At 47.6% G+C, this 288,358-nt stretch overlaps 3 protein-coding genes across 8 annotated transcripts in view; all 3 read left to right on the forward strand.

Annotated features, from left to right (window-relative positions):
* Positions 1–4,607, forward strand: part of LOC139583237 (phospholipid scramblase 1) — a 9,827-nt gene extending 5,220 nt beyond the window's left edge. For all 5 annotated transcript variants that reach the window (XM_071414085.1, XM_071414087.1, XM_071414084.1 and 2 more), the window contains 3 exons: positions 926–1,087; positions 3,447–3,608; positions 3,835–4,607. In XM_071414085.1, the coding sequence (XP_071270186.1) occupies positions 926–1,087; positions 3,447–3,608; positions 3,835–3,870 (360 nt within the window). In that variant the 3' untranslated portion in view covers positions 3,871–4,607. The remainder of the gene's footprint in view (positions 1–925; positions 1,088–3,446; positions 3,609–3,834) is intronic.
* A 48,595-nt stretch (positions 4,608–53,202) lies between these two features.
* On the forward strand, positions 53,203–73,811 carry LOC139582303 (dentin sialophosphoprotein-like). The gene is made up of 3 exons (XM_071412299.1): positions 53,203–53,352; positions 69,467–72,269; positions 73,735–73,811. The coding sequence occupies exons 1-3, from the start codon at positions 53,203–53,205 to the stop codon at positions 73,809–73,811; spliced, it is 3,030 nt and encodes a 1,009-aa protein (XP_071268400.1).
* A 17,401-nt stretch (positions 73,812–91,212) lies between these two features.
* Positions 91,213–220,270, forward strand: LOC139583238 (procollagen-lysine,2-oxoglutarate 5-dioxygenase 2-like). 2 transcript variants are annotated; one of them, XM_071414089.1, is made up of 20 exons: positions 91,213–91,435; positions 119,578–119,669; positions 135,799–135,935; positions 143,337–143,500; positions 153,169–153,281; positions 161,979–162,042; positions 165,179–165,276; positions 171,266–171,367; positions 180,704–180,829; positions 181,023–181,144; positions 184,858–184,962; positions 195,558–195,683; positions 196,702–196,843; positions 199,713–199,775; positions 206,050–206,163; positions 206,663–206,728; positions 207,021–207,125; positions 209,513–209,659; positions 217,061–217,186; positions 219,255–220,270. In XM_071414089.1, the coding sequence occupies exons 1-20, from the start codon at positions 91,336–91,338 to the stop codon at positions 219,408–219,410; spliced, it is 2,268 nt and encodes a 755-aa protein (XP_071270190.1). In that variant the 5' UTR covers positions 91,213–91,335; the 3' UTR covers positions 219,411–220,270. The 2 variants fall into 2 exon arrangements, with proteins under 2 accessions (XP_071270190.1, XP_071270191.1); XM_071414090.1 differs by lacking the exon at positions 199,713–199,775.
* The last annotated feature ends 68,088 nt before the right edge of the window (positions 220,271–288,358 follow it).

Genomic DNA, 288,358 nt, shown 5'->3' on the forward strand with positions numbered 1-288,358 from the left:
CCACCCCTCTCTATTATATTACCCCACCACCCCTCTCTATTATATTACCCCACCACCCCTCTCTATTATATTACCCTACCACCCCTCTCTATTATATTACCCTACCACCCCTCTCTATTATATTACCCCACCACCCCTCTCTATTATATTACCCTACCACCCCTCTCTATTATATTACCCCACCACCCCTCTCTATTATATTACCCTACCACCCCTCTCTATTATATTACCCTACCACCCCTCTCTATTATATTACCCTACCACCCCTCTCTATTATATTACCCCACCACCCCTCTCTATTATATTACCCCACCACCCCTCTCTATTATATTACCCCACCACCCCTCTCTATTATATTACCCCACCACCCCTCTCTATTATATTACCCCACCACCCCTCTCTATTATATTACCCTACCACCCCTCTCTATTATATTACCCCACCACCCCTCTCTATTATATTACCCCACCACCCCTCTCTATTATATTACCCTACCACCCCTCTCTATTATATTACCCCACCACCCCTCTCTATTATATTACCCTACCACCCCTCTCTATTATATTACCCCACCACCCCTCTCTATTATATTACCCTACCACCCCTCTCTATTATATTACCCTACCACCCCTCTCTATTATATTACCCCACCACCCCTCTCTATTATATTACCCCACCACCCCTCTCTATTATATTACCCTACCACCCCTCTCTATTATATTACCCCACCACCCCTCTCTATTATATTACCCCACCACCCCTCTCTATTATATTACCCCACCACCCCTCTCTATTATATTACCCCACCACCCCTCTCTATTATATTACCCCACCACCCCTCTCTATTATATTACCCCACCACCCCTCTCTGTTATATTACCCCACCACCACTCTCTGTTATATTACCCCACCGCCCCTGTCTCAGCTGGAGGTGCAGGCCCCCCCAGGGAACACGGTAGGCTACGTGGTCCAGCAGTGGCACCCCTTCTCCCCCAAGTTCATCATAGAGAATGAACACAGAGAGGCTGTGCTGAGGCTGCACGGACCCTTCTGTGGCTGGAGTTGCTTGCCGGACGTTGACTTTGAGGTACGTACTGTATGTTTGTCCAAACACAAACACACACACACACACACACACACACACACACACACACACACACACACACACACACACCCCACACACTGAACATGATGAAATCTATGAAAACAGGATGTGACATGGTGAAATGTTCTGGTTCTGGGGATCCTGGTGGGTCTTATGAGGCATCATCTTGTCTGTTCGTCTCTGAACGATGTAAAACATGTTACGACCCAAACAATGTATTGTGTGTTTTTGTGAGACAGTGTTACCGTGTTGCCATTCTTGCATGCTGGTTCATTAGGCTCTGAAGGCTGTTTGGCTCAAAGACATTGAACTTTACCGTGATGAAGAAGAGTTTAGCCAAAAGCATAATATTGCCATTCAAATTCCTTCAAAGTTTGAATTTATTTCAGGAGAAACTAAAGATGATCTCACAAAAAAGAAAAACGATTTATTATGTTAAAGATTGTGATTGGACAGCAGGCAGACTAGTAAAGCAAATATGTTACGATGAATTGAAACAAACAAGTTTAACAACTTCTCCATTTCATCACTTTCAATCTAGTAACACCCGGAAGATAATAATATCATATCAAATCTAATTTTACTTGTCACATACGCCGAATACAACAGGTTACAGGTTACCTTACAGTGAAATGCTTACTTACAAGCCCTTAAAACCTGTTTGGGCTGCAATCCCCACACAGGTACACCTATGACAACTGCCATTTCAAGTGCATGGCGCGAAATTCAAAATCTAGTTTGTTAAAATATTTAACTTTCACACATTAACAAGTCCAATACAGCATATGAAAGGTAGACATCTTGTGAATCAAGCCAACATGTCCGATTTTTAAAATGTTTTACAGGGAAGACAAAATATGTAAATCTATTAGCTAACCACGTCAGCAAAAGAGAGCACTTTTCTAACTCCATCAGTTTTTTACTCCGTCACTAGCTATCACTAATTCAACCAAATAAAGATATATATAGCCACTAACCAAGAAACAACTTCATAAGATGACAGTCTGATAACATATTTATTGTATAGCATATGTTTTTTTGGAAAAATGTGCATATTTATGGTATAAATCATAAATTACATTTCAGCTACAATCAGAAATTGCACCGAAAGCAGCCATAACATTTACAGACACCAACGTCAAATAACTAATTACTCATCATAAAACATATCTGAGAAATACATACATTGCAGCAATTGAAAGACAGGATTCTTGTGATTCCAGACAATATTTCCGATTTCTTAAATGTTTTACAGCGAAAACAAAATGTAGCGCTATGTTAGCATAGCCACAATAGCCAGACACACTTGGGCGCGCACGACCAGTTGACATGCACGACAGATATATGAAATAACATTATAAATTGGGTCTTACTTTGGCTGATCTTTCATCAGAATGTTGATCAGGGTGTCCTTTGTCCAGATGAGTCGTTGTTTTGAGTCAGGATGGCAACTTTCCCTTCTCACTTAGCATTGGCACTGGTCGACTGGCACGGATTTGTCCAACGTTAAAAAAATCAGAGACCGAAACACGGCAAAACTCCCGAAAAAAATTCAAATAATCTGATTAAACTATATTGAAAAAACATACATTACGATGATATGGTCTCATTTATCAAATAAAAACCCAGCCGGAGATTGTTCCCGTCCAAAACAGCAGCAAAACAGAACACAATATCACTCCCAAGACGCGCGCTTCAGACTTCCGGAAGTGGTCGGTCACGTCAAAGAAATAGCTCTTATTCAACCTCTGAACAAGATATTCACTAAATTTCTTCTCTCATACCCTCTTGACACCCAGAGCAAGGCGTACGGAGTATACGTAGGGTCTTACGTATAATGACCATGTATAGGCATAACGTTGAAGCGAGCATAGATTTCTGACATTCTACTTCTTGGTCAGGGAAAGTGCTGCCAAATGACTTCTGTACCACTCAGAGAAAAAATTAGAACGGTTTTAGAAACTAGAGATTGTTTTCTATCCAATATTAATATTAATATGCATATTGTAAGAGCAAAAATTGATTAAGAGGCCGTTTGAAAATTGGCACATATTTTCCAGTTTTTCCAATACGCCACCTGCAGCCATAACAGGTCCAACAATGCAGTTTTAAGAAAAATACCCCGGAAAAAAAATACAAAAAAATATATAAATAAAAAATATTATAAAAAATAAATTAAACAGAAAAAATTAATAGAAAATTAATAGTAACATGAAAAAAAAAAGTTAATATCAAATATAATAAAAACATAAAAATTATGTTTTTGGGGGGGGAAAAAGTTGATTCAGCTTCATCTCTCTGTGTGTAAAGTGACTGTAGCCTACTGTTCCCTCCTCTCCAGATAGTGACCATGGATGAAGTGGATAAGATAGGGAAGATCAGCAAGCAGTGGACCGGTCTACTCCGTGAGGCGTTCACGGACGCTGATAACTTTGGAATCCAGTTCCCCATGGATCTTGACGTGAAGATGAAGGCTGTGATGATAGGAGCTTGTTTCCTCATCGTAAGTCTAGTATTTTACTTCATGCTATGATGTGCTATGCTATATGCTATGCTAAGCTATGCTGTGGTTTGCTATGCTATGCTAAGCTATGCTGTGGTTTGCTATGCTATGCTAAGCTATGCTGTGGTTTGCTATGCTATGCTAAGCTATGCTGTGGTTTGCTATGCTGTGCTATTCTCTATTCTATTCTATTTGTTGATGTTTGTGATTGCATGTTTTCTTTCAGGATTTCATGTTCTTTGAGAGCGGTAACCAACCCTAGCAGCTGAGGAGTAGTCTACATCTCAGACAGTCTGCACTCCTGGAGCTATAACTTCCTGCTGGTCATGGACAAGGTCTCAGATAGACATGGCACTATGTGTGACATATCTTGTTGGCATAGTAAGAACCTTAGAAATAGATCTACCAAGGGATTACAGGTGAATGTAATGTAATGGCCGCTGGCACTAGTTTTAGCTTCTGGGGTTGGTACCCATTGCAGCTAAACCAGTCAAACCAGGTGTGTCAGTGTCCATTGTTCTGTATATATTAAGAGATTGTATATAAAGGCGTGTTCGTATGTGTGTTTTTACAGTGTGTACATTGTGGTTGCGTTGCCCACAACCCTCAGTCTGATAAAGGGTTGTGTGGTACCACTTTACCCATTTGCCACAAGTGAAAATAAAATGAACACCATCTTTATCTAAACCACTATGCTGAAGGGAACGTGAAAAGGAAATGAGAGATGAAGAAATGCTCTGTAGCTTAAAGAAGAAATCTACAAAAACATGTTATATTTTTTGGTAAATCGGAAGACCTTAATATGTTCTGTGTCAACAGTATATTAAGTTACCGTATATGCTACTGTGTTTTGCTCGAGACGTAGTATTTTGAGACTTTTGATATTTTATTTATTTATTTGTGTATTTATGTAACTTAATATTGTTTATTGTTTTCATGTGATTGTAATTTTGTGGGAAATTTGACATAATATTCAGTATTAAAAACATCCTCCAGTGATTTCTGAACTTTTACTGTTGAAAAGTGATATCTCAAGTATATACAGTAAAGTACATACTAAAAGGTAAAAATGTGTTTTGAGGAAAATGTATTTAATTTTGGGGGGACAAAACTGGATAGTTCAAGGTGGTGAGGGTAGGTAGCAACACAACTGGCATGCTGATCCTCATCACTGGAGCTCCCCAGGGGTGCGTGCTCAGTCCCCTGCTGTACTCCCTGTTCACCCACGACTGCATGGCCAGGCACGACTCCCAACACCATCATGAAGTTTGCAGACGACACAACGGTGGTAGGCCTGATCACCGACAACGACGTGTCCACATCACCAACAAACTAGAATGGTGAAACACATCAAGACAGTCGTGAAGAGGCCACAACAAAGCCTATTCCCCCTTAGGAAACTAAAAAGATTTGGCATGGGTCCTCAGATCCTCAAAAGGTTCTACAGCTGCAATATCGAGAGCATCCTGACTGGTTGCATCACTGCCTGGTACGGCAACTGATCGGCCTCCGACGCAAGGCACTACAGAGGGTAGTGCGTACGGCTCAGTACGTCACCGGGGAAAGCTTCCTGCCATCCAGGACCTCTATACCAGGCGATGTCAGAGGAAGGCTCTAAATATTGTCAAAGACCCCAGCCACCCCAGTCATAGAACATAGACGGTTCTCTCTACTACCGCACGGCAAGCAGTACCAGAGCGCCAATTCTAGGACCAAAAGGCTTCTCAACAACTTCTACCCCCAAGCCATAAGACTCCTGAACAGGTAATCAAACGGCTACCCAGACTATTTGCATTGTCCCGCCCCCCAACCCCCTCTTTACACTGCTGCTACTCTCTGTTTATCATATACGCATAGTCGCTTTAACCATATCTACATGTACATACTACCTCAATCAGCCCGACTAACCGGTGCCTGTATGTAGCCTCGCTACTGTATATAGCCTCTCTACTGTATATAGCCTCTACTGTATATAGCCTCTCTACTGTATATAGCCTCGCTACTGTATATAGCCTCTCTACTGTATATAGCCTCTCTACTGTATATAGCCTCTACTGTATATAGCCTCTCTACTGTATATAGCCTCTCTACTGTATATAGCCTCTCTACTGTATATAGCCTCGCTACTGTTATAGCCTCGCTACTGTATGTAGCCTCTCTACTGTATATAACCTCTCTACTGTATATAGCCTCTCTACTGCATATAGCCTCTACTGTATATAGCCTCTCTACTGTATATAGCCTCTCTACTGTATATAGCCTCCCTACTGTATATAGCCTCGCTACTGTATATAGCGTCACTACTGTATATAGCCTCTCTACTGTATATAGCGTCTCTACTGTATATAACCTCTCTACTGTATATAGCCTCTCTACTGTATATAGCCTCCCTACTGTATATAGCCTCACTACTGTATATAGCCTCACTACTGTATATAGCCTCTCTACTGTATATAACCTCTCTACTGTATATAGCCTCTACTGTATATAGCCTCTACTGTATATAGCCTCTACTGTATATAGCCTCTCTACTGTATATAGCCTCCCTACTGTATATAGCCTCGCTACTGTATATAGCCTCACTACTGTATATAGCCTCTCTACTGTATATAGCCTCTCTACTGTATATAGCCTCTCTACTGTATATAACCTCTACTGTATATAGCCTCTCTACTGTATATAGCCTCTACTGTATATAGCCTCTCTACTGTATGTAGCCTCTCTACTGTATATAGCATCTACTGTATATAGCCTCTCTACTGTATATAGCCTCCCTACTGTATATAGCTTCGCTACTGTATATAGCCTCACTACTGTATATAGCCTCTCTACTGTATATAGCCTCTCTACTGTATATATCCTCTCTACTGTATATAACCTCTACTGTATATAGCCTCTCTACTGTATATAGCCTCTACTGTATATAGCCTCTCTACTGTATGTAGCCTCTCTACTGCATATAGCCTCTCTACTGTATATAGCCTCTCTACTGTATATAACCTCTCTACTGTATATAACCTCTACTGTATATAGCCTCTCTACTGTATATAGCCTCTACTGTATATATCCTCTCTACTGTATATAACCTCTACTGTATATAGCCTCTCTACTGTATATAACCTCTACTGTATATAGCCTCTCTACTGTATATAGCCTCTACTGTATATAGCCTCTCTACTGTATATAACCTCTCTATTGTATATAGCCTCTCTACTGTATATAGCGTCTCTACTGTATATAGCCTCTCTACTGTATATAGCCTCTCTACTGTTATTTTTCACTGTCTTTTTACTGTTGTTTTATTTCTTTACTTACCTATTGTTCACCTAATACCTTATTTTGCACTGTTGGTTAGTTAGCATTTCACTGTAGGGTCTACACCTGTTGTATTTGGCGCACGTGACAAATAAACTTTGCTTTGATTTGATTTGAGTAGGGCATTCAAGGAGGTAGTCTGAATGTGCCTTCTGATGTCATCAGCCCCCCCCTTGCTTGAAGACCAATAGAGATCTAAAGAGGAAAAGCCCCCCCCCCATTGTCTATGTCATACCTGGACCACCTTTTGAGATGTGCCTTTTGTAAATCATGTGTTAAATGAGGTGAAAACAAGACTGGAGTTCCATCTATAATATTCTCTATACTTGTCATGGCCATTTCCTGTAATACCAGAACTTCTCCACTAGGGGGCGGTGTCCGTCCACATGACTAGCTACTGCCACCGTCAAGATCACGAACACGAACACGTTCAGTTGCCAAACGTTGTTGAACGTTGCAGGTAGAAATGCCATGAACAGAGCAGACATAATTCCTTGGTCTACGTGGCAGAGTGGCATGTTTGTTCTGAGTTACATATTTCTATCTGAATGTTCCAAATGTTGTGTGCTGCGGAAAGTGCCACACATGTAGCCGACAAGAAAATAGTTTATTTCCAAAACGCTATATCCAGAATTTTTTTCACAAATGTGTTTGTTTTTCTTCATTACGGTTATTGCTTATGGACACCTTCATGCGTGTGTAAAATATTACTGTTCTCAGATTTTTCATTCATAGATTTTAGATGAATTCTGAACGAAAATATAAATGCAACATGCAACCATTTCAAATATTTTACTGAGTTACAGTTCATATAATGTTCATATAAGGAAATGAATAATGAAATTAGTCAATTAAATAAATACATTTGTCCCTGATCTATGGGTTTCACATGACTGGGAATACAGATACCTGTGACCAACAAATTATTATTTACAATGACGGCTTACCCCGGCCAAACCCGGACAACGCTGGGCCAACAGTGCACCGCCCTATGGCACTCCCAATCACGGCCGGATGTGATGCAGCCTGGATTCAAACCGGGTACTGCAGTGACGCCTCTTGTACTGCGACGCAGTGTCTTAGACCACCACGCCACTCAGTAAACTGAAATAAATGTATTAGGCTCTAATCTATGGCTTTCACCTGACTGGGAATATAGATATGCAACTGCTGGTCACATATACCTAAAACAAAGTAGGGGTGTGGATCAGAAAACCAGTCAGTATCTGGTGTGACCACCATTTGACTCATGCAGCCCGACACATCTCCTTCATGTAGAATTGATCAGGCTGTTGATTGTTGCCTTTGGAATGTTGTCCCACTCCTCTTCAATGGCTGTCTGAAGTTGCTGGATATTGGAGGGAACTGGAACACGCCTGCATACACATCGATCCAGAGCATCCCAAACATGCTCAATGGATGACATGTCTGCTGAGTATGCAGGCCATGGAAGAAATGGGACATTTTCAGCTTCCAGGTATTGTGTAGGATCCTTGCGACACGGGGCTGTGCATTATCATGCTGAAACACAAGGAGATGAATGGATGACAATTGGCCTCAGGATCTTGTCACAGTATCTCTGTGCATTAAAATTGCCATTGATAAAATGCAATTGTGTTCGTTGACCGTAGCTGACGCCTGTCCATACCATAACCTCACCACCAACAAGGGACAACTCTGTTCACAACGTTGACATCAGCAAACCGCTCGCCCATACACGATGGGTCGCCCACACAACGCCATACACGATGACTCGCCCACACAACGCCATACACGATGTCTGCCATGTATACAGATGAAACCAGGATTCATCTGAGAAAAGTACACCTCTTCAACATGCCAGTGGAAATTGAAGGTGCGCATTTGCCCACATAAATGAGTTATGACGCCTGAACTGCAGTGGGGTTATAGTATGGGCAGGCAAAGATCCAGAGGTCAAGACCATGGTGAGTACAAAGAGTTGGCAGATGAGTACACGATGTCTGAGTTATCTCTGAGACTGTTTCTGACAGTTTGTGCGTTTAAGCGTTTAGTTTAGTTTAGTTTAGTTTTCAGTTTAGGCGGCATATTGTAGAGAAATGTACTTTAAATTCTCTGGCAACAGCTCTGGTGGACATTCCAGCAGTCATCATGCCAACTGCACGCTCCCTCAAAACTTGAGACATCTGTGGCATTTTTTGTAGTGTTATCTTTCATTTCAGCTCATGAAACATGGGACCAACACTTTATATGTTGCGTTCATATTTTTGTTCAATGTATATGTATCTATTTTTTGCAAAATGCTATATATCCATTGTTTAACTGGAATGGAATTTTCTTATACTGTTTGACTGTGATATGTGGTTTTTCTCACATAGCCATCTTAAGATGAATGTACTAACTGTCTGTCTGAATTAATTGTTTCTGGCCACTGTCACGTCTACTCCCTCTCCATCTCTCCGGCGCTCGACGTCGCCAATTTACTCTTTATTACGCACACCTGACACCATCGTTATGCACACCTGCGCCTCATGAGACTCACCTGGACTCCATCACCTTCCTGATGACCTCCCCTATATTTGTCACTCCCTTTGGTTCTTTCCCCAGGCGTTATTGTTTCTGATGATATGTTTCATGTCTGTACGCTACTCGTGTTTCTTGTTTTGTTCTATGTTTGTTTATTTCAGATTTTGCTCTATTGCTACTAGAGTTAGAACTTTTAAAGTGTATATTACAGTTGAAGTCGGAAGCTTACATACACGTTAGCCAAATACATTTAAACTCAGTTTTTCACAATTCCTGACATTTAATCCCTGTAAAAATGTGCTGTTTTAGGTCAGTTAGGATCACCACTTTCCTTGAAAAATGTGAAATGTCAGAATAATATTAGAGATAATGATTTATTTCAGCTTTTATTTCTTTCATCACATTCCCAGTGGGTCAGAAGTTTACATACACTCAATTAGTATTTGGTAGCATTGCCTTTAAAAAGTTTAACTTGGGTCAAACTTTTCAGGTAGCCTTCCACAAATTTCCATCAATAAATTGGGTGAATTTTGGCCCATTCCTCCAGACAGAGCTTGTGTAACTGAGTCAGGTATGTAGGTCTCCTTGCTCACAGAAGCTTTTTTCAGTTCTGCCAACACGTTTTCTATGGGATTGAGGTCAGGGCTTTGTGATGGCCACTCCAATACCTTGACTTTGTTGTCCTTAAGCCATTTTGCCACAACTTTGGAAGTATGCTTGGGGTCATTGTTCATTTGGAAGACCCATTTGCGACCAAGCTTTAACTTCCTGCCTGATGTCTTGAGATGTTGCTTCAATATATCCACATAATTTTCCATCATCATGATGCCATCTATTTTGTGAGTGCACCAGTCCCTCCTGCAGCAAAGCACAACCCACAACATGATGCTGCCACCTCCATACTTCACGGTTGGAATGGTGTTCTTTGGCTTGCAAGCCTCCCCCTTTTTCCTCCAAACATAATGATGGTCATTATGGCCAAACAGTTCCATTTTTGTTTCATCAGACAAGAGGACATTTCTCCAAAAAGTACGATCTTTGTCCCCATGTGCAGTTGCAAACCGTAGTCTGGCTTTTTTATGGCGGTTTTGGAGCAGTGGCTTATTCCTTGCTGAGCAGCCTTTCAGGTTATGTTGATATAGGACTTGTTTTACTGTGGATATAGATACTTTTGTAACTGTTTCCTTCAGCATCTTCACAAGGTCCTTTGCTGTTGTTCTGGGATTGATTTGCACTTTTCGCACCAAAGTACGTTAATCTCTAGGAGACAGAACACGTCTCCTTCCTGAGCGGTTTAACGGCTGCGTGGTCCCATGGTGTTAATACTGCAACGTTCCAAGGATGAACCAGACTTGTCAAGATCTACAATTTTTTTTCTGAGGTCTTGGCTGATTTCTTTTGATTTTCCCATGATGTCAAGCAAATCAGCACTGAGTTTGAAGGTAGGCCTTGAAATACATCCTTGAAATACATCCAATTGACGCAAATGATGTCAATTAGCCTATCAGAAGCTTCTAAAGCCATGACAGTATTTTCTGGAATTTTCCAAGCTGTTTAAAAGGCACAGTCAACTTAGTGTATGTAAACTTCTGACCCACTGGAATTGTGATACAGTGAGTTATAAGTGAAATAATCTGTCTGTAAACAATTGTTGTAAAAATGACTTGTGTCATGCACAAAGTAGATGTCCTAACCGACTTGACAAAACTATAGGTTGGTAACTTCTTTCGGATCATTGGGAAGCTAGCGTCCCACCTCGACAACATCCGGTGAAATTGCAGAGCGCAAAAATCAAAATACAAAAGTAGTAATATTAAACATTCATAAAAATACAAGTGTTATACACCATTATTTAGCTTAGAATCTTGGTAATCGAACCGCTTTGTCCGATTTAAAATAGGCTTTACGGAGAAAGCATTTCATCGTCTGAGGACAGCGCCTCACCCACTTCCTGCATTAACATGAATTCATAACCTGCACAGGTGTCACAAAAAACAAAATCAATTTCTAAAGACTGTTGACATCTAGTGGAAGCCATAGGAACTGCAATCTGGGTCCTAATTATTAGACTTTTCCATAGAAAAGCATTGAAAAGTCCAATGACCTAAAAAAAAAAGTTCCTGGATGGATTGTCCTGTGGGTTTTGCCTGCCAAATCAGGCCTGTTATACTCACAGACATTATTTTAACAGTTTTAAGAAATTTTAGAATGTTTTCTATCCAATACTACCAATACTACCATGCATATGCATATCCTAGCTTCTGGGCCCAAGTAACAGGCAGTTTACTTTGGGCACCTCATTCATCCAAACTTCTGAATACTGCCCCCTAGCCTTAAAAAGTTAAATAGTACCCGCAAAACATCAGTCTCAACGTCAACAGTGAAGAGGCGACTCCGGGATGCTGGCCTTCTAGGCAGAGTTCCTCTGTCCAGTCTAACGTCAACAGTGAAGAGGCGACTCCGGGATGCTGGCCTTCTAGGCAGAGTTGCAAAGAAAAAGACATATCTCAGACTGGCCAATAAAAAGAAAAGATTAAGATGGGCAAAAGTACACAGACACTGGAAAGAGGAACTCTGCCTAGAAGGCCAGCATCCAAGAGTCGCCACTTCACTGTTGATGTTGAGACTGGTGTTTCTTTTAAAACAGGGACATTTCTAAGTGACCCCAAACTTTGAGTGGTGGGTTTGTGTGTTTATATTGCTAATATTAAACAGGGATTGTGTTTATATTGACTAACATCAAACAGGGATTGTGTGTTTATATTGATGTAAATGGCAAAATATTATACAAAATACATTTTGTGTGATGGCATTGTCAATGAGCTTCAATGATTTACACATGTCCTAATATTCTAAAATCAAATGATTTTTATCTAACAGGTTGGGACCAACATGGTTGAGTATCTGCACCAGGCAGAGGTGACCAGACCCATTTGTTTTGGCTCTTGGTGACTGCTCACAGGTGCTTACAGTCATTAATGGATTGGAGCAAAGTACACTGTTTGGGGAACTGGATGTGTGCTTCAAGTCCTATTATGTGTTTGATATCAACTTCCCCAGCATGGGACTTCCTCCAGACCACAGTGAAGGAACAGACTCCCCTGCAGTAAGTCTTTTTTCCACTGAACAATAGTGGATAAGTGATTGTGTGTAGGAAGTGGAGGGGAGGGTGGTATGGGAGAGAAGGCAAAAATATATAATCAACATTTTTATTAGGATTACACTGAAAATAACCCAAGGATTACATAAAACATTACTCAGATGCTGGGTCAATCCTCGAACCCAATGTGTTAGGCTTGTCACAACCCAACACACTGAGTTGTTGTAACCCAGCAATATAGTCTAATTCACCCAGCAGCTGGGTCAAGCGCTCAACGCAAGGCGCTGGGTTAGAAGCACCATCCAACCCCGCTGGATGAATGAACCTAATGCTATGTTTGGCCAATATTGACCCAGCGTTGGGTTGTAGGAATGACCCAAATTGGTTGATTTTCAAAAACAGCATTTTTCTTTGGGGGGGGGGGGGGGGGATAATATGAATTGCCATATTAGGCATAACTCAAATTCTACCTTTTTTGAAGATGCCAAAATGAAATGTTTTCAGTATGTTCATTTTGTTGAGGGTTTTCTGATTGTTTCATTCAACAAGCGTTGGAAGAAGGAGTTCCACAGGGCCACCGTCCAAACTCATAAAGGCAACAGTTCTGAACTGGGTTTAATTTAGTGTTACAGTAATCCCTCGTTTATCGCGGGGGTTACGTTCCGAAAATGACCCGCGATAAGTGAAATCCGCGAAATAGAAAACTTCTTTTTTTTTTACAATTAGCAACTATTACATGTATACAAATACAGTGACTCACGTGTAGGCCGTTTCACTGCTCTTCAGACTGGGCCGCTGCATCCTGACTGCGCTCTGCAGTGTTCTCTTCTTCTGAAGCCCGCGGTGCAGGTGTGTTTGTTCGGGAGAAGAGCATAGTGATAGGCAGCTGTTGTCGCTCTTTTTTCTTCTTTGCAAAAAGATCCTTGTACACCGACATGCCACCATCGATTACGTTGGAGAACTGTAATGAACGGCTCATCAAAGGGTCCCATTCCTCAGCTACTCGCTTAAGTTCAGTGGCCATTCGCACCATGGTTGCTAAGCGACCAAGCGTTAGTCCTTCCTTCCTTCCTGGCCAACTTAATGTAAATTTGCCAAGCTGTTTTATGTACGTACACATAACTGCACGAGACGACAAAATGATAGCACAATTCGTAGCATGTTTTGATACAAGAAGCGGGAGTGAGTTTTTAGCGAATCAGAATGCAGAGCACAATGCACCAAAAAAAAATAAAAAATGCATTATGAAAATCCGCGAAATAGCGAATCCGCGATAAGTGAACCGCGAAGTGGCGAGGGATCACTGTAATTATAAAAAATTATAATTTAAACTTTCATTGGTTGAACTCTATTGCTCAGTTATCACTTGGCTCATGTAAATACTTCTGTAAATCAAATCAAATCAAATGTATTTGTCACATACACATGGTTAGCAGATGTTAATGCGAGTGTAGCGAAATGTTTGTGCTTCTAGTTCCGACCGTGCAGTAAAATCTATCAGGTAATCTAACAATTTCACAACAACTACCTTATACACACAAGTGTAAAGGAATAAATAAGAATATGTACATATAAATATATGGATGAGCGATGGCCGTGCGGCATAGGCAAGATGCAGTAGATGGTATAGATGCTTTTCTGATGTATCAAATACTTTTGTCGTGCAATAAAATGCAAATTAATTACTTAAAAATAATACATTGTGATTTTCTGGATTTTTGTTTTAGATTCCGTCTCTCACAGTTGAAGTGTACCTATGATAAAAATTACAGACCTCTACATGCTTTGTAAGTAGGAAAACCTGCAAAATCGGCAGTGTATCAAATACTTGTTCTCCCCACTATACATATGAGATGAGTAATGTAGGGTAGTTGTCGCTTTTAACAGCCTACGGTCAATATCCCCATAGTTTTCACATTTCTCTTATGTAAATGTTTCAGTTACATAGAAAGATTAAATACACGATTTATTTGGGAAAAATCCAGTCCTTTCTTTTTTTTCTTTTTTTTCTCTTTCGTTCAAAGCATTATTATAACACCTGTGTCAGTAAACGTCTGCAAAGAAAGTCATTACATTTTTTAAAGCCCAGATTGCACTCTGCGTGCACTCTGGCAGTCCAGAGTGAATTTATGAACACACCCCAAGAAAACAAAATCTGAGACATTTAGGGTCTGTTTACATATATTTTAGAGGCTATTTGTACAGAAAATGTGTAGAAAGCCTGTATAAACTCTATTCATAATTATATTACTATATTTTAGTTTGGCTATAATTCTATTACACAATTTCTGATACATCACATACTTTTATTTCGCTCCACAAGTAAAGGCAGGAAATGCATTACCTTTGCCTCTACTGCCATTCATTCCAATTAGACTGGTTTTCTGATTTCTCCCTGACCAAGATTTCTGCCATTTTCACCCCATTCTGGAACTTTGAGGGATCGTGACATATTCCCTCTAATAATTTAATAGGATCTCTATGGCATGAAACCCAGCTGATTCTCACTGAAAAACAGGGTCCAATCACAGAGTTTCCAAACCCAGAGGCGCAACATCGTAAGACTTCCGGGAATGCTCAAGAAAGAGACCAAACAGACCAGGCCGGGACTTGAGAAGTCGATGAGAGACATGAAACATTATTCCTAAATTGTTAATTTTCTCAAAATCTAAAGGCACAACCTAGATTATCACATTCACAAGTTGATTTAACCTATTTATAAGCCTTTATAATGGTTGGTCTCTTGATGGATTTGTCCAAAATCATGTGACATAAAACATTACTTTTTCTGTCCTTGAATTTATGACAAGTTGTCATTATATCATATAGACAAAGAGAGAGAGAGAGTGGGGGGTAGAGACAGAGAGAGAGAGGGGGTAGAGACAGAGAGAGAGAGCGAGAGAGGGGGTAGAGACAGAGAGAGAGAGAGAGAGAGAGTGGGGGTAGAGATAGAGAGAGAGAGAGAGAGAGTGGGGGTAGAGACAGAGAGAGAGAGGGGGTAGAGACAGAGAGAGAGAGAGAGTGGGGGTAGAGACAGAGAGAGAGTGGGGTAGTGTAATGTTTACTGTTAATTTGTATTGTTTATTTCACTTTTGTATATTATCTACCTCACTTGCTTTGGCAATGTTAACACATGTTTCCCATGCCAATAAAGCCCCTTGAATTGAATTGAATTGAATTGAGAGAGAGAGTGGGGGTAGAGACAGAGAGATAGTGGGGGTAGAGAGAGAGAGATAAAGGGTGGAGAGAGAGAGATAAGGGGTGGAGAGAGAGCGAGTGGGGATAGAGACACAGAGAGAAGCAGGTGGTATGGATAATGAGCTCATGAGTTCTTCTGCAAAAAAAATATAATTACAGTTGGATTAATGTAGATAAACATGGATATGTTTCACAAGGATTTATAGAGGATACTACCCTTTACATCAGGCCTGGGGAACTCCAGTCCTCGGGGGCCTTATTGATGTCACACTTTCCCCCCGTCCCAAGCAAACACACCTGATTTAAACTGATTACATTTTAAACTGAAGATCGTGATTTGTTGATTTATTGGAGTCAGGTGTGTTAGTTGGGGCAAAACTGTGACACCAATCAGGCCCCCGAGGACTGGAGCTGCCTGCTCTAAATCAAAACCTTCAAACCATATCAAAATTCCATTAGTAAAACCTAGATTTGTGACAAAAGTACCTGAATGGATTCTTACTACCAAGGACTATCAAGAAAAACCTTCTAACAAACCAAAACCATTAGAAATAAAACAGCAGAACCTGGAAATACCATCCAACACAACACTGAGTAATACAACAGAACCTGGAAACACCATCCAATACAACACTGAGTAATACAACAGAACCTGGAAATACCATCCAACACAACACTGAGTAATACAACAGAACCTGGAAATACCATCCAACAACACTGAGTAATACAACAGAACCTGGAAATACCATCCAACACAACACTGAGTAATACAACAGAACCTGGAAATACCATCCAACAACACTGAGTAATACAACAGAACCTGGAAATACCATCCAACAACACTGAGTAATACAACAGAACCTGGAAATACCATCCAACAACACTGAGTAATACAGAAGAACCTGGAAATACCATCCAACACTGAGTAATACAACAGAACCTGGAAACACCATCCAACAACACTGAGTAATACAGCAGAACCTGGAAATACCATCCAATACAACACTGAGTAATACAGCAGAACCTGGAAATACAATCCAACAACACTGAGTAATACAGCAGAACCTGGAAATACCATCCAACACTGAGTAATACAGCAGAACCTGGAAATACCATCCAACAACACTGAGTAATACAGCAGAACCTGGAAACACCATCCAACAACACTGAGTAATACAACAGAACCTGGAAACACCATCCAATACAACACTGAGTAATACAACAGAACCTAGAAACACCATCCAATACAACACTGAGTAATACAGCAGAACCTGGAAACACCATCCAATACAACACTGAGTAATACAACAGAACCTGGAAATACCATCCAACAACACTGAGTAATACAACAGAACCTGGAAATACCATCCAACACAACACTGAGTAATACAACAGAACCTGGAAACACCATCCAATACAACACTGAGTAATACAGCAGAACCTGGAAACACCATCCAATACAACACTGAGTAATACAACAGAACCTGGAAATACCATCCAACAACACTGAGTAATACAACAGAACCTGGAAATACCATCCAACAACACTGAGTAATACAACAGAACCTGGAAATACCATCCAACACAACACTGAGTAATACAACAGAACCTGGAAATACCATCCAACAACACTGAGTAATACAACAGAACCTGGAAATACCATCCAACACATCACTGAGTAATACAACAGAACCTGGAAATACCATCCAACAACACTGAGTAATACAGAAGAACCTGGAAATACCATCCAACACTGAGTAATACAACAGAACCTGGAAACACCATCCAACAACACTGAGTAATACAGCAGAACCTGGAAATACCATCCAATACAACACTGAGTAATACAGCAGAACCTGGAAATACCATCCAACAACACTGAGTAATACAGCAGAACCTGGAAACACCATCCAACAACACTGAGTAATACAACAGAACCTGGAAACACCATCCAATACAACACTGAGTAATACAACAGAACCTAGAAACACCATCCAATACAACACTCAGTAATACAGCAGAACCTGGAAACACCATCCAATACAACACTGAGTAATACAACAGAACCTGGAAATACCATCCAACAACACTGAGTAATACAACAGAACCTGGAAATACCATCCAACACAACACTGAGTAATACAACAGAACCTGGAAACACCATCCAATACAACACTGAGTAATACAGCAGAACCTGGAAACACCATCCAATACAACACTGAGTAATACAACAGAACCTGGAAATACCATCCAACAACACTGAGTAATACAACAGAACCTGGACATACCATCCAATACAACACTGAGTAATACAGCAGAACCTGGAAACACCATCCAATACAACACTGAGTAATACAACAGAACCTGGAAATACCATCCAACAACACTGAGTAATACAGCAGAACCTGGAAACACCATCCAATACAACACTGAGTAATACAACAGAACCTGGAAACACCATCCAATACAACACTGAGTAATACAACAGAACCTGGAAATACCATCCAACACAACAGAACCTAGAAACACCATCCAATACAACACTGAGTAATACAACAGAACCTAGAAACACCATCCAATTCAACACTGAGTAATACAGCAGAACCTGGAAATACCATCCAATACAACACTGAGTAATACAACAGAACCTGGAAACACCATCCAACACAACACTGAGTAATACAACAGAACCTGGAAACACCATCCAACAACACTGAGTAATACAGCAGAACCTGGAAATACCATCCAACAACACTGAGTAATACTGCAGAACCTGGAAATACCATCCAACAACACTGAGTAATACAGCAGAACCTGGAAACACCATCCAACAACACTGAGTAATACTGCAGAACCTGTAAACACCATCCAACAACACTGAGTAATACAGCAGAACCTGGAAACACCATCCAACAACACTGAGTAATACAGCAGAACCTGGAAATACCATCCAATACAACACTGAGTAATACAACAGAACCTGGAAACACCATCCAACAACACTGAGTAATACAGCAGAACCTGGAAACACCATCCAACAACACTGAGTAATACAACAGAACCTGGAAATACCATTCAACACAACACTGAGTAATACAACAGAACCTGGAAATACCATCCAACACAACACTGAGTAATACAGCAGAACCTGGAAATACCATCCAATACAACACTGAGTAATACAGCAGAACCTGGAAATACCATCCAACACAACACTGAGTAATACAACAGAACCTGGAAACACCATCCAACAACACTGAGTAATACAGCAGAACCTGGAAACACCATCCAACAACACTGAGTAATACAGCAGAACCTGGAAATACCATCCAACAACACTGAGTAATACAGCAGAACCTGGAAACACCATCCAACAACACTGAGTAATACTGCAGAACCTGTAAACACCATCCAACAACACTGAGTAATACAACAGAACCTGGAAACACCATCCAACAACACTGAGTAATACAGAAGAACCTGGAAACACCATCCAACAACACTGAGTAATACAACAGAACCTGGAAATACCATCCAACAACACTGAGTAATACTGCAGAACCTGTAAATACCATCCAACAACACTGAGTAATACAGCAGAACCTGGAAACACCATTCCAACAACACTGAGTAATACAGCAGAACCTGGAAATACCATCCAACAACACTGAGTAATACAGCAGAACCTGGAAACACCATCCAACAACACTGAGTAATACAACAGAACCTGGAAACACCATCCAACAACACTGAGTAATACAGCAGAACCTGGAAATACCATCCAACAACACTGAGTAATACAACAGAACCTGGAAATACCATCCAACAACACTGAGTAATACAACAGAACCTAGAAACACCATCCAACACAACACTGAGTAATACAACAGAACCTAGAAATACCATCCAACACAACACTGAGTAATACAACAGAACCTGGAAATACCATCCAACACAACACTGAGTAATACAGCAGAACCTGGAAATACCATCCAACACAACACTGAGTAATACAACAGAACCTGGAAATACCATCCAACACAACACTGAGTAATACAACAGAACCTGGAAATACCATCCAACAACACTGAGTAATACAACAGAACCTGGAAATACCATCCAAAACTGAGTAATACAACAGAACCTGGAAATACCATCCAACACAACACTGAGTAATACAACAGAACCTGGAAATACCATCCAACACTGAGTAATACAACAGAACCTGGAAATACCATCCAACAACTCTGAGTAATACAACAGAACCTGGAAATACCATCCAACAACACTGAGTAATACAACAGAACCTGGAAATACCATCCAACACAACACTGAGTAATGTCAGAAGCTACTCCTGATGCCAAACAAGTAAAATGTAATAATCACTAGGAAATATTGTTAAATAATACCAGATCAGACCTGCCGGCAACTTCAATTAGCACTGAAGTGTGAGGTGAGATGTGAGATGTGAGATGTGTGAGGTGAGAGGTGAGAGGTGAGAGGTGAGAGGTGAGATGTGAGATGTGAGAGGTGAGATGTGAGATGTGAGATGTGTGAGGTGAGATGTGAGATGTGAGAGGTGAGATGTGAGATGTGTGATGTGAGATGTGTGATGTGAGATGTGTGATGTGAGATGTGTGGAAACTCTTGAGCCTATAAATGGCAGCAGTTTCCCCCCCCCCCCCCCCTCCCCCCCCGATGAGGCCCCCTGCACCATGGCATATCCCTGTGCAGATGTCATCACAGTACAGTACCCCTTGGATATTAAAAATAACACAGCACGGGAATAAGTAGAAAAATAAGTGGAGGACAATCCAGAGACACTATTTGCTGACTGGGGGAATGAAAGCAACTTAATTTTCCACACAGACCATCCCCTGACATGGCACAGTGCTATATTAACACAGACCATCCCCTGGCATGGCACAGTGCTATATTAACACAGACCCCTGGCATGGCACAGTGCTATATTAACACAGACCCCTGGCATGGCACAGTGCTATACTAACCAGACCATCCCCTGGCAAGACACAGTGCTATATTAACACAGACCATCCCCTGGCATGGCACAGTGCTATATTAACCAGACCATCCCCTGGCATGACACAGTGCTATATTAACCAGACCATCCCCTGGCATGGCACAGTGCTATATTAACACAGACCATCCCCTGGCATAACACAGTGCTATATTAACCAGACCATCCCCTGGCATGGCACAGTGCTATATTAACCAGACCATCCCCTGGCATGGCACAGTGCTATATTAACCCTGGCATGGCACAGTGCTATATTAACACAGACCATCCCCTGGCATAACACAGTGCTATATTAACACAGACCATCCCCTGGCATGACACAGTGCTATATTAACCAGACCATCCCCTGGCATGGCACAGTGCTATATTAACCAGACCATCCCCTGGCCTTGCACAGTGCTATATTAACCAGACCATCCCCTGGCATGGCACAGTGCTATATTAACACAGACCATCCCCTGGCATGGCACAGTGCTATATTAACCAGACCATCCCCTGGCATGGCACAGTGCTATATTAACCAGACCATCCCCTGGCATGACACAGTGCTATATTAACCCTGGCATGACACAGTGCTATATTAACCCTGGCATGGCACAGTGCTATATTAACCAGACCATGCCCTGGCATGACACAGTGCTATATTAACACAGACCCCTGGCATGGCACAGTGCTATATTAACACAGACCCCTGGCATGGCACAGTGCTATATTAACACAGACCCCTGGCATGGCACAGTGCTATATTAACACAGACCCCTGGCATGGCACAGTGCTATATTAACACAGACCCCTGGCATGGCACAGTGCTATATTAACACAGACCCCTGGCATGACACAGTGCTATATTAACACAGACCCCTGGCATGGCACAGTGCTATATTAACACAGACCCCTGGCATGGCACAGTGCTATATTAACACAGACCCCTGGCATGACACAGTGCTATATTAACACAGACCCCTGGCATGGCACAGTGCTATATTAACACAGACCCCTGGCATGGCACAGTGCTATATTAACACAGACCCCTGGCATGGCACAGTGCTATAAGACTACACTACCCCTATGTCAAGAGAGATGGTATTGGCCCAGAGTGGAAGCTCAGAATAATGGACATTGAGGAAATTGGAACAACCTCTGTCAGCATGCAGGGGATCCTCAAGCAGTTCCAGCAGGACTTTTACAGGACCAAAGAGAGAGCACAGCAGGAAACGTTCTCTCTCTGTGACGACTCCTCCATCCTGAGTGAGTCTGATGACACCTCTTCAAACTGTCCTGCAGACAAGGATAGTCACCCCCCCCAGCACTGAACACACCCAGGTACCACAACTGCACTGCTCCTCCATCACTGAGAGGGATACATTCACAGAGCTGGAGAGAGACATAGTGGAACTCAGAGAGCTAGTCCACACTATCCAGACAGAACAAACCCACAAAACAGACCAGAACTACAACACCCCCCCATAAGACCAGGAGGGCAGAAGGCTGAGATGGACGGCTGTCTGACAGAGTCAGCTCTACGGACTGAGGTGAGAGAACTAAAGGAGGAGGGAGAGAAACACAAACACACAAAAGCCAGAAACACAGACCCCTGTGTTGGTGTCATCTACCTGGCCCACCACTCCACCCTGGACTAATATCTACCTGGCCCACCACTCCACCCTGGACTAATGTCTACCTGGCCCACCACTCCACCCTGAACTAATGTCTACCTGGCCCACCACTCCACCCTGAACTAATGTCTACCTGGCCCACCACTTCACCATGGACTAATGTCTACCTGGCCCACCACCCCACCCTGGACTAATGTCTACCTGGCCCACCACTCCACCCTGGACTAATGTCTACCTGGCCCACCACTCCACCCTGAACTAATGTCTACCTGGCCCACCACTCCACCCTGAACTAATGTCTACCTGGCCCACCACTTCACCATGGACTAATGTCTACCTGGCCAACCACCCCACCCTGGACTAATGTTTACCTGGCCCACCACTCCACCCTGGTCTAATATCTACCTGGCCCACCACTCCACCCTGGACTAATATCTACCTGGCCCACCACTCCACCCTGAACTAATGTCTACCTGGCCCACCACTCCACCCTGAACTAATATCTACCTGGCCCACCACTCCACCCTGGACTAATATCTACCTGGCCCACCACTCCACCCTGGACTAATATCTACCTGGCCCACCACTCCACCCTGAACTAATATCTACCTGGCCCACCACTCCACCCTGGACTAATATCTACCTGGCCCACCACTCCACCCTGGACTAATATCTACCTGGCCCACCACTCCACCCTGGACTAATATCTACCTGGCCCTCCACTCCACCCTGAACTAATATCTACCTGGCCCACCACTCCACCCTGGACTAATATCTCCCTGGCCCACCACTCCACCCTGGACTAATATCTACCTGGCCCTCCACTCCACCCTGAACTAATATCTACCTGGCCCACCACTCCACCCTGGACTAATATCTACCTGGCCCTCCACTCCACCCTGAACTAATATCTACCTGGCCCACCACTCCACCCTGAACTAATATCTACCTGGCCCACCACTCCACCCTGAACTAATATCTACCTGGCCTACCACTCCACCCTGGACTAATATCTCCCTGGCCCACCACTCCACCCTGGACTAATATCTACCTGGCCCTCCACTCCACCCTGAACTAATGTCTACCTGGCCCACCACTCCACCCTGAACTAATATCTACCTGGCCCACCACTCCACCCTGGACTAATATCTACCTGGCCCACCACTCCACCCTGAACTAATATCTACCTGGCCCACCACTCCACCCTGGACTAATATCTACCTGGCCCACCACTCCACCCTGGACTAATATCTACCTGGCCCACCACTCCACCCTGGACTAATGTCTACCTGGCCCACCACTCCACCCTGGACTAATATCTACCTGGCCCACCAATCCACCCTGGACTAATATCTACCTGGCCCACCACTCCACCCTGGACTAATATCTACCTGGCCCTCCACTCCACCCTGGACTAATATCTACCTGGCCCACCACTCCACCCTGAACTAATATCTACCTGGCCCACCACTCCACCCTGGACTAATATCTACCTGGCCCACCACTCCAGCCTGGACTTTCTACTTTTAAACTCGGACAAAACAGAGATGCTTGTTCTAGGTCCCAAGAAACAAAGAGATCTTCTGTTAAATCTGACAATTAATCTTGATGGTTGTAAAGTCGTCTCAAATAAAACTGTGAAGGACCTCGGCGTTACTCTTGACCCTGATCTCTCTTTTGACGAACATATCAAGACTGTTTCAAGGACAGCTTTTTTCCATCTACGTAACATTGCAAAAATCAGAAATGTTCTGTCCAAAAATGATGCAGAAAAATTAATCCATGCATTTGTTACTTCTAGGTTAGACTACTGCAATGCTCTACTTTCCGGCTACCCGGATAAAGCACTAAATAAACTTCAGTTAGTGCTAAATACGGCTGCTAGAATCCTGACTAGAACCAAGAAATTTGATCATATTACTCCAGTGCTAGCCTCCCTACACTGGCTTCCTGTTAAGGCAAGGGCTGATTTCAAGGTTTTACTGTTAACCTATAAAGCGTTACATGGGCTTGCTCCTACCTATCTTTCCGAGTTGGTCCTGCCGTACATACCTACACGTACGCTACGGTCACAAGACGCAGGCCTCCTAATTGTCCCTAGAATTTCTAAGCAAACAGCGGGAGGCAGGGCTTTCTCCTATAGATCTCCATTTTTATGGAATAGTCTGCCTACCCATGTGAGAGACGCAGACTCGGTCTCAACCTTTAAGTCTTTACTGAAGACTTATCTCTTCAGTAGGTCATATGATTGAGTGTAGTCTGGCCCAGGAGTGTGAAGGTGAACGGAAAGGCTCTGGAGCAACGAACCGCCCTTGCTGTCTCTGCCTGGCCGGTTCCCCTCTCTCCACTGGGATTCTCTGCCCCTAACCCTATTACAGGGGCTGAGTCACTGGCTTACTGGTGCTCTTTCATGCCGTCCCTAGGAGGGGTGCGTCACTTGAGTGGGTTGAGTTACTGACGTGATCTTCCTGTCTGGGTTGGCGCCCCCCCCCCTTGGTTTGTGCTGTGGTGGAGATCTTTGTGGGCTATACTCGGCCTTGTCTCAGGATTGTAAGTTGGTGGTTGAAGATATCCCTCTAGTGGTGTGGGGGCTGTGCTTTGGCAGAGTGGGTGGGGTTATATCCTTCCTGTTTGGCCCTGTCCGGGGGTATCATCGGATGGGGCCACAGTGTCTCCTGACCCCTCCTGTCTCAGCCTCCAGTATTTATGCTGCAGTAGTTTATGTGTCGGGGGGCTAGGGTCAGTTGGTTATACCTGGAGTACTTCTCCTATCTTATCCAGTGTCCTGTGTGAATTTAAGTATGCTCTCTCTAATTCTCTCGTTCTCTCTTTCTTTCTCTCTCTCGGAGAACCTGAGCCCTAGGACCATACGTCACGGCAAACCGGGCATGATGACTCCTTGCTGTCCCCAGTCCACCTGGCCTTGCTGCTGTTCCAGTTTCAACTGTTCTGCCTGCTGTTATGGAACCCCTACCTGTTCAACTCTTAATGATCGGCTATGAAAAGCCAACTGACTTTTATTCCTGATTATTATTTGACCATGCTTGTCATTTATGAACATTTTGAAAATCTTGGCTCTCTCTAATTCTCTCCTTCTCTCTTTCTTTCTCTCTCTCGGAGGACCGGAGCCCTAGGACCATACGTCAGGACTACCGGGCATGATGACTCCTTGCTGTCCCCAGTCTGCCTGGCCCTGCTGCTATTCCAGTTTCAACTGTTCTGCCTGCGGTTATGGAACCCGTACCTGTCCCAGACCTGCTGTTTTCAATTCTTAATGATCGGCTATGAAAAGCCAACTGACATTTATTCCTGATTATTATTTGACCATGCTTGTCATTTATGAACATTTTGAAAATCTTGGCTCTCTCTAATTCTCTCCTTCTCTCTCTCTTTCTCTCTCTCGGAGGACCTGAGCCCTGGGACCGTGCGTCGGGGCTGCCGGGCGTGATGGCTCCTTGCTGTCCCCAGTCCACCTGGCCTTGCTGCTATTCCAGTTTCAGCTGTTCTGCCTGCGGTTATGGAACCGCCACCTGTCCCGGACCTGCTATTTTCAACTCTTGATGATCGGCTATGAAAAGCCAACTGAAAATTATTCATGATTATTATTTGACCATGCTTGTCACTTATGAACATTTTGAACATCTTGGCATAGTTCTGTTATAATCTCCACCCAGCACAGCCAGAAGAGGACTGGCCACCCCTCATAGCCTGGTTCCTCTCTAGGTTTCTTCCTAGGTTTTGGCCTTTCTAGGGAGTTTTTCCTAGCCACCGTGCTTCTACACCTGCATTGCTTGCTGTTTGGGGTTTTAGGCTGGGTGTCTGTACAGCACTTCGAGATATTAGCTGATGTACGAAGGGCTATATAAAATAAACTTGATTTGATTTGATTTGGACTAATATCTACCTGGCCCACCACTCCACCCTGGACTAATATCTACCTGGCCCACCACTCCACCCTGAACTAATATCTACCTGGCCCACCACTCCACCCTGGACTAATATCTACCTGGCCCACCACTCCACCCTGAACTAATATCTACCTGGCCCACCACTCCACCCTGGACTAATGTCTACCTGGCCCACCACTCCACCCTGGACTAATGTCTACCTGGCCCACCACTCCACCCTGGACTAATGTCTACCTGGCCCACCACTCCACCCTGGACTAATGTCTACCTGGCCCACCACTCCACCCTGGACTAATATCTACCTGGCCCACCACTCCACCCTGGTCTAATATCTACCTGGCCCACCACTCCACCCTGGACTAATATCTACCTGGCCCACCACTCCACCCTGAACTAATGTCTACCTGGCCCACCACTCCACCCTGAACTAATATCTACCTGGCCCACCACTCCACCCTGAACTAATGTCTACCTGGCCCACCACTCCACCCAGGACTAATATCTACCTGGCCCACCACTCCACCCTGAACTAATATCTACCTGGCCCACCACTCCACCCTGAACTAATGTCCACCTGGCCCACCACTCCACCCTGAACTAATATCTACCTGGCCCACCACTCCACCCTGAACTAATGTCCACCTGGCCCACCACTCCACCCTGGACTAATATCTACCTGGCCCACCACTCCACCCTGAACTAATATCTACCTGGCCCACCACTCCACCCTGGACTAATGTCTACCTGGCCCACCACTCCACGCTGAACTAATATCTACCTGGCCCACCACTCCACCCTGGACTAATGTCTACCTGGTCCACCACTCCACCCTGGACTAATGTCTACCTGGCCCACCACTCCACCCTGAACTAATATCTACCTGGCCCACCACTCCACCCTGAACTAATGTCTACCTGGCCCACCACTCCACCCTGGACTAATGCCTACCTGGCCCACCACTCCACCCTGGACTAATGTCTACCTTGCCCACCACTCCACCCTGAACTAATGTCTACCTGGCCCACCACTCCACCCTGAACTAATGTCTACCTGGCCCACCACTCCACCTTGGACTAATGTCTACCTGGCCCTCCACTCCACCCTGAACTAATATCTACCTGGCCCACCACTCCACCCTGAACTAATATCTACCTGGCCCACCACTCCACCCTGGACTAATATCTACCTGGCCCACCACTCCACCCTGGACTAATGTCTACCTGGCCCACCACTCCACCCTGAACTAATGTCTACCTGGCCCACCACTCCACCCTGAACTAATGTCTACCTGGCCCACCACTCCACCCTGGACTAATGTCTACCTGGCCCACCACTCCACCCTGAACTAATATGTACCTGGCCCACCACTCCACCCTGGACTAATATCTACCTGGCCCACCACTCCACCCTGGACTAATATCTACCTGGCCCACCACTCCACCCTGAACTAATATCTACCTGGCCCACCACTCCACCCTGGACTAATATCTACCTGACCCACCACTCCACCCTGGACTAATATCTACCTGGCCCACCACTCCACCCTGGACTAATATCTACCTGACCCACCACTCCACCCTGAACTAATATCTACCTGGCCCACCACTCCACCCTGAACTAATATCTACCTGGCCCACCACTCCACCCTGAACTAATATCTACCTGGCCCACCACTCCACCCTGGACTAATATCTACCTGGCCCACCACTCCACCCTGGACTAATATCTACCTGGCCCACCACTCCACCCTGAACTAATATCTACCTGGCCCACCACTCCACCCTTTATGACCAGGTCCACCTCTACAAGGCAGCAATCACAACTTTTACCAGGACCCTGAAGGACGTCACCCTCAATCGCAGCCCCAACACCTCACACAGGAGCAACAGAGCAACGGACACCCCGCCCAGACCAGCGAGACCCCCTTCCAGACCAGCGAGACACCCTCCCGAAGGACCTGCACAGAGAGAACCCACGCCAAGAGGACCTACACCCAGACCACAGCTTCACCACCCACACCCCAACCAGCTGAGACCAACACAAGCAAACCCTGGTGACACTCAATATAGTCCCCCCCATACCAGACCTATGCCCCTTCTGCCCCCTCCATGCCCTCCGCCCCTGCGGCAAGGACTCCAACATGACAGCAGGACATATGCCCAGGTCGTGAGCAGATTAACAGGCCCAACCCCCACTAATACACCCTCATAATCCCCATCCTGCGACCTAACAGGTATGTGCTTCTACACCTGCATTGCTTGCTGTTTGCAGTTTTAGGCTGGTTTTCTGTACAGCACTTTGAGATATCAGCTGATGTAAGTAGGGCTTTATAAATACATTTGATTTGATTTGATGTATCAAGATGCTCAACATGCTCTGCTCACACCTACTGTGATGGTCTGGGGCCTAAACCACACAAAAACAACACCAGACACTATGGAACACAAAGCTTTTACTATCTCATCCTGGAATATACAAGGTCTGAGGTCATCTGCCTTTGGCCTAAAGAGCAGGAACCTGGTCTTCATCAAAGAAATTGCAAATAAAGACATTGTCATCCTAAAAGAAACCTGGTATAGAGGAGATGGACCCACTGGTTTCCCTCTAGGTTACAGAGAGCTGGTAGTCCCATCCACCACACTACCAGGTGGGTGGTATAGAGGAGACGGACCCACTGGTTGCCCTCTAGGTTACAGAGAGCTGGTAGTCCCATCCACCACACTACCAGGTGGGTGGTATAGAAGAGATGGACCCACTGGTTGCCCTCTAGGTTACAGAGAGCTGGTAGTCCAATCCACCACACTACCAGGTGGGTGGTATAGAGGAGATGGACCCACTGGTTGACCTCTAGGTTACAGAGAGCTGGTAGTCCCATCCACCACACTACCAGGTGGGTGGTATAGAGGAGACGGACCCACTGGTGGCCCTCTAGGTTACAGAGAGCTGGTAGTCCCATCCACCACACTACCAGGTGGGTGGTATAGAGGAGACGGACCCACTGGTTGCCCTCTAGGTTACAGAGAGCTGGTAGTCCCATCCCATCAACAAGTCTCTCAGAGCGTTCACAGTCAGCCCACTGACACCCCTATCAGATCACAGCAAAATCACAGTCTACTTGAACAGAGCAATACTCAATCATGAGGCATCAAAGCCAAAGGAACTGAGTAATATTAAGAAATGCTATAGATGGAAGGAATGCAGTTTGGAAACCTAACAGAAAACTATTAGGAAACAACAAATTCAATCCCCTTTAGACAACTTCCTGGACAAAACGTTCCACTGTAATAGTGAAGGTGTAAACTTGGCAGTAGAGACAGAGAGAGAGAGTCGGGATAGAGTGAGAGAGAGAGAGAGACAGAAAGAGACAGTGTGTCCTCATGAAGGGTCACTTGGAAGTGTTTTCAGTGATAATTGCACTCAGTTTGATTTCACGACAAAACCTATTCCCCTTCAGGAGACTGAAAAAATGTGGCATGTGTCATCAGATCCTCAAAAGGTATTACAGCTGCACCATCGAGAGCATCCTGACTGGTTGCATCACTGCCTGGTACGGCAACTGCTCGGCCTCCGACCGCAAGGCACTACAGAGGGTAGTGCCTACGGCCCAGTATATCACTGGGGCCAAGCTTCCTGTCATCCAGGACCTCTATACCAGGTGATGTCAGAGGAAGGCCCTAAAAATTGTTCAAGGCCCCAGCCACCCCAGTCATAGACTGTTCTCTCTACTACTGCACGGCAAGCGGTACCGGAGCACCAAGTCTAGGACCAAAAGGCTTCTCAACAGCTTCTACCCCCAAGCCATAAGACTCCTGAACAGGTAATCAAATGGCTACCCGCCACCCGCCACTCCCCACCCGACAAACCCCCTCTTTTACGCTGCTGCAACTCTCTGTTTATCATCTATGCATAGTCACTTGAACTATACATTCATGTACATATTACCTCAATTAGCCCGACTAACCGGTGCCCCCGCACATTGACTCTGTACCGGTACCCCCTGTATATAGCCTCCACATTGACTCTGTACCGGTACCCCCTGTATGTAGCCTCCACATTGACTCTGTACCGGTACCCCCTGTATATAGCCTCCACATTGACTCTGTACCGGTACCCCCTGTATATAGCCTCCAAATTGACTCTGTACCGGTACCCCCTGTATATAGCCTCCACATTGACTCTGTACCGGTACCCCCTGTATATAGCCTCCATATTTACTCTGTACCGGTACCCCCTGTATATAGCCTCCACATTGACTCTGTACCGGTACCACCTGTATATAGCCTCCACATTGACTCTAACCCTAACCCTATCCCCCCCCCCCTTAAAAGATTTAGATGCACTATTGTAAAGTGGCTGTTCCACTGGATGTCATAAGGTGAATGCACCAATTTGTAAGTCGCTCTGGATAAGAGCGTCTGCTAAATGACTTAAATGTAAATGTACCGGTACCCCCTGTATATAGCCTCCACATTGACTCTGTACCGTAACACCCTGTATATAGCCTCCACATTGACTCTGTACCGGTACCCCCTGTATATAGCCTCCACATTGACTCTGTACCGGTACCCCCTGTATATAGCCTCCATATTTACTCTGTACCGGTACCCCCTGTATATAGCCTCCACATTGACTCTGTACCGGTACCACCTGTATATAGCCTCCACATTGACTCTGTACCGTAACACCCTGTATATAGCCTCCACATTGATTCTGTACTGGTACCCCCTGTATATAGCCTCCACATTGACTCTGTACCGGTACCCCCTGTATGTAGCCTCCACATTGACTCTGTACCGGTACCCCCTGTATATAGCCTCCACATTGACTCTGTACCGTAACACTCTGTATATAGCCTCCACATTGACTCTGTACCGTAACACCCTGTATATAGTCTCCACATTGACTCTGTACCGTAATACCCTGTATATAGCCTCCACATTGACTCTGTACCGTAACACCCTGTATATAGCCTCCACATTGACTCTGTACCGGTATATAGTCTCCACATTGACTCTGTACCGTAATACCCTGTATATAGTCTCCACATTGACTCTGTACCGTAATACCCTGTATATAGCCTCCACATTGACTCTGTACCGTAACACCCTGTATATAGCCTCCACATTGACTCTGTACCGTAATACCCTGTATATAGTCTCCACATTGACTCTGTACCGTAATACCCTGTATATAGCCTCCACATTGACTCTGTACCGTAACACCCTGTATATAGCCTCCACATTGACTCTGTACCGCTACCCCCTGTATATAGCCTCCACATTGACTCTGTACCGGTACCCCCTGTATATAGCCTCCACATTGACTCTTAACCGTAACACCCTGTATATAGCCTCCACATTGACTCTGTACCGTAACACCCTGTATATAGCCTCCACATTGACTCTGTACCGGTACCCCCTCTATAGAGCCTCGCTACTGTTATTTTAACTGTCATTTTACTGTTTTTTAAAATTGTATTTCTTTACTTATCTATTGTTCACCTTAAACCAATTTTTTTTGTTAACTGCACTGTTGTTTAAGTGCAGTTAACTGCACTGTTGTAAGTAAGCATTTCACTGTGAGGTCTACTACACCTGTTGTATTCAGCATTTCACTGTGAGGTCTACTACACCTGTTGTATTCAGCATTTCACTGTAAGGTCTACACCTGTTGTATTCAGCATTTCACTGTGAGGTCTACTACACCTGTTGTATTCAGCATTTCACTGTGAGGTCTACTACACCTGTTGTATTCAGCATTTCACTGTGAGGTCTACTACACCTGTTGTATTCAGCATTTCACTGTGAGGTCTACTACACCTGTTGTATTCAGCATTTCACTGTAAGGTCTACTACACCTGTTGTATTCAGCATTTCACTGTGAGGTCTACTACACCTGTTGTATACAGCATTTCACTGTGAGGTCTACACCTGTTGTATTCAGCATTTCACTGTGAGGTCTACTACACCTGTTGTATTCAGCATTTCACTGTGAGGTCTACACCTGTTGTATTCAGCATTTCACTGTGAGGTCTACACCTGTTGTATTCGGCATTTCACTGTAAGGTCTACACCTGTTGTATTCAGCATTTCACTGTGAGGTCTACTACACCTGTTGTATTCAGCATTTCACTGTGAGGTCTACTACACCTGTTGTATTCAGCATTTCACTGTGAGGTCTACTACACCTGTTGTATTCAGCATTTCACTGTAAGGTCTACTACACCTGTTGTATTCAGCATTTCACTGTAAGGTCTACACCTGTTGTATTCAGCATTTCACTGTGAGGTCTACTACACCTGTTGTATTCAGCATTTCACTGTGAGGTCTACTACACCTGTTGTATTCAGCATTTCACTGTGAGGTCTACTACACCTGTTGTATTCAGCATTTCACTGTGAGGTCTACTACACCTGTTGTATTCAGCATTTCAATGTAAGGTTTACTACACCTGTTGTATTCAGCATTTCACTGTGAGGTCTACTACACCTGTTGTATTCAGCATTTCACTGTGAGGTCTACACCTGTTGTATTCAGCATTTCACTGTGAGGTCTACACCTGTTGTATTCGGCATTTCACTGTAAGGTCTACTAATCCTGTTGTATTCAGCATTTCACTGTGAGGTCTACTATACCTGTTGTATTCAGCATTTCACTGTGAGGTCTACACCTGTTGTATTCAGCATTTCACTGTAAGGTCTACTACACCTGTTGTATTCAGCATTTCACTGTGAGGTCTACTACACCTGTTGTATTCAGCATTTCACTGTGAGGTCTACTACACCTGTTGTATTCAGCATTTCACTGTAAGGTCTACTACACCTGTTGTATTCAGCATTTCACTGTGAGGTCTACTACACCTGTTGTATTCAGCATTTCACTGTAAGGTCTACACCTGTTGTATTCAGCATTTCACTGTAAGGTCTACACCTGTTGTATTCAGCATTTCACTGTAAGGTCTACACCTGTTGTATTCGTTGTGCGTGACTAATAAAGGTTGATTTGATTTGCCATCGAGCTGTCTGGTGGAAGTAACCACCTGGAACCATGTAGTTATATAACAACCAGTTAGCCGTCGTTTGACACTGCCCTTCGTTGTTTTTACCAGGGCTGCATCCCAAACGGCATCCGGTTCCCGAAATCCTGCATTACCATTGGCCAAGGCCCATGGGATACAGCCCATCTCATCGCCAAAGGGAAGGACTGCGTTGGCATAGAGCAGGGGGGGGGCAATTCCAGTCCTCGGGGGCCTGATTGGTGTCACAGTTTTGCCCCGGCCTCAGCTAACACAGCTGACTCCAATAATCACCTAATCATGATCTTCAGTTTAGAATGTAATTTGATTGATCAGTTGTGTTTGCTAGGGATGGGGGGGGGGGGGGGGGAGTGTGACAACAATCAGGCCCCTGAGGCCTGGAGTTGCCCCCCCCCCCCCTTGGCATAGAGCATAGACCCATGGCACATCAGGACTCAACTCAGTGTTTATTCTTGGCTGGCCCACATCAGGACTCAACTCAGTGTTTGTTCTAGGCTGGCCCACAGCAGGACTCAACTCAGTGTTTGTTCTTTGCTGGCCCACATCAGGACTCAACTCAGTGTTTGTTCTTGGCTGGCCCACATCAGGACTCAACTCAGTGTTTGTTCTTGGCTGGCCCACATCAGGACTCAACTCAGTGTTTGTTCTTGGCTGGCCCACATCAGGACTCAACTCAGTGTTTGTTCTTGGCTGGCCCACAGCAGGACTCAACTCAGTGTTTATTCTAGGCTGGCCCACAGCAGGACTCAACTCTGTGTTTGTTCTTGGCTGGCCCACATCAGGACTCAACTCAGTGTTTGTTCTTGGCTGGCCCACATCAGGACTCAACTCAGTGTTTGTTCTTGGCTGGCCCACATCAGGACTCAACTCAGTGTTTATTCTTGGCTGTCCCACAGCAGGACTCAACCCAGTGTTTATTCTTGGCTGGCCCACAGCAGGACTCAACCCAGTGTTTATTCTTGGCTGGCCCACAGCAGGACTCAAATCAGTGTTTATTCTTGGCTGCCCTTGGCATACTTGGGACCAGGCCTAAATCATTTGTTTTATTTCTGTTATTCTGAATGGAACAAGAAAACACTTTTTCCATGTCTGGCAGTTAAGTTGTTGTGTTACATTATTCCCACTCTTGCAGAAACATCTGATATACAGTAGCTCAGGGATTCTTGAAAGCCGAGACAATCCATGTCCGGTAGGGATTTTGTTGTATTACTTGAGCTTATAAATTACATTTAGGATTTGTTATTGGAATTTTCTAAATATGTTCAACATTACTTAAAGAAAACAATAAGCAAACACACTTGGTGTTCACCAAAAGGCATGTGGGAGACTCCCCAAACACACTTGGTGTTCACCAAAAGGCATGTGGGAGACTCCCCAAACACACTTGGTGTTCACCAAAAGGCATGTGGGAGACTCCCCAAACACACTTGGTGTTCACCAAAAGGCATGTGGGAGACTCCCCAAACACACTTGGTGTTCACCAAAAGGCATGTGGGAGACTCCCCAAACACACTTGGTGTTCACCAAAAGGCATGTGGGAGACTCCCCAAACACACTTGGTGTTCACCAAAAGGCATGTGGGAGACTCCCCAAACATACATTCTTGTCTTATTTCTTGCTTGTTTCACAAGAAAACATATTTGGCATCTTAAAGTGGTAGGCATGTTGTGTAAATCAGATGATACAAACCCCCCCCCCGATTTTAATTCCAGGTTGTAAGGCAACGAAATAAGAAAAATGCCAAGGGGGTGTGAATACATTCGCAAGCCACTGTGAGTGTTAAGAGAAGAGATGAGGAAATGCTAGAACAACGAGTGGAACTGGAACGAGGAGCTCCACCCTCTCTCTTTTACGGGCTGAATGTCCCCTCCACTCCCCGAAATTCAAAAGAATAACACCTGCGATGTCATAATTTGTCCAAATGACCAGAGATTTAAAAATAAAAATGGAATACTGTTCCTCTTATCCTACACATCGCATTCCGTGCTGGCTGATTATCTTGGTTTTATACACAGAATCTTTCCACGAGAAATTAGTTCATCTCAATCTCTCTGTAAAGCTGTGAATGGAAATGTTTAGGTGCAAAGCAGCAGTTGTTGAACTACAGACCTCTACCAATCAACGATAATGGATTGTTAATGACGTCTGACTCTGGTTAGAGCGTCTGGAGACCAACTCATATCATCTAAAACTGTTGGACCATAATAACTAATCTCTGTGTTTTACGCCCTGTTATAGTCTGCCAGTAACCATCACCTCAAGGTTTTGGTCCAGGCTTTTGCCAATGGGCAGATAGAGAGAGAGAGACTAGTTTGTATTGAAAGGTCTTGGAAGAGAAAGTGTTGCCTATTTTATGGTTTTGTTATTGAACCTTTATTTAAGTAGACAAGTCAGTTAAGAACAAATTCTTATTTACAATGACGGCCTACCGGGGAACAGTGGGTTAACTGCCTTATTCTGGGGCAAAATGTTATATGTTTCCTTATCAGCTCGGGGATTCGATCGAGCAACTTTTTGGTAACTGGCCAAACGCTCTAACCACTAGGCTACCTGCCTATGCCCAGAAGGAACATTCTAGAACTGAACTGAACTCCCTGACATTTGAAGTGACACAGTAATTCGTCTGACTTTTACGACCCTGTCGATCACTCTCTCCACTGAGAAAGTAGTTTCAGGTCAGAGAGGTAAACCATAAGTCAACAATGGATATTCTCTCCCATCCTCAGGCCTTATCTACTCCCTGTTTATCATGTTCTAACTAGTCTCAGCACTCTGACAATTTGACAAGAAGTTATTGTTTAAAAGAAAACACGCTGTGGTTGGTTGACAACAGACGGTCTTCTGCCGTCTACCTGAATCCCAAATGGCACTCTGTTCTCGGTGTAGTGCACTACTTTCACCTGGGCCCTTTGAGTTCTGGTAAAAAGTAATGCAATTATGAGGGATTAGGGTGTCATTTGAGACAAATCATTAATGTTCCAGAGAAAGAAGGGACCATGCAGCTGGGATCAGAGTTAGGACCATGTAGCTGGGATCAGAGTTAGGACCATGCAGAGTTAGGACCATGTAGCTGGGATCAGAGTTAGGACCATGCAGAGTTAGGACCATGTAGCTGGGATCAGAGTTAGGACCATGCAGAGTTAGGACCATGCAGCTGGGATCAGAGTTAGGACCATGCAGCTGGGATCAGAGTTAGGACCATGCAGCTGGGATCAGAGTTAGGACCATGCAGCTGGGATCAGAGTTAGGACCATGTAGCTGGGATCAGAGTTAGGACCATGTAGCTGGGATCAGAGTTAGGACCATGCAGAGTTAGGACCATGCAGCTGGGATCAGAGTTAGGACCATGCAGCTGGGATCAGAGTTAGGACCATGCAGCTGGGATCAGAGTTAGGACCATGCAGAGTTAGGACCATGTAGCTGGGATCAGAGTTAGGACCATGTAGCTGGGATCAGAGTTAGGACCATGCAGCTGGGATCAGAGTTAGGACCATGCAGCTGGGATCAGAGTTGGGACCATGTAGCTGGGATCAGAGTTAGGACCATGCAGCTGGGATCAGAGTTAGGACCATGTAGCTGGGATCAGAGTTAGGATTATGTAGCTGGGATCAGAGTTAGGACCATGTAGCTGGGATCAGAGTTAGGACCATGTAGCTGGGATCAGAGTTAGGACCATGTAGCTGGGATCAGAGTTAGGACAATGCAGCTGGGATCAAAGTTAGGACCATGCAGCTGGGATCAGAGTTAGTACCATGTAGCTGGGATCAGAGTTAGGACCATGTAGCTGGGATCAGAGTTAGGACCATGTAGCTGGGATCAGAGTTAGGACCATGTAGCTGGGATCAGAGTTAGGACCATGCAGAGTTAGGACCATGCAGCTGGGATCAGAGTTAGGACCATGTAGCTGGGATCAGAGTTGGGACCATGTAGCTGGGATCAGAGTTAGGACAATGTAGCTGGGATCAGAGTTAGGACCATGTAGCTGGGATCAGAGTTAGGACCATGTAGCTGGGATCAGAGTTAGGACCATGTAGCTGGGATCAGAGTTAGGACCATGTAGCTGGGATCAGAGTTAGAACCATGTAGCTGGGATCAGAGTTAGGACCATGCTGCTGGGATCAGAGTTAGGACCATGTAGCTGGGATCAGAGTTAGGACCATGTAGCTGGGATCAGAGTTAGGACCATGCAGCTGGGATCAGAGTTAGGACCATGTAGCTGGGATCAGAGTTAGGACCATGCAGCTGGGAACAGAGTTAGGACCATGTAGCTGGGATCAGAGTTAGGACCATGTAGCTGGGATCAGAGTTAGGACCATGCAGAGTTAGGACCATGCAGCTGGGATCAGAGTTAGGACCATGCAGCTGGGATCAGAGTTAGGACCATGCAGCTGGGATCAGAGTTAGGACCATGCAGAGTTAGGACCATGTAGCTGGGATCAGAGTTAGGACCATGTAGCTGGGATCAGAGTTAGGACCATGCAGCTGGGATCAGAGTTAGGACCATGCAGCTGGGATCAGAGTTGGGACCATGTAGCTGGGATCAGAGTTAGGACCATGCAGCTGGGATCAGAGTTAGGACCATGTAGCTGGGATCAGAGTTAGGATTATGTAGCTGGGATCAGAGTTAGGACCATGTAGCTGGGATCAGAGTTAGGACCATGTAGCTGGGATCAGAGTTAGGACAATGCAGCTGGGATCAAAGTTAGGACCATGCAGCTGGGATCAGAGTTAGTACCATGTAGCTGGGATCAGAGTTAGGACCATGTAGCTGGGATCAGAGTTAGGACCATGTAGCTGGGATCAGAGTTAGGACAATGCAGCTGGGATCAAAGTTAGGACCATGCAGCTGGGATCAGAGTTAGTACCATGTAGCTGGGATCAGAGTTAGGACCATGTAGCTGGGATCAGAGTTAGGACCATGTAGCTGGGATCAGAGTTAGGACCATGTAGCTGGGATCAGAGTTAGGACCATGCAGAGTTAGGACCATGCAGCTGGGATCAGAGTTAGGACCATGTAGCTGGGATCAGAGTTAGGACCATGTAGCTGGGATCAGAGTTAGGACCATGTAGCTGGGATCAGAGTTAGGACCATGTAGCTGGGATCAGAGTTAGGACCATGTAGCTGGGATCAGAGTTAGGACCATGTAGCTGGGATCAGAGTTAGGACCATGTAGCTGGGATCAGAGTTAGGACCATGTAGCTGGGATCAGAGTTAGGACCATGCTGCTGGGATCAGAGTTAGGACCATGTAGCTGGGATCAGAGTTAGGACCATGTAGCTGGGATCAGAGTTAGGACCATGTAGCTGGGATCAGAGTTAGGACCATGCAGCTGGGATCAGAGTTAGGACCATGCAGCTGGGATCAGAGTTAGGACCATGTAGCTGGGATCAGAGTTAGGACCATGCAGCTGGGATCAGAGTTAGGACCATGTAGCTGGGATCAGAGTTAGAGTCCCACACACTGGGTTGTTGATTTATCTAATTGAGAGATCCCATTCACACACAGGGACATTTGATTTATCAAACTGGGAGATCACAGAACACTGAGACAATGTAGGACAAGGCCGTGTTTAGACGTCGTGGTATTGTAAAGATTTGTTTTGCTGTTTTTATTCTTCTGTAAAACAACCCTCCCTGGCCTGTCCTCCTCCTTATAATCAGAGAGGTATAAACACATCAACATGGATAGAGATTTGTGTTCTGGCATAATTGTGGATGAACCAGTCTACAATTAGACAGCGACTGAAAGGTCGTCAGGTCAGGAGGTCATTACATGCTCACAGAACACAAACAATGTATTTAACATGCTCTGCCTCACAGCCTTCTGAAACAGGAGGTTTAACAAGAGAACCACAGAGGACGTGATTTTGATGTGGGCTGAATTCAAAACGAACCCTGTACCCTACATGGTATACTATGTTTTGACAAGGGCCCATCAAAAGTAGTGCACTGTATACGGAATAGAGTGCTATTTGGGATGCCGCCGTGGTGTGTTTACACTATGACGCTATGCATTCTGGGCCAGGGGCCGCCAGGGATTTCGCACTGTGTATACTTTCACTTATTGATGAGTTGCAGGAAAAAACACACATGGAGCCTGTTAGAGAGTCTGGAGGGACATGGTGTTGGAACAGAGCCTGTTAGAGAGTCTGGAGGGACATGGTGTTGGAACAGAGCCTGTTAGAGAGTCTGGAGGGACATGGTGTTGGAACAGAGCCTGTTAGAGAGTCTGGAGGGACATGGTGTTGGAACAGAGCCTGTTAGAGAGTCTGGAGGGACATGGTGTTGGAACAGAGCCTGTTAGAGAGTCTGGAGGGACATGGTGTTGGAACAGAGCCTGTTAGAGAGTCTGGAGGGACATGGTGTTGGAACAGAGCCTGTTAGAGAGTCTGGAGGGACATGGTGTTGGAACAGAGCCTGTTAGAGAGTCTGGAGGGACAAGGTGTTGGAACAGAGCCTGTTAGAGAGTCTGGAGGGACATGGTGTTGGAACAGAGCCTGTTAGAGAGTCTGGAGGGACATGGTGTTGGAACAGAGCCTGTTAGAGAGTCTGGAGGGACATGGTGTTGGAACAGAGCCTGTTAGAGAGTCTGGAGGGACATGGTGTTGGAACAGAGCCTGTTAGAGAGTCTGGAGGGACATGGTGTTGGAACAGAGCCTGTTAGAGAGTCTGGAGGGACATGGTGTTGGAAGAGAGCCTGTTAGAGAGTCTGGAGGGACATGGTGTTGGAACAGAGCCTGTTAGAGAGTCTGGAGGGACATGGTGTTGGAAGAGAGCCTGTTATAGAGTCTGGAGGGACATGGTGTTGGAAGAGAGCCTGTTAGAGAGTCTGGAGGGACATGGTGTTGGAACAGAGCCTGTTAGAGAGTCTGGAGGGACATGGTGTTGGAACAGAGCCTGTTAGAGAGTCTGGAGGGACATGGTGTTGGAACAGAGTCTGTTAGAGAATCTGGAGGGACATGGTGTTGGAACAGAGTCTGTTAGAGAGTCTGGAGGGACATGGTGTTGGAACATAGCCTGTTAGAGAGTCTGGAGCGACATGGTGTTGGAACAGAGCCTGTTAGAGAGTCTGGAGGGACATGGTGTTGGAACAGAGCCTGTTAGAGAGTCTGGAGCGACATGGTGTTGGAACAGAGCCTGTTAGAGAGTCTGGAGGGACATGGTGTTGGAACAGAGCCTGTTAGAGAGTCTGGAGGGACATGGTGTTGGAACAGAGCCTGTTAGAGAGTCTGGAGGGACATGGTGTTGGAACAGAGCCTGTTAGGGAGTCTGGAGGGACATGGTGTTGGAACAGAGCCTGTTAGAGAGTCTGGAGGGACATGGTGTTGGAACAGAGCCTGTTATAGAGTCTGGAGGGACATGGTGTTGGAACAGAGCCTGTTAGAGAGTCTGGAGGGACATGGTGTTGGAACAGAGCCTGTTAGAGAGTCTGGAGGGACATGGTGTTGGAACAGAGTCTGTTAGAGAGTCTGGAGGGACATGGTGTTGGAACAGAGCCTGTTAGAGAGTCTGGAGGGACATGGTGTTGGAACAGAGTCTGTTAGAGAATCTGGAGGGACATGGTGTTGGAACAGAGTCTGTTAGAGAGTCTGGAGGGACATGGTGTTGGAACATAGCCTGTTAGAGAGTCTGGAGCGACATGGTGTTGGAACAGAGCCTGTTAGAGAGTCTGGAGGGACATGGTGTTGGAACAGAGCCTGTTAGAGAGTCTGGAGCGACATGGTGTTGGAACAGAGCCTGTTAGAGAGTCTGGAGGGACATGGTGTTGGAACAGAGCCTGTTAGAGAGTCTGGAGGGACATGGTGTTGGAACAGAGCCTGTTAGAGAGTCTGGAGGGACATGGTGTTGGAACAGAGCCTGTTAGGGAGTCTGGAGGGACATGGTGTTGGAACAGAGCCTGTTAGAGAGTCTGGAGGGACATGGTGTTGGAACAGAGCCTGTTATAGAGTCTGGAGGGACATGGTGTTGGAACAGAGCCTGTTAGAGAGTCTGGAGGGACATGGTGTTGGAACAGAGCCTGTTAGAGAGTCTGGAGGGACATGGTGTTGGAACAGAGTCTGTTAGAGAGTCTGGAGGGACATGGTGTTGGAACAGAGCCTGTTAGAGAGTCTGGAGGGACATGGTGTTGGAACAGAGCCTGTTAGAGAGTCTGGAGGGACATGGTGTTGGAACAGAGCCTGTTAGAGAGTCTGGAGGGACATGGTGTTGGAACAGAGTCTGTTAGAGAGTCTGGGGGAACATGGTGTTGGAACAGAGCCTGTTAGAGAGTCTGGAGGGACATGGTGTTGGAACAGAGCCTGTTAGAGAGTCTGGAGGGACATGGTGTTGGAACAGAGCCTGTTAGAGAGTCTGGAGGGACAAGGTGTTGGAACAGAGCCTGTTAGAGAGTCTGGAGGGACATGGTGTTGGAAAGTCTGCTCATTCTCCTGACACTAGGGCCTGCTCTGCTCAGTCTGCCGACACTAGGGCTTGCTCTGATCAGTCTCCCGACACTAGGGCCTGCTCTGCTCATTCTCCCGACACTAGGGCCTGCTCTGCTCAGTCTCCTGACACTAGGGCCTGCTCTGCTCAGTCTCCTGACACTAGGGCCTGCTCTGCTCAGTCTCCCGACACTAGGGCCTGCTCTGATCAGTCTCCTGACACTAGGGCCTGCTCTGATCAGTCTCCTGACACTAGGGCCTGATCAGTCTCCTGACACCAGGGCCTGCTCTGCTCATTCTCCTGACACCAGGGCCTGCTCTGATCAGTCTCCCGACACTAGGGCCTGCTCTGCTCATTCTCCCGACACTAGGGCCTGCTCTGCCCAGTCTCCTGACACTAGGGCCTGCTCTGCTCAGTCTCCTGACACTAGGGCCTGCTCTGATCAGTCTCCCGACACTAGGGCCTGCTCTGCTCAGTCTCCTGACACTAGGGCCTGCTCTGCTCAGTCTCCCGACACTAGGGCCTGCTCTGCTCAGTCTCCCGACACTAGGGCCTGTTCTGATCAGTCTCCTGACACTAGGGCCTGCTCTGATAAGTCTCCTGACACTAGGGCCTGATCAGTCTCCTGACACTAGGGCCTGCTCTGCTCAGTCTCCTGACACTAGGGCCTGCTCTGATAAGTCTCCTGACACCAGGGCCTGCTCTGCTCATTCTCCTGACACCAGGGCCTGCTCTGATCAGTCTCCCGACACTAGGGCCTGATCAGTCTCCCGACACTAGGGCCTGCTCTGCTCAGTCTCCTGACACTACAGTTGGTACTATGCATTCAGGCAGGTTGTAAGAATCGATGCTGGTAGGCGAGAAGCAAGTACAGGGAGTGAACATTTAATTAACAACAGACATGGAACAGGACAGTACAGACATTATGAAAACATAACAACATTATGCTGACGCGGGGAACCAAAGTAAGAACAGACAGATATAGTTGGGGCAATCGACAAAGAGTCCAGGTGAGTCCAATGAGCGCTGATGCGCGTAATGATGGTGACAGGTGTGCGTAATGAAGGGCAGCCTGGCGCCCTCGAACACCAGAGAGGGAGAAAGGGACCAGGCGTGACACAAGTAGCGTTCTCCTGGCCAAACCCAGATTCGCCCTGTCGGACTGTCACGTTCCTGACCTATTGTATGTGTATGGGGTAGAGTAGAGTATAGTTGTCTAGTTATGTCTATGGCTGCCTGGATTGGTTCTCAATCAGAGACAGCTGTCATTCATTGTCTCTGATTGGGAGCCATATTTAAGGCAGCCATAGGCAGTAGGCTTGTGTGGGTAGTTGTCTATGTATGTTCTATGTTGCATGTGTGGGTAGTTGTCTATGTATGTTCTATGTTGCACTTAGTTCAGTTTAGCTTCACGATCGTTTGTTTTGTTCATTTTGTAAGTGGTTGTTTTTTCCTTCATTAAAGAAGATGTATTTTTCACACGCTGCGCCTTGGTCCTCTCTCTCGCCCTTTGACGATCGTGACACGGACTGCCAGATGGTGATGCGGAAAGACTGATACATGTTTGATAGTGTCTTGATGCTGTATTGTTTGTCCTTCATGTTCTAATACTTTAATGTTACCCCTTCTTTGTGTTTTTTGTAATAATATATATATTTTTTTTAATTAATAAAAATAAACCGGTCACAAAAAAATAAATAAGAATATACAGTGAAAACAATAGTACTCCAAAAATGGAACCTTGAGGAAAACCAACATGTACAGTTGATTTGTCAGAGGACAAACCATCCACAGAGACAAACTGATATCTTTCCGACAGATAAGATCTAAACCAGGCCAGAACTTGTCCGTGTCGACCAATTTGGGTTTCCAATCTCTCCCAAAAGAATGTGGCGATTGATGGTATCAAAAGCAGCACTAAGGTCTAGGAGCACGAGGACAGATACAGCACTAAGGTCTAGGAGCACGAGGACAGATACAGCACTAAGGTCTAGGAGCACGAGGACAGATGCAGCACTAAGGTCTAGGAGCACGAGGACAGATGCAGCACTAAGGTCTAGGAGCACGAGGACAGATACAGCACTAAGGTCTAGGAGCACGAGGACAGATACAGCACTAAGGTCTAGGAGCACGAGGACAGATACAGCACTAAGGTCTAGGAGCACGAGGACAGATACAGCACTAAGGTCTAGGAGCACGAGGACAGATGCAGCACTAAGGTCTAGGAGCACGAGGACAGATGCAGCACTAAGGTCTAGGAGCACGAGGACAGATACAGCACTAAGGTCTAGGAGCACGAGGACAGATACAGCACTAAGGTCTAGGAGCACGAGGACAGATACAGCACTAAGGTCTAGGAGCACGAGGACAGATACAGCACTAAGGTCTAGGAGCACGAGGACAGATGCAGCACTAAGGTCTAGGAGCACGAGGACAGATGCAGCACTAAGGTCTAGGAGCACGAGGACAGATACAGCACTAAGGTCTAGGAGCACGAGGACAGATACAGCACTAAGGTCTAGGAGCACGAGGACAGATACAGCACTAAGGTCTAGGAGCACGAGGACAGATACAGCACTAAGGTCTAAGAGCACGAGGACAGATGCAGCACTAAGGTCTAAGAGCACGAGGACAGATGAAGCACTAAGGTCTAGGAGCACGAGGACAGATGCAGCACTAAGGTCTAGGAGCACGAGGTCAGATACAGCACTAAGGTCTAGGAGCACGAGGACAGATACAGCATTAAGGTCTAGGAGCACGAGGACAGATACAGCATTAAGGTCTAGGAGCACGAGGACAGATATGGCACTAAGGTCTAGGAGCACGAGGACAGATACAGCACTAAGGTCTAGGAGCACGAGGACAGATACAGCACTAAGGTCTAGGAGCACGAGGAAGGAAGTGTCTTTAGGAAGTCTTTAGGAAGGAAGTGAGATGCTGCCCAACAGCCTTTTCTCAAAATGTTTGAGAGGAATGGAAGATTCGATATAGGCCGATAGTTTTTTATATTTTCTAGGTCAAGGTTTGGCTTTTTCAAGAGAGGCTTTATTACTGCCACTTTTAGTGTGTTTGGTACACATCCGGTGGATAGAGAGCCGTTTATTATGTTCAACATAGGAGGGCCAAGCACAGGAAGCAGCTCTTTCAGTAGTTTAGATGGAATTGGGTCCAGTATGCAGCTTGAAGGTTTAGAGGCCATGATTATTTTCATCATTTTGTCAAGAGATATAGTATTAAAAAACTTGAGTGACTCCCTTGATCCTAGGTACTGGCAGTGTCGTGCAGATTCAGGAAAACTGAGCTTTGGAGAAATTTGCAGATTTAAAGAGGAGTCCGTAGTTTGCTTTCTAATGATCATGATCTTTTCGTCTAAAAGTTCATGAATTTATCACTGCTGAAGTGAAAGCCTTCCTCTCTTGGGGAATGCTGCTTTTTAGTTTTATATTGTTCTAATTTTCCTCAATTAAGTAAGAAAAATAGGATGATCGAGCATCAGTGAGGGTTCTTCGATACTGCACGGTAATCTTTCCAAGCTAATCGGAAGACTTCAAGTTTGGTGGAGCCATTTCCGTTTCCAATTTTCTGGAAGCTTGCTTCAGGGCTCGGGTATTGTCTGTATACCATGGAGCTACCGAGGCCTATGACAAATGTTTTTTGTTTTTAGGGGTGCGATTGTATCTAGGGTATTAAAAAAGGTTAAATTTAGTTCCTAGGTTAGGTGGTTAACCGATGTTTGTACACTGACGTCCTTGGGTATGTCACGACTTCCGCCGAAGTCGGCTCCTCTCCTTGTTCGGGTGGCGCTCGGCGCTCGGCGTCGCCGGTCTTCTAGTCATCATCGATCCACTTTTCATTTTCCATGTGTTTTGTCTTGTTTTTCCTCACACCTGGTTTCAATCCCCTCAATTACTTGTTGTATATTTAACCCTCTGTTACCCCCATGTCTTTGTGTGGGATTGTTTATTGTAGTGCTTGTGCACGTTCCCCGTGAGTACACAACGGGTTATTTTTGTGCCCATTTTCTGGATGCCGTTGGTTTTGCTTAATAAATCTCCGGTTATTACCCAGTTCTGCTCTCCTGCGCCTGACTTCTCTGCATCCAATTACGCACCCCTGTACAGGGTAGGTGGAGGGTGTCTGGAAGGCCATCTAGGAATCTTTGGGTTGTCCGAGAATTTATAGCTTTTGATGATCCTTGCTTGGGTTCTGAGCAGATTATTTGTTGCGATTGCAAACGTAATAAAATGGTAGTCCGATAGTCCAGGATTATGAGGAAAACATTAAGATCTTTACAATATTTATTCCACGGGACAAAACTTGGTCCAGAGTATGACTGTGGCAGTGAGTAGGTCCGGAGCCATGTAGGACAAAACCCACTGAGTCGATGGTTGCTCCTAAAGGCCCAGGAGGCCTGTAAACAGTAGCTGTTAAAACTGATTGAGCAGACTGCATAGATTTCATGACTAGAAACTCAAAAGACGAAAATACAGTCTTTAGTGTTTTTGTAAATTGAAATTTTCCATCGTAAATGTTAGCAACACCTCCGCCTTTGCGAGATGCACGTGGGATATGGTCACGAGTGTAACCAGGAGGAGAGGCCTCATTTAACACAGTAAATTCATCAGGCTTAAGACATGTTTCAGTCAGGCCAATCACATCAAGATTATGATAAGTGATTAGTTATTTGACTATAGCTGCCTTGGAAGTGAGGGATCTAACATTAAATAGCCCTATTTTCTTGAGATGTGAGATATTATCACAATCTCTTTCAATAATGACAGGAATGGAGGAGGTCTTTATTCCAGTGAGATTGCTAAGGCGAACACCGCCATGTTTAGTTTTGCCCAACCTAGATCGAGGCACAGACACTGGGGATAGCTGAGCTGACTACACTGACTGTGCTAGCGGCAGACTCCACTAAGCTAGCAGGCTGGATAACAGCCTGCTGCCTGGCCTGCACCCTATCTCATTGTGGAGCTAGAGGAGTTAGAGCCCTGTCTATGTTGGTAGATAAGATGAGATCACCCCTCCAGCTAGGATGGAGTCCGTCACTCCTCAGCAGGCCAGACTTAGACTCGGCAGTAAAGCTCATCACTCCCCCTAACTGGGAGGGGGCCAGAGATAATTACTAGATGCCGACACATCTTTCTAGCTGATTTACAAGCTGAAGCTATGTTGAGCTTGGTGACCTCTGACTGTTTCATTCTAACATCTTTGCCGACGTGGATAACAATATCCCTATATTCTCTACACTCTACACCAGCACAATCTTCAGATTAACGTTGGTAGCCCTGCCCCCTGGTAAACAGTGTGTGATCGCTGCATGATTCTTTTTAAGTCTTATACTACGGGTGATGGAGTCGCCAATGACTAGGGTTTTCAATTTGTCAGAGCTAATGGTGGGAGCCTTCGGCGTCTCAGACCCCGTAACGGGAGGAGTAGAGACCAGAGAAGGCTCGGCCTCTGACTCCGACTCGATTCTTAATGGGGAGAACCGGTTGAAAGTTTCTGTCGGCTGAATGAGCGACACCGGTTGAGCATTCCTACAACATTTCCTTCCAGAAGCCTGGAGACAATTGTCCTGCTGTGGGGACTGTGCGAGGGGATTTATACTACTATCTGCACTTATTGGTGGCACAGATGCTGTTTCATCCTTTCCTGCACTTAAATTACCCTTGCCTAACGATTGTGTCTGAAGCTGGGCTTGCAGCACAGCTATCCTCGCCATAAGGCGATCGTTCTCCTGTATATTATGAGTACAGCGACTGCAATTAGAAGGCATCATGTTATTAATGTTACTACTTAGCTTCGGCTGGTGGAGGTCCTGAAGAACCATGTCCAGATAAAGCGTCTGGGGTGATAAAGTTGAATGAAAAAAATCAAGTGAGGGGAATTTTTTTAAATATAAAACGGTCATTAAAAAGTGAAAACCGTAAAGTTGGCAGGTTGGCAGCTTTGTTCTAAAGCCGTACCCATTGGATGCAGTGATCATAATATAGTGGCTATATCCAGGAAAGACAAAGTTCCAACAGCTGGTCCTAAAATAGTATATAAGAGATCATAGAAAAGATTTTGATGTGACTTATGTGGATGATGTAAAAAATATTTGTTGGTCTGATGTGATTAATGAGGAGCATCCAGACACTGCCATGGATGAATTTATGAAATTGTTTCTTCCAATTATTGATAAACATGCACCTGTTAAACCTCTATGGGATCGGTGTCCTCCCTGCGGGACGGTTGAGCTAACGTAGGCTAATGTGATTAGCATGAGGTTGTAATTAACAAAAACAAATCCCAGGACATAGACATATCTGATATGGGCAGAAAACTTAAATTATTGTTAATCTAACTGCACTGTCCAATTTACAGTAGCTATTACAGTGAAAGAATATACGCTATTGTTTGAGGAGAGTGCATCATTTTGAACATGAAAAGTTATTAATAAACAAATTAGGCACATTTGTGAAGTCTTGATACAACATTTTGAGCAGATATGCAATGGTTCATTGAATCCGTCTAACATTTTATACATACACTGCTGCCATCTAGTGGCCAAATCTAAATTGCACCTGGGCTGGAATAATACATGATGACCTTTCTCTTCTATTGCATTTCAAAGATGATGGTACAAAAAAAATGGTACCGGATCCAAAGTGTTATATTCTCCTACATTAATTTCACATTTCCACAAACTTCAAAGAGTTTCCTTTCAACTGGTATCAAGAATATTCATATCCTTGCTTCAGGTCCTGAGATACAGGCAGTTAAATTTGGGTATAAGGCTCCATGGATTGATGAGGAATTGAAAAACGGTTTGGTTGAAAGAGTGGCTAATAAGTCAGACTGCACATCTGACTGGCTGAATTACTGCGAATTGAGAAATGATGTGACTAAACTCAACAAAAAGATGAAGAAACTGTATTTTGAAGCAAAGATTAATGATATAAAGAATGATGGAAAAAACTTTGGAGTACTTTAACCCTCCTGCTGTGTTCTAGTCGAATTAGACCGATTTACAAGTTTTCTCTCTGAAAAATGTTGTTAATTTAATCTGAATGTCATCAGGTTCCATGACTTTGTCCACACAGGGCATCTGAACACACAATACATTTTGATGATTTTCATTACATTTTGGGTGTTTTATTTAACTTTTGTACACCTGTGGTGTTCCTGGTCAAAAATGACCGGTCATTAGAAATGAATGGGTGAGACAACAAGTAGTGTAAAATTGAGTTCAGTCACATGCCCATTCATCAGATGGACACACTTCTTCTCCCAGACCCACATATGTGTTTTAGCACACACACACACACACACACACACACACACACACACACACACACACACACACACACACACACACACACACACACACACACACACACACACACACACACACACACACACACACACACACACACACACACACACACACACACCTCTACACCCCTACACCCCTCTACACCCCTCTACACCCCGTCTTGGCTTCCATGGCAACCCCCACGGGAACCTTTCCCCAATAGAATCTTTCCCCGTCAGGGACCACACCTGTTGGCATTCTCACAAACAATCGCAACATTGTTTCAATAATATATAGAACTTTTCTCACAGCTCTGGTATATAAACCTTTTTTGAGGACTTGCTCACAATTCATTCTGTGGCAGCACAATGACCAAACGATATACTGTATGTGAGGCTCTTGATCATATCTTTGATAATGACACTGCTGAGGAGGAGAGAGTCCTTGTTAAACTTTGACACAAAGTAGTCTGTGATAAATAGCACAATATGTTTCATCTGAGTTATTGTCAAAATAATCCATGCATTATGCTTTTTTTACTCAAAAATGAGTTGTATGAGCTCAGGTCAACGAGGCCTACCGTCCATAAATAGCAAATAAAAGTTCAAAACTTGTAATGTTCACAAGAAATTTAGTTGATAAAAAGATCTAACACAACATTAGGTGATACTATAAGTATTATGGATTATATGTATTATTATGGATTTATAATCAGCTATAATGGGGATGTCATTTTGGACCGGTAACACATAATTAATTGTTATGTAATTAACACAACAGTAGGGTTAAACTAACTGAAGCAGAAAAGGGGATCGGTGGCAGCTAGTAGGCCGGCGACGACGACCGCCGAGCGCCGCCCGAACAGGAAGAGGCACCATCTTCGGCGGGATACGTGACAATATTGTTATTGACAACTTAGATGGAAAGCTACTGAGGATGGTATCTGACTCTATAGCCACTCCTATCTGTCATATCTTTAATCTGACTCTATAGCCACTCCTATCTGTCATATCTTTAATCTGAACCGAGAGGAAAGTCTTTGTCCTCAGGCCTGGAGGGAAGCCAAAGTCATTTCGCTACCCAAGAGTGGTAAAGCGGCCTTTACTGGTTCTAACAGCAGACCTATCAGCTTGCTGCCAGCTCTTAGCAAACTGTTGGAAAAAACTGTGTTTGACCAAATACAATGCTATTTCTCTGTAAACTAATTAACAACAGACTTTCAGCATGCTTATAGAGAAGGGCACTCAACATGTACTGCAGTGGCACAAGTGACTGATGATTGGTTGAAAGAAGTTGATAATAAGAAGATTGTGGGAGCTGTACTCTTAGATTTCAGTGCAGCCTTTGATATTTTTGACCGTAACCTGTTGCTGAAAAAACGTATGGCTTTTCAACCTCTGCCATATGGTGGATTCAGGGCTATCTATCTAATAGATTAGGCAGATAAAAAACAGATGAAGCAACACCTCGCGCCTCTCCCCTATTGAACCTAGATAGTTTATGTGTATGTAGTTATATGTAGGCTATTTGACCTAGATAGTTTGTGTGTGTGTATTGATATGGAGGCTATTTGACAAATCCTCATGGCACAACGCCTCTCCCCTATTTGACCTAGATAGTTTGTGTGTATGTAGTTATATGTAAGCTATTTGACATAGATAGTTTGTGTGTATGTACTTATATGTAAGCTATTTGACATAGATAGTTTGTGTGTATGTAGTTATATGTAAGCTATTTGACATAGATAGTTTGTGTGTGTGCATTGATATGTAGGCTACGTGTGTCTTTTTAAAAATGTATGTAGTTCTGTCCTTGAGCTGTTCTTGTCTAATGATGTTCTGTATTATGTCATGGGTCATGTTCTGTGTGGACCCCAGGAAGTGTAGCCGCTGCTTTAGCAACAGTTAATGGGGATCCTAATGAACAATAATAATAATACTATACTCCTCTGTAAACTGGTCATCTCTGTATACCCGTCGCAAGACCCACTGGTTGATGCTTATTTATAAAACCCTCTTAGGCCTCATTTCCCCCTATCTGAGATATCTACTGCAGCCCTCATCCTCCACATACAACACCCGTTCTGCCAGTCACATTCTGCTAAAGGTCCCCAAAGCACACACATCCCTGGGTCGCTCCTCTTTTCAGTTCGCTGCAGCTAGCGACTGGAACGAGCTGCAAAAAAACACTCAAACTAGACAGTTTTATCTCCATCTCTTCATTCAAAGACTCAATCATGGACACTCTTACTGACAGGTGTGGCTGCTTCACGTGATGTATTGTTGTCTCTACCTTCTTCCCCTTTGTACTGTTGTCTGTGCCCAATAATGTTTGTACCATGTTTTTTGCTGCTGATGTGTTGTGTTGCTACCATGTTGTGTTGTCATGTGTTGCTACCATGCTGTGTTGTCATGTGTTGCTGCCATGCTATGTTGTTGTCTGAGGTCTCTCTTTCTGTAGTGTTGTGGTATCTTTTTGTCGTGATGTTTGTTTTGTTCTATATTTATATTTATATATATATATATTTTTATTTTTATTTTATCCCAGCCCCTGTCCCCGCAGGAGGCCTTTTGCCTTTTAGTAGGCCGTCATTGTAAATAAGAATTTGTATTAACCGACTTGCCTAGTTCAATAAAGATTAAATAAATAAATAAAATAACATAAATGGTATATATAGTGTTTGTCAATATTACCTATATTAATATTATTATTATATATAATAGCATCGCTACTCTGTTCCGTAGGTTCTACAACATGTTTGACTTGGCTGTTATCAACACACACGTATGAAGAGGAGATATATGTATGATGTATAGATATATGTATGAAGCCCAGGAGATACTTCCTCATGAGGCATACAGGCTACATGAGAGACATGAGGGCCAAGGCATCAAAGATTCCACGAAAGACTTTGCTGGAGGCAAATTGAGCGCAGCTCCCAGGGAGGAGACAGTGCCAGTTCGCCAGATGCACAAATAACAAAACCCAAGACACACGTGTCACATGAAAGCGACATGTTTGTGGGAAGTGTGTCAAGCAAGTGTGACTGGCGAAGATTTGTGTCGACTGTTGGGACAAGGGATAACCACTAAATGAAATCCAACCGAAGCGTGAAAATGTGCATTCAGAAAGTATTCAGATGACTTTTTCCACATTTTGATACGTTACAGTTTTCCTCAGTCTACACACACCATCCCATAATGACAAAGTGAAAACAGGTTTTTAGAAATGTTGGCTAATTTATTACAAATTAAAAGACATACCTTAATCTAGAATGTACTAAATACTTTTTCCCCCCTCATCAATCTACACACAATACCCTATAATGACAAAGAAATGTCTGCTAATTTATTAAAAATAAAACACTGAAATATCACATTTACATTCACATTTACATAAGTATTCAGACCCTTTACTCAGTACTTTAGTGAAGCACTTTTGGCAGAGATTACAGCCTCAAGTCTTCTTGTCTATGATGCTACATCCTTCGCACACCTGTATATGGGGAGTTTCTCCCATTCTTCTCTGCAGATCCTCTCAAGCTCTGTCAGGTTGGATGGGGAACGTCGCTGTACAACTATTTTCAGATCTCTCCAGAGATGTTCGATCGGGTTCAAATCCGGGCTTTGGCTGGGCCACTCAAGGACATTCAGAGACTTGTCCCGAAGCCACTCCTGCTGTGTCTTCACTGTGTACTTAGAGTTGTTGTCCTGTTGGAAGGTGAACCTTTGCCCAAGTCTGAGGTCCTAAGTGCTCTGGAGCAGGTTTTCATCAAGGATCTCTCTGTACTTTGCTCTGTTCATCTTTCCCTCGATCCTGACTAGTCTCCAGTCCCTGCCTCTGAAAAACATCCTGGACATTATGATGCTGCCACCACCATGCTTCACCGTAGAGATGGTGCCAGGTTTCCCACAGCATGATTCTGACACAGCACTTCTCCTTCTGGATGATAATGGGGTGAACAGACCGTGGCATGGGTGGTTGATGTCCTTGATTTTTTTTTTTTTGGCCTTTCTGTGACATTGTAGGTGTTCTGGAGGTTAGGTAGTGTGTCCCCGCTGATGCGTTGGGCAGACCGTACCACCCCCTGGAGTGTCCTGCGGTTGCGGGCGGTGCAGTTGCCATACCAGGCGGTGATACCTACTGCCTGACAGGATGCTCTCATCGCTGGAGGCCCCGGACAGGAGACCCTCGCTGGAGACACCGGGCTGGGGACCATCGCTGGAGACACCGGGCTGGGGACGGTCGCTGGAGACCCCGGACTGGGGATCGCTGGAGGCTCCGGACTGTGGCCTGCCGTTGGAGGTTCCGGACTGTGGCCCGTCGTAGGAGGTTCCGGACTGTGGCCCGTCGTAGGAGGTTCCGGACTGTGGCCCGTCGTAGGAGGTTCCGGACTGTGGCCTGTCGTAGGAGGTTCCGGACTGTGGCCCGTCGTAGGAGGTTCCGGACTGTGGCCCGTCGTAGGAGGTTCCGGACTGTGGCCCGTCGTAGGAGGTTCCGGACTGTGAAACGTCGTTGGAGGTTCCGGACTGTGAAATGTCGCCGGAAGCTCTGGACTGGGAACTGTCGCCGGAAGCTCTGGACTGGGTACTGTCGCCGGAAGCTCTGGACTGGGTACTGTCGACGGAAGCTCTGGACTGGGAACTGTCGCCGGAAGCTCTGGACTGGGTACTGTCGCCGGAAGCTCTGGACTATGGAAGCGCACTGGAAGCCTGATGCGTGGTGCCAGAACTGGTGGTACCGGGCTGAGGACACGCACCTCAGGGCGAGTGCGGGGAAGAGGCACAGGCCGTCTGGACTGTGGAGGCGCACTGGAGATCTGCAGTGTAGAGCTGGCACAATGTGTCCTGGCTGGATGCTCACTTGAGCCCGGCAAGTGCGGGGAACTAGCACAGGACGCACTGGGCTGTGCAGACGCACCTTAGACACAGTACGCAGAGCCGGCGCAGGATATCCTGGTCAAAGGAGGTATACTGGAGACCAGGAGCGCTGAGCAGGCACCATCCGTCCTGGCTGGATGCCAATTCTAGCCCGGCAAATGCGAGGAGCTGGAATAGAGCGCACCGGGCTAAGAACGCGAACTGGAGACACCGTGGGCATCTCTGCATAACACGGTGCCTGACCAGTTACACGCTCCCCACGGTAAGCACGAGGAGTTGGCTCAGGTCTCCAACCTAACTCAGCCAATCTCCTCATGTAACCCCCCCCCCAAAACAATTATTGGGGCTGCCTTTCGGGCTTCCTTGCTAACTGTGTCCCCTCGTATCGTCGACGTTCCTCTTGTGCTATCTCCACTTGCTTCCATGGCAAGGTCTTGTTCCCTGCCATTACCTCCTCCCAGGTCCAGGATGTCCTCCACTCATCTTTCTCCCGGGTCCAGGATGTCCGCTCCTCATTCACACGCTGCTTGGTCCTTTTGTGGTGGGTTCTTCTGTCACGTTCGTTGTAATGAGGAGACCAAGGCGCAGCGTGATATGCATACATTCTTCTTTTAATGAAGAAAGAAACACTAAACAAACTAACAAAGTAACAAAACGAACGTGAATCTATATAAAACGAGTGCTGACAGGCAACTACACATAGACAAGAACCCACAAAACCAAAAGGGAAAATGGCAACCTAAATAGGATCCCCAATCAGAGACAACGATAAACAGCTGACTCTGATTGGGAACCAATTCAGTTCACCATAGACCTACATATGCCTAGACTACAAGATGTGTAACTAATGTCAGGGCGTGACAACAGGCCGAAGTAGAAGGTGTTTCAGTGTCTTTTCGTAGAGCCTGACACCAGAGATATAGCTGCCCCTATGTCCCTATACCCACCGCCTGAACCTCTACCAAGGGAGAGACATCGTAGCCATGCGACACCCCCCCCCCCCAGCAACAGCCAATATATTCAGTGTCATTTGCTGATGAGTGACTCACCTCGGTGTTCTCTAAAGCACGTCTCTTTTTCTTTTATTGGAATGTCTCTTTCTTGTTTTCAGTCTTTGACGTTTTCTCTGAGCTCTTCTGTTTCTGCAGGCTTGTTCGATACCGTTTGACCACAGGCTCTTTCCTTCCATTAGCATGTAGAATCCACCACAGGCTCTATACTTCCATCAGCATGTAGAATCCACCACAGGCTCTATACTTCCATCAGCATGTAACATCCACCACAGGCTCTGTCCTTCCATCAGCATGTAGAATCCACCACAGGCTCTATACTTCCATCAGCATGTAGAATCCACCACAGGCTCTATACTTCCATCAGCATGTAGCATCCACCACAGGCTCTGTCCTTCCATCAGCATGTATCATCCACCACAGGCTCTATACTTCCATCAGCATGTAGACACCTGATGTCCTTCCGTCAGCATGTAGAAACCTGATGTCTTGCTTTGCCACAGCATGTGCCTTTATTTCCCAGTCTCAGATGTTCAGTTTACAACTCTGTGCACTTTTCCTGATGAACTTAACTGTTGAGTATCTTTAGTAGCTAGTTCCATGCACACACTGACTTCAATGGCCTTTGCCAAGGTCAGATTGCTTTGAGTCAAAAGTCTCTTTGGGTAGCTTCACTCCGTTGCCCACATAATTGTCTGTCTCTAAATAGTGTCATTTAGAACACTGTAAACTCACAGTACTCTGATAGTTTCTTTAATGCAGAAGCAAACGTTGTCATTGATTCTCCCTCTTCCTGATTGGTTCTGTGGAACCTATCAGAAATAACTAGTGGTTTTGTTGAAAAGTGTCCATTCAGTGTTTCCACACGTCTTATTGCCTGGCCTGTCTGGCTGTAGCAGGATGCGTAGTCAATTACATATATTTTTATTTAACCCTAATTTTACCAGTTAAGTTGACTGAGAACACATTCTCATTTACAGCAACGACCTGGGGAAAAGTTACAGGGGTGATGAAGGGGGATGAATGAACCAATTGTAAGCTGGGGATGATTAGGTGACCGTGATGGTATGAGAGCCAGATCGGGAATTTAGCCAAGACACCGGGTTTAATAACACCCCTACTCTTATGATAAGTGCCATGGGATCTTTAGTGTCCACAGAGAGTCAGGACACCCATTTAACGTCCGATCTGAAAGACGGCACCATATACAGGGCAATGTCCCCAATCACTGCCCTGGGGCATTGGGATATTTTATTAGACCAGAGAAAAGAGTGCCTCCTACTGGCCCTCCAACACCACTTCCAGCAGCATCTGGTCTCCCATCCAGGGACCAACCAGGACCAACCCTGCTTAGCTTCAGAAGCAAGCCTGCAGTGGGATGTAGGGTGGTATGCTGCTAATGTCTTTGGCCCCATGACACTAAAATTCTAGGCCCAATTTCGTCCTCATCAATGTCCTTTGCAAGACCAACATTTTCAAACCATTCTGTATACACTGAGTGGACAAAACAATTGGGACACCTGCTCTTTCTATAACATAGACTAACCAGGTGAATCCAGGTGAAAGCTCTGATCCCTTATTGATGTCACTCGTCAAATCCACTACAATCAGTGTAGACTCATCAACACTTTCATCAAACTGTCTAATGTTTCCAACAATTCTAGCCATTTGTCATTTCTCAGTAGGTTCCTGATTGTCACTCACTTCCAAATGGTCCTCAACTACAGCAAATTTTTCCTTAGTCACGTGATCTTCATTCACTTCACTCACTGACGTTTCATCCTGAAGTTTGATCATTTAGTAGTTTTCAATTCCAAAGTGTGTCTTCACAGTTTAATAAAAGTAATTTACTTCACACACTGTATATTCCTTCCTTTTCATCACGCTATTTTCCCGCTCCAACATCCGCCTGGAATCCTTTTCCCTCTCTCTTAGCTAACTCGACTATGCACTTGCCTCTGCTAGCAATACAATGTGCTAACATTAGCCTAGACTGTAACATGGAAAATAACGGTTTTAAACTTGTAAAAACCAACTTATTCTGGACAGAAAAGTTCCTGTAGGTTCAGACTTACTCGTCTGCAATCTTTTGTTATGTCTCGTGGGTTTCATTAGCAAGTCTGTATAACAATTCAAATATGATGAGACGGGAACGTGCTCATCTTGTATTCTCCATTACCCATGATGCCATGTGCATACAACTATAGTAAGTAGGAGGTACAAAAGGTATTAACCCAATATATAACACCACCCAACCAGGGATGGAGGGATGATGGGTGATATATGACGGTGACCAGAGCAGACCAGCCCAGAGCAGAGCAGACCAGAGCAGACCAGATCAAATCACCCCAGATCAGACCAGAGCAGACCAGAGCTGACCACATCAGACTACAGCAGAGCAGAGCAGACCACAACAGACCACACAAAAGCAGACCAGACCAGACAAAAGCAGAGCAGACCAGATCAGACCAGACTACAGCAGACCAGACCAGACCAGCCCAGAGCCGACCTGAGTATAAATAGCTGTGTTTTTTACGAGACTCTGATCTTAGCCTGGAAACTAGCATGGCTTCCTAATGATGATATGCGGTGTTACAGTACGTTAATGAGAGGCCGGTCCTAGAGCTCATCCTGTGTAATTTAAAGGCTCAGGGACACTCCCATGCTGTTGTACTCATCGTCCAGTTAAGCATTCCCACATGGTCATCTCAAACTGTCTCTAACTGTCTAGCAGAACCTGTCCATTACCATTCCACCTTGCAGCTCCACAAACCGCTGGGAGGGTCAGAGAAAAGATGAATACACGTTGTGCAGTCAGAATATTTCCCCGGTCCTCGGTTTCTCTGCTAGCTTTGAGGAATATTGAATAAGAACTAAATCTGTTATTCCCAGCAATGGAACAGTAAAGTCAGTCCAAGTCTTTGTTGATAATACATTATTATAGCTTATATTTAGCGAACTAAACTGTTTGGATATGCCCTATATCTATCATCCCTATATCTGACCCCATATCTATCATCCCTATATCTGTCATCTGTGTATCTGACCCTATATCTTTCATCCCTATATCTGTCATCCGTGTATCTGACCCTATATCTATCATCCCTATATCTATCATCCCTATATCTGACCCTATATCTATCATCCCTATATTTGTCACCCCTATATCTGACCCTATATCTATCATCCCTATATCTGTCATCCGTGTATCTGACCCTATATCTATCATCCCTATATCTATCATCCCTATATCTGACCCTATATCTATCATCCCTTATATTTGTCACCCCTATATCTGACCCTATATATATCATCCCTATAGCTGTCATCCCTATATCTGACCCCATATCTATCATCCCTATATCTGACCCCATATCTATCATCCCTATATCTGACCCCATATCTATCATCCCTATATCTGACCCTATATCTGTCATCCCTATATCTGACCCCATATCTATCATCCCTATATCTGACCCTATATCTGTCATCCCTATATCTGACCCCATATCTATCATCCCTATATCTGACCCCCCTATATCTGACCCTATATCTATCATCCCTATATCTGACCCTATATCTGTCATCCCTATATCTGACCCTATATCTGTCATCCCTATATCTATCATCCCTATATCTGACCCTATATCTGTCATCCCTATATCTGACCCTATATCTGTCATCCCTATATCTGACCCCATATCTATCATCCCTATATCTGACCCTATATCCGTCATCCCTATATCTGACCCTATATCTGTCATCCCTATATTTGTCACCCCTATATCTGACCCCATATCTGTCATCCCTATATCTATCATCCCTATATCTATCATCCCTATATCTGACCCTATATCTGACCCTATATCTATCATCCCTATATCTGACCCTATATCTATCATCTCTATATCTGACTCTATATCTGACCCTATATCTATCATCCCTATATCTGACCCTATATCTGACCCTATATCTATCATCCCTATATCTATCATCCCTATATCTGTCATCCCTATATCTGTCATCCATGTATCTCCAAATTATATACTGTAGATGACGAATCCCCAACATTTTCTCATTTGTATTTATTATGGATCCTTACACATAAAACAAAACACGATGAACAAGATGAAACTATTTGAGTTGTCATAATGATATAACCCATGCCTCTGTCAACCCACCCACCCCACCCAGCCAGACCAGACCAGACTAGACAAAAGCAGACCAGACCAGACCAGACCAAAGTAGACCAGAGCAGACCAGACCAGAGCAGACCAGACCAGACCAGACCAGAGCAGACCAGACCAGAGCAGACCAGAGCAGACAAAAGCAGAGCAGACCAGACCAGACAAAACCAGACCAGACCAGACCAGACAAAAGCAGACCAGACCAGACCAGACAAAAGCAAAGTGGAGCAGACCAGACCACACCAGACCAGACCACACCACATCAGACTACAGCAGAGCAGACCACACCAGAATACACCTGACCACAGCAGACAACAGAACACCAGAACAAAGCAGAAAAGAGCAGAGGAGACCAGATAACAAAACACCACAACAGGACAGACCAGATCAAAGCAGACCAGAGAAAACCAGACCAGAGCAGACCAGAGCAGATTAGTGCAGACCAGAACAGACCAGACCAAAGCAGACCAGAGCAGACCAAAGCAGACCAGAGAAGAGTAGACCAGAGCAGACCAGACCAAAGCAGACCAGAGAAGAGTAGACCAGAGCAGACCAGACCAGAGCAGACCAGACCAGAGCAGACCAGACCAAAGCAGACTAGAGCAGACCAGACCAGAGCAGACCAGACCAGACGAAAGCAGACCAGACCAGAGCAGACCAGACCAGACCAGACCAGAGCAGACCAGACCAGACCAGACCAGAGTAGACCAGACCAGTCCAGACCAGAGCAGACCAGACCAGACCAGAGCAGACCAGACCAAGCAGACCAGAGTAGACCAGACCAGACCAAAGCAGACCAGACCAGAGCAGACCACACCAGACCAGACCAGACCAGACCAGACCAGACCAGACCAGAGCAGCTTTGTGATGTTTCTTTCTCCCATTGTGGACAGACTATGAGGGTGACATGAAAAGGCTGTTTCTTGTGGTAGTTAGGGGTCGAATGATCTCAACATAAACAAAGCCTTGGTGTGTTTATCTGGACAGAGACCCTTTTCCTCGCCCTTTTCTCCCCTCCTACCCACCTGTTCTCCACTCCTACCTCCCCGTTCTCCCCTCCTACCTCCCCGTTCTCCCCTCCTACCTCCCTGTTCTCCCCTCCTACCTCCCTGTTCTCCCCTCCTACCTCCCTGTTCTCCCCTCCTACCTCCCTGTTCTCCCCTCCTATCTCCCTGTTCTCCCCTCCTACCTCCCTGTTCTCCCCTCCTACCTCCCTGTTCTCCCCTCCTACCTCCCTGTTCTCCCCTCCTACATCCATGTTCTCCCCTCCTACCTCCCTGTTCTCCCCTCCTACCTTCCTGTTCTCCCCTCCTACCTCCCTGTTCTCCCCTCCTACCCACCTATTCTCCCCTCCTACCTCCCTGTTCTCTCCTACCTCCCTGTTCTCCCCTCCTACCTCCCTGTTTTCCCCTCCTACCTCCCTGTTCTCCCCTCCTACCTCCCTGTTCTCCCCTCCTATCTCCCTGTTCTCCCCTCCTACCTCCCTGTTCTCCCCTCCTACCTCCCTGTTCTCCCCTCCTACCTCCCTGTTCTCCCCTCCTACCTCCCTGTTCTCCCCTCCTACCTCCCTGTTCTCTCCTACCTCCCTGTTCTCCCCTCCTACCTCCCTGTTCTCCCCTCCTACCTCCCTGTTCTCCCCTCCTATCTCCCTGTTCTCCCCTCCTATCTCCCTGTTCTCCCCTCCTATCTCCCTGTTCTCCCCTCCTACCTCCCTGTTCTCCCCTCCTACCTCCCTGTTCTCCCCTCCTACCTCCCTGTTCTCCCCTCCTACCTCCCTGTTCTCCCCTCTTACCATCCTGTTCTCCCCTCCTACCTCCCTGTTCTCCCCTCCTACCTCCCTGTTCTCCCCTCCTACCTCCCTGTTCTCCCCTCCTACCTACCTGTTCTCCCCTACTACCCACCTAGTCTCCCTGTTCGCTCCTACCTCCATGTTCTCCCCTCCTACCTCCCTGTTCTCCCCTCCTACCTCCCTGTTCTCCCCTCCTACCTCCCTGTTCTCTCCTACCTCCCTTGTTCTCCCCTCCTACCTCCCTGTTCTCCCCTCTTACCTCCCTGTTCTCCCCTCCTACCTCCCTGTTCTCCCCTCCTACCTCCCTGTTCTCCCCTCCTATCTCCCTGTTCTCCCCCCCTAGTTCCCTGTTCTCCCCTCCTACCTCCCTGTTCTCCCCTCCTACCTCCCTGTTCTCCCCTCCTACCTCCCTGTTCTCCCCTCCTACCTCCCTGTTCTCCCCTTCTACCTCCCTGTTCTCCCCTCCTACCTCCCTGTTCTCCCCTCCTACCTCCCTGTTCTCCCCTCCTACCTCCCTGTTCTCCCCTCCTACCTCCCTGTTCTCCCCTCCTACCTCCCTGTTCTCCCCTTCTACCTCCCTGTTCTCCCCTCCTACCTCCCTGTTCTCTCCTCCTACCTCCCTGTTCTCCCCTCCTACCTCGCTGTTCTCCCCTCCTACCTCCCTGTTCTCCCCTCCTACCTCCCTGTTCTCCCCTCCTAACCTCCCTGTTCTCCCCTCCTATCTCCCTGTTCTCCCCTTCTACCTCCCTGTTCTCCCCTCCTACCTCCCTGTTCTCCCCTCCTACCTCCCTGTTCTCCCCTCCTACCTCCCTGTTCTCCCCTCCTACCTCCCTGTTCTCCCCTCTTACCATCCTGTTCTCCCCTCCTACCTCCCTGTTCTCCCCTCCTACCTCCCTGTTCTCCCCTCCTACCTCCCTGTTCTCCCCTCCTACCTCCCTGTTCTCCCCTACTACCCACCTAGTCTCCCTGTTCGCTCCTACCTCCATGTTCTCCCCTCCTACCTCCCTGTTCTCCCCTCCTACCTCCCTGTTCTCCCCTCCTACCTCCCTGTTCTCTCCTACCTCCCTTGTTCTCCCCTCCTACCTCCCTGTTCTCCCCTCTTACCTCCCTGTTCTCCCCTCCTACCTCCCTGTTCTCCCCTCCTACCTCCCTGTTCTCCCCTCCTATCTCCCTGTTCTCCCCCCCTAGTTCCCTGTTCTCCCCTCCTACCTCCCTGTTCTCCCCTCCTACCTCCCTATTCTCCCCTCCTATCCCCCTGTTCTCCCCTCCTACCTCCCTGTTCTCCCCTCCTACCTCCCTGTTCTCCCCTCCTACATCCATGTTCTCCCCTCCTACCTCCCTGTTCTCCCCTCCTACCTTCCTGTTCTCCCCTCCTACCTCCCTGTTCTCCCCTCCTACCCACCTATTCTCCCCTCCTACCTCCCTGTTCTCTCCTACCTCCCTGTTCTCCCCTCCTACCTCCCTGTTCTCCCCTCCTACCTCCCTGTTCTCCCCTCCTACCTCCCTGTTCTCCCCTCCTATCTCCCTGTTCTCCCCTCCTACCTCCCTGTTCTCCCCTCCTACCTCCCTGTTCTCCCCTCCTACCTCCCTGTTCTCCCCTCCTACCTCCCTGTTCTCCCCTCCTACCTCCCTGTTCTCTCCTACCTCCCTGTTCTCCCCTCCTACCTCCCTGTTCTCCCCTCCTACCTCCCTGTTCTCCCCTCCTATCTCCCTGTTCTCCCCTCCTATCTCCCTGTTCTCCCCTCCTATCTCCCTGTTCTCCCCTCCTACCTCCCTGTTCTCCCCTCCTACCTCCCTGTTCTCCCCTCCTACCTCCCTGTTCTCCCCTCCTACCTCCCTGTTCTCCCCTCTTACCATCCTGTTCTCCCCTCCTACCTCCCTGTTCTCCCCTCCTACCTCCCTGTTCTCCCCTCCTACCTCCCTGTTCTCCCCTCCTACCTCCCTGTTCTCCCCTACTACCCACCTAGTCTCCCTGTTCGCTCCTACCTCCATGTTCTCCCCTCCTACCTCCCTGTTCTCCCCTCCTACCTCCCTGTTCTCCCCTCCTACCTCCCTGTTCTCTCCTACCTCCCTTGTTCTCCCCTCCTACCTCCCTGTTCTCCCCTCTTACCTCCCTGTTCTCCCCTCCTACCTCCCTGTTCTCCCCTCCTACCTCCCTGTTCTCCCCTCCTATCTCCCTGTTCTCCCCCCCTAGTTCCCTGTTCTCCCCTCCTACCTCCCTGTTCTCCCCTCCTACCTCCCTGTTCTCCCCTCCTACCTCCCTGTTCTCCCCTCCTACCTCCCTGTTCTCCCCTTCTACCTCCCTGTTCTCCCCTCCTACCTCCCTGTTCTCCCCTCCTACCTCCCTGTTCTCCCCTCCTACCTCCCTGTTCTCCCCTCCTACCTCCCTGTTCTCCCCTCCTACCTCACTGTTCTCCCCTTCTACCTCCCTGTTCTCCCCTCCTACCTCCCTGTTCTCTCCTCCTACCTCCCTGTTCTCCCCTCCTACCTCGCTGTTCTCCCCTCCTACCTCCCTGTTCTCCCCTCCTACCTCCCTGTTCTCCCCTCCTAACCTCCCTGTTCTCCCCTCCTACCTCCCTGTTCTCCCCTTCTACCTCCCTGTTCTCCCCTCCTACCTCCATGTTCTCCCCTTGTCCCTTGTTTTCTTATATATTGTTGTTCCCCCCTTGTTTTCTTTGGTGCAAATCAATTCAACCTTAAGCACACATATTAAACTGCCAGTGTACTGTTAGTTCCCTTCAGTTGATTATAGCCAACACTGTCATTCCATTGAATTAAATTGTTCAATTTACCTTTATTTGCTTACTATGTAAACGCCATCACGGCCGTGTGGTTGTTGCTGAGGATCGTTAGTAACAGTTTATAATATACTTTAAAAAACATAAGCTAATTTAATTGTTATGGCTCTGAGCTCAGATCAAGACATAACAGATTGAGCCTGATGCATGACGCAATACTTAGAGCAGGTAATAGACCAGGTTATAACCTCCTATTGTACACTATTCTCCCTGTTATAACAGTCCCATGGTTAGTGCAGGTAATAGACCAGGGTATAACCTACTATTGTACAGTATTCTCCCTGTTATAACAGTCCCATGGTTAGTGCAGGTAATAGACCAGGGTATAACCTACTATTGTACAGTATTCTCCCTGTTATAACAGTCCCATGGTTAGTGCAGGTAATAGACCAGGCTATAACCTACTATTGTACAGTATTCTCCCTGTTATAACAGTCCCATAGTTAGTGCAGGTAATAGACCAGGGTATAACCTATTATTGTACAGTATTATCCCTGTTATAACAGTCCCATGGTTAGTGCAGGTAGTAGACCAGGGTATAACCTACTATTGTACAGTATTCTCCCTGTTATAACAGTCCCATGGTTAGTGCAGGTAATAGACCAGGTTATAACCTACTATTGTACAGTATTCTCCCTGTTATAACAGTCCCATGGTTAGTGCAGGTAATAGACCAGGGTATAACCTACTATTGTACAGTATTCTCCCTGTTATAACAGTCCCATGGTTAGTGCAGGTAATAGACCAGGGTATAACCTACTATTGTACAGTGTTCTCCCTGTTATAACAGTCCCATAGTCAGTGCAGGTAATAGACCAGGGTATAACCTATTATTGTACACTATTCTTCCTGTTATAACAGTCCCATGGTTAGTGCAGGTAGTAGACCAGGGTATAACCTACTATTGTACAGTATTCTCCCTGTTATAACAGTCCCATGGTTAGTGCAGGTAATAGACCAGGGTATAACCTACTATTGTACAGTATTCTCCCTGTTATAACAGTCCCATGGTTAGTGCAGGTAATAGACCAGGGTATAACCTACTATTGTACAGTATTCTCCCTGTTATAACAGTCCCATGGTTAGTGCAGGTAGTAGACCAGGGTATAACCTACTATTGTACAGTATTCTCCCTGTTATAACAGTCCCATGGTTAGTGCAGGTAATAGACCAGGGTATAACCTACTATTGTACAGTATTCTCCCTGTTATAACAGTCCCATAGTTAGTGCAGGTAATAGACCAGGGTATAACCTATTATTGTACAGTATTCTCCCTGTTATAACAGTCCCATGGTTAGTGCAGGTAATAGACCAGGGTATAACCTACTATTGTACAGTATTCTCCCTGTTATAACAGTCCCATGGTTAGTGCAGGTAGTAGACCAGGGTATAACCTACTATTGTACAGTATTCTCCCTGTTATAACAGTCCCATAGTTAGTGCAGGTAATAGACCAGGGTATAACCTATTATTGTACAGTATTATCCCTGTTATAACAGTCCCATGGTTAGTGCAGGTAGTAGACCAGGGTATAACCTACTATTGTACAGTATTCTCCCTGTTATAACAGTCCCATGGTTAGTGCAGGTAATAGACCAGGTTATAACCTACTATTGTACAGTATTCTCCCTGTTATAACAGTCCCATGGTTAGTGCAGGTAATAGACCAGGGTATAACCTACTATTGTACAGTATTCTCCCTGTTATAACAGTCCCATGGTTAGTGCAGGTAATAGACCAGGGTATAACCTACTATTGTACAGTGTTCTCCCTGTTATACCAGTCCCATAGTCAGTGCAGGTAATAGACCAGGGTATAACCTATTATTGTACACTATTCTTCCTGTTATAACAGTCCCATGGTTAGTGCAGGTAGTAGACCAGGGTATAACCTACTATTGTACAGTATTCTCCCTGTTATAACAGTCCCATGGTTAGTGCAGGTAATAGACCAGGGTATAACCTACTATTGTACAGTATTCTCCCTGTTATAACAGTCCCATGGTTAGTGCAGGTAATAGACCAGGGTATAACCTACTATTGTACAGTATTCTCCCTGTTATAACAGTCCCATGGTTAGTGCAGGTAGTAGACCAAGGTATAACCTACTATTGTACAGTATTCTCCCTGTTATAACAGTCCCATGGTTAGTGCAGGTAATAGACCAGGGTATAACCTACTATTGTACAGTATTCTCCCTGTTATAACAGTCCCATAGTTAGTGCAGGTAATAGACCAGGGTATAACCTATTATTGTACAGTATTCTCCCTGTTATAACAGTCCCATGGTTAGTGCAGGTAATAGACCAGGGTATAACCTACTATTGTACAGTATTCTCCCTGTTATAACAGTCCCATGGTTAGTGCAGGTAGTAGACCAGGGTATAACCTACTATTGTACAGTATTCTCCCTGTTATAACAGTCCCATGGTTAGTGCAGGTAATAGACCAGGGTATAACCTACTATTGTACAGTGTTCTCCCTGTTATAATTCTATGTACACTAATCTTCTAACATGGGTTGAAGAACTGAATGAATCAAAACACCCGTATTCTTTCTTTCATGTTTTAAAGGCTCTCCAAACCTGTTAATTATGATTCAGAAATAGTTTCCTAAACAATGTATGTGTAACCTTTATTTAACTAGGCAATTCAGTTTAGAACAAATCATTATTTACAATGACGGCCTAACCAAAGGCAAAAGGCCTCCTGCGGGGATGGGAGCTGGGATAAAAAATAAAATACAATATAGGACAAAACAAACATCACGACAAGAGAGACACCACAACACTACATAAAGAGAGATCTAAGACAACAACACAGCATGGTAGCATCACATGACAACACAACATGGTAGCAACACACCATGGCAGCAGCACAAGATGGTAACAGGAAAAAACATGGTACAAACATTGTTGGGCACAGACAACAACACAAAGGGCAAGAAGGTAGAGACATCACAAACAAACTAATATGGTCCAAGCACACCAAGACAGTCGGGAAGAGGGCGCAAAAGATTTGGCATGTGTCCTCTGATCCTCTAAAGGTTCTACAGCTGCACCATCGAGCGCATCCTGACTGGTTGCATCACTGCCTGGTATGGCAACTGCTCGGCCTCCGACTGCAAGGCACTACAGAGGGTAGTGCGTACGGCCCAGTACATCACTGGGGCCAAGCTTCCTGCCATCCAGGACCTCTGTACCAGGCGGTGTCAGAGGAAGGCCCTAAAAATTGTCAAGGACTCCAGCCACCTTAGTCATAGACTGTTCTCTCTGCTACCGCATGGCAAGCGGAACCGGAGAGCCAAGTCTAGGTCCAAGAGGCTTCTAAACAGCTTCTACCCCCAAGCCATAAGACTCCTGAACATCTAGTCAAATGGATACCTAGACTACTCGCATTGCCCCCCCCCTCTTTACACCACTGCCACTCTCTGTTATCATCTATGCATAGTCACTTTAATAACTCTACCTACATGTACATACTACCTCAAATAACCGGTGCCCCCGCACATTGACTCTGTACCGGTATATAGTCTCCACATTGACTCTGTACCGGTACCCCCTGTATATAGTCTCCACATTGACTCTGTACCGGTACCCCCTGTATATAGCCTCCACATTGACTCTGTACCAGTACCCCTGTATATAGTCTCCACATTGACTCTGTACCGGTACCCCCTGTATATAGCCTCCACATTGACTCTGTACCGGTACCCCCTGTATATAGCCTCCACACTGACTTTGTACTGTAACACCCTGTATATAGCCTCCACATTGACTCTGTACCGGTACCCCCTGTATATAGCCTCCACATTGACTCTGTACCGTAACACCCTGTATATAGCCTCCACATCGACTCTGTACTGTAACACCCTGTATATAGCCTCCACATTGACTCTGTACGGGTACCCCCTGTATATAGCCTCCACATTGACTCTGTACTGGTACCCCCTGTATTTAGCCTCCACATTGACTCTGTACCGGTACCCCCTGTATATAGCCTCCACATTGACTCTGTACTGGTACCCCCTGTATTTAGCCTCCACATTGACTCTGTACTGGTACCTCCTGTATATAGCCTCCACATTGACTCTGTACCGGTACCCCCTCTATATAGCCTCCACATTGACTCTGTACCGTAACACCCTGTATATAGCCTCCACATTGACTCTGTACTGGTACCCCCTGTATATAGCCTCCACATTGACTCTGTACCAGTACCCCCTGTATATAGTCTCCACATTGACTCTGTTACGGATACAAGTGTTCTGTGTGTATCCTGTGTGTATTTCTTTTCTCTCCTTCTCCCCTACTCACAGGTGACAATAATCATTCCCCAATCAGTCATCAATCAGTCGCTAATCGGAAGACACCTGCTCCTTTTCCCTTACCCAATCACAGTCCCTTTCCCTTGGTTTAAAACCCCTGTCAGTTGTTTTCTCCCCAGCTCAATCTCTTTGTAACATGCCTTCTGTCTGTAGATCGCTTGTGTGTTTTGCATCTACATGTCACTTTGTCCCCACCTGTGAGTATTGTTTTGGTTATGGTGTTTGAGTGTTTGTTTGATGGTGGGAAAAGGGGGTAACCAGACAAGTCGCCCTTGGGCTACACTACCCGTAGTTAAACATTGTTAAAAACACTAGTTAGAACTGGGCGGACCACCCCCTGTATTTTTGGTTAGTTAGTTAGCTGTTTGTGAAGTAGGCTAGTCTAGGTTAGGGGTGTTTTTGAATTATTATTCTTTCATTCCTTGGGTCCCGCTCAGCCCCTTTTCCTGCTTCCCCCCCATTTACCGTGTGTTTATAAATAAACATTTAGTGTTTGACGGTAATTAAGTTGTCTGTGTTATTTGTTCTCACTGTTACGTTTTCACTACTATAATTTGCATGAGTTGTGTTACGGGTCCCATTACCATCCCCCCTAGACTGTCGGGCCAAAGGGATTCGTAACAACTCTGTACCGGTACCCCTGTATATAGTCTCCACATTGACTCTGTACCGGTACCCCTATATATAGTCTCCACATTGACTCTGTACCGGTACCACCTGTATATAGCCTCCACATTGACTCTGTACCGGTACCCCTGTATATAGTCTCCACATTGACTCTGTACCGGTACCCCTATATATAGTCTCCACATTGACTCTGTACCGGTACCCCTGTATATAGTCTCCACATTGACTCTGTACCGGTACCTCCTGTAAATAGCCTCCACATTGACTCTGTACCGGTACCACCTGTATATAGCCTCCACATTGACTCTGTACCGGTACCCCCTGTATATAGCCTCCACATTGACTCTGTACCGGTACCTCCAGGCCTGTTAGACTGGTGTTTCTTACTGTACCAGCCAGAGGCCTGTTAGACTGGTGTTTCCTACTGTATCCCTCCAGTCCAGCCAGAGGCCTGTTAGAATGGTGTTTCCTACTGTATCCCTCCAGTCCGGCCAGAGGCTTGTTAGACTGGTGTTTCCTACTGTACCAGCCAGAGGCTTGTTAGACTGGTGTTTCCTACTGTACCAGCCAGAGGCCTGTTAGACTGGTGTTTCCTACTGTATCCCTCCAGTCCTGCCAGAGGCCTGTTAGACTGGCCACCTAAGGCATAATGAGGAAGCACTACTACTACTGTCTGTCCACCCGTCTGTCTGTCCATCAGTTTGAAGTTCAGAGACAGCATGTAATCAAGAACGCATGATTTTGTATTATATTTCATCCAACAGTTGGCCAGCAGTGATCCATTCCAAAACAAGTCGTCTAGACTCGACAACACAAACCTCTATCTTTGACAACACAAACCTCTATCTTTGACAACACCTCCTCTATCTTTGACAACACCTCCTCTATCTTTGACAACACCTCCTCTATCTTTGACAACACCTCCTCTATCTTTGACAACACCTCCTCTATCTTTGACAACACCTCCTCTGGCCTTGACAACACCTCCTCTGGCCTTGACAACACCTCCTCTGGCCTTGACAACACCTCCTCTGGCCTTGACAACACCTCCTCTGGCCTTGACAACACCTCCTCTGGCCTTGACAACACCTCCTCTGGCCTTGACAACACCTCCTCTGGCCTTGACAACACCTCTGGCCTTGACAACACCTCTGGCCTTGACAACACCTCTGGCCTTGACAACACCTCCTCTATCCTTGACAACACCTCCTCTAGCCTAGACAACACACCCTCTAGCCTTGACAACACCTCCTCAAACATTGACAACACCTCCTCCAGACTCAACAACACCTCCTCCAGACTCGACAACACCTTCTCTAGCCTTGACAACACCTTCTCTAGCCTTGACAACACCTCCTCCAACCATGACAACACCTCCTCTAGCCTTGACAACACCTCCTCTAGCCTTGACAACACTTCCTCCAGATTCAACAACACCTCCTCTAACCTTGACAACACCTCCTCTAACCTTGACAACACCTCCTCTAACCTTGACAACACCTCCTCTAACCTTGACAACACCTCCTCTAACCTTGACAACACCTCCTCTAACCTTGACAACACCTCCTCTAACCTTGACAACACCTCCTCTAACCTTGACAACACCTCCTCTAACCTTGACAACACCTCCTCTAACCTTGACAACACCTCCTCTAACCTTGACAACACCTCCTCTAACCTTGACAACACCTCCTCTAACCTTGACAACACCTCCTCTAACCTTGACAACACCTCCTCTAACCTTGACAACACCTCCTCTAACCTTGACAACACCTCCTCTAACCTTGACAACACCTCCTCTAACCTTGACAACACCTCCTCTAACCTTGACAACACCTCCTGTAACCTTGACAACACCTCCTGTAACCTTGACAACACCTCCTCTAACCTTGACAACACCTCCTCTAACCTTGACAACACCTCCTCTAACCTTGACAACACCTCCTCTAACCTTGACAACACCTCCTCTAACCTCGACAACACCTCCTCTAACCTCGACAACACCTCCTCTAACCTCGACAACACCTCCTCTAACCTCGACAACACCTCCTCTAACCTCGACAACACCTCCTCTAACCTCGACAACACCTCCTCTAACCTCGACAACACCTCCTCTAACCTCGACAACACCTCCTCTAACCTCGACACCACCTCCTCTAGCCTCGACACCCCCTCCTCTAGCCTCGACACCACCTCCTCTAGCCTCGACACCACCTCCTCTAGCCTCGACACCACCTCCTCTAGCCTCGACACCACCTCCTCTAGCCTCGACACCACCTCCTCTAGCCTCGACACCACCTCCTCTAGCCTCGACACCACCTCCTCTAGCCTCGACACCACCTCCTCTAGCCTCGACACCACCTCCTCTAGCCTCGACACCACCTCCTCTAGCCTCGACACCACCTCCTCTAGCCTCGACACCACCTCCTCTAGCCTCGACACCACCTCCTCTAGCCTCGACACCACCTCCTCTAGCCTCGACACCACCTCCTCTAGCCTCGACACCACCTCCTCTAACCTCGACAACACCTCCTCTAACCTCGACAACACCTCCTCTAACCTCGACAACACCTCCTCTAGCCTCGACAACACCTCCTCTAGCCTCGACAACACCTCCTCTAGCCTCGACAACACCTCCTCTAGCCTCGACAACACCTCCTCTAGCCTCGACAACACCTCCTCTAGCCTCGACAACACCTCCTCTAGCCTCGACAACACCTCCTCTAGCCTCGACAACACCTCCTCTAACCTCGACAACACCTCCTCTAACCTCGACAACACCTCCTCTAGCCTCGACAACACCTCCTCTAACCTCGACAACACCTCCTCTAACCTCGACAACACCTCCTCTAACCTCGACAACACCTCCTCTAACCTCGACAACACCTCCTCTAACCTCGACAACACCTCCTCTAACCTCGACAACACCTCCTCTAACCTCGACAACACCTCCTCTAACCTTGACAACACCTCCTCTAACCTTGACAACACCTCCTGTAACCTTGACAACACCTCCTGTAACCTTGACAACACCTCCTCTAACCTTGACAACACCTCCTCTAACCTTGACAACACCTCCTCTAACCTTGACAACACCTCCTCTAACCTTGACAACACCTCCTCTAACCTTGACAACACCTCCTCTAACCTTGACAACACCTCCTCTAACCTTGACAACACCTCCTCTAACCTCGACAACACCTCCTCTAACCTCGACAACACCTCCTCTAACCTCGACAACACCTCCTCTAACCTCGACAACACCTCCTCTAGCCTCGACAACACCTCCTCTAGCCTCGACAACACCTCCTCTAGCCTCGACACCACCTCCTCTAGCCTCGACACCACCTCCTCTAGCCTCGACACCACCTCCTCTAGCCTCGACACCACCTCCTCTAGCCTCGACACCACCTCCTCTAGCCTCGACAACACCTCCTCTAACCTCGACAACACCTCCTCTAGCCTCGACAACACCTCCTCTAGCCTCGACAACACCTCCTCTAGCCTCGACAACACCTCCTCTAGCCTCGACAACACCTCCTCTAACATTGTTCCTGACTCTTACAATAAAACTAGATTTAAAACCTTTCTTGATCCCAGTCCAAGTGAAACATGGATTTCATGTCATTGCCCTTTAGCCGTGTGTTACCAGGCACCTTCGAGGCAACACTATTTCACTCATAAACTGTTTCTCTCTCCCTCTCTGTCTGGGCTACCTCTGCAGGAGTAGCTGAATGATGTCATTGACTATGGAAAGCCTGAAAGTCGTCCATACTTCAATTTCCAGACATGGGCTACGGCCTGGGGCCCTGGGCACATGATCTACTACACTTAACACACCATAGACCCGAATAAGAGAACACATGTGGGAAATAGCCTACCCACACTGAGACAGCTGAACTTCATTAAAACATTCATTTACTGCATCTAGCTGTCTCCTATGGACATATACAGTGCATTCGGAAAGTATTCTGACCCCGGGACTTTTTCCACAATTTGTTAGGTTACAGCCTTATTCTAAAATTGATTAAATTGTGTTTTTTCCTCATCAATCGACACCCAACACCCCATAATGACATCACAATACCCCATAATGGCATCACAATACCCCATAATGACATCACAATACCCAATAATGATGAAGCAAAAACAGGTTTTAGACATTTTTGCAAACGTAATAAAATAATAAACGGAAATTTCACATTTACATAAGTATTCAGACCAGCCTGAAGTCTTCTTGGGTATGAAGATACAGGCTTGGCACACCTGTATTTGTGGATTTTATCCCATTCTTTTCTGCAGATCCTCTCAAGCTCTGTCAGGTTGGAAGGGGAGCGTCACTGCACAGCTGTTTTCAGGTCTCTCCAGAAATGTTCAATTGGGATCAAGTCCGGGCTCTGGCTGGGCCACTTAAGGACATTCAGAGACTTGTCCGGAAGCCATTCCTGCATTGTCTTGGCTGTATACTTAGGGTCGTTGTCCTGTTGGAAGGTGAACTTTCGCCCCAGTCTGATGTCCTGAGCACTCTGTAGGAGGTTTTTATCAAGGATCTCTCTGTACTTTGCTCCATTCATCTTTTCCTCTGTCCTGACTACGTAGTCTCCAGTCCCTGCCGCTGAAAAACATCCCCACAGCACGAAGCTGCCACCACCATGCTTCACTGTAGGGATGGTGCCAGGTTTGCTCCAAGGGTGACACTTGGTATTCAGGCCAAAGAGTTCAATCTTAGTTTTATCAGACCACGGAATCTCGTTTATCATGATCTGAGAGTCTTTCAGTGCATTTTGGCAAACTGTAAGTTGGCTGTCATGTGCCTTTTACTGAGGAGTGGCTTCCGTCTGGCCACTACCATAAAGGCCAGATTGGTGGAGTGCTGCAGAGATGGTTGTCCTTCTAGAAGGTTCTCCCATCTCCACAGAGGTCTGTTTCCCGCGATTGCTCAGTTTGAACAGGAGCCCAGCTCTAGGAAAAGTCTTGGTGATTCCATACTTTCCATTTAAGATTGATGGAGGCCACTGTGTTCTTGTGGATCTTAAATGCTGCTGACATTTCTTGGCTACTCTTCCGCAGATCTGTGCCGCGACATCATCCTGTCTCAGAGCTCTACAGACAATTCCTTTGACCTCATGGCTTGGTTGTTGCGCTGACATGCATTGTCAAGTGTGACCGTATATAGACAGGTGTGTGCCTTTCCAAATCATGTCCAATCAATTTAATTTACAACAAGTGGACTCCAATCAAGATGTAGAAACATCTCAAGGATGATCAATGGAAACAGGATGCGACGGATCTCAATTTTGAGTCTCACAGCAAAGGGTCTGAATATTATGTAAATAAGGTATTTCCGTTCATTATATTTATAAATCCAAAAAAACTGTTTTCGCTTTGTCATTATGGGGCATTATGTGTGGATTGATTAGGATTTATTTTTTATGTAATCAATTTTAGAATAAAGCTGTAACGTAACAAAGTGTGGAAAAGGTCAAAGGGTCTGAATACTTTCCGAGGGCACTGTCGTCTCCTTTAGTCATATAGACTACTCATATATACTACTCTACTGCACCTAGCTGTCTCCTATACTCATATATACTACTCTACTGCACCTAGCTGTCTCCTATAGTCATATAGACTACTCTACTGCACCTAGCTGTCTCCTATACTCATATAGGCTTCTCTACTGCACCTAGCTGTCTCCTATAGTCATATAGACTACTCTACTGCATCTAGCTGTCTCCTATAGTCATATAGACTACTCTACTGCATCTAGCTGTCTCCTATAGTCATATAGACTACTCTAGTGCATCTAGCTGTCTCCTATAGTCATATAGACTACTCTACTGCATCTAGCTGTCTCCTATAGTCATAGACTACTCTACTGCATCTAGCTGTCTCCTATAGTCATATAGACTACTCTACTGCATCTAGCTGTCTCCTATAGTCATATAGACTACTCTACTGCATCTAGCTGTCTCCTATAGTCATATAGACTACTCTACTGCACCTAGCTGTCTCCTATAGTCATATAGACTACTCTACAGCATCTAGCTGTCTCCTATAGTCATATAGACTACTCTACTGCATCTAGCTGTCTCCTATAGTCATATAGACTACTTTACTGCACCTAGCTGTCTCCTATAGTCATATAGACTACTCTACTGGATTTAGCTGTCTCCTATAGTCATAGACTACTCTACTGCATCTAGCTGTCTCCTATAGTCATATAGACTACTCTACTGCACCTAGCTGTCTCCTATAGTCATATAGACTACTCTACTGCATCTAGCTGTCTCCTATAGTCATATAGACTACTCTACTGCACCTAGCTGTCTCCTATAGTCATATAGACTACTCTACTGCACCTAGCTGTCTCCTATAGTCATATAGACTACTCTACTGCACCTAGCTGTCTCCTATAGTCATATAGACTACTCTACTGCACCTAGCTGTCTCCTATAGTCATATAGACTACTCTACTGCGTCTAGCTGTCTCCTATAGTCATATAGACTACTCTACTGCATCTAGCTGTCTCCTATAGTCATATAGACTACTCTACTGTGTCTAGCTGTCTCCTATAGTCATATAGACTACTCTACTGTGTCTAGCTGTCTCCTATAGTCATATAGACTACTCTACTGCACCTAGATGTCTCCTATAGTCATATAGACTACTCTACTGCACCTAGCTGTCTCCTATAGTCATATAGACTACTCTACTGCATCTAGCTGTCTCCTATAGTCATATAGACTACTCTACTGTGTCTAGCTGTCTCCTATAGTCATATAGACTACTCTACTTCATCTAGCTGTCTCCTATAGTCATATAGACTACTCTACTGTGTCTAGCTGTCTCCTATAGTCATATAGACTACTCTACTGCATCTAGCTGTCTCCTATAGTCATATAGACTACTCTACTGCATTTAGCTGTCTCCTATAGTCATATAGACTACTCTACTGCATCTAGCTGTCTCCTATAGTCATATAGACTACTCTACTGCGTCTAGCTGTCTCCTATAGTCATATAGACTACTCTACTGCATCTAGCTGTCTCCTATAGTCATATAGACTACTCTACTGCATCTAGCTTTCTCCTATAGTCATATAGACTACTCTACTGCATCTAGCTGTCTCCTATAGTCATATAGACTACTCTACTGCATCTAGCTGTCTCCTATAGTCATATAGACTACTCTACTGCATCTAGCTGTCTCCTATAGTCATATAGACTACTCTACTGCATCTAGCTGTCTCCTATAGTCATATAGACTACTCTACTGCATCTAGCTGTCTCCTATAGTCAGATAGACTACTCTACTGCATCTAGCTGTCTCCTATAGTCATATAGACTACTCTACTGCACCTAGCTGTCTCCTATAGACTACTCTACAGCATCTAGCTGTCTCCTATAGTCATATAGACTACTCTACTGCATCTAGCTGTCTCCTATAGTCATATAGACTACTCTACTGCATCTAGCTGTCTCCTATAGTCATATAGACTACTCTACTGCATCTAGCTGTCTCCTATAGTCATATAGACTACTCTACTGCACCTAGCTGTCTCCTATAGTCATATAGACTACTCTACTGGATTTAGCTGTCTCCTATAGTCATATAGACTACTCTACTGCATCTAGCTGTCTCCTATAGTCATGTAGACTTCTCTACTGCATCTAGCTGTCTCCTATAGTCATATAGACTACTCTACTGCATCTAGCTGTCTCCTATAGTCATATAGACTACTCTACTGCATCTAGCTGTCTCCTATAGTTATATATACTACTCTACTGCACCTAGCTGTCTCCTATAGACTACTCTACAGCATCTAGCTGTCTCCTATAGACTACTCTACAGCATCTAGCTGTCTCCTATAGTCATATAGACTACTCTACTGCATCTAGCTGTCTCCTATAGTCATATAGACTACTCTACTACATCTAGCTGTCTCCTATAGTCATATAGACTACTCTACTGCACCTAGCTGTCTCCTATAGTCATATAGACTACTCTACTGGATTTAGCTGTCTCCTATAGTCATATAGACTACTCTACTGCATCTAGCTGTCTCCGATAGTCATATAGACTACTCTACTGCGCCTAGCTGTCTCCTATAGTCATATAGACTACTCTACTGCATCTAGCTGTCTCCTATAGTCATATAGACTACTCAACTGCACCTAGCTGTCTCCTATAGTCATATAGACTACTCTACTGGATTGAGCTGTCTCCTATAGTCATATAGACTACTCTACTGCATCTAGCTGTCTCCTATAGTCATGTAGACTTCTCTACTGCATCTAGCTGTCTCCTATAGTTATATATACTACTTTACTGCACCTAGCTGTCTCCTATAGACTACTCTACAGCATCTAGCTGTCTCCTATAGTCATATAGACTACTCTACTGCATCTAGCTGTCTCCTATAGTCATATAGACTACTCTACTGCATCTAGCTGTCTCCTATAGTCATATAGACTACTCTACTGCACCTAGCTGTCTCCTATAGTCATATAGACTACTCTACTGGATTTAGCTGTCTCCTATAGTCATATAGACTACTCTACTGCATCTAGCTGTCTCCTATAGTCATATAGACTACTCTACTGCACCTAGCTGTCTCCTATAGTCATATAGACTACTCTACAGCATCTAGCTGTCTCCTATAGTCATATAGACTACTCTACTGCATCTAGCTGTCTCCTATAGTCATATAGACTACTCTACTTCGTCTAGCTGTCTCCTATAGTCATATAGACTACTCTACTGCGTCTAGCTGTCTCCTATAGTCATATAGACTACTCTACTTAATCTAGCTGTCTCCTATAGTCATATAGACTACTCTACTGCGTCTAGCTGTCTCCTATAGTCATATAGACTACTCTACTGCACCTAGCTGTCTCCTATAGACTACTCTACAGCATCTAGCTGTCTCCTATAGTCATATAGACTACTCTACTGCATCTAGCTGTCTCCTATAGTCATATAGACTACTCTACTGCATCTAGCTGTCTCCTATAGTCATATAGACTTCTCTACTGCATCTAGCTGTCTCCTATAGTCATATAGACTACTCTACAGCATCTAGCTGTCTCATATAGTCATATAGACTACTCTACTGCATCTAGCTGTCTCCTATAGTCATATAGACTACTCTACTGCATCTAGCTGTCTCCTATAGTCATATAGACTACTCTACTGCATCTAGCTGTCTCCTATAGTTATATATACTACTCTACTGAACCTAGCTGTCTCCTATAGACTGCTCTACAGCATCTAGCTGTCTCCTATAGTCATATAGACTACTCTACTGCATCTAGCTGTCTCCTATAGTCATATAGACTACTCTACTACATCTAGCTGTCTCCTATAGTCATATAGACTACTCTACTGCACCTAGCTGTCTCCTATAGTCATATAGACTACTCTACTGGATTTAGCTGTCTCCTATAGTCATATAGACTACTCTACTGCATCTAGCTGTCTCCTATAGTCATATAGACTACTCTACTGCGCCTAGCTGTCTCCTATAGTCATATAGACTACTCTACTGCATCTAGCTGTCTCCTATAGTCATATAGACTACTCTACTGCACCTAGCTGTCTCCTATAGTCATATAGACTACTCTACTGCACCTAGCTGTCTCCTATAGTCATATAGACTACTCTACTGCACCTAGCTGTCTCCTATAGTCATATAGACTACTCTACTGCATCTAGCTGTCTCCTATAGTCATGTAGACTTCTCTACTGCATCTAGCTGTCTCCTATAGTTATATATACTACTTTACTGCACCTAGCTGTCTCCTATAGACTACTCTACAGCATCTAGCTGTCTCCTATAGTCATATAGACTACTCTACTGCATCTAGCTGTCTCCTATAGTCATATAGACTACTCTACTGCGTCTAGCTGTCTCCTATAGTCATATAGACTACTCTACTGCACCTAGCTGTCTCCTATAGTCATATAGACTACTCTACTGGATTTAGCTGTCTCCTATAGTCATATAGACTACTCTACTGCATCTAGCTGTCTCCTATAGTCATATAGACTACTCTACTGCACCTAGCTGTCTCCTATAGTCATATAGACTACTCTACTGCATCTAGCTGTCTCCTATAGTCATATAGACTACTCTACTGCGTCTAGCTGTCTCCTATAGTCATATAGACTACTCTACTGCATCTAGCTGTCTCCTATAGTCATATAGACTACTCTACAGCATCTAGCTGTCTCCTATAGTCATATAGACTACTCTACAGCATCTAGCTGTCTCCTATAGTCATATAGACTACTCTACTGCATCTAGCTGTCTCCTATAGTCATATAGACTACTCTACTGCATCTAGCTGTCTCCTATAGTCATATAGACTACTCTACTGCACCTAGCTGTCTCCTATAGTCATATAGACTACTCTACTGCATCTAGCTGTCTCCTATAGTCATATAGACTACTCTACTTCATCTAGCTGTCTCCTATAGTCATATAGACTACTCTACTGCGTCTAGCTGTCTCCTATAGTCATATAGACTACTCTACTTAATCTAGCTGTCTCCTATAGTCATATAGACTACTCTACTTAATCTAGCTGTCTCCTATAGTCATATAGACTACTCTACTGCGTCTAGCTGTCTCTTATAGTCATATAGACTACTCTACTGTGTCTAGCTGTCTCCTATAGTCATATAGACTACTCTACTGTGTCTAGCTGTCTCCTATAGTCATATAGACTACTCTACTGCATCTAGCTGTCTCCTATAGTCATATAGACTACTCTACTGCGTCTAGCTGTCTCCTATAGTCATATAGACTACTCTACTGTGTCTAGCTGTCTCCTATAGTCATATAGACTACTCTACTGCATCTAGCTGTCTCCTATAGTCATATAGACTACTCTACTGCGTCTAGCTGTCTCCTATAGTCATATAGACTACTCTACAGCATCTAGCTGTCTCCTATAGTCATATAGACTACTCTACTGCATCTAGCTGTCTCCTATAGTCATATAGACTACTCTACTGCGTCTAGCTGTCTCCTATAGTCATATAGACTACTCTACTGCATCTAGCTGTCTCCTATAGTCATATAGACTACTCTACTGCGTCTAACTGTCTCCTATAGTCATATAGACTACTCTACAGCATCTAGCTGTCTCCTATAGTCATATAGACTACTCTACAGCATCTAGCTGTCTCCTATACTCATATAGACTACTCTACTGCATCTAGCTGTCTCATATAGTCATATAGACTACTCTACTGGATTTAGCTGTCTCCTATAGTCATATAGACTACTCTACTGCATCTAGCTGTCTCCTATAGTCATATATACTACTCTACTGCATTTAGCTGTCTCCTATAGTCATATAGACTACTCTACTGCACCTAGCTGTCTCCTATAGTCATATAGACTACTCTACTGCATTTAGCTGTCTCTTATAGTCATATAGACTACTCTACTGCACCTAGCTGTCTCCTATAGTCATATAGACTACTCTACTGCATCTAGCTGTCTCTTATTTCATACTGCTGTTACTTCTCTCTAGCAATAACAATAATTTATACTCCATCTAACTTTCTCCTACAGTTCTGAGTGTCATTGTTCCTCTGGCACCAAAGGGAGGCATAGACTGCCCTAGAGACGTTTATTGTACTCAGGTGTGTCTATTAATCTCATGATTGTGTCCCTGTTAAATGAGGTGTGTTTTCTGTGGTCCTTTGCAGAAGCTTTAATTGTTTACCGTGTGCGTTCGTTTCCTAGTGTTTGTTTTTTCAAGTGTACTGTGATCCTGAGGCTACCGTATCTCAGTAAAGTATTATGTATTTCCAAACCACTGAATCCTTGTCTGGTGTCTTCTCTGCACATGGGTCTAACCTGACCATGTCACACAGAGGCACATTTGAGAGAAATACAACACACCCGAGAGAGACACAATCCATGAGGGTTCCTTAGAAATCATTATGGGACTAGCCTGATTCCAGTTCCTTAGAAATCATTACAGGACTAGCCTGGTTCCAGTTCCATAGAAACCATTACGGGACTGACCTGATTCCTTAGAACCCATTATGGGACTAGCCTGATTCCAGTTCCATAGAAACCATTATGGGACTAGCCTGATTCCAGTTCCTTATAAACCATCATTGGGACTGGCCTGATTCCAGTTCCATAGAAACCATTATGGGACTAGCCTGATTCCAGTTCCTTGTAAACCATTATGGGACTGGCCTGATTCCAGTTCCATAGAAACCATTATGGGACTAGCCTGATTCCAGTTCCTTATAAACCATCATGGGACTAGCCTGATTCCAGTTCCTTATAAACCATCATGGGACTAGCCTGATTCCAGTTCCTTATAAAGCATTATGGGACTAGCCTGATTCCTTAGAAACCATTATGGGACTAGCCTGATTCCAGTTCCATAGAAACCATTATGGGACTAGCCTGATTCCAGTTCCTTATAAACCATTATGGGACTAGGCTGATTCCAGTTCCTTAAAAACCATTATGGGACTAGCCTGATTCCAGTTCCATAGAAACCATTATGGGACTAGCCTGATTCCAGTTCCATAGAAACCATTACGGGACTAGCCTGATTCCTTAGAAACCATTATGGGACTAGCCTGATTCCAGTTCCATAGAAACCATTACGGGACTAGCCTGATTCCAGTTCCTTGTAAACCATTATGGGACTGGCCTGATTCCAGTTCCTTAGAAACCATTATGGGACTAGCCTGATTCCAGTTCAATAGAAACCATTATGGGACTAGCCTGATTCCAGTTCCTTATAAACCACTATGGGACTGGCCTGATTCCAGTTCCTTATAAACCATTATGGGACTGGTCTGATTCCAGTTCCTTATAAACCATTATGGGACTAGCCTGATTCCAGTTCCATAGAAACCATTATGGGACTAGCCTGATTCCAGTTCCATAGAAACCATTATGGGACTAGCCTGATTCCTTATAAACCATTATGGGACTAGGCTGATTCCAGTTCCTTAGAAACCATTATGGGACTAGCCTGATTCCAGTTCCATAGAAACCATTATGGGACTAGCCTGATTCCTTAGAAACCATTATGGGACAAGCCTGATTCCAGTTCCATAGAAACCATTACGGGACTAGCATGATTCCTTAGAAACCATTATGGGACTAGCCTGATTCCAGTTCCATAGAAACCATTACGGGACTAGCCTGATTCCTTACAAACCATTATGGGACTAGCCTGATTCCAGTTCCATAGAAACCATTATGGGACTAGCCTGATTCCTTAGAAACCATTTTGGAACTAGCCTGATTCCTTAGAAACCATTATGGGACTGACCTGATTCCTTAGAAACCATTATGGGACTAGCCTGATTCCTTAGAAACCATTATGGGACTGGCCTGATTCCTTAGAAACCATTATGGGACTGGTCTGATTCCTTAGAAACCATTACAGGACGAGCCTGATTCCAGTTCCATAGAAACCATTACGGGACTAGCCTGATTCCTTAGAAACCATTATGGGACTAGCCTAAATCCAGTTCCATAGAAAACATTACGGGACAAGCCTGATTCCTTAGAAACCATTTTGGAACTAGCCTGATTCCTTAGAAACCATTATGGGACTGACCTGATTCCTTAGAAACCATTATGGGACAAACCTGATTCCAGTTCCTTAGAAACCATCATGGGACTAGCCTGATTCCAGTTCCTTAGAAACCATTACAGTACTAGCCTGATTCCTTAGAAACCATTACGGACTAGCCTGATTCCAATTCCATAGAAACCATTACAGGACTATCCTGATTCCAGTTCCTTAGAAACCATTACAGGACTAGCCTGATTCCAGTTCCTTAGAAACCATTACAGGACTAGCCTGATTCCGTAGAAACCATTATGTGACTAGCCTGATTCCAGTTCCTTAGAAACCATTACAGTACTAGCCTGATTCCTTAGAAACCATTACGGAACTAGCCTGATTCCAATTCCATAGAAACCATTACAGTACTAGCCTGATTCCAGTTCCTTAGAAACTATTATGGAACTAGCCTGATTCCATAGAAACAATTACGGGACTAGCCTGATTCCAGTTCCTTAGAAACCATTATGGAACTAGCCTGATTCCAGTTCCATAGAAATCATTACGGGACTAGCCTGATTCCTTAGAAACCATTATGGGACTAGCCTGATTCCTTAGAAACCATTATGGGACTAGCCTGTTTCCAGTTCCATAGAAACCAATATGGGACTAGCCTGATTCCAGTTCCATAGAAACCATTATGGGACTAGCCTGATTCCAGTTTCATAGAAACCATTATGGGACGAGCCTGATTCCAGTTCCATAGAAACCATTATGGGACTAGCCTGATTCCAGTTCCTTGTAAACCATTATGGGACTGGCCTGATTCCAGTTCCTTAGAAACCATTATGGGACTAGCCTGATTCCAGTTCCTTAGAAACCATTATGACCTTGCCTGATTCCAGTTCAATAGAAACCATTATGGGACTAGCCTGATTCCAGTTCGTTATAAACCACTATGGGACTGGCCTGATTCCAGTTCCTTAGAAACCATTATGGGACTAGCCTGATTCCAGTTCATTATAAACCATTTTGGGACTAGCCTGATTCCAGTTCCATAGAAACCATTATGGGACTAGCCTGATTCCAGTTCCATATAAAGCATTATGGGACTAGCTTGATTCCAGTTCCATAGAAACCATTATGGGACTAGCCTGATTCCTTAGAAACCATTATGGGACTAGCCTGATTCCAGTTCCATAGAAACCATTATGGGACTAGCCTGATTCTTGTTCCTTATAAACCATTATGGGACTAGGCTGATTCCAGTTCCTTAGAAACCATTACGGGACTAGCCTGATTCCTTAGAAACCGTTATGGGACTAGCCTGATTCCAGTTCCATAGAAACCATTACGGGACTAGCCTGATTCCTTAGAAACCATTATGGGACTAGCCTGATTCCAGTTCCATAGAAACCATTATGGGACTAGCCTGATTCCTTAGAAACCATTTTGGAACTAGCCTGATTCCTTAGAAACCATTATGGGACTGACCTGATTCCTTAGAAACCATTATGGGACTAGCCTGATTCCTTAGAAACCATTATGGGACTGGCCTGATTCCTTAGAAACCATTATGGGACGAGCCTGATTCCAGTTCCATAGAAACCATTACGGGACTAGCCTGATTCCTTAGAAACCATTATGGGAATAGCCTAAATCCAGTTTCATAGAAACCATTACGGGACAAGCCTGATTCCTTAGAAACCATTTTGGAACTAGCCTGATTCCTTAGAAACCATTATGGGACAAACCTGATTCCAGTTCCTTAGAATCCATTACAGTACTAGCCGGATTCCTTAGAAACCATTACGGACTAGCCTGATTCCAATTCCATAGAAACCATTACAGGACTAGCCTGATTCCAGTTCCTTAGAAACCATTACAGGACTAGCCTGATTCCAGTTCCTTAGAAACCATTACAGGACCTAGCCTGATTCCAGTTCCTTAGAAACCATTACAGGACTAGGCTGATTCCGTAGAAACCATTATGTGACTAGCCTGATTCCAGTTCCTTAGAAACCATTACAGTACTAGCCTGATTCCTTAGAAACCATTACGGGACTAGCCTGATTCCAATTCCATAGAAACCATTACAGGACTAGCCTGATTCCAGTTCCTTAGAAACGATTACGGGACTAGCCTGATTCCATAGAAACCATTACGGGACTAGCCTGATTCCAGTTCCATAAAAACCATTATGGAACTAGCCTGATTCCAGTTCCATAGAAATCATTACGGGACTAGCCTGATTCCTTAGAAACCATTATGGGACTGGCCTGATTACAGTTCCATAGAAACCATTATGGGACTAGCCTGATTCCAGTTCCATAGAAACCATTACGGGACTAGCCTGATTCCTTACAAACCATTATGGGACTAGCCTGATTCTAGTTCCATAGAAACCATTATGGGACTAGCCTGATTCCTTAGAAACCATTTTGGAACTAGCCTGATTCCTTAGAAACCATTATGGGACTGACCTGATTCCTTAGAAACCATTATGGGACTAGCCTGATTCCTTAGAAACCATTATGGGACTGGCCTGATTCCTTAGAAACCATTATGGGACTGGTCTGATTCCTTAGAAACCATTACAGGACGAGCCTGATTCCAGTTCCATAGAAACCATTACGGGACTAGCCTGATTCCTTAGAAACCATTATGGGAATAGCCTAAATCCAGTTTCATAGAAACCATTACGGGACAAGCCTGATTCCTTAGAAACCATTTTGGAACTAGCCTGATTCCTTAGAAACCATTATGGGACAAACCTGATTCCAGTTCCTTAGAAACCATCATGGGACTAGCCTGATTCCAGTTCCTTAGAATCCATTACAGTACTAGCCGGATTCCTTAGAAACCATTACGGACTAGCCTGATTCCAATTCCATAGAAACCATTACAGGATTAGCCTGATTCCAGTTCCTTAGAAACCATTACAGGACTAGCCTGATTCCAGTTCCTTAGAAACCATTACAGGACCTAGCCTGATTCCAGTTCCTTAGAAACCATTACAGGACTAGGCTGATTCCGTAGAAACCATTATGTGACTAGCCTGATTCCAGTTCCTTAGAAACCATTACAGTACTAGCCTGATTCCTTAGAAACCATTACGGGACTAGCCTGATTCCAATTCCATAGAAACCATTACAGGACTAGCCTGATTCCAGTTCCTTAGAAACGATTACGGGACTAGCCTGATTCCATAGAAACCATTACGGGACTAGCCTGATTCCAGTTCCATAAAAACCATTATGGAACTAGCCTGATTCCAGTTCCATAGAAATCATTACGGGACTAGCCTGATTCCTTAGAAACCATTATGGGACTGGCCTGATTACAGTTCCATAGAAACCATTATGGGACTAGCCTGATTCCTTAGAAACCATTATGGGACTAGCCTGATTCCAGTTCCATAGAAACCATTATGGGACTAGCCTGATTCCAGGTCCATAGAAACCATTATGGGACTAGCCTGATTCCAGGTCCATAGAAACCATTATGGGACTAGCCTGATTCCAGTTCCATAGAAACCATTATGGGACTAGCCTGATTCCAGTTCCTTATCAACCATTACAGTACAAGCCTGATTCCTTAGAAACCATTACGGGACTAGCCTGATTCCAATTCCATAGAAACCATTACAGGACTAGCCTGATTCCAGTTCCTTATAAAAGATTACGGGACTAGCCTGATTCCATAGAAATCATTACGGGACTAGCCTGATTCCAGATCTTTAGAAACCATTATGGAACTAGCCTGATTCCAGTTCCATAGAAATCATTACGGGACTAGCCTGATTCCTTAGAAACCATTATGGGACTGGCCTGATTCCAGTTCCATAGAAACCATTATGGGACTAGCCTGATTCCTTAGAAACCATTATGGGACTAGCCTGATTCCAGTTCCATAGAAACCATCATGGGACTAGCCTGATTCCTTAGAAACCATTATGGGACTAGCCTGATTCCAGTTCCATAGAAACCATTATGGGACTAGCCTGATTCCAGGTCCATAGAAACCATTATGGGACTAGCCTGATTCCAGTTTCATAGAAAACATTATGGGACTAGCCTGATTCCAGTTCCATAGAAACCATTATGGGACTAGCCTGATTCTAGTTTCATAGAAACCATTGTGGGACTAGCCTGATTCCAGTTCCTTATCAACCATCATGGGACTGGCCTGATTCCAGTTCCTTATAAACCATTATTGGACTAGCCTGATTCCAGTTCCTATTAAACCATTATGGGACTAGCCTGATTCCAGTTCCTTAGAAACCATTATGGGACTAGCCTGATTCCAGTTTCATAGAAACCATTATGGGACTAGCCTGATTCCAGTTCCTTAGAAACCATTATGGGACTAGCCTGATTCCTTAGAAACCATTATGGGACTAGCCTGTTTCCTTAGAAACCATTATGGGACTAGCCTGAATCCAGTTCCATAGAAACCATTATGGGACTAGCCTGATTCCAGTTCCTTAGAAACCATTATGGGACTAGCCTTATTCTAGTTCCATAGAAACCATTATGGGACTGGCCTGATTCCAGTTCCTTATAAACCATTATGGGACTGGTCTGATTCCTTAGAAACCATTATGGGACTAGCCTGATTCTTTAGAAACCATTATGGGACTAGCCTGATTCCAGTTCCATAGAAACCATTATGGGACTGGCCTGATTCCTTAGAAACCATTATGGGACTAGCCTGATTCCTTAGAGACCATTATGGGACTAGCCTGATTCCTTAGAAACCATTATGGGACTGGCCTGATTCCTTAGAAACCATTATGGGACTGGCCTGATTCCTTAGAAACCATTATGGGACTAGCCTGATTCCAGTTCCTTATCAACCATCATGGGACTGGCCTGATTCCAGTTCCTTATAAACCATTATGGGACTAGCCTGATTCCTTAGAAACCATTATGGGACTAGCCTGTTTCTTTAGAATCCATTATGGGACTAGCCTGAATCCAGTTCCATAGAAACCATTATGGGACTAGCTTGATTCCAGTTCCTTAGAAACCATTATGGGACAAGCCTGATTCTAGTTCCATAGAAACCATTATGGGACTGGCCTGATTCCAGTTCCTTATAAACCATTATGGGCCTGGTCTGATTCCTTAGAAACCATTATGGGACTAGCCTGATTCCAGTTCCATAGAAACCATTATGGGACAAGCCTGATTCCTTAGAAACCATTATGGGACTAGCCTGATTCCAGTTCCATAGAAACCATTATGGGACTGGCCTGAATCCAGTTCCATAGAAACCATTATGGGACTAGCCTGATTCCTTAGAAACCATTATGGGACTAGCCTGATTCCTTAGAAACCATTATGGGACTAGCCTGATTCCTTAGAAACCATTATGGGACTAGCCTGATTCCTTAGAAACCATTATGGGACTAGCCTGATTCCTTAGAAACCATAATGGGACTAGCCTGATTCCTTAAAAACCATTATGGGACTAGCCTGATTCCTTAGAAACCGTTATGGGACTATCCTGATTCCTTAGAAACCATTATGGGACTAGCCTTATTCCAGTTCCTTAGAAACCATTATGGGACTGTTTTGATTCCAGTTCCATAGAAACCATTATGGGACTAGCCTGATTCCAGTTCCATAGAAACCATTATGGGACTAGCCTGATTCCAGTTCCATAGAAACCATTATGGGACTAGCCTGATTCCTTAGAGACCATTATGGGACTAGCCTGATTCCTTAGAAACCATTATGGGACTGGCCTGATTCCTTAGAAACCATTATGGGACTGGCCTGATTCCTTAGAAACCATTATGGGACTAGCCTGATTCCAGTTCCTTATCAACCATCATGGGACTGGCCTGATTCCAGTTCCTTATAAACCATTATGGGACTAGCCTGATTCCTTAGAAACCATTATGGGACTAGCCTGTTTCTTTAGAAACCATTATGGGACTAGCCTGAATCCAGTTCCATAGAAAACATTATGGGACTAGCCTGATTCCAGTTCCTTAGAAACCATTATGGGACAAGCCTGATTCTAGTTCCATAGAAACCATTATGGGACTGGCCTGATTCCAGTTCCTTATAAACCATTATGGGCCTGGTCTGATTCCTTAGAAACCATTATGGGACTAGCCTTATTCCAGTTCCATAGAAACCATTATGGGACAAGCCTGATTCCTTAGAAACCATTATGGGACTAGCCTGATTCCAGTTCCATAGAAACCATTATGGGACTGGCCTGAATCCAGTTCCATAGAAACCATTATGGGACTAGCCTGATTCCTTAGAAACCATTATGGGACTAGCCTGATTCCTTAGAAACCATTATGGGACTAGCCTGATTCCTTAGAAACCATTATGGGAGTAGCCTGATTCCTTAGAAACCATTATGGGACTGGCCTGATTCCTTAGAAACCATTATGGGACTGGCCTGATTCCTTAGAAACCATTATGGGACTAGCCTGATTCTTTAGAAACCATTATGGGACTAGCCTGATTCCTTAGAAACCATTATGGGACTAGCCTGATTCCTTAGAAACCATAATGGGACTAGCCTGATTCCTTAAAAACCATTATGGGACTAGCCTGATTCCTTAGAAACCGTTATGGGACTAGCCTGATTCCTTAGAAACCATTATGGGACTAGCCTTATTCCAGTTCCTTAGAAACCATTATGGGACTGGTCTGATTCCAGTTCCATAGAAACCATTATTGGACTAGCCTGATTCCAGTTCCATAGAAACCATTATGGGACTAGCCTGATTCCAGTTCCATAGAAACCATTATGGGACTAGCCTGATTCCTTAGAAACCATTATGGGACTAGCCTGATTCCTTAGAAACCATTATAGGACTAGCCTGATTCCAGTTCCATAGAAACCATTATGGGACTAGCCTGATATCAGTTCCTTAGAAACCATTATGGGACTAGCCTGATTCCTTCGAAACCATTATGGGACTAGCCTGATTCAATCACCTCAATCAATGGCTAACTATCAAATTAAACTAGCTAATTAAATCGTGGAATTGTGTGATGTAATTTCAGGGCGAGAAACAACTCTTTGTTTCTTCGCTGTTCTCGCTTTGAGTAGAAGTTGATTTTATGCCCTCAGCTTTTGATTCCTCTTTTTTTTAATAATCCTTGTTCCATAGTACACAATAGTTTTATCATTTTATCATCTTATATCAGTTTCTAAAAGTTGTAGCTTCCTGCGTCCTGATCTAGGCTAACTGTGTTTGGTTCCCACCAGCCAGTGTAACGTTCGTTCTCCTCCTCATCTGAGGAGGAGCATGGATCGGACCAAAACGCAGCTTGGGTAGAATACATGTTTGATTTATTTATTTATTGTTTGATTTATTAAAGAAAGACGAAGACGGAAAAACTCTTAACAAACTACAAAACAATAAACGACGTAAACAGACCTGAACATGAGAACTTACAGACAACGCACGAACAGGAACAAACTAACAAACGAAACAGTCCCGTGTGGCACAAACACTGACACAGGAACAATCACCCACAAACAAACAGTGTGAACAGCCTACCTTAATATGGTTCTCAATCAGAGGAAACGTAAAACACCTGCCCCTGATTGAGAACCATATCAGGCTAATTGAAAAGAACCCAACATAGAAACACATAACATAGAATGCCCACCCAGCTCACGTCCTGACCATACTAAACAAAGACAAAATAAAGGAAATAAGGTCAGGAACGTGACAGCCAGTTTCTAAAAGTCTTACCGCGTCCTGATCTAGCCTAACTTTTGGGCTCCCGAGTGGTGCAGCGGTCTAAGGCACTGCATCTCAGTGCTAGAGGCGTCACTACAGACCCTGGTTCGATTCCAGGCTATATCACAACCGGTTGTGATTGGGAGGGCGGCGCCCAATTGGCCCAGCGTCGTCCGGGATAGAGTTTGGCCGTGGTCGGCCGTCATTGTAAACAATAATTTTTTTCTTAACTGACTTGCCTAGTTAAATAAAGGTGAAATAAAATACATTTAACTGTGTGTGGTTCCCACCAGTTTGATTTAATTTTGATTGAAAAATATATATATTTCTGAATAAAAGTGTTTCTCACGTTGTCATTGAAATATTATTTTCCTTTTTTCCAGCCATTTGAGTCAGAACTGTTAGAAGACCTGAGGAGAGAAGAGAATGACTGTTAACCACACAGGCCTCATGCATTTCAATCACTGTGGTGAGGGTGGAAGGGGACAGGGACGAGGGGGTAGGCTACTTACTTTAGGGCGGTTGGGGGTTTGTCAAACACAGCTGTATTTGTTCAATCACACTTTCACACCAAGCTTCTCTCTCTCTGCATAATTCAATTACATTTGAAGGGGCTTTATTTGCATGGGAAACATGTGTTTACATTGTCCAAAAACAAAAGTTGAAATTAACATCACAAACAAAAGTTTCAAATGAATAGAGACATTCCAAATGTTATATTGTCTATATACAGTGTTGTAACGGTGTGCAAATAGTTAAAGTACAAAAGGGAAAATAAATAAACATAAATATGGGTTGTATTTACAGTGTTATTTGTTCTTCACTGGTTGCCCTTTTCTTGTGGCAACAGGTCACAAATCTTGCTGCTGTGATGGCACACTGTGGTATTTCACCCAGTAGATATGGGAGTTTATCAAAATTGGGATTGTTTTCCAATTCTTTGTGGGTCTGTGTAATCTGAGAGAAATATGTGTCTCTAATCTCTCTCTGCTCTCTCTCTCTCTCTAACTGTCTGTTAGGCCAACACGCAACACTACTGGAAGAAGTAGCCAAGTGGCTACAGTTGCAATTAAGGAACCCCACCTTTAGCGGTCTGTTCTGTCTCTGAATAACAGTATTTATTCTAGCAGTCCCTGGGGGCTTAACCAACTGTAGCCTCACTCTCACCCAGCTCTCTCTCTCTCTCTCTCTCAAAGTTAGGCAGAAGGATGTTTTAAAAATTGAATTGTATTATCGCGAGAGGAGAGCCAGTAAGTCGTCGACCCCAAGGTGGGCGTCCTGACCACTAGCGCACAGCAGACTAGCGGAGGAGAAGCAACGGATCGGTCAGTCCCCTAACCCCCGCTCTGCAACAAGGGACTGCCTGAAAACCCACCGAAGACATGGAGTATCTGAAGTTTGGTGTTTTAGTATGGTTTTCCTGGGCACAGTTTATTTCCAATGCCCACTCAGCCGACAGCAGTCAACAGCCATTTCAAACAGGTATGCGGCTTAGGCTATTATTATTATTTCAGAGCCAACACGTTTTTTTTCATAACACTGAATTGAAGTCGTTTTGTTTTTGACACTTTCTCTACTTATTAATAGTTTGTCTCCTAATAAATGTGCGTATTTTCTAAAATGTTACTTTATTATCTTGCTATTGTGAACGATGTCTATCCACTGATCTGTGATCAATGTTAAGAGATGTTGTATTCAGAAAATACATAATGTTACGTGAGGAAGCGCAGGTTCACGGTGACTGCGCTTGGTGTGGGAAAATTACACCTCTGCTGTGGTTGCGAAGTGGAACATGGTGATGTCAAATTTACACGATAGCGTTCTAGGACTTTCTCTCAAAGGGATATTAAACGTCTGCAGTTTCTCTCATTTTCAGCCTTAAATGAATATTCTGGTTTAATTTATAGTGGAGCGCAACTTTTATCTCCCTATAGGAAATGTTTTCTAATCCAAATCCAAATAATAATTGTAATCTAATATTAAGATGTAGAAAGTAACACTTGACCAGTCTTCTGTAGAAGTATTCTGTAGTTACCAACAAACTTTTAAACTTTCCACAAACCTGTATTAGTTTCAGTGTGTTTTCTCATGAGCTTGTCTATCTTGAATGAATGTGTAGACTCACGGGTTTGCTATAATGCTATGCTGCAAACTGAATGAGAAGGCCACCCTGTTGGAATTATTACAATAGTACTAATTCAACTGAATCCTCTCTGTATGTGAGCGCACCACAGCCTTCTGCCTAGAGGTCTGGACCCTTATGGCACAGGTGATAGTGTCTTTTCCATTTGCCCTACCACCACAGTAATTACTGGTTAAATCCCTACTCCAGCTGCCCCTAATCTCGTCCACCAGCCGGGTAGCAATTGAGGCTGAGGACCAGGACGCCAACCCTGATACCATCCACCCATCGTTCCATCCTAATCGTTTGATCTTATAGCATCACAGCAGGCTACTCTAAGTGGCCTCACAATACACCAGTCAACACTGCATAATAAAGCAATTGTACAGAGAAGTCGTGCTAGATCACTTTCTTATCATGGCTGTGCTGCGGTAATGAGGCGGCATGGTCCTGATGCGCATGAATTTATCAGATGGAACAGAAAAAAAGATGGCCATTGTTTTTTTGCATCATAGATTTACCTGTGCTGAACAGTTTTAACTTTTTAGTATCTCAACCAATCTCAACGCTTGTTTTGACCAACCCGTTTTAGAATTAGGCCTAAAAAACATGGACCCCAGTCAAGTACCACCTGCTACATACAGAAGTTAGGACCTCACAGCTCAGCTGTTCAGAGTGGGAACTGGGGTATATTTAGGTATAGTAGACTAAAGGAAACCTCCTCAGAAGGGCTTTAACTTAATGTACTTGTCTGAAAAACTCCTTCGTCGGTAACATGCACGTGTCACTAAATTGCTCTGTCAGTTACTCGGTAATAATCTCAGTAAAACACAACTGCTTATAAACACTGGGCCTCTCAGCCCAGAAACTGTAGCCATACGTGTTGTGAGACTCTGCATCATGACAGCTGTATGTTTAGATGTAAACTACTGTTACTACTTAACAGTGCAGTGGTGTTGTGAGGTATAGGGAAACTACAGCCCCCAGAAGCCCTTTCTCTCACACACACTAAGCCATTTATGTCGTAGCCCCTCTCCCTCTGCTTATGGTTAAGGGGGCGGGGTGCTAATTAGACCCTCCGATAGCCACTTTCACTGGCCAGCTACAGAGCAAAACATCTCTCTGAAAAAGGCTTTCGTTTGGCCCATTTTATTACATTGGACATGATGCAATCAGTGTCTTTGGTAGTTAAGTAGCCTAGGGCTTTGGCTCAAAATAACAATGTAAGCTTATCACTGCCATTTCTATATTCTTCCACCTCTTTCAAAGGAATGGATTAAATCTGTCTGTAAACGCTGTGTGTTACAGGATAAGCATCTAACTGTTCACAATTCTGGAAACTGAACTGGGCCAGGGAGACACTAAATTAAGTCTTCCCACTCTGAAACATTTAACGTGTGGCTCACATCACATCAAACAGCTTCTGTCACTATTTAAAGATTTACGATGGAATTCAAAAGCTTTATGAGCCTCAATCAACATTTGGCTGCAAACGATGACAAAGCTGAATGGCCTCTATTTATACTTAAACTTTCAACAAAGCTGAATGGCCTCTATTTATACTTAAACTTTCAACAAAGCTGAATGGCCTCTATTTATACTTAAACTTTCAACAAAGCTGAATGGCCTCTATTTATACTTAAACTTTCAACAAAGCTGAATGGCCTCTATTTATACTTAAACTTTCATCAAAGCTGAATGGCCTCTATTTATACTTAAACTTTCAACAAAGCTGAATGGCCTCTATTTATACTTAAACTTTCATCAAAGCTGAATGGTCTCTATTTATACTTAAACGTTCAACAAAGCTGAATGGCCTCTATTTATACTTAAACTTTCATCAAAGCTGAATGGCCTCTATTTATACTTAAACTTTCAACAAAGCTGAATGGCCTCTATTTATACTTAAACTTTCAACAAAGCTGAATGGCCTCTATTTATACTTAAACTTTCATCAAAGCTGAATGGTCTCTATTTATACTTAAACGTTCAACAAAGCTGAATGGCCTCTATTTATACTTAAACTTTCATCAAAGCTGAATGGCCTCTATTTATACTTAAACTTTCATCAAAGCTGAATGGCCTCTATTTATACTTAAATTTTCATCAAAGCTGAATGGCCTCTATTTATACTTTCATCAAAGCGGAATGTCCTCTATTTATACTTAAACTTTCATCAAAGCTGAATGGCCTCTATTTATACTTAAACTTTCAACAAAGCTGAATGGCCTCTATTTATACTTAAACTTTCAACAAAGCTGAATGGCCTCTATTTATACTTAAACTTTCATCAAAGCTGAATGGCCTCCATTAATACTTAAACTTTCATCAAAGCTGAATGGCCTCTATTTATACTTAAACTTTCATCAAAGCTGAATGGCCTCTATTTATACTTAAACCTTCAACAAAGCTGAATGGCCTCTATTTATACTTAAACCTTCATCAAAGCTGAATGTGCTCATCTGATATTTTCACTTTCATTGACAAAGAAAGAAACTTTTTAGTTTTACATTATGAAGGAAGTCCATCTGTCCTCTACAGACTCTCTGTCCTCTATACACTCTGTCCTCTATACACTCTCTGTCCTCTATACACTCTCTGTCCTCTATACACTCTCTGTCCTCAATACACTCTCTGTCCTCTATACACTCTCTGTCCTCTATACACTCTCTGTCCTCTATACACTCTCTGTCCTCTATACACTCTCTGTCCTCTACACTCTCTGTCCTCTATACACTCTCTGTCCTCTATATACTCTCTGTCCTCTATACACTCTCTGTCCTCTATACACTCTCTGTCCTCTATACACTCTCTGTCCTCTATGGCTACTCTCTGTCCTCTATACACTCTCTGTCCTCTATACACTCTCTGTCCTCTATACACTCTCTGTCCTCTATACACTCTCTGTCCTCTATACACTCTCTGTCCTCTATGGCTACTCTCTGTCCTCTATACACTCTCTGTCCTCTATACACTCTCTGTCCTCTATACACTCTCTGTCCTCTATACACTCTCTGTCCTCTATATACTCTCTGTCCTCTATATACTCTCTGTCCTCTATACACTCTCTGTCCTCTATATACTCTCTGTTTTCTATACACTCTCTGTTCTCTTTACACTCTCTGTCCTCTATACACTCTCTGTCCTCTATATACTCTATGTCCTCTATACACTCTCTGTCCTATGTGCTCTCTGTCCTCTATGTGCTCTCTGTCCTCTATGTGCTCTCTGTCCTCTATGTGCTTTCTGTTCTCTATGTGCTCTCTGTCCTCTATATGCTCTCTGTCCTCTATGGCTACTCTCTGTCCTCTATGGCTACTCTCTGTCCTCTATATACTCTCTGTCCTCTATACACTCTCTGTCCTCTATACACTCTCTGTCCTCTATACACTCTCTGTCCTCTATACACTCTCTGTCCTCTATACACTCTCTGTCCTCTATACACTCTCTGTCCTCTATACACTCTCTGTCCTCTATACACTCTCTGTCCTCTATACACTCTCTGTCCTCTATACACTCTCTGTCCTCTATACACTCTCTGTCCTCTATACACTCTCTGTCCTCTATGGCTACTCTCTGTCCTCTATGTCTACTCTCTGTCCTCTATGGCTACTATCTGTCCTCTATGGCTACTCTCTGTCCTCTATGTGCTCTCTGTCCTCTATACGCTCTCTGTCCTCTATACGCTCTCTGTCCTCTATACGCTCTCTGTCCTCTATACACTCTCTGTCCTCTATGGCTACTCTCTGTCCTCTATGGCTACTCTCTGTCCTCTATGGCTACTCTCTGTCCTCTATGGCTACTATCTGTCCTCTATGGCTACTCTCTGTCCTCTATGTGCTCTCTGTCCTGTTTGACAGTTTATGATTGAGAGTACAGAATGAACTGGCGTCTGGTGTGTGTGGACATGTTTAACCTTTTGATTTAGTGGTGTAGTGGACTAAATCAGGGTCACACAGAGTTTCTTGGTAGTCTTAAACAAATCTAATTTGAAACAAAAGTATACACCTCACACACATGGTTATGGACATGAATAAGGAAGACACCTGTACCATTTCAGATATAGAGTTGGCATTTATTACATTTTGAGTTTACTTTCTAATATTACAATTTAATATATAACAAAACAGATTATTTATGTTTTATAATAGGGAGAGATGTGTTTGGGCATCTTGTGTTGAAATTCAACCACAGAGTAGATTTAGTTTTCTTTTCTCTTAAAAGTTCTCAACAACGTCGAAGGCAACAGACCGTAAAGCTTCAGCGTTTTAAATCTGGGAAAGCACAAACCTGTGACCATAATAATCTGGTCGAAAGGAGGGAAAGCACAAACCTGTGACCATAATAATCTGGTCGAAAGGAGGGAACGCACAAACCTGTGACCATAAATAATCTGGTCGAAAGGAGGGAACGCACAAACCTGTGACCATAATAATCTGGTCGAAAGGAGGGAAAGCACAAACCTGTGACCATAATAATCTGGTCGAAAGGAGGGAAAGCACAAACCTGTGACCATAATAATCTGGTCGAAAGGAGGGAAAGCACAAACCTGTGACCATAATAATCTGGTCGAAAGGAGGGAAAGCACAAACCTGTGACCATAATAATCTGGTCGAAAGGAGGGAAAGCACAAACCTGTGACCATAATAATCTGGTCGAAAGGAGGGAAAGCACAAACCTGTGACCATAATAATCTGGTCGAAAGGAGGGAAAGCACAAACCTGTGACCATAATAATCTGGTCGAAAGGAGGGAAAGCACAAACCTGTGACCATAATAGGTTGAAATGGAGCTGCTTAACTTTAATTGCTGTGAGTTCTGGGTGTGTGTTTACATGAATGATTGGACCAGACTATAGCAACCGCTAGCTTCTAGAAACTTCTCTGTGAAACTGGTCAAGATGACGACACAAAGTGGAAAGTTTATCCTTAGGGCTTGTGTCTTTCATCACTACAGTGTTATTATGACAGAGGTTGTTTGTAATCTAGTTTTTAACATTCCAGTGAAAGCTGGAAGGTGTCTCAGTGTAGATGTCTGTGAGTCGTCGGGTTTGCAGCCTCTCGCTTTCCTCAACCGTCAACCAGGAAGACTGAGAGGCACTCTGTACCATGTATGTGTCCTAACCGGCACACTATCCCCTATGGGCCCGGGACAACAGTAGTGCACTACGCAGGGTGTCAGTTAGGACGTAGGCTCTGGGACATTATGAGGACCTGGACAACAGTAGTGCACTACGCAGGGTGTCAGTTAGGACGTAGGCTCTGGGACATTATGAGGACCTGGACAACAGTAGTGCACTACGCAGGGTGTCAGTTAGAACGTAGGCTCTGGGACATTATGAGGACCTGGACAACAGTAGTGCACTACGCAGGGTGTCAGTTAGGACGTAGGCTCTGGGACATTATGAGGACCTGGACAACAGTAGTGCACTACGCAGGGTGTCAGTTAGGACATACTCGCTGTGACATTATGAGGACCTGGACAACAGTAGTGCACTACGCAGGGTGTCAGTTAGGACGTAGGCTCTGTGACATTATGAGGACCTGGACAACAGTAGTGCACTACGCAGGGTGTCAGTTAGGACATACCCTCTGTGACATTATGAGGACCTGGACAACAGTAGTGCACTACGCAGGGTGTCAGTTAGGACGTAGGCTCTGTGACATTATGAGGACCTGGACAACAGTAGTGCACTACGCAGGGTGTCAGTTAGGACATACCCTCTGTGACATTATGAGGACCTGGACAACAGTAGTGCACTACGCAGGGTGTCAGTTAGGACGTAGGCTCTGGGACATTATGAGGACCTGGACAACAGTAGTGCACTACGCAGGGTGTCAGTTAGGATGTAGGCCATGGGACATTATGAGGACCTGGACAACAGTAGTGCACTACGCAGGGTGTCAGTTAGGACGTAGGCTCTGGGACATTATGAGGACCTGGACAACAGTAGTGCACTACGCAGGGTGTCAGTTAGGACGTAGGCTCTGGGACATTATGAGGACCTGGACAACAGTAGTGCACTACGCAGGGTGTCAGTTAGGACGTAGGCTCTGGGACATTATGAGGACCTGGACAACAGTAGTGCACTACGCAGGGTGTCAGTTAGGACGTAGGCTCTGGGACATTATGAGGACCTGGACAACAGTAGTGCACTACGCAGGGTGTCAGTTAGAACGTAGGCTCTGGGACATTATGAGGACCTGGACAACAGTAGTGCACTACGCAGGGTGTCAGTTAGGACGTAGGCTCTGTGACATTATGAGGACCTGGACAACAGTAGTGCACTACGCAGGGTGTCAGTTAGGACGTAGGCTCTGGGACATTATGAGGACCTGGACAATAGTAGTGCACTACGCAGGGTGTCAGTTAGGATGTAGGCTCTGGGACATTATGAGGACCTGGACAACAGTAGTGCACTACTCAGGGTGTCAGTTAGGACATACTCGCTGTGACATTATGAGGACCTGGACAACAGTAGTGCACTACGCAGGGTGTCAGTTAGGACGTAGGCTCTGTGACATTATGAGGACCTGGACAACAGTAGTGCACTACGCAGGGTGTCAGTTAGGACATACCCTCTGTGACATTATGAGGACCTGGACAACAGTAGTGCACTACGCAGGGTGTCACTTAGGACGTAGGCTCTGGGACATTATGAGGACCTTCTATGAACATTTTCACACGGAGAAAAAGGAAACTCCACCTTAGATGGTATATACCCATACATTCTATGGTATATAAAGATACCCATACATTCTATGGTATATAAAGATACCCATACATTCTATGGTATATAAAGATACCCATACATTCTAAGGTATATAAAGATACCCATACATTCTATGTTATATAATATAGACAACACCATTCTGTATACTTCTGGCCCTTCTTTGGACACTGTGTTAACAACCCTCCAGACGAGCTTCAATGCCAAACAACTCTCCTTCCGTGGCCTCCAACTGTTCTTAAATGCCAGTAAAACTAAATGCATGCTCTTCAACCGATCGCTGCCTGCACCTGCCCGCCTGTCCAACATCACTACTCTGGACGGTTCTGACTTAGAATATGTGGACAACTACAAATACCTAGGTGTCTGGTTAGACTGTAAACTCTCCTTCCAGACTCACATCAAACATCTCCAATCCAAAGTTAAATCTAGAATTTCGCAACAAAGCCTCCTTCACTCATGCTGCCAAACATACCCTCGTAAAACTGACCATCCTACCGATCCTCGACTTCGGCGATGTCATTTACAAAATAGCCTCCCACACTCTACTCAACAAATTGGATGCAGTCTATCACAGTGCCATCCGTTTTGTCACCAAAGCCCCATATACTACCCACCACTGCTACCTGTATGCTCTCGTTGGCTGGCCCTCGCTTCATACTCGTCGCCAAACCCACTGGCTCCAGGTCATCTACAAGACCCTGCTAGGTAAAGTCCTCCCTTATCTCAGCTCGCTGGTCACCATAGCAGCACCCAACTGTAGCACGCGCTCCAGCAGGTAAATCTCTCTGGTCACCCCAAAAACCAAATCTTCCTTTAGCCGCCTCTCCTTCCAGTTCTCTGCTGCCAATGACTGGAATGAACTACAAAAATCTCTGAAGCTGGAAACACTTATCTCCCTCACTAGCTTTAAGCACCAGCTGTCAGAGCAGCTCATAGATTACTGCACCTGTACATAGCCCATCTATAATTTAGCCCAAACAACTACCTCTCCCCCTGAAAATATTTTGGCATGTGTCCTCAGATCCTCAAAGTTCTAAAGCTACACCACCATCACAGGTTGCTATGGCAACTGTTTGGCCTCCGACCGCAAGGCGCTACAATGGGTAGTAGAGGTCTCCATGGATTCACCTGAACTGAAATACCGGAGACTACCGGAGACTACCCGAGACTACCCGAGACTACCGGAGACCAGACTACGGAGACCACCGGAGACTACCGGAGACCACCGGAGACCACCGGAGACCACCGGACACTACCTGAGACTACCGGAGACTACCGGAGACTACCGGAGAACACCACCGGAGAACACCACCTGAGACTACCGGAGACTACCTGAGACTACCTGAGACTACCGGAGACCACCGGAGACCACCGGAGACCACCGGAGACCACCGGAGACCACCGGAGACTACCGGAGACTACCGGAGACTACTGAAGACTACCGGAGACTACCGGAGACTACCTGAGACTACCGGAGACTACCGGAGACTCAATCTGGGACCCGAGCCGGTCTTGATCCAGAATTCTAAATAATGTCTGGGTCGGATCTGATGTCATTGGGTCGGATCTGATGCCATTGGGTCGGATCTGATGCCATTGGGTCGGATCTGATGTCATTGGGTCTGATCTGATATCGTTGGGTCGGATCTGATGTCATTGGGTCGGATCTGATGTCATTGGGTCTGAGCTGATATCGTTGGGTCGGATCTGATGCCATTGGGTCGGATCTGATGCCATTGGGTCGGATCTGATGTCATTGGGTCGGATCTGATATCGTTGGGTCGGATCTGATGCCATTGGGTCTGATCTGATATCGTTGGGTCGGATCTGATGCCATTGGGTCGGATCTGATGTCATTGGGTCGGATCTGATGTCATTGGGTCGGATCTGATGTCATTGGGTCTGATCTGATGTCATTGGGTCTGATCTGATATCGTTGGGTCGGATCTGATGTCATTGGGTCGGATCTGATGTCGTTGGGTCGGATCTGATATCGTTGGGTCGGATCTGATGCCATTGGGTCGGATCTGATGTCATTGGGTCGGATCTGATGTCATTGGGTCGGATCTGATGTCGTTGGGTCGGATCTGATGTCATTGGGTCTGATCTGATGCCATTGGGTCAGGTGTAATTTTAACTGACTTGTCCAGACTGTCTATCTTTCCTGTTGCATGACTAAATAAAGGTTAAATAAAAATAAATAAAATAAATATACAGTGGGGAGAACAAGTATTTGATACACTGACGATTTTGCAGGTTTTCCTACTTACAAAGCATGTAGAGGTCTGTAATTTTTATCATAGGTACACTTCAACTGTGAGAGACGGAATCTAAAACAAAAATCCAGAAAATCACATTGTATGATTTTTAAGTAATTAATTTGCATTTTATTGCATGACATAAGTATTTGATACATCAGAAAAGCAGAACTTAATATTTGGTACAGAAACCTTTGTTTGCAATTACAGAGATCATACGTTTCCTGTAGTTCTTGACCAGGTTTGCACACACTGCAGCAGGGATTTTGGCCCACTCCTCCATACAGACCTTCTCCAGATCCTTCAGGTTTCGGGGCTGTCGCTGGGCAATACGGAATTTCAGCTCCCTCCAAAGATTTTCTATTGGATTCAGGTCTGGAGACTGGCTAGACCACTCCAGGAACTTGAGATGCTTCTTACGGAGCCACTCCTTAGTTGCCCTGGCTGTGTGTTTCGGGTCGTTGTCATGCTGGAAGACCCAGCCACGACCCATCTTCAATGCTCTTACTGAGGGAAGGAGGTTGTTGGCCAAGATCTCGCGATACATGGCCCCATCCATCCTCCCCTCAATACGGTGCAGTCGTCCTGTCCCCTTTGCAGAAAAGCAGCCCCAAAGAATGATGTTTCCACCTCCATGCTTCACGTTTGGGATGGGTTCTTGGGGTTGTACTCATCCTTCTTCTTCCTCCAAACACAGCGAGTGGAGTTTAGACCAAAAAGTTATATTTTTGTCTCATCAGACCACATGACCTTCTCCCATTCCTCCTCTGGATCATCCAGATGGTCATTGGCAAACTTCAGACGGGCCTGGACATGCGCTGGCTTGAGCAGGGGGACCTTGCGTGCGCTGCAGGATTTTAATCCATGACGGCGTAGTGTGTTACTAATGGTTTTCTTTGAGACTGTGGTCCCAGCTCTCTTCAGGTCATTGACCAGGTCCTGCCGTGTAGTTCTGGGCTGATCCCTCACCTTCCTCATGATCATTGATGCCCCACGAGGTGATATCTTGCATGGAGCCCCAGACCGAGGGTGATTGACCGTCATCTGAACTTCTTCCATTTTCTAATAATTGCGCCAACAGTTGTTGCCTTCTCACCAAGCTGCTTGCCTATTGTCCTGTAGCCCATCCCAGCCTTGTGCAGGTCTACAATTTTATCCCTGATGTCCTTACACAGCTCTCTGGTCTTGGCCATTGTGGAGAGGTTGGAGTCTGTTTGATTGAGCGTGTGGACAGGTGTCTTTTATACAGGTAACGAGTTCAAACAGGTGCAGTTAATACAGGTAATGAGTGGAGAACAGGAGGGCTTCTTAAAGAAAAACTAACAGGTCTGTGAGAGCCGGAATTCTTACTGGTTGGTAGGTGATCAAATACTTATGTCATGCAATAAAATGCAAATTAATTACTTAAAAATCATACAATGTGATTTTCTGGATTTTTGTTTTAGATTCCGTCTCTCACAGTTGAAGTGTACCTATGATAAAAATTACAGACCTCTACATGCTTTGTAAGTAGGAAAACCTGCAAAATCGGCAGTGTATCAAATACTTGTTCTCCCCACTGTATGTACATAGCTACCTCAATTACCTCTAACCCCTGCACATCGACTCAGTACTGGGTTCCCTGTATATAGCAAGGTTATTTATACACATCATTTTTATGCGTTATTCACTGTGTATTTATTCTTCGTGTCATTATTTAAAAAATGTATTACATTTTTTATCTTGCCTTTTAACTCTACACCTGTTTTCTAGGAAGCATGTAACAAATCACATATGATTTGAGTGAAGGCAGATGAGAGGGAGCAGCTGCGTAACTCTGGCCGATTAGTACCATATATTTCATTGGATGATTCCTTTTGATGTGATCTCTTAAACAGAAACGAGAAACGTCTATTCTATAACACCTCTAGCACCTCTTCTAGCCTCCAATAAGCCGTCTCTGTAATATACCACGGATAAATATCACACTTCGATGTTGACGGTGTTGGCAACTTGCTGTGACACTCGTCTGTAGCACCAAAGACACTGCATGGTGACAGAGGAAGACTATGGAGAGCTAAACCGGTAACTGGCCACTAGGTGAAGGACCCTCCATTATTAGTCGTGGTGAAGTATGTTATCAATGGCAAGGATGGAGAAAATAACGTTGACGAAAAACAAACGTAATTTTCTTGGTATTTTAATCCTTTAACAGAAGGTTTTCCTAAAAGTTCAAACATGTTACATTTAATTGGTTTGACATTGGGTTCTAAAACGTAAAATTCTTCCAAGAATGTTAAGAAACAAGGTTCTTCTGTTGTTCTTCGGAATTTCAGTACTCCAGCAAAACGTACCATCATATGATGCGAAATGCATCATACGGGGATGATTCCTGTATTTTGAAAAGTTACAATATCTTGCAAACTTGATTGCTGACTAGCAAAAACATTTTGGGACTATGTCAACAATGGACTATATTGTTTTTTTGGGTGGAGTTTTCCTTTTAAAGATTAATCGGAGGCTTTCGCAGTTTCAGAAGTCACTCTATTAGTATCAATGTTGACATAATAGTTAACAGTGGAAACAACTGGGCCAGGGTTTAAATGCACATTACCAGAAACCAACAGTCATGAGATACGGCTGACTGTAATTTTCTCTGGCTGCTGTGCACATGAGAGGGAATTCATGATCGGCTTGATGGATGGACGTTTGGAAAAGCTGTTTCATTAGCAAACATAAGGGTAAAATAGAGGCAGCCCTAGAAACAGAGTAACCAAAATAACATCCCAAAATGAGGAGACGCATCAATGTTTCACCCCGGGGGAGGGAGACTAGCCCGAGAAGTGGGTTGGGATGCAAGGTGGCATATAACGGACATAACAACAGGACGTGCACAGATAGCTCTCCTGGGGCTCAGTGGTAGAACGAGGGTCAACAGGAGATGTAGCCCTGCTGCCAAGGTATCCAAGCCGGGGGATCAGGGTCGAGAAAGGCCCCAAGCACTCTGGTGTATCAACGATTAGACACAGAAGAACAGTACAGCTGGACCACCCCGACTCAGCAGATAAACTTCTTGGAGACACCAGGAATCCGAGGCACTTGGCAGAAGAGAGTCAGTGTAGCATCCGTGTGGAAACACTGAGGCCCAGGGGAGACCGTGAACGCTCAGCGGAGAAGCGTCAAAGAATCCACCAGAGTCACCAAGAGACATGCAATCTCAGGTTCCAGAGGGACAGATTAGCTGAGACACTGTAGGCTGGTGGGTGAACCAAAGTAGAGGAGACGGGCGAAAAGCTACATTGTTTGTAAAGATAATTTAATATAGCCTAGATGTTAAGCTGGACTTCAATGGGTAGGCTCCTAACAACAAATTGTAAATAAGACACGGGTAGGCTATAGACTGTAGATTAACTAAATGAAAGCGCACGGGGAAAACACCAAACACCTACAAGGACAGGTCATCACGCAAGGTTACGCCATCTTGTATTAGCTTCATTTCCATGTGTCCTATCTCTGTCTATCTGTATCCAATCTGTGTCCTATCTGTGTCTATCTGTGCTTGGAGTTTAAAAAAAGTTAACCCAAAATAATCTAGCAGTGTTATTAAAAGTCTTCTTGAATCATTCAGTACAAGTTTTAAGGAAGTTATTCAAATACCTCAGATCGTTAATAAAACCTCCCAGGGAAAACATTCAAGGAACCAGAGGGAAAAGGTTCAAGGAAACCAGAGGGAAAAGGTTCAAGGAAACCAGAGGGAAAATGTTCAAGGATACAGAGGGAAAATGTTCAAGGAACCAATGGTAAGAGGTTCAAGGAACCAGGGGGAAGAGGTTCAAGGAACCAGAGGGAAAATGTTCAAGGAACCAGAGGGAAAAGGTTCAAGGAACCAGAGGGAAAAGGTTCAAGGAACCAGAGGGAAGAGGTTCAAGGAACCAGAGGGAAGAGGTTCAAGGAACCAGAGGGAAAAGGTTCAAGGAACCAGTGGGAAAAGGTTCAAGGAACCAGAGGGAAAAGGTTCAAGGAGCCAGAGGGAAAACAAATGAGCTGGGAAGGCTCTTTCACTGAGGCAACAGAGTGATGTGTAGAGAAAACACCGCTGTAAGTTGACAAGTAGCCATGGTTTAGTTTACAGGCACACAGCGGTTGTTCCATTGACTAATGACATCACAATGATTTACTTATGAAGTGTGGTGATTGCCTTTCAATTTCCCAGTTACATGGATCCCAGCAGGGTTAGAAATCCTACCGTCAGCGGGGTAAATAATGTCTACCACATATGGACCATCTGACCCACCCATTAGGTTCTGTTTCCCTGGTCTCACCACTGTATTTCCCTTAACTATTAGCCTAACAACTGTTAGACCTAGCGTTGCTATGGTAACACGGGTCTGTGACCCACACAGGAATGATTACCATAATTGTCGTCATTACGCCTGACAGGAATACGACATGGAATCGACCCGTTGGATGTTCCTTCTCTTTTTCCACCTCGTAAAAGTTTTTTTCAACGCTGGGAAAAATAAATGAGAGGCTGGTTTGGTCTGGGTCTCGGGCAACTGACGGGTTAGCCTGCAGAGACTTAGCATCTGCCCAGGCTACAACTTTGTAACTGGTGATTTCATGCTACATTCTACGGTTGAGGTCTTTATGGGTTGGTTAGGGACGTGTAATCAACATCACAGTCCCCCTCCGTGGTCACAGCCCAGCCTGCCGATGATGTGTTACAAGGTAGCTTGGATTATGGCACATCATGGAAGGAAGCTTTCGAAGGCCCACAACAAAGAGTGTTCTATTTTAGTCGTGAACAGCTAAAATTATTTCTGACTAACAAACTCCCAGCATGCAATCCTTCGTTTCCTCTGATTGGTGTGTTCCGACCGAGCCCAGCCCTCAATGAGATGTTATTGCTGGGGCTGTAAGTGGGAACATATGGAGCCTTCACTCACCTACTAGGTACAGACTGGCTGACTGACTGACTGGCTGGCTGGCTGGCAGACTTGGCTGACTGGCTGACTGACCAACTTGTCTGGCTGACTGACTGACTGGCTGGCTGGCCTACTGGCTGACTGACTGGCTGGCTAACTGGCCTACTGGCTGACTGGCTGGCTGACTGACTGGCTGACTGGCCTAATGGCTGACTGGCTATCTGACTGGCCTACTGGCTGACTGGCTGGCTGACTGACTGGCTGACTGGCTGACTGGCCTACTGACTGGCTGACTGGCTGGCTGGCTGACTGGTCTACTGGCTGACTGGCTGGCTGACTGGCTGACCAACTTGTCTGGCTGACTGGCTGGCTGACTGGCTAACCAACTTGTCTGGCTGACTGGCTGGCTGGCTGACTGGCTGACCAACTTGTCTGGATGACTGGCTAACCGGCTGACCGACTGGCTGACCGACTGGCTGACCGACTGGCTGACTGACTGGCTGACTGGCTGGCTGACTGGCTGACTGACTGGCTGACTGGCTGACTGACTGGCTGACTGGCTGACTGGCTGGCTGACTGACTGGCTGACTGGTTGGCTGACAGACTGGCTGACTGGCTGACTGGTCTGACTGACTGACTTGTCTGACTTCCCCAAAAAATATGTGACCAAAAGTATGTGGACACCTGCTCGTTGGACATCTCATTTACAAGCATTTCGCTAAACTCGCATTAACATCTGCTAGCCATGTGTATGTGACAAATACAATTTAATTTGATTTGATTCCAAAATCATGGGCATTAATATAGACTTTGTGCACCCTTTGCTGCAATAACAGCCTCCACTCTTCTGGGAAAGCTTTCCACTAGATGTTGGAACATTATTGCAGGGACTTGCTTCCATTCAGCCACAAGAGCATTAGTGAGGTCGGGCACTGATGTTGGGCGATTAGGCCTGGCTCGCAGTCTGCGTTGCAATTCATCCCAAAGGTGTCCGATGGGGTTGAGGTCAGGGTTCTGTGTAGGCCAGTCAAGTTCTTCCACATCGATCTGTGTATGAACCTCGCTTTGTGGTCACAGCATTGTTGTGCTGAATCAGGAAAGGGCCTTCCCCAAACTGTTTCCACAAAGTTGGAAGCACAGAATCATCTAGAATGTCATTGTATGCTGTAGCATTAAGATTTCCCTTCACTGGAACTAAGGGGCCCGAACCATGACAAACAGCCCCAGACCATTATTCCTCCTCCACCAAACTTTACAGTTGGCACTATACATTTGGGCAGGTAGTGTTTTCCTGGCATCTGCCAAAACCCAGATTCACGGCTTGTGTGTGGCTGCTCGACCACGTTCACGTTGCTTTCAGAGGCAGTTTGGAACTCGGTAGTGAATGATCCAACTGAGGACAGATCATTTTTACACGCTACACACTTCAGACACCTCAGACCTCCCCAGTCCCGTTCTGTGAGCTTTGTGTGGCCTACCACTTCACGGCTGAGCTATTGTTGCTCCTAGACGTTTCCAATTCACAATTATAGCACTATACAGCAGGGCAGAAAATTTGCAGAACTGACTTTTTGGAAAAGGTGGCATCCTATGACGGTGCCACGTTGAAAGAGCTCATTGCTCTTCAGTAAGGCCATTCTACTGCCAATGTTTGTCTATGGAGTTTGCATGGCTGTGTTCTCAGTTTGACTGGCTGCATCACCGCCTGGTGTGGCAACAGCACCGCCCTCGATCGTATAGCGCTACAGAGGGTGTTGTGGACACCCCAGTACATTACTGGGGCCGAGCTCCCTGCCATCCAGGACCTCTAAACCAGAGGGTGGTGTGGACAGCCCAGTACATTACCGGGGCCGAGCTCGCTGCCATCCAAGACCTTTATATCAGTTGGTGTGAAAGGAAATACCTGGAAATGTGTTAAAGACTCGAACCACCCAAGCAATAGACTGTTCTCTCTGCTTCCGCACGGCAAGCGGTACCGGTGCATCAAGTCATCAGCAGGCTGGTGAAAAACTTCTAACCACTGATAAATAGCTAACAGAATAGCTATTTTATTTTTATTTTATTTCACCTTTATTTAACCAGGGTGGCCAGTTGAGAACAAGTTCTCATTTACAACTGCGACCTGGCCAAGATAAAGCAAAGCAGTGTGACACAAACAACAACACAGAGTTACACATGGAATAAACAAACATACAGCCAATAACACAATAGAAAAGTCTATATACAGTGTCTGCAAATGGAGTAAGACCAGAGAGGCAATAAATAGGCCATAGTAGCGAAGTAATTACAATTTAGCAATTAAACACTGGAGTGATAGATGTGCAGAAGATGAATGTGCAAGTAGAGATACCTGGGTGCAAAGGAGCAAATAAATAAATAACAATATTTGTATATATTTGTATATAGTCACCTTACCCCTATACATATCTACCTCCATCACTACAGTATCCCTGTACATTGTTAATATGGAACTGACCCTGTATATAGTCACCTTACCCCTATACATATCTACCTCCATCACTCCAGTATCCCTGTACATTGTTAATATGGTACTGACCCTGTATATAGTCACCTTACCCCTATACATATCTACCTCCATCACTCCAGTATCCCTGCACATTGTTAATATGGTACTGACCCTGTATATAGTCACCTTACCCCTATACATATCTACCTCCATCACTCCAGTATCCCTGTACATTGTTAATATGGTACTGACCCTGTATATAGTCACCTTACCCCTATACATATCTACCTCCATCACTCCAGTATCCCTGCACATTGTTAATATGGTACTGACCCTGTATATAGTCACCTTACCCCTATACATATCTACCTCCATCACTCCAGTATCCCTGTACATTGTTAATATGGTACTGACCCTGTATATAGTCACCTTACCCCTCAACATATCTACCTCCATCACTCCAGTATCCCTGTACATTGTTGATACGGTACTGACTCTGTATATAGTCACCTTACCCCTATACATATCTACCTCCATCACTCCAGTATCCCTGCACATTGTTAATATGGTACTGACCCTGTATATAGTCACCTTACCCCTATACATATCTACCTCCATCACTCCAGTATCCCTGTACATTGTTGATACGGTACTGACTCTGTATATAGTATGATTACTTATTGTGTTCTTCTTAGTTTTATATCTGTTCTACCTTGTTATGTGTAGTGTTACATTGGTATGTATGACTCCATTGTTGAGTTTAGAGCTACGAGAAAGACATTTCACTCTACTGGTGTATGTGACATTAAACCTGGAAACACACAAATCAGAACCATTGACACCCACATCCTATTTAGCTTACAATGAATGGACTAAATCGTTTTTTTGTTGGCATCTTTTAGTTGTCACTGTATTAGACTAGTTGATTTGGTGATGTTTTAAATGTTTACGTTGAAATGATGCTGAAATAGTGGAAGCAGTACTCCTGTAGTCTTTGAGTTGAGGTAACTCAGTGGTTCTCAATCTGTTTATAGTAAACTGTTATTTGCTCTGTGGACTTCATAGGACAGATGTTGCTCTCCGGTTTTGTGATGAAACAAATAATTTATTCTGCCCCTGAGAGAGGGAGAGATAATCTGTGTGTGTGTGTGTGTGTGTGTGTGTGTGTGTGTGTGTGTGTGTGTGTGTGTGTGTGTGTGTGTGTGTGTGTGTGTGTGTGTGTGTGTGGCAGTGTAAATGCATGCTGTTCAATGAGACTGAAGACTATATCTTAATATTGGATTACTTCAACAAAAGAGACTTTGGTAAACCCTCCTCAGATTGGTCAGGGAAAAGAGCCCTACCAACGTTTTTCACTTCCAGTCCCCTGGTCAACTGAATCCATGGTATTAATGGTAGTCTCTCTCTCTCTGTGTGCCAGTCAGTGGGCTGCATCTCCCGGTACCATGATCCACAGGAAGACATGTACAGAGTACACCAGATTATATATCCTAGTGGGGGTCAGGCTCCATTAAGAGCTGTGTATCAGTCTGTATTCAACCTGCACTATCTCACCCTGCCAGAGGGAAGGATTAACCCTACCAGAGGGAAAGATTCACCCTGCCAGAGGGAAGGATTCACCCTGCCAGAGGGAAGGATTCACCCTGCCAGAGGGAAGGATTCAGACTGTCAGATGGAAAGATTCACCCTGCCAAATGGAAGTATTCACCCTGCCAGAGGGAAGGATTCACCCTGCCAGATGGAAGGATTCACCCTGCCAGATGGAAGGATTCACCCTGCCAGATGGAAGGATTCACCCTGCCAGATGGAAGGATGCACCATGCCAGAGGGAAGGATTGAGCCTGCCAGAGGGAAGGATTCACCCTGCCAGAGGGAAAGATTCAGCCTGCCAGATGGAAGGATTCACCCTGCCAGAGGGAAGGATTCAGACTGCCAGATGAAAGATTCACCCTGCCAAATGGAAGTATTCACCCTGCCAGAGGGAAGGATTCACCCTGCGAGAGGGAAGGATTCAGACTGCCAGAGGGAAGGATTCACCCTGCCATAGGGAAAGATTCAGCCTGCCAGAGGGAAGGATTCACCCTGCCAGATGGAAGGATTCACCCTGCCAGAGGGAATGATTCACCCTGCCAGAGGGAAGGATTCAGACTGCCAGAGGGAAGGATTCACCCTGCCAGATGGAACGATTCACCCTGCCAGATGGAATGATTCACCCTGCCAGATGGAAGGAGTCACCCTGCCAGATGGAAGGCCTGAATGATCATACATCTCAAATGGCACCTTATTCCCGTATAGTGCCCTACTTTTAACCAGAGCCATATCGTCAAATGTAGTGCCCTACTTTTAACCAGAGCCATATCGTCAAATGTAGTGCCCTACTTTTAACCAGAGCCATATCGTCAAATGTAGTGCCCTACTTTTAACCAGAACCATATGGTCGTAGGGAACTATAAAGGGAATTAGGGTGCCATAGGGGATGCAGCCTGAGCATCCCAGGGCCGCTGAGCTTGTCTTGGCCAGGCAGACACTAGATACATTGGGTGATTCTAGCGGGGACAGAGCTTGTTGACTTGGCGGATACCAAACCGCGTGCAGCTATAGAAGTCTGTTTGAGTCAGTTAGCCAAGAATACCAAACACTAAAGATACTAATGTCATTCTGATTCCCAAATCAAATGCAGGATGTCTGGGCAGAGGCTGAGACTGAGACAGGCAACCCTGTTGTAAGAAGTGCTTACTTTAGCAGGAGCCCAGCCAGTGTGTCAAGGCTCTTGCTCATTGAAATGTAAAAGTTTACCTAGACGGCTCTGTCCTGTTTGCTACAGGAGAACTTTTGGCGCGGGAGGCCCTTCTTACAGGAAGAGTTACAGCAGACCAGTGTTGTCTGTCTGAGTCCAGCCGGTCTGAGAGGCGAGCGCTGCATACCTCTCCTTCTGTGGGCTGTTCCTTCGTACTGACATTCTCCCCTGTTTGCTCTGACTGACTAGACTAGACACTCATCCTACAACATTTGCTAATGTTTTAAACTCTCTCTTTCTCTCCCTCCGTCTCTCTTCATTCCCCGGCAGACAGACGGACAGACAGACAGTACAGAGTAAAACACAGTGCATATGGGATCATCAAGCATCGCTATGTTAGTGTTTCTTCACAGAGAAGTCCACTCTGATGGCTTCAGATTGAGATCTCAAAAATGTTCAGCTAAACAGGGATATCCTGCTCGTCATCTATTAAACAGGGATATCCTGCTCGTCATCTATTAAACAGGGATATCCTGCTAGTCATCTATTAAACAGGGATATCCTGCTAGTCATCTATTAAACAGGGATATCCTCCTAGTCATCTATTAAACGGGGATATCCTGCTAGTCATCTATTAAACAGGGATATCCTGCTAGTCATCTATTAAACAGGGATATCCTCCTAGTCATCTATTAAACGGGGATATCCTGCTAGTCATCTATTAAACAGGGATATCCTGCTAGTCATCTATTAAACAGGGATATCCTGCTAGACATCTATTAAACAGGGATATCCTGCTAGACATCTATTAAACAGGGATATCCTGCTAGACCCTACTACATTCTAACCTGTAGACTGAGGAACAAGTCATTCACCACATCTGCCACGTTTCCAAGATGCCAAGGTCTAAGTCATAAAACCATGGGAGACATTACACAGAGATTCCCAGAAGTTAGTGGAAATTCCAGAGTTGTTGGGCAGTGATGTTAGTTCTCCATGCTTCTGTTCTCCTGTATTTACCAGGAAGTGTATTACATAGTGTCTTTGGGAGTGTTTTAAAACCAGGAAGTTTATTACAGAGTGTCTTTGGGAGTGTTTTAAAACCAGGAAGTCTATTACAGAGTGTCTTTGGGAGTGTTTTAAAACCAGGAAGTCTATTTCAGAGTGTCTTTGGGAGTGTTTTAAAACCAGGAAGTTTATTACAGAGTGTCTTTGGGAGTGTTTTAAAACCAGGAAGTCTATTTCAGAGTGTCTTTGGGAGTGTTTTAATGCGTCCTCCTCTCCATGCATTCGGGCTTTAGCCAACTCTGTCGAGTCAAGGGCCTAGACCTCTGTCCTCCTATCTTCAGTCGTTGATCCACCCCCCTGGCTTGCTGCCTGGCTGGCTGGCTGGCTGGCTGACTGGCTGTCGTGTGTTTGCTTAGAGTGGTCGCTCCGAAAGAGATCTGAGGCAAGAAACCTCCAGTGATGGACCAGACACACAAACAAACTCTATTCCTCCCAGATTACAGACACTTGTACTCCCTACACCTGGGGTGTGAACCTCCAATAACGTAGGAAGTAAAAGTGTCTGTATTATCTCTGAGGAATAGAAGTGGTTTGTGTTTGGGCCCTGGGGTGTATGTAGTATACTTACCCAGTCTGTGTGCTTGTTGGGATGCGCTCTGTGGCTGACTGGTTTATGGCATGGTGAGAGGGGGGGGGGGGGGGGGGGGGGGGGCAGGGGAAGGTCAAACCCAGGTCACAGTGATTTAGTCTTGCACTTTAGAGTCCTGGGTTGGTACCCTATTCCCTATATAGTATACTACTTTAGACCAGGGCCCTATAGAACCCTATTCCCTATATATAGTGTACTACTTTAGACCAGAGCCCTATAGAACCCTATTCCCTATATAGTGTACTACTTTAGACCAGAGCCCTATAGAACCCTATTCCCTATATATAGTGCACTACTTTAGACCAGAGCCCTATAGAACCCTATTCCCTATATATAGTGCACTACTTTAGACCAGGGCCCTATAGAACCCTATTCCCTATATAGTGCACTACTTTTGACCAGAGCTCCATAGAACCCTATTCCCTATATAGTGCACTACTTTAGACCAGGGTTTATGAGTCCTCTGGTTGACAGGGATTTGGGTGCCATATCAGACACACCATGTTGTTTTGTCTTGGAGAGTGGAGTACCCCAAACCCCCCATGGCACACACCATATCAGACCATTGTGTAATGGGGAGGGGGGGGGGGGGTATCCAGACTGGTCCAGGGATCCCTTCCTCTACTGGGAGGATGATGATATCACCTTCCCTGTTAAACAGTGATATCACCCTCCCTGTTAAACAGTGATATCACCTTCCCTGTTAAACAGTGAAACATACTCTCTCTCTGCCGTGCCTCTGTGGAGCCATGAAGGGAGTCAGGATAATGGGGCGCTCCACACTGCCCATAAAGACACCTCTTAGTAAAAATACGATCTTTGTCTAGATCTAGGTTCTGTTTTATTGATTACAGTAAATGTTCAGACAGGAATTCCCAGTTTCCTTTCCCTCTGATAATAATAGCAGTTGGCAGTGTGTTGACAGACAGGGGTCTTTACAGCCAGACAGGTCGTCTTTATAGCCAGACAAGGGGTCTTTACAGACAGACAGGGGGTCTTTACAGCCAGACAAGTCGTCTTTATAGCCAGACAGGGGGTCTTTACAGCCAGACAGGTCGTCTTTATAGCCAGACAGGGGGTCTTTACAGACAGACAGGGGGTCTTTGCAGCCAGACAAGTCGTCTTTATAGCCAGACAGGGGGTCTTTACAGCCAGACAGGGCGTCTTTACAGCCAGACAGGGGGTCTTTACAGACAGACAGGGGGTCTTTACAGCCAGACAGGGTGTCTTTACAGCAAGATAGGGGTCTTTACAGCCAGACAGGGGGTCTTTACAGCCAGACAGGGGATCTTTACAGCCAGACAGGTCGTCTTTACAGCCAGACAGGGGATCTTTACAGCCAGACAGGTTGTCTTTACAGCCAGACAGGTCGTCTTTACAGCCAGACAGGGGTTTGTACAGCCAGACAGGGGGTCTTTATAGACAGACAGGGGGTTTTACAGCCAGAGTGGGGGTCTTTACAGACAGACAGGGGTTTTTACAGACAGACAGGGGTCTTTACAGCCAGACAGGGGGTCTTTACAGCCAGACAGGGGGTCTTTACAGCCAGACAGGGGTCTTTACAGCCAGACAGGGGGTCTTTACAGCCAGACAGGGGGTCTTTACAGCCAGACAGGGGGTCTTTACAGCCAGACAGGTCGTCTTTACAGCCAGACAGGTCGTCTTTACAGCCAGACAGGGGGTCTTTACAGCCAGGCAGGGGTTTGTATAGCCAGACAGGGGGTCTTTATAGACAGACAGGGGGGTTTTACAGCCAGAGTGGGGGTCTTTACAGACAGACAGGGGTTTTTACAGACAGACAGGGGTCTTTACAGCCAGACAGGGGGTCTTTACAGCCAGACAGGGGGTCTTTACAGCCAGACAGGGGGTCTTTACAGCCAGACAGGGGGTCTTTACAGCCAGACAGGTCGTCTTTACAGCCAGACAGGGGGTCTTTACAGACAGACAGGGGGTCTTTACAGCCAGACAGGGGATCTTTACAGCCAGACAGGGGGTCTTTACAGCCAGACAGTGGGTCTTTACAGCCAGACAGGGGGTCTTTACAGCCAGACAGGGCGTCTTTACAGCCAGACAGGGGGTCTTTACAGACAGACAGGGGGTCTTTACAGCCAGACAGGGTGTCTTTACAGCCAGACAGGGGGTCTTTACAGCCAGACAGGGGGTCTTTACAGCCAGACAGGGGTCTTTACAGCCAGACAGGGGGTCTTTACAGCCAGACAGGGGGTCTTTACAGCAGGACAGGGGGTCTTTACAGCCAGACAGGGGGTCTTTACAGCCAGACAGGTCGTCTTTACAGCCAGACAGGTCGTCTTTACAGCCAGACAGGGGGTCTTTACAGCCAGGCAGGGGTTTGTATAGCCAGACAGGGGGTCTTTATAGACAGACAGGGGGTTTTACAGCCAGAGTGGGGGTCTTTACAGACAGACAGGGGTTTTTACAGACAGACAGGGGTCTTTACAGCCAGACAGGGGGTCTTTACAGCCAGACAGGGGGTCTTTACAGCCAGACAGGGGGTCTTTACAGCCAGACAGGGGGTCTTTACAGCCAGACAGGTCGTCTTTACAGCCAGACAGGGGGTCTTTACAGCCAGACAGGTCGTCTTTACAGCCAGACAGGGGGTCTTTACAGACAGACAGGGGGTCTTTACAGACAGACAGGGGATCTTTACAGCCAGACAGGGGGTCTTTACAGCCAGACAGGGGGTCTATACAGACAGACAGGGGTTTTTACAGCCAGACAGGGGATCTTTACAGCCAGACAGGGGGTCTTTACAGCCAGGCAGGGGTTTGTACAGCCAGACAGGGGGTCTTTATAGACAGACAGGGGGGTTTACAGCCAGACAGGGGGTCTTTACAGACAGACAGGGGTTTTTACAGACAGACAGGGGTCTATACAGACAGGCATGTTACTGATGGACTACTGATGAAGTGTGATTCCCATGTCTTCTTCCCCCAGGTGTACAACAAGACAAACCAGCGTAGATAAAACCTCCCAATATGATTGATAGTTGTGTCTCTGAAAGGAGGAAGCGGTCCTAGTGTAACTGTGGTACCGTGACCAGGACTCTACCTCTGGGATACAGTGAAAAACAGAACGTGTAGTAACTCTGGTTTTACAGTCAAAGCAGCTGTTCTCTCACACTGATTGCTAATGACTTTCCCAGATGTGGGAAAAATCCCACTCCCCCTCGTCTCTCTCCATTCCCCTCTCCCTCCAACTCCCCCGTCACTCCATCCCCCAACTCCCCCGTCACTCCATCCCCCAACTCACCCTCCTTAATTTATCTAGTCAAGACATGAACAGACTAGACAGCCAGACAGCAGACTAGACAGCTAGACAGCAGACTAGACAGCCAGACACAGAGACAGAGACAAAGACGCACCTCAGCATTTCAAGGCAGCGTCCCCTTCTTCCCCCATCTCCCTCTGTGTGGCTGGAGCTTCGTCTGGGGCTGGAGTTTTGGCTGGGGCTGGAGCTCTGTCTGGGGCTGGGGCTGGGGCTGGAGTTCTGTCTGGGGCTGGAGGTCTGTCTGGGGCTGGGGCTGGAGTTCTGTCTGGGGCTGGAACTGGGGCTGGAGCTGGGGCTGGAGGTCTGTCTGGGGCTGGAACTGGGGCTGGAGCTGGGGCTGGAGGTCTGTCTGGGTGGCTCTCTGGCTGACTGACTGACTGGCTGTCTCTCTGGCTTGCTGGATTGCTGACTGGCTGGCTTACTAGCTGGCTGTTTCTCTGGCTGGCTGGCTGGCTGATTGCCTGGCTAACTGGCTGACTCGCTGACTGGCTGACTGACTGTCTGGCTAGCTGTCACCGGAGACACCTGGCTTAGTTATGGGGAGACAGATCTTCATCCCGTTATGGACCTGCATGTGTTAGAGCAGAGCTGGAAGCGCCATTTGAATGGTGACAGCCCCACTGCAGGGCAGACCAGACTAGACCAGGGTGAGGGAATGGCTGAGTAATACTGACAGGAAATAGAGGGAAATGAACACCAATGAGGCTGTGATGGAGCTTTGGGAGGACAGGGGGAGATTCCATTATCACTTCAATATTTCAGAGCATATGGAGAGTGCTGAAAACTGAATCCACATGGAGTGGGGCTGAAGACTGAATCCACATGGAGTGGTGCTGAAGACTGAATCCACATGGAGTGGGGCTGAAGACTGAATCCACATGGAGTGGTGCTGAAGACTGAATCCACATGGAGTGGTGCTGAAGACTGAATCCACATGGAGTGGTGCTGAAGACTGAATCCACATGGAGTGGTGTTGAAGACTGAATCCACATGGAGTGGGGCTGAAGACTGAATCCACATGGAGTGGTGTTGAAGACTGAATCCACATGGAGTGGGGCTGAAGACTGAATCCACATGGAGTGGTGTTGAAGACTGAATCCACATGGAGTGGGGCTGAAGACTGAATCCACATGGAGTGGAGCTGAAGACTGAATCCACATGGAGTGGTGCTGAAGACTGAATCCACATGGAGTGGGGCTGAAGACTGAATCCACATGGAGTGGGGCTGAAGACTGAATCCACATGGAGTGGGGCTGAAGACTGAATCCACATGGAGTGGGGCTGAAGACTGAATCCACATGGAGTGGTGCTGAAGACTGAATCCACATGGAGTGGGGCTGAAGACTGAATCCACATGGAGTGGGGCTGAAGACTGAATCCACATGGAGTGGTGCTATTCAACCAGAAAGGTGTCTTTCAGTTTGGGTTATTGGCTGCCCTTTGGTCTGTCTGGTATTTCCTGAAGTGTATTAACCAGCTAAACTAACATTACAGTTATTAAGCCAACATGGCAGATTGAGATAGACACAGGAAGTGGGTAGGAACATACGATTTCCTCCTTGTGAACTAGATCCAGGGTTCCTAAATGCTCCTAAATATTTTGCTGTGCAACCTGGAATTTTAATTCGGGACCACCAGCGCGCCCCAAAAATCACCCATATGAGATAATTGTTTAGGCTTCGCTGTGTCTTTGTTTCCGAGTGAGAAAGAAAACGGAGTGTAGATTTGTGACTGTCACGGCCATTACTCCAGAGAAAACGTAGTGTCTCTTTCCCAAACCGTTCTAAACGTGTGACCCCTATTACCAGTGCTACGTTTTATTCCTTCACTATAAAAAATGATTCAGGGACTAGGTAAATATTTTCCCAACACATCTCTGATTTTCACAAAAATGCAGGTTTCTGGTTTAACTTCAATATTTTATTACCTTCATTTTTATGTGTTAAATCATCAAATGTTTAATAAAATAAAAAGTATTTACTAAATATTCATAATATTTACTCTCACCTTAAAAATGTTAAATTTTTGCATCAATTTGCCATGTGGTTCGGTTTTGAGAGAATTGTGGGTAATTATAATTTTTTTAAACTTTGATACTTTTACAACATTTTATTTGCATGTTTGAAGAAAGACAATCATATTTCTATATTCATATTAAGCAGTTTGTTTTGCTATGAGGTATAATGGATCATGATGGACAGACACTAAAAACGTTTGACAAATTGACGTTAAAAAATTAAACGAGCCATTCCCACCTTAAACAAAGTAATGTGCACAACCCATAATGCTTAGAGGCACATGCAGCATCATACAATGCATGCAGTCCTACCTCCACCAAACAGGATGTTGATGGCACTTTAATTGAGGAGGATGGGCACGTGGTAATGGCTGGAGGCCAATAAGTGAAAAGGTATCAACAACATCAAACACATGGTTTCCACGTGTGGTTAGTTTGTTGCTTTTCCAATAAGAGCTTGACTTACTGTGGTTTTACATGACCTAGCAATAGATTTCTACTCCCTGTAATCAAAATGTTACCCAGTGAGGTTACCATTGGTGTGTTTTAAAAAGTTGTGGAACACACTTCCTGTGGTGGAATCAATTGAGCTGAGATGGATGTATTTCACTACAGTTAGATGGAGGTATTTCACTACAGTTAGATGGAGGTATTTCACTACAGTGATATTAATGCAGTATTTGTCATTATAATGAATACACCTTCCCTCCACTCAGTGTATGTTTTCATAACATTTCTCAGGGGCTGTTCCCTCAAACAGTCAGAGCTCAGATCTTACTTCCCTCCCTCCCTACTTCCTCATCCAGTGTGATGTGTTTTCGCACGAGGCTGTGGCGTTGACTTCTCTTACTGGAGGTATCTCTGGTCGCAGCCTCATCCCTAGCCCTAGCCTCAGCCCTCACACCCAGAGGAAATGTGCATTATGTAAGCGCGGACCGGGAACTTGGAGGTCCGGAAACTTGAAGGTCCGGGAACTTCCTTTCACCCCAATAATAAAATTACCTTTTCTGAAATATGCTTTTATATGCAAAATTCCTCATGTTATATGTAGCTGTTCTGTCCGTACCTTATTAAGACGTGTCATAGCGCTGCTGAACCAGGCAGTCATCAACGTGTTGACCCAGGTCTGTGGGTTGGTTGGGATCACGGTGGGAGGAACGGGATGACCACTACTTTATAGGGATAAAACAACATGTATATTTTGGTGCGAGTTGTGTCTTTAAATGTACGCCAGGCTTTGGAGCAATAAAATGCTTATTTTATTTCCTTATCCAAAAATTTCACTGTGGTAAGAATGCAGGCCTTCCTTGCAATTGGGTAAACTGTCATCATGCCGGACATAGGGCCAATAAAAGTGATAAATTGGTTTAATTTTCCGTTATGATTATGATGATTACACACGTCTGGATCTGGTTTAATGTTTTGTTTTCCGTTCTTTCCAGAGAAGTTGCTGGTCCTCACCGTTGCCACACAGGAGACTGATGGTTATCTCCGCTTCATGCAGTCAGCCGACTATTTCAACTACACCGTCAAGGTAAGGACCGTCTCTCTCGTTTAGTTCTACCATGCACCGTCTCTCTCTCGTTTAGTTCTACCATGCACTGTCTCTCTCGTTTAGGTCTACCATGCACCGTCTCTCTCTCGTTTAGTTCCACCATGCACCGTCTTTCTCTCGTTTAGTTCTACCGTGCACTGTCTCTCTCGTTTAGGTCTACCATGCACCGTCTCTCTCTCGTTTAGTTCTACCATGCACTGTCTCTCTCGTTTAGGTCTACCATGCACCGTCTCTCTCTCGTTTAGTTCTACCATGCACTGTCTCTCTCGTTTAGTTCCACCATGCACCGCCTCTCTCTCGTTTAGTTCTACCATGCACTGTCTCTCTCGTTTAGGTCTACCATGCACCGTCTCTCTCTCGTTTAGTTCTACCATGCACTGTCTCTCTCGTTTAGTTCTACCATGCACCGTCTCTCTCTCGTTTAGTTCTACCATGCACTGTCTCTCTCGTTTAGTTCTACCATGCACTGTCTCTCTCTCGTTTAGTTCTACCATGCACTGTCTCTCTCGTTTAGTTCCACCATGCACCGCCTCTCTCTCGTTTAGTTCTACCATGCACTGTCTCTCTCGTTTAGGTCTACCATGCACCGTCTCTCTCTCGTTTAGTTCTACCATGCACTGTCTCTCTCGTTTAGGTCTACCATGCACCGTCTCTCTCTCGTTTAGTTCTACCATGCACTGTCTCTCTCGTTTAGTTCCACCATGCACCGTCTCTCTCTCGTTTAGGTCTACCATGCATCGTCTCTCTCTCGTTTACTTCTACCATGCACTGTCTCTCTCGTTTAGTTCCACCATGCACCGTCTCTCTCTCGTTTAGTTCTACCATGCACCGTCTCTCTCGTCTAGTTCTACCATGCGCCGTCTCTCTCTCGTTTAGTTCTACCATGCGCTGTCTCTCTCGTTTAGGTCTATCATGCACCGTCTCTCTCTCGTTTAGTTCTACCATGCACTGTCTCTCTCGTTTAGTTCCACCATGCACCGCCTCTCTCTCGTTTAGTTCTACCATGCACTGTCTCTCTCGTTTAGTTCCACCATGCACCGTCTCTCTCTCGTTTAGTTCTACCATGCACTGTCTCTCTCGTTTAGGTCTACCATGCACCGTCTCTCTCTCGTTTACTTCTACCATGCACTGTCTCTCTCGTTTAGGTCTACCATGCACCGTCTCTCTCTCGTTTAGTTCTACCATGCACTGTCTCTCTCGTTTAGTTCCACCATGCACCGTCTCTCTCTCGTTTAGGTCTACCATGCATCGTCTCTCTCTCGTTTAGGTCTACCATGCACTGTCTCTCTCGTTTAGTTCCACCATGCACCGTCTCTCTCTCGTTTAGTTCTACCATGCACCGTCTCTCTCGTCTAGTTCTACCATGCGCCGTCTCTCTCTCGTTTAGTTCTACCATGCGCTGTCTCTCTCGTTTAGGTCTATCATGCACCGTCTCTCTCTCTCGTTTAGTTCTACCATGCACTGTCTCTCTCGTTTAGTTCCACCATGCACCGTCTCTCTCTCGTTTAGTTCTACCATGCACTGTCTCTCTCGTTTAGGTCTACCATGCACCGTCTCTCTCTCGTTTAGTTCTACCATGCACTGTCTCTCTCGTTTAGGTCTACCATGCACCGTCTCTCTCTCGTTTAGTTCTACCATGCACTGTCTCTCTCGTTTAGTTCCACCACGCACCGTCTCTCTCTCGTTTAGTTCTACCATGCACTGTCTCTCTCGTTTAGTTCCACCACGCACCGTCTCTCTCTCGTTTAGTTCTACCATGCACTGTCTCTCTCGTTTAGGTCTACCATGCACCGTCTCTCTCTCGTTTAGTTCCACCATGCACCGTCTTTCTCTCGTTTAGTTCTACCGTGCACTGTCTCTCTCGTTTAGGTCTACCATGCACCGTCTCTCTCTCGTTTAGTTCTACCATGCACTGTCTCTCTCGTTTAGGTCTACCATGCACCGTCTCTCTCTCGTTTAGTTCTACCATGCACTGTCTCTCTCGTTTAGTTCTACCATGCACTGTCTCTCTCTCGTTTAGTTCTACCATGCACTGTCTCTCTCGTTTAGTTCCACCATGCACCGCCTCTCTCTCGTTTAGTTCTACCATGCACTGTCTCTCTCGTTTAGGTCTACCATGCACCGTCTCTCTCTCGTTTAGTTCTACCATGCACTGTCTCTCTCGTTTAGGTCTACCATGCACCGTCTCTCTCTCGTTTAGTTCTACCATGCACTGTCTCTCTCGTTTAGTTCCACCATGCACCGTCTCTCTCTCGTTTAGGTCTACCATGCATCGTCTCTCTCTCGTTTACTTCTACCATGCACTGTCTCTCTCGTTTAGTTCCACCATGCACCGTCTCTCTCTCGTTTAGTTCTACCATGCGCCGTCTCTCTCTCGTTTAGTTCTACCATGCGCTGTCTCTCTCGTTTAGGTCTATCATGCACCGTCTCTCTCTCGTTTAGTTCTACCGTGCACTGTCTCTCTCGTTTAGTTCCACCATGCACCGTCTCTCTCTCGTTTAGTTCTACCATGCACTGTCTCTCTCGTTTAGGTCTACCATGCACCGTCTCTCTCTCGTTTAGTTCTACCATGCACTGTCTCTCTCGTTTAGGTCTACCATGCACCGTCTCTCTCTCGTTTAGTTCTACCATGCACTGTCTCTCTCGTTTAGTTCCACCATGCACCGTCTCTCTCTCGTTTAGTTCTACCATCCACTGTCTCTCTCGTTTAGGTCTACCATGCACCGTCTCTCTCGTTTAGTTCTACCATGCACCACCGTCTCTCTCGTTTAGTTCTACCATGCACTGTCTCTCTCTCGTTTAGTTCTACCATGCACTGTCTCTCTCGTTTAGTTCCACCATGCACCGTCTCTCTCTCGTTTAGTTCTACCATGCACCGTCTCTCTCTCGTTTAGTTCTACCATGCACCGTCTCTCTCGTCTAGTTCTACCATGCGCCGTCTCTCTCTCTCATTTAGTTCTACCATGCGCCGTATATATCGTTTAGTTCCACCATGCACCGTCTCTCTCTCGTTTAGTTCTACCATGCACTGTCTCTCTCGTTTAGTTCTACCATGCACTGTCTCTCTCGTTTAGTTCTACCATGCACCATCTCTCTCTCGTTTAGTTCTACCATACACTGTCTCTCTCGTTTAGGTCTACCATGCACCGTCTCTCTCTCGTTTAGTTCTACCATGCGCTGTCTCTCTCGTTTAGTTCCACCATGCACCGTCTCTCTCTCTCGTTTACTTCTACCATGCACCGTCTCTCTCGTTTAGGTCTACAATGCACCACCGTCTCTCTCGTTTAGTTCTACCATGCACAGTCTCTCTCTCGTTTAGTTCTACCATGCACTGTCTCTCTCGTTTAGTTCCACCATGCACCGTCTCTCTCTTGTTTAGTTCTATCATGCACCGTCTCTCTCTCGTTTAGTTCTACCATGCACCGTCTCTCTCTCGTTTAGTTCTACCATGCACCGTCTATCTCGTTTAGTTCTACCATAAACAGTCTCGCACTCGTTTAGTTCTACCATGCACCTCCTCTCTCTCGTTTAGTTCTACTATGCACCGTCTCTCTCGTTTAGTTCTACCATGCGCCGTCTCTCTTGTTTAGTTCTACCATGCGCCGTATGTATCGTTTAGTTCTACCATAGACCGTCTCTCTCTCGTTTAGTTCCACCATGCACCGTCTCTCTCTCGTTTAGTTCTACCATGCACTGTCTCTCTCGTTTAGTTCTACCATGCACCATCTCTCTCTCGTTTAGTTCTACCATACACTGTCTCTCTCGTTTAGTTCTACCATGCGCCGTCTCTCTCTCGTTTAGTTCTACCATGCACCGTCTCTCTCATTTAGTTCTACCATGCGCCGTCTCTCTCGTTTAGTTCTACCATGCACCGTCTCTCTCATTTAGTTCTACCATGCGCCGTCTCTCTCGTTTAGTTCTACCATGCACCGTCTCTCTCGTTTAGTTCTACCATGCACCGTCTCTCTCTCGTTTAGTTTTACCATACACTGTCTCTCTCGTTTAGTTCTACCATGCGCCGTCTCTCTCTCGTTTAGTTCTACCATGCACCGTCTCTCTCATTTAGTTCTACCATGCGCCGTCTCTCTCTCGTTTAGTTCTACCATGCACCGTCTCTCTCATTTAGTTCTACCATGCGCCGTCTCTCTCGTTTAGTTCTACCATGCACCGTCTCTCTCGTTTAGTTCTACCATGCACTGTCTCTCTCTCTCGTTTAGTTCTACCATGCACCACCTCTCTTTCGTTTAGTTCTACCATGCACCGTCTCTCTCTCGTTTAGTTCCGCCATGCACCGTCTCTCTCTCGTTTAGTTCCACCATGCTCCATCTCTCTCTCGTTAGTTCTACCATGCACCGTCTCTCTCTCGTTTAGTTCTACCATGCACCGTCTCTCTCTCGTTTAGTTCTACCATAAACAGTCTCTCACTCGTTTAGTTCTACCATGCACTGTCTCTCTCGTTTAGTTCTACCATGCACGTCTCTCTCGTTTAGTTCTATCATGCACAGTCTCTCTCTTGTTTAGTTCCACCATGCACCGTCTCTCTCGTTTAGTTCTACATTAAACAGTCTCTCACTCGTTTAGTTCCACCATGCACCGTCTCTCTCTCGTTTAGTTCTACCATACACTGTCTCTCTCGTTTAGTTATACCATGCACAGTCTCTCTCTCGTTTAGTTCCACCATGCACCGTCTCTCTCGTTTAGTTCTACCATACACTGTCTCTCTCGTTTAGTTCTACCATGCGGCGTCTCTCTCTCATTTAGTTCTACCATGCACCGTCTCTCTCGTTTAGTTCTACCATAAACAGTCTCTCACTCATTTAGTTCCACCATGCACCGTCTCTCTCTCGTTTAGTTCTACCACACACTGTCTCTCTCGTTTAGTTATACCATGCGCCGTCTCTCTCTCGTTTAGTTCTACCATACACCGCCTCTCTCGTTTAGTTCTACCATGCACCGCCTCTCTCGTTTAGTTCTACCATGCACCGTCTCTCTTTCGTTTAGTTCTACCATGCACTGTCTCTCTCGTTTAGGTCTACCATGCACCGTCTCTCTCTCGTTTAGTTCTACCATGCACTGTCTCTCTCGTTTAGGTCTACCATGCACCGTCTCTCTCTCGTTTAGTTCTACCATACACTGTCTCTCTCGTTTAGTTCTACCATGCGCCGTCTCTCTCTCATTTAGTTCTACCATGCACCGTCTCTCTCGTTTAGTTCTACCATAAACAGTCTCTCACTCATTTAGTTCCACCATGCACCGTCTCTCTCTCGTTTAGTTCTACCATACACTGTCTCTCTCGTTTAGTTATACCATGCGCCGTCTCTCTCTCGTTTAGTTCTACCATGCACCGTCTCTCTCGTTTAGTTCTACCATACACTGTCTCTCTCGTTTAGTTCTACCATGCGCCGTCTCTCTCTCATTTAGTTCTACCATGCACCGTCTCTCTCGTTTAGTTCTACCATAAACAGTCTCTCACTCATTTAGTTCCACCATGCACCGTCTCTCTCTCGTTTAGTTCTACCACACACTGTCTCTCTCGTTTAGTTATACCATGCGCCGTCTCTCTCTCGTTTAGTTCTACCATACACCGCCTCTCTCGTTTAGTTCTACCATGCACCGCCTCTCTCGTTTAGTTCTACCATGCACCGTCTCTCTCTCGTTTAGTTCTACCATGCACTGTCTCTCTCGTTTAGGTCTACCATGCACCGTCTCTCTCTCGTTTAGTTCTACCATGCACTGTCTCTCTCGTTTAGGTCTACCATGCACCGTCTCTCTCTCGTTTAGTTCTACCATACACTGTCTCTCTCGTTTAGGTCTACCATGCGCCGTCTCTCTCTCATTTAGTTCTACCATGCACCGTCTCTCTCGTTTAGTTCTACCATAAACAGTCTCTCACTCATTTAGTTCCACCATGCACCGTCTCTCTCTCGTTTAGTTCTACCATACACTGTCTCTCTCGTTTAGTTATACCATGCGCCGTCTCTCTCTCGTTTAGTTCTACCATGCACCGTCTCTCTCGTTTAGTTCTACCATACACTGTCTCTCTCGTTTAGTTCTACCATGCGCCGTCTCTCTCTCATTTAGTTCTACCATGCACCGTCTCTCTCGTTTAGTTCTACCATAAACAGTCTCTCACTCATTTAGTTCCACCATGCACCGTCTCTCTCTCGTTTAGTTCTACCACACACTGTCTCTCTCGTTTAGTTATACCATGCGCCGTCTCTCTCTCGTTTAGTTCTACCATACACCGCCTCTCTCGTTTAGTTCTACCATGCACCGCCTCTCTCGTTTAGTTCTACCATGCACCGTCTCTCTCTCGTTTAGTTCTACCATGCACTGTCTCTCTCGTTTAGGTCTACCATGCACCGTCTCTCTCTCGTTTAGTTCTACCATGCACTGTCTCTCTCGTTTAGGTCTACCATGCACCGTCTCTCTCTCGTTTAGTTCTACCATACACTGTCTCTCTCGTTTAGTTCTACCATGCGCCGTCTCTCTCTCATTTAGTTCTACCATGCACCGTCTCTCTCGTTTAGTTCTACCATAAACAGTTTCTCACTCATTTAGTTCCACCATGCACCGTCTCTCTCTCGTTTAGTTCTACCATACACTGTCTCTCTCGTTTAGTTATACCATGCGCCGTCTCTCTCTCGTTTAGTTTTACCATGCACCGCCTCTCTCGTTTAGTTCTACCATGCACCGCCTCTCTCGTTTAGTTCTACCATGCACCGTCTCTCTCTCGGTTAGTTCTACCATGCACTGTCTCTCTCGTTTAGGTCTACCATGCACCGTCTCTCTCTCGTTTAGTTCTACCATGCACTGTCTCTCTCGTTTAGGTCTACCATGCACCGTCTCTCTCTCGTTTAGTTCTACCATGCACTGTCTCTCTCGTTTAGGTCTACCATGCACCGTCTCTCTCTCGTTTAGTTCTACCATGCACTGTCTCTCTCGTTTAGTTCCACCATGCACCGTCTCTCTCTCGTTTAGGTCTACCATGCATCGTCGCTCTCTCGTTTACTTCTACCATGCACTGTCTCTCTCGTTTAGTTCCACCATGCACCGTCTCTCTCTCGTTTAGTTCTACCATGCACCGTCTCTCTCGTCTAGTTCTACCATGCGCCGTCTCTCTCTCGTTTAGTTCTACCATGCGCTGTCTCTCTCGTTTAGGTCTATCATGCACCGTCTCTCTCTCGTTTAGTTCTACCATGCACTGTCTCTCTCGTTTAGTTCCACCATGTACCGTCTCTCTCTCGTTTAGTTCTACCATGCACTGTCTCTCTCGTTTAGGTCTACCATGCACCGTCTCTCTCTCGATTAGTTCTACCATGCACTGTCTCTCTCGTTTAGGTCTACCATGCACCGTCTCTCTCTCGTTTAGTTCTACCATGCACTGTCTCTCTCGTTTAGTTCCACCATGCACCGTCTCTCTCTCGTTTAGTTCTACCATCCACTGTCTCTCTCGTTTAGGTCTACCATGCACCGTCTCTCTCGTTTAGTTCTACCATGCACCACCGTCTCTCTCGTTTAGTTCTACCATGCACTGTCTCTCTCTCGTTTAGTTCTACCATGCACTGTCTCTCTCGTTTAGTTCCACCATGCACCGTCTCTCTCTCGTTTAGTTCTACCATGCACCGTCTCTCTCTCGTTTAGTTCTACCATGCACTGTCTCTCTCGTTTAGTTCTACCATGCACCATCTCTCTCTCGTTTAGTTCTACCATACACTGTCTCTCTCGTTTAGGTCTACCATGCACCGTCTCTCTCTCGTTTAGTTCTACCATGCGCTGTCTCTCTCGTTTAGTTCCACCATGCACCGTCTCTCTCTCTCGTTTAGTTCTACCATGCACTGTCTCTCTCGTTTAGGTCTACAATGCACCACCGTCTCTCTCGTTTAGTTCTACCATGCACAGTCTCTCTCTCGTTTAGTTCTACCATGCACTGTCTCTCTCGTTTAGTTCCACCATGCACCGTCTCTCTCTCGTTTAGTTCTACCATGCACCGTCTATCTCGTTTAGTTCTACCATAAACAGTCTCTCACTCGTTTAGTTCTACCATGCACCTCCTCTCTCTCGTTTAGTTCTACTATGCACCGTCTCTCTCGTTTAGTTCTACCATGCGCCGTCTCTCTCTCGTTTAGTTCTACCATGCGCCGTATGTATCGTTTAGTTCTACCATGCACCGTCTCTCTCTCGTTTAGTTCCACCATGCACCGTCTCTCTCTCGTTTAGTTCTACCATGCACTGTCTCTCTCGTTTAGTTCTACCATGCACCATCTCTCTCTCGTTTAGTTCTACCATACACTGTCTCTCTCGTTTAGTTCTACCATGCGCCGTCTCTCTCTCGTTTAGTTCCACCATGCACTGTCTCTCTCTCATTTAGTTCTACCATGCACTGTCTCTCTCGTTTAGTTCTACCATGCACCGTCTCTCTCTCGTTTAGTTTTACCATACACTGTCTCTCTCGTTTAGTTCTACCATGCGCCGTCTCTCTCTCTCGTTTAGTTCTACCATGCACCGTCTCTCTCATTTAGTTCTACCATGCGCCGTCTCTCTCGTTTAGTTCTACCATGCACCACCTCTCTTTCGTTTAGTTCTACCATGCACCGTCTCTCTCTCTGTTTAGTTCCGCCATGCACCGTCTCTCTCTCGTTTAGTTCCACCATGCTCCATCTCTCTCTCGTTTAGTTCTACCATGCACCGTCTCTCTCTCGTTTAGTTCTACCATGCACCGTCTCTCTCTCGTTTAGTTCTACCATAAACAGTCTCTCACTCGTTTAGTTCTACCATGCGCCGTCTCTCTCGTTTAGTTCTACCATGCACGTCTCTCTCGTTTAGTTCTATCATGCACAGTCTCTCTCTTGTTTAGTTCCACCATGCACCGTCTCTCTCGTTTAGTTCTACATTAAACAGTCTCTCACTCGTTTAGTTCCACCATACACCGTCTCTCTCTCGTTTAGTTCTACCATACACTGTCTCTCTCGTTTAGTTATACCATGCACAGTCTCTCTCTCGTTTAGTTCCACCATGCACTGTCTCTCTCTCATTTAGTTCTACCATGCACTGTCTCTCTCGTTTAGTTCTACCATGCACCGTCTCTCTCTCGTTTAGTTCTACCATAAACAGTCTCTCACTCGGTTAGTTCTACCATGCACCTCCTCTCTCTCGTTTAGTTCTACTATGCACCGTCTCTCTCGTTTAGTTCTACCATGCGCCGTCTCTCTCTCGTTTAGTTCTACCATGCGCCGTATGTATCGTTTAGTTCTACCATGCACCGTCTCTCTCTCGTTTAGTTCCACCATGCACCGTCTCTCTCTCGTTTAGTTCTACCATGCACTGTCTCTCTCGTTTAGTTCTACCATGCACCATCTCTCTCTCGTTTAGTTCTACCATACACTGTCTCTCTCGTTTAGTTCTACCATGCGCCGTCTCTCTCTCGTTTAGTTCCACCATGCACTGTCTCTCTCTCATTTAGTTCTACCATGCACTGTCTCTCTCGTTTAGTTCTACCATGCACCGTCTCTCTCTCGTTTAGTTTTACCATACACTGTCTCTCTCGTTTAGTTCTACCATGCGCCGTCTCTATCTCTCGTTTAGTTCTACCATGCACCGTCTCTCTCATTTAGTTCCGCCATGCACCGTCTCTCTCTCGTTTAGTTCCACCATGCTCCATCTCTCTCTCGTTTAGTTCTACCATGCACCGTCTCTCTCTCGTTTAGTTCTACCATGCACCGTCTCTCTCTCGTTTAGTTCTACCATAAACAGTCTCTCACTCGTTTAGTTCTACCATGCGCCGTCTCTCTCGTTTAGTTCTACCATGCACGTCTCTCTCGTTTAGTTCTATCATGCACAGTCTCTCTCTTGTTTAGTTCCACCATGCACCGTCTCTCTCGTTTAGTTCTACATTAAACAGTCTCTCACTCGTTTAGTTCCACCATACACCGTCTCTCTCTCGTTTAGTTCTACCATACACTGTCTCTCTCGTTTAGTTATACCATGCACAGTCTCTCTCTCGTTTAGTTCCACCATGCACTGTCTCTCTCTCATTTAGTTCTACCATGCACTGTCTCTCTCGTTTAGTTCTACCATGCACCGTCTCTCTCTCGTTTAGTTCTACCATAAACAGTCTCTCACTCGGTTAGTTCTACCATGCACCTCCTCTCTCTCGTTTAGTTCTACTATGCACCGTCTCTCTCGTTTAGTTCTACCATGCGCCGTCTCTCTCTCGTTTAGTTCTACCATGCGCCGTATGTATCGTTTAGTTCTACCATGCACCGTCTCTCTCTCGTTTAGTTCCACCATGCACCGTCTCTCTCTCGTTTAGTTCTACCATGCACTGTCTCTCTCGTTTAGTTCTACCATGCACCATCTCTCTCTCGTTTAGTTCTACCATACACTGTCTCTCTCGTTTAGTTCTACCATGCGCCGTCTCTCTCTCGTTTAGTTCCACCATGCACTGTCTCTCTCTCATTTAGTTCTACCATGCACTGTCTCTCTCGTTTAGTTCTACCATGCACCGTCTCTCTCTCGTTTAGTTTTACCATACACTGTCTCTCTCGTTTAGTTCTACCATGCGCCGTCTCTATCTCTCGTTTAGTTCTACCATGCACCGTCTCTCTCATTTAGTTCTACCATGCGCCGTCTCTCTCGTTTAGTTCTACCATGCGCCGTCTCTCTCGTTTAGTTCTACCATTCACTGTCTCTCTCTCTCGTTTAGTTCTACCATGCACCACCTCTCTTTCGTTTAGTTCTACCATGCACCGTCTCTCTCTCGTTTAGTTCTACCATGCACCGCCTCTCTCGTTTAGTTCTACCATGCACCGTCTCTCTCTCGTTTAGTTCCACCATGCTCCATCTCTCTCTCGTTTAGTTCTACCATGCACCGTCTCTCTCTCGTTTAGTTCTACCATGCACCGTCTCTCTCTCGTTTAGTTCTACCATAAACAGTCTCTCACTCGTTTAGTTCTACCATGCGCCGTCTCTCTCGTTTAGTTCTACCATGCACGTCTCTCTCGTTTAGTTCTATCATGCACAGTCTCTCTCTTGTTTAGTTCCACCATGCACCGTCTCTCTCGTTTAGTTCTACACTAAACAGTCTCTCACTCGTTTAGTTCCACCATACACCGTCTCTCTCTCGTTTAGTTCTACCATACACTGTCTCTCTCGTTTAGTTATACCATGCACAGTCTCTCTCTCGTTTAGTTCCACCATGCACCGTCTCTCTCGTTTAGTTCTACCATACACTGTCTCTCTCGTTTAGTTCTACCATGCGCCGTCTCTCTCTCATTTAGTTCTACCATGCACCGTCTCTCTCGTTTAGTTCTACCATACACTGTCTCTCTCGTTTAGTTCTACCATGCGCCGTCTCTCTCTCATTTAGTTCCACCATGCACCGTCTCTCTCTCGTTTAGTTCTACCATACACTGTCTCTCTCGTTTAGTTCTACCATGCGCCGTCTCTCTCTCGTTTAGTTCCACCATGCACTGTCTCTCTCTCATTTAGTTCTACCATGCACTGTCTCTCTCGTTTAGTTCTACCATGCACCGTCTCTCTCTCGTTTAGTTTTACCATACACTGTCTCTCTCGTTTAGTTCTACCATGCACTGTCTCTCTCTCTCGTTTAGTTCTACCATGCACCACCTCTCTTTCGTTTAGTTCTACCATGCACCGTCTCTCTCTCGTTTAGTTCCGCCATGCACCGTCTCTCTCTCGTTTAGTTCCACCATGCTCCATCTCTCTCTCGTTTAGTTCTACCATGCGCCGTCTCTCTCTCGTTTAGTTCTACCATGCACCGCCTCTCTCGTTTAGTTCTACCATGCACCGCCTCTCTCGTTTAGTTCTACCATGCACCGCCTCTCTCTCGTTTAGTTCTACAATGTGCCGTCTCTCTCATTTAGTTATACCATGCACCGCCTCTCTCGTTTTGTTCTACCATGCACCGCCTCTCTCGTTTAGTTCTACCATGCACTGTCTCTCTCGTTTAGTTCCACCATGCACCGTCTCTCTCTCGTTTAGTTCTACCATGCACCGTCTCTCTCTCGTTTAGTTCTACCATGCACTGTCTCTCTCGTTTAGTTCTACCATGCACCATCTCTCTCTCGTTTAGTTCTACCATACACTGTCTCTCTCGTTTAGGTCTACCATGCACCGTCTCTCTCTCGTTTAGTTCTACCATGCGCTGTCTCTCTCGTTTAGTTCCACCATGCACCGTCTCTCTCTCTCGTTTAGTTCTACCATGCACTGTCTCTCTCGTTTAGGTCTACAATGCACCACCGTCTCTCTCGTTTAGTTCTACCATGCACAGTCTCTCTCTCGTTTAGTTCTACCATGCACTGTCTCTCTCGTTTAGTTCCACCATGCACCGTCTCTCTCTCGTTTAGTTCTACCATGCACCGTCTATCTCGTTTAGTTCTACCATAAACAGTCTCTCACTCGTTTAGTTCTACCATGCACCTCCTCTCTCTCGTTTAGTTCTACTATGCACCGTCTCTCTCGTTTAGTTCTACCATGCGCCGTCTCTCTCTCGTTTAGTTCTACCATGCGCCGTATGTATCGTTTAGTTCTACCATGCACCGTCTCTCTCTCGTTTAGTTCCACCATGCACCGTCTCTCTCTCGTTTAGTTCTACCATGCACTGTCTCTCTCGTTTAGTTCTACCATGCACCATCTCTCTCTCGTTTAGTTCTACCATACACTGTCTCTCTCGTTTAGTTCTACCATGCGCCGTCTCTCTCTCGTTTAGTTCCACCATGCACTGTCTCTCTCTCATTTAGTTCTACCATGCACTGTCTCTCTCGTTTAGTTCTACCATGCACCGTCTCTCTCTCGTTTAGTTTTACCATACACTGTCTCTCTCGTTTAGTTCTACCATGCGCCGTCTCTCTCTCTCGTTTAGTTCTACCATGCACCGTCTCTCTCATTTAGTTCTACCATGCGCCGTCTCTCTCGTTTAGTTCTACCATGCACCACCTCTCTTTCGTTTAGTTCTACCATGCACCGTCTCTCTCTCGTTTAGTTCCGCCATGCACCGTCTCTCTCTCGTTTAGTTCCACCATGCTCCATCTCTCTCTCGTTTAGTTCTACCATGCACCGTCTCTCTCTCGTTTAGTTCTACCATGCACCGTCTCTCTCTCGTTTAGTTCTACCATAAACAGTCTCTCACTCGTTTAGTTCTACCATGCGCCGTCTCTCTCGTTTAGTTCTACCGTGCACGTCTCTCTCGTTTAGTTCTATCATGCACAGTCTCTCTCTTGTTTAGTTCCACCATGCACCGTCTCTCTCGTTTAGTTCTACATTAAACAGTCTCTCACTCGTTTAGTTCCACCATACACCGTCTCTCTCTCGTTTAGTTCTACCATACACTGTCTCTCTCGTTTAGTTATACCATGCACAGTCTCTCTCTCGTTTAGTTCCACCATGCACTGTCTCTCTCTCATTTAGTTCTACCATGCACTGTCTCTCTCGTTTAGTTCTACCATGCACCGTCTCTCTCTCGTTTAGTTCTACCATAAACAGTCTCTCACTCGGTTAGTTCTACCATGCACCTCCTCTCTCTCGTTTAGTTCTACGATGCACCGTCTCTCTCGTTTAGTTCTACCATGCGCCGTCTCTCTCTCGTTTAGTTCTACCATGCGCCGTATGTATCGTTTAGTTCTACCATGCACCGTCTCTCTCTCGTTTAGTTCCACCATGCACCGTCTCTCTCTCGTTTAGTTCTACCATGCACTGTCTCTCTCGTTTAGTTCTACCATGCACCATCTCTCTCTCGTTTAGTTCTACCATACACTGTCTCTCTCGTTTAGTTCTACCATGCGCCGTCTCTCTCTCGTTTAGTTCCACCATGCACTGTCTCTCTCTCATTTAGTTCTACCATGCACTGTCTCTCTCGTTTAGTTCTACCATGCACCGTCTCTCTCTCGTTTAGTTTTACCATACACTGTCTCTCTCGTTTAGTTCTACCATGCGCCGTCTCTATCTCTCGTTTAGTTCTACCATGCACCGTCTCTCTCATTTAGTTCTACCATGCGCCGTCTCTCTCGTTTAGTTCTACCATGCACCGTCTCTCTCGTTTAGTTCTACCATTCACTGTCTCTCTCTCTCGTTTAGTTCTACCATGCACCACCTCTCTTTCGTTTAGTTCTACCATGCACCGTCTCTCTCTCGTTTAGTTCCGCCATGCACCGTCTCTCTCTCGTTTAGTTCCACCATGCTCCATCTCTCTCTCGTTTAGTTCTACCATGCACCGTCTCTCTCTCGTTTAGTTCTACCATGCACCGTCTCTCTCTCGTTTAGTTCTACCATAAACAGTCTCTCACTCGTTTAGTTCTACCATGCGCCGTCTCTCTCGTTTAGTTCTACCATGCACGTCTCTCTCGTTTAGTTCTATCATGCACAGTCTCTCTCTTGTTTAGTTCCACCATGCACCGTCTCTCTCGTTTAGTTCTACATTAAACAGTCTCTCACTCGTTTAGTTCCACCATACACCGTCTCTCTCTCGTTTAGTTCTACCATACACTGTCTCTCTCGTTTAGTTATACCATGCACAGTCTCTCTCTCGTTTAGTTCCACCATGCACCGTCTCTCTCGTTTAGTTCTACCATACACTGTCTCTCTCGTTTAGTTCTACCATGCGCCGTCTCTCTCTCATTTAGTTCTACCATGCACCGTCTCTCTCGTTTAGTTCTACCATAAACAGTCTCTCACTCATTTAGTTCCACCATGCACCGTCTCTCTCTCGTTTAGTTCTACCATACACTGTCTCTCTCGTTTAGTTCTACCATGCGCCGTCTCTCTCTCGTTTAGTTCCACCATGCACTGTCTCTCTCTCATTTAGTTCTACCATGCACTGTCTCTCTCGTTTAGTTCTACCATGCACCGTCTCTCTCTCGTTTAGTTTTACCATACACTGTCTCTCTCGTTTAGTTCTACCATGCACTGTCTCTCTCTCTCGTTTAGTTCTACCATGCACCACCTCTCTTTCGTTTAGTTCTACCATGCACCGTCTCTCTCTCGTTTAGTTCCGCCATGCACCGTCTCTCTCTCGTTTAGTTCCACCATGCTCCATCTCTCTCTCGTTTAGTTCTACCATGCGCCGTCTCTCTCTCGTTTAGTTCTACCATGCACCGCCTCTCTCGTTTAGTTCTACCATGCACCGCCTCTCTCGTTTAGTTCTACCATGCACCGCCTCTCTCTCGTTTAGTTCTACAATGTGCCGTCTCTCTCATTTAGTTATACCATGCACCGCCTCTCTCGTTTTGTTCTACCATGCACCGCCTCTCTCTCGTTTAGTTCTACAATGTGCCGTCTCTCTCATTTAGTTATACCATGCACCGCCTCTCTCGTTTTGTTCTACAATGCGCCGTCTCTCTCGTTTAGTTCTAGCCGTCTCTCTCGTTTAGTTCTACCATGCACTGTTTCTCACTCATTTAGTTCCACCATGCACCGTCTCTCTCTCGTTTAGTTCTACCATGCACCGCCTCTCTCGTTTAGTTCTACTATGCACCGTCTCTCTCTCGTTTAGTTCTACCATGCACCGTCTCTCTCGTTTAGTTCTACCACATTGATTAGGTGTTGTCTTTCTTTAATTACGCAAAACAGGATATTACCTACAAGACATATTCATTCTTGTAATTATTTTACTCCTGCTCAACCTCATCCTCAAATAATTAACTGATTGAACTATGAAATAAGAAGTAATAACCTTTCCGGGGAACCAGCCGTAGACTTGAGGCTATGGGAAACTTGTTAGCTGTCATCAGAGGATTCCTGGGGCAAAGCCTTTGTAGAACCTTACTGAATCTGACTTTGCATAACATAAATGTCCGTACTCAGTTCTCTGTCAGGGCTCAGTCCTCAGTCAGGGCTCAGTCCTCAGTCAGGGCTCAGTCTTCAGTCAGGTATCAGTCTTCAGTCAGGTATCAGTCCTCAAACTTCAGCCAGGCCTCAGTCCTCAAACCTCAGCCAGGGCTCAATCCTCAGCCAGGGCTCAGTACTCAGCCAGGGCTCAGTCCTCAGCCAGTGCTAAGAGCAGTGATGGAACTCACAGGGGTTCCTGACCCTTGTCCATAACCCCTGATCTCTAACCCCTGACCCTGACATGTCCCCTGTCTCTCTGCCACAGGTCCTGGGCATGGGAGAGGAGTGGAGGGGTGGGGACGTGGGGCGCTCCATTGGAGGAGGACAGAAGGTGAGACTACTGAAGGAATCCATGGAGGGACTGAGTGACCAAGAAGACCTGGTGGTGCTGTCTGTTGACAGGTAGGAGAATCGGTGACCGTAGGATGAACTGGACTGTACATCACACTACTGAGGAGCAGAGAGAACCAATGTATTACTTTAAGATTGAAATGCTTCACATGTAGGCGCTCAGTTGGCTCAAAACATTGTCTAAGACTCCAGTCACCCAGTTCATAGACTTTTCTCTCTGGTACGGGAGCGCCAAGTCTAGGACCAAAAGGTTCCTTAACAGCTTCTACCCCCAAGCCATAAGACTGCTGAACAATTAATCAAATGGCCACCCGGACTATATACATTGACCCCCCTCCCTCCTCCCTTTGTTTTTACAATTCTGCTACTTGCTGTTTATTATCTATGCATAGTCACTTTACCCCTACTTACATGTACAAATTACCTCGATTAACCTGTATCCCCGCACATTGACTCGGTACTGGTACCCCATGTATTTTATTGTATTTAGTAAATATTTTCACCTCTTAAGGATCAGACCCTTTTTTTTTCAGTTTTCGTCTAAAATGACCAACCCAAATCTAACTGCCTGTAGCTCAGGCCCTGAAGCAGGGACATGCATTATATTGGTACCATTTGACCGGAAACACTTTGAAGGAGGGGGGAGGGGGGGGGGGTCTATTTCTTGAACTGCATTGTTGGTTAAGGACTTGAAAGTAAAGCATTTCACGGAACATGTGACAAATAACATTTGATTTGAAATGTCTAAATCACTAGTTACCTAAAGCATGTTCATCTTACTCCTTATCTTATGCAAATATGCATTGGTACTTTGTGTTAGAATATTCAGTGCCTTGTTTTCCTAGAAAAAGGGAATCTGTCCACTAAGGCTGTGGGGTCATTGAAAGGTTAGGGCTTCTGGTTTCTCCATATTGGACCCAGATGTCCCTTAAACAAATCCTAACCCCTCCTGCTGTGAGCCAAACGTGTGAATATTCAGTTACCTCCACATTATGACTGGATGGATGACTGGTAGAGTTACTGTCTGGCTCCTGTATGGATGACTGGTAGAGTTACTGTCTGGCTCCTGTATGGATGATTGGTAGAGTTATTGTCTGGCTCCTGTTATGACTGGTAAAGTTACTGTCTGGCTCCTGCATGGATGACTGGTAGAGTTACTGTCTGGCTCCTGTATGGATGACTGGTAGAGTTACTGTCTGGTTCCTGCATGGATGACTGGTAGAGTTACTGTCTGGTTCCTGTATGGATGACTGGTAGAGTTACTGTCTGGTTCCTGCATGGATGACTGGTAGAGTTACTGTCTGGTTCCTGCATGGATGACTGGTAGAGTTACTGTCTGGTTCCTGCATGGATGACTGGTAGAGTTACTGTCTGGTTCCTGTATGGATGACTGGTAGTGTTACTGTCTGGTTCCTGTATGGATGACTAGTAGAGTTACTGTCTGGCTCCTGTATGGATGACTGGTAGAGTTACTGTCTGGCTCCTGTATGGATGACTGGTAGTGTTACTGTCTGGTTCCTGTATGGATGACTGGTAGAGTTACTGTCTGGTTCCTGTATGGATGACTGATAGTGTTACTGTCTGGTTCCTGTATGGATGACTAGTAGAGTTACTGTCTGGCTCCTGTATGGATGACTGGAAGGGTTACTGTCTGGTTCCTGTATGGATGACTGGTAGTGTTACTGTCTGGTTCCTGTATGGATGACTGGTAGAGTTACTGTCTGGTTCCTGTATGGATGACTGGTAGTGTTACTGTCTGGTTCCTGTATGGATGACTGGTAGTGTTACTGTCTGGTTCCTGTATGGATGACTGGTAGTGTTACTGTCTGGTTCCTGTATGGATGACTAGTAGAGTTACTGTCTGGTTCCTGTATGGATGACTAGTAGAGTTACTGTCTGGCTCCTGTATGGATGACTGGTAGAGTTACTGTCTGGTTCCTGTATGGATGACTGATAGTGTTACTGTCTGGTTCCTGTATGGATGACTGGTAGGGTTACTGTCTGGTTCCTGTATGGATGACTGGTAGAGTTACTGTTTGGTTCCTGTATGGATGACTGGTAGGGTTACTGTCTGGTTCCTGTATGGATGACTGATAGTGTTACTGTCTTGTAGTGTTATGGATGACTGTTAGGGGTAGTGTTATGGATGACTGGTAGGGGTAGTGTTATGGATGACTGGTAGGGGTAGTGTTATGGATGACTGGTAGGGTCGTGTTATGGATGACTGGTAGGGGTAGTGTTATGGATGACTGTTAGGGGTAGTGTTATGGATGACTGTTAGGGGTAGTGTTATGGATGACTGGTAGGGGTAGTGTTATGGATGACTGGTAGGGGTAGTGTTATGGATGACTGGTAGAGTAGTGTTATGGATGACTGGTAGGGGTAGTGTTATGGATGACTGGTAGGGTAGTGTTATGGATGACTGGTAGGGGTAGTGTTATGGATGACTGGTAGGGGTAGTGTTATGGATGACTGGTAGGGGTAGTGTTATGGATGACTGGTAGGGGTAGTGTTATGGATGACTGGTAGGGGTAGTGTTATGGATGACTGGTAGGGGTAGTGTTATGGATGACTGGTAGGGGTAGTGTTATGGATGACTGATAGGGGTAGTGTTATGGATGACTGTTAGGGGTAGTGTTATGGATGACTGGTAGGGGTAGTGTCAGGGTTACTGGCTGGCTCCTGTAGTGTTGCTATCGCCCGAGATCTCATTAAATGGGCACAGAGCGTCTCTGTAAGGTTTCTAGGATGGATAATTATCCCTAGCAAGGTGCTGATGCCTTGCCAATTTCAACAGCCTACCATCACATGAGAGAGTTGTGATTGTGGTTTTCCTTGGACTGTATGTGGTGCAGAAAGCCATCTCAGAGTAAAGATGGTCGCCTCCGATAGCCACGTTCGCTCTTTATAAAGAATATCTTCCATCCAAACTGTTGTTTTTTTGTTGGTCAATTTAGTTAATTAAACATAACAGTCTCATTTAAGGCACTTACTCAGAAGGAAATGACAGGAAGTCCATTTTTAACCATAGAGTCTTTTTCGGAGAAACACCCGTGCAGACCTGTTAAAATCTAACTGAGTGTTCATTTACATCATTACAGAAGCTAATAAGGGGAGGTAGAGGGAGAGGGAGAGAGAGAGAGAGAGATTTATGTTTACTTAGTATTAAAACACCCTCCCTTCATTCATGAAAGGTCCTACTTCTAGAAAGGTCTGAAGCTGCAGTTGGAGAACTAGCTAATTACTGATGCAGGTAACTGAGATACGGGTTCACGGAGTTGACTTTAGTCTCTCAGAATAATTACAGCCCACCTCAGAGTATGTGTGGCTTATTGCATTCCAGAAAGGATGCTGCTACTGACTAGTTCCTAAGGAAAACACATCCATGTGTTGATGTATATATCTGGTGGGTCAACTGGAAGGTCACTTCCTGCTTTCTTTGTAAAGAAGTCAAACATTTGTGATGCTACGTTATGTTATAACACAGATATCTACAGTAACACAGATATCTACAGTAACACAGATATCTACAGTAACACAGATATCTACAGTAACACAGATATCTACAGTTCACATGTTATAACACAGATACCTACAGTTCACATGTTATAACACAGATACCTACAGTTCACATGTTATAACACAGATATCTACAGTACACATGTTATAACACAGATATCTACAGTAACACAGATATCTACAGTAACAGAGGTATCTACAGTAACACAGATATCTACAGTAACACAGATATCTACAGTAACACAGATATCTACAGTAACACAGATATCTACAGTAACACAGATATCTACAGTTCACATGTTATAACACAGATATCTACAGTAACACAGATATCTACAGTAACACAGATATCTACAGTTCACATGTTATAACAGATATCTACAGTACACATGTTATAACACAGATATCTACAGTACACATGTTATAACACAGATATCTACAGTAACACAGATATCTACAGTAACACAGATATCTACAGTAACACAGATATCTACAGTTCACATGTTATAACACAGATATCTACAGTAACACAGATATCTACAGTACACATGTTATAACACAGATACCTACAGTTCACATGTTATAACACAATGAGATCAAACATGTCCATCCTACTATGTAAGTTAACACACTGTCAAGGCCCAGTGTGTTCTCAGGATGCGTCACAAATGACACCCTTTTCCCTTTATGGTGACCTACCTTTGACCAGGGCCATTAGGACCGCATCCTGAGTGTTTTCCCATGTTCCATCACTCCATGTCCTTTAAACATCTCTAGTGTACCACCGTGACGTGTGATGAATATCAGCGGGCCAGTAGATGTAGAGATGAGCAGCAGTTACAGAGTGGTGTGTGTGTGTGTGTGTGTGTGTGTGTGTGTGTGTGTGTGTGTGTGTGTGTGTGTGTGTGTGTGTGTGTGTGTGTGTGTGTGTGTGTGTGTGTGTGTGTGTGTGTGTGTGTGTGTGTGTGTGTGTGTGTGTGTGTGCACGTATGAATGTGTGCGTTTGCATTCTTCTCAGGCTAAATTCTTTCCTAAATGCCTTTTAAAGAGCAACTGCCATTAAAAACCAACACATTCCTTAGAAATTAGCCTATTTGACATCGAAATGAGTCAGAAACATCATTAGAGTATACAAATTGACTATAAATAGTATATAGGATAATTTTGGTCATAAAGTCAGTCTAGTCTACAACGGAGTTTGGAACATCAGTGCATCACAACGGGTAAATAAATGGTTGGTTTTGATTTGACGATGTCCGTTTACCACTAAGATGGGGTGAACAGCTGCTGTGTTGCTCTCTATACATTAGTATAAACAGTGAGACGGACCTGACCAGCAGCTCTGATGTTTACAAGACAACACGTCACACTTTCCATCTTTAACTTGATAAATATTGCACCAAACTCCTTAGTTAGATGTACAATTGAGCACCTGAAACATCTTTGGCAAATATGTAAACAATTATTACAGATTTATTTAGTTATCTTATCGTTTATTCTGGGGATTTTTCCTGGGGGACAATCATTAACCAAACGCGTAATCGGTCAGGAAACACACCTCCCAAGAATAAAATATAATTTTTGTAATGAGCAATAATAAAAAACATATGTGCCAATCTGCGTATTCATTGGCTATTTAAATCCATGAATGTGTGCTGACACCCTGGTTCAGCATGAAGAATGTCTCATGTCTCACTTGTTCTCAACTGGCCAACCTGGTTAAATAAAGGGGAATAATACTACCTGGTTAATAAAGGGGAAGTATACTACCTGGTTAAATAAAGGGGAAGTATACTACCTGGTTAAATAAAGGGGAATAATACTACCTGGTTAATAAAGGGGAAGTATACTACCTGGTTAAATAAAGGGGAAGTATACTACCTGGTTAAATAAAGGGGAATAATACTACCTGGTTAAATAAAGGGGAAGTATACTACCTGGTTAATAAAGGGGAAGTATACTACCTGGTTAAATAAAGGGGAATAATACTACCTGGTTAATAAAGGGGAAGTATACTACATGGTAAATAAAGGGGAAGTATACTACCTGGTTAAATAAAGGGGAATAATACTACCTGGTTAAATAAAGGGGAAGTATACTACCTGGTTAAATAAAGGGGAATAATACTACCTGGTTAAATAAAGGGGAATAATACTACCTGGTTAAATAAAGGGGAAGTATACTACCTGGTTAAATAAAGGGGAATAATACTACCTGGTTAAATAAAGGGGAATAATACTACCTGGTTAAATAAAGGGGTAGTATACTACCTGGTTAATAAAGGGGAAGTATACTACCTGGTTAAATAAAGGGGTAGTATACTACCTGGTTAATAAAGGGGAAGTATACTACCTGGTTAATAAAGGGGAAGTATACTACCTGGTTAAATAAAGGGGAAGTATACTACCTGGTTAATAAAGGGGAAGTATACTACCTGGTTAAATAAAGGGGAAGTATACTACCTGGTTAAATAAAAGGGAAGTATACTACCTGGTTAAATAAAGGGGAATAATACTACCTGGTTAAATAAAGGTGAAGTATACTACCTGGTTAAATAAAGGGGTAGTATACTACCTGGTTAAATAAAGGTGAAGTATACTACCTGGTTAAATAAAGGGGAAGTATACTACCTGGTTAAATACAGGGGAAGTATACTACCTGGTTAATAAAGGTGAAGTATACTACCTGGTTAATAAAAGGTGAAGTATACTACCTGGTTAAATAAAAGTGAAGTATACTACCTGGTTAATAAAGGTGAAGTATACTACCTGGTTAATAAAAGGTGAAGTATACTACCTGGTTAAATAAAGGGGAAGTATACTACCTGGTTAAATAAAGGTGAAGTATACTACCTGGTTAATAAAGGTGAAGTATACTACCTGGTTAATAAAAGGTGAAGTATATTAGCTGGTTAAATAAAGGGAAGTAAAAAAAGACATGTTTTCATTTAGATTTCTATCTACCGTGGAGACAGTTACGGCCCAGTTGCTAGGAGTGGTCATCAGATGTTGAATAGATAAGAGGAGTTCGAGGAGGAAATGTGGGGAAGCTGCCCATAGAGGTTTAACTACGGGTCTGGATATGTCTAAATATGCTGTTATTTAACCTACCCTCGCTCTCTCCTCTCTCTCTCCTCTCTCTCTACCCTCTCTCTCTCTTCTCTCTCTAACCCCTCTCTCTCCCCTCTCTCTCTCTCCTCTCTCTCTCTCTCTCTCTCTCTCTCTCTCTCTCTCTCTCTCTCTCTCTCTCTCTCTCTCTCTCTCTCTCTCTCTCTCTCCTCTCTCTCTCTCTCTCCTCTCTCTCTCTCTCTCTCTCCTCTCTCTCTCTCTCTCTCTCTCTCTCTCTCTCTCTCTCTCTCTCTCTCTCTTCTCTCTCTACCCTCTTTCTCTCTCTTCTCTCTCTACCCCTTCTCTCTACCCTCTCTACCCTCTCTCTCTCTCTGTCCCTTCTCTCTACCCGCTCTACCCTCTCTCTCTCTCTGCTCTCTACCCTCTCTCTGTTCTCTCCTCTCTCTCTACCCTCACTCTCTTCTCTCTCTACCCTCTCTCTCTTTTCTCTCTACCCTCTCTCTCTTCTCTCTCTACCCATTCTCTCTACCCTCTCTACCCTCTCTCTCTCTCTGCCCTTCTCTCTACCCTCTCTCTCTCTGTTCTCTACCCCCTCTCTACCCTCTCTCTGTTCTCTCCTCTCTCTCTACCCTCTCTGCCCACTCTCTCTACCCTCCCTACCCTCTCTCTACCCTCTCTCTCTACCCTTTCTCTGTTCTCTCCTCTATCTCTACACTCTCTGCCCACTCTCTCTACCCTCCCTACCCTCTCTCTCTTCTCTATCTACCCTCTCTCTCTACCCTCTCTCTCTACCCCTCTCTCTTCTCCCTCTACCTTCTCTCTCTTTCTCTTTCTCACTCTACCCCCCCTTCTTCTCTCTCTCCAGTTATGATCTTATCTTCGCAGGTGGACCAGAGGAGATACTCAGGAAGTTCCAGGAAGCCAATCACAAGGTCCTGTTTGCTGCCGAGGGTTTGATCTGGCCTGATAAGCGCCTACAGGACAAATACCCGTCCGTCCGCAGCGGCAAGCGCTTCCTCAACTCAGGAGGTGGGTCCAGAACACTGTCATCACAGAGTTTCTAAACCCAGAGGCCCAACATTGCGATACTTCCGGGACAGCTTCGTGAAATAGACTCAACAGACCAGACCGGGGTTTGGGGTTTGGCAAGTCAATGGGAGAAGTGAAAAATGTATCCTTAGTTGTTAATTTTCTTGAAATCTGAAGACAAAACCCAGATTTGAGAATGTCTTAGGTAGCTGAAACGTTCATTACTGCAACCTTGTGAAAGTGACAAACTTACACGTATATGTTTAAGACACCTCAGAAACTCTGAAACCTCCTAGTTAAAATGTGCGTATGTATTTTTGCCAAGAGCTTCCTATTGGTTGATTCTGATACTTTCCAAGTAGGAAACTCAAAACCTCTTCTTTCTACAACGAGTTTCCATGTCGGAAAAGTCCAAGGTTCCGAGATGCCTTGAACTCTACTTACGGTGCCTTTGGAAATTATTCAGACCCCTTGACTCTTTCCACATTTTGTTACATTACAGCCTTATTCTAAAATTGTTTTAATTAAAAACAATTCCTCAGCAATCTACACACCCCATAATGACAAAGCGAAAACAGGTTTTTAGAAATGTTTGCAAAAAACAGAAATACCTTATTTACATAAGTATTCAGACCCTTTGCTATGAGACTCGAAATTGAGCTCAGGTGCATCCTGTTTCCATTGATCATCCTTGAGATGTTTCTACAACTTTATTGGAGTCTACCTGTGGTCAATCATATTGACTGGACATCATTGGGAAAGGCACACACCTGTCTATATAAGGTTCCAAAGTTGACAGGGAATATCGGAGCAAAAACCAAGCCATGAGGTCGAAGGAATTGTTCGTAGGATTCTGTTGAGGCACAGATCTGGGGGGAAGGGGGGCAAAAATATTATGCAGCATTGAAGGTCCCCAAGAACACAGTGGCCCCCATCATTCTTAAATGGAAGAAGTTTGGAACCACCAAGACTCTTTGTAGAGCTGGCCTCCCGGCCAAACTGAGCAATCGGGGGAGAAGGGCCTTGGTCAGGGAGGTGACCAAGAACCCGATGGTCACTCTGACAGAGCTCTAGAGTTCTTCTGTGGAGATGGGAGAACCAGCCAGAAGGACAACCATCACTGCAGCACTCCACCAATCAGGTGTTTATGGTAGAGTGGCCAGACGGAAGCCACTCCTCAGTAAAAGGCACATTACAGCCTGCTTGAAGGACTCTCAGATCATCAGAAACAAGATTCTCTGGTCTGATGAAACCAAGATGGAACTCTTTGGCCTGAATGCCAAGCGTCATGTCTGGAGGAAACCAGGCACCATCCCTACGGTGAAGCCTGGTGGTGGCAGCATCATGCTGTGGGGATGTTTTTCAGGGACTGGGAGACTAGTCAGGACAGAGGGAAAGATGAATGGAGCAAAGTACAGAGAGATCCTTGATGAAAACCTGCTCCAGAGCGCTCCGGACCTCAGACTGGGGCGAAGGTTCACCTTCCAGAAGGTCAATGACCCTAAGCACACAGCCAAGACAATGCAAAGGTGGCTTCGGAAAAAGTCTCTGAATGTCCTTAAGTGGCCGAGCCAGAGGCAGGACTTGAACCCGATTGAACATTTCTGGAGAGACCTGCAAATACCTGTTCAGTAACGCTCCCCATCCAACCTGACAGAGCTTGAGAGGATCTGCAGAGAAGAATGGGAGAAACTCCACAAATAAAGGTGTGCCAAGCTTGTAGCGTCATACCCAAGAATACTCGAGGCTGTAATCGCTCCCGAACGTGTTTCAACAAAGACTCAAGGTCTGAATACTTATGTCAATTTGATATTTCCGTTTTTTTTTTTTTATACATTTGCAAACATCTTTAAAAACCTGTTTTTGATTTTGTCATTATGGGGTATTGTGTGTAGATTGATGAAAAAAAAAAATACATAATCCATTTTAGAATAAGGCTGTAACGTAACAAAATCTGGAAAAAAGTCAAAGGGTCTGAATACTTTCCGGTGACTACCTCGCCATGACATCGGCTCCGTGATCAGAGATTTCTATTGGAGACGTCGGTTCTTTATTTCAATTAAAATGGCTTTTTCTGCTGGGGCATTATGGGAGATGAATTTACAATGCATTTGGAAACTTGCAGTCGACTGCAATCAGAACTTCATGACCTTTTAATCACATGCAGTTGAAATGTAGAAGCAAGTCTGACTATTTTATCCCCAGAATGGAACACACTTTGTCACCGACTTGGCAAAAGTGACCCGCTCGACTGCGCCCTGTCACACTGTTGGGAAATCATGGGAGATGGAGTTTGAACACTGTCACACTGTTGGGGAATCATGGGAGATGGAGTTTACTGATTTGGATACTTTGGTGATCCTACACCTGTTTATGTGCTTAGCAGGTTTATGCTGGACTCATGATGCAGGGATCAAGAAGTCTAGCTAGGGTCAAGGTCTTGTACACGTGTGGCTGTCTCTCTCTCTCTCTCTCTCTCTCTCTGGGAAGAGTGTAAATTAGAGAGCCATTTAATTTAGAAAAATAACAAAAATAACTCCAAGGTCATTCCTCTACAGCCCAGAGTTTAGGTGAATTCATAGGTGATTCCTCTACCCCCCAGAGTTTAGAATTCCCTCTAACCCCCAGAGTTTAGATTTCCCTCTAACCCTCAGAGTATAGAAATCCCCCCCCCCAGAGTTTAGAATTCCCTCTAACCCCCAGTGTTTAGAATTCCCTCTAACCCTCAGAGTTTAGAATCCCCTCTAACCCTCAGAGTTTAGAATTCCCTCTAACCCCCAGAGTTTAGAATTCCCTCTAACCCTCAGAGTTTAGAATTCCCTCTAACCCTCAGAGTTTAGAATGCCCTCTAACCCTCAGAGTTTAGAATTCCCTCTAACCCCCAGAGTTTAGAATTCCCTCTAACCCCCAGAGATTAGAATCCCCTCTAACCCCCAGAGTTTAGAATTCCTCTACAGCTTCTACAACCCAGAGTTTAGAGTACCTCAGATAACTCGTAGGTGATTCCCCTACAACCCAGAGTTTAGAGTACCTCAGATAACTCGTAGGTGATTCCCCTACAACCCAGAGTTTAGAGTACCTCAGATAACTCGTAGGTGATTCCCCTACAACCCAGAGTTTAGAGTACCTCAGATAACTCGTAGGTGATTCCCCTACAACCCAGAGTTTAGAGTACCTCAGATAACTCGTAGGTGATTTCCCTACAACCCAGAGTTTAGAGTACCTCAGATAACTCGTAGGTGATTTCCCTACAGCCCAGAGTTTAGAGGACCTCAGAGAACTCACAGATCAAGAATGAGGTCAGTTCTTTGAACTATAGCACTTGACGTGCTATACTGTGTCAATACTGATTGTTCATAGAGGAAGGACAACACACACAGGCTGTGTGCTCATGTAGAGAGAATAAAAACTATAGACAGTGTGTTTTCTCTGTAAAATTCACGACGGGCACTGGGACGGTCACCAAGGTCTTTCCTGCCTGGAGGACAATAGGTAATTCTGATGATTCGGGTTGAACTGCAGGTCTTCTGCGTCTCATTCATCACCTCCATAGACCGACAAGGGGACAATCCTGCTGACTTACCCCGTACATTCAGAACTGTGTTACGATGATCGCTGTGTGGTGTGGAAACATCCTACTGCTATTTTTATTTAGAGAACGTTTGATTATTGTTGTTTTCCTGTAGTCCCCTCTCAGCCTGGCCTCTATAAAGCCTGTAGTTTATAGCAGCTTCTCCACTCCCCTGGTGCATGGCTGTCTTTAAGTTGACTTGTGTATTTGTCTTGGTCCCCCGTGAGCCGTACTCTGCATCAAATTACAGGTTGTGTTTGTGTCTCTGAGGGCAGGCTTCCGGACCACATCACCCAGGGACCTAACTAACAGGGACAGGTCCTGCTGTCTGTCTCGGTTCTATTTTGTTTGGACCTGGTCTGGAGTGTCACAGAGAGGTGAAACCTTGGTTTGTTTGGGGAATGGTGTATGACAGGAGAGGGGTGAATTTAGAGTCAGTCAGATCTGGAAAGGGGTGAGGTTAGAGTCAGAGCAGGAGAGGGGTGAGGTTAGAGTCAGGACAGGAGAGGGGTCAGGTTGAGTCAGGACAGGAGAGGGATGAGGTTGAGTCAGGACAAGAGAGGGGTCAGGTTGAGTCAGGACAAGAGAGGGATGAGGTTGGGTCAGGACAAGAGAGGGGTGAGGTTGGAGTCAGGACATGAGAGGGGTGAGGTTGAGTCAGGACATGAGAGGGGTGAGGTTGAGTCAGGACATGAGAGGGGTGTTTAGAGTAAGGACCATCATTTTCACCAGGTTTTTTAGTTCATTACTTGGTTCCCCAGTAGATGTGGTCATGTGGCTTTATACACTACATGACCAAAAGTATGTGGAAACCTGCTCGTCGAACATCTCATTCCAAAATCATGGGCATTAATATGGAGTTGGTCCCCCCTTTGCTGCTATAACAGCCTCCACTCTTCTGGGAAGGCTTTCTACTAGATGTTGGAACATTGCTGCTACAACAGCCTCCACTCTTCTGGGAAGGCTTTCCACTAGATGTTGGAACATTGCTGCTGTAACAGCCTCCACTCTTCTGAGAAGGCTTTCCACTAGATGTTGGAACATTGCTGCTATAATAGCCTCCACTCTTCTGGGAAGGCTTTCCACTAGATGTTGGAACATTGCTGCGGGGACTTGCTTCACAAGAGCTTTAGTGAAGTCGGGCACTGATGTTGGGCGACTTAGGCCTGGCTCGTAGTCGTCGTTCCTATTCATCCCAAAGATGTTTGATGGGGATGAGGTCAGGGCTCTGTGCAGGCCAGTCAAGTTCTTCCACACCGATCTCGACAAACCATCTCGGAGGCGAGCTTTACACCACTCCAGCCGACACTTGGCATTGTGCGTGGTGCTCTTAGGCTTGTGTGTGGCTGTTCGGCCCATTTTATGAAGCTCCACACGCATATTTCTTGCTGCTTCCAGGGGCAGTATAGTACTCGGTAGTGAGTCTTTCAACCGAGGACAGATGATTTCTACGTGCTACTCTCTTCAGCACTCTGCGGCCCCGTTCTGTGAGCTTGTGTGGCCTACCACTTAGCAGCTAAGCCGTTGTTGCTCCTAGACGTTTCCACTTCACAATAACAGCACTTACAGTTGACCAGGGGGCAGCTCTAGCAGGCCAGAAATGTTAAGAACTGACTAGTTGGAAAGGTGACATCCCTATGACGGTGCCACTTTTGAAAATCACTGAACTCTTCAACAAGGCCATTATACTGTCAATGTTTGTCTATGGAGATTGCATGGCTTCGTGCTCGATTTTATACATGGGTGTGGCTGAAATAGCCGAATCCACTCATTTGAAGGGGTGTCCACATACTTTTGTTTATATAGCTTATTTGATGAAGTGGTTTTATGTGGCTACCCATATGAAAAATGTGTGCAGTGTGCATGCTTTTGGATAAAACCTTTTACTTCTGAATGATATGTGGAATGCTGTGAAAAAGTATTTGACCCTTTCAAATGTACTCTACTTTGGCATATTTTGTTGATCAGTCTCTCACATCTCTGTGGAGGAATTTTGGCCCATTCTTCCATGCAGAATTGCTTTAACTCGGCAACATTTGTGGGTTTTCAAGCATGAACTGCTCGTTTCAAGTCCTGCCACATCTCTACTGGCGTTTTGGTCTGGACTATGCCATTCCAAAACGTCAAATTTTTTGCTTTATGCCCATTTTCATGTATACTTGATTGTGTGTTTTGGATCGTTGTCTTGCTACATGACAGATTCTGGATAAAAATAAATGCATCATCTTTATAATTGATGGACGAGACACCACATTGACAGTAGGCTAACTGGTTAAAGGTTAAAAGGGTCACACAAAGTCTGCTAGGAATGGCGATTCCTGTAAATACTATGTTTGGTCCTGATCTAACACTGTAATAGGTGCAACAGTGATGTGTAGGTGTCATGGTAGTGGTTGTGGAGTCATAGACTCCCCCCCCCCCCCCCCAAAAAGATGCTGCTATCGAGGATTGGTAAAGCTCTCCATTATCAGATGCCGTACTGTATTGCTTTCATCAATCTCTTTAGCACACAGTTTGAAGCTAAAGCTATATCCGCATTAAACCACACTGTATGACATCACCAGTCTTCATCTATATATATATATATATATATACAGTGGGGAGAACAAGTATTTGATACACTGCTGATTTTGCAGGTTTTCCTACTTACAAAGCATGTAGAGGTCTGTAATTTTTTATCATAGGTACACTTCAACTGTGAGAGACGGAATCTAAAACAAAAATCCAGAAAATCACATTGTATGATTTTTAAGTAATTAATTTGCATTTTATTGCAGTTATACAGTATGTGACTTCTACTGTAAGTATTTTGTCCCGTCCGTCTCCGGGCAGCGTTTCATCTGCGAGGCAAGCCATTCTCTGTGGGTGTAACATCTGTTCTTCGGTGAGGGTAGTTTAATGATCGATTCCCGACCCAACGACATTTTACAGCTGTGGTCAATACGCTTGAGAAAGAGATCTTGAAGTAAAGGACCAGAGGTCGTCACGGTTACACGAGAAGATATAACCATGTGTCACGCCCTGTCCGTAGAGAGCTTTTTATGTCTCTATTTTGGGTTTGGTCAGGGTGTGATTTGTGGTGGGCATTCTATGTTCTTTTTTCTATGTTTTTGTATTTCTTTGTTTTGGCCGGGTATGGTTCTCAATCAGGGACAGCTGTCTATTGTTGTCTCTGATTGGAAACCATACTTAGGTAGCTCTTTTTCCCACATTGTTTTTGTGGGTAGTTAATTTCTGTTTAGTGTTTTCACCTTGCAGGACTGTTTCGGTTATTCTCTTGTTTATTTTTGTTATAGTGTTCAGTTTTAATAAAACAAGCATGAACGCTTACCACGCTGCGCTTTGGTCCGATGATTCCTCTTCTTCAGACGACGAATACCGTTACACCATGACGACCACTGAGTGTACAAAACATTAAGAACACCTGCTCTTTCCATGACAGACTGACCAGGTGAATCCAGGTGAAAGCTATGATCACTTATTGGTGTCACTTGTTAAATCCACTTCAATCAGTGTAGATGAAGGGGAGGAGACGGGTTAAAGAATGATTTTTAAGCCTTGAGACATTGATTATGTAGGTGTGTCATTGAGGGTGAATGGGCAAGACTAAATATTTATGTGCCTTTTAACGGGAATGGTAGTAGGTGCCAGGCACACCGGTGTCCAGAACTGTTGAGTTTCTCACGTACAACAATTTCCCAAGTGTATTAAGAATGTCCCTTGGGTGGTGGACCATTCAGCCAACTTGTCACAACAGTGGGAAGCATTGGAGTCAACATGGACCAGCATCCTTGTGAAACGCTTTCGACAGTCCATGACGAAACCTGTATACTCAATGTATACTACAGCATGATCACCCACAATCCCCCCTTACTACAGCATAATCACCCACAATCCCCCCATACTACAGCACAATCACCCACAATCCCCCCATACTACAGCATGATCACCCACAATCCCCCCTCACTACAGCATAATCACCCACAATCCCCCCATACTACAGAACAATCACCCACAATCCCACCATACTACAGCACAATCACCCACAATCCCCCCTTACTACAGCATAATCCCCCACAATCCCCCCATACTACAGCATGATCAACCACAATCCCCCCATACTACAGCATAATCACCCACAATCCCCCCATACTACAGCATGATCACCCACAATCCCCCCTTACTACAGCATGATCAACCACAATCCCCCCATACTACAGCATGATCACCCACAATCCCCCCTTACTACAGCATAATCACCCACAATCCCCCCTTACTACAGCATAATCACCCACAATCCCCCCATACAACAGCATAATCACCCGCAGTTCACCCCATACTGCAGCATAATCACCCGCAGTTCACCCCATACTACAGCATAATCACCCGCCGTTCACCCCATACTACAGCATAATCACCCGCAGTTCATCCCATACTACAGCACAATCACCCGCCGTTCACCCCATACTACAGCATAATCACCCGCCGTTCACCACATACTACAGCATAATCACCCGCAGTTCATCCCATACTACAGCATAATCACCCGCAGTTCACCCCATACTACAGCATAATCACCCGCAGTTCACCCCATACTACAGCATAATCACCCGCAGTTCATCCCATACTACAGCATAATCACCCGCAGTTCACCCCATACTACAGCACAATCCCCCCATACTACAGCACAATCACCCCATACAACAACATAATCACCCACAGTACACCCCATACTACAACATAATCACCCACAGTACACCCCATACTACAACATAATCACCCACAGTACACCCCATACTACAACATAATCACCCACAGTACACCCCATACTACAACATAATCACCCACAGTACACCCCATACTACAACATAATCACCCGCAGTTCACCCCATACTACAACATAATCACCCACAGTTCACCCCATACTACAACATAATCACCCACAGTACACCCCATACTACAACATAATCACCCACAGTACACCCCATACTACAACATAATCACCCACAGTACACCCCATACTACAACATAATCACCCACAGTACACCCCATACTACAACATAATCACCCACAGTACACCCCATACTACAACATAATCACCCGCAGTTCACCCCATACTACAACATAATCACCCACAGTTCACCCCATACTACAACATAATCACCCACAGTTCACCCCATACTACAACATAATCACCCACAGTTCACCCCATACTACAACATAATCACCCACAGTACACCCCATACTACAACATAATCACCCGCAGTTCATCCCATACTACAACATAATCACCCACAGTACACCCCATACTACAACATAATCACCCACAGTTCACCCCATACTACAACATAATCACCCACAGTTCACCCCATACTACAACATAATCACCCACAGTACACCCCATACTACAACATAATCACCCGCAGTTCATCCCATACTACAACATAATCACCCACAGTTCACCCCATACTACAACATAATCACCCACAGTACACCCCATACTACAACATAATCACCCACAGTACACCCCATACTACAACATAATCACCCGCAGTTCATCCCATACTACAACATAATCACCCACAGTACACCCCATACTACAACATAATCACCCGCAGTTCATCCCATACTACAACATAATCACCCACAGTACACCCCATACTACAACATAATCACCCACAGTACACCCCATACTACAACATAATCACCCACAGTACACCCCATACTACAACATAATCACCCACAGTTCACCCCATACTACAACATAATCACCCACAGTACACCCCATACTACAACATAATCACCCACAGTACACCCCATACTACAACATAATCACCCACAGTACACCCCATACTACAACACAATCACCCACAGTACACCCCATACTACAACATAATCACCCACAGTACACCCCATACTACAACATAATCACCCACAGTACACCCCATACTACAACATAATCACCCACAGTACACCCCATACTACAACACAATCACCCACAGTACACCCCATACTACAACACAATCACCCCATACTTTGTTTTATAGGACCCAATGTTTTAACTCAATCTGGTTTGAACTCTGTTTTGAACCCCTAGGCATCATCGGCTACGCCCCGTATGTGAACAAGATCGTAGAGCAGTGGAACCTTCACGAGAACGATGACGACCAACTGTTCTACACCAAAATATACCTGGACCCTCAGCAGAGGGTGAGTGATGGCTCTAGCAACGCTGGGGGTCGTAAACTAAACTGTTTTCACTCACGGTACTGTAATTCATATGCTAAAACTATTTTTTTCTATTATACTTGGGACTTTTCTATAGGGTAAATGCTCAAGAATGTGCTTCAGTATATACATTGTTGCGGTTCCTACGGTTGTATTACCGCCATGCCAGAAGTCATGAGTCATGACCGCAGTAAAATTACACGTTACCGTTGAGGTCATGTTTAATCTCCTTTTATGCATTCTGGACATGTGTTGGTAGTACCCAACTCGCTAATGACCACCTGGGCTCTACTGTCCCTCCATCAGGTCCTAATGGTCTGGTACTCAGGGCTCTATTGTCCCTCCATCAGGTCCGAATGGTCTGGTACTCAGGGCTCTACTGTCCCTCCATCAGGTCCTAATGGTCTGGTACTCAGGGCTCTATTGTCCCTCCATCAGGTCCTAATGGTCTGGTACTCAGGGCTCTACTGTCCCTCCATCAGGTCCTAATGGTCTGGTACTCAGGGCTCTATTGTCCCTCCATCAGGTCCGAATGGTCTGGTTCTCAGGGCTCTACTGTCCCTCCATCAGGTCCTAATGGTCTGGTACTCAGGGCTCTACTGTCCCTCCATCAGGTCCTAATGGCCTGGTACTCAGGGCTCTATTGTCCTTCCATCAGGACCTAATGGTCTGGTACTCATTTAACATTTACATTTAAGTCATTTAGCAGACGCTCTTATCCAGAGCGACTTACAAATTGGTGCATTCACCTTATGATATCCAGTGGAACAACCACTTTACAATAGTGCATCTAACTCTTTTAAGGGGGGGGGGGTTAGAAGGATTACTTTATCCTATCCTAGGTATTCCTTAAAGAGGTGGGGTTTCAGGTGTCTCCGGAAGGTGGTGATTGACTCCGCTGACCTGGCGTCGTGAGGGAGTTTGTTCCACCATTGGGGTGCCAGAGCAGCGAACAGTTTTGACTGGGCTGAGCGGGAACTGTACTTCCTCAGAGGTAGGGAGGCGAGCAGGCCAGAGGTGGATGAACGCAGTGCCCTTGTTTGGGTGTAGGGCCTGATCAGAGCCTGAAGGTACGGAGGTGCCGTTCCCCTCACAGCTCCGTAGGCAAGCACCATGGTCTTGTAGCGGATGCGAGCTTCAACTGGAAGCCAGTGGAGAGAGCGGAGGAGCGGGGTGACGTGAGAGAACTTGGGAAAGTTGAACACCAGACGGGCTGCGGCGTTCTGGATGAGTTGTAGGGGTTTAATGGCACAGGCAGGGAGCCCAGCCAACAGCGAGTTGCAGTAATCCAGACGGGAGATGACAAGTGCCTGGATTAGGACCTGCGCCGCTTCCTGCGTGAGGCAGGGTCGTACTCTGCGAATGTTGTAGAGCATGAACCTACAGGAACGGGTCACCGCCTTGATGTTAGTTGAGAACGACAGGGTGTTGTCCAGGATCACGCCAAGGTTCTTAGCACTCTGGGAGGAGGACACAATGGAGTTGTCAACCGTGATGGCGAGATCATGGAACGGGCAGTCCTTCCCCGGGAGGAAGAGCAGCTCCGTCTTGCCGAGGTTCAGCTTGAGGTGGTGATCCGTCATCCACACTGATATGTCTGCCAGACATGCAGAGATGCGATTCACCACCTGGTTATCAGAGGGGGGAAAGGAGAAGATTAATTGTGTGTCGTCTGCATAGTAATGATAGGAGAGACCATGTGAGGATATGACAGAGCCAAGTGACTTGGTGTATAGCGAGAATAGGAGAGGGCCTAGAACAGAGCCCTGGGGGACACCAGTGGTGAGAGCACGTGGTGCGGAGACAGATTCTCGCCACGCCACCTGGTAGGAGCGACCTGTCAGGTAGGACGCAATCCAAGCGTGGGCCGCGCCGGAGATGCCCAGCTCGGAGAGGGTGGAGAGGAGGATCTGATGGTTCACAGTATCAAAGGCAGCCGATAGGTCTAGAAGGATGAGAGCAGAGGAGAGAGAGTTAGCTTTAGCAGTACGGAGCGCCTCCGTGACACAGAGAAGAGCAGTCTCAGTTGAATGACTAGTCTTGAAACCTGACTGATTTGGATCAAGAAGGTCATTCTGAGAGAGATAGCAGGAGAGCTGGCCAAGGACGGCACGTTCAAGAGTTTTGGAGAGAAAAGAAAGAAGGGATACTGGTCTGTAGTTGTTGACATCGGAGGGATCGAGTGTAGGTTTTTTCAGAAGGGGTGCAACTCTCGCTCTCTTGAAGACGGAAGGGACGTAGCCAGCGGTCAAGGATGAGTTGATGAGCGAGGTGAGGTAAGGGAGAAGGTCTCCGGAAATGGTCTGGAGAAGAGCTCTATTGTCCCTCCATCAGGTCCTAATGGCCTGGTACTCAGGGCTCTATTGTCCCTCCATCAGGTCCTATTGGCCTGGTACTCAGAGCTCTATTGTCCCTCCATCAGGTCCTAATGGCCTGGTACTCAGGGCTCTATTGTCCCTCCATCAGGTCCTAATGGCCTGGTACTCAGGGATCTATTGTCCTTCCATCAGGACCTAATGGTCTGGTACTCAGGGCTCTATTGTCCCTCCATCAGGTCCTATTGGCCTGGTACTCAGAGCTCTATTGTCCCTCCATCAGGTACTAATGGCCTGGTACTCAGGGCTCTATTGTCCCTCCATCAGCTCTTAATGGCCTGGTACTCAGGACTATATTGTTCCTCCATCAGGTCTCTAATGGCCTGGTACTCAGGGCTCTATTGTTCCTCCATCAGGTCTCTAATGGCCTGGTACTCAGGGCTCTATTGTTCCTCCATCAGGTCTCTAATGGACTGGTACTCAGGGCTCTATTGTCCCTCCATCAGGTCCTAATAGCCTGGTACTCAGGGCTCTACTTCATCAGGTCCTAATGGCCTGGTACTCAGGACTATATTGTTCCTCCATCAGGTCCTTATGACCTGGTACTTAGGGCTCTATTGTCCCTCCATCAGGTCCTAATAGCCTGGTACTCAGGGCTCTACTTCATCAGGTCCTAATGGCCTGGTACTCAGGGCTCTATTGTCCCTCCATCAGGTCCTAATGGCCTGGTATTCAGGGCTCTATTGTCCCTCCATCAGGTCCTAATGGCCTGGTACTCAGGGCTCTATTGTCCCTCCATCAGGTCCTAATGGCCTGGTACTCAGGGCTCTATTGTCCCTTCATCAGGTCCTATTGGCCTGGTACTCAGGGCTCTATTGTCCCTCCATCAGGTCCTAATGGCCTGGTTCTCAGGGCTCTATTGTCCCTCCATCAGGTCCTATTGGCCTGGTACTCAGGGCTCTATTGTCCTTCCATCAGGTCCTATTGGCCTGGTACTCAGAGCTCTATTGTCCATCCATCAGGTCCTAATGGCCTGGTACTCAGGGCTCTATTGTCCCTCCATCAGGTCCTAATGGCCTGGTACTCAGGGCTCTATTGTCCCTCCATCAGGTCCTAATGGCCTGGTACTCAGGGCTCTATTGTCCCTTCATCAGGTCCTTATGGCCTGGTACTCAGGGCTCTATTGTCCCTCCATCAGGTCCTAATGGCCTGGTACTCAGGGCTCTATTGTCCCTCCATCAGGTCCTAATGGCCTGGTACTCAGGGCTCTATTGTCCCTTCATCAGGTCCTTATGGCCTGGTACTCAGGGCTCTATTGTTCCTCTAACCACTCTGACATCAATGCAAATGCAGTCCAAAATCACATCAAACACCTTTCATCAAAGCAGTATCGTGCCTTTAAAACTCACTTCACTGTGATGAACAATTTGAAGTAAGAAGTTTAACAACAGGTTGAAACAGAGTGGAGAACACGGTTGTTTTAATGTTGTTTCAAAGCCAAACACAACGAAACGGACAGCGCTTTCAAAGGCGACGATTCATTCACAACACCCATATGCATGTTGGAGCGAAGGCTTATGAGCCCAAGCCAAAAATAACTGAACTGAACTGAACTGAATTAAAATTATGCTTGTGCCGTTATACAATACATAGCCTACTGCATATTACGCACGGCAGAGAAACATACAACTAAACTGATTTAATTTGAGTAATCACCTTTGACTATGGATATATCATTATGCATACTGGATGGACTGGTTACCTTATGCTACGCGCCACGATGTCTATCAATGAGTCTGGGGGAGGACGTATAGCCCCAGGCCATGCTTTTGGTTCATTGATTGTGCAGGGTGGCGTACTGTTAGCTAACAATTATAGTGAATTTGTAATTGTACTTGTACTCTCTCTCCTTTATTCCGTTCTCGAGCACTCAGAGGGGCTGTCAACAGTTTAGTGAAATATGTTTTGTTATTAAAAGATGTTACTATCAATGTTCCTGAACGTAATTGACTTGGTTTCCCACTGGTTAGCTGCAGGAACAAGGTTGAAGAGCCCATGGCATACAGAGTTTGGACAGAAAATCACCTGTCTGGCAATGGGAGCCTCTCAAACAGTGGTTGATGTGTGGAGGGAAATAAGTCCTGTTATATTTATTTTCAGCTGCTCATATTAATCACAGCTCCGCTATGATATCTAAGTAGCCTACCAGGCATTATTAAAAACGGACCTCTGTTTGCACCTTTCATGAAAATCACCTTCCGGGTTTTAAAACCATGGAAAACAACAAAACTATGTTTAAACTAGTCTGAAGAGAATGGAAATTCACATGAGCACCACAATGCCTATTCCACCCATGCTCTACCAAGGTTTTCCAGCTACTATGGTAGCTACCCTATGTTGGTCAATTGTACTTCAAACAATGTACAGTTGAAGTCGGAAGTTTACATACGCCTTAGCCAAATACATTTAAACTCAGTTTTTCACAATTCCTGACATTTAATCCTAGTAAAAAGTCCCTGTCTTAGGTCAGTTAGGATCACCACTTTATTTTAAGAATGTGAAATAACAGAATAATAGTAGAGAGAATGATTTATTTCAGCTTTTATTTCTTTCATCACATTCCCAGTGGGTCAGAAGTTTACATACACTCTGTTAGTATTTGGTAGCATTGCCTGTAAATTGTTTAACTTGGGTCAAACGTTTCGGGTAGCATTCCACAAGCTTCCCATAATAAAGTTGGGTGAATTTTGGCCCATTCCTCCTGACAGAGCTTGTGTAACTGAGTCAGGTTTGTAGGCCTCCTTGCTCGCACACGCTTTTTCAGTTCTGTCCACACATTTTCTATAGGATTGAGGTCAGGGCCTTGTGATGGCCACTCCAATACCTTGACTTTGTTGTCCTTAAGCCATTTTGCCACAACTTTGGAAGTATGCTTGGGGTCATTGTCCATTTGGAAGACCCATTTGTGACCAAGCTTTAACTTCCTGACTGATGTCTTGAGATGTTGCTTCAATATATCCACATAATTTCCTGCCTCATGATGCCATCTATTTTGTGAAGTGCACCAGTCCCTCCTGCAGCAAAGCACCCCCACAACATGATGCTGCCACCCCCATGCTTCACGGTTGAGATGGTGTTCTTCGGCTTGCAAGCCTCCCCTTTTTCCTTCAAACACAACAATGGTCATTATAGCCAAAGATTCTATTTTTGTACGATCTTTGTCCCCATGTGCAGTTGCAAACCGTAGTCTGGCTTTTTTTATGGCGGTTTTGGAGTAGTAGCTTCTTCCTTGCTGAGCGGCCTTTCAGGCTATGTCGATATAGGACTCGTTTTACTGTGGATATAGATACTTTTGTACCTGTTTCCTCCAGCATCTTCACATGGTCCTTTGCTGTTGTTCTGGGATTGATTTGCACTTTTCGCACCAAAGTACGTTCATCTCTAGGAGACAGAACACGTCTCCTTCCTGAGCGGTATGACGGCTGCGTGGTCCCATGGTGTTTATACTTGTGTACTATTGTTTGTACAGATGAATGTGGTACCTTCAGGCATATGGAAATTGCTCCCAAGGATGAACCAGATTTGTGGAGGTCTACAATTTCTTTTCTGAGGTCTTGGCTGATTTCTTTTGATTTTCCCATGATGTCAAGCAAAGAGGCACTGAGTTTTAAGGTAGGCCTTGAAATACATCCACAGGTACACCTCCAATTGACTAAAATTATGTAAATTAGCCTATCAGAACCTTCTAAAGTCATGACATCATTTTCTGGTATTTTCCAAGCTGTTTAAAGACACAATCAACTTCGTGTATGTAAACTTCTGACCCACTGTATTTGTGATACAGTGAATTATAAGTGAAATAATCTGTCTGTAAACAATTGTTGGAAAAATTACTTGTGTCATGCACAAAGTAGATGTCCTAACCGACTTGCCAAAACTATAGTTTGTTAACAAGAAATGTGTGGAGTGGTTGAAAAATTAGTTTTAATGACTCCAACCTAGGTGTATGTAAACTTCCGACTTCAACTGTATATATACACTGCTCAAAAAAATAAAGGGAACACTTAAACAACACAATGTAACTCCAAGTCAATCACACTTCTGTGAAATCAAACTGTCCACTTAGGAAGCAACACTGATTGACAATAAATTTCACATGCTGTTGTGGAAATGGAATAGACAAAAGGTGGAAATTATAGGCAATTAGCAAGACACCCCCAATAAAGGAGTGGTTCTGCAGGTGGTGACCACAGACCACTTCTCAGTTCCTATGCTTCCTGGCTGATGTTTTGGTCACTTTTGAATGCTGGCGGTGCTTTCACTCTAGTGGTAGCATGAGACGGAGTCTACAACCCACACAAGTGGCTCAGGTAGTGCAGCTCATCCAAGATGGAACATCAATGCGAGCTGTGGCAAGAAGGTTTGCTGTGTCTGTCAGCGTAGTGTCCAGAGCATGGAGGCGCTACCAGGAGACAGGCCAGTACATCAGGAGACGTGGAGGAGGCCGTAGGAGGGCAACAACCCAGCAGCAGGACCGCTACCTCCGCCTTTGTGCAAGGAGGAGCACTGGCAGAGCCCTGCAAAATGACCTCCAGCAGGCCACAAATGTGCATGTGTCTGCTCAAACGGTCAGAAACAGACTCCATGAGGGTGGTATGAGGGCCCGACGTCCACAGGTGGGGGTTGTGCTTACAGCCCAACACCGTGCAGGACGTTTGGCATTTGCCAGAGAACACCAAGATTGGCAAATTCGCCATTGGCGCCCTGTGCTCTTCACAGATGAAAGCAGGTTCACACTGAGCACATGAGCACATGTGACAGACGTGACAGAGTCTGGAGACGCCGTGGAGAACGTTCTGCTGCCTGCAACATCCTCCAGCATGACCGGTTTGGCGGTGGGTCAGTCATGGTGTGGGGTGGCATTTCTTTGTGGGGCCGCACAGCCCTCCATGTGCTCGCCAGAGGTAGCCTGACTGCCATTAGGTACCGAGATGAGATCCTCAGACCCCTTGTGAGACCATATGCTGACACATGCACATTTGTGGACTGCTGGAGGTCATTTTGCATTTTCGTAGCCTAGCAAGACTGTGGCATGCGTCTTTACACTTTTTGTATTTAAATTAATTTAACCTTTATTGGACTAGGCAAGTCAGTTCAGAACAAATTCATATTTACAATGACGGCCTACCAAAAGGCCTCCTGCGGGAACGGGGTCTGGGATTAAAGAGAAAAACATAAAGAGAGACCTAAGACAACAACATAGCAAGGCAGCAACACATGAAAACACAGCATGGTAGCAGCACAACATGACAACAACATGGCAGCAACACAACATGGTATAAACATTATTGGGCACAGACAACAGCACAAAGGGCAAGAAGGTAGAGACAACAATACATCACGTGAAGCAGCCACAACTTTCAGTAACAGTGTCCATGATTGAGAATTTGAATGAATAGAGAGAGATAAAACTGTCCAGTTTGAGTGTTTTTTGCAGCTGGTTCTAGGCGCTAGCTGCAGCGAACTGAAAAGAGGAGTGATCCCCTCTGCTGCGCGCTGTAAACCGGACACACTGAAACAGCCCAACTGATGTTGAATTCACTGACACTAGCGCATCAGGCTGTAATTTCATTAAAGTAGATGCATCAACTGTTGACTTATTTAAACTCGCTTGTGTCCTATTTGGCCCGCGGGGCCTTGTGTTTGACACGTGTGCTAGCCTGTTAGCCACGTTATGACTGACGTGTGATCATCACCCCCTTGCTAGTCTGATTGTATTGACATTTACAGCCTTAGTTAAAGTCGTCCATGTTCATAAAAATATTGAGTAATTGTAAGTGAACCATTTCATCACAAATGTGTTGAGGCAGCAAAACAAGTTATGATTTACAACCTGATAGCAATATGTTTTAGGGACTGCCAAGAAATATATTGGTGAATTATATTAATCATGCATTGAAAGGCATCAATCTGTTCTGCCAACTATGCCTTAGTGTACATCAAGGACTGTTGAGTCACACAGAAACAATTTTTTAAAACCTCCTTGATAAAGTTGGTTGTTGAAGCATGAACTGGAAATACGATATCTTGGACTGATATTAAGGAATGTGTTCAGTATATAGACATAGACATAGCGGGAGCCTTTACAGAGGGTAAGTGCTGTAAGTACTGTTTACAGAGGGTTAGACTCTCAGTTATCATAGAGTCATGATAACTGGGAGTCTAACCAGGGTTGTTATCCCATCACATGTCCTCATAAAATGCCTGAAAACACATCACATCCCAGAAGACAAACCGATTTAAAATAACCTGATGTTTTCACTTGTCATTTTTTATTTAAATGTTCTTTATCTTTTTTTTTCAGGAGAGTTTGAACATGAGTTTGGACCACAAGTCTCAGATTTTCCAGAATTTAAACGGAGCAATCGGTGAGTTACCACAGCAAGCCTTTATTAGGGGAGAATGGGGTATGTTGTGCCGTGTTTTATGTTCAGCATCGCTCCGTCAAGGGAAAAATGGTGTTCTTTCTAACAGTGATATCTACATATATTTCATGATGTTGTGTTATCCCTGGAAATAATCAGAATTCATTTAAACATAACAGTTTGGTTTCTTGGCACAACACACCCCGGGTATGGGGTACGTTTAGAACAGGGACCGGGTAAGTTGAGCCATCACTGGGTAAGTGGGTGATGGTGTCTTGTGATGGTGCTGGCAGGATAAAGTTTAATTCATGGAATGGGGGTGTGCTATATTGTATATCTTAAATGTATGCCTACATTCTGATGTAGATCTCTCTGTTCAATATCACTTAACCTTCCATTTCTTGTCCAGTTGTCTCGGACAGGGATGTTATTTTGATGTGCCAATTCGTAGACAAGTTATCTGCTTTTGACGTTAGTAAGCTCATGAAACTGGTCTGCGAGATTTTTTGATATGTTTATCAAGCTCAGACTCCATGTCATCAGATCTTGTGTTCCTCTGCTGCTCTGTCACAGCCTCTCTTCACAAAGCTCCTTGTTTTACGTTTGTATACGCGGGGCATGATGATGTCTGCCCCAAGGCCGTTGGCTCAACTTACGATGATGTCTGCTCTGTACCAATACATATGCTCCATCTTGAGTTCATATACGTGACACATTGCAACATGCATATCATATCATGCATAAAACTGACAGAATGTAATCATCATTTGTATGGGGTATGTTGGCCATTGGCTCAATTTACCCCGTGGCCATTGGCTCAAATTACCCCGTGGCCATTGGCTCAACTTACCCCGTGGCCATGGGCTCAAGTTACCCCGTGGCCATTGGCTCCACTTACCCCGTGGCCATTGGCTCCACTTACCCCGTGGCCATTGGCTCAACTTACCCCGTGGCCATTGGCTCAACTTACCCCGTGGCCATTGGCTCCACTTACCCCGTGGCCATTGGCTCAACTTACCCCGTGGCCATTGGCTCCACTTACTCCATGGCCATTGGTTCAACTTACTCCATGGCCATTGGCTCAACTTACCCCATGGCCATTGGCTCCACTTACCCCGTGGCCATTGGCTCAATTTACCCCATGGCCATTGGCTCCACTTACCCCGTGGTCATTGGCTCAACTTACCCCGTGGCCATTGGCTCCACTTACCCCGTGGCCATTGGCTCAATTTACCCCATGGCCATTGGCTCCACTTACCCCTCAAATGTAATAATAATAAATAAAAGAAATACCTTATTTTACATAAGTATTCAGACCCTTTGCTATGCCACTCGAAATGGAGCTCAGGTGCTTCCTGTTTCCATTGATCATCCTTGAGATGTTTCTACAACTTAATTGGAGTCCACCTGTGGTAAATTCAATTGATTGGACATGATTTGGAAAGGCACACACCTGTCTATAGAAGGTCCCACCGTTGACAGTGCATGTCAGAGCAAAAACCAAGCCATGAGGTCGAAAGAATTGTCCGTAGAGCTCCGAGACAGGATTGTGTAGAGCCATAGATCTTGGGAAGGGTACCAAAACATTTCTGCACCATTGAAGGTCCCCAAGAACACAGTGGCCTCCATCATTCTTAAATGGAAGAAGTTTGGAACCACCAAGACTCTTCCTAGAGCTGGCTGCCCTGCGAATGTCACTCTGGCAGAGATCCAGAGTTTCTCTGTGGAGATTGGAGAACATTCCAGAAGGACAACCGTCCCTGCAGCACTCCACCAATCAGGCCTTTATGGTAGAGTGGCCAGATGGAAGCCACTCCTCAGTAAAAGGCACATGACAGCCCGCTTGGAGTTTGCCAAAAGGCACCTAAAAGTACTCTCAGATCATGAACTCTTTGTCCTGAATGCCAAGCATCACATATCTGGAGGGAACCAGGCACCATCCCTACAGTGAATCATGGTGGTGGCAGAGTCATGCTGTGGCAATGTTTTTTCAGCGGCAGGGACTTGGAGACTAGTCAGAATTGAGTGAAAGATGAACAGATCGAAGTACAGAGAGATCCTTGATAAAAACCTGCTTTCAAGTGCTAAGGACCTCAGCCTGGGGCAAAGTTTCACCTTCCAACAGGACAATGACCCTAAGCACACAGCCAAGACAACGCAGGAATGGCTTCGGGACAAGTCTCTGAATGTCCTTGAGTGGCCCATCCAGAGCCCGGACTTGAACCCGATCGAACATCTCTGGAGAGACCTGAAAATAGCTGTGCAGCAATGCTCCCCATGCAACCTGACAGAGCTTGAGAGGATCTGCAGAGAAGAATGGGAGAAACTCCCCAAATGCAGGTGTGCCAAGTTTGTAGCATCATACCCAAGAAGACTCGAGGCTGTAATCGCTGCCAAAGGTGTATTTTTTTTATTTTTATAAAATTGCAAAAATTTATAAAAACGTTTTTTGCTTTGTCATTTTGGGGTATTGTGATGTCATTATGGGGTATTGTGTGTAGATTGATGAGGGGGAAAAACTATTTAATCCATTTTAGAATAAGGAGGTAACAACAAAATGCGTATTAAGTCAAGGGGTCTGAATACTTTCCGAATTTGGCTTGGTGAAAATCTTTTTTTTTTTTTTTAGCTTACAACTTTTTCCATGTGGTTTTCTCCTTCACAGACTTCATGAAACGATGACCTCTTCCTAAATATTTGGTCAAATTATACATGTTGTGTGTGGTTTCCTTTAAACAATGGGTGGCTCAACTACCACTTTGGCTCGTTTTACCCCTCTATCCCCTAAACCGCTTCCCAGAGTCTCGGTGTCTTATCTCCAGCTGATGAAAATAAAACTCAGGAAAACTATTTATAGATTTTGGAATTGTACCAATCTGTAAAAACAACTTTTATCATTTTCACGACCTTATTCACAGAGAGAGACTACATTTAATAGACAGCTACTGAGTTCTGTTTTTGCCTGTGACTGTTTATTTCGCCAAAGAGCCAAAGAGCCAGACAGAATCCAGACAGAGCCTTGTGACAGCCAGCCTTGTGACAGCCAGATAAATAAAGGGTTGGGATTATGTTTAGATACGGTAAGGCCCTGCCCCAGTAGCCAGCATAATACACCCTGTTCTTCTGTCTCTCCATAAAGACGAAGTTCTTCTGAAGTTTGGAACGGAGAGAGTACGAGTCAGAAACACCGTGTACGACACACTGCCAGTGGTCGTCCATGGAAACGCCAACACCAAAGTGAGTAAGACATTATTAATGTTTGAACATGCTGGAATCGTAAACGGTTTAATCCACTGTCCAGGTGTCTGAGTACAGATCCATGACCCCCAGTTCAGAAACATTTATGATCACTGTTTCTGGAGAAAACAAAACCAGCCTTCTCCCTCCCGCCCTCCGTCCATCCTCCCTCCGTAACATTTATGATCACTGTTTCTGGAGAAAACAAAACCAGCCTTCTCCCTCCCGCCCTCCGTCCATCCTCCCTCCGTAACATTTATGATCACTGTTTCTGGAGAAAACAAAACCAGCCTTCTCCCTCCCGCCCTCCGTCCATCCTCCCTCCGTAACATTTATGATCACTGTTTCTGGAGAAAACAAAACCAGCCTTGTTGAATTATGTCAGTGTTTCACTTTGCTTTATTTGAGTTAGAATGATAAGATGCACCCCCCCCCCCCCCCCCCCCACCCCGGAGCTGCCTGGAAGGCTTGTGGTCAGGCCAACTTTCTGAGGTTCCTGTCCAATAGCTGTGCTGAAACATCTCTAGAGGGATTCTGCAGGATTCTACGTTGGAGGAATGATTGGGACTCTTTAGAATCTGTGTGGGGGAACTTCACTGGAATCCAGCCAACATTTGGTGTCACTCCCTCCTCATCTCTACCTCCCTCACTCCCTTCTCTTACTACATCCCTCTCCCTCCCTCACTACATCCCTATCCCTCCCTCACTCCCTTCTCTCACTACATCCCTCTTGATCACATCCTCCCTCTTCCCCCTCCCTCCATCCATCCAACCCTCTCTCTCTCTCTCACCCCTCTCTGCAATTTAACCTCTCCCTCCCTCATCCATCTCTCCCTCTGTCCACCCCCCCTTTCTCCGTCCACCCCCCCCCTCTCTCCGTCCACCCCCCCTTCTCCCTCCCTCCGTCCATCCCCCCTTCTCCCTCCCTCCATCCCCCCTTCTCCCTCCCTCCCTCCGTCCATCCCCCCTTCTCCAGTCCCTCCATCCATCCATCCCCCCCTTCTCCAGTCCCTCCATCCATCCATCCCCCCCTTCTCCCTCCCTCCATCTGTCCATCCCCCCCTTCTCCCTCCCTCCCTCTGTCCATCCCCCCCTTCTCCCTCCCTCCCTCCCTCCCTCCCTCCCTCCCTCCGTCCATCCCCCCCTTCTCCCTCCCTCCCTCCGTCCATCCCCCCCTTCTCCCTCCCTCCCTCCCTGCCTCCCTCCCTCCCTCTGTCCATCCCCCCCTTCTCCCTCCCTCCCTCTGTCCACCCCCCCTTCTCCCTCCCTCCATCCGTCCATCCCACCCTTCTCCCTCCCTCCCTCCGTCCATCCCCCCTTCTCCCTCCCTCCCTCCGTCCATCCCCCCTTCTCCCTCCCTCCATCCGTCCATCCCACCCTTCTCCCTCCCTCCCTCTGTCCATCCCCCCTTCTCCCTCCCTCCCTCCGTCCATCCCCCCTTCTCCCTCCCTCCCTCCCTCCGTCCATCCCCCCTTCTCCCTCCCGCCCTCCGTCCATCCTCCCTCCGTACCAGTACTATAACACTGGGTCAGTGAGTCCATAGCAGGATGTCTGGTAAATTCAGAAATCATTCTCCTGGGAGACTCTTCTATACCTCTAGTCTTTCCTCACAGCTGACAGTAATCATTCTCCTGGGGCTGCACCGAGTCTGGAACCAGCAGAACCCAGAACATCTTCTACCCCCAAGCTATAAGACTGCTAAATAGTCTGCGTAGCTATTGGTTAACTATTTACCTATATGTATTGACTCTTTTTGCACTAATTCTTTGGACTCATCACTTTATCCTACCTATGTAGATATCTACCTCAATTACCTTGTTCCCCTGCACATTGACTCTCTATTGGTACGACCTGATGAAGTGCATGCCAGCCTGGGCAGACGTGTCATCATACAGAACCTTATAAATGTACCAGCAGCCGTGACGAACGGAGAGGTGCGGCGGGTAGCCTAGTGGTTAGAGTGTTGGACTAGTAACCAGCAGGTAGCCTAGTGGTTAGAGTGTTGGACTAGTAACCAGCAGCGTAGCCTAGTGGTTAGAGTGTTGGACTAGTAACCAGCAGGTAGCCTAGTGGTTAGAGTGTTGGACTAGTAACCAGCAGGTAGCCTAGTGGTTAGAGCGTTGGACTAGTAACCAGCAGGTAGCCTAGTGGTTAGAGCGTTGGACTAGTAACCAGCAGGTAGCCTAGTGGTTAGAGTGTTGGACTAGTAACCAGCAGGTAGCCTAGTGGTTAGAGTGTTGGACTAGTAACCAGCAGCGTAGCCTAGTGTTTAGAGTGTTGGACTAGTAACCAGCAGCGTAGCCTAGTGGTTAGAGTGTTGGACTAGTAACCAGCAGGTAGCCTAGTGGTTAGAGTGTTGGACTAGTAACCAGCAGGTAGCCTAGTGGTTAGAGCGTTGTACTAGTAACCAGCAGGTAGCCTAGTGGTTAGAGCGTTGGACTTGTAACTGAAAGGTTGCAAGATCGAAAGGTTGCAAGATCGAATCACTGAGCTGACAAGGTAAAAATCTGTCGTTCTGCCCCTGAAAAAGGCAGTTAACCCACTGTTCATAGGCCGTCAATGTAAATAAGAACTTTTTCTTAACTGACTTGCCTAGTTAAATAAAGGTCAAATAAAATAAAAAAGTAGCTTTTGAGAACAGTGAGTTATTAAGGTCAGGTTAAGGCCTGGTTAATGGACTATCTTAACAACCTGTCAAAAAGTTAACGGCAGGATTAACACAACAGTTTATCTGGGTTCAATAAAGTCTAGTTTAGTTGCATCTGAAAGACATCTGTTGTGTGGTTGTTGTCGTCAGGCGAGTTAGAGCGGAGAATCCATGGCTTACAATGATTAGAAACACACGCTCGTACACACACACACACACACACACACACACACACACACACACACACACACACACACACACACACACACACACACACACACACACACACACACACACACACACACACACACACTTCACCTCCAACAGTTCTATTATGTACCATCTCCCAGATAATCTGTTGTTTAGCCAAGACATGGATCCCAACACTAGTGCTGTCGTCAAAATGCTCCCACGTGTGTGTGTGTTTTGCTATGGGGATATCTATGATTGTATGATGATGAATTGCACTCTGGGGTTCAAACTGCTGTCAGATAGACACTAGTGAGTAGGCAGAATAATACACTCCCTTTAGGAAGGGTATATTTAAGGCTATATTCCTCCTCTTCCCTCTCCTCCTCTTCCCTCTCCTCCTCTTCTCCTCTCCTTCTCTTCCCTCTCCTTTCCCCCTCTCCTCCTCCTCTTCTCCTCTCCTTCTCTTCCCTCTCCTTCTATTCCCTCTCCTTTCCCCCTCTCCTCCTCTTCTCCTCTCCTTCTCTTCCCCCTCCTTCTCTTCCCTCCTTCTCTTATCCTCTCCTTCTCTTCCCTCCTTCTCTTATCCTCTCCTTCTCTTTCCTCCTTCTCTTCTCCTCTCCAACCAATGTCATTGTAAATACAACCCATAATTATGTTTATTTATTTTCCCTTACGTTAGCTCCTATAGAACATGTTGAATACACTGAAGCTAAACCTGCTTAGCTGCTAGTTATCTATCTATACAATATGACCTGCCTAGCTACTAGTGATCTATCTATACAGTATGACCTGCCTAGCTGCTAGTGATCTTTCTATACAATATGACCTGCCTAGCTGCTAGTGATCTATCTATACAGTAAGTCCTGCCTAGCTGCTAGTGATCTATCTATACAATATGACCTGCCTAGCTGCTAGTGATCTATCTATACAATATGACCTGCCTAGCTGCTAGTTATCTATCTATACAGTATGACCTGCCTAGCTGCTAGTGATCTATCTATACAGTATGACCTACCTAGCTGCTAGTTATCTATCTATACAGTATGACCTACCTAGCTGCTAGTGATCTATCTATACAGTATGACCTGCCTAGCTGCTCATGATCCATCTATACAGTATGACCTGCCTAGCTGCTAGTTATCTATCTATACAGTATGACCTGCCTAGCTGCTAGATATATATCTATACAGTATGACCTGCCTAGCTGCTAGTTATCTATCTATACAGTATGACCTGCCTAGCTGCTAGTGATCTATCTATACAGTATGACCTGCCTAGCTGCTAGTTATCTATCTATACAGTATGACCTGCCTAGCTGCTAGTGATCTATCTATACAATATGACCTGCCTAGCTGCTAGTTATCTATCTATACAATATGACCTGCCTAGCTGCTAGTGATCCATCTATACAATATGACCTGCCTAGCTGCTAGTGATCTATCTATACAATATGACCTGCCTAGCTGCTCGTGATTGACTTCAGAAGGGAGAATAATTACTCCTCTCCTGTGACCTGTCTGTGACCTCTCAGTCCAGACGGACATTCCTGCAGACCTACGGTGCTCTGCTCAGAAGTAGTGTACTGTGTAGGGAATAGAGTGGCAGTTTGGATGCGACCTATTGAACTTACTACCACAGTAAATCACTAGTAAACACAGACTACCACCAAACACCCATGTGGAATATACTGTTCTCTTAATACTATATGAAACTTTGTTGCAAAGGACAAATCAACATAGCATGAGAGGATAAGAGAAGGAGGGAAGAGAAGGAGAGGATAAGAGAAGGAGGGAAGAGAAGGAGAAGATAAGAGAAGGAGAAGAGAAGGAGAGGATAAGAGAAGGAGGGAAGAGAAGGAGAGGATAAGAGAAGGAGGGAAGAGAAGGAGAGGATAACATGACAATGGGGGATAAGAGAAGGAGGGAAGAGAAGGAGAGGATAGCATGACAATGGGGGATAAGAGAAGGAGGGAAGAGAAGGAGAGGATAAGAGAAGGAGGGAAGAGAAGGAGAGGATAAGAGAAGGAGGGAAGAGAAGGAGAGGATAAGAGAAGGAGAGGATAAGAGAAGGAGGGAAGAGAAGGAGAGGATAAGAGAAGGAGAGGATAAGAGAAGGAGGGGATAAGAGAAGGAGGGAAGAGAAGGAGCGGGAGGAGAAGGAGAGGATAAGAGAAGGAGAGGATAAGAGAAGGAGGGAAGAGAAGGAGCGGGAGGAGAAGGAGAGGGTAAGAGAAGGAGAGGATAAGAGAAGGAGCGGGAGGAGAAGGAGAGGGTAAGAGAAGGAGAGGGTAAGAGAAGGAGAGGGTAAGAGAAGGAGAGGATAAGAGAAGGAGGGAAGAGAAGGAGTGGATAAGAGAAGGAGGGAAGAGAAGGAGAGGATAAGAGAAGGAGGGAAGAGAAGGAGAGGATAAGAGAAGGAGCGGGAGGAGAAGGAGAGGGTAAGAGAAGGAGAGGGTAAGAGAAGGAGAGGGTAAGAGAAGGAGATGGTAAGAGAAGGAGGGAAGAGAAGGAGTGGATAAGAGAAGGAGTGAAGAGAAGGAGAGGATAAGAGAAGGAGGGAAGAGAAGGAGAGGATAAGAGAAGGAGGGAAGAGAAGGAGAGGTTAAGAGAAGGAGCGGGAGGAGAAGGAGCGGGAGGAGAAGGAGAGGATAAGAGAAGGAGAGGATAAGAGAAGGAGAGGATAAGAGAAGGAGGGAAGAGAAGGAGAGGATAAGAGAAGGAGAGGATAACAGAAGGAGGGAAGAGAAGGAGAGGGAAGAGAAGGAGAGGGAGGAGAAGGAGGGAAGAGAAGGAGTGGGAGGAGAAGGAGGGAAGAGAAGGAGAGGATAAGAGAAGGAGGGAAGAGAAGGAGAGGATAAGAGAAGGAGATGATAAGAGAAGGAGCGGGAGGAGAAGGAGGGAAGAGAATGAGGGAAGAGAAGGAGAGGATAGCATGACAATTGGGAATAAGAGAAGGAGGGCAGAGAAGGAGCGGGAGGGAAGAGAAGGAGGGAAGAGAAGGAGAGGATAGCATGACAATGGGGGATAAGAGAAGGAGGGAAGAGAAGGAGAGGATAAGAGAAGGAGCGGGAAGAGAAGGAGGGAAGAGAAGGAGAGGATAGCATGACAATGGCGTTTGTTGATTCATGATCTATTTGTTCTTTACTTCCAGATGTATTTGAACTATCTAGGGAACTACATCCCCAACTCCTGGAACTATGAGAGAGGCTGCGGCGTCTGTGACCACAACATGGTGGATTTGTCTCAGCTTAAAGTGAGTGAACCACACAAATCCAAATCTCCTCATCTTCTCCTCACCTCCTCCCACTCCTCCTCTTCCTCCTCCTCCTCTTCTTCTTCCTTCTCCTCTTCTTCCTTCTCCTCCTTTTCCCTCTCCTCCATTCCTCCTTCCTTCTCCTCCTCTCCTCCTTTCCTCTCCTCCTCCTCCTCTTCCCTCTCCTCCTCCTCCTCCTCTTCCTCATCCTTCCTTCTCCTCCTCTCCTCCTTTCCTCCTCCTCTTCCTCCTTTCCTTCTCCTCTTCCTCTTCCTCCTTTCCTTCTCCTCCTCCTCCTCTTCCCTCTCCTCCTCCTCCTTCCTTCTCCTCCTTTCCTCCTCCTCTTCCTCCTCCTACCTTCTCCTCCTTTCCTCCTCCTCTTCCTCCTCCTACCTTCTCCTCCTTCTCCTCCTTTCCTCCTCCTCTTCCTCCTCCTACCTTCTCCTCCTTCTCCTCCTCTTCTCCTCCTCCTCTCCTTCTCTTCCCTCTCCTACAAATATCATTGTAAATACAACCCATATTTATGTTTATTTATTTTCCCTTTTGTACTTTAACTATTTGCACTCTGTATATGGACATAATATGACATTTGAATTTTCTTTATTCTTTAGGAACTTCTGTGAGTGTAATGTTTACTGTCAATTTTGGTTTATTTTAATTTATTATCTATTTCACTTGCTTTGGCAATGTTAACATATGTTTCCCATGCCATTAAAGCCCGAGAGAGAGAGAGAGAGAGAGAGAGAGAGAGATGTAAATGTATTGATTAAGCCCTTGTATTTATAAAGCAATGCAGATGTAGAAGCACGGTGGCTAGGAAAAACTCCTAGGAAGAAACCTAGGAAGAAACCTACAGAGGAACCAGGCTCTGAGGGGTGGCCAGTCCTCTTCTGGCTGTGCTGGTGGAGATTATAAGAGTACATGGCCATTAAGGCCATGAACGTTTGAACATTCTTCAAGATGTTCAAACGTTCATAGATGACCAGCAGGGTCAAATAATATTCCCTGAGGTTGTAGAGGGAGCAACAGGTCAGCATTTCAGAAGTAATTGCCAGTTGGCTTTTCATAGCCGAGCATTCAGAGGTCGAGACAGCAGGTGCGGTAGAGAGAGAGAGGGAGGGTCGAAAACAGCAGGTCCGGGCCAAGGTAGCACATTTAGTGAACAGGTCAGGGTTCCATAGCCGCAGGCAGAACAGTTGAAACTGGAGCAGCAGCACGACCAGGTGGTCTTTGGACAGCCAGGACAGGAAAGAAAGAGAGAGAGAGATCCTCAGCTCCGTCATCTAACGTTTTCTACTGCTTCTGTCCCTCTCCTCCCCACCTACCTGTGCTCGAACCAGGGACCCTTTGCACACATTGCCAACAGTCACCCTCGAAGTATCGTTACCCATCGCTCCACAAAATCCGTGACCCTTGCAGAGCAAGGGGAACAACTACTTCAAAGTCTCAGAGCGAGTGACGTCACCGATTGAAACGCTATTAGCGCGCACCACCGCTAACTAGCTAGCCATTTCACACTGGTTACACTTGAGCTCCTGTTCCTCTTATATAATATTATCTCAACAGTATTGTGGAGCTCCTGCACCTAAATATAAACAGTACCAGCACCCAAAAATGAGTAGCGGAACCTATTTCAGTCCAAGTCCAGCACTGATAAGAAGTTATCAGGTAGGCCTATTTTATGATGTTTCCACTGGATCAGAGCATAACATGTTTCCCTTTTCACGCTGAGTGGTTATCGAAAAGGGAGAGAGCTGGAAAGATTTCTCAAATACATTGAGGAACTTATGGTACATTTTCAATGGATTTTAAAAACAGACTTTGTTTGCTTGCTTGCTGTTTGAGGTGAATAAAACATTGCTTTGAGAAGCTCCACAGGTCATTAGTGGTGGTCCGTTAAAAGCCAATCAGAAATACCATCAAATCCCCAAATGGGCACATTTGCGTGCAGTGAGAAATGTTCCGGGTGGGTAACCAGGGTAACTTAGCCTGGTGGATACAACTCCTGCTGAGCAGGACCATTAAATATAGGGCTGGTTGGACAGTGACACCCCTTTAAGTGAAGCTCAGTGAAAACCCAAACACCATGTCCTGCACCACAGCAGCTCTCTGTTTCCTCTGTCTAGAGTGGCTCTGAGACACTATTTTAATAAGGGTCTGCAGGGACACAGAGCACACCAACGGTCATTGTTGGGCTTCGAGGGTTACACACAGACACACAGAGATACACACAGACAGCGATATATACACAGAGATACACACAGACAGACAGACAGACAGAGATACACACAGAGATACACACAGAGATACACACAGACACACAGAGATACACACAGACACACAGAGATACACACAGACAGACAGAGATACACACAGACAGACAGAGATACACACAGACACACAGAAATACACACAGACAGACAGAGATACACACAGACACACAGACATACACACACACACACACACACACACACACTGATACAGACAGACAGAGATACAGACAGACGGAGATACAGACAGACGGAGATACAGACAGATGGAGATACAGACAGACAGACAGACAGAGATACACACAGACAGACAGACAGAGATACACATAGACAGAAACACACAGACACACAGACAGAGACACAGACAGAGACACACACACAGACAGAGACACACACACAGACAGAGACACACACACAGACAGAGACACACACACAGACAGAGACACACACACAGACAGAGACACACACACAGACAGAGAGACACACAGACAGAGATACACACACACAGACAGAGATACCCACACACAGACAGAGATACACACAGACAGAGAGACACACAGACAGAGAGACACACAGACAGAGATACACACAGACAGAGATACACACACACAGAGAAAAATACACACGTAGAGAGAGACACACAGATTTTTTTTTAATGTACTCTACTTGAGTGGGTGATCTTCCTGTCTGTTTTTCCACCCCTCTGGCTTGTGCGGTGGAGGAGATCTTGGTACTGTCGGGGACAACCCTGGTCTTTATAGTCTTATCAGTCACAGGAGTAACTGTCTCTATAGACATATCAGTGACAGGAGTAACTGTCTCTATAGACATATCAGTGACAGGAGTAACTGTCTCTACAGACATATCACTGACAGGAGTAACTGTCTCTATAGACATATCAGTGACAGGAGTAACTGTCTCCATAGACATATCAGTGACAGGAGTAACTCTCTCTATAGACATATCAGTGACAGGAGTAACTGTCTCTATAGACATATCAGTGACAGGAGTAACTGTCTCCATAGACATATCAGTGACAGGAGTAACTGTCTCTATAGACATATCAGTGACAGGAGTAACTGTCTCCATAGACATATCAGTGGCATGAGTAACTGTCTCTATAGACATATCAGTGACAGGAGTACCTGTCTCTATAGACATATCAGTGGCATGAGTAACTGTCTCTATATACATATCAGTGACAGGAGTACCTGTCTCTATAGACATATCAGTGACAGGAGTAACTGTCTCTATAGACATATCAGTGACAGGAGTACCTGTCTCTATAGACATATCGCTGACAGGAGTAACTGTCTCTATAGACATATCAGTGACAGGAGTAAGAACTGTCTCTATAGACATATCAGTGACAGGAGTAACTGTCTCTATAGACATATCACCGACAGGAGTAACTGTCTCTATAGACATATCAGTGACAGGAGTAAGAACTGTCTCTATAGACATATCAGTGACAGGAGTAACTGTCTCTATAGACATATCAGTGACAGGAGTAACTGTCTCTATAGACATATCACTGACAGGAGTAACTGTCTCTATAGACATATCAGTGACATGAGTAACTGTCTCTATAGACATATCACTGACAGGAGTAACGGTCTCTATAGACATATCAGTGACAGGAGTAACTGTCTCCATAGACATATCAGTGGCATGAGTAACTGTCTCTATAGACATATCAGTGACAGGAGTACCTGTCTCTATAGACATATCAGTGGCAGGAGTAACTGTCTCCATAGACATATCAGTGGCATGAGTAACTGTCTCTATAGACATATCACTGACAGGAGTACCTGTCTCTATAGACATATCACTGACAGGAGTAACTGTCTCTATAGACATATCAGTGACAGGAGTAAGAACTGTCTCTATAGACATATCAGTGACAGGAGTAACTGTCTCTATAGACATATCAGTGACAGGAGTAACTGTCTCTATAGACATATCAGTGACAGGAGTAACTGTCTCTATATACATATCACTGACAGGAGTAACTGTCTCTATAGACATATCAGTGACAGGAGTAACTGTCTCTATAGACATATCAGTGACAGGAGTAACTGTCTCTATAGACATATCACTGACAGGAGTAACTGTCTCTATAGACATATCAGTGGCATGAGTAACTGTCTCTATAGACATATCAGTGACAGGAGTAACTGTCTCTATAGACATATCACTGACAGGAGTAACTGTCTCTATAGACATATCAGTGGCAGGAGTAAGATCTGTCTCTAACAGTAACTGTCTACTTCGTTGTGTGTCTGTCTGTCTCTCCTCCCCTCTTTCGTTCCATTTTTCACTTCGTTCAGGGATATAAACATAGACATGGGGAATGTTTAGAAGCTTGGATGGTTAACAGAATACATCATCAAGCACATGGTGATCTGAACACCCCGCTACACTGCTGTCTCCAGAGAGTCTCTATTCCTCTCACTTTACCGTGTGAGGTCTATGAAGGGATGTATTCACTCTGTTTCACTGTGTCTGGCGCTAACTCACACAAACCAACCCAGCTGTATAAAAGACCTCTTTGGGAGAATCTCTAGAAGACGTCTTCAACGAACCATCCGCTACCTTACTACCATTGAATATGATGAATGGTCAAATCCTCAGAAATCCTGCCTCTCATCTGCTTGATAATGGGCAGGGTATTGGAAGCTGAGGGTAAGCGGTGAATATTTCACACTGCTGTGCTATTCAGAGGCATATTTACTGGACCGTACTGAAGGTTGGATGGTTCAGAGAAAGACTTCCTGGACTCTGGGACCTGTATGGAGGTCAGAGGGTTCCAATTTCCCAACAGTTTCAACAGAGCGGTTCAAGAACATTGTCCCCGCTGTGTCCTGTGAGTGAGTGATAGAGAGGGAGAGAGAGAGAGAAGCCCTGGCTGTGTGTGAGGGATAGGGGGTGAGCTCAGGTCACTGTGTGCCCTGTCCCAGGCCGTCCTCCTTGCTATGTATACTGTGGTTTTGGGACAGGGCCTAGGTCCTAGCAGCAGAAAGACACGTTGTTGTTGCTGACACTCTAACATTTGAAGGCTTGTCTCTGTAGGCGGAGCTCTTGTCCTGCTTTCTCCGAGACTCTGCAGCATCCTTCCCTCTCTTTCTTTACCTTTTCTTTTCTTCATTTCTTTCTGTCCGTAACAATTTAAGGCGCCCTCTGGCTTGGTCACTGGGTGTCACTTCCATCCTTGGAAGTTCTAGAACTCATTAGTCATCACGGAACTCGCAAATTAGATATTTTTTCATGCCTGTCCGGCTGGCCCAAGCCTGGTCTTTAGCCTGGTCGAGAGGAGGGAGGCCCTGTAGAAGCTGTGTGGACTGGAGAATCAGAGAGTCATGGGACACAACTCTCTCCTCTGTCTACTGTCTCTTCTGGGAGGGACAAGCTCTCAACCTCTTCAGAGAGGGACAAGCATACTTACTTGCAAGCCCTTAACCAACAGTGCAGTTCAAGAAGAGTTAAGAAAATATTTACCAAATAAACTAAAGTAAAAAATTATAAAAAGTAACAATAACGAGGCTATATACAGGGGGTACTTGTACTGAGTCAGTGTGTGAGGGTACAGGTTAGTTGAGGTAATTTGTACATATAGGTAGGGGTAAAGTGACTATGCATAGATAATTAATAGTGAGTAGCAGCAGTGTACAAAACAAATGGAGGGGGTCAATGTAAATTGTCCGGTGGCCATTTGATTAATTCTACACCAGTCTAATGGCTTGGGGGTAGAAGCTGTTAAAGAACCTTTTGGTCCTAGACTTGGCGCTCCGGTACCGCTTGCCGTGTGGTAGCAGAGAGAACCATCTATAACTTGGGTGACTGGAGTCTCTGATAATTTTATGGGCTTTCCTCTGACACCGTCTAGTATATAAGTCCTGGATGGCAGGAAGCCTGGCCCCAGTGATGTACTGGGCTGTACTCACTACCCTCTGTAGCGCCTTACGGTCAGATGCCGAGCAGTTACCACACCAGGCAGTGATGCAACCGGTCAGGATGCTCTCGGTGGTGCAGCTGTAGAACTTTTAGAGGATCTGGGGACCCATGCCAAATCTTTTCAGTGTCTTCAGGGAGGGTCCCACACAAACATGATTTCATTGAGTCTGAACAGACATAACTGCCCTTCTCTGTTGTTGTTGTCAATTCTAGTTTGATTGTACGTGTTGCAGGTGTTGTTGACATCATTTTCTGTTTATGATTAATGAAGTAAAGTGTTAGTAAAAGTGAGAAATGATGTTAGTGAATAAAATACCTAATTGGATGAATTATTGAACACAGCGGGAACACTTTATATGGATATGCTCTACAACAGTGGTCACCAACCTTTTCTGAGTCGAGATCACTTCCGGGTCAAAAAGCAAGCTGAGATCTACTGCTCAGATGTTGATTTTACATTTAACCTCAGACAAAGAGTTCCGTAGGAATGAAGTTTGGGCAGTTGGCCTAGTACATTATCAGAGCATATTGGCTATATGATTGGCCTGACAATATTGTTAATCAGACCATTTATATATTTCAAAACTCCAGCTTTGATAACAAAATAGATCAGTTGGTTTAGCACTTGTGAGGCACTGTGGAGCTCTTTGATGAATTTAAATAATTAGCTGTTTTATTTTACTGGGCTGATTGTACCGGCATCTGATGGTCAACGAGGTCAGATCACCACGTCAGTGGTCTTCTGGTCGAAAAGTCTTTCTGGTCGAAAAGTCGATTTTTCCCAACCGCCTCTCACGGTCCGCCTCTCACCGCCTCTCACTGCTCTCTCCTTCCTTTCCTCCGGTGAGACTGACCAGAGAGAGGGGACACGGTCTTCCACCCGATGGTCGAAACTCGAGTCGCACCGCATCTGCCTCACGCACAAAATCATGTTGTTCCAATGACCAGAGAAAGGGAAATATTCCTTAATATTAAAATCGACACGACGAGCCGCTAATAATAATAAAACGCAGGGCTGTCGATACTTGGCTACTGATTCATTGCAGCTGCAGCCCGAGCGGAGGTACGGAGAAGCTCGTTTTGTTATAGTGTTGAATAAAAACATTTGACGGTGCTGAATAGAAACTTCAACATTAACTCATAAAAACAGCAGCTCTTTGCTGTATTCGTTGACAGTCTCTCGGTGGTCATGGTTTTAAAAGTAATTTAATATTACGTAGGCTAATAGCCTATTAAACTTGGCTGTGGCCCGGGTCATGGAAGCTCTGTAGCCACGGTGATTTGAGCTATCCGATTCTGTAGCGCAGTAGGTGCACTCGATTTAGTCAGATTTGCCGGTCCGCCGTGTAGGTGGAGTTTGACTCATGGGAACACTTTGCTTACCCGGTGTGCAGGACTTTTGAATCAAGTGCACCTTCCGGCACCAGCTCAACAAGATTTTTTTTAAAGGAGCGCAAGCCTTTATCGTTCATTGGCTTTTCTACAGAAATATTTGGTGATCGACTAGGAATTATTTATTTAAAAAAACAATTTTTTACTTTTATTTAACCAGGTAGACCAGTTGAGAACAACTTCTCATTTACAACTGCGACCTGGCCAAGATAAAGCAAAGCAGTGTGACAAAAACAACAACAGAGTAACACAGAGTTACACATAAACAAACGTACCGTCAATAACACAATAGAAAAATCTATGTATAGTGTGTGCAAATGTAGAAGAGTAGGGAGGTAGGAAATAAATAGGCCATAGAGGCGAAATAATTACAATTTAGCAAAGTAACACTGGAGTGATAGATGTGCAGAAGATGATGTGCAAGTAGAAATACTGGTGTGCAAAAGAGCCAAAAAAGTTGTAAAAAAATAATATGGGGATGAGGTAGGTAGTTGGATGGGCTATTTACAGATGGGCTGTGTACAGCTGCAGCGATCTGTGAGCTGCTCAGATATCTGATGTTTAAAGCTAGTGAGGGAGATATGTCTCCAACTTCAGCGATTTTTGCAATTCGTTCCAGTCATTGGCAGCAGAGAACTGGAAGGAAAGGCGGCCAAAGGAGGTGTTGGCTTTGGGGATGACCAGTGAGATATACCTGCTGGAGCGCGTGCTACGGGCGGGTTTTGTTATGGTGACCAGTGAGCTGAGATAAGGCAGAGCTTTACCTAGCAAAGACTTATAGATGACCTGGAGCCAGTGGGTTTGGCGATGAATATAGCGACGGCCAGCTGACGAGAGCGTACAGGTCGCAGTGGTGGGTGGTATATGGGGCTTTGGTGACAAAAGGATGGCACTGTGATAGACTGCAACCTGTCGACCACTGCTCTACAGACTACCAGTAACAATTCAACTAAATATCTACTAACCCTAACCTTAACCCTTATCCTAACCCTAACCCTAGCTCTAGCTCTAACCCTAGCTCTAACCCTAACCCTAGCTCTAACCCTAACCCTAGCTCTAGCTCTAACCCTAACCCTAACCCTAGCTCTAACCCTAACCCTAGCTCTAGCTCTAACCCTAACCCTAACCCTAGCTCTATTCCTAACCCTAGCTCTAGCTCTAACCCTAACCCTAGCTCTAGCTCTAACCCTAACCTTAACCCTTACCCCAGGGATCATCAACTAGATTCAGCCTCAGGCGATGTTTTCTTGAGCGGATGGTCGGGTGGCGGAACATAACTACAAATAATTTGTAGACTGCAAATGAACTGCAAGAATCTCAAACAGATATAGTGTTTGACTAAAACATAATCATTTCAAACCTTGATTACATTTGTATACGATCACGTGTCTCTCTACTTGGGAACAGATTTCTTAAATTAAAATCACTTGGAGTCGACTTATTGGTGTTTTTAGTCTTTTATGTTCAACAATTTTCTTTGCTCAGAAAACTTGGGGGGCCAAATAAAACCACCCGCGGGCCAAATTCGGCATGTTGGGGAACCCTACCTTAACCCTTATTCTAACTTTAACCCTAATCTTAACAAGCAGTTGCTTATCATGAGATTTGTTGACAGTATCTACGAGAAAATCCTGACTATCCAAATAAAGTGTGACCAGAACAGATTTCCATCAATGTGTCGGTAAGTGTGGTTTAATAACAGTGTGTCTTGTATCAACAGGAGTATCCCACTGTGATGGTTGGAGTGTTCATCGAACAGCCCACTCCTTTCCTCTCTCAATTCTTCCAGAGACTTGTGACCCTCGACTACCCCAAACATAAACTTAACGTCTTCGTTCATAACAATGTGAGTATGGAGTATCTGCAGCTGGACCTTGGCTCTGGATCGACTCAGTATGGCAGAGTGCAAGACACAGCTCCCGATCCATCAACCATGTCCTCTTCTCTCTCTCAGTTCTCTATAATATAACTGTAATATTAGTAATAATTATCTGTCTGTGTCTCTCGGTCTCTCTTTCTCTCTTTCTCTCTCTCTGCAGGAGGTTTACCATGAGAGACACATCCAGAAGTTTTGGGAGGAAAATAAAGACGTGTTCAAAAGCTTCAAGGTTGTGGGTCCGGAGGAGAACTTGAGCCAAGGAGAGGCCAGGAACATGGGCATGTACGTACGCTACCCGACCTGTGTGTGTGATTCATCTAGTTGTGTGTGTTCCCGTCTCTCTTCCCTGAAACCTTCCCCCCTCACCTCAGAGAGACTAGGGCCCCTAAACCTCCCCCTCACCTCACCTCAGAGAGACTAGGGCCCCTAAACCTCCCCCTCACCTCAGAGAGACTAGGGCCCCTAAACCTCCCCCTCACCTCACCTCAGAGAGACTAGGGCCCCTAAACCTCCCCCTCACCTCAGAGACACTAGGGCCCCTAAACCTTCTCACCTCAGAGACACTAGGGCCCCTAAACCCCCCCCCATCCGCATCTCAGAGAGACTAGGGCCCCTAAACCTTCTCACCTCAGAGACACTAGGGCCCCTAAACCTCCCCCGATCCGCACCTCAGAGACACTAGGGCCCCTAAACCTTCCCCCCATCCTCACCTCAGAGAGACTAGGGCCCCTAAACCCCCCCCGCATCCTCACCTCAGAGAGACTAGGGCCCCTAAACCTTCCCCCCATCCTCACCTCAGAGAGACTAGGGCCCCTAAACCTCCTCCTCACCTTTACCTCAGAGAGATTAGGGCCCCTAAACCTTCCCCCCATCCTCACCTCAGAGAGACTAGGGCCCCTAAACCTTCCCCACCTCACCTCAGAGAGACTATGGCCCCTAAACCTCCCCCTCACCTCACCTCAGAGAGACTAGGGCCCCTAAACCTCCCCCTCACCTCACCTCAGAGAGACTAGGGCCGGTAAACATTCCCCCTTCACCTCAGAGAGACTAGGGCCCCTAAACCTTCCCCCCTCCACCTCACCTCAGAGAGACTAGGGCCCCTAAACCCCCCCCCCCCCCCATCCTCACCTCAGAGAGACTAGGGCCCCTAAACCTTCCCCCCATCCTCACCTCAGAGAGACTAGGGCCCCTAAACCTCCCCCTCACCTTTACCTCAGAGAGACTAGGGCCCCTAACCCCCCCCCCCCCCCCATCCTCACCTCAGAGAGACTAGGGCCCCTAAACCTTCCCCCCTTCACCTCACCTCAGAGAGACTAGGGCCCCTAAACCTCCCCCTCACCTCAGAGAGACTAGGGCCCCTAAACCTCCCCCTCACCTCACCTCAGAGAGACTAGGGCCCCTAAACCTCCCCCCTCACCTTTACCTCAGAGAGACTAGGGCCCCTAAACCTTCCCCCCCTCACCTCACCTCAGAGAGACTAGGGCCCCTAAACCTTCCCCCCATCCTCACCTCAGAGAGACTAGGGCCCCTAAACCTTCCCCACCTCACCTCAGAGAGACTAGGGCCCCTAAACGTCCCCCTCACCTCACCTCAGAGAGACTAGGGCCCCTAAACCTCCCCCTCACCTCACCTCAGAGAGACTAGGGCCGGTAAACATTCCCCCTTCACCTCAGAGAGACTAGGGCCCCTAAACCTTCCCCCTTCACCTCACCTCAGAGAGACTAGGGCCCCTAAACCTTCCCCCCTTCACCTCACCTCAGAGAGACTAGGGCCCCTAAACCTCCCCCTCACCTCAGAGAGACTAGGGCCCCTAAACCTCCCCCTCACCTCACCTCAGAGAGACTAGGGCCGGTAAACATCCCCCCTTCACCTCAGAGAGACTAGGGCCCCTAAACCTTCCCCCCCTTCACCTCACCTCAGAGAGACTAGGGCCCCTAAACCTTCCCCCCTTCACCTCACCTCAGAGAGACTAGGGCCCCTAAACCTCCCCCTCACCTCAGAGAGACTAGGGCCCCTAAACCTCCCCCTCACCTCACCTCAGAGAGACTAGGGCCCCTAAACCTCCCCCCTCACCTCAGAAGGAACTGTCTAGCTGCGTGACAACAAACTTAGGAGTAGGCAAGACAGCACGAACAGATCTGGCACCAGGCTACGTTGGGTGTCCCATAGGTCGGCGCACAATTGGCCCAGCGTCGTCCAGGTTTGGTGTAGGCCATCATTGTAATTAAGAATTTGTTCTTAACTGACTTAACTAGTTAAATAAAGGTTAGACAGGACAAACAGATCTGGCACCAGGCTAGGTTAGACAGCACAAACAGATCTGGCACCAGGCTAGGTTAGACAGCACAAACAGATCTGGCACCAGGCTAGGTTAGACAGCACAAGCAGATCTGGCACCAGGCTAGGTTAGACAGCACAAACAGGTCTGACACCAGGCTAGGTTAGACAGCACAAACAGATCTGACCCTAGGCTCTCAATGAACTCATTGAACACAAAGAGAGCATGCCAATGTTTTAGATCACTAGACAGGACAAGACAGAGTAGGACAGGATGGGCATGACAGGACAGGACAGGGACGGACGTGGTAGGTCGGGACAGGGCAGGTCGGGACATGTCGGGACAGGACAGGGCAGGTCGGGACAGGACAGGGCAGGTCGGGACAGGACGGGGCAGGACAGGGCAGGTCGGGACAGGGCAGGTCGGGACAGGGCAGGTCGGGACAGGGCAGGTCGGGACAGGGCTGGTCGGGACGGGGCAGGTCGGGACGGGGCAGGTCGGGACAGGGCAGGACAGGTCGGGACGGGACAGATCTGGACAGGATGGGACAGGGCAGGTCGGGACAGGTCTGGACAGGACGGGACAGGGCAGGTCGGGACAGGGCAGGACGGGACAGAGCAGGTCGGGACAGGGCAGGTCGGGGCGGGACGGGGCAGGTCGGGACGGGAGGGGGCAGGTCGGGACGGGGCAGGTCGGGACAGGGCAGGTCGGGACAGGGAAGGTCGGGGCAGGTCGGGACAGGGCAGGTCGGGGCACGGGGCAGGTCGGGACGGGAGGGGGCAGGTCGGGACGGGGCAGGTCGGGACGGGAAAGGTCGGGACAGGGCAGGTCGGGACAGGGCAGGTCGGGGCAGGTCGGGACAGGGCAGGTCGGGACAGGGCAGGTCGGGACAGGTCGGGACAGGGAAGGTCGGGACAGGACAGGTCGGGACAGGGAAGGTCGGGACAGGGCAGGTCGGGACAGGACAGGTCGGGACAGGGCAGGTCGGGACAGGGCAGGTCGGGACAGGACAGGTCGGGACATGACCTGGCAGGTTGGGATGGCCCCCCCATTATTCACAATCCTCTCTAAGGGTTATCATTGGTCTGTAATATTCACATGAATATACAGTACATTAACCTCAGCTACACCCTTCATTGGGAACTGAATCTCTGTAGTAGGGAATTAGTAGTGTTTTAGTTAGGATCTAATCATTGGAAACGTGCAAAGTACAGTAGGACTTATGGTAAAGTATATGTTTGGTATCTAATCTCCCTATCATTATGATGTCCGTTGTAATTGATCAGTTGTATCTAATCTCCCTATCATTATGATGTCCGTTGTAATTGATCAGTTGTATCTAATCTCCCTATCATTATGATGTCCGTTGTAATTGATCAGTTGTATCTAATCTCCCTATCATTATGATGTCCGTTGTAATTGATCAGTTGTATCTAATCTCCCTATCATTATGATGTCCGTTGTAATTGATCAGTTGTATCTAATCTCCCTATCATTATGATGTCCGTTGTAATTGATCAGCTGTAATTAATATCCCTATCATTGATTGATTTCTCTTGTTCATGTCTGGTGCATAGGGAGTGGGTCCATATGTGAGGACTAAATGTATCTCATTTAAGACTTCAAAGTATGTGCTTGGTAGCTCATCAGGCCATCGTTTATAATTATAATGAATCAATGATTGATTAGACTTATTTCCTCCATGTCTCTACCCAAGGGGGCTGTGTCGTAAAGACCCAGGCTGTGACTACTATCTCAGTATGGACGCTGACGTGATGCTCACCAACAGACAGACCCTGAAGATCCTCATCGAGCAGAACAGGTGTGTTACTGTATTTCTGTCTCAGGCCATTTGAACAGGTGTGTTACTGTATTTCTGTCTCAGGCCATTTGAACAGGTGTGTTACTGTATTTCTGTCTCAGGCCATTTGAACAGGTGTGTTACTGTATTTCTGTCTCAGGCCATTTGAACAGGAACAGGTGTGTTACTGTATTTCTGTCTCAGGCCATTTGAACAGGTGTGTTACTGTATTTCTGTCTCAGGCCATTTGAACAGGAACAGGTGTGTTTCTGTATTTCTGTCTCAGGCCATTTGAACAGGTGTGTTACTGTATTTCTGTCTCAGGCCATTTGAACAGGAACAGGTGTGTTACTGTATTTCTGTCTCAGGCCATTTGAACAGGTGTGTTACTGTATTTCTGTCTCAGGCCATTTGAACAGGTGTGTTACTGTATTTCTGTCTCAGGCCATTTGAACAGGTGTGTTACTGTATTTCTGTCTCAGGCCAATTGAACAGAAACCGGTATGCTGTTTTTATATTGTTGTGGCCGTCGTCATAGGGACAGAAATCTCAAACATGCAATGTTTATGTACGTTCCGTGGGTAATATAGAACAGGTATGTTATTGTATTATACTGGTCTAGCGCTAGGGTCCAGCGGTAGAGACCAGCGGTAGAGACCAGCGGTAGGGTCCAGCGGTAGGGACCAGCGGTAGAGTCCAGCGGTAGGGACCAGCGGTAGGGTCCAGCGGTAGGGACCAGCGGTAGGGACCAGCGGTAGGGTCCAGCGGTAGGGACCAGCGGTAGGGTCCAGCGGTGGAGACCAGCGGTAGAGACCAGCGGTAGAGACCAGCGGTAGAGACCAGCGGTAGAGACCAGCGGTAGGGTCCAGCGGTAGGGTCCAGCGGTGGAGACCAGCGGTAGGGACCAGCGGTAGGGTCCAGCGGTAGAGACCAGCGGTAGGGTCCAGCGGTAGGGACCAGCGGTAGGGTCCAGCGGTAGAGACCAGCGGTAGGGTCCAGCGGTAGAGACCAGCGGTAGGGACCAGCGGTAGGGTCCAGCGGTAGAGTCCAGCGGTAGGGACCAGCGGTAGGGTCCAGCGGTAGGGACCAGCGGTAGGGTCCAGCGGTAGAGACCAGCGGTAGGGTCCAGCGGTAGAGACCAGCGCTAGGGACCAGCGGTAGAGACCAGCGGTAGGGTCCAGCGGTAGAGACCAGCGGTAGGGTCCAGCGGTAGGGACCAGCGGTAGGGTCCAGCGGTAGAGACCAGCGGTAGGGTCCAGCGGTAGAGACCAGCGGTAGGGACCAGCGGTAGGGTCCAGCGGTAGAGTCCAGCGGTAGGGACCAGCGGTAGGGTCCAGCGGTAGGGACCAGCGGTAGGGTCCAGCGGTAGAGACCAGCGGTAGGGTCCAGCGGTAGAGACCAGCGCTAGGGTCCAGCAGTAGAGACCAGCGGTAGGGACCAGCGGTAGGGACCAGCGGTAGGGTCCAGCGGTAGGGTCCAGCGGTAGGGTCCAGCGGTAGTGACCAGCGGTAGAGACCAGCGGTAGGGACCAGCGGTAGAGACCAGCGCTAGATACCAGCGGTAGGGACCAGCGGTAGGGTCCAGCGGTAGGGTCCAGCGGTAGGGACCAGCGGTAGGGACCAGCGGTAGAGACCAGCGGTAGAGACCAGCGGTAGGGTCCAGCGGTAGGGTCCAGCGGTAGGGTCCAGCGGTAGAGACCAGCGGTAGAGACCAGCGGTAGAGACCAGCGGTAGGGACCAGCGGTAGGGTCCAGCGGTAGAGTCCAGCGGTAGGGACCAGCGGTAGGGTCCAGCGGTAGGGACCAGCGGTAGGGTCCAGCGGTAGAGACCAGCGGTAGGGTCCAGCGCTAGGGACCAGCGGTAGAGACCAGCGGTAGGGACCAGCGGTAGGGTCCAGCGGTAGGGACCAGCGGTAGGGTCCAGCGGTAGAGACCAGCGGTAGAGACCAGCGGTAGGGTCCAGCGGTAGGGACCAGCGGTAGGGACCAGCGGTAGAGACCAGCGCTAGGGTCCAGCGGTAGGGACCAGCGGTAGGGACCAGCGGTAGGGTCCAGCGGTAGAGACCAGCGGTAGGGAACCAGCGGTAGGGTCCAGCGGTAGGGTCCAGCGGTAGAGACCAGCGGTAGAGACCAGCGGTAGGGTCCAGCGGTAGGGACCAGCGGTAGAGACCAGCGGTAGGGACCAGCGCTAGGGTCCAGCGGTAGGGTCCAGCGGTAGAGACCAGCGGTAGGGTCCAGCGGTAGGGTCCAGCGGTAGGGACCAGCGGTAGGGACCAGCGGTAGGGTCCAGCGGTAGAGACCAGCGGTAGGGTCCAGCGGTAGGGTCCAGCGGTAGAGACCAGCGGTAGGGTCCAGCGGTAGAGACCAGCGGTAGGGACCAGCGGTAGGGTCCAGCGGTAGGGTCCAGCGGTAGGAACCAGCGGTAGGGTCCAGCGGTAGGGACCAGCGGTAGGGTCCAGCGGTAGAGACCAGCGGTAGGGTCCAGCGGTAGAGACCAGCGCTAGGGTCCAGCGCTAGGGTCCAGCGGTAGAGACCAGCGGTAGGGACCAGCGGTAGGGTCCAGCGGTAGGGACCAGCGGTAGGGTCCAGCGGTAGAGACCAGCGGTAGGGTCCAGCGGTAGGGACCAGCGGTAGAGACCAGCTGTAGGGACCAGCGGTAGAGACCAGCGCTAGATACCAGCGGTAGGGACCAGCGGTAGGGTCCAGCGGTAGGGTCCAGCGGTAGGGACCAGCGGTAGGGACCAACGGTAGAGACCAGCGGTAGAGACCAGCGGTAGGGACCAGCGGTAGGGTCCAGCGGTAGAGACCAGCGGTAGGGTCCAGCGGTAGGGACCAGCGGTAGGGTCCAGCGGTAGAGACCAGCGCTAGGGTCCAGCGGTAGCGTCCAGCGGTAGAGACCAGCGGTAGAGACCAGCGGTAGGGACCAGCGGTAGGGTCCAGCGGTAGGGTCCAGCGGTAGGGTCCAGCGGTAGAGACCAGCGGTAGAGTCCAGCGGTAGGGTCCAGCGGTAGAGACCAGCGGTAGGGTCCAGCGGTAGGGTCCAGCGGTAGGGACCAGCGGTAGGGTCCAGCGGTAGGGTCCAGCGGTAAAGACCAGCGGTAGAGACCAGCGGTAGAGACCAGCGGTAGGGACCAGCGGTAGGGTCCAGCGGTAGGGTCCAGCGGTAGAGACCAGCGGTAGGGTCCAGCGGTAGGGACCAGCGGTAGAGACCAGCGGTAGAGACCAGCGGTAGGGTCCAGCGGTAGGGACCAGCGGTAGAGTCCAGCGGTAGAGACCAGCGGTTGGGTCCAGCGGTAAAGACCAGCGGTAGGGACCAGCGCTAGGGACCAGCGGTAGAGACCAGCGGTACAGACCAGCGGTAGGGACCAGCGGTAGAGACCAGCGGTAGGGTCCAGCGGTAGGGTCCAGTGGTAGGGACCAGAGGTAAAGACCAGCGGTAGGGTCCAGCGGTAGGGTCCAGCGGTAAAGACCAGCGGTAGAGTCCAGCGGTAAGGTCCAGCGGTAGGGACCAGCGGTAGGGTCCAGCGGTAGGGTCCAGCGGTAGGGTCCAGTGGTAGGGACCAGCGGTAGGGTCCAGCGGTAGGGTCCAGCGGTAGGGTCCAGCGGTAGAGACCAGCGGTAGGGACCAGCGGTAGGGTCCAGCAGTAGAGTCCAGCGGTAGGGACCAGCGGTAGGGTCCAGCGGTAGGGACCAGCGGTAGGGTCCAGCGGTAGAGACCAGCGGTAGGGTCCAGCGGTAGAGACCAGCGGTAGGGACCAGCGGTAGGGTCCAGCGGTAGAGACCAGCGGTAGGGACCAGCGGTAGAGACCAGCGGTAGGGACCAGCGGTAGGGAACCAGCGGTAGGGTCCAGCGGTAGAGACCAGCGGTAGGGTCCAGCGGTAGAGACCAGCGGTAGAGACCAGCGGTAGGGTCCAGCGGTAGGGACCAGCGGTAGAGACCAGCGGTAGGGACCAGCGGTAGGGTCCAGCGGTAGAGACCAGCGCTAGGGACCAGCGGTAGAGACCAGCGGTAGGGCACCCGCGGTAGGGAACCAGCGGTAGGGTCCAGCGGTAGGGTCCAGCGGTAGAGACCAGCGGTAGAGACCAGCGGTAGGGTCCAGCGGTAGGGTCCAGCGGTAGGGACCAGCGGTAGGGACCAGCGGTAGGGTCCAGCGGTAGAGACCAGCGGTAGGGTCCAGCGGTAGGGACCAGCGGTAGGGTCCAGCGGTAGAGACCAGCGGTAGAGATCAGGGCTAGATACCAGCGGTAGGGACCAGCGGTAGGGTCCAGCGGTAGGGTCCAGCGGTAGGGACCAGCGGTAGGGACCAGCGGTAGGGACCAGCGGTAGAGACCAGCGGTAGAGACCAGCGGTAGAGACCAGCGGTAGGGACCAGCGGTAGGGTCCAGCGGTAGAGACCAGCGGTAGAGACCAGCGGTAGAGACCAGCGGTAGGGACCAGCGGTAGGGTCCAGCGGTAGAGTCCAGCGGTAGGGACCAGCGGTAGGGTCCAGCGGTAGGGACCAGCGGTAGGGTCCAGCGGTAGAGACCAGCGGTAGGGTCCAGCGCTAGGGACCAGCGGTAGAGACCAGCGGTAGGGACCAGCGGTAGGGTCCAGCGGTAGGGACCAGCGGTAGGGTCCAGCGGTAGAGACCAGCGGTAGAGACCAGCGGTAGGGTCCAGCGGTAGGGACCAGCGGTAGGGACCAGCGGTAGAGACCAGCGCTAGGGTCCAGCGGTAGGGACCAGCGGTAGGGACCAGCGGTAGGGTCCAGCGGTAGAGACCAGCGGTAGGGAACCAGCGGTAGGGTCCAGCGGTAGGGTCCAGCGGTAGAGACCAGCGGTAGGGTCCAGCGGTAGGGTCCAGCGGTAGAGACCAGCGGTAGGGTCCAGCGGTAGAGACCAGCGGTAGGGACCAGCGGTAGGGTCCAGCGGTAGGGTCCAGCGGTAGGAACCAGCGGTAGGGTCCAGCGGTAGAGACCAGCGGTAGGGAACCAGCGGTAGGGTCCAGCGGTAGAGACCAGCGGTAGGGTCCAGCGGTAGGGTCCAGCGGTAGAGACCAGCGGTAGGGTCCAGCGGTAGAGACCAGCGGTAGGGTCCAGCGGTAGGGTCCAGCGGTAGGAACCAGCGGTAGGGTCCAGCGGTAGGGACCAGCGGTAGGGTCCAGCGGTAGAGACCAGCGGTAGGGTCCAGCGGTAGAGACCAGCGCTAGGGTCCAGCGCTAGGGTCCAGCGGTAGAGACCAGCGGTAGGGACCAGCGGTAGGGTCCAGCGGTAGGGACCAGCGGTAGGGTCCAGCGGTAGAGACCAGCGGTAGGGTCCAGCGGTAGGGACCAGCGGTAGAGACCAGCGGTAGGGACCAGCGGTAGAGACCAGCGCTAGATACCAGCGGTAGGGACCAGCGGTAGGGTCCAGCGGTAGGGTCCAGCGGTAGGGACCAGCGGTAGGGACCAGCGGTAGAGACCAGCGGTAGAGACCAGCGGTAGGGACCAGCGGTAGGGTCCAGCGGTAGAGACCAGCGGTAGGGTCCAGCGGTAGGGACCAGCGGTAGGGTCCAGCGGTAGAGACCAGCGCTAGGGTCCAGCGGTAGCGTCCAGCGGTAGAGACCAGCGGTAGAGACCAGCGGTAGGGACCAGCGGTAGGGTCCAGCGGTAGGGTCCAGCGGTAGGGTCCAGCGGTAGAGACCAGCGGTAGAGTCCAGCGGTAGGGTCCAGCGGTAGGGTCCAGCGGTAGGGTCCAGCGGTAGGGACCAGCGGTAGGGTCCAGCGGTAGGGTCCAGCGGTAAAGACCAGCGGTAGAGACCAGCGGTAGAGACCAGCGGTAGGGACCAGCGGTAGAGACCAGCGGTAGGGTCCAGCGGTAGGGACCAGCGGTAGGGTCCAGCGGTAGAGACCAGCGGTTGGGTCCAGCGGTAAAGACCAGCGGTAGGGACCAGCGCTAGGGACCAGCGGTAGAGACCAGCGGTACAGACCAGCGGTAGGGACCAGCGGTAGAGACCAGCGGTAGGGTCCAGTGGTAGGGACCAGAGGTAAAGACCAGCGGTAGGGTCCAGCGGTAGGGTCCAGCGGTAAAGACCAGCGGTAGAGTCCAGCGGTAAGGTCCAGCGGTAGGGACCAGCGGTAGGGTCCAGCGGTAGGGTCCAGCGGTAGGGTCCAGCGGTAGGGACCAGCGGTAGGGTCCAGCGGTAGGGTCCAGCGGTAGGGTCCAGCGGTAGGGTCCAGCGGTAGAGACCAGCGGTAGGGACCAGCGGTAGGGTCCAGCGGTAGAGTCCAGCGGTAGGGACCAGCGGTAGGGTCCAGCGGTAGGGACCAGCGGTAGGGTCCAGCGGTAGAGACCAGCGGTAGGGTCCAGCGGTAGAGACCAGCGGTAGGGACCAGCGGTAGGGTCCAGCGGTAGAGACCAGCGGTAGGGACCAGCGGTAGAGACCAGCGGTAGGGACCAGCGGTAGGGAACCAGCGGTAGGGTCCAGCGGTAGGGACCAGCGGTAGAGACCAGCGGTAAAGACCAGCGGTAGGGAACCAGCGGTAGGGTCCAGCGGTAGGGACCAGCGGTAGAGACCAGCGGTAAAGACCAGCGGTAGGGTCCAGCGGTAAGGTCCAGCGGTAGGGACCAGAGGTAGGGTCCAGCGGTAGGGTCCAGCGGTAGAGACCAGCGGTAGGGACCAGCGTTAGGGTCCAGCGGTAGAGTCCAGCGGTAGGGACCAGCGGTAGGGTCCAGCGGTAGGAACCAACGGTAGGGTCCAGCGGTAGAGACCAGCGGTAGAGACCAGCGGTAGGGACCAGCGGTAGAGACCAGCGGTAAAGACCAGCGGTAGGGAACCAGCGGTAGGGTCCAGCGGTAGGGACCAGCGGTAGAGACCAGCGGTAAAGACCAGCGGTAGGGTCCAGCGGTAAGGTCCAGCGGTAGGGACCAGAGGTAGGGTCCAGCGGTAGGGTCCAGCGGTAGAGACCAGCGGTAGGGACCAGCGTTAGGGTCCAGCGGTAGAGTCCAGCGGTAGGGACCAGCGGTAGGGTCCAGCGGTAGGAACCAACGGTAGGGTCCAGCGGTAGAGACCAGCGGTAGAGACCAGCGGTAGGGTCCAGCGGTAGGGTCCAGCGGTAGGGTCCAGCGGTAGGGACCAGCGGTAGGGTCCAGCGGTAGGGTCCAGCGGTAGGGTCCAGCGGTAGGGTCCAGCGGTAGAGACCAGCGGTAGGGACCAGCGGTAGGGTCCAGCGGTAGAGTCCAGCGGTAGGGACCAGCGGTAGGGTCCAGCGGTAGGGACCAGCGGTAGGGTCCAGCGGTAGAGACCAGCGGTAGGGTCCAGCGGTAGAGACCAGCGGTAGGGACCAGCGGTAGGGTCCAGCGGTAGAGACCAGCGGTAGGGACCAGCGGTAGAGACCAGCGGTAGGGACCAGCGGTAGGGAACCAGCGGTAGGGTCCAGCGGTAGGGACCAGCGGTAGAGACCAGCGGTAAAGACCAGCGGTAGGGAACCAGCGGTAGGGTCCAGCGGTAGGGACCAGCGGTAGAGACCAGCGGTAAAGACCAGCGGTAGGGTCCAGCGGTAAGGTCCAGCGGTAGGGACCAGAGGTAGGGTCCAGCGGTAGGGTCCAGCGGTAGAGACCAGCGGTAGGGACCAGCGTTAGGGTCCAGCGGTAGAGTCCAGCGGTAGGGACCAGCGGTAGGGTCCAGCGGTAGGAACCAACGGTAGGGTCCAGCGGTAGAGACCAGCGGTAGAGACCAGCGGTAGGGACCAGCGGTAGAGACCAGCGGTAGGGTCCAGCGGTAGGGTCCAGCGGTAGGGACCAGAGGTAGGGTCCAGCGGTAGGGTCCAGCGGTAGGGTCCAGCGGTAGGGTCCAGTGGTAGGGACCAGCGGTAAAGACCAGCGGTAGGGTCCAGCGGTAGGGTCCAGCGGTAAAGACCAGCGGTAGGGTCCAGCGGTAAGGTCCAGCGGTAGGGACCAGAGGTAGGGTCCAGCGGTAGGGTCCAGCGGTAGAGACCAGCGGTAGGGTCCAGCGGTAGAGACCAGCGGTAGGGTCCAGCGGTAGAGACCAGCGGTAGGGTCCAGCGGTAGGGTCCAGCGGTAGGGTCCAGCGGTAGGGTCCAGCGGTAGAGACCAGCGGTAGGGTCCAGCGGTAGGGTCCAGCGGTAGAGACCAGCGGTAGAGACCAGCGGTAGGGTCCAGCGGTAAAGACCAGCGGTAGGGTCCAGCGGTAGAGACCAGCGGTAGAGACCAGCGGTAAAGACCAGCGCTAGGGTCCAGCGGTAGGGACCAGCGGTAGAGACCAGCGGTAGGGACCAGCGGTAGGGACCAGCGGTAGGGTCCAGCGGTAGAGACCAGCGGTAGGGACCAGCGGTAGGGTCCAGCGGTAAAGACCAGCGGTAGGGACCAGCGGTAGAGACCAGCGGTAGAGACCAGCGGTAGGGTCCAGCGGTAGGGTCCAGCGGTAGGGTCCAGCGGTAGAGACCAGCGGTAGAGACCAGCGGTAGGGTCCAGCGGTAGGGTCCAGGGGTAGGGTCCAGCGGTAGGGTCCAGCGGTAGAGACCAGCGGTAGAGACCAGCGGTAGAGACCAGCGGTAGGGTCCAGCGGTAGGGTCCAGCGGTAGGGTCCAGGGGTAGGGTCCAGCGGTAGGGTCCAGCGGTAGAGACCAGCGGTAGAGTCCAGCGGTAAAGACCAGCGGTAGGGTCCAGCGGTAGGGTCCAGCGGTAGAGACCAGCGGTAGAGACCAGCGGTAGGGTCCAGCGGTAGGGTCCAGAGCTATGGTCCAGCGGTAGAGACCAGCGGTAGAGACCAGCGGTAGGGTCCAGCGGTAGAGACCAGCGGTAGAGACCAGCGGTAGAGACCAGCGGTAGGGACCAGCGGTAGGGTCCAGCGGTAGAGACCAGCGGTAGGGTCCAGCGGTAGGGTCCAGCGGTAGGGTCCAGCGGTAGAGACCAGCGGTAGAGACCAGCGGTAGAGACCAGCGGTAGGGTCCAGCGGTAGGGTCCAGAGGTATGGTCCAGCGGTAGAGACCAGCGGTAGAGACCAGCGGTAGGGTCCAGCGGTAGAGACCAGCGGTAGAGACCAGCGGTAGAGACCAGCCGTAGGGACCAGCGGTAGAGACCAGCGGTAGGGACCAGCGGTAGAGACCAGCGGTAGAGACCAGCGGTAGGGTCCAGCGGTAGGGTCCAGCGGTAGGGTCCAGCGGTAGAGTCCAGCGGTAGAGACCAGCGGTAGAGACCAGCGGTATGGTCCAGAGGTATGGTCCAGCGGTAGAGACCAGTGGTAGAGACCAGCGGTAGAGACCAGCGGTAGGGTCCAGCGGTAGAGACCAGCGGTAGAGACCAGCGGTAGAGACCAGCGGTTGAGACCAGCGGTATGGTCCAGAGGTATGGTCCAGTGGTAGAGACCAGCGGTAGAGACCAGCGGTAGAGACCAGCGGTAGAGACCAGCGGTAGGGTCCAGCGGTAGGGTCCAGCGGTAGGGACCAGCGGTAGAGACCAGCGGTATGGTCCAGCGGTAGAGACCAGCGGTAGAGCCCAGCGGTAGAGACCAGCGGTAGAGACCAGCGGTAGGGTCCAGCGGTAGAGACCAGCGGTAGAGTCCAGCGGTAGAGACCAGCGGTAGGGTCTCTACTGCTGTCTGTGAGTTCAGGCCCTGTTGAATTCAGTATAGTATAAGCTAACATTATGTTATGTCTGGTCTACTGTAATTTGACCCAGTGAGGTTCTGCTCTAGCAATTCCCACTTGGCAGCAGTCCTCCTGGTTCACTTTGGGAGTTGAGTTGAGTCTGAGATGCAGGATGTTTGGATGTTTGTTACATCCTTAAGACACCCAGTATTACGACATCCTGTTTGACAGAATTACGACATCCTGTTTTAAAGAATTACACACTCTTTCTCTCTCTCTCTCTCTCTCTCTCTCTCTCTCTCTCTTGTTCTCTCTCTCGTTCTCTCTCTCTCTCTCTCGTTCTCGTTCTCTCTCGTTCTCGTTCTCTCTCTCTCTCTCTCTCTCTCTCTCTCTCTCTCTCTCTCTCTCTCTCTCTCTCTCTCTCTCTCTCTCTCTCATGCTCTCTCTCATGCTCTCTCTCTTTCGTTCTCTCTCTCTCTCGTTCTCTCTCTCTCGTTCTCTCTCTCGTTCTCTCTCTCTCGTGCTCTCTCTCGCTCTCTCTCTCTTGTGCGCTTTCTCTTTCTCCTTTGTCTCTCTTTCTCGCTCTCTCTTAATTTCAATTCATTATTCAATTTAAAATACTTTATTGACATGGCAAGTTAAATTACTTACATTGTCAAAGTATACATATAACAAAAATGGTGGGACCAACAGCAATAATAATAGTAGTAGTGGACATGGGATTACAATCAACAACTACAACAACAATATGAATCAGAACAACAATACATTAAAGCAATGGTAGTAGACCAGTGTCAACATGACTGAGAAGACACATGACCTGGTATGAAAGACAAAACTAAACAGGAAATATTATCCACATTACATTGCACTTTTCACTGGCTGTCCCTCAGCTTGTGGCAAGAGGACACATATTTGGCCGCCAAAACTGCACATTTAGGCTTTTCACTCAATAAATATGACATTTTTTTTCTTAATCTTTTACAGTTTCAAATTCTTTGTACTGAATGATAGTGACAGTCTCTCTCTCTTTCTTCTTCTTCTCTTTTCTGCAGGAAAATAATTGGTCCTCTTGTCACTCGTCACGGCAAGTTGTGGTCCAACTTCTGGGGAGCGTTGAGTCTGGACGGATACTACGCGCGTTCTGAAGACTACATCGACATCGTGCAGAGCAAGCGTGTGTGAGTGTCCTGTCCTCAACCAATGGGGTCGGGTTCTTCCCTATAAACTATCCTTTCGTACGTCTTCGTATGTATAAATCAGCTTTCGGCTTATTTGTGAATTTCTGAGTATTACTCACTCACTGATCGGTTTCAGGGAAGCCACAGTGTCAGACACAGGAGGTTGGTGGCACCTTAATTGGGGAGGACGGGGCTCGTGGTAATGGCTGGAGGTGCAGAATGAGTGAAATGGTATCAAACACACGGTTTCTATTGGTTTGGTGCCGTTCGCTCCGTTCCAGCCATTATGATGAGCCGTCTTCCTCCTGTGATGTCAGGATAATAAGCCTTTAAACCAGGAACGCTGCTGGTTGGTGTGGTCCACTGGCAGAGCCGGGGATTATGGGTCGTGTATGAATGGTTGTATAAAAAATATATATATATAAACCTGCAGGGGGATCATTTGTGATGATCTCATTGCTTCACAGCCACCAGACAAAAAAGAGGTAGAATGAATAACATGTGTTTCCTGCATCCAACTGTCTGCCAAGGATCCCACCAGACATGTCTTTCCAAACCAGATCCAGGATCAGGTTCCCTGGTCATGCAGCACATGTTTAATATAGTGCAGCTATAAGAATCATGGTCAGCAGTTAAGTTCTGAGATGTTTGGATGTTTTTTTACATCACCAAGACTAACCAGTATATATGATGGCTGACTGTCTGGGAAATGATACTGTGTCTCTCTCTCTCTCTCTCTCTCTCTCTCTCTCTCTCTCTCTCTCTCTCTCTCTCCCTGTCTCGCTCTCCCTCTGTGTCTCCTTGTCTCTCTGTCTCTCTCTCTGTGTGTCTCTGTGTTTCCCTCTCTGTGTCTCTCTCTTTCTCTGTCTCTCTCTCTCTCTCTCTCTCTCTGTTTCTCTTTCTCCCCCCCTCTCTCTTTCTCCTCCCCTCTCTCGCTGTCTCTGTCTTTCTCTTTCTCCCCCCCTCTCTCGCTCCCCCCCCCCTCTCTCGCTGTCTCTGTCCTTCTCTCCTTGCTCAGGGGCGTATGGAACATTCCCTACATGGCTCATATATACTTGATAAAGGGAGAAGTCCTGAGAAACGAGCTGAAGGAGAGGAAACATTTTGTTTTGGAGAAACTGGATCCTGACATGGCTCTCTGTAAACATGCTAGAGAATTGGTAAGACCGCTCAGATAACGCCTGAGTTATTACGTTTCTCAGTATAAGAGCTAGAATGATCTAGATCTAGCAGCTACTGCATTGACAGTCATACACTGTTTAGATTAGAAACATACAGGACATCTGTTTTATCTAAGGCAGAATACGAGGACGTTTGGAGGAAGTTTAATGGCCCACTGCCTTCGCCTCTTCCTCTGTGTCCATAGACACATAATCCAGACTTATATTATGTTAGGTTAGGTTATGTTCAATTAATTTAGATTATGTTATCTTATGTTCAATTACTTTAGATTATGTTATCTTATGTTCAATTAATTTAGATTATGTTAGTTTATGTTCAATTAATTTAGATGATGTTAGTTTATGTTAAATTAGTTTAGCTTATGTTAGCTTATGTTAAATTAGTTTAGCTTATGTTAGCTTATGTTAAATTAGTTTAGCTTATGTTAGCTTATGTTAAATTAGTTTAGCTTATGTTAGCTTATGTTAAATTAGTTTAGCTTATGTTAGCTTATGTTATATTATGTTAGGTTAGCTTATGTTAGCTTAGGTTAGTTTATGTTAGGTTAGCTTATGTTAGCTTATGTTATGTTAGGTTATTTTATTTTATGTTAGGTTAGCTGATGTTATCTTGTTATCTTATGCTATATGTACAGTATCTCCCCTGAGTATACAAAACATTAAGAACACCTTCCTAATATTGAGTTGCACCGCTTCCCCTTTTCCCTCAGAACAGCCTCAATTCGTCGGGTCATGGACTCTACAAGGTGTTGAAAGCGTTCCACAGGGATGCTGGCCCATGTTGACTCCAATGCTTCCCACAGTTGTGTCAAGTTGACTGGATGTCCTTTGGGTGGTGGACCATTCTTGATACACACGGGAAACTGTTGAGTGTGAAAAACCAACCAGCGTTGCAGTTCTTGACACAAACCGGTGCTCCTGGCATCTACTATCATACCCCGTTCAAGGGCACTTCAATATTGTGTCTTGCCCGTTCACCCTCTGAATGACACACATACACAATCCATGGCTCAATTGACTCAAGGCTTAAAAATCCTTCTTTAACCTGTTTCCTCTCCTTCATCTACACTGATTGAAGTGGATTTAACAAGTGACATCAATAAGGGATCATAGTTTTCTCCTGGATTGAACTGGTCAGTCTGTCATGGAATGAGCAGGTGTCCTTAATGTTTTGTATACTCAGTGTATATGTATCTGAATGCTAAAATCTCCAGAGAGCAAAGACCGGTATTCTGTAATGTCTCTGTGTCTCATTGTGCTGTGGTATCCTGTACACAGTATGTTTCCATGGTCTGTCTGTCTGTCTGTCTGTCTGTCTGTCTGTCTGTCTGTCTGTCTGTCTGTCTGTCTGTCTGTCTGCCTGTCTGCCTGTCTGTCTGTCTGTCTGTCTCCATGTGCTGTCTGTCTGTCTGTCTCCATGTGCTGTCTGTCTGTCTGTCTCCATGTGCTGTCTGTCTGTCTGTCTCCATCTGCTGTCTGTCTGTCTGTCTCCATGTGCTGTCTGTCTGTCTGTCTCCATCTGCTGTCTGTCTGTCTGTCTCCTGTCTGTCTGTCTGTCTGTCTGTCTGTCTGTCTCCATGTGCTGTCTGTGTCTGTCTGTCTGTCTCCACGTGATGTCTGGCTGTCTGTCTCCACGTGCTGTTTGTCTGTCTCTCTCTCTGCCTCCACGTGCTGTTTGTATGTCTGTCCCACTCTCTGTCTCATTGTGCTGTCTGTTTCTCTGTCTGTCTTTCTGTCTGCCTGTCTCCATGTGCTGTCTCTGTCTGTCTGTCTGTCTGTCTCTGTCTGTCTGTCTGTCCATGTGCTGTCTCTGTCTGTCTGTCTTCCTTAAGGCATGATCTTGTCTGTTTACAACAGCCTCTGTGGTGCGTTCAGATTCAGGGCTCTCCTCTCCTCTCCTCTCCTCTCCTCTCCTCTCCTCTCCTCTCCTCTCCCCCCCTCTCCTCTCCTGTCCTCTCTCGGTCTCCCTCTCCTCTCCTCTCTCTCCTCCCCGCTCCTCTCCTGTCCTCTCTCGGTCTCCCTCTCCTCTCCTCTCCCTCTCCTCTCCTCTCTCCTCCCCTCTCCTCTCCTGTCCTCTCTCGGTCTCCCTCTCCTCTCTTCCTCTCCCAGTCTCCCTCCCCTCTCCCCTCCTCTCCTGTCCTCTCTCGGTCTCCCTCTCCTCCCCTCTCCTGTCCTCTCTCGGTCTCCCTCTCCTCTCCTCTCTCCTCCCTCTCCTCTCCTGTCCTCTCTCGGTCTCCCTCTCCTCTCCTCTCCCTCTCCTCTCCTCTCTCCTCCCCTCTCCCCTCCTGTCCTCTCTCGGTCTCCCTCTCCTCGCTTCCTCTCCCAGTCTCCCTCCCCTCTCCCATCCTCTCTCCTCTCCTCTCCTGTCCTCTCTCGGTCTCCCTCCCCTCTCCCCCCCTGTCCTCTCTCTGTCTCCCTCCTCCTCTCCTCTCCTGTTCTCTCCTCTGTCATGTGACTATTTCCAACCAATGGCAATGTCTGGCTGTCTTCTAAACTGTATTTTGTTACTTCCCTTGTCCCTGTAGATTTGGTCTATATTGTCTGTCTGTGCTTCGTCATCAGGTCATGTGTCACCCCATGCTAACACGTACTACCACAGAGTTCTGCTCTGAGTGTATGCATCTCCGCATCGCTTCACTCTGTCCCAGCATGCAACACTTACTAAGATAATAACTACCAAAACAGCAGCTTCGGAGGGAGTCTTGGTCTTCCTCATGCAGCTCATGTCCTCTCCTTCCCATGCGTCCTCCTCCTGTATGTTACATCTTACCTACCTGTCTATCTAGCTCTCTCTCTCTGACAAAACGTACCGTTACACCATTTACAAGGTGCTTTTCCTCCCTTTTAGACCAATCACAGAGAAAAAGACTCCCCCAACCCGGAAACATTCTATATGCTCAGAGTCCCAAAGGTTTTTAACAGCTTTTATTATTCTACTTTGTATAAATCACCATTTCCAACGGGTTGACATCGTAGAACCTATGTCCAGCCCATCGTAGAACCTATGTCCAGCCCATCGTAGAACCTATGTCCAGCCCATCGTAGAACCTATGTCCAGCCCATCGTAGAACCTATGTCCAGCCCATCGTAGAACCTATGTCCAGCCCATCGTAGAACCTATGTCCAGCCCATCGTAGAACCTATGTCCAGCCCATCGTAGAACCTATATCCAGCCCATCGTAGAACCTATGTCCACCATCGTAGAACCTATGTCCACCATCGTAGAACCTATGTCCAGCCCATCGTAGAACCTATGTCCAGCCCATCGTAGAACCTATGTCCAGCCCATCGTAGAACCTATGTCCACCATCGTAGAACCTATGTCCAGCCCATCGTAGAACCTATGTCCAGCCCATCGTAGAACCTATGTCCAGCCCATCGTAGAACCTATGTCCAGCCCATCGTAGAACCTATATCCAGCCCATCGTAGAACCTATGTCCAGCCCATCGTAGAACATATGTCCAGCCCATCGTAGAACCTATGTCCAGCCCATCGTAGAACCTATGTCCAGCCCATCGTAGAACCTATGTCCAGCCCATCGTAGAACCTATATCCAGCCCATCGTAGAACCTATGTCCAGCCCATCGTAGAACCTATGTCCAGCCCATCGTAGAACCTATGTCCAGCCCATCGTAGAACCTATGTCCAGCCCATCGTAGAACCTATATCCAGCCCATCGTAGAACCTATGTCCAGCCATCCGTTAGGTATCCCCAACAAAATTGAAAATGCAGTACCTGAATTCCAATGGACATGTTTTCCCATCAGAGGGGTTAGAGGCTGAGAGGGGTTAAAGGCTGAGAAATCTCTTTTAGTTCCTCCCGCCCCTCAAGGAGTACTTAGCAGGAGGCAGGAGAATAACGATCAGATATACACTAAAGTATGTGGACACCTGCTCGTCGAACATCTCATAAAAAAATCATGGGCGTTAATATGGAGTTGGTCCCCTCTTTGCTGCTATAACAGCCTCCACTCTTCAGGGAAGGCTTTCCACTAGATGTTGGAACATTGCTGCTGTAACAGCCTCCACTCTTCAGGGAAGGCTTTCCACTAGATGTTGGAACATTGCTGTTACAACAGCCTCCACTCTTCTGGGAAGGCTTTCCACTAGATGTTGGAACATTGCTGCAGGAACTTGCTTCCATTCAACCACACTAGCATTAATGAGGTCGGGCACTGATGTTGGTGCGATTAGGCCTGGCTCACAGTCGGCGTTCCAATTCATCCCAAATGTGTTCAATGGGGTTGAGGTCAGGGCTCTGTGCCGGCCAGTCAACATCTTCCACACCAATCTCAACCAACCATTTCTGTATGGACCTCACTTTGTGCACGGGGGCATTGTCATGCTGAAACAGGAAAGGGCCTTCCCCAAACTGTTGCCACAAAGTTGGAAGCACAGAATCATCTAGAATGTCATTGTATGCTGTGTCGTTAAGATTTCCCTTCACTGGAATTAAGGGGCCAAGCCCAAATCATGAAAACAGCCACAGACCATTACTCCTCCTCCACCAAACTTTACAGTTAGCACTATGCATTCGGGCTGGACACGTTCTCCTGGCATCTGCCAAACCCAGATTCATCTGCCGGACTGCAAGATGGTGAAGTGCGATTCATCACTCCAGAGAACGTGTTTCCACAAGCAAGCTTTACACCACTCCAGCCGTCACTTGGCATTGCGCATGGTGATCTTAGGCTTGTGTGCGGCTGCTCGGCCATGGAAACCCATTTCATGAATCTCCCGACGAACAGTTCTTGTGCTGACGTTGCTTCCAAAGGCAGTTTGGAACTTGGTAGTGAGTGTTACAGATAAGGACATACAATTTTTATCCGCTACGGGCTTCAGCACTCGGCGGGTCCCGTTCTTTGAGCTTGTGTGGCCTACCACTTCGCAGCTGAGCGGTTGTTGCTCCAGGATGTTTCCACTTCACAAAAATAACACTTACTGTTGACCGGGGGCAGCTCTAGCAGGGCAGAAGTTTGCCGAACTGACTTGTTGGAAAGGTTGGCATCCTATGACGGTGCCACATTGAAAGTCACTGAGCTCTTCAGTAAGGCCATTCTACTGGCAATGTTGGTCTATGGAGATTGCATGTCTGTCTGCTCGATTTTATGCAACTTTCAACAACGGGTGTTGCTGAAATACCCAAATCCACTAATTTGAAGGGGTGTCCACATAGTTTTATATATAGTGTATCAGTCTGTGAGAGCTATAGTCACGGAGCTATAGTAGTAACGGAGTTATGGTAACGGAGCTATGGTAACGGAGCTATGGTAACGGAGCTATGGTAACGGAGCCATGGTAACGGAGCTATAGTGACGGAGCTATAGTGACGGAGCTATAGTAACGGAGCTATAGTAGTCATGGAGCTATAGTAACGGAGCTATAGTCACCACGGAGCTATGGTAACGGAGCTATGGTAAAGGAGCTATAGTAACGGAGCTATGGTAACGGAGCTATGGTAACGGAGCTATAGTAACGGAGCTATGGTAACGGAGCTATGGTAACGGAGCTATAGTAACGGAGCTATAGTAACGGAGCTATAGTAACGGAGCTATAGTGACGGAGCTATAGTAGTCACGGAGCTATAGTCACAGAGCTATAGTAATGGAGCTATAGTAACGGAGCTATGGTAACGGAGCTATAGTAACGGAGCAATAGTAACGGAGCTATAGTGACGGAGCTATAGTAACGGAGCTATGGTAACGGAGCTATGATAACGGAGCTATAGTGACGGAGCTATAGTAGTCACGGAGCTATAGTAGTCACGGAGCTATAGTAGTCACGGAGCTATAGTAACGGAGCTATAGTAACGGAGCTATAGTAACAGAGCTATAGTAACGGAGCTATAGTAACGGAGCTATAGTAGTCACGGAGCTATAGTGACGGAGCTATAGTAGTCACGGAGCTATAGTAGTCACGGAGCTATAGTAGTCACGGAGCTATAGTAGTCACGGAGCTATAGTAACGGAGCTATAGTAACGGAGCTATAGTAACAGAGCTATAGTAATGGAGCTATAGTAACGGAGCTATAGTAACGGAGCTATAGTGACGGAGCTATAGTAGTCACGGAGCTAAAGTCACAGAGCTATAGTAACGGAGCTCTAGTAACGGAGCTATAGTAACGGAGCTATAGTGACGGAGCTATAGTAGTCACGGAGCTATAGTCACAGAGCTATAGTAACGGAGCTCTAGTAACGGAGCTATGGTAACGGAGCTATAGTAATGGAGCAATAGTAACGGAGCTATAGTGACGGAGCTATAGTGACGGAGCTATAGTAACGGAGCTATGGTAACGGAGCTATAGTGACGGAACTATAGTAGTCACGGAGCTATAGTGACGGAGCTATAGTAACGGAGCTATAGTAACGGAGCTATAGTAACGGAGCTATAGTAACGGAGCTATAGTCACGGAGCTATAGTAACGGAGCTATAGTGACGGAGCTTTAGTGACGGAGCTAAAGTGACGGAGCTATAGTAACGGAGCTATGGTAACGGAGCTATAGTAACGGAGCTATAGTAACGGAGCTATAGTGACGGAGCTATAGTGACGGAGCTATAGTGACGGAGCTATAGTTGTCACGGAGCTATAGTAGTCACGGAGCTATAGTAGTCACGGAGCTATAGTGACGGAGCTATAGTAACGGAGCTATAGTAACGGAGCTATAGTAACGGAGCTATAGTGACGGAGCTATAGTGACGGAGCTATAGTAGTCACGGAGCTATAGTCACAGAGCTATAGTAACGGAGCTATAGTGACGGAGCTATTGTGACGGAGCTATAGTAGTCACGGAGCTATTGTAACGGAGCTATAGTAACGGAGCTATAGTGACGGAGCTATAGTAGTAACGGAGCTATAGTCACGGAGCTATAGTAGTAACGGAGCTATAGTAACGGAGCAATAGTCACGGAGCTATAGTAACGGAGCTATAGTAACGGAGTTACAGTAACGGATCTATAGTAACGGAGCTATAGTAACGGAGCTATAGTCACAGAGCTATAGTAACGGAGCTATTGTAACGGAGTTATGGTAACGGAGCTATAGTAACGGAGCTATAGTCACAGAGCTATAGTAACGGAGCTATGGTAACGGAGCTATGGTAACGGAGCTATGGTAACGGAGCTATGGTAACGGAGCTATAGTAACGGAGCTATGGTAACGGAGCTATAGTAACGGAGCTATAGTAACGGAGCTATGGTAACGGAGCTATGGTAACGGAGCTATGGTAACGGAGCTATAGTCTAGGTGTTATAGTCACAGAGCTATAGTAACGGAGCTATAGTCACAGAGCTATAGTAACGGATCTATAGTAACGGAGCTATAGTAGTAACGGAGCTACAGTAGTAACGGAGCTATAGTCACGGAGCTATAGTAGTAACGGAGCTATAGTCTCGGAGCTATTGTAGTAACGGAGCTATAGTAACGGAGCAATAGTCACGGAGCAATAGTAACGGAGCTATAGTAACTGAGCTATAGTAACGGAGCTATGGTAACAGAGCTATAGTAACGGAGCTATAGTAACAGAGCTATAGTCACAGAGCTATAGTAACAGAGCTATAGTCTAGGTGCTATAGTCACAGAGCTATAGTAACGGAGCTATGGTAACGGAGCTATAGTAACGGAGCTATAGTAACGGAGCTATAGTAACGGAGCTATAGTAACGGAGTTATAGTCACAGAGCTATAGTAACGGAGCTATAGTAACAGAGCTATAGTAACGGAGCTATAGTAACAGAGCTATAGTCACAGAGCTATAGTCACAGAGCTATAGGCACAGAGCTATAGTAACGGAGCTATAGTAACAGAGCTATAGTCACAGAGCTATAGTCACAGAGCTATAGTCACAGAGCTATAGTCTAGGTGCTATAGTCTAGGTGCTATAGTCTAGGTGCTATAGTCACAGAGCTAGTCTAGGTGCTATAGTCACAGAGCTATAGTAAGGTTCCCAGCAGTCATGATGCTTATTCCCCTCCCCTCTTCAGATCTATATATGTGAGAAGCTTCTCTCCCTAAACCCATCCCCAACCCTCTGACCGTCTCACACTAGGCTAGCTGATCAGACCGAGACTATCAGGACTATCACCATCAGTACAAACTCCCTCCTAAAACCACTTCAATCATTATTTGGAGACATAATTCGCATTAGAAACAGATGGTCTGAGATCCCAAACCTCCCAGCTGTACAGTAATCTGTCAAGGGAAAAGACAGAAAGCCAAGTCTGAGATTGGGTCCAGTTCAGCCGCGTCCCTCCACCTCCCCCCACAATGCAGCGCCAGACGCCCTCCCTCCCCCTCCCTCCCCCTACCATGTCCCTCCTCCCTCCCCCTATCATGTCCCCTCCCTCCCCCTACCATGTCCCTCCTCCTCCCTCCCCCTACCATGTCCCCTCCCTCCCTGCCCTCCCTCTCTCCCTCTAAGATGTCCCCTTCCCTCCCCTACCATGTCCCCTCACTCCCTGCCCTCTCTCCCCCTACCTTGTCCCCTCCATCCCTGTCCCACACTCCCTCACTCCCTGCCCTCCCTCTAAGATGTCCTTCCCTCCCCCTACCTTGTCCCCTCCCTCCCTGTCCCTCCCTCCCTCACTCCCTGCCCTCCCTCTAAGATGTCCCTCCCTCCCCCTACCTTGTCCCCTCCCTCCCTGTCCCTCCCTCCCTCTAAGATGTCCCTCCCTCCCCCTACCTTGTCCCCTCCCTCCCTGTCCCTCCCTCCCTCTAAGATGTCCCCTCCCTCCCCCTACCATGTCCCCTCCCTCCCCCTACCATGTCCCCTCCATCCCTGTCCCTCCCTCACTCCCTGCCCTCCCTCTAAGATGTCCCTCCCTCCCCCTACCTTGTCCCCTCCCTCCCTGTCCCTCCCTCCCTCTAAGATGTCCCTCCCTCCCCCTACCTTGTCCCCTCCCTCCCTGTCCCTCCCTCCCTGTAAGATGTCCCTCCCTCCCCCTACCTTGTCCCCTCCCTCCCTGTCCCTCTCCCCCATTAATATTCCAGTATTATGAATTGACATGTGGTTCTCGTTGTTTGGTTTCCAAAACTCACAGCACACTTCATCAGGACGCCAGGGGTTGTTCTAGTGAGACATGTGTCAATCAGTTTGTGAAAACAGTTGTAATCAACTAATGCAGATGTAATTCTACATAATGACTGAGTATTGTGGGATGGCTAATTTGACTTCCTCTGTCCGCTACAGGGAATGTTCATGTACATTACAAACCGTCATGAGTTTGGACGGCTAATTTCCACAGCAAACTTTAACACGTCACACTATAACAGTGATTTGTGGCAAATATTTGAAAATCCAATGGTAAGTCTTTATAACCTCCCTCCCTACTTTTTGTTTTCTTTTTAAATATGTTTTGATGTCATGAGATACGATAGCCATTTGTCTGTATTGTTTGTAGTAAATGGAAAAATTTGCTTGAAAAATTGAGTGAATTCTGCTTGGCTGATAAGGATCTGTGATTTACTGTGGATTCTGGGTTGTGTCTGTCTCTCTGTCTGTCTGTCTGTCTCTCTCTCTCTCTCTCTCTCTCTCTCTCTCTCTCTCTCTCTCTCTGTCTCTGTCTCTGTCTCTGTCTCTCTCTCTCTCTCTCTCTGTCTATCTCTCTGTCTCTCTCTCCCTCTCTATCTCTCTCTGTCTCTGTCTCTATCTCTCTCTCTCTCTCTCTCTGTCTATCTCTCTGTCTCTCTCTCCCTCTCTATCTCTCTCTGTCTCTGTCTCTATCTCTCTCTCTATCTATCTCTCTCTCTCTCTGTGTCTCTATCTCTCTCTCTGTCTATCTCTCTCTCTCTCTATGTACCAGGACTGGAAGGAGAAGTACATCCACCCCAACTACACACGCATCTTCACAGAGAACTACCTAGAAGAGGTGTGTGCGTACATGTGTCATATATTCATATATATATATATTCATATAGTGTGCACCTGGACAGACACAGTATAAGACTACTTAACCTTGTTTTTTCTGATCGTCTTTCAACAATACTTAATGTTTCTCCATGTAGATAGAGTAGCATAGACTAATGCTTCCTAACCTCATGAGTTTTTATACGTTTGCGAGTTCCTGAGTTCATTGAAATTGTTGAAGTTGATAAATGTAGAGTGATTCGTCTTCTGATGTCTCATCCTTCTAAACGTCTCTCTGTGTGTGTCTCCTCTAGCCGTGTCCAGATGTGTTCTGGTTCCCGGTCTTCACGGAGCGGGCCTGTGACGAGCTGGTGGAGGAGATGGAACACTACGGGACCTGGTCTGGAGGCAACCACGAGGTCAGAGGTCAAACACAGCACATACCATACCTTATTTATAGAAACCCAGGCGGATCTGTTATTACACAAAGGGCTGGGATTCAATCCAAGGAGCGTTATAAAACAGAGCGCTGGACAGCCGACAATGCATATTTTAAAGGCGATTTCCTCATCTGGTGTTCACGGGAGCATCCATTACCCTTAAAAGGTGTTTATAGCGTCCCTTGGATTGAATCCTGGCCATGTTGTTATTAATACTATTTTAATTAGCTAGGCAGATCTGACTTAAAACAGTTTGTAATTAAAGGGTTTTGATATCTGTAATTAAAGGGTTTTGATACCTGTAATTAAAGGGTTATGATATCTGTAATTAAAGGGTTTTGATATCTGTAATTAAATGGTTTTGATACCTGTAATTAAAAGGTTATGATATCTGTAATTAAAGGGTTATGATATCTGTAATTAAAGGGTTATGATATCTGTAATTAAAGGGTTTTGATATCTGTAATTAAAGGGTGTTGATATCTGTAATTAAAGGGTTATGATATCTGTAATTAAAGGGTTTTGATACCTGTAATTAAAGGGTTTTGATATCTGTAATTAAAGGGTTTTGATACCTGTTTTAATTCATGTGGGTGGTTTTATCATGTGCTATATTAACTCTTGTTCATAATACAGGTATGTGGTGCTGAGATACCTGGTGCCTCTGAGTCATGAGGTTGATCTCTGCCTAACGTAGCATAAAGGCCTCTGAGTCATGAGGTAGATCTCTGCCTAACGTAGCATAAAGGCCTCTGAGTCATGAGGTAGATCTCTGTCTAACGTAACATAAAGGCCTCTGAGTCATGAGGTTGATCTCTGCCTAACGTAACATAAAGGCCTATGAGTCATGAGGTTGATCTCTGCCTAACGTAACATAAAGGCCTCTGAGTCATGAGGTTGACGAGGTTACGTAGCATAAAGGCCTCTGAGTCATGAGGTTGATCTCTGTCTAACATAGCATAAAGGCCTCTGAGTCATGAGGTTGATCTCTGCCTAACGTAGCATAAAGGCCTCTGAGTCATGAGGTTGATCTCTGTCTAACGTAACATAAAGGCCTCTGAGTCATGAGGTTGATCTCTGCCTAACGTAGCAGAAAGGCCTCTGAGTCATGAAGTTGATATCTGCCTAACGTAGCATAAATGCCTCTGAGTCATGAAGTTGATCTCTGCCTAACGTAGCATAAACGCCTCTGAGTCATGAGGTTGATCTCTGCCTAACGTAACAAAAAGGCCTCTGAGTCATGAGGTTGATCTCTGCCTAACGTAACATAAAGGCCTCTGAGTCATGAGGTTGATCTCTGCCTAACGTAGCATAAAGGCCTCTGAGTCATGAGGTTGATCTCTGCCTAACGTAGCATAAAGGCCTCTGAGTCATGAAGTTGATCTCTGCCTAACGTAGCATAAACGCCTCTGAGTCATGAGGTTGATCTCTGCCTAACGTAGCATAAAGGCCTCTGAGTCATGAGGTTGATCTCTGCCTAACGTAGCATAAAGGCCTCTGAGTCATGAGGTTGATCTCTGCCTAACGTAGCATAAAGGCCTCTGAGTCATGAGATTGATCTCTGCCTAACGTAACATAAAGGCCTCTGAGTCATGAGGTTGATCTCTGCCTAACGTAGCATAAAGGCCTCTGAGTCATGAGGTCGATCTCTGCCTAACGTAGCATAAAGGCCTCTGAGTCATGAGATTGATCTCTGCCTAACGTAGCATAAAGGCCTCTGAGTCATGAGGTTGATCTCTGTCTAACGTAGCATAAAGGCCTCTGAGTCATGAGGTTGATCTCTGCCTAACGTAGCATAAAGGCCTCTGAGTCATGAGGTTGATCTCTGCCTAACGTAGCATAAAGGCCTCTGAGTCATGAGATTGATCTCTGCCTAACGTAGCATAAAGGCCTCTGAGTCATGAGGTTGATCTCTGCCTAACGTAGCATAAAGGCCTCTGAGTCATGAGGTAGATCTCTGCCTAACGTAGCATAAAGGCCTGAGTGACTTTCTGGTCCTGGCGAGAGAGAACAAAATAACTGTCGGGGGAGGTTCTGTTCTGCACTGTTCAACCAATCCCGTAAATGTGGAGGAGGAGTTGAGATGGAGTGTCTCCTTGTTAAGGATCGAAAAAGAGGAAGTCGCATCACAGGCTCTCTTTCCATTTCCCCTGACAACCGGGTACACTCCGTAGAGGGGGGGGGGGGGGGGTCTCTGCCAAGTCCAGGTCGTTCTGGTCTATACCCACACACCCCTCATCTATCATCATCCCTTACATCCATCACGCTGGAGACAGGAGTCTCACACAGCCACACGGAGGAGGAGGAGGTTCTGGTAGGTTCTATAAAATGTCCTATTGTTGTTTCCTGGTCTCTCCTCCAATCAGGACAAGCGGATCACCGGCGGCTATGAGACCGTGCCAACTGATGACATCCACATGAAGCAGATCGGTTACGATAAGGAGTGGCTACACTTCATCAGAGAGTTCATATCCCCCGTCACTCTCAAAGTCTTCTCCGGTTACTACACCAAGGTATCTGTCTGTCTGTCTGCTTTCCTGGTTCTCTGTCTGTCTGTCTCTGTCTCTGTCTCTGTCTCTGTCTCTGTCTGTCTGCTTTCCTGGTTCTTTGTCTGTCTGCCTGTCTGCTTTCCTGGTTCTCTGTCTGTCTGTCTGTCTGTCTGTCTGTCTGTCTGTCTGTCTGTCTGTCTGTCTGTCTGTCTGTCTGTCTGTCTGTCTGTCTGTCTGTCTGTCTGTCTGTCTGTCTGTCTGTCTGTCTGTCTGTCTGTCTGTCTGTCTGTCTGTCTGTCTGTCTGTCTGTCTGCAGTGCATTCGGAAAGTGCATTTCCACTTTTTCCACCTCCTTGTTCTAAAATGGATTAACAAATGTTTTTCTCTCATATATCTCCACACAATAACCCCATAATGACAAACCGAAAATAGAGTATGTATAAAAAAAAATGTAAATACCTTATTTACATAAGTATTCAGACCCTTTGATATGAGACTCGAAATTGAGCTCAGGTGCATCCTGTTTCCATCGATCATCCTTGAGATGTTTCTACAACTTAATTGGAGTCCATCTGTGGTAAATTCAATTGATTGGACATGATTTGGAAAGGCACACACCTGTCTATATAAGGTCCTACAGTTGACAGTGAATGTCAGAGCAACACCAAGCCATGAGGTCGAAGGAATTGTCCGTAGAGCTCTGAGACAGGATTGTGTCGAGGCACAGATCTGAGGAAGGGTACCAACAAATGTCTGCAGCATTGAAGGTCCCCAAGAACACAGTGGCCTCCATCATTCTTAAATGGAAGAAGTTTAGAAACACCCAGACTCTTCCTAGAGCTGGCCGTCTGGCCAAACTGAGTAATCAGGGGAGAAGGACCTTGGTCAGTGAGGTGACCAAGAACCCGATGGCCACTCTGACAGAGTTCCTCTCTAGAGATGGGAGAACCTTCCAGAAGGACAACCATCTCTGCAGCACTCCACCAATCAGGCCTTTATGGTAGAGCGGACAGATGGAAGCCACTCCTCAGTAAAAGGCACATGACAGCCCACTTGGAGTTTGCCAAAAGACACCTAAAGGACCCTCAGACCGTGAGAAACAAGATGATCTGGTCTGATGAAACCAAGTTTAAAATCTTTGGCCTGGAGGAAACCAGGCACCTCTCATCACCTAGCCAATACCATCCCTACGGTGAAGCATGGTGGTGGCAGCATCTTGCTGTGGGCATGTTTTTCAGCGGCAGTCACTGGGAGACAAGTCAGGATCGAGGGAAAGATGAACGGAGCAAAGTACAGTGATATACTTGATGAAAACCTGCTCCAGAGGACCTCAGACTGAGGCAAAGGTTCACCTTCCAAAAGGACAATAACCCTAAAGACACAGCCAGGACAAAGCAGGAGTGGCTTCGGGACAAGTCTCTGAATGTCCTTGAGTGGCCCAGCCAGAGCCCGGACTTGAACCCGATCGAACATCTCTGGAGAGACCTGAAAATAGCTGTGCAGCAATGCTCCCCATCCAACCTGACAGAGCTTGAGAGGATCTGCAGAGAAGAATGGGAGAAACTCCCCAAATACAGGTGTGCCAAGCTTGTAGCGTCATACCCAAGAAGACTTGAGGCTGTAATTGCTGCCAAAGGTGCTTCAACAAAGTACTGAGTAAAGGGTCTGAAACCTTATGTAAATGTCATATTTCAGTTTTTTATGGGATATTGTGTGTAGATTGAGTCAAAAACCAACAATTTAATCAATTTTAGAATAAGGGTGTAAAGTAACAAAATGTGTAAAAGTCAAGTGGTCTGAATAATTTTAGAATGCACTGTATCAATCAATACACAAAGTTATGCAATGATCCAACTACTGTTTACAAGTTACAGGAAGAATGTGGAAGAAAGACAGAGAATAACCTGTATTGGATGTTGCATGAATGGTTACATCAACCATCCTGTTACGTCAACCCTCCTGTTACATCAACCATCCTGTTACGTCAACTGTCCTGTTATGTCAACCCTCCTGTTACGTCAACCCTCCTCCATAGTGCATGACAGAGTTCTTCAGTATATTTATTTGTAATTATCCAACATTCCATAAAAAAAAAAACTCCAGATCTTTTGTACGATGCGTCACTGATTTATAATTTGAGAAAGCAGATAATGACAAAGAGCTGGTGAAAGACATCAAATGGGTTTCAAGTTAAACTCCTCGTTAAGGCCAAGAGGAGTGTGTTCAGCCTGTGGATCCAAGAAGATTCCCTTTGAAAAAGTTTCCTCTCAATGTCCCCTCCCCTGCAGGACATCTTGACCATTTCTAGTCCAATGAGAGAACGAATAGGATGTCCAGCTTGTACAGAATGAGCAGCCACCGGATTTTTTTTGTCTCACCTGTCCATATATATCAGTTTTGTCATACAACCCAATGCCACAGATGTCTCAAGTTTTGAGGGAGCATGTAATTGAGCTGCTTACAGCAGGAATGTCCACCAGAGCTGTTGCCAGATCATTTACATTTACATTTACATTTAAGTCATTTAGCAGACGCTCTTATCCAGAGCGACTTACAAATTGGTGCATTCACCTTATGATATCCAGTGGAACAGCCACTTTACAATAGTGCATCTAACTCTTTTAAGGGGGAGGGGGGGGTTAGAAGGATTACTTTATCCTATCCTAGGTATTCCTTAAAGAGGTGGGGTTTCAGGTGTCTCCGGAAGGTGGTGATTGACTCCGCTGACCTGGCGTCGTGAGGGAGTTTGTTCCACCATTGGGGTGCCAGAGCAGCGAACAGTTTTGACTGGGCTGAGCGGGAACTGTACTTCCTCAGAGGTAGGGAGGCGAGCAGGCCAGAGGTGGATGAACGCAGTGCCCTTGTTTGGGTGTAGGGCCTGATCAGAGCCTGAAGGTACGGAGGTGCCGTTCCCCTCATAGCTCCGTAGGCAAGCACCATGGTCTTGTAGCGGATGCGAGCTTCAACTGGAAGCCAGTGGAGAGAGCGGAGGAGCGGGGTGACGTGAGAGAACTTGGGAAAGTTGAACACCAGACGGGCTGCGGCGTTCTGGATGAGTTGTAGGGGTTTAATGGCACAGGCAGGGAGCCCAGCCAACAGCGAGTTGCAGTAATCCAGACGGGAGATGACAAGTGCCTGGATTAGGACCTGCGCCGCTTCCTGCGTGAGGCAGGGTCGTACTCTGCGAATGTTGTAGAGCATGAACCTACAGGAACGGGTCACCGCCTTGATGTTAGTTGAGAACGACAGGGTGTTGTCCAGGATCACGCCAAGGTTCTTAGCACTCTGGGAGGAGGACACAATGGAGTTGTCAACCGTGATGGCGAGATCATGGAACGGGCAGTCCTTCCCCGGGAGGAAGAGCAGCTCCGTCTTGCCGAGGTTAAGCTTGAGGTGGTGATCCGTCATCCACACTGATATGTCTGCCAGACATGCAGAGATGCGATTCACCACCTGGTTATCAGAGGGGGGAAAGGAGAAGATTAATTGTGTGTCGTCTGCATAGCAATGATAGGAGAGACCATGTGAGGATATGACAGAGCCAAGTGACTTGGTGTATAGCGAGAATAGGAGAGGGCCTAGAACAGAGCCCTGGGGGACACCAGTGGTGAGAGCACGTGGTGCGGAGACAGATTCTCGCCACGCCACCTGGTAGGAGCGACCTGTCAGGTAGGACGCAATCCAAGCGTGGGCCGCGCCGGAGATGCCCAGCTCGGAGAGGGTGGAGAGGAGGATCTGATGGTTCACAGTATCAAAGGCAGCCGATAGGTCTAGAAGGATGAGAGCAGAGGAGAGAGAGTTAGCTTTAGCAGTGCGGAGCGCCTCCGTGACACAGAGAAGAGCAGTCTCAGTTGAATGACTAGTCTTGAAACCTGACTGATTTGGATCAAGAAGGTCATTCTGAGAGAGATAGCAGGAGAGCTGGCCAAGGACGGCACATTCAAGAGTTTTGGAGAGAAAAGAAAGAAGGGATACTGGTCTGTAGTTGTTGACATCGGAGGGATCGAGTGTAGGTTTTTTCAGAAGGGGTGCAACTCTCGCTCTCTTGAAGACGGAAGGGACGTAGCCAGCGGTCAAGGATGAGTTGATGAGCGAGGTGAGGTAAGGGAGAAGGTCTCCGGAAATGGTCTGGAGAAGAGAGGAGGGGATAGGGTCAAGCGGGCAGGTTGTTGGGCGGCCGGCCGTCACAAGACGCGAGATTTCATCTGGAGAGAGAGGGGAGAAAGAGGTCAAAGCACAGGGTGAGCAGAACCAGCGGTGTCGTTTGACTTAGCAAACGAGATTTCAAAATGGTTGACGAAGTCATCCGCAGAGAGGGAGGAGGGGAGAGGAGGGGGAGGAGGATTCAGGAGGGAGGAGAAGGTGGCAAAGAGCTTCCTAGGGTTAGAGGCAGATGCTTGGAATTTAGAGTGGTAGAAAGTGGCTTTAGCAGCAGGGACAGAAGAGGAGAATGTAGAGAGGAGGGAGTGAAAGGATGACAGGTCCGCAGGGAGGCGAGGAGACAGGGAGGAGGAGGGGAGGACCGAGCGGGCCTAGGGGATAGGGGACATAGAGAGTCAAAGGATGCAGAGAGGGAGGAGAGGAGGGTTGAGGAGGCAGAATCAGGAGATAGAGAATGGAGAAGGTTTGAGCAGAGGGAAGAGATGATAGGATGGAAGAGGAGAGAGTAGCGGGGGAGAGAGAGCGAAGGTTGGGACGGCGCGATACCATGCGAGTAGGGGCAGTGTGGGAAGTGTTGGATGAGAGCGAGAGGGAAAAGGATACAAGGTAGTGGTCGGAGACTTGGAGGGGAGTTGCAATGAGATTAGTGGAAGAACAGCATCTAGTAAAGATGAGGTCAAGCGTATTGCCTGCCTTGTGAGTAGGGGGGGAAGGTGAGAGGGTGAGGTCAAAAGAGGAGAGGAGTGGAAAGAAGGAGGCAGAGAGGAATGAGTCAAAGGTAGAAGTGGGGAGGTTAAAGTCACCCAGAACTGTGAGAGGTGAGCCATCCTCAGGAAAGGAACTTATCAGGGCGTCAAGCTCATTGATGAACTCTCCAAGGGAACCTGGAGGGCGATAAATGATAAGGATGTTAAGCTTGAAAGGGCTGGTAACTGTGACAGCATGGAATTCGAAGGAGGCGATAGACAGATGGGTCAGGGGAGAAAGAGAGAATGTCCACTTGGGAGAGATGAGGATCCCAGTGCCACCACCCCGCTGACCAGAAGCTCTCGGGGTGTGCGAGAACACGTGGGCAGACGAGGAGAGAGCAGTAGGAGTAGCAGTGTTATCAGTGGTAATCCATGTTTCCGTCAGTGCCAAGAAGTCGAGGGACTGGAGGGACGCATAGGCTGAGATGAACTCTGCCTTGTTGGCCGCAGATCGGCAGTTCCAGAGGCTGCCGGAGACCTGGAACTCCACGTGGGTCGTGCGCGCTGGAACCACCAGGTTAGGGTAGCGGCGGCCACGCAGTGTGGAGCGTTTGTATGGTCTGTGCAGAGAGGAGAGAAGAGGGATAGACAGACACATAGTTGACAGGCTACAGAAGAGGCTACGCTAATGCAAAGGAGATTAGAATGACAAGTGGACTACACGTCTCGAATGTTCAGAAAGTTAAGCTTACGTTGCAAAAATAAAATAAAATCTTATTGACTAAAATGATATAGTACTGCTGGCGGTGAAGTAGGCTGGCTAGCAGTGGCTGCGTTGTTGACTTTGTTTGAAAGTGTAGCTGGCTAGGTAACCTCGACAATTTCTCAAAACTACACAATTATCTTGGATACAAGGACAGCAAAGACAACTATGTAGCTAGCTAACACTGCGCTAATCAAGTCGTTCCGTTGTAATGTAAGTTGTAATGTGAGTTTCTACAGTGCTGCTATTCGGTAGAAGTTGGCTAGCTAGCAGTGTTAGCTAGCAGTGTTGACTAGGTAGAACGGCAGCGCGGCGGACGAAAATAGCTGGCTAGCTAACCGAATAATTACTCTAAACTACTCTAAGCTACACAATTATCTTAGATACAAAGATAGCAAAGACAACTATGTAGCTAGCTAACACTACACTAATCAAGTCGTTCCGTTGTAATGTAATCGTTTCTGCAGTGCTGCTATTCGGTGGCTAGCTGGCTAGCTAGCAGTGTTGACTACGTTACGTTACGTTACGACGAAAATAGCTGGCTAGCGAACCTCAATAACTACACAATTATCTTTGATACAAAGACGGCTATGTAGCTAGCTAAGATCAAACAAATCAAACCGTTGTACTGTAATGAAAGTGTAATGAAAATGTAATGAAAATGAAATGGTAATACTACCTGGGGAGCGAGAGTGGTTCATTTATTTATATTTATTGTTCATTTATCTACCATAAGCCGCCTCAAAAGTTGTTTTAGATCATTTGGCAGTACATACAACCGGCCTCACAACCGCAGACCACGTGTAACCACGCCAGTCCAGGGCCTCCACATCCAGATTCTTCACCTGCGGGATGGTCTGAGACGAGCCACCCGGACAGCTGATGAAACTGTGGGTTTCCACAACCAAAGAATCAGAAACCGTCTGAGGGAAGCTCATCTGTGTGCTCGTCGTCCTCACCAGGGTCTCGATCTGACTGCAGTTCGGCGTCATAACCGACTTCAATGGGCCAAATGCTCACCTTCGATGACCGCTGGCATGCTGGATAAGTGAGCTCTTCACGGAAGAATCCCAGTTTCAACTGTACCGGTCAGATGGCAGACAGTGTGGTCAAGTGATTTGCTGATTTTAACGTTGTGAACAGAGTTCCCCATGTTGGCGGTGGGTTATGGTATGGGGCAGACAGAAGCTACGGACAACGAACACAATTTCATTTAATCGATGGCAATTTGAATGCAAAAAGATACGTGATGAGTTCCTGAGGCCCATTGTCATGCCATTCATCCGCCGCCACCGCTCCATGTTTCAGCATGATAATACACGGCCCCGTGTCACAAGGATCTGTACACAATTCCTGGAAGCTGAAGATGTCCGAGTTCTCCCATGGCCTGCATACTCACCAGACAAGTCACCCATTGAGCATGTTTGGGATGCTCTGGATTGACATGTACAATAACGTGTTCCAGTTCCCTCCAATATCCAGCAACTTCAGACAGCTATTGAAGAGGAGTGGGACAACATTCCACAGGCAACAATCAACAGCCTGATCAACTCTACATGAAGGAGATGTGTCACGCTGCATGAGGCAAATGGTGGTCACACCAGATACTGACTGGTTTTCTGATCCACGCCCCTACTTTTTTTTTAGGTATATGTGACCAACAAATGCATATCTGTATTTCCAGTCATGTGAAAGCCATAGATTAGGGCCTAGAAATTATTTAAATTGACTGGTTTCGTAATATGAAATCGTTGCATGTTGCGTTGATATTTTTGTTCAGTATAAATGTGTGATTTGGGCTGTTCTCCACAGGGCTATGCAGTGATGAACTTTGTAGTGAAGTACACCCCTGGCAGACAGGCCTACCTGAGACCCCATCATGACTCCTCCACATTCACCATCAACGTTGCTCTCAACAGCAAAGGAACTGACTTCCAGGTAAGACGTTGTACTGAATCTCAACAAAAACGTGCTGTCCCCTCCCTATACACCTCCCTATACACCTCCCTATACACCTCCCTTTACACCTCCCTATACACATCCCTATACACCTCCCTCTACACCTCCCTATACACCTCCCTATACACCTCTCTATACACCTCCCTATACACCTCCCTATACACCTCCCTATACACCTCCCTATACCCCTCCCTATACCCCTCCCTATACACCTCCCTATACATCTCCCTATACACCTCCCTATACACCTCCCTATACACCTCCCTGTACACCTCCCTATACATCTCCCTATACCCCTCCCTGTACCCCTCCCTATACATCTCCCTATACACCTCCCTGTACCCCTCCCTATACCCCTCCCTATACACCTCCCTATACACCTCCCTATACACCTCCCTATATACACCTCCCTATACACCTCCCTATACTGTAGCTTACTGTGGAGAACACAGTAATGGCAGTACTCAGTAACACACGGATTGATCAAAATACCCCCTTGGTGTAAAGTACTTTGATGTACAAATTAAAGTACTACTTTAATACATTCCTGAATAAAATAATGTACTTTTTACTCCATACATTTTCCTTGACACCCAAAAGTAACATTTTGAATGTTTAGCAGAACAGGAAAATTGTCAAATTCACGCACTAGTCAAGAGAACATCCCTGGTCTTCCCTACTGTCTCTGATTTGGTGGAATCACTAAACACAAATGCATCGTTTGTAAATGATGTCTGAGTGTTGGAGTGTTCCCCTGGCTATCTGTAAATGGTGTTGGAGTGTTCCCCTGGCTATCTGTAAATAATGTCTGAGTGTTGGAGTGTTCCCCTGGCTATCTGTAATGATGTCTGAGTGTTGGAGTGTTCCCCTGGCTATCTGTAAATGATGTCTGAGTGTTGGAGTGTTCCCCTGGCTATCTGTAAATGATGTCTGAGTGTTTGAGTGTTCCCCTGGCTATCTGTAATGATATCTGAGTGTTGGAGTGTTCCCCTGGCTATCTGTAATGATATCTGAGTGTTGGAGTGTTCCCCTGGCTATCTGTAATGATATCTGAGTGTTGGAGTGTTCCCCTGGCTATCTGTAATGATGTCTGAGTGTTGGAGTGTGCCCCTGGCTATCTGTACAAATGTCTGATTGTTGGAGTGTTCCCCTGGCTATCTGTAAATGATGTCTGAGTGTTGGGAGTGTGGCCCCTGGCTATCTGTAAATTATGTCTGAGTGTTGGAGTGTGGCCCCTGGCTATCTGTAATGATGTCTGATTGTTGGAGTGTTCCCCTGGCTATCTGTAAATGATGTCTGAGTGTTGGAGTGTGCCCCCTGGCTATCTGTAAATGATGTCTGAGTGTTGGAGTGTGGCCCCTGGCTATCTGTAATGATGTCTGAGTGTTGGAGTGTGGCCCTGGCTATCTGTAATGATGTCTGAGTGTTGGAGTGTGGCCCCTGGCTATCTGTACATTTTAAAAACAAGAAAATGGTGCTGTCTGCTTTGCTTAATATATGGAATGTATACTTAAGTATTTTTTCAGCAGTTACATTTACTTTTGATACTTAAGTATATTTAAAACCAAATACTTTTACTCAAGTAGTATTTTACTGGGTGACTTTCACTTTTACTTTCTATTTACTTTCTATTAAGGAATCTATACTTTTACTCAAGTATGACAATTGTTAGTTTTTTTCACCACTGCCCCCCCCCCTCTCTCCTCCCCCCTTCTCTCTCTCTCTATATATCTCTACTCTCCCTCTTTCTCTCGCTCCCCCCGCCCTCTCTCTCTCTATCCCCCCTTCTTTCTCTATATCTCTACTCTCCCTCTTTCTCTCGCTCCCCCCGTCCTCTCTCTCTCTCTATATCTCTACTCTCCCTCTTTCTCTCGCTCCCCCCGCCCTCTCTCTCTCTATCCCCCCCTTCTTCCTCTATATCTCTACTCTCCCTCTTTCTCTCGCTCCCCCGCCCTCTCTCTCTCTCTCTCTCTCTCTCTCTCTCTCTCTCTATATATCTCTACTCTCCCTCTTTCTCTCTCTCCCCCCACCCTCTCTCTCTCTCCAGGGTGGTGGCTGTCGGTTCCACAGGTATAACTGCTCACTAGATTCTCCCAGGAAGGGCTGGAGCTTCATGCACCCAGGCCGTCTGACACACCTTCATGAAGGCCTGCCCACCACCAACGGAACTCGCTACATTGCTATCTCCTTCATCGACCCTTGAAATCTACACTACGCTAAGCATAGGATTTGATCAGGTTTCATTTGTTTTTGTTGTGGTTGATATGATCTATTTTGTTTGTAATGATAAAGTGCCTTATGTTGTACTTTATACGTTTTACTGATGCCAGTTACTGTACAAATACATACATAAATAGTTTAAAAAGACAAGAAAGGAATTGTGGTTAATGTCATGCCCGAGTCAGGCGATCCCCTTCATATGAAACTCTCTGTCAAACAGAGTGTGGTGCCTTAAAAGGGACGTGATGACTTGTAATCACTGGCGGTCAGCGGTTTAGGTAAAGCTTCATTCTTCATCTTCAAATCACCCATACGCTAATAATCATTATTTATTAGTCAGCAATCCAACCCATACTCTTAAGGAAAAATCTATATGTTAAGGATTAATGCCAATGGGAATTCCTGGCTTTTCTTAGCTGTTTTAATTCAATTACCTGTTTGTATGTTTCACATGAATTTTTCTTGTTTTGAAACCATTTTCCATGTTCTGTCTACACCTTTTTGTAAACTTTGGGTTGCAGTTTGTTACCTGATGTTAATACATGCCCAAAGAAAGATATTTGAATTTTGGTAACTTTGCACACCAGATAATAAAATATATGACTTCGTAATTTAATATGAATTCTGGAAATCTAGTTCGATATTGTCAAAAAATATTTTACTTGACATGATTTTTTTTGAATCGCAGGACAGTAAGCCGTTAATGGCGTTTCGTTCCTAAACTGAAACATTTTAGAGATGTTTACGTTCTCTGAAAGTTGTTTGTGAATGAACTTTGAACCTCAAAGTTCAAAGTGCTTAACTTATTGATGGAAATGGAATAAAATCTGTAAAAAAAAACAACAGGAATAGCGATTTATTTTTTCTTCTTCACTTCCCTTCAACTGCATTTTGTTTGGATAAATGATCCTTGATGACAGAGTACCCAGCAGTCAACAGGAGACGTGAAAGATCTAGCTACGAACAGCTTGTAGTTTCCCCTTCTACTGTCACTTCTATTAGCTTGAAGCCATCCGTCGACACCATTCAATTCTCTTTTTCTCTGCATTGCTTCAAGGAAAAGATTGCAATCTGTGGATGGAATTGAGACTCCCTCATCAGAAATGCCAATCTGTTCAACCTTATTGTGTTTATAAAAAAAAAACACATGAAAAAAATGTCTCAAGAACAGTTAACCCTCTCATCACTCCTCCCCAATACACACACACACACACACACACACACACACACACACACACACACACACACACACACACACACACACACACACACACACACACACACACACACACACACACACACACACACACACACACACACACACACACACACACGTACCCGTGCAGAATCAATCGCTGGCAGTGATGAATGAATGAGCCCAGTTTGGCTAGGGAGTGGTGCTATACTTCATTGAGAGGTGGGTGGGGGTCTGTATTGTCTCTGTGTTGATGTTCAGTACACTGTGTAGAGAGAAGATTCAGTACAGTGTGTAGAGTGTAGATTCAGTACAGTGTGTAGAGTGTAGATTCAGTACAGTGTGTAGATTCAGTACAGTGTGTAGAGTGTAGATTCAGTACAGTGTGTAGAGTGTAGATTCAGTACAGTGTGTAGAGTGTAGATTCAGTACAGTGTGTAGAGTGTAGATTCAGTACAGTGTGTAGAGTGTAGATTCAGTACACTGTGTAGAGTGTAGATTCAGTACAGTGTGTAGAGTGTAGATTCAGTACAGTGTGTAGAGTGTAGATTCAGTACAGTGTGTAGATTCAGTACAGTGTGTAGAGTGAAGATTCAGTACAGTGTGTAGAGTGTAGATTCAGTACAGTGTGTAGAGTGTAGATTCAGTACAGTGTGAAGAGTGTAGATTCAGTACAGTGTGTAGAGTGCAGATTCAGTACAGTGTGTAGAGTGTAGATTCAGTACAGTGTGAAGAGTGTAGATTCAGTACAGTGTGTAGAGTGTAGATTCAGTACAGTGTGTAGAGTGCAGATTCAGTACAGTGTGTAGAGTGTAGATTCAGTACAGTGTGAAGAGTGTAGATTCAGTACAGTGTGTAGAGTGAAGATTCAGTACAGTGTGTAGATTGTAGATTCAGTACAGTGTGTAGAGTGTAGATTCAGTACACTATGTAGAGTAAAGATTCAGTACAGTGTGTAGAGCGTAGATTCAGTACAGTGTGTAGAGTGTAGATTCAGTACACTATGTAGAGTGAAGATTCAGTACAGTGTGTAGAATGAAGATTCAGTGTAGTTTCGTTACCAGGGTATTAGTGGTCACATATGCATGCTAACCACCTGAAGGCAAGCTACAGCCTTCACACAGTTAGAGGGAGAAGTTGGAGGAGGACAAGGGAGAAGTTGGAGGAGGAAGAGGGAGAAGTTGGAGGAGGACGAGGGAGAAGTTGGAAGAGGGAGAAGTTGGAGAAGGATGAGGAAGAAGTTGGAGGATGAGGGAGAAGTTGGAGGAAGAGGGAGACGTTGGAGGAGGAAGAGGGAGAAGTTGGAGGAAGAGCGAGAAGTTGGAGGAGGAAGAGGGAGAAGTTGGAGGAGGAAGAGGGAGAAGTTGGAGGAGGACGAGGGAGAAGTTGGAGGAGGAAGAGGGAGAAGTTGGAGAAGGATGAGGAAGAAGTTGGAGGAAGAGGGAGAAGTTGGAGGAAGAGGGAAAAGTTGGAGGAAGAGGGAGAAGTTGGAGGAGGACGAGGGAGAAGTTGGAGGAGGAAGAGGGAGAAGTTGGAGAAGGATGAGGAAGAAGTTGGAGGATGAGGGAGAAGTTGGAGGAAGAGGGAGACGTTGGAGAAGGAAGAGGGAGAAGTTGGAGGAAGAGGGAAAAGTTGGAGGAGGAAGAGGGAGAAGTTGGAGGAGGACGAGGGAGAAGTTGGAGGAGGACGAGGGAGAAGTTGGAGGAGGAAGAGGGAGAAGTTGGAGAAGGATGAGGAAGAAGTTGAAGGATGAGGGAGAAGTTGGAGGAAGAGGGATAAGTTGGAGGAAGAGGGAGAAGTTGGAGGAGGAAGAGGGAGAAGTTGGAGAAGGATGAGGAAGAAGTTGGAGGATGAGGGAGAAGTTGGAGGAAGAGGGAGAAGTTGGAGGAGGAAAAGGGAGAAGTTGGAGGACGAGGGAGAAGTTGGAGGAGGAAGAGGGAGAAGTTGGAGGAGAAGAGGGAGAAGTTGGAGGATGAGGGAGAAGTTGGAGGAAGAGGGAGACGTTGGAGGACGAGGGAGAAGTTGGAGGAAGAGGGAGAAGTTGGAGGAGGAAGAGGGAGAAGTTGGAGGAGGATGAGGGAGAAGTTGGAAGAGGGAGAAGTTGGAGAAGGATGAGGAAGAAGTTGGAGGATGAGGGAGAAGTTGGAGGAAGAGGGAGAAGTTGGAGGAAGAGGGAGAAGTTGGAGGAAGAGGGAGAAGTTGGAGGAAGAGGGAGAAGTTGGAGGAAGAGGGAGAAGTTGGAGGAGGAAGAGGGAGAAGTTGGAGGAGGAAGAGGGAGAAGAAGGATGAGGAAGAGGGAGAAGAAGGATGAGGGAGGGAGAAGTTGGAGAAGGATGAGGAAGAAGTTGGAGGAGGAAGAGGGAGAAGTTGGAGGACGAGGGAGAAGTTGGAGGAGGGAGACGTTGGAGGAGGAAGAGGGAGAGGTTGGAGGACGAGGGACAAGTTGGAGGATGAGGGAGAAGTTGGAGGGAGAAGTTGGAGGACGAGGGAGAAGTTGGAGGATGAGGGAGAAGTTGGAGGGAGAGGTTGGAGGACGAGGGACAAGTTGGAGGAGGAAGAGGGAGAAGTTGGAGGACGAGGGAGAAGTTGGAGGAAGGAGACGTTGGAGGAGGAAGAGGGAGAGGTTGGAGGAAGAGGGAGAAGTTGGAGGATGAGGGAGAAGTTGGAGGATGAGGAAGAAGTTGGAGGAAGAGGGAGAAGTTGGAGGACAAGGGAGAAGTTGGTGGACAAGAGAGAAGTTGGTGGAGGAAGAGGGAGAATTTGGAGGAGGAAGAGGGAGAAGTTGGAGGAAGAGGGAAACGTTTGAGGAGGAAGAGGGAGATTTTGGAGGACGTGGGAGAAGTTGGAGGACGAGGGAGAAGTTGGAGGAGGAAGAGGGAGAAGTTGAAGGACGAGGGAGAAGTTGGAGGAGGAAGAGGGAGAAGTTGGAAGAAGAGGGAGAAGTTAGAGGGAGAAGTTGGAGGACGAGGGAGAAGTTGGAGGAAGAGGGAGAAAATGGAGGAAGAAGTTGAAGGAAGAAGTTTGAGGACGAGGGAAAAGATGGAGGAAGAGGGAGAAGATGGAGGAGGAAGAGGGAGAAGATGTTGGAGGAAGAGGGAGATGTTGGAGGAAGAGGGTGAAGAAGGAGGATGAAGGAGAAGTTGAAGGAAGAAGTTGGAGGAAGAGGGAGAAGTTGGAGGATGAGGGAGAAGTTGGAGGATGAGGGAGAAGTTGGAGGAAGAGGGAGAAGTTGGAGGATGAGGAAGAAGTTGGAGGATGAGGAAGAAGTTGGAGGAAGAGGGAGAAGTTGGAGGAACAGGGAGAAGTTGGAGGAGGAAGAGGGAGAAGTTGGAGGACGAGGGAGAAATTGGAGGAAGAGGGAGAAGTTGGAGGAAGAGGGAGAAGTTGGAGGAGGAAAAGGGAGAAGTTGGAGGAAGAGGGAGAAGTTGGAGGAGGAAGAGGGAGAAGTTGAAGGAAGAAGTTGGAGGAAGAGGGATAATATGGAGGACGAGGGAGAAGATGAAGGAAGAGGGAGAAGTTGGAGGACGAGGGAGAAGATGGAGAAGTTGGGGGAAGAGGGAGAAGTTGGAGGAAGAGGAAGAAGTTGGAGGAAGAGAGAGAAGTTGGAGGAAAAGGGAGAAGTTGGAGGAAGAGGGAGAAGTTGGAGGAGGAAGAGGGAGAAGTTGGAGGACGAGGGAGAAGAGGGAGAAGTTGGAGGAAGAGGGAGAAGTTGGAGGAAGAGGGAGAAGTTAGAGGGAGAAGTTGGAGGACGAGGGAGAAGTTGGAGGAAGAGGGAGAAAATGGAGGAAGAAGTTGAAGGAAGAAGTTTGAGGACGAGGGAAAAGATGGAGGAAGAGGGAGAAGATGGAGGAGGAAGAGGGAGAAGATGTTGGAGGAAGAGGGAGATGTTGGAGGAAGAGGGTGAAGAAGGAGGATGAAGGAGAAGTTGAAGGAAGAAGTTGGAGGAAGAGGGAGAAGTTGGAGGATGAGGGAGAAGTTGGAGGATGAGGGAGAAGTTGGAGGAAGAGGGAGAAGTTGGAGGATGAGGAAGAAGTTGGAGGATGAGGAAGAAGTTGGAGGAAGAGGGAGAAGTTGGAGGAACAGGGAGAAGTTGGAGGAGGAAGAGGGAGAAGTTGGAGGACGAGGGAGAAATTGGAGGAAGAGGGAGAAGTTGGAGGAAGAGGGAGAAGTTGGAGGAGGAAAAGGGAGAAGTTGGAGGAAGAGGGAGAAGTTGGAGGAGGAAGAGGGAGAAGTTGAAGGAAGAAGTTGGAGGAAGAGGGATAATATGGAGGACGAGGGAGAAGATGAAGGAAGAGGGAGAAGTTGGAGGACGAGGGAGAAGATGGAGAAGTTGGGGGAAGAGGGAGAAGTTGGAGGAAGAGGAAGAAGTTGGAGGAAGAGAGAGAAGTTGGAGGAAAAGGGAGAAGTTGGAGGAAGAGGGAGAAGTTGGAGGAGGAAGAGGGAGAAGTTGGAGGACGAGGGAGAAGAGGGAGAAGTTGGAGGAAGAGGGAGAAGTTGGAGGAAGAGGGAGAAGTTGGAGGACGAGGGAGAAGTTGGAGGAAGAGGGAGAAGTTGGAGGAAGAGGGAGAAGTTGGAGGAAGAGGAAGAAGTTGGAGGAAGTGGGAGAAGTTGGAGGACGAGGGAGAAGTTGGAGGAAGAGGAAAGTTGGAGGAAGAGGAATAAGTTGGAGGACGAGGGAGAAGTTGGAGGGAGAAGTTGGAGGAAGAAGGAGAAGTTGGAGAGGAATAAGTTAGAGGAAGAGGAAGAAGTTGGAGGAAGAGGAAGAAGTTGGAGGACGAGGGAGAAGTTGGAGGAAGAGGTAGAAGTTGGAGGAAGAGAGAAAAGTTGGAGGAAGAGGAAGAAGTTGGAGGAAGAGAGAGAAGTTGGAGGAAGAGGGAGAAGTTGGGAGAAGTTGGAGGAAGAGGGAGAAGTTGGAGGAAGAGGGAGAAGTTGGAGGAAGAGGAAGACGTTGGAGGAAGAGGAAGAAGTTGGAGGACGAGGGAGAAGTTGGAGGAAGAGGGAGAAGTTGGAGGAAGAGGGAGAAGTTGGAGGAAGAGGGAGAAGTTGGAGGAAGAGAGAGAAGTTGGAGGAAGAGGGAGAAGTTGGGAGAAGTTGGAGGAAGAGGGAGAAGTTGGAGGAAGAGGGAGAAGTTGGAGGAAGTGGGAGAAGTTGGAGGAAGAGGGAGAAGTTGGAGGACGAGGAAGAAGAGGGAGAAGTTGGAGGAAGAGGGAGAAGTTGGAGGAACAGGGAGAAGTTGGAGGAAGAGGGAGAAATTGGAGGAAGAGGGAGAAGTTGGAGGAAGAGGGAAATATTGGAGGAGGAAGAGGGAGAAGTTGGAGATGGATGAGGAAGAAGTTGGAGGATGAGGGAGAAGTTGGAGGAAGAGGGAGAAGTTGGAGGGAGAAGTTGGAGTACGAGGGAGAAGTTGGAGGACGAGGGAGAAGTTGGAGGACGAGGGAGAAGTTGGAGGACGAGGGAGAAGTTGGAGGACAAGGGAGAAGTTGGAGGACAAGGGAGAAGTTGGAGGAGGAAGAGGGAGAAGTTGGAGGAAGAGGGAGAAGTTGGAGGAAGAGGGAGAAGTTGGAAGACAAGGGAGAAGTTGGAGGAGGAAGAGGGAGAAGTTGGATGAGGAAGAGGGAGAAGTTGGAGGAAGAGGGAGAAGTTGGAGGAGGAAGAGTGAGAAGTTGGAGGAGGAAGAGTGAGAAGTTGGAGGAGGAAGAGGGAGAAGTTGGAGGAAGAGGGAGAAGTTGGAGGACAAGGGAGAAGTTGGAGTAGGAAGAGGGAGAAGTTGGAGGAGGAAGAGGGAGAAGTTGGAGGAGGAAGAGTGAGAAGTTGGAGGAAGAAGAGTGAGAATTTGGAGGAGGGAGAAGTTGGAGGAAAAGGTAGAAGTTGGAGGAAGAGAGAAAAGTTGGAGGAAGAGGAAGAAGTTGGAGGAAGAGAGAGAAGTTGGAGGAAGAGGGAGAAGTTGGGAGAAGTTGGAGGAAGAGGGAGAAGTTGGAGGAAGAGGGAGAAGTTGGAGGAAGAGGAAGACGTTGGAGGAAGAGGAAGAAGTTGGAGGACGAGGGAGAAGTTGGAGGAAGAGGGAGAAGTTGGAGGAAGAGGGAGAAGTTGGAGGAAGAGGGAGAAGTTGGAGGAAGAGAGAGAAGTTGGAGGAAGAGGGAGAAGTTGGAGGAAGAGGGAGAAGTTGGAGGAAGAGGAAGAAGTTGGAGGAAGAGGGAGAAGTTGGAGGAAGAGGGAGAAGTTGGAGGAAGAGGGAGAAGTTGGAGGAAGTGGGAGAAGTTGGAGGAAGAGGGAGAAGTTGGAGGACGAGGAAGAAGAGGGAGAAGTTGGAGGAAGAGGGAGAAGTTGGAGGAACAGGGAGAAGTTGGAGGAAGAGGGAGAAATTGGAGGAAGAGGGAGAAGTTGGAGGAAGAGGGAAATATTGGAGGAGGAAGAGGGAGAAGTTGGAGATGGATGAGGAAGAAGTTGGAGGATGAGGGAGAAGTTGGAGGAAGAGGGAGAAGTTGGAGGGAGAGGGAGAAGTTGGAAGAGGGAGAAGTTGGAGGAAGCGGGAGAAGTTGGAAGACAAGGGAGAAGTTGGAGGAGGAAGAGGGAGAAGTTGGAAGAGGGAGAAGTTGGAGGAAGAGGGAGAAGTTGGAGGAGGAAGAGTGAGAAGTTGGAGGAGGAAGAGTGAGAAGTTGGAGGAGGAAGAGGGAGAAGTTGGAGGAAGAGGGAGAAGTTGGAGGACAAGGGAGAAGTTGGAGTAGGAAGAGGGAGAAGTTGGAGGAGGAAGAGGGAGAAGTTGGAGGAGGAAGAGGGAGAAGTTGGAGGAGGAAGAGTGAGAAGTTGGAGGAGGAAGAGTGAGAATTTGGAGGAGGGAGAAGTTGGAGGAAGAGGGAGAAGTTGGAGGAGGGAGAAGTTGGAGGAAGAGGGAGAAGTTGGAGGAGGAAGAGTGAGAAGTTGGAGGAGGAAGAGTGAGAAGTTGGAGGAGGAAGAGGGAGAAGTTAGAGGACGAGGGAGAAGTTGGAGGAAGGAGACGTTGGAGGAGGAAGAGGGAGAGGTTGAGGAAGAGGGAGAAGTTGGAGGATGAGGGAGAAGATGGAGGAAGAGGAAGAAGTTGGAGGAAGAGGGAGAAGTTGGAGGACAAGGGAGAAGTTGGAGGAGGAAGAGGGAGAAGTTGGAGGACGAGGGAGAAGTTGGAGGAGGAAGAGGGAGAAGTTGGAGGAGAAGAGGGAGAAGTTGGAGGATGAGGGAGAAGTTGGAGGAAGAGGGAGACGTTGGAGGACGAGGGAGAAGTTGGAGGAAGAGGGAGAAGTTGGAGGAGGAAGAGGGAGAAGTTGGAGGAGGATGAGGGAGAAGTTGGAAGAGGGAGAAGTTGGAGAAGGATGAGGAAGAAGTTGGAGGACGAGGGAGAAGTTGGAGGAAGAGGGAGAAGTTGGAGGAAGAGGGAGAAGTTGGAGGAAGAGGGAGAAGTTGGAGGAAGAGGGAGAAGTTGGAGGAGGAAGAGGGAGAAGTTGGAAGAGGGAGAAAAAGGATGAGGAAGAGGGAGAAGAAGGATGAGGAAGAGGGAGAAGTTGGAGAAGGATGAGGAAGAAGTTGGAGGGAGAAGTTGGAGGACGAGGGAGAAGTTGGAGGATGAGGGAGAAGTTGGAGGGAGAAGTTGGAGGACGAGGGAGAAGTTGGAGGAGGAAGAGGGAGAAGTTGGAGGACGAGGGAGAAGTTGGAGGAAGGAGACGTTGGAGGAGGAAGAGGTTGGAGGAAGAGGGAGAAGTTGGAGGATGAGGGAGAAGATGGAGGAAGAGGAAGAAGTTGGAGGAAGAGGGAGAAGTTGGAGGACAATGGAGAAGTTGGTGGACAAGAGAGAAGTTGGTGGAGGAAGAGGGAGAATTTGGAGGAGGAAGAGGGAGAAGTTGGAGGAAGAGGGAAACGTTGGAGGAGGAAGAGGGAGATTTTGGAGGACGTGGGAGAAGTTGAAGGACGAGGGAGAAGTTGGAGGAGGAAGAGGGAGAAGTTGGAAGAAGAGGGAGAAGTTGGAGGACGAGGGAGAAGTTGGAGGAAGAGGGAGAAAATGGAGGAAGAAGTTGAAGGAAGAAGTTTGAGGACGAGGGAAAAGATGGAGGAAGAGGGAGAAGATGGAGGAGGAAGAGGGAGAAGATGTTGGAGGAAGAGGGAGATGTTGGAGGAAGAGGGTGAAGAAGGAGGAAGAAGGAGAGGTTGAAGGAAGAAGTTGGAGGAAGAGGGAGAAGTTGGAGGATGAGGGAGAAGTTGGAGGATGAGGGAGAAGTTGGAGGAAGAGGGAGAAGTTGGAGGATGAGGAAGAAGTTGGAGGAAGAGGGAGAAGTTGGAGGAACAGGGAGAAGTTGGAGGAGGAAGAGGGAGAAGTTGGAGGACGAGGGAGAAGTTGGAGGAAGAGGGAGAAGTTGGAGGAAGAGGGAGAAGTTGGAGGAGGAAAAGGGAGAAGTTGGAGGAAGAGGGAGAAGTTGGAGTAGGAAGAGAGAGAAGTTGGAGGAGGAAGAGGGAGAAGTTGGAGGAAGAGGGAGAAGTTAGAGGAGGAAGAGTGAGAAGTTGGAGGAAGATGATTGAGAATTTGGAGGAGGGAGAAGTTGGAGGAAGAGGGAGAAGTTGGAGGACGAGGGAGAAGTTGGAGTAGGGAGACGTTGGAGGAGGAAGAGGGAGAGGTTGGAGAATGAGGGGGAAGTTGGAGGTAGAAGTTGGAGGACGAGGGAGAAGTTGGAGGATGAGGGAGAAGTTGGAGGACGAGGGAGAAGTTGGAGGAGGAAGAGGGAGAAGTTGGAGGACGAGGGAGAAGTTGGAGGAAGGAGACGTTGGAGGAGGAAGAGGGAGAGGTTGAGGAAGAGGGAGAAGTTGGAGGATGAGGGAGAAGATGGAGGAAGAGGAAGAAGTTGGAGGAAGAGGGAGAAGTTGGAGGACAAGGGAGAAGTTGGAGGAGGAAGAGGGAGAAGTTGGAGGAGGAAGAGGGAGAAGTTGGAGGACGAGGGAGAAGTTGGAGGAGGAAGAGGGAGAAGTTGGAGGAGAAGAGGGAGAAGTTGGAGGAAGAGGGAGACGTTGGAGGACGAGGGAGAAGTTGGAGGAAGAGGGAGAAGTTGGAGGAGGAAGAGGGAGAAGTTGGAGGAGGATGAGGGAGAAGTTGGAAGAGGGAGAAGTTGGAGAAGGATGAGGAAGAAGTTGGAGGATGAGGGAGAAGTTGGAAGAAGAGGGAGAAGTTGGAGGAAGAGGGAGAAGTTGGAGGAAGAGGGAGAAGTTGGAGGAGGGAGAAGTTGGAGGAAGAGGGAGAAGTTGGAGGAGGAAGAGTGAGAAGTTGGAGGAGGAAGAGTGAGAAGTTGGAGGAGGAAGAGTGAGAAGTTGGAGGAGGAAGAGGGAGAAGTTGGAGGACAAGGGAGAAGTTGGAGTAGGAAGAGAGAGAAGTTGGAGGAGGAAGAGGGAGAAGTTGGAGGAAGAGGGAGAAGTTGGAGGAGGAAGAGTGAGAGGTTGGAGGAGGAAGAGTGAGAATTTGGAGGAGGGAGAAGTTGGAGGAAGAGGGAGAAGTTGGAGTAGGGAGACGTTGGAGGAGGAAGAGGGAGAGGTTGGAGGACGAGGGAGAAGTTGGAGAATGAGGGGGAAGTTGTAGGTAGAAGTTGGAGGACAAGGGAGAAGTTGGAGGATGAGGGAGAAGTTGGAGGGAGAAGTTGGAGGACGAGGGAGAAGTTGGAGGAAGAGGGAGACGTTGGAGGAGGAAGAGGGAGAAGTTAGAGGACGAGGGAGAAGTTGGAGGAAGGAGACGTTGGAGGAGGAAGAGGGAGAGGTTGAGGAAGAGGGAGAAGTTGGAGGATGAGGGAGAAGATGGAGGAAGAGGAAGAAGTTGGAGGAAGAGGGAGAAGTTGGAGGACAAGGGAGAAGTTGGAGGAGGAAGAGGGAGAAGTTGGAGGACGAGGGAGAAGTTGGAGGAGGAAGAGGGAGAAGTTGGAGGAGAAGAGGGAGAAGTTGGAGGATGAGGGAGAAGTTAGAGGAAGAGGGAGACGTTGGAGGACGAGGGAGAAGTTGGAGGAAGAGGGAGAAGTTGGAGGAGGAAGAGGGAGAAGTTGGAGGAGGATGAGGGAGAAGTTGGAAGAGGGAGAAGTTGGAGAAGGATGAGGAAGAAGTTGGAGGATGAGGGAGAAGTTGGAGGAAGAGGGAGAAGTTGGAGGAAGAGGGAGAAGTTGGAGGAAGAGGGAGAAGTTGGAGGAAGAGGGAGAAGTTGGAGGAGGAAGAGGGAGAAGTTGAAAGAGGGAGAAAAAGGATGAGGAAGAGGGAGAAGAAGGATGAGGAAGAGGGAGAAGTTGGAGAAGGATGAGGAAGAAGTTGGAGGGAGAAGTTGGAGGACGAGGGAGAAGTTGGAGGATGAGGGAGAAGTTGGAGGGAGAAGTTGGAGGACGAGGGAGAAGTTGGAGGAGGAAGAGGGAGAAGTTGGAGGACGAGGGAGAAGTTGGAGGAAGGAGACGTTGGAGGAGGAAGAGGTTGGAGGAAGAGGGAGAAGTTGGAGGATGAGGGAGAAGATGGAGGAAGAGGAAGAAGTTGGAGGACGAGGGAGAAGTTGGAGGACGAGGGAGAAGTTGGAGGACGAGGGAGAGGTTGGAGGACGAGGGAGAAGTTGGAGGACAAGGGAGAAGTTGGAGGAGGAAGAGGGAGAAGTTGGAGGAAGAGGGAGAAGTTGGAGGAAGAGGGAGAAGTTGGAGGAAGAGGGAGAAGTTGGAAGACAAGGGAGAAGTTGGAGGAGGAAGAGGGAGAAGTTGGATGAGGAAGAGGGAGAAGTTGGAGGAAGAGGGAGAAGTTGGAGGAGGAAGAGTGAGAAGTTGGAGGAGGAAGAGTGAGAAGTTGGAGGAGGAAGAGGGAGAAGTTGGAGGAAGAGGGAGAAGTTGGAGGACAAGGGAGAAGTTGGAGTAGGAAGAGGGAGAAGTTGGAGGAGGAAGAGGGAGAAGTTGGAGGAGGAAGAGTGAGAAGTTGGAGGAAGAAGAGTGAGAATTTGGAGGAGGGAGAAGTTGGAGGAAAAGGTAGAAGTTGGAGGAAGAGAGAAAAGTTGGAGGAAGAGGAAGAAGTTGGAGGAAGAGAGAGAAGTTGGAGGAAGAGGGAGAAGTTGGGAGAAGTTGGAGGAAGAGGGAGAAGTTGGAGGAAGAGGGAGAAGTTGGAGGAAGAGGAAGACGTTGGAGGAAGAGGAAGAAGTTGGAGGACGAGGGAGAAGTTGGAGGAAGAGGGAGAAGTTGGAGGAAGAGGGAGAAGTTGGAGGAAGAGGGAGAAGTTGGAGGAAGAGAGAGAAGTTGGAGGAAGAGGGAGAAGTTGGAGGAAGAGGGAGAAGTTGGAGGAAGAGGAAGAAGTTGGAGGAAGAAGGAGAAGTTGGAGGAAGAGGGAGAAGTTGGAGGAAGAGGGAGAAGTTGGAGGAAGTGGGAGAAGTTGGAGGAAGAGGGAGAAGTTGGAGGACGAGGAAGAAGAGGGAGAAGTTGGAGGAAGAGGGAGAAGTTGGAGGAACAGGGAGAAGTTGGAGGAAGAGGGAGAAATTGGAGGAAGAGGGAGAAGTTGGAGGAAGAGGGAAATATTGGAGGAGGAAGAGGGAGAAGTTGGAGATGGATGAGGAAGAAGTTGGAGGATGAGGGAGAAGTTGGAGGAAGAGGGAGAAGTTGGAGGGAGAGGGAGAAGTTGGAAGAGGGAGAAGTTGGAGGAAGCGGGAGAAGTTGGAAGACAAGGGAGAAGTTGGAGGAGGAAGAGGGAGAAGTTGGAAGAGGGAGAAGTTGGAGGAAGAGGGAGAAGTTGGAGGAGGAAGAGTGAGAAGTTGGAGGAGGAAGAGTGAGAAGTTGGAGGAGGAAGAGGGAGAAGTTGGAGGAAGAGGGAGAAGTTGGAGGACAAGGGAGAAGTTGGAGTAGGAAGAGGGAGAAGTTGGAGGAGGAAGAGGGAGAAGTTGGAGGAGGAAGAGGGAGAAGTTGGAGGAGGAAGAGTGAGAAGTTGGAGGAGGAAGAGTGAGAATTTGGAGGAGGGAGAAGTTGGAGGAAGAGGGAGAAGTTGGAGGAAGAGGGAGAAGTTGGAGGAAGAGGGAGAAGTTGGAGGAGGAAGAGTGAGAAGTTGGAGGAGGAAGAGTGAGAAGTTGGAGGAGGAAGAGGGAGAAGTTAGAGGACGAGGGAGAAGTTGGAGGAAGGAGACGTTGGAGGAGGAAGAGGGAGAGGTTGAGGAAGAGGGAGAAGTTGGAGGATGAGGGAGAAGATGGAGGAAGAGGAAGAAGTTGGAGGAAGAGGGAGAAGTTGGAGGACAAGGGAGAAGTTGGAGGAGGAAGAGGGAGAAGTTGGAGGACGAGGGAGAAGTTGGAGGAGGAAGAGGGAGAAGTTGGAGGAGAAGAGGGAGAAGTTGGAGGATGAGGGAGAAGTTGGAGGAAGAGGGAGACGTTGGAGGACGAGGGAGAAGTTGGAGGAAGAGGGAGAAGTTGGAGGAGGAAGAGGGAGAAGTTGGAGGAGGATGAGGGAGAAGTTGGAAGAGGGAGAAGTTGGAGAAGGATGAGGAAGAAGTTGGAGGACGAGGGAGAAGTTGGAGGAAGAGGGAGAAGTTGGAGGAAGAGGGAGAAGTTGGAGGAAGAGGGAGAAGTTGGAGGAAGAGGGAGAAGTTGGAGGAGGAAGAGGGAGAAGTTGGAAGAGGGAGAAAAAGGATGAGGAAGAGGGAGAAGAAGGATGAGGAAGAGGGAGAAGTTGGAGAAGGATGAGGAAGAAGTTGGAGGGAGAAGTTGGAGGACGAGGGAGAAGTTGGAGGATGAGGGAGAAGTTGGAGGGAGAAGTTGGAGGACGAGGGAGAAGTTGGAGGAGGAAGAGGGAGAAGTTGGAGGACGAGGGAGAAGTTGGAGGAAGGAGACGTTGGAGGAGGAAGAGGTTGGAGGAAGAGGGAGAAGTTGGAGGATGAGGGAGAAGATGGAGGAAGAGGAAGAAGTTGGAGGAAGAGGGAGAAGTTGGAGGACAATGGAGAAGTTGGTGGACAAGAGAGAAGTTGGTGGAGGAAGAGGGAGAATTTGGAGGAGGAAGAGGGAGAAGTTGGAGGAAGAGGGAAACGTTGGAGGAGGAAGAGGGAGATTTTGGAGGACGTGGGAGAAGTTGAAGGACGAGGGAGAAGTTGGAGGAGGAAGAGGGAGAAGTTGGAAGAAGAGGGAGAAGTTGGAGGACGAGGGAGAAGTTGGAGGAAGAGGGAGAAAATGGAGGAAGAAGTTGAAGGAAGAAGTTTGAGGACGAGGGAAAAGATGGAGGAAGAGGGAGAAGATGGAGGAGGAAGAGGGAGAAGATGTTGGAGGAAGAGGGAGATGTTGGAGGAAGAGGGTGAAGAAGGAGGAAGAAGGAGAGGTTGAAGGAAGAAGTTGGAGGAAGAGGGAGAAGTTGGAGGATGAGGGAGAAGTTGGAGGATGAGGGAGAAGTTGGAGGAAGAGGGAGAAGTTGGAGGATGAGGAAGAAGTTGGAGGAAGAGGGAGAAGTTGGAGGAACAGGGAGAAGTTGGAGGAGGAAGAGGGAGAAGTTGGAGGACGAGGGAGAAGTTGGAGGAAGAGGGAGAAGTTGGAGGAAGAGGGAGAAGTTGGAGGAGGAAAAGGGAGAAGTTGGAGGAAGAGGGAGAAGTTGGAGTAGGAAGAGAGAGAAGTTGGAGGAGGAAGAGGGAGAAGTTGGAGGAAGAGGGAGAAGTTAGAGTAGGAAGAGAGAGAAGTTGGAGGAGGAAGAGGGAGAAGTTGGAGGAAGAGGGAGAAGTTAGAGGAGGAAGAGTGAGAAGTTGGAGGAAGATGATTGAGAATTTGGAGGAGGGAGAAGTTGGAGGAAGAGGGAGAAGTTGGAGGACGAGGGAGAAGTTGGAGTAGGGAGACGTTGGAGGAGGAAGAGGGAGAGGTTGGAGAATGAGGGGGAAGTGGAGGTAGAAGTTGGAGGACGAGGGAGAAGTTGGAGGATGAGGGAGAAGTTGGAGGACGAGGGAGAAGTTGGAGGAGGAAGAGGGAGAAGTTGGAGGACGAGGGAGAAGTTGGAGGAAGGAGACGTTGGAGGAGGAAGAGGGAGAGGTTGAGGAAGAGGGAGAAGTTGGAGGATGAGGGAGAAGATGGAGGAAGAGGAAGAAGTTGGAGGAAGAGGGAGAAGTTGGAGGACAAGGGAGAAGTTGGAGGAGGAAGAGGGAGAAGTTGGAGGACGAGGGAGAAGTTGGAGGAGGAAGAGGGAGAAGTTGGAGGAGAAGAGGGAGAAGTTGGAGGATGAGGGAGAAGTTGGAGGAAGAGGGAGACGTTGGAGGACGAGGGAGAAGTTGGAGGAAGAGGGAGAAGTTGGAGGAGGAAGAGGGAGAAGTTGGAGGAGGATGAGGGAGAAGTTGGAAGAGGGAGAAGTTGGAGAAGGATGAGGAAGAAGTTGGAGGATGAGGGAGAAGTTGGAAGAAGAGGGAGAAGTTACATTTACATTTACATTTAAGTCATTTAGCAGACGCTCTTATCCAGAGCGACTTACAAATTGGTGCATTCACCTTATGACATCCAGTGGAACGGCCACTTTACAATAGTGCATCTAAATCTTTTAAGGGGGGGGGAGTGAGAAGGATTACTTTATCCTATCCTAGGTATTCCTTAAAGAGGTGGGGTTTCAGGTGTCTCCGGAAGGTGGTGATTGACTCCGCTGTCCTGGCGTCGTGAGGGAGTTTGTTCCACCATTGGGGGGCCAGAGCAGCGAACAGTTTTGACTGGGCTGAGCGGGAACTGTACTTCCTCAGTGGTAGGGAGGCGAGCAGGCCAGAGGTGGATGAACGCAGTGCCCTTGTTTGGGTGTAGGGCCTGATCAGAGCCTGGAGGTACTGAGGTGCCGTTCCCCTCACAGCTCCGTAGGCAAGCACCATGGTCTTGTAGCGGATGCGAGCTTCAACTGGAAGCCAGTGGAGAGAGCGGAGGAGCGGGGTGACGTGAGAGAACTTGGGAAGGTTGAACACCAGACGGGCTGCGGCGTTCTGGATGAGTTGTAGGGCTTTAATGGCACAGGCAGGGAGCCCAGCCAACAGCGAGTTGCAGTAATCCAGACGGGAGATGACAAGTGCCTGGATTAGGACCTGCGCCGCTTCCTGTGTGAGGCAGGGTCGTACTCTGCGGATGTTGTAGAGCATGAACCTACAGGAACGGGCCACCGCCTTGATGTTGGTTGAGAACGACAGGGTGTTGTCCAGGATCACGCCAAGGTTCTTAGCGCTCTGGGAGGAGGACACAATGGAGTTGTCAACCGTGATGGCGAGATCATGGAACGGGCAGTCCTTCCCCGGGAGGAAGAGCAGCTCCGTCTTGCCGAGGTTCAGCTTGAGGTGGTGATCCGTCATCCACACTGATATGTCTGCCAGACATGCAGAGATGCGATTCGCCACCTGGTCATCAGAAGGGGGAAAGGAGAAGATTAGTTGTGTGTCGTCTGCATAGCAATGATAGGAGAGACCATGTGAGGTTATGACAGAGCCAAGTGACTTGGTGTATAGCGAGAATAGGAGAGGGCCTAGAACAGAGCCCTGGGGGACACCAGTGGTGAGAGCACGTGGTGAGGAGACAGATTCTCGCCACGCCACCTGGTAGGAGCGACCTGTCAGGTAGGACGCAATCCAAGCGTGGGCCGCGCCGGAGATGCCCAACTCGGAGAGGGTGGAGAGGAGGATCTGATGGTTCACAGTATCGAAGGCAGCCGATAGGTCTAGAAGGATGAGAGCAGAGGAGAGAGAGTTAGCTTTAGCAGTGCGGAGCGCCTCCGTGATACAGAGAAGAGCAGTCTCAGTTGAATGACTAGTCTTGAAACCTGACTGATTTGGATCAAGAAGGTCATTCTGAGAGAGATAGCGGGAGAGCTGGCCAAGGACGGCACGTTCAAGAGTTTTGGAGAGAAAAGAAAGAAGGGATACTGGTCTGTAGTTGTTGACATCGGAGGGATCGAGTGTAGGTTTTTTCAGAAGGGGTGCAACTCTCGCTCTCTTGAAGACGGAAGGGACGTAGCCAGCGGTCAGGGATGAGTTGATGAGCGAGGTGAGGTAAGGGAGAAGGTCTCCGGAAATGGTCTGGAGAAGAGAGGAGGGGATAGGGTCAAGCGGGCAGGTTGTTGGGCGGCCGGCCGTCACAAGACGCGAGATTTCATCTGGAGAGAGAGGGGAGAAAGAGGTCAGAGCACAAGGTGGGGCAGTGTGAGCAGAACCAGCGGTGTCGTTTGACTTAGCAAACGAGGATCGGATGTCGTCGACCTTCTTTTCAAAATGGTTGACGAAGTCATCTGCAGAGAGGGAGGAGGGGGGGGAGGGGGAGGAGGATTCAGGAGGGAGGAGAAGGTGGCAAAGAGCTTCCTGGGGTTAGAGGCAGATGCTTGGAATTTAGAGTGGTAGAAAGTGGCTTTAGCAGCAGAGACAGAAGAGGAAAATGTAGAGAGGAGGGAGTGAAAGGATGCCAGGTCCGCAGGGAGGCGAGTTTTCCTCCATTTCCGCTCGGCTGCCCGGAGCCCTGTTCTGTGAGCTCGCAATGAGTCGTCGAGCCACGGAGCGGGAGGGGAGGACCGAGCCGGCCTGGAGGATAGGGGACATAGAGAGTCAAAGGATGCAGAAAGGGAGGATAGGAGGGTTGAGGAGGCAGAATCAGGAGATAGGTTGGAGAAGGTTTGAGCAGAGGGAAGAGATGATAGGATGGAAGAGGAGAGGGTAGCGGGGGAGAGAGAGCGAAGGTTGGGGCGGCGCGATACCATCCGAGTAGGGGCAGTGTGGGAAGTGTTGGATGAGAGCGAGAGGGAAAAGGATACAAGGTAGTGGTCGGAGACTTGGAGGGGAGTTGCAATGAGGTTAGTGGAAGAACAGCATCTAGTAAAGATGAGGTCGAGCGTATTGCCTGCCTTGTGAGTAGGGGGGGAAGGTGAGAGGGTGAGGTCAAAAGAGGAGAGGAGTGGAAAGAAGGAGGCAGAGAGGAATGAGTCAAAGGTAGACGTGGGGAGGTTAAAGTCGCCCAGAACTGTGAGAGGTGAGCCGTCCTCAGGAAAGGAGCTAATCAAGGCATCGAGCTCATTGATGAACTCTCCGAGGGAACCTGGAGGGCGATAAATGATAAGGATGTTAAGCTTGAAAGGGCTGGTAACTGTGACAGCATGGAATTCAAAGGAGGCGATAGACAGATGGGTAAGGGGACAAAGAGAGAATGACCACTTGGGAGAGATGAGGATCCCGGTGCCACCACCCCGCTGACCAGAAGCTCTCGGGGTGTGCGAGAACACGTGGGCGGACGAAGAGAGAGCAGTAGGAGTAGCAGTGTTATCTGTGGTGATCCATGTTTCCGTCAGTGCCAGGAAGTCGAGGGACTGGAGGGAGGCATAGGCTGAGATGAACTCTGCCTTGTTGGCCGCAGATCGGCAGTTCCAGAGGCTACCGGAGACCTGGAACTCCACGTGGGTCGTGCGCGCTGGGACCACCAGATTAGGGTGGCCGATGCCACGCGGTGTGGAGCGTTTGTATGGTCTGTGCAGAGAGGAGAGAACAGGGATAGACAGACACATAGTTGGCAGGCTACAGAAGAGACTACGCTAATGCAAAGGAGATTGGAGTGGCAAGTGGACTACGCGTCTCGAATGTTCAGAAAGTTAAGCTTACGTAGCAAGAATCTTATTGACTAAAATGATTAAGATGATACAGTACTGCTTAAGTAGGCTAGCTGGCAGTGGCTGCGTTGTTGACTTTGTAGGCTAGCTGGCAGTTGTTGACTTTGTAGGCTAGCTGGCAGTGGCTGCGTTGTTGACACTACACTAATCAAGTCGTTCCGTTGAGTGTAATTGTATCTACAGTGCTGCTATTCGGGGGCTAGCTGGCTAGCTAGCAGTGTTGATTACGTTACGTTGCGTTAAAAGAACGACAATAGCTGGCTATCTAACCTAGAAAATCGCTCTAGACTACACAATTATCTTTGATACAAAGACGGCTATGTAGCTAGCTATGTAGCTAGCTACGATCAAACAAATCAAACCGTTGTACTGTAATGAAATGAAGTGAAAATGTGATATTACCTGTGGAGCGAAGCGGAATGCGACCGGGTTGTTGAGTGCAGAAGTTCTATTCGGTAGACGTTGGCTAGCTGTTGGCTAGCTAGCAGTGTCTCCTACGTTAAGGACGACAGATAGCTGGCTAGCTAGCCTCGGTAAATTAAGATAATCACTCTAAAACTACACACTCTAAACTACACAATTATCTTGGATACGAAGACAGCAAAGACAACTATGTAGCTAGCTAACACTACACTAATCAAGTCGTTCAGTTGGGTGTAATAGTTGCTACAGTGCTGCTATTCGGTAGACGGTGGACGTTTGCTAGCTGGCTAGCTGCTGGGCAGATGGCAGATAGCAGTGTAGACTGCGTTAGGACGACGAAATACGATAATTACGCAATTATCTTTGATACAAAGACGGCTATGTAGCTAGCTAAGAAGAAATTGCTAAGATTAGACAAATTAAACCGTTGTACTATAATGAAATGTAATGAAATGTAATGAAAAGTTATACTACCTGCGGACCAAAGTGCTGCTATTCGGTAGACGGTGGACGTTTGCTAGCTGGCTAGCTGCTGCGGACCAAAGTGCCACCCTTTTATATTGAAGGCGTGCCCTTGGAGGAAGAGGGAGAAGTTGGAGGAAGAGGGAGAAGTTGGAGGAGGGAGAAGTTGGAGGAAGAGGGAGAAGTTGGAGGAGGAAGAGTGAGAAGTTGGAGGAGGAAGAGTGAGAAGTTGGAGGAGGAAGAGTGAGAAGTTGGAGGAGGAAGAGGGAGAAGTTGGAGGACAAGGGAGAAGTTGGAGTAGGAAGAGAGAGAAGTTGGAGGAGGAAGAGGGAGAAGTTGGAGGAAGAGGGAGAAGTTGGAGGAGGAAGAGTGAGAAGTTGGAGGAGGAAGAGTGAGAATTTGGAGGAGGGAGAAGTTGGAGGAAGAGGGAGAAGTTGGAGTAGGGAGACGTTGGAGGAGGAAGAGGGAGAGGTTGGAGGACGAGGGAGAAGTTGGAGAATGAGGGGGAAGTTGGAGGTAGAAGTTGGAGGACAAGGGAGAAGTTGGAGGATGAGGGAGAAGTTGGAGGGAGAAGTTGGAGGAGGAGAGTTGGAGGAGGAAGAGGGAGAAGTTAGAGGACGAGGGAGAAGTTGGAGGAAGGAGACGTTGGAGGAGGAAGAGGGAGAGGTTGAGGAAGAGGGAGAAGTTGGAGGATGAGGGAGAAGATGGAGGAAGAGGAAGAAGTTGGAGGAAGAGGGAGAAGTTGGAGGACAAGGGAGAAGTTGGAGGAGGAAGAGGGAGAAGTTGGAGGACGAGGGAGAAGTTGGAGGAGGAAGAGGGAGAAGTTGGAGGAGAAGAGGGAGAAGTTGGAGGATGAGGGAGAAGTTGGAGGAAGAGGGAGACGTTGGAGGACGAGGGAGAAGTTGGAGGAAGAGGGAGAAGTTGGAGGAGGAAGAGGGAGAAGTTGGAGGAGGATGAGGGAGAAGTTGGAAGAGTGAGAAGTTGGAGAAGGATGAGGAAGAAGTTGGAGGATGAGGGAGAAGTTGGAGGAAGAGGGAGAAGTTGGAGGAAGAGGGAGAAGTTGGAGGAAGAGGGAGAAGTTGGAGGAAGAGGGAGAAGTTGGAGGAGGAAGAGGGAGAAGTTGGAAGAGGGAGAAAAAGGATGAGGAAGAGGGAGAAGAAGGATGAGGAAGAGGGAGAAGTTGGAGAAGGATGAGGAAGAAGTTGGAGGGAGAAGTTGGAGGACGAGGGAGAAGTTGGAGGATGAGGGAGAAGTTGGAGGGAGAAGTTGGAGGACGAGGGAGAAGTTGGAGGAGGAAGAGGGAGAAGTTGGAGGACGAGGGAGAAGTTGGAGGAAGGAGACGTTGGAGGAGGAAGAGGTTGGAGGAAGAGGGAGAAGTTGGAGGATGAGGGAGAAGATGGAGGAAGAGGAAGAAGTTGGAGGAAGAGGGAGAAGTTGGAGGACAATGGAGAAGTTGGTGGACAAGAGAGAAGTTGGTGGAGGAAGAGGGAGAATTTGGAGGAGGAAGAGGGAAACGTTGGAGGAGGAAGAGGGAAACGTTGGAGGAGGAAGAGGGAGATTTTGGAGGACGTGGGAGAAGTTGAAGGACGAGGGAGAAGTTGGAGGAGGAAGAGGGAGAAGTTGGAAGAAGAGGGAGAAGTTGGAGGACGAGGGAGAAGTTGGAGGAAGAGGGAGAAAATGGAGGAAGAAGTTGAAGGAAGAAGTTTGAGGACGAGGGAAAAGATGGAGGAAGAGGGAGAAGATGGAGGAGGAAGAGGGAGAAGATGTTGGAGGAAGAGGGAGATGTTGGAGGAAGAGGGTGAAGAAGGAGGAAGAAGGAGAAGTTGAAGGAAGAAGTTGGAGGAAGAGGGAGAAGTTGGAGGATGAGGGAGAAGTTGGAGGATGAGGGAGAAGTTGGAGGAAGAGGGAGAAGTTGGAGGATGAGGAAGAAGTTGGAGGAAGAGGGAGAAGTTGGAGGAACAGGGAGAAGTTGGAGGAGGAAGAGGGAGAAGTTGGAGGACGAGGGAGAAGTTGGAGGAAGAGGGAGAAGTTGGAGGAAGAGGGAGAAGTTGGAGGAGGAAAAGGGAGAAGTTGGAGGAAGAGGGAGAAGTTGGAGTAGGAAGAGAGAGAAGTTGGAGGAGGAAGAGGGAGAAGTTGGAGGAGGAAGAGGGAGAAGTTGGAGGAAGAGGGAGAAGTTAGAGGAGGAAGAGTGAGAAGTTGGAGGAAGATGATTGAGAATTTGGAGGAGGGAGAAGTTGGAGGAAGAGGGAGAAGTTGGAGGACGAGGGAGAAGTTGGAGTAGGGAGACGTTGGAGGAGGAAGAGGGAGAGGTTGGAGAATGAGGGGGAAGTTGGAGGTAGAAGTTGGAGGACGAGGGAGAAGTTGGAGGATGAGGGAGAAGTTGGAGGGAGAAGTTGGAGGACGAGGGAGAAGTTGGAGGAGGAAGAGGGAGAAGTTGGAGGACGAGGGAGAAGATGGAGGAAGGAGACGTTGGAGGAGGAAGAGGGAGAGGTTGAGGAAGAGGGAGAAGTTGGAGGATGAGGGAGAAGATGGAGGAAGAGGAAGAAGTTGGAGGAAGAGGGAGAAGTTGGAGGACAAGGGAGAAGTTGGAGGAGGAAGAGGGAGAAGTTGGAGGACGAGGGAGAAGGGGGGGGAGGAAGAGGGAGAAGTTGGAGGAGAAGAGGGAGAAGTTGGAGGATGAGGGAGAAGTTGGAGGAAGAGGGAGACGTTGGAGGACGAGGGAGAAGTTGGAGGAAGAGGGAGAAGTTGGAGGAGGAAGAGGGAGAAGTTGGAGGAGGATGAGGGAGAAGTTGGAAGAGGGAGAAGTTGGAGAAGGATGAGGAAGAAGTTGGAGGATGAGGGAGAAGTTGGAAGAAGAGGGAGAAGTTGGAGGAAGAGGGAGAAGTTGGAGGAAGAGGGAGAAGTTGGAGGAAGAGGGAGAAGTTGGAGGAAGAGGGAGAAGTTGGAGGAGGAAGAGGGAGAAGTTGGAGGAGGAAGAGGGAGAAGAAGGATGAGGAAGAGGGAGAAGAAGGATGAGGAAGAGGGAGAAGTTGGAGAAGGATGAGGAAGAAGTTGGAGGAGGAAGAGGGAGAAGTTGGAGGACGAGGGAGAAGTTGGAGGAGGGAGACGTTGGAGGAGGAAGAGGGAGAGGTTGGAGGGAGAAGTTGGAGGACGAGGGAGAAGTTGGAGGGAGAAGTTGGAGGACGAGGGAGAAGTTGGAGGAGGAAGAGGGAGAAGTTGGAGGACGAGGGAGAAGTTGGAGGAAGGAGACGTTGGAGGAGGAAGAGGGAGAAGTTGGAGGATGAGGGAGAAGATGGAGGAAGAGGAAGAAGTTGGAGGAAGAGGGAGAAGTTGGAGGACAAGGGAGAAGTTGGTGGACAAGAGAGAAGTTGGTGGAGGAAGAGGGAGAATTTGGAGGAGGAAGAGGGAGAAGTTGGAGGAAGAGGGAAACGTTGGAGGAGGAAGAGGGAGATTTTGGAGGACGTGGGAGAAGTTGGAGGACGAGGGAGAAGTTGGAGGAGGAAGAGGGAGAAGTTGAAGGACGAGGGAGAAGTTGGAGGAGGAAGAGGGAGAAGTTGGAAGAAGAGGGAGAAGTTAGAGGGAGAAGTTGGAGGACGAGGGAGAAGTTGGAGGAAGAGGGAGAAAATGGAGGAAGAAGTTGAAGGAAGAAGTTTGAGGACGAGGGAAAAGATGGAGGAAGAGGGAGAAGATGGAGGAGGAAGAGGGAGAAGATGTTGGAGGAAGAGGGAGATGTTGGAGGAAGAGGGTGAAGAAGGAGGAAGAAGGAGAAGTTGAAGGAAGAAGTTGGAGGAAGAGGGAGAAGTTGGAGGATGAGGGAGAAGTTGGAGGATGAGGGAGAAGTTGGAGGAAGAGGGAGAAGTTGGAGGATGAGGAAGAAGTTGGAGGAAGAGGGAGAAGTTGGAGGAACAGGGAGAAGTTGGAGGAGGAAGAGGGAGAAGTTGGAGGACGAGGGAGAAGTTGGAGTAGGAAGAGAGAGAAGTTGGAGGAGGAAGAGTGAGAAGTTGGATGAGGAAGAGGGAGAAGTTGGAGGAAGAGGGAGAAGTTAGAGGAGGAAGAGTGAGAAGTTGGAGGAAGATGATTGAGAATTTGGAGGAGGGAGAAGTTGGAGGAAGAGGGAGAAGTTGGAGGACGAGGGAGAAGTTGGAGTAGGGAGACGTTGGAGGAGGAAGAGGGAGAGGTTGGAGAATGAGGGGGAAGTTGGAGGTAGAAGTTGGAGGAGGGAGACGTTGGAGGAGGAAGAGGGAGAGGTTGGAGGGAGAAGTTGGAGGACGAGGGAGAAGTTGGAGGGAGAAGTTGGAGGACGAGGGAGAAGTTGGAGGAGGAAGAGGGAGAAGTTGGAGGACGAGGGAGAAGTTGGAGGAAGGAGACGTTGGAGGAGGAAGAGGGAGAAGTTGGAGGATGAGGGAGAAGATGGAGGAAGAGGAAGAAGTTGGAGGAAGAGGGAGAAGTTGGAGGACAAGGGAGAAGTTGGTGGACAAGAGAGAAGTTGGTGGAGGAAGAGGGAGAATTTGGAGGAGGAAGAGGGAGAAGTTGGAGGAAGAGGGAAACGTTGGAGGAGGAAGAGGGAGATTTTGGAGGACGTGGGAGAAGTTGGAGGACGAGGGAGAAGTTGGAGGAGGAAGAGGGAGAAGTTGAAGGACGAGGGAGAAGTTGGAGGAGGAAGAGGGAGAAGTTGGAAGAAGAGGGAGAAGTTAGAGGGAGAAGTTGGAGGACGAGGGAGAAGTTGGAGGAAGAGGGAGAAAATGGAGGAAGAAGTTGAAGGAAGAAGTTTGAGGACGAGGGAAAAGATGGAGGAAGAGGGAGAAGATGGAGGAGGAAGGGGGAGAAGATGTTGGAGGAAGAGGGAGATGTTGGAGGAAGAGGGTGAAGAAGGAGGAAGAAGGAGAAGTTGAAGGAAGAAGTTGGAGGAAGAGGGAGAAGTTGGAGGATGAGGGAGAAGTTGGAGGATGAGGGAGAAGTTGGAGGAAGAGGGAGAAGTTGGAGGATGAGGAAGAAGTTGGAGGAAGAGGGAGAAGTTGGAGGAAGAGGGAGAAGTTGGGAGAAGTTGGAGGAAGAGGGAGAAGTTGGAGGAAGAGGGAGAAGTTGGAGGAAGAAGGAGAAGTTGGAAGAGGGAGAAGTTGGAGAAGGATGAGGAAGAAGTTGGAGGATGAGGGAGAAGTTGGAGGAAGAGGGAGAAGTTGGAGGAAGAGGGAGAAGTTGGAGGAAGAGGGAGAAGTTGGAGGAAGAGGGAGAAGTTGGAGGAGGAAGAGGGAGAAGTTGGAAGAGGGAGAAAAAGGATGAGGAAGAGGGAGAAGAAGGATGAGGAAGAGGGAGAAGTTGGAGAAGGATGAGGAAGAAGTTGGAGGGAGAAGTTGGAGGACGAGGGAGAAGTTGGAGGATGAGGGAGAAGTTGGAGGGAGAAGTTGGAGGACGAGGGAGAAGTTGGAGGAGGAAGAGGGAGAAGTTGGAGGACGAGGGAGAAGTTGGAGGAAGGAGACGTTGGAGGAGGAAGAGGTTGGAGGAAGAGGGAGAAGTTGGAGGATGAGGGAGAAGATGGAGGAAGAGGAAGAAGTTGGAGGAAGAGGGAGAAGTTGGAGGACAATGGAGAAGTTGGTGGACAAGAGAGAAGTTGGTGGAGGAAGAGGGAGAATTTGGAGGAGGAAGAGGGAGAAGTTGGAGGAAGAGGGAAACGTTGGAGGAGGAAGAGGGAGATTTTGGAGGACGTGGGAGAAGTTGAAGGACGAGGGAGAAGTTGGAGGAGGAAGAGGGAGAAGTTGGAAGAAGAGGGAGAAGTTGGAGGACGAGGGAGAAGTTGGAGGAAGAGGGAGAAAATGGAGGAAGAAGTTGAAGGAAGAAGTTTGAGGACGAGGGAAAAGATGGAGGAAGAGGGAGAAGATGGAGGAGGAAGAGGGAGAAGATGTTGGAGGAAGAGGGAGATGTTGGAGGAAGAGGGTGAAGAAGGAGGAAGAAGGAGAAGTTGAAGGAAGAAGTTGGAGGAAGAGGGAGAAGTTGGAGGATGAGGGAGAAGTTGGAGGATGAGGGAGAAGTTGGAGGAAGAGGGAGAAGTTGGAGGATGAGGAAGAAGTTGGAGGAAGAGGGAGAAGTTGGAGGAACAGGGAGAAGTTGGAGGAGGAAGAGGGAGAAGTTGGAGGACGAGGGAGAAGTTGGAGGAAGAGGGAGAAGTTGGAGGAAGAGGGAGAAGTTGGAGGAGGAAAAGGGAGAAGTTGGAGGAAGAGGGAGAAGTTGGAGTAGGAAGAGAGAGAAGTTGGAGGAGGAAGAGGGAGAAGTTGGTGGAAGAGGGAGAAGTTGGAGTAGGAAGAGTGAGAAGTTGGAGGAAGATGATTGAGAATTTGGAGGAGGGAGAAGTTGGAGGAAGAGGGAGAAGTTGGAGGACGAGGGAGAAGTTGGAGTAGGGAGACGTTGGAGGAGGAAGAGGGAGAGGTTGGAGAATGAGGGGGAAGTTGGAGGTAGAAGTTGGAGGACGAGGGAGAAGTTGGAGGATGAGGGAGAAGTTGGAGGGAGAAGTTGGAGGACGAGGGAGAAGTTGGAGGAGGAAGAGGGAGAAGTTGGAGGACGAGGGAGAAGTTGGAGGAAGGAGACGTTGGAGGAGGAAGAGGGAGAGGTTGAGGAAGAGGGAGAAGTTGGAGGATGAGGGAGAAGATGGAGGAAGAGGAAGAAGTTGGAGGAAGAGGGAGAAGTTGGAGGACAAGGGAGAAGATGGAGGAGGAAGAGGGAGAAGTTGGAGGACGAGGGAGAAGTTGGAGGAGAGAGAGGGAGAAGTTGGAGGAGAAGAGGGAGAAGTTGGAGGATGAGGGAGAAGTTGGAGGAAGAGGGAGAAGTTGGAGGGAGAAGTTGGAGGACGAGGGAGAAGTTGGAGGGAGAAGAGGGAGAATTTGGAGGAGGAAGAGGGAGAAGTTGGAGGAAGAGGGAAACGTTGGAGGAGGAAGAGGGAGATTTTGGAGGACGTGGGAGAAGTTGGAGGACGAGGGAGAAGTTGGAGGAGGAAGAGGGAGAAGTTGGAAGAAGAGGGAGAAGTTAGAGGGAGAAGTTGGAGGACGAGGGAGAAGTTGGAGGAAGAGGGAGAAAATGGAGGAAGAAGTTGAAGGAAGAAGTTTGAGGACGAGGGAAAAGATGGAGGAAGAGGGAGAAGATGGAGGAGGAAGGGGGAGTAGATGTTGGAGGAAGAGGGAGATGTTGGAGGAAGAGGGTGAAGAAGGAGGAAGAAGGAGAAGTTGAAGGAAGAAGTTGGAGGAAGAGGGAGAAGTTGGAGGATGAGGGAGAAGTTGGAGGATGAGGGAGAAGTTGGAGGAAGAGGGAGAAGTTGGAGGATGAGGAAGAAGTTGGAGGAAGAGGGAGAAGTTGGAGGAAGAGGGAGAAGTTGGGAGAAGTTGGAGGAAGAGGGAGAAGTTGGAGGAAGAGGGAGAAGTTGGAGGAAGAAGGAGAAGTTGGAGGAAGAGGGAGAAGTTGGAGGAAGAGGGAGAAGTTGGAGGACGAGGAAGAAGAGGGAGAAGTTGGAGGAAGAGGGAGAAGTTGGAGGAACAGGGAGAAGTTGGAGGAAGAGGGAGAAATTGGAGGAAGAGGGAGAAGTTGGAGGAAGAGGGAAATATTGGAGGAGGAAGAGGGAGAAGTTGGAGATGGATGAGGAAGAAGTTGGAGGATGAGGGAGAAGTTGGAGGAAGAGGGAGAAGTTGGAGTACGAGGGAGAAGTTGGAGGACGAGGGAGAAGTTGGAGGACAAGGGAGAAGTTGGAGGAGGAAGAGGGAGAAGTTGGAGGAAGAGGGAGAAGTTGGAGGAAGAGGGAGAAGTTGGAAGACAAGGGAGAAGTTGGAGGAGGAAGAGGGAGAAGTTGGATGAGGAAGAGGGAGAAGTTGGAGGAAGAGGGAGAAGTTGGAGGAGGAAGAGTGAGAAGTTGGAAGAGGAAGAGGGAGAAGTTGGAGGAAGAGGGAGAAGTTGGAGGACAAGGGAGAAGTTGGAGTAGGAAGAGGGAGAATTTGGAGGAGGGAGAAGTTGGAGGAAGAGGGAGAAGTTGGAGGACGAGGGAGAAGTTGGAGGAGGAAGAGGGAGAAGTTGGAGGAAGAGGGAGAAATTGGAGGAAGAGGGAGAAGTTGGAGGAAGAGGCAGAAGTTGGAGGAAGAGGGAAATATTGGAGGAGGAAGAGGGAGAAGTTGGAGATGGATGAGGGAGAAGTTGGAGGAAGAGGGAGAAGTTGGAGGAAGAGGGAGAAGTTGGAGGGAGAAGTTGGAGGACGAGGGAGAAGTTGGAGGACGAGGGAGAAGTTGGAGGACGAGGGAGAAGTTGGAGGACAAGGGAGAAGTTGGAGTAGGAAGAGAGAGAAGTTGGAGGAGGAAGAGGGAGAAGTTGGAGGGAGAAGTTGGAGGAGGAAGAGTGAGAAGTTGGAGGAGGAAGAGTGAGAATTTGGAGGAGGGAGAAGTTGGAGGAAGAGGGAGAAGTTGGAGGACGAGGGAGAAGTTGGAGTAGGGAGACGTTGGAGGAGGAAGAGGGAGAGGTTGGAGGACGAGGGAGAAGTTGGAGAATGAGGGGGAAGTTGGAGGTAGAAGTTGGAGGACGAGGGAGAAGTTGGAGGATGAGGGAGAAGTTGGAGGACGAGAAGTTGGAGGACGAGGGAGAAGGGGGAGGAGGAAGAGGGAGAAGTTGGAGGACGAGGGAGAAGTTGGAGGAAGGAGACGTTGGAGGAGGAAGAGGGAGAGGTTGAGGAAGAGGGAGAAGTTGGAGGATGAGGGAGAAGGTGGAGGAAGAGGGAGAAGTTGGAGGAAGAGGGAGAAGTTGGAGGACAAGGGAGAAGTTGGAGGAGGAAGAGGGAGAAGTTGGAGGACGAGGGAGAAGTTGGAGGAGGAAGAGGGAGAAGTTGGAGGATGAGGGAGAAGTTGGAGGAAGAGGGAGACGTTGGAGGACGAGGGAGAAGTTGGAGGAAGAGGGAGAAGTTGGAGGAGGAAGAGGGAGAAGTTGGAGGAGGATGAGGGAGAAGTTGGAAGAGGGAGAAGTTGGAGAAGGATGAGGAAGAAGTTGGAGGATGAGGGAGAAGTTGGAAGAAGAGGGAGAAGTTGGAGGAAGAGGGAGAAGTTGGAGGAAGAGGGAGAAGTTGGAGGAAGAGGGAGAAGTTGGAGGAAGAGGGAGAAGTTGGAGGAGGAAGAGGGAGAAGTTGGAGGAGGAAGAGGGAGAAGTTGGAGGAGGAAGAGGGAGAAGAAGGATGAGGAAGAGGGAGAAGAAGGATGAGGAAGAGGGAGAAGTTGGAGAAGGATGAGGAAGAAGTTGGAGGAGGAAGAGGGAGAAGTTGGAGGACGAGGGAGAAGTTGGAGGAGGGAGACGTTGGAGGAGGAAGAGGGAGAGGTTGGAGGACGAGGGACAAGTTGGAGGATGAGGGAGAAGTTGGAGGGAGAAGTTGGAGGACGAGGGAGAAGTTGGAGGATGAGGGAGAAGTTGGAGGGAGAAGTTGGAGGACGAGGGAGAAGTTGGAGGAGGAAGAGGGAGAAGTTGGAGGAAGGAGACGTTGGAGGAGGAAGAGGGAGAAGTTGGAGGATGAGGGAGAAGTTGGAGGAAGAGGGAGAAGTTGGAGGATGAGGGAGAAGTTGGAGGATGAGGGAGAAGTTGGAGGAAGAGGGAGAAGTTGGAGGATGAGGAAGAAGTTGGAGGAAGAGGGAGAAGTTGGAGGAACAGGGAGAAGTTGGAGGAGGAAGAGGGAGAAGTTGGAGGACGAGGGAGAAGTTGGAGGAAGAGGGAGAAGTTGGAGGAGGAAAAGGGAGAAGTTGGAGGAGGAAAAGGGAGAAGTTGGAGGAAGAGGGAGAAGTTGGAGTAGGAAGAGAGAGAAGTTGGAGGAGGAAGAGGGAGAAGTTGGAGGGAGAAGTTGGAGGAGGAAAAGTGAGAAGTTGGAGGAGGAAGAGTGAGAATTTGGAGGAGGGAGAAGTTGGAGGAAGAGGGAGAAGTTGGAGGACGAGGGAGAAGTTGGAGTAGGGAGACGTTGGAGGAGGAAGAGGGAGAGGTTGGAGGACGAGGGAGAAGTTGGAGAATGAGGGGGAAGTTGGAGGTAGAAGTTGGAGGACGAGGGAGAAGTTGGAGGATGAGGGAGAAGTTGGAGGGAGAAGTTGGAGGACGAGGGAGAAGTTGGAGGAGGAAGAGGGAGAAGTTGGAGGACGAGGGAGAAGTTGGAGGAAGGAGACGTTGGAGGAGGAAGAGGGAGAGGTTGAGGAAGAGGGAGAAGTTGGAGGATGAGGGAGAAGATGGAGGAAGAGGAAGAAGTTGGAGGAAGAGGGAGAAGTTGGAGGACAAGGGAGAAGTTGGAGGAGGAAGAGGGAGAAGTTGGAGGAGGAAGAGGGAGAAGTTGGAGGACGAGGGAGAAGTTGGAGGAGAAGAGGGAGAAGTTGGAGGATGAGGGAGAAGTTGGAGGAAGAGGGAGACGTTGGAGGACGAGGGAGAAGTTGGAGGAAGAGGGAGAAGTTGGAGGAGGAAGAGGGAGAAGTTGGAGGAGGATGAGGGAGAAGTTGGAAGAGGGAGAAGTTGGAGAAGGATGAGGAAGAAGTTGGAGGATGAGGGAGAAGTTGGAAGAAGAGGGAGAAGTTGGAGGAAGAGGGAGAAGTTGGAGGAAGAGGGAGAAGTTGGAGGAAGAGGGAGAAGTTGGAGGAAGAGGGAGAAGTTGGAGGAGGAAGAGGGAGAAGTTGGAGGAGGAAGAGGGAGAAGAAGGATGAGGAAGAGGGAGAAGAAGGATGAGGAAGAGGGAGAAGTTGGAGAAGGATGAGGAAGAAGTTGGAGGAGGAAGAGGGAGAAGTTGGAGGACGAGGGAGAAGTTGGAGGAGGGAGACGTTGGAGGAGGAAGAGGGAGAGGTTGGAGGATGAGGGACAAGTTGGAGGATGAGGGAGAAGTTGGAGGGAGAAGTTGGAGGACGAGGGAGAAGTTGGAGGGAGAAGTTGGAGGACGAGGGAGAAGTTGGAGGAGGAAGAGGGAGAAGTTGGAGGACGAGGGAGAAGTTGGAGGAAGGAGACGTTGGAGGAGGAAGAGGGAGAAGTTGGAGGATGAGGGAGAAGATGGAGGAAGAGGAAGAAGTTGGAGGAAGAGGGAGAAGTTGGAGGACAAGGGAGAAGTTGGTGGACAAGAGAGAAGTTGGTGGAGGAAGAGGGAGAATTTGGAGGAGGAAGAGGGAGAAGTTGGAGGAAGAGGGAAACGTTGGAGGAGGAAGAGGGAGATTTTGGAGGACGTGGGAGAAGTTGGAGGACGAGGGAGAAGTTGGAGGAGGAAGAGGGAGAAGTTGAAGGACGAGGGAGAAGTTGGAGGAGGAAGAGGGAGAAGTTGGAAGAAGAGGGAGAAGTTAGAGGGAGAAGTTGGAGGACGAGGGAGAAGTTGGAGGAAGAGGGAGAAAATGGAGGAAGAAGTTGAAGGAAGAAGTTTGAGGACGAGGGAAAAGATGGAGGAAGAGGGAGAAGATGGAGGAGGAAGAGGGAGATGTTGGAGGAAGAGGGTGAAGAAGGAGGAAGAAGGAGAAGTTGAAGGAAGAAGTTGGAGGAAGAGGGAGAAGTTGGAGGATGAGGGAGAAGTTGGAGGATGAGGGAGAAGTTGGAGGAAGAGGGAGAAGTTGGGAGAAGTTGGAGGAAGAGGGAGAAGTTGGAGGAAGAGGGAGAAGTTGGAGGAAGAAGGAGAAGTTGGAGGAAGAGGGAGAAGTTGGAGGAAGAGGGAGAAGTTGGAGGACGAGGAAGAAGAGGGAGAAGTTGGAGGAAGAGGGAGAAGTTGGAGGAACAGGGAGAAGTTGGAGGAAGAGGGAGAAATTGGAGGAAGAGGGAGAAGTTGGAGGAAGAGGGAAATATTGGAGGAGGAAGAGGGAGAAGTTGGAGATGGATGAGGAAGAAGTTGGAGGATGAGGGAGAAGTTGGAGGAAGAGGGAGAAGTTGGAGGACGAGGGAGAAGTTGGAGGACAAGGGAGAAGTTGGAGGAGGAAGAGGGAGAAGTTGGAGGAAGAGGGAGAAGTTGGAGGAAGAGGGAGAAGTTGGAAGACAAGGGAGAAGTTGGAGGAGGAAGAGGGAGAAGTTGGATGAGGAAGAGGGAGAAGTTGGAGGAAGAGGGAGAAGTTGGAGGAGGAAGAGTGAGAAGTTGGAAGAGGAAGAGGGAGAAGTTGGAGGAAGAGGGAGAAGTTGGAGGACAAGGGAGAAGTTGGAGTAGGAAGAGGGAGAATTTGGAGGAGGGAGAAGTTGGAGGAAGAGGGAGAAGTTGGAGGACGAGGGAGAAGTTGGAGGAGGAAGAGGGAGAAGTTGGAGGAAGAGGGAGAAATTGGAGGAAGAGGGAGAAGTTGGAGGGAGAAGTTGGAGGAAGAGGGAAATATTGGAGGAGGAAGAGGGAGAAGTTGGAGATGGATGAGGGAGAAGTTGGAGGAAGAGGGAGAAGTTGGAGGAAGAGGGAGAAGTTGGAGGGAGAAGTTGGAGGACGAGGGAGAAGTTGGAGGACGAGGGAGAAGTTGGAGGACGAGGGAGAAGTTGGAGGACAAGGGAGAAGTTGGAGGAGGAAGAGGGAGAAGTTGGAGGAAGAGGGAGAAGTTGGAGGACGAGGGAGAAGTTGGAGGACGAGGGAGAAGTTGGAAGACAAGGGAGAAGTTGGAGGAGGAAGAGGGAGAAGTTGGATGAGGAAGAGGGAGAAGTTGGAGGAAGAGGGAGAAGTTGGAGGAGGAAAGTGAGAAGTTGGAGGAGGAAGAGTGAGAAGTTGGAGGAGGAAGAGGGAGAAGTTGGAGAGGACGAGGGAGAAGTTGGAGGAGGAAGAGAGAGAAGTTGGAGGAGGAAGAGGGAGAAGTTGGAGGAAGAGGGAGAAGTTGGAGGAGGAAGAGTGAGAAGTTGGAGGAGGAAGAGTGAGAATTTGGAGGAGGGAGAAGTTGAAGGAAGAGGGAGAAGTTGGAGGACGAGGGAGAAGTTGGAGGAGGAAGAGGGAGAAGTTGGAGGAAGAGGGAGAAATTGGAGGAAGAGGGAGAAGTTGGAGGAAGAGGGAGAAGTTGGAGGAAGAGGGAAATATTGGAGGAGGAAGAGGGAGAAGTTGGAGATGGATGAGGGAGAAGTTGGAGGAAGAGGGAGAAGTTGGAGGAAGAGGGAGAAGTTGGAGGGAGAAGTTGGAGGACGAGGGAGAAGTTGGAGGACGAGGGAGAAGTTGGAGGACGAGGGAGAAGTTGGAGGACAAGGGAGAAGTTGGAGGAGGAAGAGGGAGAAGTTGGAGGAAGAGGGAGAAGTTGGAGGACGGGGGAGAAGTTGGAGGACGAGGGAGAAGTTGGAAGACAAGGGAGAAGTTGGAGGAGGAAGAGGGAGAAGTTGGATGAGGAAGAGGGAGAAGTTGGAGGAAGAGGGAGAAGTTGGAGGAGGAAAGTGAGAAGTTGGAGGAGGAAGAGTGAGAAGTTGGAGGAGGAAGAGGGAGAAGTTGGAGGAAGAGGGAGAAGTTGGAGGACAAGGGAGAAGTTGGAGTAGGAAGAGAGAGAAGTTGGAGGAGGAAGAGGGAGAAGTTGGAGGAAGAGGGAGAAGTTGGAGGAGGAGGAGTGAGAAGTTGGAGGAGGAAGAGTGAGAATTTGGAGGAGGGAGAAGTTGGAGGAAGAGGGAGAAGTTGGAGGACGAGGGAGAAGTTGGAGTAGGGAGACGTTGGAGGAGGAAGAGGTAGAGGTTGGAGGACGAGGGAGAAGTTGGAGAATGAGGGGGAAGTTGGAGGTAGAAGTTGGAGGACGAGGGAGAAGTTGGAGGATGAGGGAGAAGTTGGAGGGAGAAGTTGGAGGACGAGGGAGAAGTTGGAGGACGAGGGAGAAGTTGAAGGAGGAAGAGGGAGAAGTTGGAGGACGAGGGAGAAGTTGGAGGAGGAAGAGGGAGAGGTTGAGGAAGAGGGAGAAGTTGGAGGATGAGGGAGAAGATGGAGGAAGAGGAAGAAGTTGGAGGAAGAGGGAGAAGTTGGAGGACAAGGGAGAAGTTGGTGGACAAGAGAGAAGTTGGAGGAGGAAGAGGGAGAATTTGGAGGAGGAAGAGGGAGAAGTTGAAGGACGAGGGAGAAGTTGGAGGAGGAAGAGGGAGAAGTTGGAAGAAGAGGGAAAAGTTAGAGGGAGAAGTTGAAGGACGAGGGAGAAGTTGGAGGAGGAAGAGGGAGAAGTTGGAAGAAGAGGGAGAAGTTAGAGGGAGAAGTTGGAGGACGAGGGAAAAGATGGAGGAAGAGGGAGAAGATGGAGGAGGAAGAGGGAGAAGATGTTGGAGGAAGAGGGAGATGTTGGAGGAAGAGGGTGAAGAAGGAGGAAGAGGGAGAAGTTGGAGGAAGAGGGAGAAGTTGGAGGATGAGGGAGAAGTTGGAGGATGAGGGAGAAGTTGGAGGAAGAGGGAGAAGTTGGAGGATGAGGAAGAAGTTGGAGGAAGAGGGAGAAGTTGGAGGAACAGGGAGAAGTTGAAGGAGGAAGAGGGAGAAGTTGGAGGACGAGGGAGAAGTTGGAGGAAGAGGGAGAAGTTGGAGGAAGAGGGAGAAGTTGGAGGAGGAAAAGGGAGAAGTTGGAGGAAGAGGAAGAAGTTGGAGGAAGAGGGAGAATATGGAGGACGAGGGAGAAGATGGAGGAAGAGGGAGAAGTTGGAGGAGGAAGAGGGAGAAGTTGAAGGAAGAAGTTGGAGGAAGAGGGAGAATATGGAGGACGAGGGAGAAGATGGAGGGAGAAGTTGGAGGAACAGGGAGAAGTTGGAGGAGGAAGAGGGAGAAGTTGGAGGACGAGGGAGAAGTTGGAGGAAGAGGGAGAACTTGGAGGAAGAGGGAGAAATTGGAGGACGAGGGAGAAGTTGGAGGAACAGGGAGAAGTTGGAGGAGGAAGAGGGAGAAGTTGGAGGAACAGGGAGAAGTTGGAGGAGGAAGAGGGAGAAGTTGGAGGAAGAGGGAGAAGTTGGAGGAAGAGGGAGAAGTTGGAGGAAGAGGGAGAAGTTGGAGGAAGAGGGAGAAGTTGGAGGACGAGGGAGAAGTTGGAGAAGTTGGGGGAAGAGGGAGAAGTTGGAGGAAGAGGAAGAAGTTGGAGGAAGAGGGAGAAGATGGAGGAAGAGGGAGAAGTTGGAGGAAGAGGAAGAAGTTGGAGGAAGAGGGAGAATATGGAGGACGAGGGAGAAGATGGAGGAAGAGGGAGAAGTTGGAGGAGGAAGAGGGAGAAGTTGAAGGAAGAAGTTGGAGGAAGAGGGAGAATATGGAGGACGAGGGAGAAGATGGAGGGAGAAGTTGGAGGAACAGGGAGAAGTTGGAGGAGGAAGAGGGAGAAGTTGGAGGACGAGGGAGAAGTTGGAGGAACAGGGAGAAGTTGGAGGAGGAAGAGGGAGAAGTTGGAGGAGGACGAGGGAGAAGTTGGAGGAAGAGGGAGAAGTTGGAGGAGGAAGAGGGAGAAGTTGGAGGAGGAAAAGGGAGAAGTTGGAGGAAGAGGGAGAAGTTGGAGGAGGAAGAGGGAGAAGTTGAAGGAAGAAGTTGGAGGACGAGGGACAAGTTGGAGGAAGAGGGAGAAGTTAGAGGACGAGGGAGAAGTTGGAAGACAAGGGAGAAGTTGGAGGAGGAAGAGGGAGAAGTTGGATGAGGAAGAGGGAGAAGTTGGAGGAAGAGGGAGAAGTTGGAGGAGGAAAGTGAGAAGTTGGAGGAGGAAGAGTGAGAAGTTGGAGGAGGAAGAGGGAGAAGTTGGAGGAAGAGGGAGAAGTTGGAGGACAAGGGAGAAGTTGGAGTAGGAAGAGAGAGAAGTTGGAGGAGGAAGAGGGAGAAGTTGGAGGAAGAGGGAGAAGTTGGAGGAGGAAGAGTGAGAAGTTGGAGGAGGAAGAGTGAGAATTTGGAGGAGGGAGAAGTTGAAGGAAGAGGGAGAAGTTGGAGGACGAGGGAGAAGTTGGAGGAGGAAGAGGGAGAAGTTGGAGGAAGAGGGAGAAATTGGAGGAAGAGGGAGAAGTTGGAGGAAGAGGGAGAAGTTGGAGGAAGAGGGAAATATTGGAGGAGGAAGAGGGAGAAGTTGGAGATGGATGAGGGAGAAGTTGGAGGAAGAGGGAGAAGTTGGAGGAAGAGGGAGAAGTTGGAGGGAGAAGTTGGAGGACGAGGGAGAAGTTGGAGGACGAGGGAGAAGTTGGAGGATGAGGGAGAAGTTGGAGGACAAGGGAGAAGTTGGAGGAGGAAGAGGGAGAAGTTGGAGGAAGAGGGAGAAGTTGGAGGACGAGGGAGAAGTTGGAGGACGAGGGAGAAGTTGGAAGACAAGGGAGAAGTTGGAGGAGGAAGAGGGAGAAGTTGGATGAGGAAGAGGGAGAAGTTGGAGGAAGAGGGAGAAGTTGGAGGAGGAAAGTGAGAAGTTGGAGGAGGAAGAGTGAGAAGTTGGAGGAGGAAGAGGGAGAAGTTGGAGGAAGAGGGAGAAGTTGGAGGACAAGGGAGAAGTTGGAGTAGGAAGAGAGAAGTTGGAGGAGGAGGAGGAAGGGAGAAGTTGGAGGAAGAGGGAGAAGTTGGAGGAGGGAGTGAGAAGTTGGAGGAGGAAGAGTGAGAATTTGGAGGAGGGAGAAGTTGGAGGAAGAGGGAGAAGTTGGAGGACGAGGGAGAAGTTGGAGTAGGGAGACGTTGGAGGAGGAAGAGGTAGAGGTTGGAGGACGAGGGAGAAGTTGGAGAATGAGGGGGAAGTTGGAGGTAGAAGTTGGAGGACGAGGGAGACGTTGGAGGATGAGGGAGAAGTTGGAGGGAGAAGTTGGAGGACAAGGGAGAAGTTGGAGGACGAGGGAGAAGTTGAAGGAGGAAGAGGGAGAAGTTGGAGGACGAGGGAGAAGTTGGAGGAGGAAGAGGGAGAGGTTGAGGAAGAGGGAGAAGTTGGAGGATGAGGGAGAAGATGGAGGAAGAGGAAGAAGTTGGAGGAAGAGGGAGAAGTTGGAGGACAAGGGAGAAGTTGGTGGACAAGAGAGAAGTTGGAGGAGGAAGAGGGAGAATTTGGAGGAGGAAGAGGGAGAAGTTGAAGGACGAGGGAGAAGTTGGAGGAGGAAGAGGGAGAAGTTGGAAGAAGAGGGAAAAGTTAGAGGGAGAAGTTGAAGGACGAGGGAGAAGTTGGAGGAGGAAGAGGGAGAAGTTGGAAGAAGAGGGAGAAGTTAGAGGGAGAAGTTGGAGGACGAGGGAAAAGATGGAGGAAGAGGGAGAAAATGGAGGAGGAAGAGGGAGAAGATGTTGGAGGAAGAGGGAGATGTTGGAGGAAGAGGGTGAAGAAGGAGGAAGAGGGAGAAGTTGGAGGAAGAGGGAGAAGTTGGAGGATGAGGGAGAAGTTGGAGGATGAGGGAGAAGTTGGAGGATGAGGGAGAAGTTGGAGGAAGAGGGAGAAGTTGGAGGATGAGGAAGAAGTTGGAGGAAGAGGGAGAAGTTGGAGGAACAGGGAGAAGTTGAAGGAGGAAGAGGGAGAAGTTGGAGGACGAGGGAGAAGTTGGAGGAAGAGGGAGAAGTTGGAGGAAGAGGGAGAAGTTGGAGGAGGAAAAGGGAGAAGTTGGAGGAAGAGGAAGAAGTTGGAGGAAGAGGGAGAATGGAGGACGAGGGAGAAGGGGAGGAAGAGGGAGGAAGAGGAGGAGAGGGAGTGGGAGGAGGAAGAGGGAGAAGTTGAAGGAAGAAGTTGGAGGAAGAGGGAGAATATGGAGGACGAGGGAGAAGATGGAGGGAGAAGTTGGAGGAACAGGGAGAAGTGGGAGGAGGAAGAGGGAGAAGTTGGAGGACGAGGGAGAAGTTGGAGGAAGAGGGAGAACTTGGAGGAAGAGGGAGAAGTTGGAGGACGAGGGAGAAGTTGGAGGAACAGGGAGAAGTTGGAGGAGGAAGAGGGAGAAGTTGGAGGAACAGGGAGAAGTTGGAGGAGGAAGAGGGAGAAGTTGGAGGAAGAGGGAGAAGTTGGAGGAAGAGGAAGAAGTTGGAGGAAGAGGGAGAAGTTGGAGGAAGAGGGAGAAGTTGGAGGACGAGGGAGAAGTTGGAGAAGTTGGGGGAAGAGGGAGAAGTTGGAGGAAGAGGAAGAAGTTGGAGGAAGAGGGAGAAGATGGAGGAAGAGGGAGAAGTTGGAGGAAGAGGAAGAAGTTGGAGGAAGAGGGAGAATATGGAGGACGAGGGAGAAGATGGAGGAAGAGGGAGAAGTTGGAGGAGGAAGAGGGAGAAGTTGAAGGAAGAAGTTGGAGGAAGAGGGAGAATATGGAGGAAGAGGGAGAAGATGGAGGGAGAAGTTGGAGGAACAGGGAGAAGTTGGAGGAGGAAGAGGGAGAAGTTGGAGGACGAGGGAGAAGTTGGAGGAACAGGGAGAAGTTGGAGGAGGAAGAGGGAGAAGTTGGAGGAGGACGAGGGAGAAGTTGGAGGAAGAGGGAGAAGTTGGAGGAGGAAGAGGGAGAAGTTGGAGGAGGAAAAGGGAGAAGTTGGAGGAAGAGGGAGAAGTTGGAGGAGGAAGAGGGAGAAGTTGAAGGAAGAAGTTGGAGGACGAGGGACAAGTTGGAGGAAGAGGGAGACGTTGGAGGAAGGGGGAGAAGTTGGAGGAGGAAAAGGGAGAAGTTGGAGGAAGAGGGAGAAGTTGAAGGAAGAAGTTGGAGGAAGAGGGAGAATATGGAGGACGAGGGAGAAGATGGAGGAAGAGGGAGAAGTTGGAGGAACAGGGAGAAGTTGGAGGAGGAAGAGGGAGAAGTTGGAGGAACAGGGAGAAGTTGGAGGAGGAAGAGGGAGAAGTTGGAGGACGAGGGAGAAGTTGGAGGACGAGGGAGAAGTTGGAGGAAGAGGGAGAACTTGGAGGAAGAGGGAGAAGTTGGAGGAACAGGGAGAAGTTGGAGGAGGAAGAGGGAGAAGTTGGAGGAACAGGGAGAAGTTGGAGGAGGAAGAGGGAGAAGTTGGAGGAAGAGGGAGAAGTTGGAGGAAGAGGGAGAAGTTGGAGGAAGAGGAAGAAGTTGGAGGAAGAGGGAGAATTGGAGGAAGAGGGAGAAGTTGGAGGAAGAGGGAGAAGTTGGAGGACGAGGGAGAAGATGGAGAAGTTGGGGGAAGAGGGAGAAGTTGGAGGAAGAGGGAGAAGTTGGAGGAAGAGGGAGAAGTTGGAGGACGAGGGAGAAGTTGGAGGACGAGGGAGAAGTTGGAGGAAGAGGGAGAAGTTGGAGGAAGAGGGAGAAGTTGGAGGAAGAGGAAGAAGTTGGAGGAAGTGGGAGAAGTTGGAGGACGAGGGAGAAGTTGGAGGAAGAGGAAGAAGTTGGAGGATGAGGGAGAAGTTGGAGGACGAGGGAGAAGTTGGAGGAAGACGAAGAAGTTGGAGGAAGAGGAAGAAGTTGGAGGAAGAGGAAGAAGTTGGAGGACGAGGGAGAAGTTGGAGGAAGAGGGAGAAGTTGGAGGAAGAGGGAGATGTTGGAGGAAGAGGAAGAAGTTGGAGGAAGAGAGAGAAGTTGGAGGAAGAGGGAGAAGTTGGGAGAAGTTGGAGGAAGAGGGAGAAGTTGGAGGAAGAGGGAGAAGTTGGAGGAAAAGGAAGGAGTTGGAGGAAGAGGAAGAAGTTGGAGGACGAGGGAGAAGTTGGAGGAAGAGGGAGAAGTTGGAGGAAGAGGAAGAAGTTGGAGGAAGAGAGAGAAGTTGGAGGAAGAGGGAGAAGTTGGGAGAAGTTGGAGGAAGAGGGAGAAGTTGGAGGAAGAGGGAGAAGTTGGAGGAAGAAGGAGAAGTTGGAGGAAGAGGGAGAAGTTGGAGGAAGAGGGAGAAGTTGGAGGAAGTGGGAGAAGTTGGAGGAAGAGGGAGAAGTTGGAGGACGAGGAAGAAGAGGGAGAAGTTGGAGGAAGAGGGAGAAGTTGGAGGAAGAGGGAGAAGTTGGAGGAAGAGGGAGAAGTTGGAGGAAGAGGGAGAAGTTGGGAAAAGTTGGAGGAGGAAGAGGGAGAAGTTGGAGATGGATGAGGAAGAAGTTGGAGGATGAGGGAGAAGTTGGAGGAAGAGGGAGAAGTTGGAGGGAGAAGTTGGAGGACGAGGGAGACGTTGGAGGAAGAGGGAGAAGTTGGAGGAAGAGGGAGAAGTTGGAGGAAGAGGAAGAAGTTGGAAGAAGTGGGAGAAGTTGGAGGACGAGGGAGAAGTTGGAGGAAGAGGAAGAAGTTGGAGGATGAGGGAGAAGTTGGAGGACGAGGGAGAAGTTGGAGGAAGAGGAAGAAGTTGGAGGAAGAGGAAGAAGTTGGAGGAAGAGGAAGAAGTTGGAGGACGAGGGAGAAGTTGGAGGAAGAGGGAGAAGTTGGAGGAAGAGGGAGAAGTTGGAGGACGAGGGAGAAGTTGGAGGACAAGGGAGAAGTTGGAGGAGGAAGAGGGAGAAGTTGGAGGAAGAGGGAGAAGTTGGAGGACGAGGGAGAAGTTGGAGGACGAGGGAGAAGTTGGAAGACAAGGGAGAAGTTGGAGGAGGAAGAGGGAGAAGTTGGATGAGGAAGAGGGAGAAGTTGGAGGAAGAGGGAGAAGTTGGAGGAGGAAAGTGAGAAGTTGGAGGAGGAAGAGTGAGAAGTTGGAGGAGGAAGAGGGAGAAGTTGGAGGAAGAGGGAGAAGTTGGAGGACAAGGGAGAAGTTGGAGTAGGAAGAGGGAGAAGTTGGAGGAAGAGGAAGAAGTTGGAGGAAGAGGGAGAATTGGAGGAAGAGGGAGAAGTTGGAGGAAGAGGGAGAAGTTGGAGGACGAGGGAGAAGATGGAGAAGTTGGGGGAAGAGGGAGAAGTTGGAGGAAGAGGGAGAAGTTGGAGGAAGAGGGAGAAGTTGGAGGAAGAGGGAGAAGTTGGAGGACGAGGGAGAAGTTGGAGGACGAGGGAGAAGTTGGAGGAAGAGGGAGAAGTTGGAGGAAGAGGGAGAAGTTGGAGGAAGAGGAAGAAGTTGGAGGAAGTGGGAGAAGTTGGAGGACGAGGGAGAAGTTGGAGGAAGAGGAAGAAGTTGGAGGATGAGGGAGAAGTTGGAGGACGAGGGAGAAGTTGGAGGAAGAGGAAGAAGTTGGAGGAAGAGGAAGAAGTTGGAGGAAGAGGAAGAAGTTGGAGGACGAGGGAGAAGTTGGAGGAAGAGGGAGAAGTTGGAGGAAGAGGGAGATGTTGGAGGAAGAGGAAGAAGTTGGAGGAAGAGAGAGAAGTTGGAGGGAGAAGTTGGGAGAAGTTGGAGGAAGAGGGAGAAGTTGGAGGAAGAGGGAGAAGTTGGAGGAAGAGGAAGGAGTTGGAGGAAGAGGAAGAAGTTGGAGGACGAGGGAGAAGTTGGAGGAAGAGGGAGAAGTTGGAGGAAGAGGAAGAAGTTGGAGGAAGAGAGAGAAGTTGGAGGAAGAGGGAGAAGTTGGGAGAAGTTGGAGGAAGAGGGAGAAGTTGGAGGAAGAGGGAGAAGTTGGAGGAAGAAGGAGAAGTTGGAGGAAGAGGGAGAAGTTGGAGGAAGAGGGAGAAGTTGGAGGAAGTGGGAGAAGTTGGAGGAAGAGGGAGAAGTTGGAGGACGAGGAAGAAGAGGGAGAAGTTGGAGGAAGAGGGAGAAGTTGGAGGAAGAGGGAGAAGTTGGAGGAAGAGGGAGAAGTTGGAGGAAGAGGGAGAAGTTGGGAAAAGTTGGAGGAGGAAGAGGGAGAAGTTGGAGATGGATGAGGAAGAAGTTGGAGGATGAGGGAGAAGTTGGAGGAAGAGGGAGAAGTTGGAGGGAGAAGTTGGAGGACGAGGGAGAAGTTGGAGGAAGAGGGAGAAGTTGGAGGAAGAGGGAGAAGTTGGAGGAAGAGGGAGAAGTTGGAGGAAGAGGAAGAAGTTGGAAGAAGTGGGAGAAGTTGGAGGACGAGGGAGAAGTTGGAGGAAGAGGAAGAAGTTGGAGGATGAGGGAGAAGTTGGAGGATGAGGGAGAAGTTGGAGGAAGAGGAAGAAGTTGGAGGAAGAGGAAGAAGTTGGAGGAAGAGGAAGAAGTTGGAGGACGAGGGAGAAGTTGGAGGAAGAGGGAGAAGTTGGAGGAAGAGGGAGAAGTTGGAGGACGAGGGAGAAGTTGGAGGACAAGGGAGAAGTTGGAGGAGGAAGAGGGAGAAGTTGGAGGAAGAGGGAGAAGTTGGAGGACGAGGAAGAAGTTGGAGGAGGAAGAGGGAGAAGTTGGATGAGGAAGAGGGAGAAGTTGGAGGAAGAGGGAGAAGTTGGAGGAGGAAAGTGAGAAGTTGGAGGAGGAAGAGTGAGAAGTTGGAGGAGGAAGAGGGAGAAGTTGGAGGAAGAGGGAGAAGTTGGAGGACAAGGGAGAAGTTGGAGTAGGAAGAGAGAGAAGTTGGAGGAGGAAGAGGGAGAAGTTGGAGGAAGAGGGAGAAGTTGGAGGAGGAAGAGTGAGAAGTTGGAGGAGGAAGAGTGAGAATTTGGAGGAGGGAGAAGTTGGAGGAAGAGGGAGAAGTTGGAGGACGAGGGAGAATTTGGAGTAGGGAGACGTTGGAGGAGGAAGAGGGAGAGGTTGGAGGACGGGGGAGAAGTTGGAGAATGAGGGGGAAGTTGGAGGGAGAGGGAGAAGTTGGGAGAAGTTGGAGGAAGAGGGAGAAGTTGGAGGAAGAGGGAGAAGTTGGAGGAAGAAGGAGAAGTTGGAGGAAGAGGGAGAAGTTGGAGGAAGAGGGAGAAGTTGGAGGAAGTGGGAGAAGTTGGAGGAAGAGGGAGAAGTTGGAGGACGAGGAAGAAGAGGGAGAAGTTGGAGGAAGAGGGAGAAGTTGGAGGAAGAGGGAGAAGTTGGAGGAAGAGGGAGAAGTTGGAGGAAGAGGGAGAAGTTGGGAAAAGTTGGAGGAGGAAGAGGGAGAAGTTGGAGATGGATGAGGAAGAAGTTGGAGGATGAGGGAGAAGTTGGAGGAAGAGGGAGAAGTTGGAGGGAGAAGTTGGAGGACGAGGGAGAAGTTGGAGGAAGAGGGAGAAGTTGGAGGAAGAGGGAGAAGTTGGAGGAAGAGGGAGAAGTTGGAGGAAGAGGAAGAAGTTGGAAGAAGTGGGAGAAGTTGGAGGACGAGGGAGAAGTTGGAGGAAGAGGAAGAAGTTGGAGGATGAGGGAGAAGTTGGAGGATGAGGGAGAAGTTGGAGGAAGAGGAAGAAGTTGGAGGAAGAGGAAGAAGTTGGAGGAAGAGGAAGAAGTTGGAGGACGAGGGAGAAGTTGGAGGAAGAGGGAGAAGTTGGAGGAAGAGGGAGAAGTTGGAGGACGAGGGAGAAGTTGGAGGACAAGGGAGAAGTTGGAGGAGGAAGAGGGAGAAGTTGGAGGAAGAGGGAGAAGTTGGAGGACGAGGAAGAAGTTGGAGGAGGAAGAGGGAGAAGTTGGATGAGGAAGAGGGAGAAGTTGGAGGAAGAGGGAGAAGTTGGAGGAGGAAAGTGAGAAGTTGGAGGAGGAAGAGTGAGAAGTTGGAGGAGGAAGAGGGAGAAGTTGGAGGAAGAGGGAGAAGTTGGAGGACAAGGGAGAAGTTGGAGTAGGAAGAGAGAGAAGTTGGAGGAGGAAGAGGGAGAAGTTGGAGGAAGAGGGAGAAGTTGGAGGAGGAAGAGTGAGAAGTTGGAGGAGGAAGAGTGAGAATTTGGAGGAGGGAGAAGTTGGAGGAAGAGGGAGAAGTTGGAGGACGAGGGAGAATTTGGAGTAGGGAGACGTTGGAGGAGGAAGAGGGAGAGGTTGGAGGACGGGGGAGAAGTTGGAGAATGAGGGGGAAGTTGGAGGGAGAAGTTGGAGGACGAGGGAGAAGTTGGAGGATGAGGGAGAAGTTGGAGGGAGAAGTTGGAGGACGAGGGAGAAGTTGGAGGACGAGGGAGAAGTTGGAGGAAGGAGACGTTGGAGGAGGAAGAGGGAGAGGTTGAAGAAGAGGGAGAAGTTGGAGGATGAGTGAGAAGATGGAGGAAGAGGAAGAAGTTGGAGGAAGAGGGAGAAGTTGGAGGACAAGGGAGAAGTTGGTGGACAAGAGAGAAGTTGGAGGAGGAAGAGGGAGAATTTGGAGGAAGAGGGAGAAGTTGGAGGACAAGGGAGAAGTTGGAGTAGGAAGAGAGAGAAGTTGAGGGAGAAGTTGGAGGAAGAGGGAGAAGTTGGAGGACAAGGGAGAAGTTGGAGTAGGAAGAGAGAGAAGTTGAGGGAGAAGTTGGAGGAAGAGGGAGAAGTTGGAGGAGGAAGAGTGAGAAGTTGGAGGAGGAAGAGTGAGAATTTGGAGGAGGGAGAAGTTGGAGGAAGAGGGAGAAGTTGGAGGAAGAGGGAGAAGTTGGAGGACAAGGGAGAAGTTGGAGTAGGAAGAGAGAGAAGTTGGAGAATGAGGGGGAAGTTGGAGGGAGAAGTTGGAGGAAGAGGGAGAAGTTGGAGGACGAGGGAGAATTTGGAGTAGGGAGACGTTGGAGGAGGAAGAGGGAGAGGTTGGAGGACGGGGGAGAAGTTGGAGAATGAGGGGGAAGTTGGAGGGAGAAGTTGGAGGACGAGGGAGAAGTTGGAGTAGGGAGACGTTGGAGGAGGAAGAGGGAGAAGTTGGAGGAAGAGGGAGAAGTTGGAGGACAAGGGAGAAGTTGGAGTAGGAAGAGAGAGAAGTTGGAGGAGGAAGAGGGAGAAGTTGGAGGAAGAGGGAGAAGTTGGAGGAGGAAGAGTGAGAAGTTGGAGGAGGAAGAGTGAGAATTTGGAGGAGGGAGAAGTTGGAGGAAGAGGGAGAAGTTGGAGTAGGGAGACGTTGGAGGAGGAAGAGGGAGAGGTTGGAGGACGAGGGAGAAGTTGGAGAATGAGGGGGAAGTTGGAGGGAGAAGTTGGAGGACGAGGGAGAAGTTGGAGGATGAGGGAGAAGTTGGAGGGAGAAGTTGGAGGACGAGGGAGAAGTTGGAGGACGAGGGAAAGAAGTTGGAGGAAGAGGGAGAAGTTGGAGGACAAGGGAGAAGTTGGTGGACAAGAGAGAAGTTGGAGGAGGAAGAGGGAGAATTTGGAGGAGGAAGAGGGAGAAGTTGAAGGACGAGGGAGAAGTTGGAGGAGGAAGAGGGAGAAGTTGGAAGAAGAGGGAGAAGTTAGAGGGAGAAGTTGAAGAACGAGGGAGAGGTTGGAGGAGGAAGAGGGAGAAGTTGGAAGAAGAGGGAGAAGTTAGAGGGAGAAGTTGGAGGACGAGGGAAAAGATGGAGGAAGAGGGAGAAGATGGAGGAGGAAGAGGGAGAAGATGTTGGAGGAAGAGGGAGATGTTGGAGGAAGAGGGTGAAGAAGGATGAAGAGGGAGAAGTTGAAGGAAGAAGTTGGAGGAAGAGGGAGAAGTTGGAGGATGAGGGAGAAGTTGGAGGAAGAGGGAGAAGTTGGAGGATGAGGAAGAAGTTGGAGGAAGAGGGAGAAGTTGGAGGAACAGGGAGAAGTTGAAGGAGGAAGAGGGAGAAGTTGGAGGACGAGGGAGAAGTTGGAGGAAGAGGGAGAAGTTGGAGGAGGAAGAGGGAGAAGTTGGAGGAAGAGGGAGAAGTTGGAGGAAGAGGAAGAAGTTGGAGGAAGAGGGAGAAGTTGGAGGAAGAGGGAGAAGTTGGAGGAAGAGGGAGAAGTTGGAGGACGAGGGAGAAGATGGAGAAGTTGGGGGAAGAGGGAGAAGTTGGAGGAAGAGGAAGAAGTTGGAGGAAGAGGGAGAAGATGGAGGAAGAGGGAGAAGTTGGAGGAGGAAGAGGGAGAAGTTGGAGGACGAGGGAGAAGAGGGAGAAGTTGGAGGGAGGGAGAAGTTGGAGGAAGAGGGAGAAGTTGGAGGAAGAGGGAGAAGTTGGAGGACGAGGGAGAAGTTGGAGGAACAGGGAGAAGTTGGAGGAGGAAGAAGGAGAAGTTGGAGGAGGACGAGGGAGAAGTTGGAGGACGAGGGAGAAGATGGAGGAAGAGGGAGAAGTTGGAGGAACAGGGAGAAGTTGGGGGAGGAAGAGGGAGAAGTTGAAGGAAGAAGTTGGAGGAAGAGGGAGAATATGGAGGACGAGGGAGAAGATGGAGGAAGAGGGAGAAGTTGGAGGAACAGGGAGAAGTTGGAGGAGGAAGAGGGAGAAGTTGGAGGACGAGGGAGAAGTTGGAGGAAGAGGGAGAACTTGGAGGAAGAGGGAGAAGTTGGAGGACGAGGGAGAAGTTGGAGGAACAGGGAGAAGTTGGAGGAGGAAGAGGGAGAAGTTGGAGGAACAGGGAGAAGTTGGAGGAGGAAGAGGGAGAAGTTGGAGGAAGAGGGAGAAGTTGGAGGAAGAGGAAGAAGTTGGAGGAAGAGGGAGAAGTTGGAGGAAGAGGGAGAAGTTGGAGGAAGAGGGAGAAGTTGGAGGACGAGGGAGAAGATGGAGAAGTTGGGGGAAGAGGGAGAAGTTGGAGGAAGAGGAAGTTGGAGGAAGAGGGAGAAGATGGAGGAAGAGGGAGAAGTTGGAGGAGGAAGAGGGAGAAGTTGGAGGAAGAGGGAGAAGTTGGAGGAAGAGGGAGAAGTTGGAGGAAGAGGGAGAAGTTGGAGGACGAGGAAGAAGTTGGAGGAACAGGGAGAAGTTGGAGGAGGAAGAAGGAGAAGTTGGAGGAGGAAGAAGGAGAAGTTGGAGGAGGACGAGGGAGAAGTTGGAGGAAGAGGGAGAAGTTGGAGGAGGAAGAGGGAGAAGTTGGAGGAAGAGGGAGAAGTTGGAGGAGGAAGAGGGAGAAGTTGAAGGAAGAAGTTGGAGGACGAGGGAGAAGTTGGAGGAAGAGGGAGACGTTGGAGGAAGGGGGAGAAGTTGGAGGAGGAAGAGGGAGAAGTTGAAGGAAGAAGTTGGAGGACGAGGGAGAAGTTGGAGGAAGAGGGAGACGTTGGAGGAAGGGGGAGAAGTTGGAGGAAGAGGGAGAAGTTGGAGGAAGAGGGAGAAGTTGGAGGACGAGGGAGAAGATGGAGAAGTTGGGGGAAGAGGGAGAAGTTGGAGGAAGAGGGAGAAGTTGGAGGACGAGGGAGAAGTTGGAGGACGACGGAGAAGTTGGAGGAAGAGGGAGAAGTTGGAGGAAGAGGGAGAAGTTGGAGGAAGAGGAAGAAGTTGGAGGACGAGGGAGAAGTTGGAGGACGACGGAGAAGTTGGAGGAAGAGGGAGAAGTTGGAGGAAGAGGGAGAAGTTAGAGGAAGAGGGAGAAGTTGGGAGAAGTTGGAGGAAGAGGGAGAAGTTGGAGGAAGAGGGAGAAGTTGGAGGAAGAGGAAGAAGTTGGAGGACGAGGGAGAAGTTGGAGGAAGAGGGAGAAGTTGGAGGAAGAGGGAGAAGTTGGAGGAAGAGGAAGAAGTTGGAGGAAGAGAGAGAAGGTGGAGGAAGAGGGAGAAGTTTGGAGAAGTTGGAGGAAGAGGGAGAAGTTGGAGGAAGAGGGAGAAGTTGGAGGAAGAAGGAGAAGTTTGGAGGAAGAGGGAGAAGTTGGAGGAAGAGGGAGAAGTTGGAGGAAGAGGGAGAAGTTGGAGGAAGTGGGAGAAGTTGGAGGAAGAGGGAGAAGTTGGAGGAAGAGGGAGAAGTTGGAGGACGAGGAAGAAGAGGGAGAAGTTGGAGGAAGAGGGAGAAGTTGGAGGAACAGGGAGAAGTTGGAGGAAGAGGGAGAAGTTGGAGGAAGAGGGAGAAGTTGGAGGAAGAGGGAGAAGTTGGGAAAAGTTGGAGGAGGAAGAGGGAGAAGTTGGAGATGGATGAGGAAGAAGTTGGAGGATGAGGGAGAAGTTGGAGGAAGAGGGAGAAGTTTGAGGAAGAGGGAGAAGTTGGTGGAAGAGGAAGAAGTTGGAGGAAGTGGGAGAAGTTGGAGGACGAGGGAGAAGTTGGAGGAAGAGGAAGAAGTTGGAGGATGAGGGAGAAGTTGGAGGACGAGGGAGAAGTTGGAGGAAGAGGAAGAAGTTGGAGGAAGAGGAAGAAGTTGGAGGAAGAGGAAGAAGTTGGAGGACGAGGGAGAAGTTGGAGGAAGAGGGAGAAGTTGGAGGAAGAGGGAGAAGTTGGAGGAAGAGGGAGAAGTTGGAGGAAGAGGGAGAAGTTGGAGGAAGAGGAAGAAGTTGGAGGAAGAGAGAGAAGTTGGAGGAAGAGGGAGAAGTTGGGAGAAGTTGGAGGAAGAGGGAGAAGTTGGAGGAAGAGGGAGAAGTTGGAGGAAGAGGAAGAAGTTGGAGGAAGAGGAAGAAGTTGGAGGACGAGGGAGAAGTTGGAGGAAGAGGGAGAAGTTGGAGGAAGAGGAAGAAGTTGAGGGAAGAGAGAGAAGTTGGAGGAAGAGGGAGAAGTTTGGAGAAGTTGGAGGAAGAGGGAGAAGTTGGAGGAAGAGGGAGAAGTTGGAGGAAGAAGGAGAAGTTGGAGGAAGAGGGAGAAGTTGGAGGAAGAGGGAGAAGTTGGAGGAAGAGGGAGAAGTTGGAGGAAGTGGGAGAAGTTGGAGGAAGAGGGAGAAGTTGGAGGAAGAGGGAGAAGTTGGAGGACGAGGAAGAAGAGGGAGAAGTTGGAGGAAGAGGGAGAAGTTGGAGGAACAGGGAGAAGTTGGAGGAAGAGGGAGAAGTTGGAGGAAGAGGGAGAAGTTGGAGGAAGAGGGAGAAGTTGGGAAAAGTTGGAGGAGGAAGAGGGAGAAGTTGGAGATGGATGAGGAAGAAGTTGGAGGATGAGGGAGAAGTTGGAGGAAGAGGGAGAAGTTGGAGGAAGAGGGAGAAGTTGGAGGAAGAGGAAGAAGTTGGAGGAAGTGGGAGAAGTTGGAGGACGAGGGAGAAGTTGGAGGAAGAGGAAGAAGTTGGAGGATGAGGGAGAAGTTGGAGGACGAGGGAGAAGTTGGAGGAAGAGGAAGAAGTTGGAGGAAGAGGAAGAAGTTGGAGGAAGAGGAAGAAGTTGGAGGACGAGGGAGAAGTTGGAGGAAGAGGGAGAAGTTGGAGGAAGAGGGAGAAGTTGGAGGAAGAGGAAGAAGTTGGAGGAAGAGAGAGAAGTTGGAGGAAGAGGGAGAAGTTGGGAGAAGTTGGAGGAAGAGGGAGAAGTTGGAGGAAGAGGGAGAAGTTGGAGGAGGAAAAGGGAGAAGTTGGAGGAAGAGGGAGAAGTTGGAGGAGGAAGAGGGAGAAGTTGAAGGAAGAAGTTGGAGGACGAGGGAGAAGTTGGAGGAAGAGGGAGACGTTGGAGGAAGGGGGAGAAGTTGGAGGAGGAAAAGGGAGAAGTTGGAGGAAGAGGGAGAAGTTGGAGGAGGAAAAGGGAGAAGTTGAAGGAAGAAGTTGGAGGAAGAGGGAGAATATGGAGGACGAGGGAGAAGATGGAGGAAGAGGGAGAAGTTGGAGGAACAGGGAGAAGTTGGAGGATGAAGAGGGAGAAGTTGGAGGAACAGGGAGAAGTTGGAGGAGGAAGAGGGAGAACTTGGAGGAAGATGGAGAAGTTGGAGGAAGAGAGAGAAGTTGGAGGAAGAGGGAGAAGTTGGGAGAAGTTGGAGGAAGAGGGAGAAGTTGGAGGAAGAGGGAGAAGTTGGAGGAAGAGGAAGAAGTTGGAGGAAGAGGAAGAAGTTGGAGGACGAGGGAGAAGTTGGAGGAAGAGGGAGAAGTTGGAGGAAGAGGAAGAAGTTGAGGGAAGAGAGAGAAGTTGGAGGAAGAGGGAGAAGTTTGGAGAAGTTGGAGGAAGAGGGAGAAGTTGGAGGAAGAGGGAGAAGTTGGAGGAAGAAGGAGAAGTTGGAGGAAGAGGGAGAAGTTGGAGGAAGAGGGAGAAGTTGGAGGAAGAGGGAGAAGTTGGAGGAAGTGGGAGAAGTTGGAGGAAGAGGGAGAAGTTGGAGGAAGAGGGAGAAGTTGGAGGACGAGGAAGAAGAGGGAGAAGTTGGAGGAAGAGGGAGAAGTTGGAGGAACAGGGAGAAGTTGGAGGAAGAGGGAGAAGTTGGAGGAAGAGGGAGAAGTTGGAGGAAGAGGGAGAAGTTGGGAAAAGTTGGAGGAGGAAGAGGGAGAAGTTGGAGATGGATGAGGAAGAAGTTGGAGGATGAGGGAGAAGTTGGAGGAAGAGGGAGAAGTTGGAGGAAGAGGGAGAAGTTGGAGGAAGAGGAAGAAGTTGGAGGAAGTGGGAGAAGTTGGAGGACGAGGGAGAAGTTGGAGGAAGAGGAAGAAGTTGGAGGATGAGGGAGAAGTTGGAGGACGAGGGAGAAGTTGGAGGAAGAGGAAGAAGTTGGAGGAAGAGGAAGAAGTTGGAGGAAGAGGAAGAAGTTGGAGGACGAGGGAGAAGTTGGAGGAAGAGGGAGAAGTTGGAGGAAGAGGGAGAAGTTGGAGGAAGAGGAAGAAGTTGGAGGAAGAGAGAGAAGTTGGAGGAAGAGGGAGAAGTTGGGAGAAGTTGGAGGAAGAGGGAGAAGTTGGAGGAAGAGGGAGAAGTTGGAGGAAGAGGGAGAAGTTGGAGGAGGAAAAGGGAGAAGTTGGAGGAAGAGGGAGAAGTTGGAGGAGGAAGAGGGAGAAGTTGAAGGAAGAAGTTGGAGGACGAGGGAGAAGTTGGAGGAAGAGGGAGACGTTGGAGGAAGGGGGAGAAGTTGGAGGAGGAAAAGGGAGAAGTTGGAGGAAGAGGGAGAAGTTGGAGGAGGAAAAGGGAGAAGTTGAAGGAAGAAGTTGGAGGAAGAGGGAGAATATGGAGGACGAGGGAGAAGATGGAGGAAGAGGGAGAAGTTGGAGGAACAGGGAGAAGTTGGAGGATGAAGAGGGAGAAGTTGGAGGAACAGGGAGAAGTTGGAGGAGGAAGAGGGAGAACTTGGAGGAAGATGGAGAAGTTGGAGGAACAGGGAGAAGTTGGAGGAGGAAGAGGGAGAAGTTGGAGGAACAGGGAGAAGTTGGAGGAGGAAGAGGGAGAAGTTGGAGGAAGAGGGAGAAGTTGGAGGAAGAGGGAGAAGTTGGAGGAAGAGGAAGAAGTTGGAGGAAGAGGGAGAAGTTGGAGGAAGAGGGAGAAGTTGGAGGAAGAGGGAGAAGTTGGAGGAAGAGGGAGAAGTTGGAGGAAGAGGAAGAAGTTGGAGGAGGTGGGAGAAGTTGGAGGACGAGGGAGAAGTTGGAGGAAGAGGAAGAAGTTGGAGGATGAGGGAGAAGTTGGAGGACGAGGGAGAAGTTGGAGGAAGGGGAAGAAGTTGGAGGAAGAGGAAGAAGTTGGAGGAAGAGGAAGAAGTTGGAGGACGAGGGAGAAGTTGGAGGAAGAGGGAGAAGTTGGAGGAAGAGGGAGAAGTTGGAGGAAGAGGAAGAAGTTGGAGGAAGAGAGAGAAGTTGGAGGAAGAGGGAGAAGTTTGGAGAAGTTGAAGGAAGAGGGAGAAGTTGGAGGAAGAGGGAGAAGTTGGAGGAAGAAGGAGAAGTTGGAGGAAGAGGGAGAAGTTGGAGGAAGAGGGAGAAGTTGGAGGAAGAGGGAGAAGTTGGAGGAAGTGGGAGAAGTTGGAGGAAGAGGGAGAAGTTGGAGGAAGAGGGAGAAGTTGGAGGACGAGGAAGAAGAGGGAGAAGTTGGAGGAAGAGGGAGAAGTTGGAGGAACAGGGAGAAGTTGGAGGAAGAGGGAGAAGTTGGAGGAAGAGGGAGAAGTTGGAGGAAGAGGGAGAAGTTGGAGGAAGAGGGAGAAGTTGGAGGAAGAGGGAGAAGTTGGAGGAAGAGGAAGAAGTTGGAGGACGAGGGAGAAGTTGGAGGAAGAGGGAGAAGTTGGAGGAAGAGGGAGAAGTTGGAGGAAGAGGAAGAAGTTGGAGGAAGAGAGAGAAGTTGGAGGAAGAGGGAGAAGTTTGGAGAAGTTGAAGGAAGAGGGAGAAGTTGGAGGAAGAGGGAGAAGTTGGAGGAAGAAGGAGAAGTTGGAGGAAGAGGGAGAAGTTGGAGGAAGAGGGAGAAGTTGGAGGAAGAGGGAGAAGTTGGAGGAAGTGGGAGAAGTTGGAGGAAGAGGGAGAAGTTGGAGGAAGAGGGAGAAGTTGGAGGACGAGGAAGAAGAGGGAGAAGTTGGAGGAAGAGGGAGAAGTTGGAGGAACAGGGAGAAGTTGGAGGAAGAGGGAGAAGTTGGAGGAAGAGGGAGAAGTTGGAGGAAGAGGGAGAAGTTGGAGGAAGAGGGAGAAGTTGGAGGAAGAGGGAGAAGTTGGAGGAAGAGGAAGAAGTTGGAGGAGGTGGGAGAAGTTGGAGGACGAGGGAGAAGTTGGAGGAAGAGGAAGAAGTTGGAGGATGAGGGAGAAGTTGGAGGACGAGGGAGAAGTTGGAGGAAGGGGAAGAAGTTGGAGGAAGAGGAAGAAGTTGGAGGAAGAGGAAGAAGTTGGAGGACGAGGGAGAAGTTGGAGGAAGAGGGAGAAGTTGGAGGAAGAGGGAGAAGTTGGAGGAAGAGGAAGAAGTTGGAGGAAGAGAGAGAAGTTGGAGGAAGAGGGAGAAGTTGGGAGAAGTTGGAGGAAGAGGGAGAAGTTGGAGGAAGAGGGAGAAGTTGGAGGAAGAGGAAGAAGTTGGAGGAAGAGGAAGAAGTTGGAGGAAGAGGAAGAAGTTGGAGGACGAGGGAGAAGTTGGAGGAAGAGGGAGAAGTTGGAGGAAGAGGGAGAAGTTGGAAGAAGTTGGAGGAAGAGAGAGAAGTTGGAGGAAGAGGGAGAAGTTTGGAGAAGTTGAAGGAAGAGGGAGAAGTTGGAGGAAGAGGGAGAAGTTGGAGGAAGAAGGAGAAGTTGGAGGAAGAGGGAGAAGTTGGAGGAAGAGGGAGAAGTTGGAGGAAGAGGGAGAAGTTGGAGGAAGTGGGAGAAGTTGGAGGAAGAGGGAGAAGTTGGAGGAAGAGGGAGAAGTTGGAGGACGAGGAAGAAGAGGGAGAAGTTGGAGGAAGAGGGAGAAGTTGGAGGAACAGGGAGAAGTTGGAGGAAGAGGGAGAAGTTGGAGGAAGAGGGAGAAGTTGGAGGAAGAGGGAGAAGTTGGGAAAAGTTGGAGGAGGAAAAGGGAGAAGTTGGAGATGGATGAGGAAGAAGTTGGAGGATGAGGGAGAAGTTGGAGGAAGAGGGAGAAGTTGGAGGGAGAAGTTGGAGGACGAGGGAGAAGTTGGAGGAAGAGGGAGAAGTTGGAGGAAGAGGGAGAAGTTGGAGGAAGAGGAAGAAGTTGGAGGAAGTGGGAGAAGTTGGAGGACGAGGGAGAAGTTGGAGGAAGAGGAAGAAGTTGGAGGATGAGGGAGAAGTTGGAGGACGAGGGAGAAGTTGGAGGAAGAGGTAGAAGTTGGAGGAAGAGGAAGAATTTGGAGGAAGAGGAAGAAGTTGGAGGACGAGGGTGAAGTTGGAGGAAGAGGGAGAAGTTGGAGGAAGAGGGAGAAGTTGGAGGAAGAGGAAGAAGTTGGAGGAAGAGAGAGAAGTTGGAGGAAGAGGGAGAAGTTGGGAGAAGTTGGAGGAAGAGGGAGAAGTTGGAGAAAGAGGGAGAAGTTGGAGGAAGAGGAAGAAGTTGGAGGATGAGAGAGAAGTTGGAGGAAGAGGGAGAAGTTGGGAGAAGTTGGAGGAAGAGGGAGAAGTTGGAGGAAGAGGGAGAAGTTGGAGGAAGAAGGAGAAGTTGGAGGAAGAGGGAGAAGTTGGAGGAAGAGGGAGAAGTTGGAGGAAGTGGGAGAAGTTGGAGGAAGAGGGAGAAGTTGGAGGACGAGGAAGAAGAGGGAGAAGTTGGAGGAAGAGGGAGAAGTTGGAGGAAGAGGGAGAAGTTGGAGGAACAGGGAGAAGTTGGAGGAAGAGGTAAAAGTTGGAGGAAGAGGGAGAAGTTGGGAAAAGTTGGAGGAGGAAGAGGGAGAAGTTGGAGATGGATGAGGAAGAAGTTGGAGGATGAGGGAGAAGTTGGAGGAAGAGGGAGAAGTTGGAGGGAGAAGTTGGAGGACGAGGGAGAAGTTGGAGGACGAGGGAGAAGTTGGAGGACGAGGGAGAAGTTGGAGGAGGAAGAGGGAGAAGTTGGAGGAGGAAGAGGGAGAAGTTGGAGGAAGAGGGAGAAGTTGGAGGAAGAGGGAGAAGTTGGAAGTCAAGGGAGAAGTTGGAGGAGGAAGAGGGAGAAGTTGGAGGAGGAAGAGGGAGAAGTTGGAGGAAGAGGGAGAAGTTGGAGGAGGAAGAGTGAGAAGTTGGAGGAGGAAGAGTGAGAAGTTGGAGGAGGAAGAGGGAGAAGTTGGAGGAAAGAGGGAGAAGTTGGAGGAGGAAGAGGGAGAAGTTGGAGTAGGAAGAGGGAGAAGTTGGAGGAGGAAGAGGGAGAAGTTGGAGGAAGAGGGAGAAGTTGGAGGAGGAAGAGTGAGAAGTTGGAGGAGGAAGAGTGAGAAGTTGGAGGAAGAGGGAGAAGTTGGAGGAAGAGGGAGAAGTTGGAGGAAGTGGGAGAAGTTGGAGGAAGAGGGAGAAGTTGGAGGAAGAGGGAGAAGTTGGAGGACGAGGAAGAAGAGGGAGAAGTTGGAGGAAGAGGGAGAAGTTGGAGGAACAGGGAGAAGTTGGAGGAAGAGGGAGAAGTTGGAGGAAGAGGGAGAAGTTGGAGGAAGAGGGAGAAGTTGGGAAAAGTTGGAGGAGGAAGAGGGAGAAGTTGGAGATGGATGAGGAAGAAGTTGGAGGATGAGGGAGAAGTTGGAGGAAGAGGGAGAAGTTGGAGGGAGAAGTTGGAGGACGAGGGAGAAGTTGGAGGAAGAGGGAGAAGTTGGAGGAAGAGGGAGAAGTTGGAGGAAGAGGAAGAAGTTGGAGGAAGTGGGAGAAGTTGGAGGACGAGGGAGAAGTTGGAGGAAGAGGAAGAAGTTGGAGGATGAGGGAGAAGTTGGAGGACGAGGGAGAAGTTGGAGGAAGAGGTAGAAGTTGGAGGAAGAGGAAGAATTTGGAGGAAGAGGAAGAAGTTGGAGGACGAGGGTGAAGTTGGAGGAAGAGGGAGAAGTTGGAGGAAGAGGGAGAAGTTGGAGGAAGAGGAAGAAGTTGGAGGAAGAGAGAGAAGTTGGAGGAAGAGGGAGAAGTTGGGAGAAGTTGGAGGAAGAGGGAGAAGTTGGAGAAAGAGGGAGAAGTTGGAGGAAGAGGAAGAAGTTGGAGGATGAGAGAGAAGTTGGAGGAAGAGGGAGAAGTTGGGAGAAGTTGGAGGAAGAGGGAGAAGTTGGAGGAAGAGGGAGAAGTTGGAGGAAGAAGGAGAAGTTGGAGGAAGAGGGAGAAGTTGGAGGAAGAGGGAGAAGTTGGAGGAAGTGGGAGAAGTTGGAGGAAGAGGGAGAAGTTGGAGGACGAGGAAGAAGAGGGAGAAGTTGGAGGAAGAGGGAGAAGTTGGAGGAACAGGGAGAAGTTGGAGGAAGAGGGAGAAGTTGGAGGAAGAGGTAAAAGTTGGAGGAAGAGGGAGAAGTTGGGAAAAGTTGGAGGAGGAAGAGGGAGAAGTTGGAGATGGATGAGGAAGAAGTTGGAGGATGAGGGAGAAGTTGGAGGAAGAGGGAGAAGTTGGAGGGAGAAGTTGGAGGACGAGGGAGAAGTTGGAGGACGAGGGAGAAGTTGGAGGACGAGGGAGAAGTTGGAGGACAAAGGAGAAGTTGGAGGAGGAAGAGGGAGAAGTTGGAGGAAGAGGGAGAAGTTGGAGGAAGAGGGAGAAGTTGGAAGTCAAGGGAGAAGTTGGAGGAGGAAGAGGGAGAAGTTGGAGGAGGAAGAGGGAGAAGTTGGAGGAAGAGGGAGAAGTTGGAGGAGGAAGAGTGAGAAGTTGGAGGAGGAAGAGTGAGAAGTTGGAGGAGGAAGAGGGAGAAGTTGGAGGAAAGAGGGAGAAGTTGGAGGAGGAAGAGGGAGAAGTTGGAGTAGGAAGAGGGAGAAGTTGGAGGAGGAAGAGGGAGAAGTTGGAGGAAGAGGGAGAAGTTGGAGGAGGAAGAGTGAGAAGTTGGAGGAGGAAGAGTGAGAAGTTGGAGGAGGGAGAAGTAGGAGGAAGAGGGAGAAGTTGGAGGACGAGGGAGAAGTTGGAGGAGGAAGAGGGAGAAGTTGGAGGAAGAGGGAGAAGTTGGAGGAAGAGGGAGATGTTGGAAGACAAGGGAGAAGTTGGAGGAGGAAGAGGGAGAAGTTGGAGGAAGAGGGAGAAGTTGGAGGAGGAAGAGTGAGAAGTTGGAGGAGGAAGAGTGAGAAGTTGGAGGAGGAAGAGGGAGAAGTTGGAGGAAAGAGGGAGAAGTTGGAGGACAAGGGAGAAGTTGGAGTAGGAAGAGGGAGAAGTTGGAGGAGGAAGAGGGAGAAGTTGGAGGAAGAGGTAGAAGTTGGAGGAGGAAGAGTGAGAAGTTGGAGGAGGAAGAGTGAGAAGTTGGAGGAGGAAGAGGGAGAAGTTGAAGGAAGAAGTTGGAGGAAGAGGGAGAATATGGAGGACGAGGGAGAAGATGGAGGAAGAGGGAGAAGTTGGAGGAAGAGGGAGAAGTTGGAGGAACAGGGAGAAGTTGGAGGAAGAGGGAGAAGTTGGAGGAAGAGGGAAAAGTTGAAGGAAGAGGGAGAAGTTGGGAAAAGTTGGAGGAGGAAGAGGGAGAAGTTGGAGATGGATGAGGAAGAAGTTGGAGGATGAGGGAGAAGTTGGAGGGAGAAGTTGGAGGACGAGGGAGAAGTTGGAGGACGAGGGAGAAGTTGGAGGACGAGGGAGAAGTTGGAGGACAAGGGAGAAGTTGGAGGAGGAAGAGGGAGAAGTTGGAGGAAGAGGGAGAAGTTGGAGGAAGAGGGAGAAGTTGGAAGTCAAGGGAGAAGTTGGAGGAGGAAGAGGGAGAAGTTGGAGGAGGAAGAGGGAGAAGTTGGAGGAAGAGGGAGAAGTTGGAGGAGGAAGAGTGAGAAGTTGGAGGAGGAAGAGTGAGAAGTTGGAGGAGGAAGAGGGAGAAGTTGGAGGAAAGAGGGAGAAGTTGGAGGAGGAAGAGGGAGAAGTTGGAGTAGGAAGAGGGAGAAGTTGGAGGAGGAAGAGGGAGAAGTTGGAGGAAGAGGGAGAAGTTGGAGGAGGAAGAGTGAGAAGCTGGAGGAGGAAGAGTGAGAAGTTGGAGGAGGGAGAAGTAGGAGGAAGAGGGAGAAGTTGGAGGACGAGGGAGAAGTTGGAGGAGGAAGAGGGAGAAGTTGGAGGAAGAGGGAGAAGTTGGAGGAAGAGGGAGATGTTGGAAGACAAGGGAGAAGTTGGAGGAAGAAGAGGGAGAAGTTGGAGGAAGAGGGAGAAGTTGGAGGAGGAAGAGTGAGAAGTTGGAGGAGGAAGAGTGAGAAGTTGGAGGAGGAAGAGGGAGAAGTTGGAGGAAAGAGGGAGAAGTTGGAGGACAAGGGAGAAGTTGGAGTAGGAAGAGGGAGAAGTTGGAGGAGGAAGAGGGAGAAGTTGGAGGAAGAGGTAGAAGTTGGAGGAGGAAGAGTGAGAAGTTGGAGGAGGAAGAGTGAGAAGTTGGAGGAGGAAGAGGGAGAAGTTGAAGGAAGAAGTTGGAGGAAGAGGGAGAATATGGAGGACGAGGGAGAAGATGGAGGAAGAGGGAGAAGTTGGAGGAACAGGGAGAAGTTGGAGGAGGAAGAGGGAGAAGTTGGAGGAACAGGGAGAAGTTGGAGGAGGAAGAGGGAGAAGTTGGAGGACGAGGGAGAAGTTGGAGGAAGAGGGAGAACTTGGAGGAAGATGGAGAAGTTGGAGGAACAGGGAGAAGTTGGAGGAGGAAGAGGGAGAAGTTGGAGGAACAGGGAGAAGTTGGAGGAGGAAGAGGGAGAAGTTGGAGGAAGAGGGAGAAGTTGGAGGAAGAGGGAGAAGTTGGAGGAAGAGGAAGAAGTTGGAGGAAGAGGGAGAAGTTGGAGGAAGAGGGAGAAGTTGGAGGAAGAGGGAGAAGTTGGAGGATGAGGGAGAAGATGGAGAAGTTGGGGGAAGAGGGAGAAGTTGGAGGAAGAGGGAGAAGTTGGAGGAAGAGGGAGAAGTTGGAGGACGAGGGAGAAGTTGGAGGACGAGGGAGAAGTTGGAGGAAGAGGGAGAAGTTGGAGGAAGAGGGAGAAGTTGGAGGAAGAGGAAGAAGTTGGAGGAAGTGGGAGAAGTTGGAGGACGAGGGAGAAGTTGGAGGAAGAGGAAGAAGTTGGAGGATGAGGGAGAAGTTGGAGGACGAGGGAGAAGTTGGAGGAAGAGGAAGAAGTTGGAGGAAGAGGAAGAAGTTGGAGGAAGAGGAAGAAGTTGGAGGACGAGGGAGAAGTTGGAGGAAGAGGGAGAAGTTGGAGGAAGAGGGAGAAGTTGGAGGAAGAGGAAGAAGTTGGAGGAAGAGAGAGAAGTTGGAGGAAGAGGGAGAAGTTGGGAGAAGTTGGAGGAAGAGGGAGAAGTTGGAGGAAGAGGGAGAAGTTGGAGGAAGAGGGAGAAGTTGGAGGAAGAGGAAGAAGTTGGAGGAAGAGGAAGAAGTTGGAGGACGAGGGAGAAGTTGGAGGAAGAGAGAGAAGTTGGAGGAAGAGGGAGAAGTTGGAGGACGAGGGAGAAGTTGGAGGAAGAGGGAGAAGTTGGAGGAAGAGGGAGAAGTTGGAGGAAGAGGAAGAAGTTGGAGGAAGTGGGAGAAGCTGGAGGACGAGGGAGAAGTTGGAGGAAGAGGGAGAAGTTGGAGGAAGAGGAAGAAGTTGGAGGAAGAGGGAGAAGTTGGAGGACGAGGGAGAAGTTGGAGGAAGAGGAAGAAGTTGGAGGACGAGGGAGAAGTTGGAGGAAGAGGGAGAAGTTGGAGGAAGAGGGAGAAGTTGGAGGAAGAGGAAGAAGTTGGAGGAAGAGGGAGAAGTTGGAGGAAGAGGGAGAAGTTGGAGGAGGAAGGAGAAGTTGGAGGAAGAGGGAGAAGTTGGAGGAAGAGGGAGAAGTTGGAGGAAGTGGGAGAAGTTGGAGGAAGAGGGAGAAGTTGGAGGAAGAGGGAGAAGAGGGAGAAGTTGGAGGAAGAGGGAGAAGTTGGAGGAAGAGGAAGAAGTTGGAGGAAGAGGAAGAAGTTGGAGGAAGAGGAAGAAGTTGGAGGACGAGGGAGAAGTTGGAGGACGAGGGAGAAGTTGGAGGAAGAGGAAGAAGTTGGAGGAAGAGGGAGAAGTTGGAGGAAGAGGAAGAAGTTGGAGGAAGAGGAAGAAGTTGGAGGAAGAGGAAGAAGTTGGAGGAAGAAGGAGAAGTTGGAGGAAGAGGAAGAAGTTGGAGGAAGAGGAAGAAGTTGGAGGACGAGGGAGAAGTTGGAGGAAGAGAGAGAAGTTGGAGGAAGAGGGAGAAGTTGGAGGACGAGGGAGAAGTTGGAGGAAGAGGGAGAAGTTGGAGGAAGAGGGAGAAGTTGGAGGAAGAGGAAGAAGTTGGAGGAAGTGGGAGAAGTTGGAGGACGAGGGAGAAGTTGGAGGAAGAGGGAGAAGTTGGAGGAAGAGGAAGAAGTTGGAGGAAGAGGGAGAAGTTGGAGGACGAGGGAGAAGTTGGAGGAAGAGGAAGAAGTTGGAGGACGAGGGAGAAGTTGGAGGAAGAGGGAGAAGTTGGAGGAAGAGGGAGAAGTTGGAGGAAGAGGAAGAAGTTGGAGGAAGAGGGAGAAGTTGGAGGAAGAGGGAGAAGTTGGAGGAGGAAGGAGAAGTTGGAGGAAGAGGGAGAAGTTGGAGGAAGAGGGAGAAGTTGGAGGAAGTGGGAGAAGTTGGAGGAAGAGGGAGAAGTTGGAGGAAGAGGGAGAAGAGGGAGAAGTTGGAGGAAGAGGGAGAAGTTGGAGGAAGAGGAAGAAGTTGGAGGAAGAGGAAGAAGTTGGAGGAAGAGGAAGAAGTTGGAGGACGAGGGAGAAGTTGGAGGAAGAGGAAGAAGTTGGAGGAAGAGGGAGAAGTTGGAGGAAGAGGAAGAAGTTGGAGGAAGAGGAAGAAGTTGGAGGAAGAGGAAGAAGTTGGAGGAAGAAGGAGAAGTTGGAGGAAGAGGAAGAAGTTGGAGGAAGAGGAAGAAGTTGGAGGAAGAGGGAGTGTGCTCATGTGCATTTGTGTGTGTCTGGGGGCAGCAGGGAGTTGGAGAGAGAGACCGTCACACCACTGGGGGGGCGCTAACGGGGTACCCGTGTGTTTATTTATCTCGCCTGGACGCCATTTTAGTTCTAGCAGGTGAGATCATCCTTGTTATGAATTACCCTGGCCTGTAGCTGACCTCAGAGCAGTGTACACAGAGACACAGTTGCCACTTCGTATCTCTATCTACTCTTAAAACACAGGTCCTGGATCAGCCTACTCTGCCAGATCGTAAATTCCGAAATGAAAAAGGATTAAAATGTTAGTTTTTTGTTTTGTTTTTATGTCTTATTTATTTAACATTGATGTTGTTTATTGTGACAGGAAAGAATTTCAGTGTTTTTAATGACAACAAACCAATAAATAAATAAAGTAATATTTGCCTTATAGCTTATAATTGTTACTTCATCCCAAATCAACTACAGACCAGGTCCATAATGATTGGCTTCTTTCCAGAGCCTTGATATCCTCGGTCTGCTCTTATGGACTGGCCATCTTCTTCACATAACAGGTTTTCAACTGGGTTCAAGTCCGGAGACTGAAAAGGCCATCGTAAAATGCTGATCTTGTGGTAAATTAACAATTTATTTGTGGATTTTGCTAGGGTTTATTGTCTTGCTGGAAGATCCACTTGGGGCCATGTGTCAGCCTCCTGGCAGAGGCAACCAGGTTTTTTGGTTAAATATCCTGGTACTTGGTAAAGTTCATGATGCCGTTGAACAGAACAAGGACACCAGGACCAGTGGAAACAAAATAGCCCCATAACATCAAAGGATCCACCACCATATTTTACAGAAGAGAGCAGCTCTATTTGTCATCTGACCACAGCAGTGCCTGGAGTTTGATAAATGGCATTGGATTGGAACTGGAGTTATAGTCATATGTTATGAAAATAAAGCTCTTTGGCCATGCACACCAGTGGTGGGTTTGGCGTTGAAAAACAGAAAGAATTATTATGGACCTGACTGTATAACTCATTAGACTGATCCTACAGAGGCCACTGGAGGCTTTAAGCTGGGTGGATCTGCAGCCTCCCTCCCTCGTGGGGCCTATGTTCTCTCTGAGGTGTGTCTGTTCTGGAGGACGAGAGGAATCCCTGACTGGGTGGACGTAACTTTCCTGCCGCTGGCTTCCTGGCCAGCCTGGATGTTTGAGAAGGGGTTGTGAAGTGGCGGAGGGGCAGGAGAGGGGGGAGGGGGCGGAGAGATTTAGGTCAGGCGTTAGGCACATGGCTCCCTGCTGGTGAAAGAGTCCTTTGTGGAGCAGCTTTCCCTCCAGTCTAACTGAGTCTGGCCAGAGTGAAGGGAGCAGCTTTCCCTCCAGTCTAACTGGGTCTGGCCAGGGTGAAGAGAGCAGCCTTCCCTCCAGTCTAACTGGGTCTGGCCAGAGTGAAGGGAGCAGCTTTCCCTCCAGTCTAACTGGGTCTGGCCAGGGTGAAGGGAGCAGCTTTCCCTCCAGTCTAACTGGGTCTGGCCAGGGTGAAGGGAGCAGCTTTCCCTCCAGTCTAACTGGGTCTGGCCAGAGTGAAGGGAGCAGCTTTCCCTCCAGTCTAACTGGGTCTGGCAAGGGTAAAGGGAGCAGCTTTCCCTCCAGTCTAACTGGGTCTGGCCAGAGTGAAGGGAGCAGCTTTCCCTCCAGTCTAACTAGGTCTGGCCAGGGTGAAGAGAGCAGCCTTCCCTCCAGTCTAACTGGGTCTGGCCAGAGTGAAGGGAGCAGCTTTCCCTCCAGTCTAACTGGGTCTGGCCAGGGTCAAGGGAGCAGCTTTCCCTCCAGTCTAACTGGGTCTGGCCAGGGTCAAGGGAGCAGCTTTCCCTCCAGTCTAACTGGGTCTGGCCAGGGTGAAGGGAGCAGCCTTCCCTCCAGTCTAACTGGGTCTGGCCAGGGTGAAGGGAGCAGCTTTCCCTCCAGTCTAACTGGGTCTGGCCAGGGTGAAGGGAGCAGCCTTCCCTCCAGTCTAACTGGGTCTGGCCAGGGTGAAGGGAGCAGCTTTCCCTCCAGTCTAACTGGGTCTGGCCAGGGTCAAGGGAGCAGCTTTCCCTCTAGTCTAACTGGGTCTGGCCAGAGTGAAGGGAGCAGCTTTCCCTCCAGTTTAACTGGGTCTGGCCAGTGTCCAGCTCTCTGAAGGGGATAATTTATCCCACCGGCCAGCCCAGGAAACCATCATGCCTAATAACCTCACAGGTCCTCACTGAACTGAGGTTTCCAGCTCCCTGAAATACACCAAGCATATTCAAATTCAGAAAACATGAAAAAAATCAGGTAAAGGGATACCTAGTCATTAAACTGAAATATGTGTTCCACATTTAACCCAACCCCTCTGAATCAGAGAGCATCTTATGCGATGTACACATCATTGGCACCTCAACGAGGCAATTCATTTAGCAGCAATTATAATACAGACAGACATAATGACATATTAAAAAAACAATTTCAAAATACAGTTTTACAGTACAGATACAGGGTCATGGAGAGAGAGAGAAAGAGAGAGAGAGAGAGAGAGAGAGAGAGAGAGAGAGAGAGAGAGAGAGAGAGAGAGAGAGAGAGAGAGAGAGGTGGGTCACGATCAGATGAGCTTCTGCATTTTTCAGCATTTTCTTTAAAAAAGATACATTTAGAGTTAGATAAACTTGGATTTTTTGTCAGGAACCCATACAGGATGCTACCCTCTACAACATAACCTTCACTTCAAATCAAAACTCAAAACCTACAACCTGATTTTGGACGGATTTACGGAATCACCTGGAAGGTTCACATCTACCAAGGATTAATTATTATATTCAGCAAATCCTCTGGAAAACAACAGAAACCTGAGAACACCACCCAACCTGGAACTGAGTGAGTAATGTTTAGTCTGAAACTATATTTGATTTCCAAAAGCCAAGAAGAAAAATACATGACACTACTTTATAAGGACTGAATAGTAATATAATTCTGCCAAGCTTGATACAGCTTCAACTAGCACTTAAGTGTCAAGTGAGAGGTGTCAAAGCCCATTAGCCCAACAATGGCAGGAGAGTCGAATAGTCTACCCCAACCAAATGGAGAGGCCTTAGAAGCTCCCTCCTGCTGTTCAGAGGTAATTAAAATACAGTACCCTGTGCATGTAAAAAATGACAAGACAAGAAAAGATCACAAAATGAAGCTCCTTATGGAAAATCAAGAGACACTTTTTGCTGACCATTACAAAAATGGGAACATCAGCAACCTTATCTTCCACACAAACCATCCCCAGGCATGGCACAGTGCTATATTAGCACACTACCCCTCTGTTAAGAGAGGGGGGGTTAACGAGGGGTGGAAACTCAGGATTCTTGACAATGAGGACGAGGAGTCAGCTAATATAAATCTCTATAAGTCTGGAACAGTATTGGTACAGGGCAACCACAAACAGTTTCAGCTGGACTTTCACCTAATCAAAGAATTAGCCCAGCAGGAGAAGCTCTCCCTTGATAAAGATACCCCCACCCCAAGTGGGTCAGACCAAACCTCTTCACCATATAACCCCACAGACGAGCAACCCTCAGCAGACAGTCAACCTCCCAGTACAGAGTACTTCTCCCTCATTGAAATGAAGGATAAATTCACCCAGCTGGAGGTAAGGCAGGTGGAGCTGGAACAGCAGGTGATCACACTCCAGTCAGCACAGACCCAGACAACAGTCCAGCACAACAACACCCCCTTAACCAGACCTGGAGAGCTGGAGGTCGAGAAAGACATATCTGCACTATGGACAGTGGTGAGACAACATCAACAGGAGAAAGAGCAGGAGCAGGAGAAGAACAGAGCACTAGAGGAGAGGATCAGACTACAGGAGGAGAGGGAGAGGGGGATGGAGGAGAGGATCAGACTACAGGAGGAGAGGGAGAAGGGGATGGAGGAGAGGATCAGACTACAGGAGGAGAGGGAGAAGGGGATGGAGGAGAGGATCAGACTGCTGGAGGAGAGGTTGAGGGGGATGGCATGTGACAGAGAACAACCCACTAGGGAGGTGGCCATCCCCACAGAGACGCCAGCAGAACAGCCCACCTCAGCACCCGACAAAAGTCTCGACACCACAGCAGAACAGTCCACACCAGACCCTGACCATAGAAACGACATCACAACAGAACAGACAAAAGAAAAACCCCAAGCCCAGCAGCTCTCACCCCCTCTGAGCACCCCCCCTGTCAGCCACCCTGATAGCCCTCCTGACAACCCCCCCACACCCACTGAGGACAAACACAAGACACAGATTGTCCTTCTTATGGACTCAAATGGGAAATATATAGAAGAAAAAAAACTTTTTCCCAAACACAGTGTGTCTAAACTCTGGTGTCCAAACACCCAGCGCGCCCTAGACCTTCTGTCTGAGGACAAACTAGGCTCACCTAGCCACATAATAATACACACAGGCACAAACGACCTGAGAGCACAGCAGGAAAGGGTGGCCACAGCACTGAAGGGAGTGATTGAAAAAGCTTCTTCTACTTTCCCCAACGCACAAGTGGTCATCTCCACCCTGCTACCACGAAAAGACTTCCACCCTGCTACAATACAGCGGGTAAACGCAAGCATTTCCCGTGACTGTGCCTCAAAACCAAATGTTTTTCTGGCCCACCACTCCACCCTGGACTTGAACAGCCTCTATGACCAGGTCCACCTCTACAAGGCAGCAGTGCCCACCTTTGCCCGGACTCTAAAGGACATCGCTCTCAAACGCAGCCCCAACACTTCACACAGGAGCAACAGATCAATAGACACCCCACCCAGACCAGCGAGACACCCTCCAAGACCTCCAGGACCCCCCCTGGACCTACACACCCCCCCCACATCAACCATGCCCACACCCAATTTAGGCCCCCTCAGATCAGACCCATGCCACTCCTGCCCACCCCATGCACCCCACCCCCGCAAAGAGGGCATCAACATGGAAGTCACACATACGCCCAGGTAGTGAGCGGGCAAACAGGCCCAACCCCCACTCTTACACTCGCCCAAGCCAACGGCATGTACCAGATGCTCAGCAGGCTCTGCTCACACTTACTGGCCTGAGGCCAAACCCCGACCAACAACATTGGACACTTTATGGAACAAAAAGCCTTCACTATATCATCCTGGAATATCCAAGGTCTGAGGTCATCTGCCTTTGGCCTAAAGAGCAGGAACCCGGACTTCACCAAAGAAATCGGTAATGCAGACATTGTCATCCTGCAAGAAACATGGTATAGAGGAGACGGACCCACTGGTTGCCCTCTAGGTTACAGAGAGCTGGTAGTCCCATCCACCAAACTACCAGGTGTGAAACAGGGAAGGGACTCAGGGGGAATGCTAATTTGGTATAGAGCAGACCTAACTCACTCCATTAAATTAATCAAAACAGGGACATTTTACATTTGGCTAGAAATTCAAAAGGAAATTATCTTAACAGAGAAAAATGTCCTCCTGTGTGCTACCTATATCCCCCCACTAGAATCCCCATACTTTAATGAAGACAGCTTCTCCATCCTGGAGGGGGAAATCAATCATTTCCAGGCCCAGGGACATGTATTAGTCTGTGGCGACCTAAATGCCAGAACTGGACAGGAACCTGACACCCTCAGCACACAGGGGGACAAACACCTACCTGGAGGTGACAGCATTCCCTCCCCCATATGCCCACCTAGGCACAACTATGACAACATAACCAACAAAAACGGGTCACAACTCCTGCAGCTCTGTCGCACGCTGGGTATGTACATAGTCAATGGTAGGCTTCGAGGGGACTCCTATGGTAGGTACACCTATAGCTCATCTCTTGGCAGTAGCACTGTAGACTACTTTATCACTGACCTCAACCCAGAGTCTCTCAGAGCGTTCACAGTCAGCCCACTGACACCCCTATCAGACCACAGCAAAATCACAGTCTACTTGAACAGAGCAATACTCAATCATGAGGCATCAAAGCCAAAGGAACTGAGTAACATTAAGAAATGCTATAGATGGAAGGAATGCAGTTTGGAAACCTACCAAAAAACAATTAGGCAACAGCAAATTCAATCCCTTTTAGACAACTTCCTGGGTAAAACGTTCCACTGCAATAGTGAAGGTGTAAACTTGGCAGTAGAAAATCTTAACAGTATTTTTGACCTCTCAGCTTCCCTATCAAATCTAAAAATCTCAAATAGAAAACCGAAGAAAATGAACAACAATGACAAATGGTTTGATAAAGAATGCAAAAATCTAAGAAATAAATTGAGAAACCTGTCCAACCAAAAACATAGAGACCCGGAAAACCTGAGTCTACGCCTTCACTATGGTGAATCACTAAAACAATACAGAAATACACTACGGAAAAAGAAGGAACAGCACGTCAGAAATCAGCTCAATGTAATTGAAGAATCCATAGACTCTAACCAATTCTGGGAAAATTGGAAAACACTAAACAAACAACAACACGAAGAATTATCTATCCAAAATGGAGATGTATGGGTAAACCACTTCTCCAATCTTTTTGGCTCTATAACAAAGAATAAAGAGCAAAAACATATACATGATCAAATACAAATCCTAGAATCAACTATTAAAGACTACCAGAACCCACTGGATTCTCCAATTACCTTGAATGAGTTACAGGACAAAATAAAAACCCTCCAACCCAAAAAGGCCTGTGGTGTTGATGGTATCCTTAATGAAATGATCAAATATACAGACAACAAATTCCAATTGGCTATATTAAAACTCTTTAACATCGTCCTTAGCTCTGGCATCTTCCCCAATATTTGGAACCAAGGACTGATCACCCCAATCCACAAAAGTGGAGACAAATTTGACCCCAATAACTACCGTGGAATATGCGTCAACAGTAACCTTGGGAAAATACTCTGCATTATCATTAACAGCAGACTCGTACATTTCCTCAATGAAAACAATGTACTGAGCAATTGTCAAATTGGCTTTTTACCAAATTACCGTACAACAGACCATGTATTCACCCTACACACCCTAATTGACAACCAAACAAACCAAAACAAAGGCAAAGTCTTCTCATGCTTTGTTGATTTCAAAAAAGCCTTCGACTCAATTTGGCATGAGGGTCTGCTATACAAATTGATGGAAAGTGGTGTTGGGGGTAAAACATACGACATTATAAAATCCATGTACACAAACAACAAGTGTGCGGTTAAAATTGGCAAAAGACACACACATTTCTTCTCACAGGGTCGTGGGGTGAGACAGGGATGCAGCTTAAGCCCCACCCTCTTCAACATATATATCAATGAATTGGCGCGAGCATTAGAACAGTCTGCAGCACCCGGTCTCACCCTACTAGAATCCGAAGTCAAATGTCTACTGTTTGCTGATGATCTGGTGCTTCTGTCACCAACCAAGGAGGGCCTACAACAGCACCTAGATCTTCTGCACAGATTCTGTCAGACCTGGGCCCTGACAGTAAATCTCAGTAAGACCAAAATAATGGTGTTCCAAAAAAGGTCCAGTCGCCAGGACCACAAATTCCATCTAGACACCGTTGCCCTAGAGCACACAAAAAACTATACATACCTCGGCCTAAACATCAGCACCACAGGTAGCTTCCACAGAGCTGTGAACGATCTGAGAGACAAGGCAAGAAGGGCATTCTATGCCATCAAAAGGAACATAAATTTCAACATACCAATTAGGATCTGGCTAAAAATACTTGAATCAGTCATAGAGCCCATTGCCCTTTATGGTTGTGAGGTCTGGGGTCCGCTCACCAACCAAGATTTCACAAAATGGGACAAACACCAAATTGAGACTCTGCATGCAGAATTCTGCAAAAATATCCTCCGTGTACAACGTAGAACACCAAATAATGCATGCAGAGCAGAATTAGGCCGATACCCACTAATTATCAAAATCCAGAAAAGAGCCGTTAAATTCTACAACCACCTAAAAGGAAGCGATTCCCAAACCTTCCATAACAAAGCCATCACCTACAGAGAGATGAACCTGGAGAAGAGTCCCCTAAGCAAGCTGGTCCTAGGGCTCTGTTCACAAACACAAACACACCCCACAGAGCCCCAGGACAACAGCACAATTAGACCCAACCAAATCATGAGAAAACATAAAGATAATTACTTGACACATTGGAAAGAATTAACAAAAAAACAGAGCAAACTAGAATGCTATTTGGCCCTAAACAGAGAGTACACAGTGGCAGAATACCTGACCACTGTGACTGACCCAAACTTAAGGAAAGCTTTGACTATGTACAGACTCAGTGAGCATAGCCTTGCTATTGAGAAAGGCCGCCGTAGGCAGACATGGCTCTCAAGAGAAGACAGGCTATGTGCTCACTGCCCACAAAATGAGGTGGAAACTGAGCTGCACTTCCTAACCTCCTGCCCAATGTATGACCATATTAGAGAGACATATTTCCCTCAGATTACACAGATCCACAAAGAATTTGAAAACAAATCCAATTTTGATAAACTCCCATATCTACTGGGTGAAATTCCACAGTGTGCCATCACAGCAGCAAGATTTGTGACCTGTTGCCACAAGAAAAGGGCAACCAGTGAAGAACAAACACCATTGTAAATACAACCCATATTTATGCTTATTTATTTTAACTTGTGTGCTTTAACCATTTGTACATTGTTACAACACTGTATATATATAATATGACATTTGTAATGTCTTTCTTGTTTTGAAACTTCTGTATGTGTAATGTTTACTGTTAATTTGTATTGTTTATTTCACTTTTGTGTATTATCTACCTCACTTGCTTTGGCAATGTTAACACATGTTTCCCATGCCAATAAAGCCCCTTGAATTGAATTGAATTGAATTGAGAGAGAGAGAGAGAGAGAGAGAGAGAGAGAGAGAGAGAGAGAGAGAGAGAGAGAGAGAGAGAGAGAGAGAGAGAGAGAGAGAGAGAGAGAGAGAGAGAGAGAGAGAGAGAGAGAGAGAGAGAGAGAGAGAGAGAGAGAGAGAGAGAGAGAGAGAGAGAGAGAGAGAGAGAGAGAGAGAGAGAGAGAGAGAGAGAAGGAGAGAGAGAGAGAGAAGGAGAGAGAGAGATAAGGAGAGAGAGGAGAGAGAGAGAGAGAGAGAGAAGGAGAGAGAGAGAGAGAAGGAGAGAGAGAAGAGAGAGAGAGAGAGAGAGAGAGAGAGAGAGAGAGAGAGAGAGAGAGAGAGAGAGAGAGAGAGAGAGAGAGAAGGAGAGAGAGAAGGAGAGAGAGAGAGAGAGAGAGAGAGAGAGAGAGAGAGAGAGAGAGAAGGAGAGAGAGAGAGAGAGAAGGAGAGAGAAGGAGAGAGAGAGAGAGAGAGAGAAGGAGAGAGAGAAGGAGAGAGAGAGAAGGAGAGAGAGCCTGATGTGAAGCCCGTGTGCCAAGGAAGAGTGCCCCCTAAGTGCTGGGTGGTTAGAGAGTTTGTGGCGTACGGTACAGTCGGTGCCACCACTCTGGTCCAGACCACACAATATCGTCCTCTAGGCCAGTGAAGGAAAAAGTGCCCAAATGTCATCCTTGAGTAAAAGTAAAAATAACTTAATAGAAAATGACTCAAGTAAAAGTGACCCAGTAAAATTCTACTTCAGTAAAAGTCTAAAAGTATTTTGTTTAAAATATACTTACAGTATCAGAAGTAAAAGTATGAATAATTTCAAATTCCATCTATATATATATATTTAAGCAATCCAGATGGCAACATTTTGTTGTTGTTTTTTATTTACGGAACGCCAGGGACACACTCCAACACCCAGACATCATTACAGATA

Source organism: Salvelinus alpinus, chromosome 8, assembly GCF_045679555.1.
Source record: "Salvelinus alpinus chromosome 8, SLU_Salpinus.1, whole genome shotgun sequence".
Classification (NCBI taxonomy): domain Eukaryota; kingdom Metazoa; phylum Chordata; class Actinopteri; order Salmoniformes; family Salmonidae; genus Salvelinus; species Salvelinus alpinus.

Excerpts from the sequence above, each read along its gene's own strand:
- LOC139583238 (XM_071414089.1), top strand. The coding sequence starts at position 91,336 with ATGGAGTATCTGAAGTTTGGTGTTTTAGTATGGTTTTCCTGGGCACAG. Across the intron at positions 195,684-196,701 it reads ATCGTGCAGAGCAAGCGTGT|GGGCGTATGGAACATTCCCT; the intron begins GTGAGTGTCCTG and ends CTCCTTGCTCAG. Across the intron at positions 209,660-217,060 it reads TCTCCGGTTACTACACCAAG|GGCTATGCAGTGATGAACTT; the intron begins GTATCTGTCTGT and ends TGTTCTCCACAG.
- LOC139582303 (XM_071412299.1), top strand. The coding sequence starts at position 53,203 with ATGCTCTCATCGCTGGAGGCCCCGGACAGGAGACCCTCGCTGGAGACA. Across the intron at positions 53,353-69,466 it reads ACTGTGGCCTGCCGTTGGAG|ACTCGACAACACAAACCTCT; the intron begins GTTCCGGACTGT and ends CAAGTCGTCTAG. Across the intron at positions 72,270-73,734 it reads CTTTCTTGATCCCAGTCCAA|ATCTGTGCCGCGACATCATC; the intron begins GTGAAACATGGA and ends ACTCTTCCGCAG.